Source organism: Coregonus clupeaformis, chromosome 11 (genome assembly GCF_020615455.1).
Source record: "Coregonus clupeaformis isolate EN_2021a chromosome 11, ASM2061545v1, whole genome shotgun sequence".
In the NCBI taxonomy this organism is placed as follows: Eukaryota; Metazoa; Chordata; class Actinopteri; order Salmoniformes; family Salmonidae; genus Coregonus; species Coregonus clupeaformis.
In genome coordinates this window covers 16,391,760-16,680,117 of record NC_059202.1, presented here as the reverse complement: position 1 = coordinate 16,680,117, position 288,358 = coordinate 16,391,760, and the positions used below count along the sequence as shown (strand labels likewise).

The 288,358-nt window shown below is 42.6% G+C and overlaps 2 protein-coding genes across 12 annotated transcripts; both read left to right on the top strand.

The window, feature by feature from the left end:
* The first annotated feature begins 48,491 nt into the window (after window positions 1-48,491).
* On the top strand, window positions 48,492-169,120 carry LOC121576626 (myocyte-specific enhancer factor 2A). Of its 8 annotated transcripts, none has more exons than XM_041889925.2 (11): window positions 48,492-48,709; window positions 55,161-55,305; window positions 85,687-85,888; window positions 110,447-110,650; window positions 144,073-144,207; window positions 145,834-146,059; window positions 162,500-162,684; window positions 164,688-164,711; window positions 168,104-168,227; window positions 168,387-168,510; window positions 168,719-169,120. In XM_041889925.2, the coding sequence occupies exons 3-11, from the start codon at window positions 85,835-85,837 to the stop codon at window positions 169,077-169,079; spliced, it is 1,437 nt and encodes a 478-aa protein (XP_041745859.2). In that variant the 5' UTR covers window positions 48,492-48,709; window positions 55,161-55,305; window positions 85,687-85,834; the 3' UTR covers window positions 169,080-169,120. The 8 variants fall into 8 exon arrangements, with proteins under 8 accessions (XP_041745859.2, XP_041745858.2, XP_041745857.2 ...); XM_041889924.2 differs by lacking the exons at window positions 48,492-48,709; window positions 144,073-144,207 and adding exons at window positions 52,245-52,387; window positions 144,275-144,409; XM_041889923.2 differs by lacking the exon at window positions 48,492-48,709 and adding an exon at window positions 52,245-52,387.
* A 4,574-nt stretch (window positions 169,121-173,694) lies between these two features.
* On the top strand, window positions 173,695-219,933 carry LOC121576625 (multiple C2 and transmembrane domain-containing protein 2). 4 transcript variants are annotated; one of them, XM_041889921.2, is made up of 24 exons: window positions 173,695-174,006; window positions 182,465-182,656; window positions 182,876-183,572; window positions 184,247-184,306; window positions 184,404-184,500; window positions 189,292-189,434; window positions 189,669-189,745; window positions 189,874-189,985; window positions 190,085-190,114; window positions 192,798-192,992; window positions 193,813-193,943; window positions 194,061-194,247; window positions 194,426-194,519; window positions 194,632-194,734; window positions 194,834-194,936; window positions 195,086-195,187; window positions 195,324-195,398; window positions 195,713-195,832; window positions 207,818-207,937; window positions 208,990-209,031; window positions 213,894-214,003; window positions 214,172-214,281; window positions 216,714-216,811; window positions 219,064-219,933. In XM_041889921.2, the coding sequence occupies exons 2-24, from the start codon at window positions 182,508-182,510 to the stop codon at window positions 219,121-219,123; spliced, it is 3,015 nt and encodes a 1,004-aa protein (XP_041745855.1). In that variant the 5' UTR covers window positions 173,695-174,006; window positions 182,465-182,507; the 3' UTR covers window positions 219,124-219,933. The 4 variants fall into 4 exon arrangements, with proteins under 4 accessions (XP_041745855.1, XP_041745854.1, XP_041745856.1 ...); XM_041889920.2 differs by lacking the exon at window positions 173,695-174,006 and adding an exon at window positions 179,703-181,024; XM_041889922.2 differs by lacking the exon at window positions 173,695-174,006 and having other exon boundaries at window positions 182,322-182,656; window positions 182,876-183,194; window positions 183,330-183,572.
* The last annotated feature ends 68,425 nt before the right edge of the window (window positions 219,934-288,358 follow it).

Genomic DNA, 288,358 nt, shown 5'->3' with positions numbered 1-288,358 from the left:
AAATATCCATCTAAACATCCCTGCCTTAAAACCATGCCAAACTAACAAGAAGTTATGTCTCTGTGGCTGCTTTAAGAAATTGGTCTCTAGAGAGAGTCTGTATTTTAATTTATTCTCTATCAGGTTGGCAGTGTGTGTGCTGTCACCAGGTTTAAACCTGCGGCAGTGCTCACCTTGTTTGCAGGACTGCCCAAGATAACTTATTATAGCTCCTTAGGGTGGCTGCTGCCGGTTGACTCTGGCAGTGCATAAGAAAAGCAGTTTATTTGTTTGTTTTTCCTGTGAGTTTTTGGCCGGGGTGTCCTGGGTCCTGTTTGGCTTGGGTCCCTGTTGGGCTTCTATTTCTGAAACCCAAGTGGGTCTTAATGAACCTGGCAGGGCTGGCACGGGCCCTCAGCAAACCCAGGCCTGAGCAGACCCTTCTTCTTCTGCTTTGGCAGACACTCTCCGTTTGCTCTCTCTGGATTCCTAATTTAGCAACGGCGGGTCCAAATATGCGCTAACGAACAAGGTCTGGTATGTCAGGCTGGTGTCCAGTGGAGACAGAGAGGGGAACGAGAGAGAGAGACAGAGGAGTGGGGCATTGCTTTCACAGCAGGCACCCAGTGACAGAAGAGTGAAGCCACGACACAGACTTCTACATCTGTATGTGTGCTATGAATTTCTTTCCCCAGCCAAACACCATTCCAACTCTCTCCAGCTCTCTCCCTTTTATCTTCAAATCCCACCATTAGTAGCTTCACAGTGAGTGCAAATGTTACAGCAAGTCTGCAGTGAGCTTGGCCTCCAGGCTGCATTCATAACAAGGTCTTGTGTGAAGATGCTGGGCTGTCTGTTGTAGACCGCCAGCCTCTCTGGGTCTTTCCAGTGGAACATAGGGAATTCTAAAGGGGAACTGCGGTTTGATTATTATTTTAAAATGTTGATGTTTTCATGTATGTCAATGATCAATTAGGCTTATATGAAAAGTTTTCCAACTTCCATAGTTTTTCTCTGCGTGTAATTAATTAATCATCACCTTTAGACATTGTCATGACAATCTCCTGCAAGCACTTGCTCTTTCTGTTCACAGTTCAAGGGGCTCATGGCAACCTTGTTGACTTCACTTGCACATCCCCCAGCTGCAAAAAAACCCACAAAAAAACCTAGCATGAGGTTAAAGGTTGCAATACCACGCAGACCGACAGTCTTTTTCTAACATGTTGCATTTTAAGGCAGTGTGACCATCATGTAGCATTCAGTTCTTGGAAACGTAGCTCAATAAGTGACTTAATAAGAGATTATTAGTGTCTTAAACCAACCTGTGCTATACCTCTGTGGAGAATAGAGAAGTGAACAGGGACTGCTGGTAAAAGGCAGCACCTCTGTGTTTGTGATGTTGTCAAACCACTCTGTCTGCTTCTCAGCAGCCCCTTTGCCACCCCCCACCTGGTGTGGTACACTGAGCTCTCTGCCACACAGACACCAAGCTGACAAGCCACATGACCTCACTGTGCCTAGTATGTGCATAACAGCACTCAGAAATCCCTGTAGACTTGCAGTGTGAGTCATGTAATGGAGACAGCTTTCACAACAACATTCTCTTTATTGGTCTGACTCGAAGATGAAAAGACCTTACACGCCATCAAGAGTTTTATTTTCTAATTAATCTAATTGCCATGCACCATTTACAGCTTTGAACCCGTTTACATCTCATCAAGGAGGGTAATTTGTTTTTGATTTACCCTCAGATTTCTGTTTAATTGTTTCAGGATTCTGGCATCATATGGCATACAGTTTGTAAACAAATGTGTCATTTTGAAACGCTGCAAGCATGAGCATAACCCACTACAAACATGTCTCATGTTTATAAGAAAAACATAAGGAATGGAAAGGAGCATGACAGTAAGATCTTACAATTTGACTGATTTACATATTTTAGGACTTTGACTAATCATTTTCAATAAGAGTGACTTATCATATCATACTCATGTTTGACAGGGAAGTCACAGTTTTTTGTCTGAGCCACAAACTAACACCTCACTTTCAGTCATACAGATGTCCCCACTTCCTGTGTTAGTTTACCCACAAACATTTACCCCTCAGCACTTCATATGATCCGCTGCATGGCTCAACCCACGTTCTCTAAGGTTTCTCCAATCATAAAACTTTAGATGTGCTATTTGAATAGGATACAGAACATGGAGTACTGTGTTAAACATTGAAGACACCCTTCCAAGAAAAGGGATAGTTTAATATATAATTAAATTTTTTATTTAAAGTTGTATTTGTGTTGAGTGCTTAGGCTATGTGTTTGTATTGTTACATGATACTGTACTGTCATTTTGCTTGGATAGCCAAGGCTTTGAAAAACAGTTCACTACCAGGTAAAAAAAATCTAATCTAAGGAGCCAACTGTTTTCCTAACCTTGAGGGTAAAACAATGTTCAAGTGGAACAACAGAGAGAAGGAAAGATTTCCAACTTTTTCATATTGTGTCCTATTTCATTGCTTTTACAATGCTCTGCTCCGAGTTTATCTCCATCTTATGATTATTTATAATGAACTGAAACTACTTTTTCTGGAAAAAGCTGGAGCACATTCTTGGCTGTAAAATTGCATAAGTGGTTTAACACTTTAACAAAGGTGTCTTATTCTGACTCACAGAACATATGCTAATGTCTTCACAGCTGCTGCACTTCAGATAAAGCCCACTATTCACGAGCAGAGTGAGTAATGTGTCCCAGTACTTTAATCAAAGTGTTTGTGCAAGAAATGCAGCAGTTAAGAAGAAGAAACAAAGCCAATCCCTTAAGTCAGGCGCCCCTAGCTTTGAATCGGAGTGAGGCTGTCCATAGCAATAGCATGATACAGTTATGATAAGATAAGCTGTGTTTCCATCCAGCAGAACATCATTCCATGCCTGCATTTGGGAACATTTGAATTGTTCTATGCTATGGCCAAGTCTTAGAATGGCTTATACTGCTGTTTATCCTCTCAAACCTTGGCCTAAATTTGAGGCGTATGCCGAGAACAAATATCCCATTGTTTCAGCGCTAAAGCCTCCACTCACACTCCTATTCAGTGTCAAAATGGAAGATTCTGGAAAGCTTTGGAGGTGATATTGTCTGCCTTTGTTTAGACAATGGCGCAGTAAACCAATAACCATGCATGTTTCGTTTGCTGACAGTTTGTAAATTCCTTTGTAATTGCAGTTTTAGCAGTGTTGTGACAGGTATTGGAGAGTTTTGTCAGCGATGGCTATGAAGCGTACCCAGGCTTAACTTTGCTCAGACACAGCCTGTTTAGTAAATGCACAGCATGCTGCTCCGGGAGTGTGCTCAGGAATTTGTCTGCTTCGTGAGGCTCCCCTGAACTGTCTAGCAGAGGTCAGTGCTCCAGGTAGAGAGGGGGTCTAGTAGCCCGCTGTGTCTCTGGAACACCCTGCTCCAACCACGGCCCTCTGTCATCCTGGTGTTAACCACAGGAAAATGTGAGAGATGCTTGTTCGCTCACTCAAGAAGAAGGAATTCACAGTTTATTGTGCTAATGCCACTGAGAGGTCCAGCGTCAAAACATCATGTTGCGGACACATTTCACCTGTTTGTTTAACCAGAGTTGTGCAAATGGGAAGGAGTTATCCAGGTGAAAACGAACAATCTTTTCTTCCAAATTTGTATCATTTCCTCCAGTTTTTTGCAGGTGTTTCTCCTCACTCAGTTTATATAACAGCATCTGAGATGATAGACCTCCAATGTCTCACAAGCTGCATGGCTGCAGGCATTGTTGCCAAGGAAATAAGACTATCCCCTGTGCTTAGATAGAGGCTCTTTTGAGAACTCACAAGTATTATTGTACATCAATACACAATCAGTTCACTTTGTTGAAGATACTGGACACAAATAGCAACTGTATTTTTTACAGTTCCTGTTGTTTTGACCTTGAGTTAACTACTTAAACTATGTATATGCACCATCATTAGTTTTGTAAAAAATTCAAGCCATGAGGTTTTCAACAGAACCGTATGTGTACCTGCTGTGTATTGAATCCACAAACGGTACTAGTGATCTCAGAGGGCGTTTAGTCAAATCAAATCAAATCAAATTGTATTTCTCACATGTGCCGAATACAACTGGTGTAGACTTTACTGTGAAATGCTTGCTTACGAGCCTTTCCCAACAACACAAAGTTTAAAAATAGTAACACAAGAGGAATAAAATAAAATACACAAATAAAATACACTTTGTGACTGTCAGTGAGAGGCTAAATGTCTGCCTGTGGTCCTCTGACCTTTGTGGCTCCTCTGCTGTGTTGGTTGAGGCAAGTGGTGATCGTGTGATGCCGTGGTATCAATAATGGAGTAAAGGCACCACCCTGCAGCTGGCTGCTATGTGGGTCAGAGTAGGCTCTCGGCGGATGGGGGAGATTGATGAAGAACACCGGGGAGAGCTCCTGAATGCCCACCTCAGCATCGCGCGGCCCCAGCCTCTCCCCCTGTGCACGCTCACAGCCCCCACACTGAGCAGCACAGCCTGACGCTCTTTAAACAACCTTCAAAATAGCCTTGTTTTTCAGGGCCTCAAACCCCTTCAGGGCCTTCCTGGAAAGATGCTTGTTCTCTTGTTTGCTCTATCCTCTTTTGTCTCCCTCCCGTCGTCAATGGACACGTGGCACATTAGTGGATGTCTGGAGTGTAGTGGATGGGAGGGGGCTGTGTGTTAGTGTAAGGTTCTGTATTTATTTTCTTAGTCAACCTTGTGTTATTGAACGTAGCCCTGTTTCTTTGTGTTCTTGAATGTAGCCCTGTCTTTCATTTTTGTTCATTGATTTCACCTGTGCTAGTTACTCACCTGGTATCATTAGCTCCTTATTTAGTTCAGTTCATTCTGTTTGTGCCTTGTGAGGTATTGTTTGTATGACCATTGCTTGCGACCACGATTCCTGCCTTATGCGAAGGCGAAATAAACACCTGCCGCACTCTGCACGTGAATCTACACCTTTTTCTCCCTGAGTATTTATTACAGAACACCTCACCAAAAAACGGAATGGATTCAGCAGAGCTACAGCGGCGCCTAACCCAGAAAGAGGGGTGTATGGAGGAAATCTGCCATCTTCTCCACCAGCCTATCCCTACTCCTCCGATGCCAGGTCATCTACTCAACCCATAGCCCTCCTTCATTCATATCCATGCCTGGAAAGTATGACGGTTCACCTGGGAAATGTCAGGGATTTCTGATGCAATGCAGCAAATACATTGAGCACAACCCCACTAACTTCGCCACCGACAAGAGCAGGGTGGATTTTGTTTTGTCTCTACTCACAGGCAAAGCCCTGGATTGGGCCACCGCCATATGGACTGCCAACAGCACAGAACTCGGATTCGAGACCCATTTCCACACCCTCTTCAAAGAGGTATTCGATCACTCTCCTTCCCTCAAGTTCCGCACCATGGCTGCAGTTAGTGGATGGAGTGAGGCTGCTTTACTTAACGTCTACCGAAGAGGGCTCAACAGGGAACTTCAGGCGGAGCTGGCACTGTAGAGGTGACCTTCAGGATTTAAATCAATACATTCATATGTCCATCTCCATCGACCACCTCATCGCCGACCATCGAAGAACTCTGCCACCCAGCAACCTGAAACCTTCTCTTTCCATGATTCCATCATCCCGTTCGAGTCTTCCAGAGCCCATGCAGTTGGGCCATGCTCCTCTCCCGTGTATCGAACGTCAAAGGCGGCTCAAAGAAGGGCTCTGCCTATACTGTGGAGGGAAAGGTCATCTACTCAGCCATTGCGCTGTTCGCCCCCCATGGAGAGATGAGAAGGGTCCCTCCGCTGACATGCAGGTAGGCGTGTCCTTATTGCTAAATATCTCCCAGAAGCAATTCTCCATCCCAGTATTGATAACCATGAAGGGGGTTACGAAGTACGTAGAGGGCTTGATAGATTTGGGAGCAGCAGGTAATTTTATCGATCACCAGCTAGTACAAGAGCTTGACATTGATCTAACACCTGTCACCCCTCCCTTAAGGATTAACACTCTGGACGGGCAGCCATTGGGCACGGGCTTCATTACGCACCTGACACAGTGTCACCCTCCAGATTGGAGTCTTCCACACCGAAACCATTAAACTCATGGAACTCTCATCCCCCAAACAGCCACTCATCCTCGGACACCCCTGGCTTTGTCGTCACAACCCTGCCATCTCGTGGTGACAAGGTGAACTAATGTCCTGGTCTTCTACCTGCTTCACCAGTTGTCTCAGCCTACCCTGCAAAGCCACCACCATTGAGGACTCTGCCTCTGCAGTGCCACCCACTATACCCACTATACCATCTGAATACACCCAGTACAGCAATGTCTTCAGCAAAATCAAGGCCTCCACTCTGCCACCACATCGCCCAGTGGACTGTGCTATTGATTTACTCCCTGGAGTGTCTCCACTGAAGGGCCGTGTTTACCCCCTATCTATCCCAGAAAATGAGGCAATGGAGAACTACATTGATGAAGCACTCAAACGGTTTCATTCGTCCTTCTTCTTCCCCGGCTGCATCCAGCTTCTTCTTCGTTGGAAAAAAGGACGGTGGTCTCCGTCCATGTATTGATTACCATTCCCTGAATGACGTCATGGTCAAGAACCGTTACCCTCTTCCTCTGATCCCCGCGCCAACATCTATACAAAACTCGACCTGCGAAGTGCATATAACCTTGTCCGAATACGTGAAGACGATGAATGGAAGATGGCCTTTATCACCGCTTGAGGACACTACGAATACCTGGTCATGCCCAACGGTCTTACTGACGCCCCCGCCGTCTTCCAATCCTTTATGAACGAGGTTCCTCCAGGATATGATCAACCGCTTTCTCATCTACATTGACGACATCCTGATTTACTCCCACTCCCTGAAGGAACATATACAGCATGTACAAAAGGTTCTTCAACGGCTCCTTGACCATAACCTTTATGTGAAGACTGAAAAGAGCACCTTCCATGTAACCTCAGCAAACTTCCTTGGTTTCGTACTGACACATGGAGGGGTCAGCATGGATGAGAACAAAGTCACCGCCGTCAGTAACTGGCCCAAACCCACCACCGTTAAGGAACTCCAATGTTTCATTGGTTTCTCCAACTTCTAGCGCCGGTTCATTCGGAACTTCAGTTCTACTGCTGCTCCCCTCACTGCCCTTACCAGCCAAAAGAACCAGACCCTTCAATGGACTGACACCGCCCTGACTGCTTTCAACAACTTGAAAAGCCTCTTCACCCCAGCTCCTGTCCTTCGCCAACCTGATCCTACCCTTCCTTTCACCCTGGAGGTGGACGCCTCCGAAGTAGGAGTAGGAGCCATACTCTCTCAGTGGGTGGGAACACCTCCCAAATCACATCCATGTGCATTCTACAGGAAGTTATCCCCCGCTGAGAGGAATTACGATGTGGGGAACAGAGAACTCCTCGCCATCTAGCTGGCCCTCGAGGAGTGGCGCCATTGGTTTGAGGGCTCACAACATCCCTTTCTCGTCCGAACAGATCATCGTAATCTGGAATATATCAGAGGGGCCTAGAGGTTCAACTCCAGACAAGCCCGCTGGGCTCTCTTCTTCACATGCTTCCATTTTCATGTTACTTACATCCCTGGAAAGAAAAACGTAAAAGCTGATGCTCTCTCCCGCCAGTTTGACCTTCCGACCAGTAACTCAGATCCTACACCCATTCTTCCTTCCTCTTGCATTATGGGACCGGTACTGTGGGAGGTTCACTTTGCTATACAAGAAGCCCTAACCTCCGACCCGGCTCCTCCTGAGACACCAGCTGGGAAGAGTTACATACCAGCAGCTGTTAGACCCCAACTGATGCAATGGTGTCACACGTTTTTGGGGTCAGGACATCCGGGCATTACACGAACCACCAAACTTCTAGCCCGTAAGTTCTGGTGGTCCTCACTGGCATCCAACGTAAGGGATTACGTACTCTCCTGTCCAGTCTTCACCCAAACCAAAAGCCCTTGTCCTCTCCCTTCCGGTAAGCTTCAACCTTTGCCAATCCCTCACAGACGCTGGTCCCACATAGCTGTTAACTTCATCACAGACCTTCCTGAATCCTCTGGTAACACCACCATCCTTGTCGTAGTAGACCGTTTTTCAAAAATGTATCATCTGGATCCTCATCCTCATTTACCTATGCCATGGAATTGGCTGAGTGTATGTTCCAGCAGGTGTTCTTTCTGTATGGGATTCCAGAGGATATCGTCTCTGACCGTGGGCCCCAGTTTGTCTCCCGGGGGTCGCCCTCAGCCTCTCCTCCGGGTACCATCCCAGGACCAAAGGGCAGACGGAACACCTGAACCAAGAAATAGGGAAGTATCTCCGCCAACAATGTTCTGCCTCTCCACGCGACTGGAGTCGGTATATGGCCTGGGCTGAATATGCTCAGAACTCACTCATGCATTCATCCCTTCGCCTTACTCCGTTTCAGTGTGTACTTGGTTACCAACCCCCCATGTTTCCCTGGGAGGCGGAGCCTGGTACTGTCCCAGCTGTCCCAGACTGGTTTCGGCAGAGTGAGCGGGTATGGGAGACCGCTCACCGGCATCTGCAGGAAGCCTCTAATACCCAGAAATGCTTTGCTGACAGACGCCACCGACCTACGCGACTCTTTCACCCCGGACAGCATGTGTGGCTCTCTACCAAAGACATCCGGCTCCGCCTCCCCTGCAAAAAGTTCTGTCCTCACTTCATTGGTCCCTTCAAGATAATCCATTGCATCAACCCTGTCACATACCGCCTCCAGTTACCCCGTCAGTATAAAATCTCCTCGTCCTTCCATGTGTCTCTGTTTTAAAACCGGTCATCTACAGTCCTCTTCATCCTCCGGTCTCAACCCGCAGTGCGCCCCACTGTTGGATGTTGGAGGGGAAACTGCCTACGCCATTCAGGTCATCCTTGATTCCAAACGCCTGAGAGGTTGCATCCACTATCCAGTGGACTGGGAAGGTTATGGGCCTTAAGACCGGTCCTGGGTTCCCGACCAGAACATCCTCAACCCAGAAATAATTCAGGCATTCCACCGTAACCGCCCGGATCGCCCCGCTCCCCGACCTCGGGGTCGACCCCCAAACAGACCCACTGGACATCAGCCTCGACTTAGAATGTCGGGTCAGTCCACGACCTTGTCGAACCAGCCTGCCGGACATCACCCCCGAGGTAGGCGGCCGCCTCTGCTCCCCTGCCCGCCTGCTCCACCCTCCGGTGCCGTTGGGTCGTCAGGAGCCTCCCTTGGGGGGGTACTGTAAGGTTCTGTATTTATTTTCTTAGTCAACCTTGTGTTCTTGAACCTAGCCCTTTTTCTTTGTGTTCTTGAACGTAGCCCTGTCTTTCATTTTTGTTAGTTACTCACCTGGTCTCATTAGCTCCTTATTTAGTTCAGTTCATTCTGTTTGTGCCTTGTGAGGTATTGTTTGTTTTGACTCTACTAAGCCTTTTTCTAGCTCGTTTGTGAGAACCAGTTATAGCCTTCAGTCCTAGTTTTTGATTCTTCTGCCTGTTTGCCTACCTGTGTATGACCATTGCCTACCTGTGACCACGATTCCTGCCTTTTGCGAAGGCTAAATAAACACCTGCCGCACTTTGTGCGTGAATCTACACCTTTTTCTCCCTGAGTATTCATTACAGGTAGACTGGCTGTGTGGTAGACTGGCTGTCTTTGAGACTGCCAAAAGTCGGCCAGTCTCCAGGGAGTCTTAAGGCGACTTGAGACTTTACAGTTACATCCACTGTACGAACCGTACATGTAACCCCCCGAACTGCACCAGAATTTAAGCTGAATGTCAATATTGTATCATGCATCAATATCTATGAGCCACAATGTTCCATTATGCATATGTCTGACCATCTGGGTTTGACCATGGAGAGAAGTGTGTGTGATGGGATCTGAAAGCGAGAAGAGCTGGGTGTGTGTGTGGACACAGTGGGAAATCTCCTCAGCTGAATCACACAGCAACAGTCTGACACACAGACCATCCATCACTCCTCCTCTAGTTTATGTTCACACAGCAGGCCTTGTTTGTCTGCTGTCCAAGCCATGTGTGTTACAAGCCCTAATCAGCACTTGTAAGAGAAACACCTCTCCTATACTGGAAATAATATTTGCCCCTAGTGAGGGATGCCACATTCTGTGGTATGGTTTTCTGTTGAGGTTTAAGTAACAATGCGTTGTTCAGTGATATTCAAGACAAAGTTTCATAATACAAGCCCACACAACAAAGTTATAAACATTTTGTTCCATATCACTCAACAATCTGAAGAAGTCTGAGCACTAACAACGATGTAGGTGTTGATTTGTATGGAAGCTAACACAGAGGCTAATTGACGCGTCGACAGACAGTTGCATCATCCCCAGACATTTAGAGTAGTCAACTCAGAACTGTTGAATGCACCACTTAGTCTGTATGTTATGGCAGAGGCTGGAGCACATCAACCTTAACGATGAAGTCCGGGAGTCCGGGGGGGTTATACAGAAGATAGTCCTATTTGGTAAAAGACCAAGTCCATATTATGGCAAGAACAGCTCAAATAAGCCAAGACAGTCCATCATTACTTTAAGACATGAAGGTCAGTCAATACGGTAAATTTCAAGAACTTTGAAAGTTTCTTCAAGTGCAGTCGTAAAACCATCAAGCGCTATGACAAAACTGGCTCTCATGAGGACCGCCACAGAAATGGAAGACCCAGAGTTACCTCTGCTGCAGAAGATAAGGTCATTAGAGTTACCAGCCTCAGAAATTGCAGCCCAAATAAATGCTTCACAAAGTTCAAGTAACAGACACATCTCAACATCAACTGTTCAGAGGAGACTGTGTGAATCAGGCCTTCATGGTCGAATTGCTGCAAAGACACCACTACTAAAGGACACCAATAATAAGAAGAGACTTGCTTGGGCCAAGAAACACGAGCAATGGGCATTAGAGCGGTGGAAATGTGTCCTTTGGTCTGATGAGTCCAAAGTGAAGAAATTCCACAAATGTACTTTTAACAAGGTACACCTGTTAATTGAAATGCATTCCAGGTGACTTCCTCATGAAGCTGGTCGAGAGAATGCCAAGAGTGTGCAAAGCTGTCTTCAAGGCAAAGGGTGGCTACTTTGAAGAATCTCAAATATAAAATATATTTTGATTTGTTTAACACTTGTTTGGTTACTACATGATTCCATATGTGTTATTTCATAGTTTTGATGTCTTCACTATTATTCTACAATGTAGAAAATAGTAAAAATAAAGAAAACCCTGGAATGAGTAGGTGTGTCCAAACTTTTGACTGGTACTGTACAGTCGTGGTCAAACGATTTGAGAATGACACAAATATTAATTATCACAAAGTCTGCTGCCTCAGTTTTTATGATGGCAATTTGCATATACTCCAGAATGTTATGAAGAGTGATCAGATGAATTGCAATTAATTGCAAAGTCCCTCTTTGCCATGAAAATGAACTTAATCCCAAAAAACATTTCCACTGCATTTCAGCACTGCCACAAAAGGACCAGCTGACATCATGTCAGTGATTCTCTCGTTAACACAGGTGAGAGTGTTGACGAGGACAAGGCTGGAGATCACTGTCATGCTGATTGAGTTAGAATAACAGACTGGAAGCTTTAAAAGGAGGGTGGTGCTTAAAATCATTGTTCTTCCTCTGTTAACCATGGTTACCTGCAAGGAAACACGTGCCGTCATCATTGATTTGCACAAAAAGGGCTTCACAGGCAAGGATATTGCTGCTAGTAAGATTGCACCTAAATCAACCATTTATCAGATCATCAAGAACTTCAAGGAGAGAGATTCAATTGTTGTGAAGAATGCTTCAGGGTGCCCAACAAAGTCCAGCAAGCGCCAGGACGTCTCATAAAGTTGATTCAGCTGCGGGATCGGGGCATCACCAGCGCAGAGCTTGCTCAGGAATGGCAGCAGGCAGGTGTGAGTGCATCTGCACGCACAGTGAGGCAAAGACCTTTGGAGGATGGCCTGGTGTCAAGAAGGGCAGCGAGGAAGCCACTTCTCTCCAGGAAAAACATCAGGGACAGACTGATATTCTACAAAAGGTACAGGGATTGGACTGCTGAGGACTGGGGTAAAGTCATGAATCCCCTTTCCGATTGTTTGGGGCATCCGGAAAAAAGCTTGTCCGGAGAAGACAAGGTGAGCGCTACCATCAGTCCTGTGTCATGCCAACAGTAAAGCATCCTGAGACCATTCATGTGTGGGGTTGCTTCTCAGCCAAGGGAGTTGGCTCACTCACAATTTTGCCTAAGAACACAGCCATGAATAAAGAATGGTACCAACACATCCTCCGAGAGCAACTTCTCTCAACCATCCAATAACAGTTTGGTGATGAACAATGCCTTTTCCAGCATGAGGGAGCACCTTGCCATAAGGCAAAAGTGATAACTAAGTGGCTCGGGGAACAAAACATCAACATTTTGGGTCCATGGCCAGGAAACTCCCCAGACCTTAATCCCATTGAGAACTTGTGGTCAATCCTCAAGAGGTGAGTGGACAAACAAAAACCCACACATTCTCACAAACTCCAAGCATTGATTATGCAAGAATGGGCTGCCATCAGTCAGGATGTGGCCCAGAAGTTAATTGACAGCATGCCAGGGTGGATTGCAGAGGTCTTGAAAAAGAAGGGTCAACACTGCACATATTGACTCTTTGCATAAACTTAATGTAATTGTCAATAAAAGCCTTTGACACATATGGAATGCTTGTAATTATACTTCAGTATACTATAGTAACATCTGACAAAAATATTTAAAAACACTGAAGCAGCAAACTTTGTGAAGACCAATACTTGTGTCATTCTCAAAACTTTTGACCACGACTGTATATATATATATTCTTTTTTCTTCTGGACAGTAACATATCATTCGAAATAGATGGCGTGGCACATAATTGTGCACAAAATCCGGGTACCAGGTTTGGCTCATGAGCACTACTTTCAAAACTATTAGCTGAAATTATACAAAACCTCTGTAGCATCACCTTAAAGGTGAGTTTTATGAGACTCAGCAGGGTGAACAATGAGCTTTTCACAGGCATATGTATCACACTTTTTGAAAAAGCTGTGACTTTTGTCTTATTTATATTACAGGATGTGGCATTACATTCAGGAAGACAATGTTTTCCCTCCAATACCGGCATTGTAAATTTGATTTGCAAGTGGTTATTTGTCTTTTATACAACGGGTGGTTCTAATCCTGAATGCTGATTGGTTAAAACCGCATTCCAGCCGGTGTCTATTCCACAAGTTACCACCGGCTAAATCTATGACGTTAAAATGTCTATTTAGTCTGTGGTGTCCTTTGTGAGTAGCATGGAATATTTTTACCTTCCAATTGGCCTGACTCCAATGTTTTCTTGATGAAAGTTTTATGATTTATACAGGTGTTCATCTTCATATTCAGTCGAGAATGGTGATCAATTTACGTAAATGCTGTTTAATGTAGAATATTGTTAATGTTCAGTTGGACAGTGCTAATCTATATGTGAGGTGAGAGGGATCTCCTTTCACCTCCTGCTGTGCTAAATGCATATATCAATTATAGGACGCTGGAGCACAATGGGATTTGACATCTCACATCTGAATATTCACCTAAGTGGTTTTGTATTTCTCACCAGGTTGCTGGCTGAAGTCTGTTGTGTTTTCTGCCTTACTGTCTGTGCAGCCTGTACTGTAAGGCAGTGTTTCTTAATTCTGTTCCTGGGGACCCAAAGGGGTAATTTACAGAAATGTACTGTTAAACCAAAGTTTCTTAGCAATTTACGGTAACATACTGTATTATTATTTTTACAGTAACTTACAGGTAACTGGCTTCCTGTAATTTACCGTAAAAACAACACGTTTTTTTTTTAACAGTGTATGAGTGAAGGAGCAGAGGAACAGACAGGTGTTATCTGGGAACATGGACAGGGATGAGAAGCTTGATTAGTGGCCACTGGCCAGCCTCACATACTGATGAGATTAACAGTGGTTTAAAAGGAATTAATATATAATAATTTGGTGGGTGCTTATATTTGTCATGCTTCACACATGTACAAGTATGTATTGTACACATGTGTGAAATGGAAATGTTTTTTTTGCATATCCCAACTCTCCCTCAGAGAGTGGGGTCACAGCCAGGGTCAGCCATTATCAAAAGTGACCCTGGAGCAATTAGAGTTAAATTCCTTGGTCAATGGCACATCAACCAATTTTTCCCCACACCTTGTTGATTCAAACTAGCAACCTTTTGGTTACTGGCGCAACGCTTTAATCCCTAGGCTACCTACAGGCTACCTATGGAGAAGGTGTAAAGATTTTGCGCTCCCTGGCCCTGTTAAAATCAGAACAGGCTCTCTGCATGTAGCTCCCTCCTCTCCCTCCTCAGGTGTTTTAATGGGACAGATGTGTTTTTATGTCAAGATGAATATTATTGCCAGAGTTCTACTGAAGGAGAATTATCACCAAAACTCTCAAAGCCAGTCCTTTTTTCCCCAGGTTTTCCAAGTTTGCTGACTGACACCCTGCCAGACATTTGGAGCTAATTCTCCAGCTATCGAGATGGAAAATCGGGGAAGGGGATTGTAACTCACAGGCAGAGAAGTGAGAAGGGAGTGTGAGTGCAAACAACAAAGGGAATGAAGTTGGTGGAAAACATAATAACTCATCATGTTAGCTGTGTGGAGTGAGAGAAATGGTGTGAAAACAGGCGAGAGGACAAGCAGAGGCAGGAGATGACTGATGACTGGATGTGATGTGAGCTTGTTACTCCAGAAGGGCAAACCCAGCTGACTGATTGGTTAGTGTTTCACAGGGGCCCCCCAGCACATTTGCCTATGCTTCTCTTCTGGACTGCTTTGGTGAGAGAAAGATAATGACAGAGTTCTGAAGTTGATGAGTCAGCCAGCGAGAGAACTTTACACCCATTCCCAAAAGAGGAAGATTCAGACTAAGGGGAAGAGATGAGAATAATCCCCTAACGTTGGTATTTATAGGATTTTTACAAAATTGGTGTAATCTGAATGTTGCCATTTTAACACTCCTTTAACTTCTTATTGAGAAGGTTCAGGGGCATAAAATGGGTATCCTTCTTTTCTTTGTTAAACTCCTCCATAGCCACCCCTTAGTTAATATGAGTCACATGCAGGCTCACGCCCAACCTGGTCTCAGAGCATTTCGTATTATTCTGTATGTAAATCCGCAATACTTCATTTAGTATGATATGTTACGTTTCGTATGGTATGCATTAATTTGAGGATGTCAATCACCCATTTCGTATGATATGTTGTGAATTACAATTCATATGATATGTTACGAATTTTCAAAACATACAATATGTTATGAATTTGCAAAACATACAATATGTTACGAATTTGTATGTATGATAATTCTAACTAGGTGGCTAGGTGGCTAAAGTTAGCTAGCTGGCTAATGTTAGCTAGGCTAGGGGTTTTAGTTAGGGGTTAGGGTTAAGGTTAAGGTAAGGGTTAAGTTTAGGAGTTATGTTAAAGGGATAAGGTTAGGGGAAGGGTTAGCTAAAAGGGTTAAGGTTAGGGTTAGGGGAAGGGTTAGCTAACATGCTAAGTAGTTGTGTCGTGTATGAAGATTATGACTAGTCTTGAGGGACAAAGAAAAACTGTTTATCTTAGTTCAAATGTAGCCGTTTGGAGGGTGACGCCCCAGGGGAGACCGGTGATTGGACGAAAGAGGGAGCAACCCATTTTTGCCATTGTTTATAAGTAGGAGCTAGACAAAGGGGGAGTCAGAAGCATTCAGATTAATTTGGGACGGTGCTTCTCCAGACACCGCGGGTCTGTAACTTATGCTGTAAACGTGTGATATTAATAAAAGCCTCTAATCACGGTGCAGCCTAAGCGGACTCTTTGTTGACAGCAATAACCACCAACAGCAGACGCGACACTACAGTTGCAAAGTAGCTAAAAAGTAGTAAGTAATTGAAAAGTTGCTAATTAGCTAAAATGCTAAAGTTGTCCATGATGAGATTTGAACTCGCAGCCTTTGGGTTGCTAGATGTTCACGTTATACATGTACCCATCCGCCCCGACCAACCGCCATACTTTCGGTTTTGCCTTAAGTAGCCATCTGTCTTATGTAACCATACCAAACGTAACATATCATACTAATTAGAGTGTCCCGGATTTACATTTACTATGTTACGTCTAGTCTAAGAGACCAGGCTGTCACGCCAAAGGGCTCTGACCTAAAATGATCTTATCATACAATATGCTCTGCGCTATAGTTTAAATAAACAGCACCTGATATTTCAACATGTGACAAATGCACATTCATAGGTACACACTAACCCACTCGCATGCACTTGCAGGTCATGTTGAGAATCTGACTTCATACAGTTTAGACTACTGACTATTCATGACTCAGAACACAAGTAAGTATTCAGACCCCTTTACTTTTTCCACATTTTGTTTTGTTACAGCCTTAACCTAAAATTGATCATAAAAATAAATACAAATCAGCAATCTACACACAAACCCCATAATGACAAAGTGAAAACAGGTTTTCAGAAATGTTTGCAAATGTATAAAAAAACTAAACTGAAATACCTTATTTACATACAGTAAGTATTCAGACCCTTTGCTATGAGACTCATAATTGAGCTCAGGTGCATCCTGTTTCTATTAATCATCATTGAGATGTTTGATTGGACATGATTTGGAAAGGCACACAATTGTCTATATAAGGTCCCACAGTTGACAGTGCAAGACTCTTCCTAGAGCTAGCCGCCCAGCCAAACTGAGCAATCGGGGGAGAACGGCCTTGGTCAGGGAGGTGACCAAGAACCTGATGGTCACTCTGACAAAGCTCTAGAGTTCCTCTGTGGAGATGGGAGAACCTTCCAGAAGGACAACCATCTCTGCAGCACTCTACCAATCAGGCCTTTATGGTAGAGTAGCCAGACGGAAGTCACTCCTCAGTAAAAGGCACATGACAGCCCACTTGGAGTTTGCCAAAAGACACCTAAAGACTCTCAGACCATGAGAAACAAGATTCTCTGGTCTGATGAAACCAAGATTGATCTCTATGGCATGCATGCCATGCGTCACGTCTGGAGGAAACCTGACACCATCCCTACGGTGAAGCATGGTGGTGGCAGCATCATGCTGTGGGGATGTTTTTCAGCAGCAGGGACTGGGAGACTAGTCAGGATCGAGGGAAATATGAACGGTGCGAAGTACAGAGAGATCCTTGATGAAAACCTGCTTCAGAGCCAAGACAACGCACGAGTGGCTTCAGAACAAGTCTCTGAATGTCCTTGAGAGGCCCAGCCAGAGTCTGGACTTGAACCCGATCGAACATCTCTGGAGAAACCTCAAAATAGCTCTGCAGCAACACTCCCCATCCAACCTGACAGAGCTTGAGAGGGTCTGCAGAGAAGAATGGGAGAAACTCCCCAAATACAGGTGTGCCAAGCTTGTAGCGTCATACCCAATTCAATTCAATTCAATTTTATTTTATATAGCCCTTCTTACATCAGCTAATATCTCGAAGTGCTGTACAGAAACCCAGCCTAAAACCCCAAACAGCTAGTAATGCAGGTGTAGAAGCACGGTGGCTAGGAAAAACTCCCTAGAAAGGCGAAAACCTAGGAAGAAACCTAGAGAGGAACCAGGCTATGAGGGGTGGCCAGTCCTCTTCTGGCTGTGCCGGGTGAAGATTATAACAGAACCATGCCAAGATGTTCAAAAATGTTCATAAGTGACAAGCATGGTCAAATAATAATCAGGAATAAATCTCAGTTGGCTTTTCATAGCCGATCATTAAGAGTTGAAAACAGCAGGTCTGGGACAGGTAGGGGTTCCATAACCGCAGGCAGAACAGTTGAAACTGGAATAGCAGCAAGGCCAGGCGGACTGGGGACAGCAAGGAGTCACCACGGCCGGTAGTCCCGACGTATGGTCCTAGGGCTCAGGTCTCTCAGTTGGCTTTTCATAGCCGATCATTAAGAGTTGAAAACAGCAGGTCTGGGACAGGTAGGGGTTTCGTAACCGCAGGCAGAACAGTTGAAACTGGAATAGCAGCAAGGCCAGGCAGACTGGGGACAGCAAGGTGTCATCATGCCCGGTAGTCCTGACGTATGGTCCTAGGGCTCAGGTTCTCAGAGAGAAAGAGAGAACGAGAGAATTAGAGAGAGCATACTTAAATTCACACAGGACACTGGATAAGACAGGAGAAGTACTCCAGGTATAACCAACTAACCCCAGCCCCCCGACACATAAACTACTGCAGCATAAATACTGGAGGCTGAGACAGGAGCGGTCCGGAGACACTGTGGCCCCATCCGAAGAAACCCCCGGACAGGGCCAAACAGGAAGGATATAACCCCACCCACTCTGCCAAAGCACAGCCCCCGCACCACTAGAGGGATATCCTCAACCACCAACTTACAATCCTGAGACAAGAAGACTCGAGGGTGTAATCATTGCCAAAGGTGCTTCAACAAAGTTCTGAGTAAAGGGTCTGAATACTTATGTAAATATAATATTTCAGTAGGGTTTTTTTGTGAATAAATTAGCACACATTTCTTAAAACCTGTTTTTGCTTTGTCACTATGGGGTATTGTGTGTAGATTGATGAGGGAAAAAAACGATTTAATCAATTTTAGAATAAGGCTGTAACCTAACAAAATGTGGAAAAGTCAAGGGGTCTGAATACTTTCCGAATGCACTGTATGTCTTTACCCCTTGTCTCTCCGCTGTATGCTCTCCTGGGATTGCTTTCCACCTGCTTTATGGGGGTGTAGTATTACAAAGTGTACTGAAATGTATTCCAGGACCCCATACATTTACATGGAAAGGTTTTTCCTTCTGAAAATTCTCTCCACCTTTACTTTTATTCCTGTAAAATAAATATGCATAAAGGTCCTGGAAAAGTATTTACTCTGGAATAATAGTTATATGAGAAAATTCTGAAAGTCGTAATGGTTTGGGGATTTGTTAGTGGTCTTACGGATCTCTCAAATTTGATCTGATCTCACAAATCTCTCCTGATTAGTGTATGGCTTTTTTCCAAAGTTGGCTGCAGTGTGCCAGTTCAGCCTCAGCCGACCACAGAAACACTCCTTCAATGTTGGAATCGCCATGGCTTTTCTTCATTTAGTTAAGTGGGATTTGCTGTTTCCGAAATGTTTGTCAAACCTCTATCAGGAGGGCTATTGAGATATTAAAAACAAAGGAGGTGACCCTCTTTTACATTACACATTAATCACAGCAATGAGGAAAATATAGGATTTCCAAATACTAACACATTTATATGATTTCTTTTTCTCTGAGGGGAGGGGGTTATTGGCTGGACAGTTGGCAGATAACAGAGCTTTTTTAAAGGAGGAGACATATTAATAGGTTGCTTCCACATTGCACTCTGTCTCCATACTATCTTTGTTTGAACCTGCTTCAAACAATAGCCAGTGCGAACTGCCGACTACAGTGTGCGTTTTGATCCATGCCAGCCATGTGGCTGGCATATGCTAACATTATGATGTAAAGGAGCTGAGTGGAGCGTTTGTATGAGGGGACCAGTAGCTCCTGGTCATTTCCCAACACTAGGGCTTTGATCTGAGAGTGGTGGTAGTGGTGGTGGTGGGGGGGGGTGTAGTCTGAGGCAAAGGGGGGAATGGAAACAATTCAGACGCAAGCAGTGTACTTGACAGTAGCCACATGAAAAGAGCCTTTGTGGGATTGTGCTAGTTCGCAGATGGACAGCTTCCCTCAGCCATTAAAGAATACCAGTAAATCCTCCTCCAGTCCAGATGTGATGAATCATGGTAGCTGTTTGGGAGAAGCAGGACCACTGGACGTTACACTAGCTACTGTAGCTGGTCACAAGTATTTATTTCCTTCCTCCATTGAATGGATACAATCCTCTCCAGTCTGCCATCCTGCAATGGCCTGTCACACTTGTTTAAAGAGTCTCAAATCCAAGTCAGACATTCCTGAGCAATCATACCTATACTCACCACAACCAAAATGAAGCACTTTCCGAGCATTTAAGTGAAGATAAATAATTATGCCTTGCTATTATTGACTATGATTTTTCCTTTGAAAGAAAGACACATTGACTATTCTCCTCCCTGTTTGTCTATGAAATATGTCTCTAAACAAATATGTTGAACAATACATTACAGACCCATCAGAGCTCCATACGTGGGTGGCCATGGGTCACCTGAAAGCATCCTACTCACAGTATTTGTACTGTCTGACCCTGCACACAGAGGTAACCCATGTAAGAGCAGCAGCAGCAGCAGGGAGGTCAGCCTGACATCTTTATCATAATAGCCCTAAATACCCCCATTAGAGCAGCGACCCAGTATCTTCAATAACACCAGTCATCTCTGGTCGCACCGCTGCATCTAATTGCCTGCCCCTTTATTTTGAAAGATTGCCTGGCTTGTACACAGCTCCCCCGGCTGGCCCTTTCCATTCCCTGCCCAGCAAAGCATATCATCATCACAGCCTGCAAAGAGCCCCTGCCTCCATGGTCCTGGATAATTAACTGTGTCGCTTAACAGCTTAATGGAAACAGGAACTTTTGAGGTGCGGTAGTTACTCAAGCAGACCTTTTTTAGAGTGGCGCTGTGAGATGGACTGGGGTCGTCCCACTCTCTGCTCTGGCCTGCCTGAGTGGGGAGAGTGATACCAGGATGAGGAGTAAAATATCAGGCAGAGAGAGCCGTACGGGGGATTGGTTCCATATGATAATGAGTCCCATATGCTAATAGTGGAGGAGTTTTGATGAATATCCGGCTCTCCCTTCTCCAGCCCAGTGCTGCCTGGCATTCCCATCAGCTGTCCCCAACCCAATGTCCTCATCTTCAAAGGGCTGCTCCATCCTTACATCGTTACATCTGCATAGGATTCACACTCCCGCCTATACACAGCCATGTCGGTGCCTGAGTGGGTCGGGACACCTGAACAAACACAACAACAACTAACTACGTCTGCCTGTGTTATGGATATGCTGTGTTTGACATTTACAAGTCTTTTGGTGTTTTGCATGATGCATATCTTCTTTTGTGTAATTCTAGCAGTGCAGGATGGGAAGGAGCTACCTGTATTGTATTTGTGTCTTTGTGTTGTGTATCATGGAGGGATGCATCAAGGACAAGTGCATTAATGAACACCTGGAGGAGAGAGAACAGCTTGTGTGTCTCCTGGTTAGGGTGACCTCCAGCAGGGCACAGACTCCTTCACTGAGTCAGATGACGTGACTGATGGGTGGGGAGAGTTTTGTCAGATCTGGGGCACTCCCAGTAGCTGCAGTTTGTCTCTGCTGACAACAGCCAGTGCTCACCAAAGGGGCCCCCATCCCATCCAACACAGCAGCTCTAGTGGGGAAAGAGGATGTGCACTCCTGTCCTGTCCTATCCTGCCCTGTCCTTTCCTATCCTCTCCTATTCTCCTGCTCTCTCTGGTTTCTTCTTACCTTCCCTTTTCTCTTTTTCTTCCCCCTCTCATAAATTGCAAAGCAATCAGTCCACCTCTGAGGGACCTGAGGTATACAGATATGGCAATACATGAGTTGTGTGACTAACAACATTGTTGGGTCTGTGATGAGGTTTGTTAGCGGTATGTTAGGATATTTTGGTGTCAGGACGTTTCCTAGACATAAAGATACTTAAAACCATAATCTGACCAAATGAGGCATCTGTACAGCATATGTGGAAAAAATAAAATACAATCTTACATTATACATAGATGAATAAATCTCACATAACATATTCTACCCATGAAGCTTTATTATACGACGTCCTTTCATTAAGGTCCAGGAATGAACAGGTAACCATATCATCATGCAAGTGATGAAACATTTTTTCAATTGAACTTGAATGCTCTATGGCTGTTTTGTGAATGGCAGAGGAACAAAGAGAGACATATAAAGAGAGATGTCCTCTGTGACATATGGATTCAACAGGATGCACATGGACTCACTGAGACTAGTTGGAGTTGGATTTTGGCAGAGTCGGGCATGCTTTGAAGGTGTTCTGGGAATCTATGTCACTGATCCACAACTACAATGGAGTGATGCAATGGACAAAGGAGTTGTGCCAATGGAGGACCGACGCGTAATAACGGGTTATTCTGTGCCCTTTGCCCTTTTGGTTTCCCTGTCCCCAAATATGATCAAGTTGTCTCACTTTGCCTGTGGCCCACATATCGGCACAGAATATTACCTTTAAATGCAAAAGCTTCAAGAATTCATGGAACAGAGAATTACTTTTAAATCAACAGAATAATGTCTAAAACTTTTAAAACCTCAGTCCAATCTCTGAGTTCTGGACCAAATATTGTTCCATGTGCCAGCCTGCTGGTTTGAGAGCTGGTAAAATGATCCTCTGTAGAGGTTCCAACCATATAGAGCTCATTACACTGGAACATCTCTGCTTCTGCTTTCGGCTCGAGAAAAACTAACCTGCTTAGAAAACTAATTGGAGCAGCATACCAAAGCATCCCTGTGATTTTTAATATAGTCTGGGTTTAGTTCGCCAATTTGGCCTCAGCGAGCCTAACACAGTCTGGAATGGAGCAGGAAGAATGGACTGTAGGTGTTCTGCATTGAATTACGCTGAGCTTCCAAGTAAACCCCAGGCTCTCCTAACAGTCTGGGAGAAGTGTGGAAGCTTGGCTTTTCTCCTTACATTCCCCCACAACCATAGCAGTGGAGGCACAGCCAGACATTCGCCTCAAACTCTCTGCAGGTGGTTTTAACCATCAAGGTGTGTGAATTAGACATGCCATGGGTTTTGAGGCTTTGCATGTTATGAAAAGGATTTCCAAGGAGAAAGATGACAACTATGTGGACGGCATATGTCTTTCATTCTGCATTACATTTCTTTGTTCTCCTTCGAGTACTGTGATTGAATGTCAATGTAATATAAACATCAGTGTAAACATACAGGGGGAAATTGTTGCTGAACCTCCCCCTATCCATGTCCCTGCTCAAGGTCCCCAGCACAGAGAGAGAGAGAGAGAGAGAGAGAGAGAGAGAGAGAGAGAGAGAGAGAGAGAGAGAGAGAGAGAGAGAGAGAGAGAGAGAGAGAGAGAGAGAGAGAGAGAGAGAGAGAGAGAGAGCTGGCTGGCTGGCGTGCAACAGTGGTAATCCCACCTGGATGTGGCATTTGTAATAAATAACCTACAGGCATAGCTGTATGGCTGCCACCCTCCCCATCTCACTCCCTGTGTTCACACTGAGGTATAAAGAACTGGAGATGTCCGACCGTTGTTTTCAAGGTCATCCATTCACGTTCGCATACTCCGATTCATGCATAGGACCAACATCACATGCGCACTAGCAATCACTACGCACAAGGAGCAGTGCGAGCAGCGAGTCATCTCGTCATCCAAAATAATGGCAGACATTGGATGAATATAAAATTTTAATATCTTCGGCTGTGAGTGATGTAAAAAAAAAATTGGCCTCAGTGACAATTATTTGAACAATTCAATGGATGTTTTGTGAACAAAGGTGATGACTAAAGTGTCTTATTAGGAATTTTCAAGTCTGACTTCTCTATGTGGCCTTCTATAGAAATTGTCTTTCTGGGCCGGGCGTCAGTTAAACTTCATTTCCGAAGCAAGACTGTAGGAGCAGTCGAAACCATGCTTCTAGACTGGACCCTGGTCCCTTGTGTGTTCCCCCTGATGCCCCTTCCCCCTATACATCTCTTTACAAGCTTACTGAACAGCCCCCTCATTTGTCCCCTGATTAGTGCCATATATGTTGTGGTTTCTGGTCTCACTCCATTGGTAACATGTGAGATGGGTGCTTTCATTGGAACGCCTCACAGTGCTGCAGCCCTGCTTCATGGTCTCGGTTTGTCGTCCCTCTCAGTCACTCAGAGCGCATGAGGAGATACAGTCATTCAGGGAATTAAACGGCTCATTGGTGCCATTTCTCATCACACGTTTTAGGGCCAAATGGCTGCGTTTCCATGGCGCTGGGCTGTGTTTACTGTGACGGCAGGGCCTCTCTGGTACAGAGGGACTTAGCACACAGCAGTGGAGGGTATTTCAGTCCCCATCTGGAGTTTTGGAGCTTATTTCTCTGTCTCTCCTCCTCTCTCCTCCCACCTGCTCTCTTTGCTGTTCCTTGGCTGGGCTAGGTGCCTGCCTGTACTCCGGTGCTCCTGGCCCTCCTCTCAGACAGATGAGGGCTAATTGAAAGGGAAGGCTGCTCTCCGATTATCTGCTCTGACAGCAGTGTCTTGCCAGAGGTGGGTGTGCCACCCCATGCTAGGAGTTTTCACAGTGAAATAACAGCTCTGTCGTGAAAGATATAGTCCGTGCTACGATTACCTGGGCAGTCAGCCAAAGGAGCCAGATGGGTTTTGTGGCGAGAGGAAAGGGAAAAACCCACTCTGTCTGTCTTATTGCTCCAGGAAGGAGTTCTCTTTTGGTGTTATGTGACATTCAAAGAGGCCCATATACATAGGGGAGAGTGGGGTATGTTGAGCCGTTTTTTACATTCAGCATCACTCTGTCAAGGGAAATATAGTATTGTTTCTAACAAAGATATCTACATATATTTCAGGATGCTGTGTATCCCTATAAATAATCAGAATTCATGTAAAAATAACAGTTTTGAAAACATCCCACTGGGCACAGATGTCAAATCAATGTCTATTCCACGTTGGTTCAACGTAATTTGATTGAAATTACGTGGAAACAGCATTTGAGGCTACTAAGCCCAGGAAACTGTTAAGCAAGCTCAGACTCCATGTCATCAGATAAGACCTTGCATGCCTCTGCTATTCTATCATAGCCTCTCTTTCGCACAGGTTCATTTTTGTCAATGTACCTCTTCAGTCAATTTTTTCATTCCTTGCTGCTGCTCAAATGGACTTCTTCCCTTCTCTCACTTCCTTGGCTGCTCTCTCAAGGGGGGCTAGGCCCCTGCTTGTTTTAATTTTGTATACACGGGGCTTGATGATATCTGCTCTGTAACAATAAAAATGCAACTTACCCCATGGCCATTGGCTCAACTTACCCCAAGGCCATTGGCTCAACTTACCCCATGGCCATTGGTTCAATTTACCCCATGGCCATTGACTCAACTTGCCCCAAGGCAAACATTTTGACTATATTAGCTCACACAGATACAAGGATGCACTTTCATGCTAGGCTTATGACCTCATATTGAAACGTATAGAGCCCCCAACTGTTGTACTAAAAAATCTTAAAACGATCTACTTGGGTTTAGATACAAGCATCTGTTTTTTTGACCTAACTTGCTTACTACGTTTTCCATGTGGTTTCTTCTCTTTGACAGACTCGATGAAATGATGACCTCTTCCTAAATATTTGGTCACATGATTCATTTTGTGTATGGTTTCCTAGAAACAAGGGGTGGCTCAACTAACCCTTTGGCTCACCTTACTCCACTCTCCCCTACCCATGACATTAAAGGTTAGAGTTCAACAAAACAGCATATTCCCTTTTTGGGTTCAAGGAGCTTTAATCACATGGAACTCAGTCAGTCCAACATATTTCACATGCTGACCCGTTTCCAGTGCTGATGTAATAAGCTCTGGTTTTCTCATCCCGTGCTGAGCAAATAGGTAAATCAGTTTCCTTAGCTCTGTCCTGGGAGAGGAGAGGCAGCATCTCTTTGGAGCTATGTTGGAGCTGTTGGCTTGGCCCACATGCAAGCCTGGCCCGGCCAGGCCCACTGCCCTTGTCAGTGGTGCCAGGAAAGTGTGAATGGATGCACCCGGACAGGCTGGGACCCCTCGGCAGTGCCCCAGTGGACAGCTGTGATTAATGCTGACAATAATTGATGGTCGCCCCTGATTGAAAACATGAGTGAGAGCAGGAGCTAGGGTGGCGGGTGGAATAGGCACCACCTTAAGATATAAAGTGGGGCCGCAGCTGCTGTTGGAAGCAGGACTCCTGCCAAGCGTTGCATGCCTTCTGCCCCTCCAGTCAAAGAGGGGCTTTCACTCTATCCTCTCCTCTTCTGTTTCTCCCTCTATTTCTCTCTTTCCATTCCTTCCTTCCATGACTTATTTTCCATTGACCATGTTATCTCTGATATTCTTCAGTGTGCTTCTGCATAGTCGCACCATCTACCAGTCTCTTCTGATAGTCTCACCATCCACCAGTCTCTTCTGATAGTCTCACCATCTACCAGTCTCCCTGTGGTGCTGTGTATTTTGTGTTTGGTCCGGTTAAATGTGTGGTTTGAACAACATCTTTGGTTGCACCACATAGCAGCCCAGCTATCTGGTGTGAGGGTACATTTATGACACTTGGATCAATGCCTAAGTTGGTAGAATGTGCAGCTCAGGTTTCTGCTGACTGCAACAGAGGCGGAATTAGAGGAACAATGACTTATCCACCTAGGCTAATCATGCGTCTTCATGGTGATCACTTTCAGCGTTTCTTTGTCCTGAGCAGCTCATCCTAATCCCAACTGGTGAACATCGTGCCGCTGACTAACAAGTATCTGCACCATTGTTTACATTGTCATACTCTGGGTCTCCCTCAGAGGGAAAATCATTTTAGTGGATTTGTACATACAATACCATGCAATGGCATAACCAGGAATGAAAACATCTCTTTGAAACAAGTATTCTTGTGTAGCCCACACTGTAGCCCTCAGCCTGAAGATGATTTGTGCTGCACTTGACTATCATTTTACCAGAAAAGGGGGCAGCAAAGCGATAAAGATCTATTCAACTTTTATTAGATAATTGCTGTATACAGTATATACAGTTGAAGTCGGAAGTTTACATACACCTTAGCCAAATACATTTCAATTCAGTTTTTCACAATTCCTGACATTTAATCCTAGTAAAAATTCCCTGTCTTAGGTCAGTTAGGATCACCACTTTATTTTAAGAATGTGAAACGTCAGAATAATAGTAGAGAGAATGATTTATTTAAGCTTTCATCACATTCCCAGTGGGTCAGAAGTTTACAAACACTCAATTAGTATTTGGTAGCATTGCCTTTAAATTGTTTAACTTGGGTCAAACGTTTCGGGTAGCCTTCCACAAGCTTCCAACAATAAGTTGGGTGAATTTTGGCCCATTCCTCAGGTTTTTTAGGCCTCCTTGCTCACACACGCTTTTTCAGTTCTGCCCACAATTTCTCTATAGGATTGAGGTCAGGGCTTTGTGATGGCCACTCCAATACCTTGACTTTGTTGTCCTTAAGCCATTTTGCCACAACTTTGGAAGTATGCTTGGCGTCATTGTCCATTTGGAAGACCCATTTGCGACCAAGCTTTAACTTCCTGACTGATGTCTTGAGATGTTGCTTCAATATATCCACATAATTTTCCTTCCTCATGATGCCATCTATTTTGTGAAGTGCACCAGTCCCTCCTGCAGCAAAGCACCCCCACAGCATGATGCTGCCACCCCCGTGCTTCACAGTTGGGATGATGTTCTTCGGCTTGCAAGCAACCCCCTTTTCCTCCAAACATAACGATGGTCATTATGGCCAAACAGTTATATTTTTGTTTCATCAGACCAGAGGACATTTCTCCAAAAAGTACGATCTTTGTCCCCATGTGCAGTTGCAAACCGTAGTCTGGCTTTAATATGGCGGTTTTGGAGCAGTGGCTTCTTCCTTGCTGAGCGGCCTTTCAGGTTATGTCGATTTACGACTCGTTTTACTGTGGATATAGATACTTTTTTACCTGTTTCCTCCAGCATCTTCACAAGGTCCTTTGCTGTTCTGGGATTGATTTGCACTTTTTGCACCAAAGTACGTTCATCTCTAGGAGACAGAACGCGTCTCCTTCCTGAGTGGTATGACGGCTGCGTGGTCCCATGGTGTTTATACTTGCGTACTATTGTTTGTACAGATGAACGTGGTACCTTCAGGCGTTTGGAAATTGCTCCCAAGGATGAACCAGACTTGTGGAGGTCTACCTTTTTTTTTCTGAGGTCTTGGCTGATTTCTTTTGATTTTCCCATGATGTCAAGCAAAGAGGCACTGAGTTTGAAGGTAGGTCTTGAAATACATCCACAGGTACACCTCCAATTGACTCAAATGATGTCAATTAGCCTATCAGAAGCTTCTAAAGCCATGACATCATTTTCCGGAATTTTCCAAGCTGTTTAAAGGCACCGTCAACTTAGTGTATGTAAACTTCAGACCCACTAGAATTGTGATACAGTGAATTATAAGTGAAATAATCTGTCTGTAAACAATTGTTGGAAAAATTACTTGTGTCATGCACAAAGTAGATGTCCTAACCGACTTGCCAAAACTATCGTTTGTTAACAAGAAATTTGTGGAATGGTTGACAAAAAAGTTTTAATGACTCCAACTTAAGTGTATGTAAACCTCCGACTTCAACTGTAAATGTATTAGATAATATTAAGAGAGATTCTATATGAGAACAACCATTTCAATGAATATCATTTGTTATTCATACCACCATCTCAGTGTATCACTGTGGTAATATTACCTGGAAGCTTCAGTCCTCCCCTCTCATGGGTAATATTTAGTCCTTATAGACCTGGCAATAGAGACACCGTTACCGTCTTCTGTATGGAGGATTTCTTCTTCTTAATCTACTGTGATTACCCTTTGCCACTGGGTTGTGGTCATTAATCCCATCCCCTACAGTGACTGACAATAATCGCTGCACTTTGTGCAAGGGACAGCACAGCCATTTGTCAGTCTGTCACCTGTCTCTCACATGGGACTGTGCACTGTCCATTTATCTGTGTGAGGAGGGCATGCAAACTGTAATCACAGCCTCCATGACTACAATACATTCTATAGTATATAAATCACATTCAAAAGTTGTTATATTTAGAAAGCTGACATTATTAAAACATAATAGTAGAGATACTCCTCCTCTGTCTCCATATTGTTCAGGCAGTGTGTTTTTGCCCTCTGATGCCCTGTTTTCTCCTGAGAGTATCAGTATCAGGCCTCCCATCGCTCTCCTCTCTCTCTCTCTCGCTCTCTCTCTCTCTGCCATCTGCAGACACAACCAGGAACGCTGCTTTTTGATGAATACATATTTGTATAAGTGTATCCCAATTTCAGCTAGTATTCTCCAGGGGCCCTCTCTACTCATAGAGTCCTCTCTCCTACGTTTCCCTCCAACCCAGTGGAGTCATTAGTCCCCTAGCCATGTTGAACTATTTAATCATCTGTATGTGTTAGATAAAAAGAGGACTATTCCTATGTGAAACACACATGGAGCCACCATCAGTTAGGGATTTGCTTTGATGTACTGTACACAGGCTGCCTTACTACTGCTCTTCTTGGCCAGTGGGCTTGTGTAGACTTGCACCTTTTCACAGAGCACTGCAGGGCTGGTCCCACACGACCCTGGTCCCCTGGTGACAGTGTCTACACATCCATCCCCCCTAAAGTATGCTGATACAGTAATGAGTGAGTGTATATCCGAGTATATCTGCAAATGGTGAGCAGCTCATTACACAATAAAAACACATCTATCACACACGCACACACACACACACACACACACACACACACACACACACACACACACACACACACACACAGACAGACAGACAGACAGACAGACAGACAGACAGACAGACAGACAGACAGACGGACAGACATACTCTCACACACACACACACACATTCTGCTTCACTAGTCAGCTGGGATGGAAGCAGGCGCCTGCTGCCATGGTATCAGGTTGCAGGTCTGTCAGACACAATGGTGAGGTGTTCCCTGTAGCCTGAGCAGGCAGAACAATGGGTCCGCAGTGCAGGCGGAGCAGCAGAGGGCATTGAAGGCCTATCCGTCAGTCTGCCAGGGGCACTGGGTTGGCTCCTCTGGCTCCTCTGGCCTCAAACCCTCTTCTCTCTCATACAATGGGAGGTGGGCGGTCAAGCACATGGGAAATGGTGGGGAATTCCCAGCATTATGTCATAAAACAGGGCCTTCTATTTTAGTAATTGAAGTAATGGCATTAGGCTACACCCAGTAAACACATCACTGCAGGAAATGTGCAGAATACAACCATTTTCAATTGGTTAGTCTGTAGGCATTGATATTTAATCTATGGGCCAGTGGTTCAATCACTAATCGTCAAATTAAATATTTTAGTCTTGATCTGTAATCTTTGACTGCTAATTAGTTTTGTATGAAATAATGATTAATAATTCACAGTAGAAGAAGTCACTACCATGTGAATTCCCTTCATGGTGGTCAAAATAGAGCTTGTCATTGATTGCATGTGCTACTACATTAAGGACAATTTGAGGTTTCAGGGAGAAAAAATGATGTCTGTTGGTTTGCACTCTCTGAATTCTATGTAGCATTTGTTGTAAATATTAAATATCTTCGCCTCTATAAATGCTTTTGTGGTGTAAAATGTTATCACGTCAAAGCATGACATTCCCTAAAGGTCCGCCTGGCCTGCCCGTTGAGGTCCGTGCAAGGCCCTCCCACCCCAACCCCATCTGTCAGACACCATAAAAGGCATTTCATTTTTACAATGATTGTCCAACAAGTGTTTAAAGGCCTTGATTTTTTAATTCTAACATTAGATTATTCAAATATGTAATACAAATCTCCAAACTTCTTTTTGTTTTGTTTTATAGCACTATTAAATGCTCCAGGGCTAATTTCGTTAGCATTTTGGCATGTTTTTCTAGATTTAGAAGATAAAACAACATTTATAAAGCAAACATTATCCCTTAGGTCTAGCACAGCAAATAATTAAACTGTTTAAGCATAAGTTGTAGAACAGTGATTAAAATGTTTTTTTTTAAATATTGACAAAGAGTGTGACGGAGTTGACAACAGATACTCAAAACAGACCTATTTTTCCCTCTAAAAATAATAGTTAAATACAAACATTTGTAAAATAGGGAAAATTATTCATTTGAATATCCCCAATAAAAACATAACCATTCTATGAGATCTTTCAGCACTCTGATGGAGTTGATGTTAAAAGAAAATCGGACTGATTTCATGTTTTACATAGTTGACATAAATTGCATTTTTCTTCTTCATTCAAGTGGTATACACAGTAGCAATTTAGTTTTTTCTCAGTTGCTTTATGACTCTAAAACCTAATTAAATTTACATTTTAGTAATTTAGCAGACGCTCTTATCCAGAGCGACTTACAGTTAGTGAGTGCATACATTTTTTATACTGGCCCCCCATGGTAAACGAACCCACAACCCTGGCGTTGCAAGCGCCATGCTCTACCAAGTGAGCTACAAATGTAACACATTTGAACCAAAACTCATATTCTATCTTAATCTATCAGGCAGATGGAGTTGACAGTTTATGGTTGTGACCATGGTGATTCCAATATTGTTTGTTTGAATCTATCAAAAGTAGAGAACTTTACAGACCATGAGTGGTCTTGTTGCACTACATGTAATGAGGACCTGAATAAGGGGTCATTATGGTAAAGCTGACCCTGCTCATTCCTGATTCATTTAGGATTTTAGACAAATCTCCTTGATGTACATTTTAAGTTCAAATAATGCAACCAAACTATAGAAAAAAATGTTTCCCAGCCAGACAAGTACTGTCCCAAATTTCAAGAATCTCTGAGCAAATTTGCTGCTATTCTACACATTTTACCATAAGGTTTAGAGAAAAACAATTCCTGTAATTTGTAAAATTTCTTTCATGGCTTATGACGTGTTCATATGCTATCTGGGGGGCCTGACCTCCAGGGGGACCCCCCAAAGCTCGTGGGCCCCCCCGCCTTGCGGGGGCTGCAGGGAGTGTGCTATGCCAGTGCTTAAAGCTAAGGGTTATTGTGTTTGAGGATGCAGAGACCTCAGCCCTGCTGTCTCTCTCTCGCTTTCTTGAAGTGGTCTGTACCAATCGTGTTTCTCCCCTACAGTACGTGTCTGATCCTTATATCCTAATTACACAGACTCAGGGAGAGCATATAGAAAGAACGGGGCCAGAGAAACACACAGAGAGAGAGGGTTATCAGTTTGGAGCACTTCTGTCCTCAGAACATTGAGCTGAACCATGACGTCTCCATTCTTCCCCTCAAATGTAAGTCCTTCCTTTTATCTATAACAGAAAATGTACTCTTCCAATCTGTTTAGGGATACTAGTGGGGATTAAGGCAGAGTAGTGTAAAAATTGACATCCTGCTTGCCTGCTTGCAGTGCAGACCCTATCAGTGAATAAGGGGGGTGTTAATGAAAGCCAGACTTTGTTCAAGCTCTTAATAAGGAAGGCACAGTGTGATCTATGAGCATGGAGGCTGCACATCTCTCTGAGGGCAACACTCGAGCTGCTCCTGTGATAGGCCCATCTCTGTGTAAAGCAGTACAAGGGTCTAACAACGTTGTTATTTCACACGCGACCCCATTTGGCCTCCCTGATATCCTTAATTAGTTTGTATTAAATGTTATATAGTGCTGCAAATATTTGCAGGTTTCGATAAACAAACCGCAATGGTGTACTGAATGAGGTAAATGTTAAACAGTGCATGGAATTAAAGACAACATATCTGGCCCTATACACTGAAAGCATGCCTTTGTGTGCTCAAGTTCTGTTTTGAAATATCGTTATTCCTCTTCCTGAGCTACTATTATTACATCCAAAGATGAACTGTTTATTAGCTGCGAGTGAACACTCCTGGTGCATGATAAATTAAAATCTTTGTCTTTTATAAAATCTAAATCTAAAATCTAAAATCTAAATCTTTGCAAGGAAAACATATTTTGATATTAAAATGTTGACGATATCATGGAATTTTATGGTGACTGATCAAGTAGTATTTCAACTTGATGGCTGAATTCTGAATACACACTGAAAGCCTGGATCTGTTTCATATAGAATTTAAAGCTAATGCTATTAGAGTATCTAGGCTAGCTGTTAGCTGCTAGCTCTATGAGCTTCCTGTCATTGTCTGAGACTTCCTTCCTGCACACTCATTTCTTTCTTCCTCTTCATCGATCCTGCTTTCCACAGTCCTCCTTTTTTGAAGCCTATCAATGCTGCCTCACGTCTATGTCTGCCATCACTGTTCTGGAGCTGGGAACAGGAACAATAGCCCTTTCTGAATGTCCTTACCCTGACTGGACCATCAGGATGTGATGAACGAAGGCTCCTGGGTACAATAGCTCTAGGCCTTGGGTAACCATCACAATCTATTTTTGCCAATATTGTTACCATTCTTTCCTTTTAAAACTCTACAATGACATTGTTACATTTAACTATAATTGGCATCTCTAAATAAACACTACATGACCAAAAGTATATGGACACCTGCTCAACGAATATCTCATTCCAAAATCATGGGTATTAATATGGAATTGGTCCACCCTTTGCTGCTATAACAGCCTCCACTCTTCTGGGAAGGCTTTCCACTAGATGTTGGAACATTGCTGCAGGGACTTGCTTCCATTCAGCCACAAGAGCATTAGTGAGGTAGGGTACTGATATTGGGCGATTAGGCCTGGCTCGCAGTCGGCGTTCCAATTCATCCTAAAGGTGTTCGATGGGTTTGAGGTCAGGGCTCTGTGCAGGCCAATCAAGTTCTTCCACACTGATCTCGACAAACCATTTCTGTATGGACCTCACTTTGTGCACGGGGGCATTGTCATGCTGAAACAGGAATGGGCCTTCCCCAAACTGTTGCCACAAAGTTGGAAGCACAGAATAGGCTAGAATGTCATTGTATGCTGTAGCATTAAGATTTCCCTTCACTGGAACTAAGGGGCCTGAACCATGGAAAACTGCCCCAGACAATTATTCCTCCTCCACCCAACTTTACAGTTGCCACTATGCATTCGGGCAGGTAGCGTTCTCCTGGCATCCTCCAAAACCAGATTTGTCCGTCGGACTGCCAGATGGTGAAGCGGTGATTCATCACTCCAGAGAATCTGTTTCCACTGCTCCAGAGTCCAATGGCGGCAAGCTTTTCACCACTCCAGCCGATGCTTGGCATTGCGCCTGGTGATCTTAGGCTTGTGTGCAGCTGCTCAGACATGGAAACCCATTTCACAAACAGTTATTGTGCTGACGTTGCTTCCAGAGGCAGTTTGGAACTTGGTAGTGATTGTTGCAACCGAGGACAGACGATTTTTACGCACTACGCGCTTCAGCACTCAGTGGTCCCGTTCTGTGAGCATGTTTGGCCTACCACTTCACAGCTGAGCCGTTGTTGCTCCTAGACCTTTCCACTTTACAATAACAGCACTTACAGTTGACCGGGGCAGCTCTAGCAGGGCAGAAATTTGACGAACTGACTTGTTAGAAAGTTGGCATCCTATGACGATGCCACGTTGAAAGTTACTGAGCTCTTCAGTAAGGCCATTCTACTGCCAATGTTTGTCTATGGAGATTTTATACACCTGTCAGCAATGGGTGTGGCTGAAATAGCCAAATCCACCAATTTGAAGAGGTGTCCACATACCTTTGTAGTGTATCTCAGATTGTAGGGAGGAAGCTATAACAAGTTGTATGGCTATGTAAACTATGACCAGCCCACCTCCACTCAATGTGCCTGGACATTTTCTCTGATATACATATTAATTTGCTTTTAAACCAACAATACTTGAGTGCCACTACTTGAAAAAGAGTCACCTCTGCGCAAATGCAGTGCATGCCTATCACTACTGCAGGTATCTGGATTACAATGGTCCCCTGAACTTGGCTGGGAAGTGGTTATTATACAGAACTGCCTATCATGTAAAAACAACCCTAAGCCTATCAAAGTCAAACATTGGCTGCCTCCTTTATGTACAATGTCAGCTTCAAGGACACCCTTCCAACTACAGATAAAACTGAAGAGATCTGGGGGCAGTTTAACCCTGTGAGTTCTGCCAGGATACAGCACTGTAAAGGCAGTTCTGGATACCGGGACCAGAGTGCCTGCAAATTGCTAAAAGAGTATCGGCGGCCAACCGTATTTGGTTCATAATTCGAGGCGCTTTTAGCTGTGCATCCTGCTGACTCAGCTCTTTCTTTGCAAGGATAGTGAATTATCTTAATCTTGTGTATCTAGGATACCTTTTCTGAAGGAGGATGGATATGAGGCAGAGAGACTCAATGCTTTGTCACAGCAAAACAGTGAGGAAGCCCCTCTGTCCCAGACATTAAAATGAAATATGGTTATAAGGCCCAGCATTGATTGGATTGAATTACGGATGAGTAACTTCTCAGGGATCATTTACTCTCATTATTTTTCCAGGGTCCATAGCATGACAAATATTGGCAGATTTCCATGCTGTAGTTATACAGAAGGCCTGAGAGCTGGAATAGATTGGGCACAAAGCGTTAGGGGCTCTCCTTTTTGGGTTAAATAAACCCCAGCCCCCTAAAACCTACCTGCCTTTACACCAATAGTACAGTACTATGCATTGTGTAAGCCACAGAGGCCTCTGTGCCTAAGGAGGCTCATTTGAAGTATTTTGATGCCCTGGAGCTGCTGTGAAGGGCTTGGTGAGACCCCAGTCTCCCGGCAGCATGCAGCACAGAGGAGAGGAGGAGAAGACAAAGCACACAATACTCTGAGGCTTCGTGTGATTAATGGCAGAGGTGTGTGTTGTAGTGGGCATCCTCAGAGCAGGTACAGATCAGTCTTCCTGTAACACAAATCTGACACTGGCTCCCCCTCACTCTAACCCCCCTCCAACCTCACCGCAATCAAACCCTCAGCTCCTCACAGCCAAGTGCACCCAGGCATCAGAGCTATAAATCATTCCTAAACAAAGCATGTTTAATCTGTGATGCACAGGCCTGACACGTACATTTATTACCTGTTGTAGGAAAATTGCATGAGTCCCCTGTGTCTGTCTCCTGTTTACCTTTGAGAAAATAGTAAAATAAACGGAAAAACTAAATCCATGAAACAAAACACAGGAAAGCTTATATGATGGCAATGTCTTTCTGTAGAATTCCAGAGACACAGCCTGGCATTGCTGGATCATTTCACTGGCATTTTATGGCGGAGGACGTGCTTGCAATTTGTTCGATTGCTCTTGCCAAAGAGATTTAGCTAAGGATTTTACTTATGCATTTGTAAGACATGAATACCAAATTATCTTTCATGGATTAGAGTTGGATAGTCTATGCCTGCTATGAGTCATAATGCTTAGTTGAAATTTGGTACCTTCAATTTTATGGCAACTTTTTATGTTAGAGTCGGTTAATGGAACAAATGTTATCTAGTGTATACTATGAACAAATGTAAACTTGATATTCTGGTCATTATTCAAATTGAACGGATGCAATGTATTAAATACAAAATGCAGTAAGTAATGTACTGCTGAATATTACAGCTATGTTCCTCCACAATCACAATACCTTACCATATGACAGTAATTTGAAAACATATGCACCTGTTTTGTGGACAATTCTCTATTCTATTATTAATCTATCCCAGAAAATATGTGAGAAAACAGGTTGTTTAATCTGGGTGCCACCCAATCAGTGGGAGGTGAACAGATTGGGTGAGAGAAATCAAGTGGAAATTGGTCTTAGATGTGAAAGGATGGTAACAGATGCATTTTTTTAAACGACTCACAACAAAAGCAACACTAATGGTTGAGTAGACAGCGATGCCTGTATTTTATGAACACAGCACATTAGATAAGATTCATTAGATGTTTTTCTTTAAAACATACATATCTCGTATGTGCATAATCATACGTTTAGATGTTAAACTTACTCTTTATCAAATCAATACTATCAGATCTTTTATACAGTATCACATCTCAGGTGCATTGTCCTGGTCAGTGTGGCAGTCTTAGTACAGGGGTATGCTTTAGGGGTCCCAACATCTGGAGAAGATGAGGTCTGAAAGGAAGATATACAAAAAAAAGTCTGGCTCACATTCTATTAGGCAGACACTTGAGCCTGCTCCTCGTCAACATGTCCTTACATTGAAAGTGGTGGGAAAGTGAAGCGATGGCAACTGCTGATTCGTTAAAGCAATGGCAGTCGGCTCAACACAAAGAGTCAAAAATGTTGTCTGGTACAATATAAACTGTGAGGTGCATCTCACTCTCAAACATGTCAGGACACTTTCATTATTAATGACTAAATTCATGCAGAAAATATATTCCCTTAAGCTTTCAAAACCTTTCCACTCTTATTTACTTTCAATAAATGTAACTCGCAACTGATTCCTTGTATTTGAAATGACTGGAAATATAGTAAACAGTACCAAGACGAGTCTGAAAATGAATGCTCTTTAACTAACTAGGTTTCCATGCTCTTTAACTGACTAGGTTTCCATGCTCTTTAACTAACTAGGTTTCCATGCTCTTTAACTAACTAGGTTTCCATGGTCTTTAACTAACTAGGTTCATATGCTCTTTAACTAACTAGGTTTCCATGGTCTTTAACTAACTAGGTTCATATGCTCTTTAACTAACTAGGTTCCCATGCTCTTTAACTAACTAGGTTCCCATGCTCTTTAACTAACTAGGTTCATATGCTCTTTAACTAACTAGGTTCCCATGCTCTTTAACTAACTAGGTTTCCATCCAACCTTTTTATGCGCGTAAAGTACATGTCAGATAAGAAATGTCACAACAGGCCTGATGAAAACAGCAAATTTGTCAGTCAACTTTCCAAATGTCGACAAAACAAAATACTCTAGACAAGGTGGGATCTTTTTGTGTCTGTAAAATGTATTAATGCGAGAAATGGCGGTGGAAATATTGATATAATAACCATCGGCAGGTAGCCTAGCGCTTAGAGTGTTGGGCCATTAACTGAATGGTTGCTGGTTCAAATCCCCAAGCTGACTCTGTGAAAGATTGATGTGCCCTTGAGCAAGGCACTTAACTCTGGATAAGGGTGTCTGCTCAATGACAAAAAAAATTATATTGAATTAAACTTGGAGTCACACAATGTTGTGTGGTTCTCCCACTACGAATTGGGAAAGCATGCAGTTTTTTAGGCTACAGATGAAATAAATGATGATGAACTTCACAGGGTGGTGAAAGTGCAAGGTGATGAGCTTGATGCTCCTTTCCAATAAATATTGAGGGTCTTCTTCTGGTGACGTGATGATTGATGCTTGGCTGGGGTACGTGCCCCAATACCAGAGTGGACACATTCATAGCGCAACATTTTTTGTGACAAAACCATCAGTAGAGTTGAAAATGCGATGGAAACCCATTTAACTTGTATTTTAACCACAAAAGTTATTTTATGTGCACTACGTCATCACACACAGACTTCTATCTGCAACAAGTCAATTTGATGGAAACACATCTTGGGTGGGAAAATGCGCATATTGTATTTATGCAGATTTTAGAATATTCACATTAAAATCTGTCGCCAATTGGATGGAAACCTAGCTAGCGACATCTTTAATGAGTTAACACTAAATATAAAGTTAATCTATCCTGCATTTCTCTTCTCTTAAAATGCATAATGGGAATAGATAACCAACAACAAGAATCTTGTGTTACCAGACCAGCTTTTTATATCTGTTATTTACCTTCAGTTTTGGCTGAATTGATCAGGTTGTCTGAATGGGCTCTCTGAATCAGTATTTTTAAACTAAACCAAAGTGAGGTGCGAGAGAACATCAACTCTCACAGCATGTTTACAGATGACGTTCAATATAAAAATAAAAAATAAAAATAAAGAATATGCCATTTAGCAGACGCTTTTATCCAAAGCGACTTACAGTCATGCGTGCATACAATTTTGTGTATGGGTGGTCCCGGGGATCGAACCCACTACCTTGGCATTACAAGCGCCGTGCTCTACCAGTTGAGCTACAGAGGACCACGTATTATTGGGTGTATGATTCAGAAATGGCTCCTGTCCTCAAGTACTCTATGGAATTCCTCAAGAGCTTTAAACAATCTGCTCCTACAGCCACTCCTCAGCTGAGAAAGATCCTAAGCAAAGAAGGGGTGCAACGGACATCAATCAGAAAAAGAGGATGTAGAGGGGGTAAGAACATCTTGCGCAAGAATAGGACTGTGGTTGGCAGAAGATTTGACCTCACTAGACTCCAACCTTCATCTAGGAGTTCTGATGACAAATCACAATCAAACTAATGAACAACAGACCATCCAACCATGCTATGTTACCAACTTTCCTGATGTCGAACCCCAGATCTCTTGTAAATAAGATTGATGAGTTTCAGGCCATTGTGACAAAAAAACATGTAGATGTTGCTGCAATCTCAGAGACTTGGTTTGCTCTTCACATACCTGAATAGTTACTGGGCACTGATGGCTAAACCCTTTTTTTCAAATGGCGAACCACTTGCCGTGGTGGAGGTGTTGTCCTGTCAATCAGAGACTGTGTTCCATCATATCCCTTAACCTGCATTAGTGTTCCCGACCATCTAGAATATTTTTGGGTGAAAGTGAGACCCCTGTGAATCCCACAGCACGTATCTGCTATTGTGGTGTTCCGCCACAATCACCACATCAGGATGAACTCATTGAACATCTAATATCCTCATCTGACCTGCTCCGTACTAAGTACCCAGACATCGGACTTGCAATTCTTGGAGACTTCAACCGCCTCAGTGTCCATGAAATCTGCCTTGACAACAAACTCTGTCATGTGGTTCAGACCAACACCAGAGGTGAAGCCATCCTTGACATGATTGTCACCAACATGAAAACATACTTGAAGACTGAGATCCTCCCTCCCGTCAGCTCAAGTTAGTACAACTGTGTCCTCTGGAGCCCAAATGCCATAACCAAGTCGTTCCCAGTGCACTAAACCTAAGTGGGTAGTACGAGCTATAAGTGAGCCTGGCTTAAGTGAGTTTGGCAAGTGGATTACCACTCATCCATGGCTGGAGGTGAATGAAGCAACCAGCTCCAATGCAAAAGCTGACGCCTTCTACAACACCCTCCTGCCTGAAATTTATAGAAATGTCCCTATGAAGACTGTGAAAACCTATCCTTCAGACAAACCATGGCCGTCACAACCGTTCCACAGAACATCTGAACGTCTGATGTTCCTGGCTTAGTGTGCACACTAATTGCAACTGATTTTGCCAAGGCATTCAATGTTGTAGACCACACAACAGCAGTACAGTGCCTCCTTGATCTTGGAGTGAGACCTGCCTTGATCCCATGGATCTGCAGTTTAATGACAGACCACCGTCAGAAAGTGCCCTACCAGGGGCATTTCTCTGACTGGGAATACCCCACTTGTGGAGTACCACAGGGGACCATACTTGGGCCTATAGTCTTCCTAGCCCTAATTGACAGTGCCCTCTCCGGGACACAACAAATCACTGGAAATACGTGGATGACATGAATCTGGCTCAGATGTGGACACCTCAACTACCCTGTACCCTCCAACAGACCCTGAATGGTCTCGACATCTGGGTAGAGGAGCACAGAACCTAACCCAAAGAAAATGTAAAGTTCTCCTTGTCACCCACATGAGGTATCCACCCACCCTGCCGACTCTCTCCATTGACCAGAACACCCTTGAAGTCTGTGACACAGAATAACTTACGATGGGACAGTCAAGTGGACCACATTTTGACATCTACCAACAGGAAGCTGTTCGCTCTGCGGCATCTGAAGAAATGTGGCATCCAAGACCCAGAACTGGTTTCCATCTACACAGGCTATGTGTGCCCTGTACTGGAATGCGCAGCCCCGGTCTGGCTCTGACTACAGACCAGGCTGAAAGGCTGGAACGCACATATAAACAGGCCTGTAAGATCATCCTTGGCCAGAGGTACTCAGGGTATCCAGAGGCAGTCTGTACCCTCAGCTTGTGCACCCTATCTGACAGACGCACTAAACTGTGCCTTGACTTTGCCAGAAAGCTGCTAAAGACCGACTTCAGAGCCTGGTTACCCCCCCGGAACTCAAACAAACTGATCATCCCAAAATGTCAAACGGAGAGATACAGGAGATCACCAATACCTTATCTGAGCAGGCTCCTAAATGAAAACAGATTTTAGATTTTAGCGTATACATTTGTAGCACTTTAAATTAGTTGTATTTATTGTAACAGCAAAGTAATTCAGTGTTTTTAATTACAACTGTTTTTAAGAACCTGTAATAATGCTGAAAGACCAAACTAAATAATAATGCTTACTGAATATCAATATCCCATGTTAGCGTACAGTGCCTAATCCATGACAAAAATAATCGCAATGCTACCACAATATCAGTCAAAACCCCATAAATGTACTCAGGAAACCATCACATAACAATGTATTTTGATTGATCTTAAGTATTTTTTCAAACGATTACAGGTGGTTTCTTTCTATTGTCATTCTTAAATTAAAGTCAACAATGCATTAGTGAATCATACTTCAGAAAGATAAGATATTATGAAAACATTTTTATTCCAATAATGGGTACGACCTCTTGTTTGCTCAGAGTACGACATCACACTATTCAGACTTTTCAATCTGTGTTTATTGCATAGATACTGCTAATGTTACCTGACAACAAAATGTCAGAGTGAATTATTTGGTAGTCATTTGAAGTGATAAATAAAATGATACTTGAAATTAAGGCCAAAATGAATAATGGGAAGAGAAGTTTCATTTCTGACCTTGTTAAATTTTTTATGAGCTCAGTACGATGGCTGGCACATTTTGTAAATGAAGCTATAGTCTGAATATTTGAGATAATTAAGGAGCTCATTTTGTTGCCGGGTACTATTTACTTCTATTAGAGAAAGGGCCTAGCCAAAACAAACAGACAATAAGTTGTTTTGGGCTCCTCAACCCTTTCGAGTTCATAAGCATTGAGCAGTGTGAAGAACAGAGCAGTATGGGCTCAAAAACCACAGCCCAAGGGGTTTAGAAATCCCCAGGGGAGATCATCTACTCATTAAAACAACATGCTTTACATGCCACCACAGTCACTCCTGAGAAGATGCAGGTACTAATTACAATAACCTCTATGTATGCTGTCAAAGTTATTTCACTAGAAAAAAACATGCATGATACACTCATGTTCCTACAGTGGGGAGAACAAGTATTTGATACACTGCCGACTTTGCAGGTTTTCCTACTTACAAAGCATGTAGAGGTCTGTAATTTCAATCATAGGTACACTTCAACTGTGAGAGGCGGAATCTAAAATAAAAATCCAGAAAATCACATTGTATGATTTTTAAGTAATTCATTTGCATTTTATTGCATGACATGAGTATTTGATACATCAGAAAAGCAGAACTTAATATTTGGTACAGAAACCTTTGTTTGCAATTACAGAGATCATACGTTTCATGTAGGTCTTGACCAGGTTTGCACACACTGCAGCAGGGATTTTGGCCCACTCCTCCATACAGACCTTCTCCAGATCCTTCAGGTTTCGGGGCTGTCGCTGGGCAATACGGACTTTCAGCTCCCTCCAAAGATTTTCTATTGGGTTCAGGTCTGGAGACTGGCTAGGCCACTCCAGGACCTTGAGATGCTTCTTACGGAGCCACTCCTTAGTTGCCCTGGCTGTGTGTTTCGGGTCGTTGTCATGCTGGAAGACCCAGCCACGACCCATCTTCAATGCCCTTACTGAGGGAAGGAGGTTGTTGGCCAAGATCTCGCGATACATGGCCCCATCCATTCTCCCCTCAATACGGTGATGTCGTCCTGTCCCCTTTGCAGAAAAGCATCCCCAAAGAATGATGTTTCCACCTCCATGCTTCACAGTTGGGATGGTGTTCTTGGGGTTGTACTCATCCTTCTTCTTCCTCCAAACACGGCGAGTGGAGTTTAGACCAAAAAGCTCTATTTTTGTCTCATCAGACCACATGACCTTCTCCCATTCCTCCTCTGGATCATCCAGATGGTCATTGGCAAACTTCAGACGGGCCTGGACATGCGCTGACTTGAACAGGGGGACCTTGCGTGCGCTGCAGGATTTTAATCCATGACGGCGTAGTGTGTTACTAATGGTTTTCTTTGAGACTGTGGTCCCAGCTCTCTTCAGGTCATTGACCAGGTCCTGCCGTGTAGTTCTGGGCTGAACCCTCACCTTCCTCATGATTATTGATGCCTCACGAGGTGAGATCTTGCATGGAGCCCCAGACCGAGGGTGATTGACCGTCATCTTGAACTTCTTCCATTTTCTAATAATTGCGCAAACAGTTGTTGCCTTCTCACCAAGCTGCTTGCCTATTGTCCTGTAGCCCATCCCAGCCTTGTGCAGGTCTACAATTTTATCCCTGATGTCCTTACACAGCTCTCTGGTCTTGGCCATTGTGGAGAGGTTGGAGTCTGTTTGATTGAGTGTGTGGACAGGTGTCTTTTATACAGGTAACGAGTTCAAACAGGTGCAGTTAATACAGGTAATGAGTGGAGAACAGGAGGGCTTCTTAAAGAAAAACTAACAGGTCTGTGAGAGCCGGAATTCTTACTGGTTGGTAGGTGATCAAATACTTATGTCATGCAATAAAATGCAAATTAATTACTTAAATATCATACAATGTGATTTTCTGGATTTTAGATTCCGTCTCTCACAGTTGAAGTGTACCTATGATAAAAATTACAGACCTCTACATGCTTTGTAAGTAGGAAAACCTGCAAAATCGGCAGTGTATCATACTTGTTCTCCCCACTGTACATCAACAGAGGCACAAAAATACCTGTGCTTTGTCTTCGAAGGTGGATCGTACAAATGTATTGTGCTCCCTTTTGGTACTCCCTTGCCCCCAGGATATTCACCAATTGTGCAGAGGTAGTGAGGGCTTATGACTCCTCAACTATAGTACATGACCCTAACCCTCACCCCTAAACAGTTTTCATGGATCTGAAAGGATTGGATGGGTGTAAGCAATATGGTGGAACCTGTCTAGTCTACAAGAGGATAGGAGTTTATTTCGGACTGGGTATTTGGAAGGCAGGACTTTTGCTTTCATGAGTGACATGTATCTTGGCCTACCCACATGATTATAGATCTTGATCAGCCTGACCCGTGAGTCATGGTTGTGTATTCCCCTTTCTATGTGCTACGTCTTGTTCCTCTCTCTAAGGGAACTAAGATGACATATTGTAATCAGTCGTTCTCATTACACATGTCATACCTCCACATAACAGTTGTGTGCTGCTCTACACTACTCTGAGTTGGCTGGGCTTGGTTAGTGTTAATTACAGTTCGTAATGAGAGAACTGATCCAGACTGAGACATTGGGTATTTTTAGATCTTCAACAGAGTTATCTAACACGTAGCTGGAGTCTGCACAGAGACAACTTACTATTTCTTTATTCAACTTACTTACTACTTTATTCCTTTAAAAATAAACAGTGCTTTCACCTGAAGACTTTCTTCCAATGTTTTGTTGAATAATATTTTTGCGGCAAATAACATGCTGTAGGGATGTAATAGTTTTAGTGATTATTTTAATGTATTTTACAAGCTTCAATAAAAAATATGAGTGTATTGTCACATTCAGACATTACTGTATATACAAGTTCTTAAAGTTGCTTTCTGTTAAAATATATATAAATAGTTTGTTTAAAAATTCAAAGAAGACATTCTGAAAGTATTCAGACCCCTTGACTTATTCCACATTTTGTTACGTTACAGCCTTATTCTAAAATGTATTAAATTATTAATTTTTTTCTCATCAATCTACACACAATATCCCATAATTACAAAGCAAAAACAGGTTTTTAGAAATGTTTGCTAATAATCATAAAAAATAAAAAATAAAACCTTATTTACATAAGTATTCAGACCCTTTGCTATGAGACTCAAAATTGAGCTCAGGTGCATCCTGTTTCCATTCATCATCCTTCAGATGTTTCTACAACTTGATTGGAGTCCACGCGTGGTAAATTAAATTGATTGGACATGATTTGGAAAGGCACACACCTGTCTATATAAGGTCCCACAGTTGACAGTGCATGTCAGAGCAGAAACCAAGCCTTGAGGTCGAAGGAATTGTCTGTAGAGCTCCGAGACAGGATTGTGTCGATAAACAGATCTGGGGAAGGGTATCAGAAAATGTCTGCAGCATTGAAGGTCCCCAAGAACACAGTGGCCTCCATCATTCTTAAATGGAAGAAGTTTGGAACCACCAAGACTCTTCCTAGAGCTGGCCACAAACTGAGCAATCGGGGGAGAAGGGCCTTGGTCAGGGAGGTGACCAAGAACCCAACGGTCACTCTGACAGAGCTCCAGAGTTCCTCTGTGGAGATGGGAGAACCTTTGCAGCGCTCCACCAATCAGGCCTTTATGGTAGAGTGCCAGACGGAAGCCACTCCTCAGTAAAAGGCACATGACAGCCCACTTGGAGTTTGCCAAAAGGCACCTAAAGGACTCTCAGACCATGAGAAACAAGATTCTCTGGTCTGATGAAACCAAGATTGAACTCTTTGGCTGAATGCCAAGAGTCACTTCTGGAAGAAACCTGGCACCATCCCTATGGTGAAGCATGGTGGTGGCAGCATCATGCTGTGGGGATGTTTTTCAGTGGCAGGGACTGGGAGACTAGTCAGGATCGAGGGAAATATGAACGGAGCAAAGTACAGATAGATCCTTGATGAAAACCTGCTCCAGAGTGCTCAGGATCTCAGGCTGGGGCGAAGGTTCACCTTCCAACAGGACAACGACCCTAAGCACACAGCCAAGACAACGCAGGAGTGGCTTCAGGACAAGTCTCTGAATGTCCTTGAGTGGCCCAGCCAGAGCCCGGAATTGAACCCGATCGAGCATCTCTGACAGAGCTTGAGAGGATCTGCATAGAAGACTGGGAGAAACTCCCCAAATACAGGTTTGCCAAGCTTTTAGCGTCATACCCAAGAAGATTCGAAGGTGTAATCGCTGCCAACAAAGTACTGAGTAAAGGGTCTGAATACTTATGGAAATGTAATATTTCCGTTTTTTATTTTTATACATTTGCAAACATTTCTTAAAACCTGTTTTTGTCATTATGGGGTATTGTGTGTAGATTGATGAGGGGAAAAAACGATTCAATCCATTTTAGAATAAGGCTGTAACGTAACAAAATGTGGAAAAAGTCAAGGGGTCTGAATACTTTCCGAATGCACTGTATTTTGGATGGTGTCCATATTGATCGTGTCACTGCTTACAAATATCTGGGCATCTGGATAGATGAAAAAGCATATTGATGAGTTAGTTAAGAAGCTGAGAACAAAAATGGGCTTCTTCTATAGAAATAGGTCCTGCCTCTTGCTAAAAGTAGAAAGCAGATTATTCAGTCGACGTTCCTATCGGTCCTAGACTATGGCGACATCATCTATATGAACGCAGCTGCCACTTCATTAAAGCCATTAGATACAGTTTATCATAGCGCACTGCTCTTTATTACGGGCGATAATTTTTGTACTCATCACTGCATTCTTTACCAGAAAGTTGGTTGGCCCTCTTTGCTATCACGTAGGTTGATACATTACTATGTTTTCATTTACAAAGCCCTTTTACAAAAAGTCCCACTGTACCTAACATCTGGTGCCTCTAGGGCAATTCAGAACGCTGATTGAGGACCTTATTGCTGATGAATGTGTTTGTTTTATATGACCATGTTTTTCTTTCTGCTTGCATTTTGTATTTATATTTTGATGTGTGTATTTTCTGTAATTTATTTAATTCAGGGCTCATCTGTAAAAGAGACCTTGGTCTCAGTATGACTCCCTGATGGCTCACATCAACACCATTATCCCAGAAACCCTAGACCCACTCCAATTTGCATACTGCCCCAACAGATCCACAGATGATGCAATCTCTATTGCACTCCACACTGCCCTTTCCCACCTGGACAAGAGGAACACCTACGTGAGAATGCTATTCATTGACTACAGCTCAGTGTTCAACACCATAGTGCCCTCAAAGCTCATCACTAAGCTAAGGATCCTGGGACTAAACACCTCCCTCTGCAACTGGATCCTGGACTTCCTGACGGGCCGCCCCCAGGTGGTAAGGGTAGGTAACAACACATCTGCCACGCTGATCCTCAACACGGGGGCCCCTCAGGGGTGCGTGCTCAGTCCCCTCCTGTACTCCCTGTTCACCCATGACTGCATGGCCAGGCACGACTCCAACACCCTCATTAAGTTTGCCGACGACACAACAGTGGTAGGCCTGATCACCGACAACGATGAGACAGCCTATAGGGAGGAGGTCAGAGACCTGGCCGTTTGGTGCCAGGATAACAACCTCTCCCTCAACGTGACCAAGACAAAGGAGATGATTGTGGACTACAGGAAAAAAAAAGAGGACTGAGCACGCCCCCATTCTCATCGACGGGACTGTAGTGGAACAGTTTGAGAGCTTCAAGTTACTTGATGTCCACATCACCAACAAACTATCATGGTCCAAACACACCAAGACAGTCGTGAAGAGGGCACGACAAAGCCTATTCCCCCTCAGGAGACTGAAAAGATTTGGCATGGGTCCTCAGATCCTCAAAAAGTTCTACAGCTGCACCATTGAGAGCATCCTGACTGGTTGCATCACCGCCTGGTATGGCAACTGCTCGGCCTCCGACCGCAAGGCACTACAGAGGGTAGTGCGTACGGCCCAGTACATCACTGGGGCCAAGCTTCCTGCCATCCAGGACCTCTATACCAGGTGGTATCAGAGGAAGGCCCTCAAAATTGTCAAAGACTCCAGCCACCCTAGTCATAGACTGTTCTCTCTGCTACCGCACGGCAAGCGGTACCGGAGCGCCAAGTCTAGGTCCAAAAGGCTTTTCAACAGCTTCTACCCCCAAGCCATAAGACTCCTGAACAGCTAATCATGGCTACCTGGACTATTTGCACTGCCCCCCCACCCCCACCCCATCTTTTTACGCTGCTGCTACTCTGTTAATGATTTATGCATAGTCACTTTAACTCTACCCACATGTACATATTACCTCAACTACCTCAACTAGCCGGTGCCCCCGCACATTGACTCTGCACCGGTACCCCCATGTATATAGCCTCCCTACTGTTATTTTATATGACTTCTGCTCATTTCTTCTCAACACTTTTTTGTTGTTGTTGTTTTATTTTACTTTTTTATTAAAAAATAAATGCATTGTTGGTTAAGGGCTGTAAGTAAGCATTTCACGGTAATGTCTACACCTGTTGTATTCGGCGCATGTGGCAAATAAAATTTGATTTGATAAAATAAAATAAAATAAATGTTAAATAAAACATTTAAATAAATACATATGTCATTTTTGATACAAACTTAACTTTGTTTACAAACTTTTTTCATAGTTTTTTCATACTAGGATCTGCTTTTCTAAACATAACATTAAAAGTAAATCTTGTTTATGGGTCAGTATATTGACCAAAGAGGGTTTAAGCGTAAGCTCATAAATACACTAGAACATAATTTATCTGGAAAGTCATTTTTTACTTGATAAGTCATGATGTTTGCCCTCCATCTTCACACTTATATTAATCACAATAACACCAGGAGAAAAAACCTAACACCTTCTGTGCCCATGACTGACAGCTGTGGCTCGTCCAGAGAGCCCCAGAGCCAAGCCCTGTCACACAACGCATGCCCAGCATGTCTACGTCCATCTGGGGTACTACCCTTTAAACTGCTGTCGCCACACTCCCTCCCGGCAGAAAGACCAAGGGACAAGAGGAGGCAGAGGGTGTGAAGTCAGGCCTGTCAGGGTCAAGAAGGAAAGCATCAAAACCCAGCTGGTCTGCCTTTGAAGTACAAGAGAGAACTTGTGATACAAAGAAGCGAGAGAGACAGATAAAGAGAGGAAACAAGAGATACAGAAAGTGAATTCTTGCAGGAAAAAACCTGAAGACCCTTTACAGCAGGTTCTGTGAAGGCATTTGTGAAACAACTCAAACAGGTGAGACACACAGTGACATAGGCCTTGGTGTTACAGAAAGGGTGGGGGGTGTCATGAGTAGCGTCTCGGTCTTGACTCATGGAAGAGGAGGTTTGGATATGAGGAGCGTTACCCAGGCAAAGAGCATTCATGTGGCCACAACGGTACTATGTACATGTTGAAAGTATTTTGCATTATTATCAAGGTGGTGATGTATAGGAATATAACTATTTCCCATTCATATCACAGGTGACTGGGTATATGCTGAGGTCTTCAGTGGTATATGGTGAGGTTTTTCAGCGGTATATAGAGAGGGTTTCAGGGGTATATTGGGCTAAGGTTTTGAGGGGTATGTGGTGAGGTTTCAGGGGTCCAGAGCTTACAAGTGTTTGTGGAATGGATCTACAGAATCTGCCTGTCACGCCCTGGCTCTGGGGACTCTAGTATGTTGTGCCAGGGTGTGAGTTTTCATTGGGTTTTGTTCTAGTTTAGTATTTCTATGTTGGCCAGGGTGGCTCCCAATCGGAGACGGCTGTAGCTCGTTGTCTCTGATTGGGAGCCATACTTAGGTAGCCGTTTGGCATTGTTTGGTGTGGGATCTTGTTCCAGTATAGGTTTGTGCTAGAACCGAGGACGTCACGTTATCGTTTGTTGTTTTTGTTCGTGTGTTCATTCTAAATAATAAAAGTATGTTCGCCTTCAACGCTGCGCCTTGGTCCTCTGTATCCGACGATCGTGACACTGCCTCGCCCTGGTAGGACTATTTTTGTAGATGGCCTGGGCTTTGCTAGGACTGAAGTGTAGCTACGGTAGAGAGAGGGATAAATAAACCCACTAAAATCAATGATAGTCGAGCCATAGGAACAGTCTAATTAGGGATTTTAACAGCGGAGAGCTTCATTTGAGGGATTCATTATTCAGACACCTGATGGGGTTTGGAGATCTGGGATGTAACTCTTTGTCTGTATGCACCCTGTTTCCATCCAGAGGTGCTGCTCCTTTGTACTCTAACATACACAAGCTCTGACATAAATGCCATGTACATTAGTATGAAAAGGGCAATTTATACCGTATTCCCTGATCTAGGATGGGGGTAGAGAATCAACTTATACAACAGCTAGAATGTGAAACCTCATGGGTAAAACGTTAACTTTCATGAGTAATCATTAATAAATAATGTAGAAACTATTAATGAATAACTATTTCATTATTTGTAAGCCTGTATAACAAATAAAGCATTTATGCACATTTCTGAACATTTAATCCTTTATAATGCCTTATGAAAGTTATGATAAAGTGTTACCCAACTCATAACAGAGTGTGCAGACAGTGCACCAAGGTTATCATAGTAAACTAAAACTGAAACTAAAACGAAAACGAATCATCAAAAAACAATTTAGTAAAGTAAAATACAATAATTAACAAACCCGTTTGAAAAACTAAAACTATTCTGAAACTATTATCTTTGACTCCAAAACAAACTAAAATACAATAAAAACCATCATGTTTTGATTAGGACAAGGCAGAGCCAGTGAGATATGGCTCGGAAACGTACTTTAATACAGGAATAGTCAATGGCACTGTACTCCAAAGTTTCCCATTATCCAAAAAGCTACATTGAGGAGATTGAAATACTGCTATTTTTATAATTAAACTTACTTTTTCGTCCTCATGCTAGGTGGCAGAAGCCACAGCAGCCTGATTGGCTGAATATCCTTTGTTGTTCAATGCGACGTACCTTCCAAATTGTAGCTTTTATGGGGAAATTTGGAGTATTCCTGGATTGAGGTACGTTTTACGAGCCATATCTGACACTGGCTCTGCTGTGTCCTAATCAAAACAGAAGCCATGTCCGACCTTACAGGGTAAGGTGTACTTACAATGAGCGTAAGGTCGGAATCTAGTCTGGCTAACAGTTACCCATACTTGAAAAATGTGGCTATAGCTAATAGTGATGGGGGAAAAAATGTATACAGTTACATGTTGCAAGATTATTTTTGACCATATTATATTGATACTTTGACTCCAAGTATCAATTTGTAGGTAGCATTAGCAAGCGCTAGTCGGCTGTACCTGCGCCAAAACTCCTGTATTTTTCATTCTATATCTTCTTTTTAAATAGTGAGCCAACATGTTTTCAGCACTTTTATTTCCATGACTGATCAAAACTCATTTTCTCATGCTCTCTCTTGTCTCTCTGCAGCAGATATATAGTGAGCAATATGTCTGGAACATCAAATCGCAATAAAATTGCAGTATCGAATCGCAATACATCTAGAATCGTGAGAATCGCAACACATATCGCCTTGACACCTAAGTATCGTGATAATATCATATCGTGAGGTCCCTGGCAATTCCCAGCCTTAATATCTAACTTAATTCTTACATGTACTACTAAAATTAAAAAGCATTGGATTGGTGTAAACATGGGCGAGAGAGTTTCCTTTTAACATATTTTTTGCACCAGTCTCGCATTATTCCTTTTAAATCCAAGTCACATCGAGATTGACTTTATAATGTAAACCTAACCTTTGACCTGACCCATCACCTTATGTATTATAATTTAAAAAACTATACAACACAAATGGCTCCTAGCCTCCCACGCATCCTTTCTGTCCCTAACACTAAAACAAAAACTATTTTTTTTAATGAAATTGAAACTAGAATTGACCTACGTTTTCTTTCACATGCACATGTTCCTTTAAATCCCGGTAAAAATAATACAAGATCAGGATCTGCACCACACCTCTTCCGCAGATCCTGCACCTACACGTGATTTTGCCACATGCGAGTTATACAGGTCCCACCTCCCTTCTGTAATTGGTTCTGACCTGCCGCGGAGGATTTCAATTGGATCAGAAATATGTCCTTTCAAAATCAATGGTCCTATGCTGCTGTTATCTTTTAGAGATATGACGTCAATCGTATCTAAGGGGTGTGAGGTGAATTTGGCCAACAATCATAACTAACACCAAAAATAAAACTTGTTGCCGAGATTTCAACTCACTCATACTGTAGTTTCAATTAATTTGACTGTAGTTGCTGCCACAAGTACACTGTCAATCCCTTACAATGTAAGATCATTTGTTGCGTTACACTACCCATGTGTCAACCACTTGACTGTAGCTGCCTACCTAACAGAGGATCAGTAACAGATGTAGTAGAGTTAGCGCTTTAACATTTAAAGGAGTGCTATTTTAGCACGATTTCTAATAATTATGTAGTAAGACTGAAGTTACAATGTTATTATCATTGAATATTTGGTATAAAACATAGAAAGACAGTCTGAGTAGCTATACAGCACAAATACTTGTCATAATGCAAAGTGAGTGAAGTCATGGGATATGCTATATCCAGCTCGCGAAGTGTCCTTTCCACATACTATTTCAGTTTGTAGAGTCACCTTTTAGAACTCCAGACAATATAGGTAGCCTACAATGTAGGCTAAGTTACAAACCTAAGTTTAGATATCGTTTTTTTGTAGTGATGATGAGACATGAGTGGGAGGAGGTTGATTTCTACCTCGTCTGGTATTAGTCAGATAAGGGGAGGAGTCTCTCACTGACAAGAGACTGGCTCTTCTGAGTTTGTCTGCTCCCTAAATAGCAGTTCGTGTGTAAATGTGACTGAAATACGTGTATGTCCATTGGAGCCTCTGATATAGAGTGTCTATATACAGCGAGGAACTTGGGAGACAAGGTGAGTAACAAAAATAGCAACAATATTGCACAGAGGGTCACTAGTGAGAGAGAGAGAAAGCGCAAGAGGAAGACGTAGAGTGAATTTGGGATCGAAAAGCCATCCCATACTGTAGCCTACATGTAGCGCTATGTGACTATGCCATGTCAGTTTCTGTGTCTATATTCGGGATGAAAATAGTATGAACTATTGTTTATTAGTATGCCTAATAATAGGCGACACTTATTTTAGTTATACATTGATTTTACCCTAGATGGGCGTGCGTCTTTGCTCTTATTGCTCCAATAAATAAACAGTTCAGCTTTCTTTAATTATTTGGTAGCCTACAGTAATTTGATCAACTTTATCGTAGTCTGTCAATTTCAGGATATTTCTTAGAATAATAGATTATATCAATCGTTTTGAATTACTAATGCCTAGCTATGACTTTACTATAACTTGTTTACTGATTATGTTTGTGAGCGCGCAATATCGTAGAGTTAACAGTCTCGTGGACTTTTCAGACAACGGGAGGGATGCGTTTGCTTGCACTTTTACTTGGTTTTGTATTACCTACGTTGAAATATATATTTTTTACGTTCACATCAATGCCATCACATCAGAATAGGCTACATGCCATCAGATTACTTTTCGGCTTTTTACTTTGGTTGCTCTGAAATCCTTTATAATTGTCTGTGTAGACACTAGACTTAATTAAAATAACCGGCTATGTGCACTATGGCTAAAGCAGATTTAAAGATGTATGAACAACTAAAACTTGACTTTATCCATTCCATTCCATACCACTGTAAAATCGAATGCATTTTCTTAGTTGTGGACTAGAATATTTTCTTATTTTAATAGGTGCACAAAAGTAAGTAGTAGCCTAAACATGTCATAACATTGTTATAATCAAATAATAGTAGTCTATATATATACAGTGCCAGTTTATTGGTAAAGATACTTTGCATTGTTAGTCCTGAAATCTAAATGTTGCTGGTCAGCTGGTGGTGGTCATTTGTCCCATTAGAACTAGGCTACTGTTACTTCTATTGTTGCTTTTATCACTGCTATTTGCTTGGGTTGGAGCAAAATCTCCTCTGCTATGGAGAAATGTATGTTTGCCACCAATAAGATGTGATTTATGCCTATATTTGAAGCAATTTTGTTTTCAAATAGTAGGCCTACGCCTTGTTCTCAGTTATAAGGGAAGATTTTGATTATATATTTTATAGTTTGAGTCTGAGGTTTTTTGTTGCCTGGGGCATATCTCCAGTAAGGATTCATCCCTCAGTCAGGAGCTGAATCAAACTTATTCTCAGTAAAGGATTAACACAAATATATACAGCAATGCTTCAATCTTTTGAATGGAAAGTCATTGCACCTGTTTTGTAGGGTTTTATTTCTAATTACAAGCCGTTTGAGAGGCAGTCTGGTCATAGTGAATAGTTAGGAGAATGACCTCAACACCAGTGTTTCTCTGCACTAATGACTGGATGGATTGAACAGATTTCCAGCTACAGTATTATGAAGGATCCATGGTGGCATTGACTGTATTGATTTGTTTTGATCATTTATCTGCTATTTAAAATGAACATGCATAATTAACTGAAGGTTCAACATTATAACAAATTACACTTTTCTGATTCAGCATATTTGTTTTGGAAGTCCACAAGCCATATTGTACTTGTCAGTGTAAAGAGTTATGTACAATCACTCAAGAGCTTTTTCCTTAGACAAATATTACAACTCTTTTGTTTTGTAAACTCACACAAGATGGTAAAATAATAAACCTCAGGACCTTAGTTTGTTGTAGATGATTTACTGGCACAGTGAACTTCAGTATGAGGACAAAAGTTTATGGCATCTCCACTTGACTTGACCCCATTGTTTATAATTCCAGACAGATATCAGTAGAGAGTGTTCGGTTGATACTGACTGATAAATGTGTAACGTTTCCCCTGGTTTCCCCAACCATGAGGTATTCCTAGCTTGTTGATAATGAAAATAGCAAAAAAAATTTAAGGGATAGCCGTCTTGGCAACAATATAAAGGTATATCCCCTGTAGCTCAGTTGGTAGAGCATGGCGCTTGCAACACCAGGGTTGTGGGTTCGTTTCCCACGGGGGGCCAGTATGAAAATGTATGCACTCACTAACTGTAAGTCGCTCTGGATAAGAGCGTCTGCTAAATGACTAAAATGTAAATATCTGTGTGTATTTTTATTGAGTGTCTATTTTGGTCCCGTCTGGATTTGTTTTTCCCCCAGTCGATTACAGCCTCAGCTTATAGAAAGGTGTTTTGCTGCAGTACTATAAACTTATTTAAGAACATATGGTAAAAGAGCAATGCAATGTTTCGTTTGTTTCTCTAGTGTTATGTCAGGGTGCAGTAGATAAAGTTATTAATTGAATATTGTCTTTTTCAGTACCATATTACATAATGTGTGTGTGTTTGTGTGTTAAGGCCTAAATGTCTCTCTGTAAATTGATAGATGTGTAAATACAGTCTTTGTTGTGAGTGGAGAAAGTTGACCCAGGTAAAAGGGAGAAGTTCTGAGGTGGTGATTGGTGTGGGGGTCTGGAGTGTCTCCCACCTCGCTTCTCTTCATAGCACCAGAATATCACAGCCTAGTCTCAGCTCCTTCCAGGAGACACACAGGAGAAATGTGGAGTGTGTGGGCGAGTCGGATATGCAATTAACACTGGTTGTCAGAAAGAGAATGCTGGCATTTACACCATGCCTCTGAATTAATGAGCGAAACACTTTCTCAACTTTCCTCTCCCCCTCCCAGGACATTTTTTCCAAGGAGGAGAAAGCAGCAGGAAGCTTAACGCAAGCGAGGGAAGCATTGAAGGGAAAGGAAGAGACAGACAGTCAGACAGACAGACAGGAGCTGGAGATTCCCATAAAGAGGATATCACTGCTTTGATAGTTGGGTAAGCTACTTGTTCTTAGAAATCTTGGAATTGTTGTTGTTTACCTGTTTATTTACTCTCCTGTTTTTTTAAGAGAGTCACTTAACTTACTTAATTGTATATGCCATGGATCTCCATAGGGTTGGGCGATGTCCACCTTTGTCCTATCGTGATTATGTACTCATAAAACATTGTGATATACGATGGCATCGCCCCCTATTGGCCAGGTCAGTTGTGTGTGTGTGTGTGTGTGCCTGTGTGGCATGCACATGATGGAGTGACAGTCAACTGATGAGGAACGGGCTGTTTTACCATAGTGAGATAGGTTATAAATCATGGGCTTGATAGAAGCAAAGTGTACCGTCTTCAGAACTGGTTAATAATTGCTTTATTTGCATTTCTTAATAGGCCTATTGTTTGTTATATTTCTCATAAAGCTTTGATTGAGAATAGCATATGCATATACTTTAACTTGTCTTGAAGCTTTTATGATAGACCTAGTAGGAGGATAGGTTATTGGCCATTTGGTTTTCAACCTTGCATGCAGGGATTTTTCCCGGCCCGCATGGAAAATGTATTTCTTAATTATCTTAAACTTGATTAAACTTGTCATTTTATTTTTCTATAGTCTAATTATATTGTTTGTTCTCTCTCATTATTAGTCCCCTGGCTAACTTACGCTTTTAGGCTATTTAAATAACTTTTTGAGATGTGCTCTCTCCGACTCCATTCTTTACTGCACGGTACAAAGTTCAAATAGGCTAAACCATCGTCTGTCACGATGCGATGTCGTCACCATCGACGATGGCTGTCAATCATCGTCGATAGATGATGCTATCGTAATATCGCCCAACCCTAGATCTCCAGTAATGTTTTATGCTTTCTTTGGTCCTTTTGGTTATTCTCTTTATCTGAAGTGGGAAACATCGTTAAGACCATCTGGTTTCATGAGAGTGTCAGCTGTACATGGATTTTCTAGTGTTCACCATGTTACACTATTGTACTGTGGCACAGCACTTCCCCTCTTGTACACTTGAGAGCTGAACTGGTGTCAACTGCAGCTGACTCATCAGGTACAGTTTTATAGCAAATTACATAGCCTTTTTTGAGAGTTCTACAAAACCTACTTGTTTCGAGAGAACCAGTAGCTAACACGATTAACCTTTAAACTTCTTCAGATAGATACAATAACAAAGAAGAAAAGCAAAGAAGACAGGTTGTGTATCACACAACCTCCCAACAAAAACAAATATCAGCAAAGGTCATGATATTGAATTTTTTCATCAAAGTACTGAATTGATGGTGTAAATTAGTAGTTGTTTCACTGTTTCTCTCTCTTTATTCACTAGTGTGACTGTGACCATATGTAGCAAGTCCTCTCTTATTCTCCAAGTTAGGTGTGAGGGCACTTTGGCAATTATGTTCAAGATATTTCTCAGAGCAATAACAGGGAAAACACTATGCTTCTTCTCTATGTCCACTTTGCTTAGTTTTTTTTATTACAAAGCCCTCTGCACATGTTCTCAGCAACATGATTCATTGTTTAATGGAGCTCCATCATCAAACTGGAGATTCCAGCATTCTCCCGTGAGACCTGGAGGCAGGATGCAGAATCTTGAGTCCAGCAGATAATGATAGTTGTGTACACTCTAGACTATTTATTCTAAAGGAAAGCTTCCTGAGTACCTTTAATAAATAAAATGGGTTATTAAGTTATTCTATTCTAGAAAGGGGCGAACCATGAATATATTGGTATTTTTTGTGTTTATTCGCTGCATTAAATCAGCTCTGACTTCCCCTTCTATCGTGTGTGGCTACTGCAATGGCTGTGAAACACAGAGGAATGCACAGTGTCCCAGCGGGGTCACCCAACCCCACAATCCAACCCAACAGAGAGCTGAGTTCCAAACCCAGAAACCCCTGGCTGCCTCCTGTCTGACCACCAGGGCACAGAGCCTCACCTTTGATGCTAAATGGGTTAGTTACCCCAGGATACCAGCCAGTGACATGTTTGACAAACACACAAAATCATCATTTAAAATGTGTATAAAAATATTTGCTCCTTGTTCATTTTTTTCTCTCCTCCAATCTCACAAAACTGAGTCTGTGTTATTGTGCAAATACGTTGTGGAGTGTGCCAAATCAAACCGTCTATCATGTTGTGAGGCTGCACAGTTGTAACTTTATTAGGCAGGCCCTTAATGTGCTGTGATGATGACTTCCAAACCATTCTTTTTATTGTATTTTTTATTTAACCTTTATTTAACTAGTCAGTTAAGAACAAATTCTTATTTACAATGATGGCCTGGGGATCAGGGGCCAGCCCTGGCACAGGCTAATATACCACATACAGTGGGGAGAACAAGTATTTGATACACTGCCGATGATTTTGCAGGTTTTCCTACTTACAAAGCATGTAGAGGTCTGTAATTTTTATCATAGGTACACTTCAACCGTGAGAGATGGAATCTAGAACAAAAATCCAGAAAATCACATTGTATGATTTTTAAGTAATTAATTTGCATTTTATTGCATGACATAAGTATTTGATCACCTACCAACCAGTAAGAATTCCGGCTCTCACAGACCTGTTAGTTTTTCTTTAAGAAGCCCTCCTGTTCTCCACTCATTACCTGTATTAACTGCACCTGTTTGAACTCGTTACCTGTATAAAAGACACCTGTCCACACACTCAATCAAACAGACTCCAACCTCTCCACAATGGCCAAGACCAGAGAGCTGTGTAAGGACATCAGGGATAAAATTGTAGACCTGCACAAGGCTGGGATGGGCTACAGGACAATAGGCAAGCAGCTTGGTGAGAAGGCAACAACTGTTGGCGCAATTATTAGAAAATGGAAGAAGTTCAAGATGACGGTCAATCACCCTCGGTCTGGGGCTCCATGCAAGATCTCACCTTGTGGGGCATCAATGATCATGAGGAAGGTGAGGGATCAGCCCAGAACTACACGGCAGGACCTGGTCAATGACCTGAAGAGAGCTGGGACCACAGTCTCAAAGAAAACCATTAGTAACACACTACGCCGTCATGGATTAAAATCCTGCAGCGCACGCAAGGTCCCCCTGCTCAAACCAGTGCATGTCCAGGCCCGTCTGAAGTTTGCCAATGACCATCTGGATGTTCCAGAGGAGGAATGGGATAAGGTCATGTGGTCTGATGAGACAAAAATAGAGCTTTTTGGTCTAAACTCCACTCGCCGTGTTTGGAGGAAGAAGAAGGATGAGTACAACCCCAAGAACACCATCCAAACCGTGAAGCATGGAGGTGGAAACATCATTCTTTGGGGATGCTTTTCTGCAAAGGGGACAGGACGACTGCACTGTATTGAGGGGAGGATGGATGGGGCCATGTATCGCGAGATCTTGGCCAAAAACCTCCTTCCCTCAGTAAGAGCATTGAAGATGGGTCGTGGCTGGGTCTTCCAGCATGACAACGACAAGAAACACACAGCTAGGGCAACTAAGGAGTGGCTCCGTAAGAAGCATCTCAAGGTCCTGGAGTGGCCTAGCCAGTCTCCAGACCTGAACCCAATAGAAAATCTTTGGAGGGAGCTGAAAGTCCGTATTGCCCAGCGACAGCCCCCGAAACCTGAAGGATCTGGAGAAGGTCTGTATGGAGGAGTGGGCCAAAATCCCTGCTGCAGTGTGTGCAAACCTGGTCAAGACCTACAGGAAACGTATGATCTCTGTAATTGCAAACAAAGGTTTCTGTACCAAATATTAAGTTTTGCTTTTCTGATGTATCAAATACTTATGTCATGCAATAAAATGCAAATTAATTACTTAAAAATCATACAATGTGATTTTCTGGATTTTTGTTTTAGATTCCATCTCTCACAGTTGAAGTGTACCTATGATAAAAATTACAGACCTCTACATGCTTTGTAAGTAGGAAAACCTGCAAAATCGGCAGTGTATCAAATACTTGTTCTCCCCACTGTATACACTTTATAAATATGGCTTAATATCCTACATTGCGGTGCGGTTTCAAATAAATCATATTCAAACACTTATTATGCAGAGTTCTTTAAAAAAAAAGCCACACTCAAATATATAATTAGACATTAACATGATTTAAAATCTGAAATTAATAACGTTTTATACTAATAACGTACAGTGGTGCGACCGAGGGTCAATGTATACTTGGAAAAGCAAATGTAAAAAGCGGCATTATTTCCTATAGGCCTATTTATAATTCTCATCACATCTGCCTGCTATGTCACTGTAGTATATCAACAAAGCAACTCTGTTGACAATTAGCCCCCTATCATTCTGACCTAAATATCAATATCCTAAACTACAGTGGCTTATAAACATCTGATAGCCTGAAACACTATTTCTAACAGAAGCATGAGTGAACCACTCACTACTGCACTGTTGTCTAAGGGAGCAGCTAACAGTGACCTTTCAACTGTCCTGCCCTTGGCTGTGACCTCTGGTAGTAAGCCACCCCATACGGCCCACTCAGCACATGTGCTGCTGAGCAGGGCAGAGCGGCTTAAAGATAGACAGCTTCTTCCTGTCTTCTTTGCCTTTCCCCTGCGAGCCCTCAGTCAGACAGAGTTGTCCTTACCCCCTCAGCTCTCTCTGGCCATACTGAAGAATCAGCTGAACCAAAGTGGCAGCCTCAATCTGCAGTTAATCCTCTTTCACTACTATCATCCCTGTCTCTCTCTCCCCCTCCACTGTTTAAGTGGCCCACAAAGGGTTAAGACTGCAAGTCAACTTTGAATGTAAAAATGTTTTACTAAACAGTCTTGAGGAACTTCATAGTGTAAGTTGAGTTATCAATGGTTTATGATATCCTTTCCCTTTTAAAGCTATTAATCATCACAAGGGTAGTTTCATAAGGACATTCTGAACCATTTGTTAACAGGTATTATATGATCACAGCTGTCTCTCTATATGGCATTGATTTGGGCTATTTCCATTTGAATGTCTCCTGTAGGCTGGTTCAAAGCATTGACAGTAAATCCTACCTCTGATAAGAGCTCTCATATTTTCTTAATTTAGTCCTTTTCCATCAGATTGTCCTTTAAAAGGCTCAGCAGTAACAGAAAATAACGTATTCTACGAAGCCAAATTGACACAGGTAGGGTTTGCGAAAGGAGGGTATATTACTGGAAATGTTTGAAGTTTATCAGTAAACTACCAGAATTTTAGTAGCTTTCAGGTTTTGGGGGGAATTTTATAAGATGACATCTAGAGGCCTTTTTGGATACTTGAGATTATCACAGATGTTCCTCTGTGTGGCCTTATCACATGTAAAATATATAAAATAATACAAAATAACATGATATTGATTTTTTATGTTGTTGACAAAGCTGTAAAACATTATCCTAAATTTAAACCATTTGGGTTTAATATGAGGGTTGCATGAAATATCCTTTTACAAAGTGTTGTGTTTGAATGGCTAATGGGATTCGCCCATTGGCCATTCAAACACAACACTTTGTAAAAGGATATTTTTGGTATCTCGGATTGTTCTGGCAATTCTCTCACAGAAACTTAATTGGGAGCAAGGATGTTTGATATGCTTTCTAAATATGTATCACAAACCATTTTTTAGAAAAACATTGTTAAAAGTGGCCATTTTAGGCCCTTTTTAGACCTACAGTGGCTTCAGAAAGTATTCACTTCCAGTGACTTTTTTCACATTTTGTTGTGTTACAGCCTGAATTTAAAATGGATTAAATCTAGATTTTTTGTCACTGGCCTACACACAATACCCTATAATGTCGAAGTGGAGTGATGTTTTTCGAAACTTTTACAAATTAATAAAAAATGAAAAGCTGAAATATCTTGAGTCAATAAGTATTCAACCTCTTTGTTATTGCAAGCCTAAATAAGTTCAGGAGTAAACATTTGCTTAACAAGTCACATAATAAGTTTCATGGACTCACTCTGTGTGCAATAATAGTATTTTACATTCTTTTTGAATGACTACCTAATCTCTGTACCCCACACATACAATTATCTGTAAGGTCCCTCAGTCAAGCAGTACATTTCAAACACATATTCAACAACAAAGACCAGGGAGGTTTTCCAATTCCTCGCAAAGAAGGGCACCTATTGGTAGATGGGTAAAAATAAAATAAAAAGCAGACATTGAATATCCCTTTGAGCATGGTGAAGTTATTAATTGCACTTTGGATGGTGTATCAATACACTCAGTCACTACAAAGATACAGGCGTCCTTCCTAACTCAGTTGCCGGAGCGGAAGGAAATCGCTCAGGGATTTCACCATGCAATTATGCAAATAATTCAAATCTTAAGATTGTAAAAATGATTCAAAAAAGGTATGGAATACAGTTAAGGACTTACTTGGTACATCTATCTCATCATGTCCATCTAGTGTGGAGGTTGACGGGACAACAGTAACAAAACCAGCTGATATTGCCAATCATTTTGCTCATTTTTTTAGAAAGAAAATTAATTTACTGAGCGATAATGTAAACACCCATTCTTCCAAACAAGCTATTGTCCAATGGATTGATGATCATATTATGAGCAAAAAAACCTGCTCTTTTAGTCTACAAATGGTGTCAGTAGAGGAGGTGTTAAACCTATTGAAGTCATTACCCAATGGTACATCTACAGGTTATGATCTTATGGATAATTCTTTACTTCATTATGCTGCTCCCCAGATTGCAGCTACACTGAAATGGTCATTGGAAAATGGGACATTTCCAAATGTATGGAAGCATGCTAAACTGTGTCCAATCCCAAAAGACAGCAAAGAACCCATTACTCCTGCCAATAGTCGACCAATTAGTCTACTCCCTTCACTCAGTAAGATATTGGAGGGTATTGCAAGTAGACAAATATGGGAGTACATGGAAAATAATGATCTGATCACAGCCAATCAGCATGCTTATCGCAAAAACCATTCCACTACCACTGCATTGGTTGACATGACTGACCATTGGCTCAATGCTATGGATAATGGCAGGTTTGTGGGTGTACTATTTTTAGATTTTAGTGCAGCATTTGATTTAGTGGATCATTAAATAATTTTGACAAAATTATTGTATTATGGGTTTACGGAGGTAGCATTGAATTGGGTACAGTCATATCTAACTGACAGGAAACAGTCCACCTATATCAATGGGTCGTTTTCTTCCCGTCATGCTTTAAACTGTGGAATACAGCTGCCTTGGGCCACTTCTTTATTTAATATATACCAACGACCTTCCTTATGCCTTATCTGAAACTCAAGCTAATACATTTGCAGATCATGCTACAATTTATACAGCAAGACAATCGGTTCAACAGGTACAGCAAGCTCTACAGATCTGGGAAATATCAGGGAGTGGGTTTGCCAGAACAAACTTGTTTTGAACACCATGAAAACCAAGGTTATGTTGGTCTGTTCCACCAGGAAAAGGCCAACACAGCATGAGTACAAATTGAGGAAGTGTCAGAAACCAAACTACTTGGGGTGCAGCTAGACAACTGCTTATCATGGTCGTCTCAAATAACTCATCTATGTAAAAAAAACTGCATGCATGATCAGAAGGATAGCTAAATATTTACCGGGAAAGATTCTTAAGCAAACAACCCAAGCATTAATTGGGAGTCAGGTGAACTACTTCTGTGCTCTGGGGAAATGCATCAGCAAGTGAAATTAGGAGGCTGCAGATTGCACAGAACAAAGCAGCATGGATTGTTTTAAGGTGGAGATATGGTTCTTCTGTTGTAGTCATGCACAATGCTCTTGGTTGGTCATCAATTAACAAGATAATTGAAAAAAAACATGCTTATTTTATTTCACAATGTACACCGTTTAAAATGGCCAAACTCCATTCACAACAGTATTCAGTTGGTAAGAGACAGACATTCAGTAAATACTAGGATAGATTGTCCACCATCTATGTGTTATCCAGACAGAAAAGAGAAATTGGCAAAATAACATTTAGATTTAGAGCAATAAAATAATTTATCTGAGCAAACCAGAAACCTTTCAATATATAAATTCAAACAATACTTTAGAACTATTTAAATATAATAAATCGGAAGGTTGAGCAGGACTATGGTAGATGAAGGAATCAATCTATCTTTTACTGTTAGAGTATTTATCTGGTCAATATGTCAGTGTATTATGTCTGTTTGTAACATTTACATTTACATTTACGTCATTTAGCAGACGCTCTTATCCAGAGCGACTTACAAATTGGTGCATTCAACTTATGATAGCCAGTGGGACAACCACTTTTTAAATTTATTTTTATGGGGGGTGGGGGGGGGGGGGTAGAAGGATTACTTTTATACTATTCCAGGTATTCCTTAAAGAGGTAGGGTTTCAAGTGTCTCCGGGAGGTGGTCAGTGACTCCGCTGTCCTGGCGTCGTGGGGGAGCTTGTTCCACCATTGGGTTGCCAGAGCAGCGAATAGCTTTGACTGGGCTGAGCGGGAACTGTGCTTCCGTAGAGGTAGGGGGGCTAGCAGGCCAGAGGTGGATGAACGTAGTGCCCTCGTTTGGGTGTAGGGTCTGATCAGAGCCTGAATGTAAGGAGGTGCCGTTCCCCTTACAGCTCCGTAGGCAAGCACCATGGTCTTGTAGTAGATGCGAGCCTCAACTGGAAGCCAGTGGAGTGTGCGGAGGAGCAGGGTGACATGAGAGAACTTGGGAAGGTTGAACACCAGACAGGCTGCAGCGTTCTGGATAAGTTGTAGGGGTTTAATGGCACAGGCAGGGAGCCCAGCCAACAGCGAGTTGCAGTAATCCAGACGGGAGATGACAAGTGCCTAGATTAGGACCTGTGCCGCTTTCTGTGTAAGGATCGTACTCTGCGAATGTTGTAGAGCATGAACCTGCAGGATCGGGTCACCGCTTTGATGTTAGCGGAGAACGACAGGGTGTTGTCCAGGGTCACGCCAAGGTTCTTTGCACTCTGGGAGGAGGACACAATGGAGTTGTCAACCGTGATGGCGAGATCATGGAGCGGGCAGTCCTTCCCCGGGAGGAAGAGCAGCTCCGTCTTGCCGAGGTTCAGCTTGAGGTGGTGATCCGACATCCACACTGATATGTCTGCCAGACATGCAGAGATGCGATTCGCCACCTGGTTATCAGAAGGGGGAAAGGAGAAAATTAATTGTGTGTCGTCTGCGTAGCAATGATAGGAGAGACCATGTGAGGATATGACAGAGCCAAGTGACTTGGTGTATAGAGAGAATAGGAGAGGGCCTAGAACTGAGCCCTGGGGGACACCAGTGGTGAGAGCATGTGGTGCGGAGACAGATTCTCGCCACGCCACCTGGTGGGAGCGACCTGTCAGGTAGGACGCAATCCAAGAGTGAGCAGCGCCGGAGATGCCCAACTCGGAGAGGGTAGAGAGGAGGATCTGATGGTTCACAGTATCAAAGGCAGCAGATAAGTCTAGAAGGATAAGAGCAGAGGAGAGAGAGTTAGCTTTAGCAGTGCAGAGAGCCTCCGTGACACAGAGAAGAGCAGTCTCAGTTGAATGACCAGTCTGACTGGTTTGGATCAAGAAGGTCATTCTGAGAGAGATAGCAAGAGAGTTGGCTAGATACGGCACGCTCAAGAAAATAAAAAATACTGGTCTGTAGTTGTTGACATCGGAGGGATCGAAAGTAGGTTTTTTGAGGAGGGGTGCAACTGTGTGTTATATGTGAAAATGTGATCGTATTATAAATTGTATTTTAATGTTTAAGGACTCTTGGAAGATTAGTCCAAATGAGGACTAAAAGAGATCCTAATCAAATCAAATCAAATCAAAACCGTGAGGCCAATGGGGACTTTAAAACATAGTTTAATGGCTGTGATAGGAGAAAACTGAGGATGGATCAACAACATTGTAGTTACTCCACAATACTAACCTAATTGACAGAGTGAAAAGAAGGAAGCCTGTACAGAATAAATCATCTTCCAAAACATTCATCCTGTTTGCAACAAGGCACTAAAGTAATACTGCAAAAAATTTGGCAAAGCAATTCACTTTTTGTCCTGAATACAAAGTGTTATGTTTGGTGAAAATCCAATACAACACATTACTGAGTACATTACTGAGTACCACTCTCCATATTTTCAAGCATAGTTGTGGCTGCATCATGTTATGGGTATGCTTGTAATCGTTAAGGACTGGGTAGTTTTTTAGGATAAAAAAGAAACGGAATGGAGCTAAGCACCAGACTTTCCACCAGACACTGGGAGATGAATTCACCTTTCAGCAGGACAATAACCTAAAACACAAGGCCAAATCTACACTGGAATTTCTTACCAAGAAGACAGGGAATGTTCTTAAGTTGTTATGATTTAACTGGATAGAACCCAAATGCAGACAAGTACACCAAGCCAGAGAAGTTTTAACAGGTTTATTATAATGTTCAATAGTCCAGGTTTCCAATAAATGGGGAAGAGCAAGTCCAGGTTACAGGGAGGGTACAGATCCAGGTCAGGGCAGGTGTGGTACCGTAATGTCCTAGTGTCCGTGGTGAGTCCAAAGGAGAGGCCCGATAGTGGAGAGCAGGATGGTGGTGGCAGGAGTGAAGCGGAGGCAGGAGTCAGGTTCCAAATATCTGTGGCACAGGAGAAAAAGTAAATAAACAGTCCAAAAAACACAAGAGCGAAAACAGACAGGTTGAGTCGGCAGCGAGACTAACATGGTTGTCTTGACTATGATCTGACGATGAGTGGAAAGTTTGACCGGGTCTTAAAGGCTGAGGTGATTATGGTGAATGAGCTGCAGCTGGAACCCTGACTCCCGCACACCAGACTTCACTCCTGCAATCAAGGACAGACAGAGGGGAGGGGGAGAGCAGAGAGAGAGCTACCTAGCAGCAGTAGGCCTAACATAAGTGGCTGAGTTACGTCAAGGGTTGTGAATACTTTCTGAAGGCACTGTACATGCCTCCCGTAAGATCCTATGGCTGCGTTTAGACAGGCAGCCCAATTCTGATATTTTTTTCACTAATTGCAAAAAAAATATCTGATGTGAATAGATCTGATGTGATTAGTCAAAAGACCAATTAGTGGTAAAAAATATCAGAATTTGGCTGCCTGTCTAAACCCAGCCTATGATACGCGAACCGTACAGGATACAGACATCAAAAACGGTACTTTTGAGATATTGATATTACTATTTTCAAGTTAAATAAATCAATGTGACATTTTTTCTTTCCGAATCTAGACTTACTTCATATTTTTGTATTTATTATTTATTTGTACTTACTTATTTATTATTATTATTATATTTTTTTAGGGGGTAGATCAGCTTTAATATTTCAGATAGATTTGAACTTCCATCAATGTAATTGTCTGCATCACTTCCAATCCCCCATATGTTTTTTTCTCTCGCAAATATATATATACATACATATATTCATATACATATATATATATACACACATACACATACATACACATACATACACACACATATATATACATACATACAGTGCTATGAAAAAGTATTTGCCCCCTTTCTAATTTTCTCTACTTTTGCATATTTGTGATACTGAATGTTATCAGATCTTCAACCAAAACCTAATATTAGATAAAGGGAACATAAGTGAACAAATAACACAACAATTACATATTTATTTCATTAACAAAGTTATGCAACACCCAATTCCCCTGTGTGAAAAAGTAATTGCCCCCTTACACTCAATAACTGGTTGTGCCACCTTTAGCTGCAATGACTCCAACCAAATGCTTCCTGTAGTTGTTGATCAGTCTCTCACGTCGCTGTGGAGGAATTTTGGCCCACTCTTCCATGCAGAACCGCTTTAACTCAGTGACGTGTGGGTTTTCAAGCATGAACTGCTCGTTTCAAGTCCTGCCACAACATCTCAATTGGGATTAGGTCTGGACTTTGACTAGGCCATTCCAAAACTTCCAATTTGTTGCTTTTTAGCAATTTTCATGTAGACTTGATTGTGTGTTTTGGATCATTGTCTTGCTGCATGACCCAGCTGCGCTTCAACTTGAGCTCACAGACGGATGCAAATTAATTACTTAAAAATCATACAATGTGATTTTGTGGATTTTTGTTTTAGATTCCGTCTCTCACAGTTGAAGTGTACCTATGATAAAAATTACAGACCTCTACATGCTATGTAAGTAGGAAAACCTGCAAAATCGGCAGTGTATCAAATACTTGTTCTCCCCACTGTATATACATACATCCATACACACATATCCTTTTAAAAATTATATTTCCCTTCATTACTTTCCAACCCCACCACCCCTTCCCCAATTGGAGTAAACTAGTGAACAACAACGCTTAGGCCTCTACTTCCAGCCCATACATACTATATACATTTTATGGACACAGTCAAATTCTACAATAATTATATTTTGTTTGTTTCTACTCCTGAACTTCCTCTGATCATTTTCATGATGTCCATCTGGTTTGCTTCTATATGCCATATTTTTCTAACTGTGCTCTTTCACAAAAGCTCTCAACCTATAACCTATATACTTATTATGGACACAGTATGCTTTACATTAGTTATCCTGTTGTTACCCATGGGGCGGCGCACAATTGGCCCAGCGTTGTCCAGGGTAGGGGAGGGAATGGCCGGCAGGGATGTAGCTCAGTTGGTAGAGCATGGCGTTTGCAACGCCAGGGTTGTGGGTTCGATTCCCACGGGGGGCCAGTATGAAAAAAATTAGAATAATGTATGCAGTCACTAACTGTAAGTCGCTCTGGATAAGAGCGTCTGCTAAATGACTAAAATGTAAATGTTATTCGTTGTTGTTATTAGTCCCATCCTTCAGCTCCATTCAACACCTCCCATCTATCTTTTAACACCATTCATATTGGATTTCTATTTGCCATATATTTTTCAACTGTACTGTGATGTTTTACAAAAGTTCTGAACCTTTCTATTCTCAATGTTTCTACAGATCGTAAATTGAAAATAAACATTTTTGCTAAAAGTATTATTATATTATTGATCGATTGACTATGACTTTTCAGATCACCTAGTAGTGCTATCTGCAGGGTTAGCAATCCTTTAGCCATTCCTGGACCTGTGTCCAAAAACAAGCTACAAATGGACAGTTCCAAAACAAATGATCTAATGATTCTGTCTCTTCGCAGCAAAATCTGCTTCATATATGACTTACTTCATATTTTAGAGGACACTATAAGGAGTATAATGACACCAATATGTTGTCTGTATCATGTACGGTTCACAGATCAAAGGTTCTGACAGGAGGCATGTATAGGTCTAAAAATTCAAATGTAAAAAGCATGTCAAACATCCTTCCTCTCAATGAAGTTTCTATGTGAGAATTGACAGAAAAATCAGAGATACCAAAAATAATTTTGGGCCATGCTGTCGTGGAATCGCCCCTAAGTGTAATTGACTAGAGCAGTTTTCATGTTGAGTCATGTTGGATCAACAGTGCACTCCCATCTTTAGATTTCTTTATTTCTGAGTGTATTTCTGACAGGCTCTCGACATATGAAAATATGGCATTCCACTATGGCATTCCTAGAAATGGTACACGTGATTAAAAAAACAGAGGGCTAAACTGACATGGTGTCATAACAAATGTGACGCACTTGTATTACATGTGAACTTTAAGGTGTTCTGCTATGTTACTTAATTGGAGTAGGACAAGAACCATACTTTTAGTTTTATATAGTCACCTCTACCAAGTCAAGTTAAGTGACTTGAGTTATACTGAGGACTGACAGAAGGACTGATATAAACTGAGAAAAAAGAAGCAGTAGATGCATGCTAGCTGCAGTAGAGCTTCTGAGGTTAGCGTGTTAAAGCTTCCGCTATGTGGTGGAGCAGAGGTGATGGCTACTGACAATGTCACCATGCACCTGACGGACCTCTGGTGTCTCATTATACAATACTAGTGTCACTATTGATATGTTAGCAAAACCACAGAAACATGTTGTGCATCATAAAAAAAGAGCCTTATACTACCATGTACATAGTCAAGGATGTCCATCCTGTGGTTGATTTGTTTGTTCTTTGTTGTTTGCATGATACTATAGGTGTTAGAATTAATCGCATTTTGTTGTTGAAGATTTGTTGCATAGTAACGGCAGATAAAAAAAAGCAATAGCCTAACGGTTAACACTGAAATACCTACAGTATTATAGATCAGAATTGTTCTATGAATTTTCCCTTGAATTTAAGGAAGACATCACTTTGCTGAGTTGCACTTTGACTGAATTTCAATGAGACTTTGAAAAAACATAAAGGAATACATTATAATCTAATTTGCCAGATCAAAATATTTATTGTAATGGCTAATATGCTCCGCCGTGTCACATTTAAGACACATACGCTTTATCTTAACATAAAAAGGCTGGAGTCCCCATGGAAGAACTTACTTTTCTTGCAGGGTGTATGAATTGTGAGAATACTAGATATTTACAGTATGCATAGATGAGCAGTTAAAAAAATCTCAAACCTCTCTCCATCTGAATAGTATCCTGTCTTGCACTGTAAGCTCCAAGCATTTTGTACAGGCAATACAAAGTCAGGGCTACATGCTCTGGGTGTGTCTGTTTTGTTTCTAATCACTGTCACTGATAACTGTATGCTGGCAATCTGATAATGATGTTAGAGGATCAGCAGGATCACATGGTGGAATCTGTCGGCCATTCTTATAGGCACTAGCCACGGTTACAAGGTTGCGTAATATATTCCAAACCATTTGGTAGAAAACAATGGTATTTGCTCAGACATATACCCCCTGACTTTTTCCACATTTTGTTACGTTACAACCTTATTCTAAAATATATTTTTTTCCCTCATCAACCTGTAAACAGGTTTTTAGAAAAGTTTGCTAATTTATCAAATGAAATATCACGTTTACATAAGTATTCAGACCCTTTACTCAGTACTTTGTTGAAGCACCTTTGGCAGCGATTACAGCCTCGAGTTTTCTTGGGTATGACACTACAAGCTTGGCACACCTGTATTTGGGGAGTTTCTCCCATTCTTCTCTGCAGATCCTCTCAAGTTCTGTCAGGTTGGATGGGGAGCGTCGCTGCACAGCTATTTTCCGGTCCCTTCAGAGATGTTCGATCGGGTTGAAGTCTGGGCTCTGGCTGGGCCACTCAAGGACATTCAGAGACTTGTCCCGAAGCCACTCCTGCGTTGTCTTGGCTGTGTGCTTAGGGTCATTGTCCTGTTGGAAGGTGAACCTTTGCCCCAGTCTGAGGTCCTGAGCGATCTGGAGCAGGTTTTCATCAAGGATCTCTCTGTACTTGCTCCGTTCATCTTTCCCTCGATCCTGACTAGTCTCCCAGTCCCTGCCGCTGAAAAACATCCCCACAGCATGGTGCAGCCACCACCATGCTTCACCGTAGGGATGGTGCGAGGTTTCCTCCAGACGTGATGCTTGGCATTCAGGCCAAGGAGTTCAATCTTAGTTTCATTAGACTGGAGAATCTTGTTTTTTATGGTCTGAGAGTCTTTAGGTGCTTTTTGGCAAACTCCAAGCAGGCTGTCATGTGCCTTTTACTGAGGAGTGGCTTCCATCTGGCCACTCTACCATAAAGGCCTGATTGTTAGAGTGCTGCAGAGATGGTTGTCCTTCTGGAAGGTTCTCCCATCTCCACAGAGGAACTCTGGAGCTCTATCAGAGTGACCATCGGGTTCTTGGTCACCTCCCTGACTAATGCCCTTCTCCCCCGATTGCTCAGTTTGGCCGGGCGGCCAGCTCTTGGAAGAGTCTTGGTGGTTCCAAACTTCTTCCATTTAAGAATGATGGAGGCCACTGTGTTCTTGGGGACTTTCAACGCTGCAGAGATTTTTTGGTACACCCAGATCTGTGCCTCGACACAATCATGTCTTGGAGCTCTACGGTCAATTCCTTCGACCTCATGGCTTGGTTTTTGCTCTGACATGCACTGTCAACTGTGAGACCTTATATAGTCAGGTGTGTGCCTTTCCAAATCATGTCCAATCAATTGAATTTACCCTAGGTAGACTCCAATCAAGTTGTAGAAACATCTCAAGGATGACCAATGGAAACAGGATGCACCTGAGCTCAAATTCGAGTGTCATATCAAAGGGTCTGAATACTTATGTAAATAAGGTATTTCTGTTTTTAATATTTTATAAATGTGCAAACATTTCTAAAAACCTGTTTTCACTTTTTCATTATGGGGTATTGTGTTTAGATTCATGAGATAAAAAAATAAATCATACATTTTAGAGTAAGGCTGTAACGTAACAACATTTGGAAAAAGTCAAGGGGTCTGAATACTTTCCGAATGCACTGTATACATACAAAAGTATAGAATTGAATCCTAAATCAATAATAAACAGATTTGCAGGTGTATGGTTTGTGTTTGGGGATCTGGAGGTCATAGTCCCCAGTGTGACCCCATGCAGTTGGAGGGAGAGCGGCAATGTGGGCTAGAGGAAGAGCCAGGGACCTGACTGTATCCTTGTTTTTCTGGCTGTCTGGGAAGCCCTCTGAACCTGGACAGCTGGTGGGATGTCATAATTCCCATTATCCTCCAGCACACACCAAGTTTATTGCCAGTGAAGGGAAGTGACCTAACACCCTCTTCTGGTTTGAAAGCTGGTCGGGTCCACCTCAGGACTCAGACTAGAGTTCAAAGTCCCACCATCTCTCTGCTGTGAGGGCAGTGTTTGAGCAGGATGATCAGTGTTTTGTTTCAAGCTGAGCAGGAAGCATGCATTATATCTGTCAATTTTAAGTAATTAGGGACACTACAGGTAGGGGGTTTAAGTGCACTAGGTTGTTTTGTATTCAGCAAAACATGTAGCGTTGTGTAGGAGTGTGTGTGAAGCTTACGATCTTGATCTTGATTTCAGAATGTCTTTACTCACCTTTGCTTTGACACTGTAAAATGATCTCAGGTGCAGCCCAAAAAACATTCTCCCCATTAATTTCCCCTACTATGCTCCTACGCCAGTGTAAGGAAAGAGACTTGACCCCTGCCATATGAGAATAAGTGGAAGGCTGGGCAGACACGTGTCACTAATACTGGGCTGGGCATGACATCATGACCTGGCTTTTACAGCCCTGGCAGCATCCAACCAGGGAAAACATTACACCACTCCTGTAGTAAAACATGTAGTCTCACAATCACAACTTAGTGCTGGGAGCAGTAATACATTACAGGTTATCACCTGGAATGGAAAAACATTTGTAGATGTTTGAAATGTTTGAGTTTGATAGTGAGCTGTTTTGATATGGTGATTTATATTAGGGCACTCTTTGTCTTTCTCCTTCCCAAAAAATATATTGAATCCCTGTCCTGGCTGCAGTAGTTGTACCCTACTCTCCGTCTCTCCTTCTCCAGAGCCTAGCTCTGTGAAGCCTCTGTGTGAGTGTGTTGAGTCTGCCAGCTGTCTGTGCCCTCCCTCTCTCCTCCTCTCCTTCTCTCTACCAGTCCAGTCTCTCTCTGCCTGGGAGCAGACTGTGTGGCGTGCGTGCGCTGCTGATCCAGGTGAAATGGTAGACTAGACCCACTGGTCTATCAGCTGTTCTCTGGCTGTATTCGGCCAGTGTCACACTCAATGCTCCCTAGCTTGTTCCTAGTGCCCTCCCTCCCCTCGGCCCCCCTGTCACTGACCCAGCTGCCAACAGTGTTCAGACCATGCATGGGGGGAGAGGCATCCGTCACCAGCAACTGGGCCTCAGTCAGGGCCACAGGCTATCACAGATCAGTTGGGCTGAAAAGATTCCTGGAGAGGCAGGCAGCAGGGCCAGTGGGTTTAGCTCACTGTGTGTTATGTTGTCTTGTGTTGTGTGTGTGTTGTGTGTGTGTGTGTGTGTGTGTGTGTGTGTGTGTGTGTGTGTGTGTGTGTGTCTGTGTGTGTGTGTGTGTGTGTGTGTCTGTGTGTGAGTGTACGCATGGATGTATGTTTGTTTGATTTCCTGTCAAACTACCTTATTTCTTAGTGTGGTGATCACAATCCATTTGTCCTATTGACTTTAAAAGGAATGGGTTTGATTTGGTATAATATCGACTCAGAGGACATTTAGGAAATTCCAAAAGGCTGAGCTGTGCGTGTACAAAACAAAACATGAAAATTGTGTTAAAGATAGATTGTATCAGCTTTACATTCTCATCCATACACAATTCCTGTTGTTCTCCAGCACCGGTATGTTATGGAGGTACTGAATCATTATGTTCTTCCTGGAATGCCTGGAAATATTCATTCTTATTTGATGTCGAGCCGTTGCTTAAACAATAAATGATTGGATAATTTACAATACATTTATTCTTGATCTTGAGACAGATTAGCTGGAGGAAAGTTTTCATGTTTTGTTCAGATTTAGTGTTCTGAGCAACAAACAACAAGTGTAGAGAAAATACTTTCTGTCCTTTTTGTCCTGTAAGAGCATAGAGTTTCCAATGATATGCCCCCATTCAAACGCTGATTGCATAAACACCAGTCATGCACCAGGCAGACAATGTTTATATAAGAGCACATTTTTATTTCAAAGTGAAAATTGTTACTCAGCTTTGGCTTGTTATTGAAGTAAAATGACCTTGCATCCCATGAACGTTCTCCCTGGTGCCTATATGATGTGGTTGTATTTCATGTTATCTCTACTGTACATCTTTCCTCTTCTCCCTGTCGTTTTTAACAAGCACCCATTTGCAATAAACGGAAGAGATTTTTTCATGCCAAAAACACTAAACAACAAATTGAAACCAGCGAACATAAAAATGAATTGTCGAAAATCAGGGCTTACGTTGTAATGGAAACAAGTGGGTTCACCTTGCCAAAGTGACATGGATTTATTGGCTGTATGTTGAAATCAGTCTATTCAACCAATTACAATTATGTTGTTTAGCATTAGAAAATCTTCCAACCGTTGTACTTTTTCCTCAAGGGATTAGTGTTACATTTAGTCATTTCCACAATCATCCATGTAGGCCTAGGTCTGTGTGGAGTCATATAAAAAAAAATCTAATCAATGTTGAACCTTTCACAGTTATTATGAGTCATAACGGTCCATGCTGCTTGGGTTGCATAAACATTTTATGTAATGGAACACTGAGCAACAGAGGGATGGAGAGTGCAAGAAAAATGGGAAGAGAAAATCTAATATTTATTCCAAGCCATTTTTAAACTTCCATTAAAAGAAGCACCAGTGCTCTGTTGGTCAGGACAGGAAGAAACATTCTAACAACCAATAGAAACTATACAGGATGTGTACAACAATACATGGTAAACACAGAGCAGTTTCATTTGTTTGTGTAGTTAAATCTGCCTGCTGTTGATCAAACAACATATTTGAAGGAGAATGAAATATCTAAACTGAATCGGAATGTCTCTGGAAATTCAGTGAATTCAGAGAGGGGATGAGAGCGGGGAACTGTAGTGCTGCCGAGACACATTAATGCATGACGTCCCTAACATCCTTTACACAGCGTATTCCCCCAGGAGGAAGATCTTGATTCATCTGTGCTGTTTACCATTTCAGTGTTGCGTTCTGTGGAACATCAAAAGGCTGCCATGCCACTTAACACAGCTTGCAGGGTGCCTGAGGGGTAGGGGGGCTGGGGGGCTGGAGGTAGGGGGCTGTCGCACCCCTCTGCGTTGGCGTGATTATCTCTCCCTGGTGAGAAGTTCCTGTGATGATGGACAACCATGCAAATGGAAATACCACCACATCACACAGATGACAGTTCCACAGTCCACACAGTGCTGCCATGCTAACATTTAGGATGCATGAATGTGGGTGTGGGTGCATGCATGTTAACAGGAGACTCTGAAAATGGGCTTTTCCTGATATCCCTGAAAAGTTGAGGTTATGAATGATGAAGAAAATCTACAGAACTGTACAGAAAATGGAGGAATGTGCAGTCTGTGAATTTCGTTTAGACCTGTGTCATCTGTGGCTCCATCAGAATGATTTAGAAAAGGAGAACTTGGTGCGCTGTGACACTTGAAGTGCTCATCCAGAGAGAATGTCAGATTCTGACGCTGACTCGTGTCAGGAAATTCACTGGTAAAATTGACCTACTGTGATAAAATGTTTTTGGAGAGAGGTTTTGCTTCCGAGACAGAGATGGTAAGTGACTGTGTTTGGCCGTTACTGTTAATTTGATGTGAGTAGTTAGACACTTTAGTCAGTTTCATTTTTGCAGTAGAATATGACACTTTGGTTGATTAGCAGTGATTTCTGATTATCACATGACAAGGTATTAAGGTTGATGGAACAATATTACAGTTGGCGCTTCATCCAAGAACAGCAACATGTTCAAGTGAACATACTTGCATATTGTTTGGGTTTAGCCTGCGGTTTGTTCACTATTGGCCTGTGGTTTGTTCACTATTGATGGAAAATTGCCAAAGGCCAGTATAATTTAGGATAGCATTAATGTATATCATGGATTTCTCAAATGCCAAAACCAGATAATTAATTACTCCAAGCTTGCATCCATTTCTTCATGCCAAAACTTGTACAACAATTAGCATCACAAGATGACCCTTGAGAAGGAGAGTGGCCTCTGCACATGAAATGGATATATCAGTTAGGAGAGGGTCATCTCTTTATCCTTGAGAAACTGAGAATCCATTCATCGGCTAGGCTCGAAAACCTGACTGACGCAAATGGATCATTGGGAATAGAATTGTCCCAGCAGTAATTATGTTACAACGCTGCTGCTACTGCACACACCCAGAGAGCCGGGGCTGGGGCTGGGGGGAACTCTTCCTCAAATCCATCTCAAGGTTTTATCCCTGTTTTCTCTCTATTTCATTTAAGTTCACACAGAAACACACGTGTGCCCACATACTCACACTCACACACGAACTCCAGCACAACAACATCTGTTTAGACCGTGATATTTACAAAGCTCTGTTGTCTGAACTTCACTGCACTGTTCCATGTCTGTAGAAGTTACTGTCTCTGTCTGCTAGGGTGTACATGTTGGCAGTGATTACAGTACACAATATCTCCAGCTTGTTGCAGTTGTCTTACTGGCCTCAGATTCTTCTCACTATGCCTTCAAGCCAGAGGAAAATGTGAATTGGTTTTGTTCTTCCTGCTGGTTTCATCATACAGGTTTGTAGGACTCAATATGGTGATAAATGAGAAACATATGTCATATTAAAGTCACTTCAATAGATTTCTCTCATGGACCCCAAGGCATTTAGTCAAAGTCACCTTGCATAGTCCTCTCATCCCCTGACATCACTGTGTGACTGAGAGGGAGGGTGGCTGTCTGCTAGCGCTCAGTTTCAGTGTCAGCATCTCATGTCCTTTATGTTTCTGGATATGTAGCCTATTATCCAAACCTTATCATACCTTTGAAACCTGCTAAATTCAGCTGATTTCAGCATGCAATAGGAATACACTCAAAAGTAACAATAGGATACCGGTCTTGATTGGCAAGGGTGTATGTTCTGTTATTGTGCTCTCTCCTAAAGAGATTGGTTTTTTGCATGTGTCTCCCAGGTTATTGATGGATGTTGTATGATGTGGTGGTCTAAGAGAAATGCCTGTTGATCCAGTGGGCTTTTCCTGATGATGTCATTGTGGAGGTGATAAGTAGCTTTGTCTCTGCGTGCCCCTGTCTGCAGCTCCATCTTCCCAGCCAGAGTTAGGTGCTAGCAGGATGGATAATGGTTTGAACTTGCATTGATCCAATGTGGGATTACAACTGGGTCAGTGGGGAGTTGGAGTGAGGTAGCAGTCATCATTGGTAGAGATTAACCACTTGCAGCCTGGCCTGCTTTGGTCTGACTCCTCAACACAAACACTCTGTAGGCTGTGAATACTGCATCATTGGCAGGTTGACGTTTATTGTCATGAGTCTTGTCCTGGAGACAGAACTGAGCGATTTCCCCTTAGATAGGCCAGCTGCAAAGTCAAAATCTGCTATATTGTAAAAATTCATGAAAACAAAAATTAGATACATTTAAGGTTAGGGTTAGGCATTAGGCTTAGCAGTGTGGTTAAGGTTAGGGTTAGATTTCATGACTTTGTGGCTGTGCCAGCTAGTGACCACACCCTGCAGAGCTGCCTCCAGAACAAGATTAATGACGAAAAACGCTAACCTGTGCATCATTGTCCCCTACAAGTCACACTCTCATACATGTCAATGGATTTTGTTATATAAACTTGATCAAGGTAGGCCTTAAATGGATGCTAAAATAGTTATAAAAGTGGAGAAGCGTTGCCATGTCCCAGTAGCCATAAGCTCAATAAACCAATATTCTTTACTATGCAAGCTATGCAGAACATGCTCTGGAATGATTGTGTGAGTCACTGTCCAACCCTTGTTGTACTCCAACTTTAATGACCAATGTACAGTATGTCAGGGCTGGATCTACTCACATCATAACAAGGCCTACTTGAGTATAACTATTAATTAAAATAAACTAGGGAAAATACTTTCTACTGTCTGTTGGTATCTCAAGGTCATCTAAAAAAGAAAACATTTACCATCCATTCCGTCAGTAACATAAAGCTATTACTCAATGTAACATTTTCATTATGAGTTTTCTCACATAGCTTTTGGTGGTTCAAAGTACCACAGCTATTTCTAAGGGTGTGGGTTTAACTCATTGTTCACACAATGGTTCCTAGAAGTTATCATTTGGTAATATTTGCAAGTCAAATGTTTTTTTCTTCACAACTGTAATAGCAGTATATTGCAAACCTCTTCAGAGTATAGCCTTAACTCGTCTTTCACATTCATGCTTTTTAAAAATCAAAATCTTAAGCCAAGCAATTCATTTTAAACTTATTTCAGTTTACCCCATAGGTTTATGTTTTGTGGAAATTACATATGTACAATTTCTTTATAAGATTGTCATGGTCCTCATATAGTAATCATCTTAGCTTCTCATGAATGTTTTTCAAGTCATTGTCTATCAATATAATGTCACCCCATTAAATGTTTTACAAATAAAGTTAACAGGCTGTAGAAAGCCCAATATGGGCACATATTTAAAGCATTTTATTTAGCTCACTAGGCAAGCAGTTCTCCCTCTCTTTCTCAAAGCCTATTTCTCAACAAAAAAAATTGTTCGCACAGCTCTTTGGTAGATCTTATTAATATCTCATTAGTTGCCTTGGAAACAGAGGTGAGGGAATGTACAGAGTGAGCGAGAAAGGGAAAGAGAGAGATAAGAGGGAGCTAGAGAGGGAGAGAGATGGGGGAGTGAGAGAAAGGGAGATAGATGAGAGGGAGACAGAGAGAGGGAGAGGGAGAAAGAAGGAGAAGGAGAGAGAGGAATGGAGAAAGAAGGAGAAGGAGAGAGAGGAATGGAGAAAGAAGGAGAAGGAGAGAGAGGAATGGAGAAAGAAGGAGAAGGAGAGAGAGGAATGGAGAAAGAAGGAGAAGGAGAGAGAGGAATGGAGAAAGAAGGAGAAGGAGAGAGAGGAATGGAGAAAGAAGGAGAAGGAGAGAGAGGAATGGAGAAAGAAGGAGAAGGAGAGAGAGGAATGGAGAAAGAAGGAGAAGGAGAGAGAGGAATGGAGAAAGAAGGAGAAGGAGAGAGAGGAATGGAGAAAGAAGGAGAAGGAGAGAGAGGAATGGAGAAAGAAGGAGAAGGAGAGAGAGGAATGGAGAAAGAAGGAGAAGGAGAGAGAGGAATGGAGAAAGAATGAGAAGGAGAGAGAGGAATGGAGAAAGTGGTTTGTGAAGGATCAGCCATGTGTCAGATTAGCATCAGGAGACATTAACACTAGTGATGCTGCTTCTGGGTCCACAATCCTCCGTCTCCCTGCTGGAGTGGGAGATAAGCGTGCAATCACAAAGGGAAGTGTAGGAGTGGGAGAGAGTGGCTGGCTCGCCCTCACTCGCCCCCAGGCCAACAGCCCCATTTACAGGTACAGCACAGCCTGATGATCGGAAGAACAAAGAGTTGGGGTGTTCATTTCTTAATGCACTTATGTCAGGGTCTCATTGAAATTAAGCAGCAGAACCGTGAGGGTTTTCTTTGCTCCATGTCCCACTCCGCTTAAAGCCGTACAAACTGGAACTGAGCCAGTTCCTTACACTTTCAAGTTTTGGAGTTGAATTTAATATTGCTACTGTTTTACATGGCTGTTTTCTTGTTAAGTATGAACTTGCACAACTCAGGATATGTTTCAAGTCATTATCAGTATTGGCCAAAACAAGGAAAGGACTGACGTCTTAACTGAATAGAAAGTGCTTGTGTGCGTGGTGTGGCAGCATGTGCCTGTCCAGCCTGTCTAATGGCCCTGTACTGTAAACATAATAAACACACAGAGATAATCAACAGGAGATGCAGTAGTGTTGTTGTTTAGTCTCAGACTTACAGTCAGGAAGGTAACAAGTGGAGGGATCAGAGAGGAAGGGTGTCCCCAAGGCACACTCCATCCCTTTTTTCCTCCCTCCCCTGCAGTGGGCATTTAGAGGGATCCTGAAAAACAGGAAGTGGAGAGGCAGGAGGTTGAGTCTTGTCTGCCCACGCAGTGGCCTGGCCCTGTGGTAGGATAGTCAAATGAGGTCGTCACACACAGGAAGCACAACTGTCATGGCTATGCTCAGGACTTTGGCTGCTGTCCATCACAGTCAGAGGAATAAGGGAAATAGGGAAGGCTTTCCTCATATTAAACACTCAGTTAGACAGACAGTACAGTACAGGAAGAGCTAAATATTCAAAGCATTAGATGTTTTTCTTGGCTTTAAGTTAAGATAGATCATTGTAACCACATCATGCTCTGTATGTAGTATTAGACTATTGTGTTGTAGTCGATAACAGCATAATAACATGGTCAATAACAGGGTCAATAATAGCTATTCTGTTCTCATTCTTTTTATGAAATAAACCATGTAGGATGTCATCTTTTGTGTTGGTCAGCAGTGTCAGATATGATGTAAGGTTAAGTAACGCTAGGCCTACAGCTTTGTATCTACGTGCAGAGCTTATTCAGGCTTACTGACTGAGAGCAAAAGAGTGAGCGGATGTGCTGTGTTCAATAATTACAGTGGTAGTGGAGTATGTTTTATTGAGTGTGAAAGGGCCGACCCCATCACCAACCCTCCCCGTCTCCCAGAGGCCTGTCTCGGGGGAGGGAGGATGGGACAGAGAGATGGAGAGTGGCTGCTACTGGGCTTCTCTCTCTGGGCCTGTCTCTCACACACACAGAAACACACAACAAAAGTGGTCAAACATCACTCCAACTTAGATGAATACCAAGGATCTACAGGGGCTTTTTAAACTGAACAACAATGCACAATATCGTTCCACTATTTTAACAGCTTCACAACACTCAGTTTCATAGTCGTGAGTGAGACTTGGTTTTGTCTGGACATTCTGTGGGACATGTAGCTGGTATTGATTTTGATGTCAGCCTGATGTGGTCTCCTATAGAGACATATTCACTGTACATTGATCTCTGTGGTGCAAATGTTTGGTAAGCAACCTTTCAGAATTGCTGGACTGGTTTAAAGACAAAGTGGTCCAGGTGTATGTTATCGAGGTCTTCTAAAGAGTACATGGTGAGATGTACAGTTCCAGTCAAAAGTTTGGACACACCTACTCATTCAAGGGTTTTTCTTTATTTTTAGTATTTTTTACATTGTAGAATAATAGTGAAGACATCAAAACTATGAAATAACACATATGGAATCATGTAGTAACCAAAAAAGTGTTAAACAAATCAAAATATATTTTATATTTGAGATTCTTCAAATAGCCACCATTTGCCTTGATGACAGCTTTGCACACTCTTGGCATTCTCTCAACCAGCTTCATGAGGTAGTCACCTTGAATACATTTAAATTAACAGGTGTGCCTTCTTAATGCATTTGAGCCAATCAGTTGTGTTGTGACAAGGTAGGGGGGTATACAGAAGATAGCCCTATTTGGTAAAAGACCAAGTCCATATTATGGCAAGAACAGCTCAAATAAGCAAAGAGAAATGACAGTCAATCATTACTTTAAGACATGAAGGTCAGTCAATACGGAAAATCTCAAGAACCTAGAAAGTTTCTTCAAGTTCAGTCGCAAAAACCATCAAGCGCTATGATGAAACTGGCTCTCATGAGGACCGCCACAGGAATGGAAGACCCAGAGTTACCTCTGCTGCAGAGGATAAGTTCATTAGAGTTACCAGCCTCAGAAATTGCAGCCCAAATAAAGTCACAGACACATCTCAACATCAACTGTTCAGAGGGGACTGTGTGAATCAGGCCTTCATGGTCGAATTGCTGCAAAGAAACCACTACTAAGAAGAAGAGACCTGCTTGGGCCAAGAAACACAAGCAATGGACATTAGATAGGTGGAAATGTGTCCTTTGGTCTGGAGTCCAAATTTGAGATTTTTGGTTCCAACCGCCGTGCCTTTGTGAGACACAGTGTGGGTGAACGGATGATCTCCGCATGTGTAGTTCCCACCGTAAAGCATGTAGGAGGAGGTGTTATGGTGTGGGGGTGCTTTGCTGGTGACCCTGTCTGTGATTTATTTAGAATTCAAGGCACACTTAACCTGCAGCGATACGCCATTACATCTAGTTTGGGCTTAGTGGGACTATCATTTTTTTTTCAGCAGGACAATGACCCAACACACCTCCAGGCTGTGTAAGGGCTATTTTACCAAGAAGGAGAGTGATAGAGTGCTGCATCAGATGACCTGGCCTCCACAATCCCCCGACCTCAACCCAATTGAGATGGTTTGGGATGAGTCGGAAGGGAGAGTGAAGGAAAAGCAGCCAACAAGTGCTCAGCATATGTGGGAACTCCTTAAAGACTGTTGGAAAAGCATTCCAGGTGAAGCTGGTTGAGAGAATGCCAAGAGTTTGCAAAGCTGTCATCAAGGCAGAGGGTGGCTATTTGAAGAATCTCACATATAAAATATATTTTGATTTGTTGAACACTTTTTTGGTTACTACATGATTCCATATGTGTTATTTCATAGTTTTGATGTCTTCACTATTATTCTACAATATAGAAAATAGTAAAAATAAAGAAAAACCCTTGAATGAATAGGTGTGTCCAAACTTTTTACTGGTACTGTATATGTTTTCATTCTTACAAGCAAGGTTAAATGGACAGAATCATCCTGTCAAGCATCATTAACATTGAGTAATGCTTTAAAAGGATAGTTCAGTTTACCTTACCTTATGGATCCAATTGTTGTATGGGCCTGGAGAGCAAGGTTATTATAGTTTTGTGGTTTTATATTCTTTTTTTTATTTCTAATAGTTTTTAGATTTTGTAAAAATTTTTTAGTTTAGTTTCAGTTAGTTTTCAGACATGATTTGCTATTTTTATTTAATTGTAGGTAGGATTGCAAAGCTACCAGTAATTTACCAAAGTTACCAGAATCTTCAGTAACTTTGGTAATTAACAGAAAACCTATGTCAATCTATCATAACTTTGGTAATTTATACTTGAATAAAAAAAGTATTCATATATAATATTCATTTTTTATATCTGTGTTCATATTGTCCATGAGTTGCTAGTAGATAGACCATATGGTTCAAGAGAAAATAGCCTAATTAATGAAAAAAGCATCTAATCAACAATGGCATTATTTTCAATTATAAACTGGGTGGTTTGAGCCCTGAATGCTGATTGTCTGAAAGCCGTATACCACGGGTATGACAAAAAAATGTATTTTTACTGTTTATAATTACTTTAGTAACCAGTTTGTAGTAAGGCTCGAGGGGGTGTGGTATATGGACAATATACCACGACTAAGGGCTGTACTCCGTGTTGCTTGATTGTGTTAGCTGTGTAGTTGGCTAGCTAGCCAGGGGGGAAGACAGAGCCTGCGTAACAACCTTTTTTGTTTGCCATAGCAACCTGCAAAGTTCTTGAACTATCAACCAGTGCTAGGGTAGTTTTGCTTTACATGGCAGTCAATACGAATAGCACTAACAACCAGAGAACACCTAAAATTGCACTTAACAATCAGTGTTGATGAATGTAGCATCACGTTTATTTGAAACATTTATGGTTTGGGAAATAATAGTTATTTTTAATGCTGGTAACCCGTTGTACAAAAGCAATAATACACTCGAGTCCATGTGTTATGACATTTCTATCATGGCTGTGGTGGTCTACGTTAAAGCCATGACAAAAATGTCATAAAACATGGCCTCATGTATTATTGCTTAAATGAACATTGCAACTCTTCCAACTATTGACTTTTTTCACAACTGCCACCAGTTTGACGCCAAAACATTGACAACAAATACATATTGACATTGTAAAATAAATAAAAGTATAGAAAAAGATATAGAAATGATATTTCATGCTGAAAACCTCATATTAAACACCAGTGGTATTCATTAAGTTGATGATTTATATTTAGGTTAATGTTTTACAGATTTGTCATTCAATATTCAATGAACTTATTTAATTATTTAATATATTTTACATGTGATAAAGCCACACAGCGGTCCAGAGATTATTACAGACACCTGTGATAATCTGAAGTACCCAAAAGGGCCACTAGATGTCTTGTGATAGGTTACATAAAATCCTTGAAAGATACCAAAACTCTGGTAGTTTACTGGTAAACTTAAAAAGTATGAAAATATTTATATTGAATTTTTTCGTTTTAGTGTTAGGGACATAAAGGATGCGTGGGAGGCTAGGAGCCATTGTTCTAAGTCCATAACACTGCTTAAAGTTACCCTTTAATTCAAGTGTGCAGGCACCTTGTACTATTGTTTGATTAGCAGTGTTTCTGTAGCACATGAGTTGGAGTTTGCAAAATATATTTTTGTAATGGCAAACAACTTTTAATGTGTTAATTATTACTTTTATCCAAGTACAATTATATATTTCTACGTATTTTCTTCAGAGTGTAGCTGTACCAAGCAGCGTGCAGCACACCTGGTGTCTCAGGGACCTCAGCTTGTCATCTCATATTTATGTAACAGAAATGTCATGACACAATTCATTACGCCACAAGAACATGCACTGTCCTGCACTGCTATGACAGATCCTCTCACAGTTAAGAGACGTGGTGGAATGTGTGTGTTTTACTGGCATTAGATATAGGCCTACTGTACAATTGTACAATACAGTGCCAAGACAAGCAAGATAACTGCTATTCAAAGTAAGAGACAGACAGACAAACACACTCATATAGACACACCAGTAGAAAAAGTGTCAGTATGAGTATTTGGAAACGGTGAATGAAAAAGAACACTGTCGTTCTCACTGGTGTGTTGTGATGTGGTTTAGGGAAATTCTTCATGGGGTTTTAGGTGGTTAGTTTCCTTACTGTGGACAGCAATGCGTGGGTTGTTGGCTAGGTGAACTCATGTTGAGTTTGCCTAACAGTGGAGGTTAGATTCAGACAGCCAGACACTATAATGCCAGTGTCACAAACCCCAAATTACTGTGTGCCACTGGAACTGGCCATTTCTGGTCCCATGATGTGTCAGCTCTCAAGTGTAACCACACAGTAGTCTGTAATGCTGACTGTATCTCTGGACGTGGGCTGAATACTCTAACGTTAACTTCATTCAGAGGTTCTGCGCTATGGTTAAATGTAGTTGTATAGGCAATTTGTTTTGCTTGTACATTATGTTCATGTGTCAGTGATGAATGCTCCTCCAGGGAAAGGTATATATCTCTCTCTTAGAGCAGAGGAGCAGCTAGAGGGTAGACTTCATAAGGCCTGCTGAAGTCTGAACCAATGGCCAGGTTGGCAGGTTACAGAGTACCTCACGTGGGAACTACCTCATCCACCTCAGAGGATTTAAACCTGAGGATGTCAACCTGAGACTAGGTGCGCTCTTAATCATCTTAAGAGCAAAGCTGGCAGCAGCCTGGGTCAGATGAGGAAGAGTGAAGCTCTGTACTCTGTCTTCACAGGCATCTTATGGAGACTTTCTACTGACTCCAGGTGTATACAGTATATGAGATAAAAACAGACACAGCGAGAGAGAGAGAATAGGATGAATGTATTAGTTAAAGCTCTGTGATTCTGTCATCTTGTTACTGGTTGTTAGGCTTTAAGATCGAAGAAAGATAAACCCAGTAGAAATGTACTTGGTTGGAAGTCATCACCAGCTCTACATGCCAAGGTGCACTTCAGTAACAGCTCAATGCAGTAATTTCTCACTTCAAATGGAAAACATAATTTCACACTTAAGTTTGAAACGCTCTTGAAAGTCTTATCATTGGTTCTGAATCAGACCTATTCAACACTAAGGACATATCAATTGCGTTTAGCATTTTCCAAGCAGTCTCTCCTTTAAGTCTGATGTGTTCTGCCAGTGGCTCCAGCTGCTGTGGAAGTGCATGTGGGGAGATAAGGAGACATCATGTTCTCCAGTCGGTCTCAGATCCTCTCTGTATGTGTCAGGAAATGGAATACAGAGCCTTTGGCTGCTTTGATGTGCCTGAGAAGAGATCACTGAGTGTTATGTTGTTCCTTCCTCCCTCCCCCTCTCTCTCTTTCCTCTTTCTATCTCTCTCTCTCTCTTTCTCTCCCTGCAGATTGTGGTGTGGTCACGAGAAGGACAGAGCATAACCGAGAAGAGAGAATAGAGTGTTGTACAATGTGCTAGGAGTGAAGGAAAGAAGACAAGCTCTGTTGTTTTTCTGATATTCTTGAGGTGTCAGAGAGACCGAACAGGACGCAGAGATGGGACGGAAGAAGATACAGATCACGAGGATCATGGATGAGAGGAACAGGCAGGTCAGTGTCATCCCCCATCCCCCCTACCCTCCACTCAACATAAAGAAGCCTCTCTCTCTCTCTTGCCACACACAGGCTAATGGCAGTAGGCTACTGTTGTCCTGTATGGAGTTGAAAACAGGAGTTAACTTCTCACCACTTACCCACTGACTACACAGGACCAGGCATGTGCACAGATAGGGCTCTACCTGTGCAGAGCACATGCTCCTTTGCCCTCCCACTCACCAAGTGCCCTTTTGGGTGGTATACCATTTTTTTTGTAAACAGTTTTTGTTGTTGTTGTTCTGAACCCACTGCCAGCACGTCGTTGTGATGTTGTCAAGTTCGCCACCCCCCACCCCAACCCTGTCCGTTGGTGGCGCCTGTTGATCTGCCCTGTACGGAGCTTGCGCACGCCCGAGTTGCGTCTGTTTCCCAGTCTGCCCTGTACGGAGATTGCGCTGGCCCTATATCCAAACATGCATGGCTTGAGATGCGGTCACCGGTTGAGTGTCTGTAGCTAGTTACCTAGTTGAAATATCAACAGTACTTCCACAGCAGCATAACATTTGAGTAGAACTTGAAAACACTTGATTTAAAGATGTTAAAGATGGCGCCGTACTGTATAGCTGCACTTTTTCGAGCTCTGTCCCAACTTTGTTATTTTGTGATTCTTTTGGCATTTATTTTTACTTTACTTTCATTAAATGTATCCGCTATCATTTTATATTACCGGCAATAACTTTTGAACATCAGATTGGCAGTTACAGTGCCTTCAGAACGTATTCACACCCCTTGACTTTTTCCACATTTTGTTGTGTTAAAGCCTGAGTTTAAAATTGTCACTGGCCTACACACAATACCCCATAATGTCAAAGTGGGATTATGTTTATTCGACATTTTTACAAATTAATTAAAAATGAAAAGCTGAAATGTCTTGAGTCAATAAGTATTCAACCCCTTTGTTATGGCAACCCTAAATACGTTCAGGAGTAATGTGCTTAACAAGCCACATAATAAGTTGCATGGACTCACTCTGTGTGCAATAATAGTGTTTAACCCATAAGAGTCTAAGCCCTGTCTAAGCCGGGGGAGGAGGGGTACTACTAAGCTATATGGAACTGTTTTAAGAAGGTCGTACCAAGAATCGTTTGCTATTTGATTTTGAGAGATATAAGAAAGATCAGGAAACATTTGTAATTTTTTTTGTACATGTATTTAAACAAAGCATGTGTGTCCATGTATGCTGAGGATTCAACCATATACGCATCAGCAACCACAGCTAATGAAGTCACTGAAACCCTTAACAAAGAGTTGCTGTCTGTTTTGGAATGGGTGGCCAGTAATAAATTGGTCCTGAACATCTCTAAAACCAAGAGCATTGTATTTGGTACAAATCATTCACTAAGTTCTAGTCCTCAGCTTAATCTGGTAATGAATGGTGTGGCTGTTGAACAAGTTGAGGAGACTAAATTACTTGGTGTTACCTTAGATTGTAAACTGTCATGGTCAAAACATATAGATTCAATGGTTGTAAAGATGGGGAGAGGTCTCTCCGTAATAAAGAGATGCTCTGCTTTTTTGACACCACACTCCACAAAGCAAGTCCTGCAGGCTCTAGTTTTATCTTATCTTGATTATTGTCCAGTCATATGGTCAAGTGCTGCAAAGAAAGACCTAGTTAAGCTGCAGCTGGTCCAGAACAGAGCGGCACGTCTTGCTCGTCATTGTAATCAGAGCTAATATTAATACTAGGCATGCCAGTCTCTCTTGGCTAAGAGTTGAGAAAAGACTGACTGCGTCACTTCTTGTTTTTATAAGAAACATTAATGTGTTGGAAATTCCAAATTGTTTGCATAGTCAACTTGCACACAGCACTGATACACACACTTACCCCACCAGACATGCCACCAGGGGTCTTTTCACAGTCCCCAGGTCCAGAACAAATTCAAGGAAACGTACAGTATTATACAGAGCCATATGTGCATGGAACTCCCTTCCATCTTATATAGTGCAAGTGAACAGCAAACCTGGTTTCAAAAAACAAATAAAGCAACACCTCATGGCACAACACCTCTCCCCCATGTGACCTACTTGTTGTGTGTATGTACTGACGTATGTGTAACTGATCGATGCATACAAACACTACATGTTAACGTTTTTAAATTTATGAAAATTGTAACGTATTTTGTCTGTAATGTATTTTTTGTTATATGTCGGACCCCAGTAAGACTAGCTGATGCCATTGACGTCAGCTAATGGGGATCCTAATAAATCCAATACTTATGTAAATTATACTTTTTTTGTATTTCATTTTCAATACATTTGCAAACATTTCTAAAAACATGTTTTCACTTTGTCATACAAATTGTGGAATAAGTCAAGGGGTATGAATACTTTCTGAAGGCACTGTACATACCTCAATTCCGACTTCGACTTCGACTTCGACTCATCTGCCCTGGGATTCTCAAGGTATCCAAGAGGAAACGCCGGCATTAAAGAGGCAAGAGAGGGGTAGTCCTGGCGAGATTAAGGCGATGGGAAAACCGGCCACCACTTCCCTCCATTCTATTGGCTAATGTCACTTGATAATAAGATGGATGACTAACGATCGCAGATTTGCTATCAACGGGACTCTTGAAACTGCAATATTCTCTGCTTCTCTGAAACATGGCTTTCGGACTCGATGGATTCTCCATTCACCGAGCAAACAGGACAGTGGATTTAGGGAAATAGAGAGGGTGAGGGCTTTTCCTCTTCATCAACAACAAATTGTGTGCTGACTCGAGCGCAGTGGAAGTCTCATCCCATTGTTCACCCGTCTTGGTATACCTGATGGTCAAATGCCGACCCTTCAGCTGTTATCGTGGCTGTTGTATACATTCCACCCCAGGATAAGAATAATAAGAAGCTGGCACTTAACGAACTGTACGAGGCTATAAACAATCAGGAAAACTTGCACCTGGAGGCTGCTTTTCTTGTTGCCTATGATTTTAATTCTGCATCATTAAGACACCTGATGCCCAACTTCCATCAACACGTCTCCTTCCCCACTAGGGGCGATAAAGTCCTATACCACTGTTACTCTACCCACAAGCAAGCATACAAGGCCCTCCCTCGTCCCCCATTCGGCAAATCAGATCATGACTTCGTACTCCTGCTTCCTGTTTACAAGCAGAAGCTCAAATAGGAAGTACCCGTGACTCGATCTGTTGAGAAATGGTCTTCAGATTCAGAGACTATGCTACAGGACTGCTTTGCTAGCGCTGATTGGAGTATGTTCTGAGACTCCGCCGATAACATCGACGAGCTAACCACCTCCGTCACTGGCTTAATTAGGAAATGCATCTGCGACGTTGTCCCCACAGTGAAGGTTCGCTGCTTCCCCAATCATAAGCCCTGGATTAACACTGAGGTTGGCGCTAAAATAAAGGATAGGGCTACTGCACACAGGGCTATCGCAGACAACCCTGAGCCTATGGCTGAGGACAGGAACAAGTACATCATCAAACGAGCAAAAGGACAATGTTGCAAATAAGGTGGAATCTTATTACACATGCTCCGACGCCCGCCGGCATGTGGCAGGGGCTACAGTCCATTACGGATTACAAAGGAAGACCCAGCCGTCATCTGCCAAACGATGCCTCTCTACCAGACGAATTAAATGCATTTTATGCAAGCTTTGACAATAACAACACTATGTGCCGAGCGTAAGGGCCCCCACCGACCCAGAGGATGGGGTGATCTCACTCTCCGAGGCCGACGTGAGTAAGGTCTTTAATCAGTTCAACACTCGCAAGGCCGCGGTGCCGGATGGTATTCCAGGGCGTGTTCTCAGAGCATGCGCAGAACAGCTGGCAGGCATATTCACGGCCATTTTCAACCTCTCCTTGTCCCAGTCTGTAATTCCCACGTCTTAAGCTGACCACCATCATTCCTGTTCCTAAGAACTCTAAGTCTTCATGCCACAATGACTACCGCCCTGTAGCACTCACATCTGTAATCATGAAGTGCTTTGAAAGGCTGGTTATGGCACACATCAACTCCATCATCCCATACACCCTAGACCAGGGTTCCCGACACAGATTATTTTATTTGGCCCCCCAAGTTTTCTGAGCAAAATATAATAATAATAACTATTATTATTTAATGTTTTATTGTTGGACATAAAAGACTGTAAAAGCACCAGCAAATCAGCTCTACGTGATTTTAGTTCAGGAAATCTGTTCCAAACTATTCCCATGCATAATAGAAAGATATATGTGATTGTGTACAAATGTTAGCAAGGTTTGAAATTATTATGTTTTTGTGAAATCTGTTTGGCTTCTTGCGGTCAATTTGCAGTCTACAAATTATTTGTAATTATGTTCCGGCCCCCTGACCATCCACTCAAGAAAAAATTGGCCTGCGACTGAATCTAGTTGATGATCCCTGCCCTAGCTAGACCCACTCCAATTTGCATACCGCCCCAACAGATCCATAGACGACGCAATCTCAATTGCGCTCCACACTGCCCTCACCCACCTAGATATGAGGAATACCTATGTACAAATGCTGTTCATTGACTACAGCTCAGCGTTCAACACCATTGTCCCCTCCAAGCTCTGAGCACCCCTCTCTGCAACTGGATCCTGGACTTCCTGACGGGCCGACCCCAGCTGGTGAGGGTAGGTAACATCACCTCCGCCACACTGACCCTCAACACGGGGGCTCCACAGGGGTGTGTGCTTAGTTCCCTCCTGTACTCCCTGTTCACCCATGACTGCGTGGCCACGCACAACTCCAACACCATCATCAAGTTTGCTGACGACACGACGGTGGTAGGCCTGATCACTGGAGCCGATGAGACAGCCTGCAGGGAAGAGGTCAGTGACCTGGCAGTGTGGTGCCGGGACAACAACCTCTCCCTCAACGTCTGTAAGACCATGGAGTTGATCGTGGACTACAGGAAACAGGAGTGGGGCGAGCATGTCTCCATCCACATTGACGGGGCTGTAGTGGAGTGGGTCGAGAGTTTCAAGTTCCTCTGTGTCTAAAACACTAATGACTTCAAATGGTCCACACACACAGTCGTGAAGAAGGCGGGACAGCACCTCCTTCTCCCTCAGGAGGTTGAAAAGGTTTGGAATGGGCCCTCAAATCCTTACAGCTGCACCATTGAGAGCATCTTGACTGGCTGCATCACTGCTTGGTATGGCAACAGCACCGCCCTTGATCGCATGGTGCTACAGAGGGTGGTGCTTGCAGCCCATTACATCACTGTGGCCGAGCTCCCTGCCATCCAGGACCTCTATATCAGGCAGTGTGAAAGGAAGGCCCGGAAAATTGTTAAAGACTCCAGCTACCCAAGCCATAGACTGTTCTCTCTACTTCCGCACGGCAAGCGGTACCGGTGAATCAAGTCTCACACCAACAGGCTTCTATCCCCAAGCCATAAGACTGCTAAATAGCTAACAAAATGGCTACATGGACTATTTGAGTTGACCCTTGCATTTACAAGATTCACAGGACTCCACGCACTCACACACACTGACACTCCAACACACACACACACACACACTCATTTCATTTGCTCACACACACATAATATTTACACACATTTATACTGACTCTACACACACACACACACACACACACACACACACACACACACACATACAATCATCATGCGCTGCTGCTACTCTGTTGATCATATATTCTGATGCCTAGTCCCCGACATAAGCTAAATCAGCTGCTAGAATACACATGTTAAGAGTTTTTACCAGTGCTCCATGAATGTGAGCTGTAGACAGTTCCATTAATCATATTTAAAAAAGCAAAGAGAGAGAAAGAATGGGTTCGGGAGACCGTACATATCTACCTCTATCACTCCAGTATCCCTGCACATTGTAAATATGGTATTGGAACTGACCCTGTGCCTTCAGAAAGTATTCATACCCCTTGACTTATTCCACATTTTGTTGTGTTACAGCCTGAATTCATAATGTATTAAATAGCTTTTTCTTCTCACCCATCTACACACAATACCCCATAATGACAAAGTGAAAAAAAAACAATATTTGCAAATGTATTGAAAATGAAATACAGAAATATCTAATTTACATACACTACCAGTCAAAAGTTTGGACACATCTACTAATTCAAGAGTTTTTCTTTATTTTGACTATTTTCTACATTGTAGAAAAATAGTGAAGACATCAAAACTATGAAATAACACATATGGAATCATGTAGTAACCAAGAAAGTGTTAAACAAATCAAAATATATTTTATATTTGAGATTCTTCAAATAGCCACCCTTTGCCTTGATGATAGCTTTGCACATGCTTGGCATTCTTTCAACCAGCTTCAAGAGGTAGTCACCTGGAATGCATTTCAATTAACAGGTGTGCCTTCTTAAAAGTTTGTGGAATTTATTTCCTTCTTAATGCGTTTGAGCCAATCAGTTGTGTTGTGACAAGGTATGAGGGGTATACAGAAGATAGCCCTATTTGGTAAAAGACCAAATCCATATTATGGCAAGAACAGCTTAGATAAGCAAAGAGAAATGACAGTCTATCATTACTTTAAGACATGAAGGTCAGTCAATAAGGAAAAGTGCAGTCGCAAAAACCATCAAGCGCTATGATGAAACTGGCTCTCATGAGGACCAGCCTCAGAAATTGCAGCCCAAATAAATGCTTCACAGAGTTCAAGTCACAGACACATCTCAACATCAACTGTTCAGAGGGGACTGGTCGAATTGCTGCAAAGAAACCACTACTAAAGAACACCAATAAGAAGAGACCTGCTTGGGCCAAGAAACACGAGCAATGGACATTAGACCAGTGGAAATGTGTCCTTTGGTCTGGAGTCCAAATTGGAGATTTTTGGTGGGTGAACCACCAAAAACGGATGATCTCCGCATGTGTAGTTCCCACCTTAAAGCATGGAGGAGGAGGTGTTATGGTGTGGGGGTGCTTTGCTGGTGACCCTGTCTGTGATTTATTTAGAATTCAAGGCACACTTAACCAGCATGGCTACCACAGCATTCTGCAGCAATAGGCCATCCAATCTGGTTTGGGCTTAGTATCACTATCATTTGTTTTTCAACAGGAGAATGACCCAACACACCTCCAGGCTATGTAATGACTATTTTTACCAAGAAGGAGAGTGATGGAGTGCTGCATCAGATGACCTGGCCTCTACAATCCCCCAACCTCAACCCAATTGAGATGGTTTGGGATGAGTCGGACGGCAGAGTGAAGGAAATGCAGCCAACAAGTGCTCAGCATATGTGGGAACTCCTTCAAGACTGTTGGAAAAGCATTCCAGGTGAAGCTGGTTGAGAGAATGCCAAGAGTGTGCAAAGCTGTCATCAAGGCAAAGGGTGGCTATTTGAAGAATCTCAAAAATAAAATATATAATGATGTGTTTAACACTTTTTTGGTTACTACATGATTCCATATGTGTTGTTTCATAGTTTTTATGTCTTCACTATTATTCTACAATGTAAAAAATAGTAAAAATAAAGAAAAACCCTTGAATTAGTATGTGTGTCCACACTTTTGACTGGTGCTGTACTTATTCACACCCCTGAGTTAATACATGTTAGAATCACCTTTGGCAGTGATTACAGCTGTGTCTTTCTGGGTAAGTCTCTAAGAGCTTTCCACACCTGGATTGTGCAACATCTGTCCATTATTATTTACAAAATTCTTCAAGCTCTGTCAAATAGCTTCTTGATCATTGCTAGACAACCATTTTCAGATCTTCTTGGCAAGCAACTCCAATGTAGATTTGGCCTTGTGTTTTAGGTTATTGTCCTGTTGAAAGGTGAATTAATCTCCCAGTGTCTGGTAGAAAACTGACTGAACCAGGTTTTCCTCTAGGATTTTTCCTGTGCTTAGCTCCATTCCGTTTATTTTTTATCCTGAAAAACTCCCCAATCCTTAACGATTACAAGCATACCCATAACATGATGCAGCAGCCACTATGCATGTGAATACTTTCTGAAGGCACTGTGCTTATTTACTTTCTCATGTTCTTCTTATTTTGTATTTTATTTCTCGTGTGTTCAACCTTATGTTATTTTTTTGTACTACATTGATATTTATTACTGCATTGTTGGGTTTAGCAAGAAAGGCATTACACTTTACTTGTGCACATGACATTCAAACTTGAAATCTTGAAAGTTGATTTACATCATCAACAAGATTCAGTCTGGTTGGCTGATACGTGCAGCAGAGAGAGGCAGACAGACATACTGTACAGTGGAGTGGCTGCATCAACGACCCTCCGACTCAACTCCATCCCTTCTTCAGTCGGGAGTTGCACGTGCGTCAAGGCAGCACAGGTAGTCTAGACCTTAGCTAACCATCCTATACTAAATATCCACACAATCCACTAGCCAGCCATACATCATGAATTAGAAGAATATTAATATTATATTATGACGTTATTATTTAAGAATTTAAGAGCATTGACAATAAATCACAATCAGTATAGAAGAAAATCAAGCTAGCTAACTAGCAGATTTACATCAATCATCAACAGCAATGATCAGCTGATAGCCCCCCCTTATTTCCCGATGTCAATCATGTCTTTAGGAGGCACTGTAAATAACAGCTTGCTTACAATTTGCGTTTTGTTGCAGAAATAAATAGGCTTATGCTAAAAAATGTTACAATTTTCGCTACAGAGGCAGTTGGTATGTTATGAATTCGTAGATATTAATTATGAAAGGGGGATGTGCGCCCTTTTTTCATTTTGAGCACCTGCCCCCTGAAAGGTCTGTGCACGGCCCTGCACCGGACTGTATGTTTTCATGTTAGCAACCATTTCTATTTGAGGTAGCAATGTTCTCTGGAATGAATTGGTGCTTCAAGTATTTTCAATCCAATAAATGTAATTTATTGTTTGTAATACATTACCATTATCCAGTCCTGTAAGATAAAGTATATCTATCCAGTTTAGGGGTTAGCTGTGATGTTGAGAAAAGATTGGATGAGCTGGCTTTAAAGATTCTGTTTATATTCCATATAAAGATTGATTTTCTAGGTATAAACTGGTGTTATGAAATAGATATAAAAGTAAACAAAGTAATGTAATCATGTAATTTAAACTGAGTGTATGAGTTAAGCCTCATCTCAATAGCATTTATTATCAAAAAATATTAGATGCAGAAATAATGCTAATCTAATCCATTATATTGACTGTCAACTGAAATACTGTTCACACAATTCAGAAGAGAGGCCATTTCTACATTGGGTAGTGTTTTGGATAGGATACTGCAGCCCGGCTGCTGTCACTGACAATATGAATCTGAACAGAAAGAACCTCTGTCCCCAAAGTTCCAGCCAGATAAACAGGCACCATGACATTTTTTGTCAGTGCAGTCGTATTTACAGACACGATTCCCCCGCCACCCTGCAATTTCAGCCAGAGAAGTTGATGAGGCAGCAGTAGCAGTATAGCAGGCTGCAGCAGGGGCTGCTTGGCGTGGGAGTGAATCCAGAGCACTGAGCAGTGAGTGAGCGGGGCGAAGTGGGGTGACTGCGGCCTCTCTACACTGGAGGACTTGTCCCTTGGCCTGGCAGGGCCCCTCGCTGGGCACTGCGCGGCTCCATGCAGTTGCAGCTACTTGGTAGTAATTAGGAGCAGCCACTGCACCACAGCACCCTCACATTAGCAGGGTGGGTCAGTCAGTCGGACACACAGCACCCTTCTCTCCATCAACTCTAACTGCCATATCTCTGGTACTGGCCAGCCACAGAGTGGAGAGGCCTGCCCTGGAATTCACTCTGTCTGCCTGCTCACGCTAAATATAAACCCCTAAACAGCACAACACGTCCCAGTCCTGTCTGCTCAACCACTGTCTCAGAGGCCTACTGTATATCTGTGGAGAACAGGAATCCCTAGAGTTTTCATATCACTGCATTACATCTATAAAAGGTAGTACTGTAGGTGTTACTGTGAACAGCAATTTGTTTAATATTTTGCAGTACACTTTTGATAAAGTATGTAGAAGTGGTCTTTTGATCCCGATCCAATAGGATGTATCGTTTTTTTTGGGTAAGATATACAGTGAGGGAAAAAAGTATTTGATCCCCTGCTGATTTTGTGCGTTTGCCCACTGACAAAGACATGATCAGTCTATAATTTTAATGGTAGGTTTATTTGAACAGTGAGAGACAGAATAACAACAAATACATTCAGAAAAACGCATGTCAAAAATGTTATAAATTGATTTGCATTTTAATGAGGGAAATAAGTATTTGACCCCTCTGCAAAACATGACTTAGTACTTGGTGGCAAAACCCTTGTTGGCAATCACAGAGGTCAGACGTTTCTTGTAGTTGGCCACCAGGTTTGCACACATCTCAGGAGGGATTTTGTTCCACTCCTCTTTGCAGATCTTCTCCAAGTCATTAAGGTTTCGAGGCTGACATTTGGCAACTCGAACCTTCAGCTCCCTCCACAGATTTTCGATGGGATTAAGGTCTGGAGACTGGCTAGGCCACTCCAGGACCTTAATATGCTTCTTCTTGAGCCACTCCTTTGTTGCCTTGGCCGTGTGTTTTGGGTCATTGTCATGCTGGAATACCCATCCACGACCCATTTTCAATGCCCTGGCTGAGGGAAGAAGGTTCTCACCCAAGATTTGACGGTACATGGCCCCGTCCTTCGTCCCTTTGAGGCGGTGAAGTTGTCCTGTCCCCTTTGCAGAAAAACACCCCCAAAGCATAATGTTTCCACCTCCATGTTTGACGGTGGGATGGTGTTCTTGGGGTCATAGGCAACATTCCTCCTCTTCCAAACACGGCGAGTTGAGTTGATGCCAAAGAGCTCGATTTTGGTCTCATCTGAGCACAACACTTTCACCCAGTTCTCCTCTGAATCATTCAGATGTTCATTGGCAAACTTCAGACGGCCCAGTATATGTGCTTTCTTGAGCAGGGGGACCTTGCGGGCGCTGCAGGATTTCAGTCCTTCACAGCGTAGTGTGTTACCAATTGTTTTCTTGGTGACTATGGTCCCAGCTGCCTTGAGATCATTGACAAGATCCTCCTGTGTAGTTCTGGGCTGATTCCTCACCGTTCTCATGATCATTGCAACTCCACGAGGTGAGATCTTGCATGGACCCCCAGGCCGAGGGAGATTGACAGTTATTTTGTGTTTCTTCCATTTGCGAATAATCGCACCAACTGTTGTCACCTTCTCACCAAGCTGCTTGGCGATGGTCTTGTAGCCCATTCCAGCCTTGTGTAGGTCTACAATCTTGTCCCTGACATCCTTGGAGAGCTCTTTGGTCTTGGCCATGGTGGATAGTTTGGAATCTGATTGATTGATTGCTTCTGTGGACAGGTGTCTTTTATACAGGTAACAAACTGAGATTAGGAGCACTCCCTTTAAGAGTGTGCTCCTAATCTCAGCTCGTTACCTGTATAAAAGACACCTGGGAGCCAGAAATCTTTCTGATTGAGAGGGGGTCAAATACTTATTTCCCTCATTAAAATGCAAATCAATTTATAACATTTTTGACATGCGTTTTTCTGGATTTTTTTGTTGTTATTCTGTCTCTCACTGTTCAAATAAACCTACCATTAACATTTTAGACTGATCATTTCTTTGTCAGTGGGCAAACGTACAAAATCAGCAGGGGATTAAATACTTTTTTCCCTCACTGTATATATTTTTTAACAATACAAAACATACACATACAAATGATGGCATACAGTTGCCCATCAATGACATCAGACCTACCCAGACCCACCTGCTCACACCCCCATCACCAACGCCCGCGTCACTCTCCGCCACATGGCCTCAAACTGCACCATTTTGTTTCTCTCTGTTGCCCACTTACTTTCAACATTGAGATAATTAAGCATTTGACCTTTCCATTATGTTATCAAGGGTTGATTTCCAGTTTTTAAGTATACGTTTTTTCAAGATGATTGACGAGAAAAGTAATTTGCATTGTAATACTTCTGACAGCCAACTTTCTTACTCCGCCCATAACTTTTGGACTATATTGCATTCCCAGAAGGCATGGATTATTGAGTCATTGTTAGTTTTGCAGAATTTGTGAATTATGCCTCTTGCATAATACATTTTATACATTAGTTTATACTGGATTAAGCGGACATTTTTGTTTACTGTAACTTAGTTATATTCCAACATTCCCTCCATCTTGTGCCAATATCAGTTCTTTTAAAGTCTTGGTTCCAATAGTTTATATATTTTTTAAAGAGATTGTCAGTTGGATATCTTACCTATCATATGAATATCCTTTTCTGACTCAAATAGGATTCCCTCAAAATTGCTCTGTTGTCCAAAGGATTTGAAATTGAAATTTCGTGATATGAAACTTTTAAGTTACATCTATTTGAAAATATCTACATTGGTCAGTCCAAAACTGCTTTTTAATTCTGCCATGGGAATAAATGTATTTTCTATTACCAAGTCATTTACAGTTTCTATGTTTTTAGTTTTCCATGTGGACCAATTTATTGGGGAATTCTGAAAAGCTATCCATGGATTGTTCCATAGGGTTATGTTTCATTTTCTTCCATATTGTTATTTATTTTTTATTTTTTATTTCACCTTTATTTAACCAGGTAAGCCAGTTGAGAACAGGTTCTCATTTACAACTGCGACCTGGCCAAGATAAAGCAAAGTAGTGCAATAAAAACAACACAGAGTTACATATGGGGTAAAGAAAAAAAACATAAAGTCAGAAAATACAACAGAAAATATATATACAGTGTGTGCAAATGTAGCAAGTTATGGAGGTAAGGCAATAAATGGGCTATAGTGCAGAATAATTACAATAGTATTAACACTGGAATGCTAGATGTGCAAGAGATTATGTGCAAATAGAGATACTGGGGTGCAAAAGAGCAAATTAAATAACAATATAGGGATGAGGTAGTTGGGTGGGCTAATTTCAGATGGGCTGTGTACAGGTGCAGTGATCGGTAAGGTGCTCTGACAACTGATGCTTAAAGTTATTGAGGGAGATAAGAGTCTCCAGCTTCAGAGATTTTTGCAAGTTATAGTGTTCTTAACTATGAACCAAATATACTTTTATAGTTTTTTAAAGAATGTCTTCGGTGGGGTAATTGGTATTACTGAGAATACATTTAAAAATAGGATGTATCCTATTCGCACCCTCTTAAAATATCATTTGCACTCTCTAGCAGGTGAAACAACTTTTATGCCATGCACACAGAAAGCTAATTGGGGTTTTGCTCACCCTCCTGAGGGTGATAACATGAAACCTCGTGCCCCTGCCCCTCAGCTGCTCTGCTCCCGCTCCCCCATGTCTCTGACAGTTACTGTGTGGGATGCAGCTCAGCCAAGTGAGAAACCAAAATCTACACGATGGGCCAATTATCAGCATAACACCTGTTTCTGGGTGGGATCTAAATAGCAGTCCAGGGGTGAGCAGACTCCTGCCAGAGCATTAGTATCTGCACCATCTGCACTGACCTGTGACATCAGCAAAAAAGGAAAAGTAAGGAAGCAACAACATAAATTCAGGTTGTTTCTGATTGCTGAATTGATGTGAACCCTGTGAAAACGTGTGGCTTGTAGAGTGAAGTGTAGAAGGGAAATACACTTACAGTACTGTATTGTTTTACAGAAAAGTACAGGCGTGGAGACACACTGCTTAGTCATTCATGTGTGTGTTGTCTTTCCATACGATTTTGAAATGTCACACTTCATCTCCCATAATGGTTATCAGTAGAGCCCAGGCGCTATCATTACTGTGGTTTCGCTGGCTCAGCAACAGAGACTCTACTATGAGAATAGGGCACACTGTGAATACACTGGGAGTGCTGCTAAAATGAAGCTTCAACATGATAATGTGATGTGTGTGTATCTTCTCTCCATGGACCATGAAACACACAGTGTCCTGTCCCTGGGGTGTGCTCCTAACCAAGGGGGAACGACCATTAGCATACGGGCTCATTGTCGGAAGACAATTAGAATCTTTATCCGTGTGGCTTCGCTGCCAGCAATCCATATTCATAGCGTTAAAGTGAACAAAGGCCTTAAGTGGGCTAATTAAATAGCGTGGTAATACAGGACGCTGCGCAGGGACAGTGTGTGTGTGTGTGTGTGTGTGTGTGGGGGGGGGTATTCTCATATCATCACTGGAAGTGCTCTGGAAGGGCTGTTGACCTTTCATGATTTATGGCAGAGAGTGTGGCATGGGTTGGGAGGTCTGTAATTGCACTATCTATCAAAACAAATGGATTAGCCTCAAGAGCCCATGCAGGAATGAGCTCAGGCAGAGCACGTAAAGTGTGTCATTTCTAGGATGTTTCTTTGATTACCTTTGGTTTGACTCACCTTTCAATTCTCTAAAATGTAATAATAGCCAACGTTTTAGCCAAATCACTTTTTCATGAACAGATGTAGATTTCATGACCAGAGCATTATTTTATGATGCTCACCCTAGATCCTGTTGGTTCTACTGTGTTCGTTCTCTTCATCCTCTAGGTGTATGAAAGATGGAGGCTGAGGTCTTGTCATGCATACAGTAAGATGGTACAGAGAGCCCACCCCATCCTAGACACCAGTCCCTGAGTGTGGCCCTTAGTGCAGGCAAAGGGAGGGAGAGAGAAGCTTCAGCTCAGCCAGCCTGACTGAGCAGAGCAGCCTGCCTGACATGCTAATTGAAAACCTGTGTAAGGGATGAATGCTATAATGGAGCTGGACAACAGGATCACTATGGATAGATCCATCCTCAGCTCAGCACCACCCTACAATTACAACTCCTAATGATAACACTCACCTGTCTCATTTAGACAGTCTGGCTGGATAATTGAAGAGTAGGGGAATGTTCTGAGATTAATCCCTGAGGGCGAATCTGACTTAAGTACACGCACATGGCCTGATGAGAAGTGCCTTGCAAACAGAGAAGCTCTCTGTTGTGGCTTGATTGTGTTGTGATGGTCCTTGCCTCATGAATAGTACAAAATAACAATGTGAGAGCCCATGGAAGAGCCGAGAGGACTTTTTAGCAGCAGCATGTGTGGGGTCTCCCTCCCAGTGAAAGGTACAGAGTGGCCTTGTTTAGTAGTGGAGTGGAGTGAGGCTGGCTGTGGCTGGCCTAGAGAGCTCTGCGTAGCTAGCTCCTCATGTCTAACGACGTCCTCTGGATGCCATTAAGCAGGCTCACCGGGGGTAATTGCCCAAGTCATTAAAAGTTTGATGATTTTGCTGCTGGGTGGAGGGTTGCCTGCCCTTGCTGTGGCTCACTTTGGATTTGGCTTGGGCATGTCACATGCTCGTGGGCACAGTGCTGCTCTCTCTCTCTCTCCCTCTCTCTCTCCCTCTCCCTCTCCCTCTCCCTCTCTCTCTCTCTCTCTCTCTCTCTTTCCGTCTCTCTCACGGGGAGCAGCGGAGCACATCTCAATTTTTCATCCCTTTCTCTCCCCGCACTGAAACTCGGAAAGCTCTCGGGCCAACTCCATTATTTTTTTAACAGGTAAAAACCTTGTTGATAGAGAATGGAGAGAGAGAAAACAGGGAAAACAGGGGAGGCTAGGTGGAGTGCACTGCCTATGATGCATGTTTAAAACATAGAATATTTAACTGCCTTACAAATGAGAGGGTAGCAGCTATATGTGAAACAGAGACTATTATGTTTTGTTTACCCATATTTAAGTATTAGCAAGAGGTTAGTGAAGGAGATCTAGTGGTCTGCTCCTGTTGTCAGGTTGAGAAGCAGAGACAATGAGATGATTCAACCTTTTGTACCCATCAGGAGCAGAAAGACTGTAATGATTGTAATGATTCAAATGATGTCCGATACTGAACAATAATTACAATATTTTTCTAGCAGCAGTCCTCTCACCGGCTCAGCCGAGTTGAATTGTGAAAATATTCAACTAAACTCTATACATACACTATCAATGTAGACCTTGCAGAAGAGCTTGAGCAGTGGGCTCATTTCATCCAGTTAGGTTTCAAGGTCAAGGGCAGCAGGCGGGCCAGACCTCTGGGTACTACAGCGGTTCATTGGAATGGGGGACTTGTGGATGTCCATCCCCTTCATCAGAGCTGATCCAGCCGGACATGACAGGAGGGAAGGCCCTGTGTCTAGTACTGTACTCTAGTATTGCACAGCCAGGGGACTCGGGTCACTCTCCCAGCTGGTGGCAGGGCAGAATAGTAGAATACACAAAGTTAGAATAGTAGAATACACAAGGTGCAATTTCGAAATGTGGTTGTGCATCAGCAGTTTTTCTCTTGTTACATCAGTCACTGACAGTCACTCAATTAGCCATGTCAGCTAACACTTTTTATTTTGTTTAGGTAGTCTAGCCAGCTATCTAAACTTGGCCAAACACTGACCGGGCACACAAAGCACGTGCCCAGGGGCCCTGACCACCAGGGGGCCCTCATTGATCTGTGGCAACACATTCTATACTGTACAGTAGTTCATATATATAACCACTTGCTACACATTCTATTGATGACACCACTTTTCCTCTTCGTTCTTCTTCCCACATTTCATTACTGATTACAGTTGCCAATGGAGAATTTTGGAAGGACAACGCCTGAGACATGCACTTCATAGATAGGATGAGTGATGGAGACATGAAGGAAAGGTACAGTGAGGGAAAAAAGTATTTGATCCCCTGCTGATTTTGTACGTTTGCCCACTGACAAAGAAATTATCTGTCTATAATTTTAATGGTAGGTTTATTTGAACAGTGAGAGACAGAATAACAACAAAAAAATCCAGAAAAACGCATGTCAAAAATGTTATAAATTGATTTGCATTTTAATTAGGGAAATAAGTATTTGACCCCCTCTCATTCAGAAGGATTTCTGGCTCCCAGGTGTCTTTTATACAGGTAACGAGCTGAGATTAGGAGCACACTCTTAAATGGAGTGCTCCTAATCTCAGCTTGTTACCTGTATAAAAGACACCTGTCCACAGAAGCAATCAATCAATCAGATTCCAAACTCTCCACCATGGCCAAGACCAAAGAGCTCTCCAAGGATGTCAGGGACAAGATTGTAGACCTACACAAGGCTGGAATGGGCTACAAGACCATCGCCAAGCAGCTTGGTGAGAAGGTGACAACAGTTGGTGCGATTATTCGCAAATGGAAGAAACACAAAAGAACTGTCAATCTCCCTCGGCCTGGGGCTCCATGCAAGATCTCACCTCGTGGAGTTACAATGATCATGAGAACGGTGAGGAATCAGCCCAGAACTACACAGGAGGATATTGTCAAAGATCTCAAGGCAGCTGGGACCATAGTCACCAAGAAAACAATTGGTAACACACTACGCCGTGAAGGACTGAAATCCTGCAGCGCCCGCAAGGTCCCCCTGCTCAAGAAAGCACATATACAGGCCCATCTGAGCAATGGAAGTTTGCCAATGAACATCTGAATGATTCAGAGGAGAACTGGGTGAAAGTGTTGTGGTCAGATGAGACCAAAATGGAGTTCTTTGGCATCAACTCAACTCGCCGTGTTTGGAGGAGGAGGAATGCTACCTATGACCCCAAGAACACCAGCCCACCGTCAAACATGGAGGTGGAAACATTATGCTTTGGGGGTGTATTTCTGCTAAGGGGACAGGACAACTTCACCGCATCAAAGGGACGATGGACGGGGCCATGTACCGTCAAATCTTGGGTGAGAACTCCTTCCCTCAGCCAGTGCATTGAAAATGGGTTGTGGATGGGTATTCCAGCATGACAATGACCCAAAAAAAACGGCCAAGGCAACAAAGGAGTTGCTCAAGAAGAAGCACATTAAGTTCATGGAGTGGCCTAGCCAGTCTCCAGACCTTAATCCCATAGAAAATCTGTGGAGGGAGCTGAAGGTTCGAGTTGCCAAACGTCAGCCTCAAAACCTTAATGACTTGAGATGTGTGCAAACCTGGTGGCCAACTACAAGAAACATCTGACCTCTGTGATTGCCAACAAGTGTTTTGCAACCAAGTACTAAGTCATGTTTTGCAGAGGGGTCAAATACTTATTTCCCTCATTAAAATGCAAATCAATTGATAACATTTTTGACATGCGTTTTTCTGGATTTTTTTGTTGTTATTCTGTCTCTCACTGTTCAAATAAACCTACCATTAAAATTATAGACTGAACATTTCTTTGTCAGTGGGCAAACGTACAAAATCAGCAGAGGATCAAATACTTTTTACCCTCACTGTAGTTGCAGAAAGTCACTAGCAGTGAGAGACAATCTGAAAAGGTCAAGGTTTTCAGCCAGGCTCACAGTCAGGTGAAAAATCCTAATATAATTACTGACTGTCTGTCTGATAGGCATTGTGTGGGTTATTATAATAACCTTATCAAGGCTGCAAAAAGATGGAGAAATAGATGCATTTTAAGTTTAGAGTTTAGAATAGTTTAGTCATTTTCTTGTTTCTATATTTGCAGTTGAATGTTTGGTAGAGAAAAATAGTAGCACACTAGTGACTTGTGGTACTCTAAAGCAGTTTGTTTCACATGATTTACAGTGGATACCACTTTTGCTGTCACTGTGAATTGCATGAATTAGACAGTACATTAACTGAACATAATCATTACACCATCCAAATTCTTGAGGAACCCATAGAATGGTGTCTGTGTGTGTGGGTCTCTTTGTGAGCCATAGGAAAACACTGCCTACAGACTAGCCCACGTGACCTCAAGGGCGTCTGTGGTTTTCCACTGAGAGGGGTGTCAACCCAAAGGCCCACGCCTTAGCAAGGTCTCAACTCTGCGATGTAGGCTACTGACAGTCATGACATAAACAGCTTGTTCTAGCTGCATCTAAATACTATTTGATGATCAAAATGTATCTCATTGTACATTAGTATGAAGCACAGTACAGTATGTGGGCATGTTGTTTGACATTGTCTGTATCTTATTCTCTGATAAGAGCATACAGCACATAAACCATTTCAGACATCCTACTATATACCCAGTCAGTGCAAGGATACAGACAGTATACTAGAATAGGGAACACTCCTCTTTAAGAGCAGCTGGCTCTGCGAGGGGCGATGCGGGCTGATCCAGGTCTCTGTGCTCCTCTGGGTGAAATGAAGCAGGAGCCTGGGTCAGCGCAGCGCTGTGGCCCTGCTACTCCACTCAGCACACTGAGGGCCAGCGCAGCCAGGTGGAACAAAGTCCCAGCCCACCAGTTCAGTTCAAATTAAATCAAATCAAATTGTATTTGTCATATACACGTGTTTAGCAGATGTTATAGTGGGTGTAGCGAAATGCTTGTGCTTCTAGCTCCGACAGTGCAGTAATATCTAACAATTTCACAACATGTACCCAATACACACAAAACTAGTAAGGAATGAGATTTAAGAATATATACATATATGGACAAGCAATGACAGAGCGGCATGGACTAAGATACAGTAGAATATTATAGAATAGAATGCAGTATATACATATGAGAGGAGTAGTGCAATATATGTAAACGTTATTCAAGTGACTAGTGTTCCATTTCTTAAAGTGGCCAGTGATTTCAATAGGCAGCAGCAGCCTCTAATGTGCTAGTGATGGCTATTTAACAGTCTGATGGCCTTGAGATAGAAGCTGTTTTTCATTCTCTCGGTCCCAGCTTTGATGCACCTGTACTGACCTCGCCTTCTGGATGATAGCGGGGTGAACAGGCAGTGGCTCGGGTGGTTGATGTCCTTGATGATTTTTTTGGCCTTCCTGTGACATCGGGTGTTGTATGTGTCTTGGAGGGTGGGTAGTTTGCCCCTGCGTTCGGCAGATCGCACCACCCTCTGCAGAGCCCTGCGGTTGTGAGCAGTGCAGTTGCCGTACCAGGCGGTGATACAGCCCGACAGGATGCTCTCAATTGTGCATCTGTAAAAGTTTGTGAGGGTTTTAGGTGCTAAGCCGAACTCCTTCAGCCTCCTGAGGTTGAAGAGGCTCTGTTGCGCCTTCTTCACCACACTGTCTGCGTGGGTGGGCCATTTCAGTTTATCGGTGATGTGTACGCCAAGGAACTTGAAGCTTTCCACCTTCTCCACTGCGGTCCCGTCGATGTGGATAGGGGGGTGCACCCTCTGCTGTTTCCTGAAGTCCACGATCACCTCCTTTGTTTTGTTGATGTTGAGTGAGAGGTTATTTTCCTGGCACCACACTCCCAGAGCCCTCTCCTCCTCCCTGTAGGCGGTCTCGTCATTGTTGGTAATCAAGCCTACTACTGTTGTGTCGTCTGCAAACTTGATGATTGAGTTGGAGGCGTGCTTGGCCACGCAGTCATGGGTGAACAGGGAGTACAGGAGGGGGCTGAGCACGCACCCTTGTGGGGCCCCAGTGTTGAGGATCATCGAAGTGAAGATGTTGTTTCCTGCCTTCACCACCTGGGGGCGGCCCGTCAGGAAGTCCAGGACCCAGTTGCACAGGGCGGGGTTCAGACCTTGGGCCTCGAGCTTAATGATGAGCTTGGAGGGTACTATGGTGTTGAATGCTGAGCTATAGTCAATGAACAGCATTCTTACATAGGTATTCCTCTTGTCCAGATGGGATAGGGCAGTGTTTATTTTTATTTTTATTTCACCTTTATTTAACCAGGTAAGCCAGTTGAGAACAGGTTCTCATTTACAACTGCGACCTGGCCAAGATAAAGCAAAGTAGTGCAATAAAAACAACACAGAGTTACATATGGGGTAAAAAAAACATAAAGTCAGAAATACAACAGAAAAATATATATACAGTGTGTGCAAATGTAGCAAGTTATGGAGGTAAGGCAATAAATAGGCTATAGTGCAGAATAATTACAATAGTATTAACACTGGAATGCTAGATGTGCAAGAGATGATGTGCAAATAGAGATACTGGGGTGCAAAAGAGCAAAATAAATAACAATATAGGGATGAGGGTGCAGTGTGATGGCGATTGCATCGTCTGTGGATCTATTGGGGCGGTAAGCAAATTGAAGTGGGTCTAGGGTGACAGGTAAGGTAGAGGTGATATGATCCTTGACTAGTCTCTCAAAGCACTTCATGATGACAGAGGTGATTGCTACAGGGCGATAGTCATTTAGTTCAGTTACCTTTGCTTTCTTGGGTACAGGAATAATTGTGGCCATCTTGAAGCATGTGGGAACAGCAGACTGGGAAAGGGAGAGATTGAATATGTCCATAAACACACCAGCCAGCTGGTCTGTGCATGCTCTGAGGACGTGGCTAGGGATGCCGTCTGGGCCGGTGGCCTTGTGGGGGTTAACTTGCTTAAATGTCTTAATCACGTCGGCCATGGAGAAGGAGAGGCCACAGTCCTTGGTAGTGGGACTCGTCAGTGGCACTGTGTTATCCTCAAAGCGGGCAAAGAAGGTGTTTAGCTTTCTTTTTGTAGTCCGTGATTGTCTGTAGACCCTGCCACATATGTCTCGTGTCTGAGCCGTTGAATTGCGACTCCACTTTGTCTCTATACTGATGTTTTGCCAGTTTAATTGCCTTGTGGAGTGAGTAGCTACACTGTTTGTATTCTGCCATATTCCCAGTCACCTTGCCATGGTTGAATGCGGTGGTTCGCGCTTTTAGATTTGCGTGAATGCTGCCATCTATCCACGGTTTCTGGTTAGGGTAGGTTTTAATAGTCACAGTGGGCACAACATCACCTATACACTTCCTGATAAACTCAGTCACTGTTTCAGTGTGTTCTTCTAAATTATTTTCAGAAGCTACCCGGAACATATCCCAGTCCGCGTGATCAAAACAATCTTGAAGCGTGGATTCCGATTGGTCAGACCAGCATTGAATAGTCCTTAGCACGGGTACTTCCTGTTTGAGTTTCTGCCTATAGGAAGGGAGAAGCAAAATGGAGTCGTGGTCAGATTTGCCTGAAAGGAGGGCGGGGGAGGGCCTTATAACCATCCCGGAAGTTTGAATAGCAATGGTCAAGGATTTTAACAGCGTGAGTACAACAGTGATGGGACTTCGGCAGCCTAGTCCTAAAATTTGCTTTGTTAAAATCCCCGGCTACAATAAATTCAGCCTCAGGATATGTGGTTTCCAGTTTGCATAAAGTCCAGTGAAGTTCTTTGAGGGCCGTCGTGGTATCGGCTTGAGAGGGGATATACACGGCCGTGACTATAACCGAAGAGAATTCTCTTGGGAGATAATACGGTTGGCATTTGATTGTGATATATTCTAGGTCGGGTGAACAGAAGGACTCGAGTTCCTGTATGTTACTACAATTAAACCATGAGTCGTTAATCATGAAACACATGCCCTTCTGCTTCCCGGAGAGATATTTATTCCTGTCTGCGCGATGAACTGAGAACCCATCTGGCTGGACCGATTTCGACAGAATATTCCAAGAGAGCCATGTTTCCGTGAAACAGAGTATGTTACAGGCCTTGATGTCTCTCTGGAACGAAATCCTTGCCTGTAGTTCGTCGACTTTGTTAACCAAAGATTGAACATTAGCGAGTAGGATACTTGGAAGCGGTGAGTGGTGTGCGCGCCTCCTAAGTTGAACCAGCAGGCCACTCCGAGTGCCTCTCCTCCGCCGGCGATGTTTTGGGTCAGCCGCTGGAATCAGTTCAGTTGCCCTGGGGAGAGCAAACAAAGGATCTGCTTCGGGAAAGTCGTATTCCTGGTCGTAATGCTGGTGAGTTACCGCCGCTCTGATATCCAATAGTTTTTCCGGGCTGTATGTAAATGCAAAACACTTTCTGAGCTAATAATGTAAAAAATAATACATAAAAAAAAAAAAAAAATACTGCAAAGTTTCCTAAGAGCTAGTCGCGAGGCCGCCATCTTCGTCGGCGCCAGGATCAACAGATCACTCACCCAAGGTTAGCTACCTGCTTCCTGCTGAATGGTGAGGTCTCCCTCCCTCCGTGGCTTAGCTTAGCAGACACACTCATCTGCTAAAAGGCTGTCAATTTGTTAATCATTTCCCCACATGACAGTCAGTGCTTTCCAGACGGTTAAACATACAAACAAGTAAACAAGCAAGCAGCTTTGAGGAGGAGAGTGAGTCAAGGGAGGTCAATGTCAGGTGGTTTGGCTTGTCACACGCGGGCCCATTAACCTGCACCAGAAGCTACTGTAGCCTACTGTACTATACTGTGTTATAGTCAGGTCTGATGAGAACAGAGTGGGGACTGGTCCTCGGTGGACCAAGGATACAGAGAATGCACATACCCTTGTCTGCCCTCATGGAGCGTATTGCCTCCACAGCACAAATAAACACTATGACATGCACAAAAGCAATAGATAGAGGAACTGCTCTCCAGCAGGACTCGTTTACATCCATATGTCAAATGTCATTAACTTAACATGTTCTAAGACTTGCAACTCATGCATTTAAACTGTGTCATTTTAGGAAATGTCTTTCTGGTATTTGGTTTTGTCATCATGTCCAAACCTGACATGTGGAAAGGGCCTGTGTGTCTCCCAGAGTTATTATGGACCTGTGTAATTACCTGTAGTGTGGAACATTTTTTATTCATTTTTCACAGTTGAAGTGACCCCACTGGCTCAGTGGAGACAGAGAAGCTATACAACTCATAGGATTATATTGCATTATGTAATTTTAAATGAGGGTAGGCACAAGCTGTGACCAATTAAAGTTGAACAAAGCCAGCTCATCTGCTCAGCTCCTCTTAGTAGGTCAGTGAAATTGGTGGAAGTGAATACAGACACATTCACTCTCCTTTGGCCTGAAGCACAGCTTTCACTGGCATATCCATAGCATAGCTCTCGCTGTACTGTAACTGAATGCACTTTACATGATGCATACTGTGAGGAAGATAAGCTTGCATAAATGCTATCGAGGAGGTTTCACATAAAAAACATTACAGAACCGCTTGTACAGTCTCAAAGTACACTGCCTGTAAAATATACCAACGGAAGAACATCTGCATTCCTTGTTTCCCTGTTTGTCTGGATGAGGTTTTACAATGACAGAGGGTCATAGCATACAGTACTGCATAGGCAATAAAGCAGTGCTACATAATGACGTGTGTATCAGGTACAGGCAACCACAGATACAGAGCTGAAGAGATGCAGGACAGAAAGTCTGCAGAGAGGGTTAGGTTTCAGTACCCCCGGAGTGATGCATGACCTACAGTCCCATCTGTGGGCTTGTGTTACAGGCAGAAAGGAAAGGAAAGGGAGTGATGCAGGGGCAGGGAGGGACCGCTGTCCATACCGTACATGGAGTTAGGAGCTAATGTAATGTATGGATCCCTGTTCCCAACGCCCTAATTCAGCTTACCTAACCGTTACATGACTTTACACTGCCTGACCTCTGGCCTGCTAACCAATCACACCAGCCTCATATCCTCACTGTAGTTTTCCTAAAGGGATACACTTATGACTTCTGTGTTATGAGAGATGGAGATAGGAAAGTGTCTTATTAGTTCTGAAAGTGTGCAGCTGCAGCCTGACCCTATCGAACCAGTAAGAACACCCCCAGGCTACTGCTCAACATAATTTCCAATTCTGTTTAAGCACCCTCTTTTATACATGCATACTAAATAGGTGTGGATGTATTTATGCATATTTCCTGAATTTGAATAGTAATTTTTGAATCTGATTTTGTTCTGTGTGTAACTGATGATGATGGTCACTGTCTCCTCAGGTTACTTTCACGAAGAGGAAGTTTGGGCTAATGAAGAAGGCCTATGAGCTCAGCGTTCTATGTGACTGTGAGATAGCCCTGATCATATTCAACAGCTCAAACAAACTCTTTCAGTATGCGAGCACTGATATGGACAAAGTCCTGCTCAAATACACTGAGTACAATGAGCCCCACGAGAGCAGAACCAACTCCGACATTGTCGAGGTGAGTTGGCTTTACATTTTCACTGTATCAGGGCAGGAAACCATGCATATGCTTATGTAGGAAAAAATACAATGTTTGGGCATTGGAGACTGAAGGGCTTGTAACAGTTTCCTTCTAGCCACCAGTCAGATAGGGTAGAGGACATATGCAGCCTCTGATAAGTTGAGCTTCAGTTCAGTCCAGCAACCGACGTGGAAAATCTACCACTGCACAGGCCTGCACTCAGTAGCTGTACAAACAGCATTGAAACCCTGTTTCCCCCAGATACTGTACTGTCAATACCTGCATGGATGAATCCCAGAATCATTATACCACTGTTTAAGACAGAAAGCCTGTACTTTACTCAGATGTTAGCTTTAATTACATAGCATTGTGTAATGAACATACTTTCGAGATTCCTATTGGCTCTGAGAGTGCTGGAGAGAATTCCAGTAGCACTTGGTCTCCCTGGCAGCTAGTGTCCCTCTACATGCCCAAACACTCACATAAGAAGAATAAGCCACTTGTTATGTCAGCCTATCAAATTTGTGGGCCAAGAACATCACTGAAAAGAAAATGGGGGAGATTGTGGATCCATTGGGATCCAAATACCTCTCACTGACGCACTTATCGTTTTTCAACCTATTCAGAACCTGTTTTCCGAAGCTAGTGTCTTCACTCTTGACTAAATGAAAAAAATAAACACATGTATGCCCAATTTAAAAATCATGATAATAACAATAAAAGTGCTTTATTTGTTTTGCAAGCCAATATTTAAAGTAGACACAGAGTAGGTCTTGTGTTTCAAGTTTGACTGAGGTGTTTTCATTAAACAGGACAGACATTTCCATAGCTGCGTCGTAATACACTGTGTTTTCACTGGCAGACTTCACTCAAACATACCTTGTTATTAATCTGTCCGACAGAGAGACTTCAGGAGTTTAAAGAGCATGATGGATACACAAATTCCAAGAATCCCACATTTTTTACAATTATCTTTTACTTAAAGAAATTAGTCAAATTGCATAAAAGGAGTCAGCTGTGCCAGGTATATTTTATTCATGTTACTGCTGCTATTGAATTACCTGCTTGGCAGAGCTGCAAAACAGTGCTCTGGCATCCAGCAGCCTCAGTCCTCTATCAGGGGTCCTATGCATTCTCCCTCTGAGCTGAGCAGGGTCTCACCTGCATAAAAAATAAATGGACACACTCCACCCTTATGTAAACCCCATGTTTGTTTTCTGTCGTGACTTGGGAGTTCTTGTATTCATCAAGTACAAAAACTGTTTCTCATATATGGAAGAGGATTCATTGTTTGCTATTTGTTCCTCATAAATATGCTTTTCATTTTTGTAGAGATTCCCGTAGAGATTCTACAGTATGGTAGTGTATGTGTCTGTTGCTACGGTATTGTATATTGTTGATGTATGTGTCAGCTGTATCTTGTAATTGGCATGTACTGTACTCAGTAGGGCACACAGTGTCATCTCTAGGGAGCACAGCCAATGGTTCATCACCTAACTCAAGTGTAGTACATGCTGGTGGGGATCTGTTCATTTCCCACGTAGACCCTCTAGCCACTCGCAAGGATACTGCCCTGCTCTTGCTGCACGAACGAAAGGCGAGAACAATGCAGCGTTGTCCCTGCTCACTCGGCCAGCATCTGCGCAGATATGTGCAAATCCCTCTAGCCCTGCTGGCTATGTGGCCAAGGTTCAGAAGTGAAGAAGCAGAGCAGAAGTAACCAGGCCTGTCCAGGCTCCACTTTTGAACATTTCCACACAAGCCACCATTCACTTGTCCAAAAAGTGCTGCGGCACAAGAGCAAACGTCAGAGCCGTTAGATAGAGCTCAGTGTCTGCTGTGGGCTTATCTGATCTAGCCCAGGCTGTTGGCTGCATCTTGTTGTGGAGTGTTCTTATAGAGAATGCCAGACAACCTCTTCAATAATAGACAAAGGATGTCCTTTTATTCTTACAGAACACAGAGATTGCCAACAGATGTCTGCACTTTTAAGCAGGATCTTTATCATTAGAACACGGACTACCCTTTCGAAAAGACAAAAACAGAAATTGTATTTGTGCCATGATATGAAAGTCTATTTGGTTGGCTGTCTGCTGCTTTCCTATCTGTTTAGTCAGTGTCATTGGGATGTAGGATGACTGCACTCCTAATGAGCCATAGGTCCCTAGTTAATGCAAATGGTTGAGAGAAGCACTGAATGGATCTCTCTCTCTCTCTCTCTCTCTCTCTCTCTCTCTCTCTCTCTCTCTCTCTCTCTCTCTCTCTCTCTCTCTCTCTCTCTCTCTCTCTCTCTCTCTCTCTCTCTCTCTCTCTCTCTCTCTCTCTCTCTCTCTCTCTCTCTCTCGCTCTCTCGCTCTCTCTCTGTTGATGTGTTTCACATGGAGACACTTACCCTGACACTTATCTAAATGTATAAATTGCATTAAACTGATAATTGCCACACAAACAGTCATTTGCTCATCTGCCTCGCTTGAGAGACCAAGCATATCCTTTCTGAGTTTTCATTGGGCAACATACGGTCCAATTCCATGTGCGAAGCCAAATCAAAGGGCACATTCCTGCTCAGTAGTACCATCTGTAGATAAAGGCTGGGCCTTGCAGTGTGGGAGAGCATTTGCCATGTTTTCCACAGATGGATGCATGCCTGGGGCACAGTTTGATAGCCCAGTGGAGAGCTATGGACTTTTTCTTAAACTTGGCTCGCTGTGGAGACCAGAACAGCAGGCTCAAAGCGCTGTGCTTGAGTGTGTGTGTGTGTGGGTGGTGTATGTATGTGTGTGTGTGTGTGTGTGTGTGTGTGTGTGTGTGTGTGTGTGTGTGGGTGGTGGTGGTCTGAACTCCAGCAACACTCCGGGCGACAGGTGAACTGTTGCATGAAATCTCCCTTTGTGGATCACGTCCACTTCTCAGTTTGATTAGAAGTGTCCCCGCTCCCATCTGATCCCATCTGCGTCTCGCCTTTTAAAGACCCGGCTTACATAGCAGCCTTTATTTTTCTGAGTAGCTATGCTGGATAGATTGATGTACCGTTTCCTTTCCTCAGAGGTTAGGGCAAGCTTGTCTGGGTCTCTAAGGACTTTATAGCAAATATCTTGCCAGATCAAACTTAATTCTTTGCAATGTCGTTTTCCATGTTCACTCATGGGGACAAGTAGAGAAGAACATTTAGCTCGTTTTATTTTCTGGTACCCTTTCTTTACAAACAGTTTGCAGTGGGCAACCTGTAAACCTTTTATCTGACTTTTATCTGACTGATGTACAGAGGATACATCAAATACAGGTCAACTGGAGCAATATCACTGCAATAAAGAAACAGAAAGACACCAGCTTGCATACTGTATGTCAGACTACCCTGTATAGTAGACCACTGCTGTTGGTGTTGGGTGCTGTGGCAAAGATCCTACAGTATAGTAGCTGTTGTTGCTTCTCTAATTGAATTTCATTTGTACCGTAAATGAAAATGCTGCTGTAGGTAATTAAAATAATCAAATCATCCATTCTCCTCTTCCTTCCCAATGGGAGATAATGAAATCTTCCTTGTTCTATAACCTTCTACCGTTATTCTGAGTACAGACAGCTCACTGTCTAGCTGAGAATCCTTGAAATCAGATATCAACTTCATAGGAACGACTTGGCGTCCATCTGTGCTCTTCTTTAAAAAATGTCAACACAATTACGGTTTGCAGCAATGCTTGGATTAATGAAGTTTGCATTTAAACTAAATTGACATGGACTAAACACATTTAAAGTAACCTCAGAAAATAGGGGATGTGGATATAATTGAATGGGATTATACAGCTATAATAGTTTAAACACGAGTGGTAGGCTACACTTTAGTCCATTGGTATTTATTAGGATCCCCATTAGTCCATGCTGGGAATAATGGCTTTAATCACATTTGGAGCTGCAGTTTTACCCAAATACCATGCATGGGCTTGTAAAGAGCGGGACTACAATTGATTTAAAAAGTTGACATTTTGCTTCTTATTTTTATTTATTTTTCCAATGCCCATCTTCTGGAGTAAACAAAGCAAGAGCAGTCATACGCAAATTCACGTTTATCTCCCAACGACATTAGAGAGGCCGTATTTGTTAAATGTGGTTTTGGAAATACAAATAATTTGCCTCATGGTTGAGTGTTCTATAGATAAGCAGCTCATTCAGTGAAAGGAAATTAGCGTAAATATTACTTGCATCATCTCCATAGATTTATCAGTATTGTTACTTTCAATTATCATCTATTATTATGAATGGCACTCACTATTTGGAATGATAATCCGATTAGATATGTAAATCCTGACCATTTCATAATGTCAGGTCTATTGGGTTTTGTTTCTTTACTCAACTACTTTCCTTTTGAATCACCACAAAGCCTGCTTATAGAAACCGCATTGGCAGTGAATCATGAAATAAATGCCTTTGACATATAGAAATTACTATATTTTCTTTTTAGAAAAGAGCGAGTGGTTCCAGGATTTGCTACGGGGGTGTTTATGTTGTCAATCAAAGCCAGTACAGTGATTAAGACTCATCTCTGTCTTAATTAATGCAAATTGGCACATCTGCTATGGTGGGCTAACTGTCCAGACTGTTCAATTAGCCTGATTGATCAATTATCTTCCTCCTGGTGCTTCTGCGGAGGATGTGACAGGGAAGAAAATTGTCAGCATAGAAAGATCGAGAGGAGAAGAGGGAAAGGAAGCCCTCTGTTCGAAACCCTTCACTCTACCCATCAAAATACAGATGCTTTATTTGATTAGGCAAACATTATGATGGAATTTCTTTCATTTTATTATAGTGAAGCATTCAATTTAATGATGTAGTCCTCAAATAGACGTTGAATTGTGGAATTGAAAATCGTGGACATTATCTGAGTACATTTCTGTGTAATTATATTAGCTCTGTAAAGAGGAAGAATAAAAAGACCTCTGTCTTGAGCACTTTGCCACTCATAAGAGGTGGACCAGAGATCAGAGGATGGTTATCACCACGTAATAGATGCATTATATTACACATAAGTGGACTTGATAGGTTAATGGATGTCACTTTCAATCAAGATGAAGGGGTCATGATGTGTAATTACTTAAGCGAGTAATGAGTCAAATTTCAGGTCAGGTTGAGACCGTGCGACAAAACAATTAGCAAACTCATTTACATGTTTATTGCTGGTGTTTTCTCCAATTCTAAATTGCTTGAGTAACAAGAGGAGGATATTTTGTGTCATATATAAGTTGCTCACTCTGACTCTTGGCATTTTACCTGATGTATTCCTTTCATTTGGACCAATGAATAATGTTTCTCAGTTAGTGGACACCAGATATCTTGCAACGACGTGACATGTTGTGTATTTATGCACGACACACCTGCACTTCAGTGGCCCACATAATGCAGTAATTATATGATGGAAACACTAATTTTAGTGTCTTACTCCAGTCAAAGTGACCACACGAAGGCTTCCCACTAGTTCATACTCGTATAAACAACTGTTCCTCAAGTACAGGAATTAATCATCGAAATGAATAGCCTTCTAGTGTGTTATCTTCCTGGAATATTATGAACACAGTCTTGTTGTTTTAGTGAGTAAGCACATTTAATAAACATCATAGCCCAGTGGTGAAGGCTCCCTCTGTGGAGTATCAGACACATATTCAGGCCTGAGTGCAGTGTATCTCTAATTGTGACATTCCAAGATAATGGGGACAGTCACATGAGGCTCTGGCTGGCACAGAGAGAAGCTGTCACCACTGAATCCTCTCATACATACCACTCCTCTAGAGGGGTTGGCTCTCTGGAACAGATAGAAAGTAGTGCATACTATGAAGTCTGCTGTAAACATGCACCTTACAGTATTTGTCTCTGTAAAACAAGAAAACTGTGATAAAATTACAAGCTTCAGTCTCAAATTGAATACTTAGTTTACATTTCAAATACATTTTGTGCGAGTCGTGAACAGTCAGTATGATAGTGTGACAAAGTGTTGCATCGTAGGAGAACATGGAGCTGCCGTGTGCTGAGGAGATTCCTCTGCCTTAAAGTTACTGGCATCACACATGGATCATGGCACTTACCTCACGCTCCAGCGATGTTACTGACTCTCCCAATCCTGAATGATTAACGAAGTTTGAAAGATTAATTTAAAATGGGTCAGGGGCCTAATTTATGTTTGATATGCACAGATGACAACACGAATGAAAATATTACATTTTAATTGGCAAGTGCTTAACTTAGCAACTTGACTTTGGGTTGGCCAGAGGCCAGAATCCCTCTGTGATCCACTAAAGCCTTGTTTGACATTTGAGATGGCTGAAGGGTACGCATGGTTAGCTGCACTGGCTCGCCTGCGTAAGGTCGCTCTGAGGGAGAATCTTAAAGCCCACTTCCCCTGATTAAAGCATGTTTTTACTATACTTATTCTTATACCACTAAAAATAACTCTCACTGTAACAGAGGAGCCATACAATGTCCGCACCATACATCAGGGTTACATACCACTGCCTGCAAAGTGATATAATCTGGCAAGATTTCAAAACCCATTGGGCAATACTCTCTTCCTCAGTTTAAGCATCTATCTAACAAAGTAATTTAGACAGTCTCAGCAGCCTTTTTATCTTTATAGTGCCATGATTTAATTGTATATTTTCCCATAAGTTGTACTTTATCATATGTCGTGACTAGTTTGCCTCATGGTCTATCTAATTTCATTTCACTGATCATTGGCACCACTTAGTATTTTCTTCATCTGTTTTCTTCAGCAGTACCTTGTCATCCTTACTGCTATGTCGCTATAGCTCTCTCTGAACACCCACAATATTAAAACTAGATCTTATGCTAAGTCAAATGTCAGTTCGATTGACATATGATTATTGAATTCAAGTAGATTTAGGGCATTCTGATATATGAACAGTATTCTACTGATCCCAATGTTAATATTCCAGCAACAAACCAAATGTTTACTTTTTGAACTCTCAAGCTTTATTAAAATTACATTCATTTGCTTTTCCCTTCATTTTCATAACCTATATGTTAAATAGTTTCTACCTATGCCTGGTTTGTATGTTTATTCCCATAGAGGGGGTTTGGTTTGGTAGAGTACAATTCATGTGTAATGAATACTCGGACAGAGTGGTAAGATCCAATCGCAGAATAGCGATGCTTTATTAGAGTACAGACAAGGGTATAGCTTAATCGTGGTCGGGCGGGCTGTGGTCAAAACCGGGCAAGGCATAGACAGGCAGAGGTACCAAAGGAGCGGGCTTAGTCGTAGTCGAGGGCACAGGCACAGGATCAGAGCACGGTAATCACTGGGGTAGACAAGCAGAGGATTAAGCAATTCGGGAGTCAAACAAGGCACAGGTCGGATACACGGGTAATCAAAACAACGAACTCTCTCTCTCTCTGGAACAAAACGCTTTAGCAAGTCACAAAGGAACAATACCTCGCACCGACTGAACTTCCGAGCACACCTTATATCCTACCCTAATTATGGACAGGTGTGCTCAGAACTCAGGTGAACCAGATCGAAGTCTGATGACTCCCCCTCTCTGTAGATCGGGGAAGTGTCAGACTCTGTCTAGACCCAGCCAACCCCCGATCCCTTACAGTATCCCCCTCCCCAGGGCCGGCTCCTGACGGCCTTCTACCTCTACCGGGTGGTCTTCCTCTGGGTCGGGGTCCGGGATGATCTGGGTGTTCAGCGTGGAAAGTGGCCTTGAGAGCGGGGTCTAGTATGTCCTTAGCAGGAACCCAGGACCGTTTCTCCGGTCCATATCCCTCCCAGTCTACGAGATATTCGATGCCCCCTCGTCTCCGTCTTGACTCCAGTATCTCGTGGACTGTATAGGTGGTGTCCTGTTCATCCTCCAAAGGTGGTGTAGTAGGTTGTTGAGCGATTGGTGGATACATCGGGCTATAATGAACAGGTTTCAGCAGGGAGACGTGGAACGTAGGGTTTATCCTGTAGTGTCGAGGGAGTAACAGACGGTAGGTGACAGGGTTAATACATCTCTGAACTTTGAAAGGACCAATGTACCTGGGTTGGAGCTTCTTGCAGCTCCGTCGGAACCGCAGGTCTCGGGTAGACAGCCACACTCGTTGTCCGGTTTGATAAGTGGGAGTAGGTCTCCGGCGTCGGTCGGCATAGGTATTTTGCTGCTGTGAGGCTTGACTGAGATGTTGATGGGCCGTCTCCCAGACCTGCGCACTCCGACGGAACCACTCGTCCACCGCCGGTACCATCCCGGGTGCGGTATCCCACGGGAACAGGGGTGGTTGATATCCTAGAACACACTGAAAGGGCGTTAGACGTAGGGAGGTGTGAATGAGTGAGTTCTGAGCATACTCTGCCCAAGGAAGGAATCGGCTCCACTCTTGCGGCTGCCGCGAACATTGTTGCCGAAGATACTTCCCAATTTCCTGGTTGAGCCGTTCGGTCTGCCCATTGGCCTGGGGATGATATCCGGAGGTGAGGCTCACCGAGATACCCAAGCGTTCGCAGAAGGCCTTCCAAACCCGGGATACGAACTGGGGTCCCCGGTCGGAAACAATATCCTCTGGAACACCAAACTGCCGGAACACCTGGTTAAACATAGTCTCCGCCATCTGAGTGGCGTTAGGTAAACGGGTCATGGGTACTAACCGACACATCTTTGAGAATCGATCGATGACCACGAGAATTACATTATGGCCCTCTGATTCTGGTAGGTCGGTAACAAAGTCCATCGCGATGTGCGACCAGGGTCGTTGAGGAGTTGGCAATGGCATCAGCTTGCCCTCCGGTAGTGCTCGAGGCGCCTTGGACTGAGCACAAACTGGGCAGGATAATACGTAGTCTCGGACGTCATCTGTGAGGGAATCCCACCAGTATTTTCGACTGATGAGTCGAGTAGTTCAAGTGATTCCGGGATGACCAGATCCTAGGCGACGTGTGGCACCATTCCATCAGTTGAGGTCGAAGCGAAGCTGGTACAAACACCTTCGACACCGGGTTTCTGGAGGGGCTGGTTCCGCTTGTAGGCTCTCCTGAATCGTGTCATCGATAGCCCACCTCACAGGGCCAGCACGGCAACTCATGGGGAGGATAGGTTCTGGTTCAACCGGCCTGTCATCGCGCTCGAACCGTTGGGAAAGCACGTCCGCCTTACAATTCTTGGACCCGGGAATATAAGAGACAGTGAATTGGAAACGGTTGAAGAACAAAGACCACCTTGCCTGTCGGGAGTTCAGTCGTTTAGCACTGTGAAGATACTCCAGATTGCGGTGGTCCGTGAGCACTTGGAACGGATGAGCTGCTCCCTCCAGCCAATGTCTCCACTCCTCCAGTGCTAACTTCACCGCCAGCAATTCACGATTTCCCACGTCGTAGTTCTGCTCGGCCGGATTCAGCTTCTTAGAAAAAAAAGCACAGGGTCGTGATTTGGGCGGCTCACCTCGGCGCTGGGATAGCACGGCTCCAACTCCAACCTCCGAGGCGTCCACCTCCACGATGAACGGCAACGTAGGATCCGGCTGACACAAAATGGGAATGGTGGTAAATCGTTGTTTCAATGTCTCAAAAGCCTGCACTGCCCCCTCCGTCCATTTCAGACCACGCCCCTTGTGGCTGGTCATCGCCGACAGGGGAGCTGCGGTGGTGCTGAAATTACGCACGAACCGTCTATAGTAATTGGCAAACCCCAAGAATCTCTGAAGCTCTTTCACCGTCTGGGGTTGAGGCCAGTCTCGTACAGCTTGTACCTTGGATTCATCCAATCTTACCCCGTCGGTAGTGAGTATGGCCCCAAGGAAGGAAATCGTCGTGACATGGAATTCACTCTTCTCGGCCTTCACGAACAGAGAGTGTTGGCGGAGTCGGTCCAGAACCTGTCGTACATGGGACACATGTTCACTCAGAGAGTTAGAGTAGATTAGGATGTCATCAATGTACACTATGACGAAACGATCAATCAAGTCCCTAAAAATGTCATTCATGAACGCCTGGAACACAGAGGGCGCATTAGTAAGTCCATAGGGCATAACACAATATTCATAATGTCCTCGATGGGTGATGAAGGCGGTCTTCCATTCATCCCCCTCTCTAATGCGCACCAGATTGTACGCACTCCTGAGGTCCAGTTTACTGTAGATGGAGGCTTGCCCCACCTGCTCGAGGGCCGCTGGAATCAAAGGAAGGGGTTAACGATTTTTTATGGTGATATCGTTCAAACCTCGATAGTCTATGCAAGGACGAAGTCCGCCATCCTTTTTCTTAACAAAGAAAAAACTGGATGCGGCGGGAGACGTAGATGGGCGAATGGCCCCTTGCTGAAGTGCCTCATCAATATACTGGCTCATAGATTCCCGTTCCGGCTGAGACAAAGGGTAGATTCGTCCGCGAGGAGGGGTAGCCCCGGATAGCAGATCAATAGCACAATCCCAGGCCCGATGCGGTGGTAGCACGGAAGCCCTCTCATTGGAGAACACCTGCGCGTAATCCTGGTACTCTGTAGGAACAACAGTAGACACCGCACCCTTCGCATCCTCCACAGTAGACGTTTTGCAAGGTAAAATGAGGCACTCAGCCCTACATACCTCACTCCAAGCCGTGATATCGCCAGATTTCCAGGAGATGACCGGATCATGGGTAACGAGCCAGGGGTGGCCAAGGACTAGCAGCTCCCGTGGGGCGGAGATGACGAACAGAATGAAGTTCTCATGGTGCAGGGAGCCCACTTGTAACTTGATTTCCCCGGTACGGTGCGTAATGAACCCAGTGCCCATGGGCTCACCGTCTAGCGCGTTGACTCTCAGGGGAGGTTGAATTGGGATAAGTTGAACTCCCAACTCCTCAGCAAGACCCATATCCAGAAAGCTGGCAGCCGCTCCGGAATCAATAAGTCCCCTCCAACCTGCGCACTTTCTCTCCGACAGATAAGGTGACAGGCACATACATTTGTTTAGATGTAATGTTCAACACTGGAGTCTCACTCACCGGTTTGGCAGTTCCGAGGCGATATCCTGGGAATACGGTTAGGTCGCACGGACATTGACGAACGAAATGACCCGCCTGACCACAATACAGGCATAGTCCGTCTTGCCGACGTTGTTGTCTCACCGAACCTGGTAGAGGTGACCGTCCCAGTTGCATAGGTTCCTCCTCAGATTCTCTCCTCCGCTCTGTCGATTGCATAGGACCAGTGATCGAGGGCTCCCGGACTGTGGATGCCTTGTGTTGCACTATAAGATTATCAATAGCGATGGCTATTTTGATAAACTCATGTAGCACAGTGATATCTCCTCGACAAGCCAACTCAGTCTGTACGTCTTTGCGCAGCCCTCTTCGGAAAACTGTGAGCAAAGCAGTCTCGCTCCATCCGCTACCGGCTGCTATAGTACGGAACTCTAAAGCGTAGTCGGCTACTGTGCGACGGCCCTGCTGAAGTTCGCACAGTTGGTCTCCCACACTACGCCCAGATACTGGGTGATCGAACACCTCTTGAAACAGTCTCTTGAACTGAACTTCCGCATTCAGCTCGGGGACCTCAGCTGCCCAAAGCGCAGTAGCCCAATCCAGTGCTCTTCCCGTTAGCAGAGAAATCATGAAATCCACCCTGCTACGGTCATCGGAAAACATAGTACGATTATATGACAGATACAGGGACATCTGGAGTAGAAACCCTGACATTTGCCAGGTCCCCCGTCGTACCTTGTAGGTAGAGAAATCGGAGGTGCATGACGAGGACTGACCGTGCTCGGTGTGGTGCCTTCAGCCGCACCAGCGTGGAGTAGCTGTAGGAGTTCATCCATCCGTTTCTCCTGTATCTCCCATCGCCTCTGTAATTCCGCTGGATCCATGGTAATGGCGAGGTATTCTGTAATGAATACTCGGACAGAGTGGTAAGATCCAATCGCAGAATAGCGATGCTTTATTAGAGTACAGACAAGGGTATAGCTTAATCGTGGTCGGGCGGGCTGTGGTCAAAACCGGGCAAGGCATAGACAGGCAGAGGTACCAAAGGAGCGGGCTTAGTCGTAGTCGAGGGCACAGGCACAGGATCAGAGCACGGTAATCACTGGGGTAGACAAGCAGAGGATTAAGCAATTCGGGGAGTCAAACAAGGCACAGGTCGGATACACGGGGAAACCAAACAACGAACTCTCTCTCTCTCTCGGAACAAAACGCTTAGCAAGTCACAAAGGAACAATACCTCGCACCGACTGAACTTCTGAGCACACCTTATATCCTACCCTAATTATGGACAGGTGTGCTCAGAACTCAGGTGAACCAGATCGAGTCTGATGACTCCCCCTCTCTGTAGATCGGGGAAGTGTCAGACTCTGTCTAGACCCAGCCAACCCCCGATCCCTTACATCATGGTGATATAGTGTAACTAATGCTCAGCTGAGTATCTGATAAGGTGTATTGGCACTTTATCTTTGAAGCCATCTCTGTATTGATATATTTGTTGCAACCGGATTCTCTATAGAATTGGTCTGTAATGAGTAGGATATGAATAGAAGTGTCAATTTCTCCATGCATTCATACTATAAAAGACTGAGGCTGTCAGTGTCTGAGAATGTGCTCTGCATTTGTCACTGCAAATGGAACTGCACTGAGTGCAAGGGTCAGTCCTGAGCATGTTTGTTTGGGCTTATCTGTAATAATGTAAGACAGAAAAAAACATTTGATTTTGTTCTAATGCTCATATTAAAGTAATGGATTTGTTTTGAAAAACAAAGCAAATGGCTAGTTTCCTATTACTGTGCTGTGTGATTCCAGTTCAGTGCAGGTGCTTAAGTGTTGCTGTGGATTCCAGGAAAGGTCAATTAAGAGATTAACCTGTACTGTCAGTCTGCACCGTCAAAACAAACACATTATTCTGAGCAGGCCAATCAGGCCATGGATATTCAGTGCCTTCAGAAAGTATTCAGACCCCTTGACTTTCTCCACATTTTGTTAGGTTACAGCCTTATTCTAAAATTGATTAAATTGTTGTTGTTTTTTCACCCTCATCAATCTACACACAATACCCCATAATGACAAAGTAAAAACAAGTTTAGATTTTTTTGCTAATTTATTACAAATTAAAAACTGAAATATCACATTTACATAACTATTCAGACCCTTTACTCAGTACTTTGTTGAAGCACCTTTGGCAGCAATTACAGCCTTGAGTCTTCTTGGGTATGGTGCTACAAGCTTGGCACACCCGTATTTGGGGAGTTTCTCCCATTCTTCTATGCAGATCCTCTCAAGGTCTGTCAGGTTGGATGGGGAGCGTTGCTGCACAGCTATTTTCAGGTCTCTCCAGAGATGTTCGATCGGGTTAAAGTCCGGACTCTGGCTGGGCCACTCAAGGATATTCAGAGACTTGTCCCAAAGCCAATCCTGCGTTGTCTTGGCTGTGTGCTTAGGGTCGTTGTCCTGTTGTCCTGTTGGAAGGTGAACCTTCGCCCCAGTCTGAGGTCCTGAGCGCTCTGGAGGAGGTTTTCATCAAGGATCTCTCTGTACTTTGCTCCGTTCATCTTTGCCTCGATCCTACCACTGAAAAACACCCCCACAGCATGATGCTGCCACCACCACGCTTTACCGTAGGGATGGAGCCAGGCTTCCTCCAGACATGACGCTTGGCATTCAGGCCAAAGAGTTGAATCTTGGTTTCATCAGATCAGAGAATCTTGTTTCTCATGGTCTGAGAGTCTTTAGGTGCCTTTTGGCAAACTCCAAGTGGGCTGTCATGTGCCTTTTACTGAGGAGTGGCTTCCGTCTGGCCACTCTACCATAAAGGCCTGATTGGTGGAGTGCTGCAGAGATGGTTGTCCTTCTGGAAGGTTCTCCCATCTCCACAGAGGAACTCTAGAGCTCTGTCAGAGTGACTATCGGGTTCTTGGTCACCTCCCTGACCAAGACCCATCTCCCCTGATTGCTCAGTTTGGCCGGCAGGCCAGTTCTAGGAAGAGTCTTGGTGGTTCCAAACTTCTTCCATTTACGAATGATGGAGACCAGTGTGTTCTTGGGGATCTTCAATGCTGTAGACATTTTTTGGTACCCTTCCCCAGATCTGTGCCTCGACACAATCCTGTCTCGGAGCTCTAAGGACAATTCCTTCAACCTCATGGCTTTGTATTTGCTCTGACATGCACTGTCAACTGTGGGACCTTATATAGACAGGTGTGTGCCTTTCCAAATCATGTCCAATCAATTGAATTTACCACAGGTGGACTCCATTCAAGTTGTAGAAACATCTCAAGGATGATCAATGGAAACAGGATGCACCTGAGCTCAATTTCGAGTCTCATAGCAAAGGGGCTGAATACTTATGTAAATAAGGTATTTCTGTGTTTTATATTTACTAAATGTGCAAACATTTCAAAAAACCTGTTTTCGCTTCATCACTATGGGGTATTGTATGTAGATTGCCGAGGATTTGTCTTTATTTAATACATTTTAGAATAAGGCTGTAACGTAACCATGTGGAAAAAGTAAAGGGGTCTGAATACTTTCCGAAGGCACTGTATCTGCAGGAAAGTTTAGTGACGAGCCACCTAAAAATAAGCAAGGAATCACTAATGTGTACATTGAAAGCAGAAATAGCAGGGCTTTTATTTAATCAGGGGAGCCCATTGAGACCAGGGTCAACAAATTCTGGGGACAACAAATTCAACACAAATATTAGAATAAAATATTTTTACAAAACCTACAGGTTACAATTTCAAAAACTACAATAAATGTTTAGATTGAATCATAACAAATGCAATTCTCATTTAACAAATTCAATATTAACTTCTAAACTGGCCTAGCTGTAATAGCTCTGACCTCTTAGCTGATGATTGCTTCGTGGGTGTTACTAGTGGCGTGCGTCTGTACATTCTGTCAAGTGCATAAAAGACAAAAATCTACTTTTGTTGATTGGGGTTTTAGGAAATATGCTTGGCACTGCAATTCTCTTTCACCTGAGGCATTTCATCTGCCTCCACATGTGAATAGGGAGGAATACTGATACGTTGAGTGTGATTTCTAGGAAGACACACTGTACTTTATCACTACATTATGAAATAATGACACACACACACACACATAAACACAAGTCAAGTTGTTAGTCAGGCTTTGTTGAACAAATGTTTTCCGTCATTCTCTGAAGAGAAGCTAAGATCCCCTTTTCATATGTTTTGATATTGCTGGATACACTTTTCTGAATTGTCTTTGTAGTTCTAGATGACAGAACGTACCTTTTCCCATGTACTGAGGTGCAGTACGCATTTTGGTTGAAAAGCCTTCATTTGCCATGCTGAGTGTAGGAGTACTAATGGTGTTGTAGCCAGTCTCCAGCTGGGTTTCAAAGTTTATAGGACAAGGACTCATTTTCCTCTGGGCTTTCACTAGAAAAAGGGTCATCACTCTCTTTGGAGTTTTTTGCCTTCTATGAAAGCAACACTTGTGATACTTTTTCTGCAGGTCTTTCATAGAACATCCTATTTTGCACCACATTTATGAAACAAGCAGTGAATGGACTATAATTGTCTCTTTTTCCTCATGTTCACTATGACATGGTTGCTGTGGAAACCCATATTAATGTTTCAGAATAACAGAGGACTTGAACAGTGAACAATTACATCTTCCTCAGTTTATCACAACCAGTAGAGTCCCATTAAAGTGTGTGAGTGTTTGCATGTGTGTTAGCCCTTTGCCCGTTCTTTAACAAAGCCCATGTACTCTTCACTGCGATGGTTGTTACCAGGTTACAGCCAAGAGTTTTGTTTTCATGCTTCATTGACGTCAGAGCTTCTTTTCAGCCTTCACTCTCAAGTGTGATATGTATTTTTCATTTCAAAACTAGGTCTTCTTGGAGAGGGTGAAAATAAAAGGAGAGAGAACAACAAAAGACCCCCAGTCATTGCAGTCCCCTGTAAACATTACTCTCCAATGACACTAATGAGCCATGCTCTAATCTCAAGTGCTGGAGCACTGCACTCGCGGCTTTGTACAAATAACACTGGTGCTTCACAAAGGAAACAAGAGAGATGAAACGAGTACATGCTTTTTAAATTGAATGACAAATTACACTAGCATTCTGGCTCTTTTTTGTTGTTGTTGTGAAATACACATTTCCCCCTGCTGCTCATCTGAGTAGAATTTGTAATATGTTGCTTCCTTGTCATGTACTGTGTCCTTGGGTTCGATAAAGGCTCCATATGAATGAAATGTATTACTAGTGTTTCAGTGGTTTATGTTCTTAGGTATGTGCAGATGTGGGATATTACCACTGATGGTTTTTGGTGTTAATTAGTTGATAACACAAACACTCTTGTGTTAGATTAGAACTGGTTGGTGTGGGTGTAGTTCTCCTCTGGTTTCTTGCTGAACCATGTCTTGAGGTGAGAAAGACAGATCCTAACATGTCCCTAGGTTACCTGGCTCCTGGCAGGGGGACAGACCCCACTGGGCTGGATTACCTGGCTCATCATGGCCTGAGTCTGAGCAGCAGCATGAGTAGCAGCATCCCACACTACCAACACTGTACTTAAATACACCAAAATATGACAGGGTTATTATTCTAAACATTCATGTGTGTTGCCCAAATAATGCGCTAGCTGGGGAGTTTCTTAACCTGTTAGTATCCTTTAACTTTGTGCTACATGCCACAGGGCCTACACACAACAAAGGCCATCCTCTTGATCTCGTGCTGTCCTATGGTTTGAATAATGATAACCATCTCAGTATTGTTTTAAAAATGCTTTCTCCTCTTCTTAAAAACGTCTGTCCCCACTCTCTCTGGCATCATTAACTCCACAACTGCTAGTAAATTTACAGATGCTTTTATATCCTCTACTACTGAAAAAGGGGGTAAAACGTAAATGGAAGGCCTGCAAACTTCAAGTATTCTATGAAATAATGAAGCATCTCCAACACTCAAATACATGGTTGAATGTAATTCAATAACACCAGGAATGAAGACCTTTACAGTAATACAATTCTTTGCTTTCTACCTCATTGTTCTGACAAATGTTTTCATATCTCGACTATGAATTACATGTTGCTGACATCATCCAATAAACACTTAAATTATTTCAACAATGCCATGATATATGATTCCTTGCTATTTTACTTGATTCAAATGTCTTAAGTGATGTATTATTTTGTTTCTAGAGGCATGACACTGATTAACTGGCACAGGCCTACTATGGCTTATGGTAAAACTCTTTGTAAAGGAAGGCCTAACTTGTAATGAAAAGTAATGCATTACATGCTGCTCAGTGGCAACATGCAACACCATGTTCAGTGCATAGCCACTTTATTATGCTTTTATGTTCCTATAAGAAGAGCTACACGCACAGCCTTACCAGGCACATGTCATAAACGTCAGAATACATTAAATAGGTCAGACATGAGCTGCCCTAATTTGGTTTGAACTACACTACATAACCAAAAGTATGTGGACAACTTCTTGTCGAACGTCTCATTCCAAAATCATGGGTTGGTCTTTCCACTAGATGTTGGAACATTGCTGCGGGGACTTCCTTCCATTCAGCCTCAAGAGCATTAGTGAGGTCGGGCACTGATGTTGGGCGATTAGGCCTGGCAAGCAGTCGGTGTTCCAATTCATCCCAAAGGTGTTCGATGGGGTTGAGGTCAGGGCTCTGTGCAGGCCAGTAAAGTTCTTCCACACCGATCTCGACAAACAATTTCTGTATGGACCTCGATTTGTGCACAGGGGCATTGTCATGCTGAAACAGGAAAGGGTAGCGTTCTCCTGGCATCCGCTAAACCCAGATTCGTACGTCAGACTGCCAGATGGTGAAGCGTGATTCATCACTCCAGAGAACGCGTTTCCACTGCTCCAGAGTCCAATGGCGGCGAGCTTTACACGACTCCAACCGATGCATGACATTGCGCATGGTGATTTTAGGCTTGTGTGCGGCTGCTCAGCCATGGAAACCCATTTCATGAAGCTCCCGACGAACAGTTCTTCTGCTGACGTTGCTTCCAGAGGCAGTTTGGAACAATTTCTGTGAGCTACGCGCTTCAGCACTTGGCGGTCCTGTTCTGTGCGCTTGTGTTGTCTACCATTTCACAGCTGAGCCGTTGTTGCTCCTAAATGTTTCCACTTCACAATAACAGCACTTACAGTTGACCGGGGCAGCTCTAGCAGGGAAGAAAGTTGACTTGTTGGAAAGGTGGCATCCTATGATGGTGCCACATTGAAAGTCACTGAGCTCTTCAGTAAGGCCATTCTACTGCCAATGTTTGTCAATGGAGATTGCATGACTGTGTGCTCAATTTTAGACACCTGTCAGCAACAGGTGTGGCTGAAATTGCCGAATCCACTAATTTGAAGGGTTGTCAACATACTTTTGTATATATAGTGTACTTTAATGACAGTCATGCCACCATTTGAGCGCCTTACCAAGTTGGTGCCCGCTGTCTAGTGTAGAGCTGACATGAGAGACCACAGTGACCAATATGGACAGAGGAACTATGGTGATGGTTATGCTGAGGGCAAACCATGAGCCCACCCCCATGTTCTCTGCTGACCTTGTGGTCCCTGTAACAGAAATGTGACCCTTATTTCACATAGAGCGGCTGCTGTATGTTAGATCCGTTGGGCAACAATCAGCTTGCTTGCCCCCCCCCCCCCACTCCCAGCATGGGTAGTGTGAGACCTCCCACTTCTGCCCAGGGGTGAGGACAAAGCAGAACACATCCAGTTGGGAGGAGGAGGAGGGGGGTTAGCTGGCATCTTGCCACCCTCCCCTGCCTTAACCTGGCTGAGTGAGGAGGTGGGTGGGAAGGGAAGGAGGGGTGATGTGGCTCAGATTAATGAGGCCAGCTCTGGGTAAATAGTGTTGAAGAACAGACGTCCTGCTGGCATATCCTGCCTTCTCCCTCCACTGTGTGCCCCCAGCCCTCCACGCCCGCCCCAGCCCTCTACGCCCGCCTTATTGGAACTAATTGTCCTTATGAATATTTTAAAGGCGAGCAAGAATGGGAGTTGAGGGTGGGGTATTGTGTCAAGGGCTCTGACAGCTACAAATATCTTAAGTGAACTACTTGTAGTAGTAATAGTTTGTTTTGTCAATGGTTGTTTAATTACATTACATTTACATTTAAGTCATTTAGCAGACGCTCTTATCCAGAGCGACTTACAAATTGGTGCATTCAATTTAGGATAGCCAGTGGGACAACCACATCTTGTTCACAGTAAGTACACTTCTTCAAACAAGCAGCTGTGAGCAAAGTCAGTGCAATCAGGGACAACTACATCTCGATCACAATAAGTACATTTCTTTAAACAAGTCAGTGCTAGCAGGTGAAATAAGTCAGGTGTTAGTTTAGACAAAAGACAGTGGTAGTAAAGGGGGGGTAGAAGGATTACTATTATACTATTCCAGGTATTCCTTAAAGAGGTAGGGTTTCAAGTGTCTCCGGAAGGTGGTCAGTGACTCTGCTGTCCTGGCGTCGTAGGGGAGCTTGTTCCACCATTGGGGTGCCAGACCAGCCAATAGCTTTGACTGGGCTGAGTGGGAACTGTGCTTCCGTAGAGGTAGGGGGGCTAGCAGGCCAGAGGTGGATGAACGTAGTGCCCTCGTTTGGGTATAGGGTCTGATCAGAGCCTGAAGGTAAGGAGTTGCCGTTCCCCTCACAGCTCCGTAGGCAAGCACCATGGTTTTGTAGTAGATGCGAGCTTCAACTGGAAGCCAGTGGAGTGTGCGGAGGAGCGGGGTGACGTGAGAGAACTTGGGAAGGTTGAACACCAGACGGGCTGCAGCATTCTGGATAAGTTGCAGGGGTTTAATGGCACAGGCAGGGAGCCCAGCCAACAGCGAGTTGCAGTAATCCAGACGGGAGATGACAAGTGCCTGGATTAGGACCTGTGCCGCTTTCTGTGTAATGTAGGGTCATACTCTGCCAATGTTGTAGAGCATGAACCTGCAGGATCGGGTCACCACTTTGATGTTAGTGGAGAATGACAGGGTGTTGTCCAGGGTCACGCCAAGGTTCTTTGCACTCTGGGAGGAGGACACAATGGAGTTGTCAACCATGATGGCGAGATCATGTAGCGGGCAGTCCTTCCCCAGGAGGAAGAGCAGCTCCGTCTTGCTGAGGTTCAGCTTGAGGTGGTGATCCGACATCCACACTGATATGTCTGCCAGACATGCAGAGATGCGATTTGTCACCTTGTTATCAGAAGGGGGAAAGGAGAAAATTAATTGTGTGTCGTCTGCGTAGCAATGATAGGAGAGACCATGTGAGGATATGACAGAGCCAAGTGACTTGGTGTAAAGAGAGAATAGGAGAGGGCCTAGAACTGAGCCCTGGGGGACACCAGTGGTGAGAGCACGTGGTGCGGAGACAGATTCTCGCCACGCCACCTGGTAGGAGCGACCTGTCAGGTAGGACGCAATCCAAGAGTGAGCAGCGCCGGAGATGCCCAACTCGGAGAGGGTGGAGAGGAGGATCTGATGGTTCACAGTATCAAAGGCAGCAGATAGGTCTAGAAGGATAAGAGCAGAGGAGAGAGAGTTAGCTTTGGCAGTGCGGAGAGCCTCCTTGACACAGAGAAGAGCAGTCTCAGTTGAATGACCAGTCTTGAAACCTTACTGGTTAGGATCAAGAAGGTCATTCTGAGAGATATAGCAGGAGAGTTGGCTAGAGACGGCACGCTCAAGAGTTTTGGAGAGAAAAGAAAGAAGGGATACTGGTCTGTAGTTGTTGACATCGGAGAGATCGAGTGTAGGTTTTTTGAGGAGGGGTGCAACTCTCGCCCTCTTGAAGACGGAAGGGACATAGCCAGCGGTCAAGGATGAGTTGATGAGCGAGGTGAGGTAAGGGAGAAGGTCTCCGGAAATGGTCTGAAGAAGAGAGGAGGGGATAGGGTCAAGCGGGCAGGTTGTTGGGCTGCCAGCTGTCACAAGTCGCAAGATTTCATCTGGAGAGAGAGGGGAGAAAGAAGTCAAAGCATAAGGTAGGGCAGTGTGAGCAGGCCCAGCGGTGTCATTTGACTTAATAAATGAGGAAATAAAATTGCTTTTTGGGGGGTTTGTATCATTTGATTTACACAACATGCCTACCACTTTGAAGATGCAAAATTATTTTTTATTGTGAAACAAACAAGAAATAAGACAAAATAACAGAAAACTTGAGCGTGCATAACTATTCCCCCAAAGTCAATACTTTGTAGAGCAGGGGTGTCAAACGTCCGGCCCGCGGGCCAGATCAGGCCCGCAAACAGGTTTAATCCGGCCCGCGAGATGATTTTGTAAAGTATAAAAATGAGCTGCAATTTTTCAATAAAAGAAACTGCTGTTCCAATTGTGTCCACTGGATGGCGCAATAGCAATTGTGTTAAGCAAGCAAACTGTTTATACCGGGGCAGAGCAAATAGGTCAAGCAAGTGCAGCCAGTCCGGATGAGCTACTTTGTTTTGCCCGCGATATTTATTAAGGCTTCTACTTTTAACATTATGTGCTTTGGCACCCTCATTGCCCCAATATGTCTCTGTCAAAAAAGAGAAAAGTGGACGCAGAGTGCAGAGTGTTCCAAGAAAAATTGTCATCCTTCTATTTATTCACGGAATTGAATGGGAAAGCTGTATGTTTGGTGTGTTCACAGCATGTTGCAGTGCTGAAAGAATATAACCTTCGCCGCCACTATGTGAGTCTTCATGCCGACAAATATGACAACTTTCAAGGACAGCGGAGAAGAGAGAAGGTGAATGAACTGTTGGTGGGTCTGAAGAAACAGCAGTCTGTGTTTACTCACAGCCGAGACATCAGTGACGCTGCAGTGAAAGCTAGCTACCTCATTGCTAATGAAATCGCAGTGGCTTCAAAACCATTTAGTGAGGGTGAATTTGTAAAAACATGCATGATGAAGGCAGCAGAGATTGTGTGCCCTGAAAAGCACCAGGCTTTTGCAAATATCAGCCTGACAAGAAACACAGTTGCAGACAGGATTTCCGATCTTTCAGTGGATTTGGACAGCCAGTTGAAGCAAAAGTAAAGTCATTTATTGCGTTTTCGGTTGCAATTGATGAAAGCACGGACATTACAGATGTTGCACAACTGGCCATTTTCATCCGCGGAGTTGATGACACATTGACCGTCACCGAGGAGTTCGTGGAGTTGGTGCCGATGACAGATACAACGACAGCAGCTGATATTTTCACTGCACTCGTCGGTGCGCTGGACAGGGTCGGAGTGGACTGGTCCTGCGCTGTCAGCCTGGCTACAAATGGTGCGCCCTCAATTATCGGGAAAAAAGCAGCGTTGTGACAAAGTTCAGAGAGAAAGTGCAATCTGCAAATGGAGGACGTGATTTTTGGACTTTTCACTGTATTTTGCACCAGGAGGCTTTGTGTTGCAAGTCATTAAAGATGGATAACGTCATGAATAAAACAAAGCTGCGCTCAAGGCTCACGCACAAGCACTTGAATCACATCCTGAAGTTGGCTGCCACTCAGGATGTGACGCCTGATATTGATGCGCTGGTGAAAGCTAAAAGATGCCAGGTATCAGGAGTCAAATAAACTATGCAACCCCACTTAAAGTGCTGCATGAGACACCCTGATATAGTTCTGTGATCTGTGATATACTTCTGTGAATCACTGAGGCATTGTGTGTTTGTGTGTTGTTTGTCCTCAGAATTTCAAATAACTTGAGGTGTTTTATGATTAATAGTGATGTTGTGCTTTTGGACACACTGTCCTCAGGCTCCAGCTTTATGTTTATATGTTTTTATGTTGATGTGCTATTGTTTTTAATTGATTTTATTTTATTTGTATATTTAACCTATTCTTGACTCTGTGGTTCTTGCACTTGTTTGGGGAACAGGATTTCATTATTTGTATCTACATTTCTGCCTGAGAAATGACACCCTGATATAGTTCTGTGATCTGTGATATACTTCTGTGAATCACTGAGGCATTGTGTGTTTGTGTGTTCTTTTTCTTTAGAATTTTCAAATAAACTTCAGGTGTTTTATGATTAATAGTGATGTTGTGCTTGTACTATTTTGGACACACTGTCCTCAGGCTCCAGCTTTATGTTTTATGTTGATAGTATTAAAACAAAGAAAACAATCTGAAGTTGTTGTTTTTAAGTTATATATACCATGATTTTACCGGTCCGGCCCACTTGGGAATAGATTTTCCTCCATGTGGCCCCTGAGCTAAAATGAGTTTGACACCCCTGTTGTAGAGCCACCTTTTGCAGCAATTACAGTTTCAAGTCTCTTGAGGTATGTCTCTATAGGTTTGTCACTGGGATTTTTGCCCATTCTTCAAGGCAAAACTGCTCCAGCTCCTTCAAGTTGGATGGGTTCTGCTGGTGTACAGCAATCTTTAAGTCATACCACAGATTCTCAATTGGATTGAGGTCTGGGCTTTGACTAGGCCATTCCAAGACATTTAAATGTTTCCCCTTAAACTACTCAAGTGTTGTTTTAGCAGTATGCTTAGGGTCATTGTCCTGCTGGAAGGTGAACCTCCGTCCCAGTCTGAAATCTCTGGAAGACTGAAACAGGTTTCCCTCAAGAATTTCCCTGTATTTAGCGCCATCCATCATTCCTTCAATTCTGACCAGTTTCCCAGTCCCTGCCGATGAAAAACATCCCCACAGCATGATGCTGCCACCACCATGTTTCACTGTGGGGATGGTGTTCTCGGGGTGATGAGAGGTGTTGGGATTGCGCCAGACAGCGTTTTCCGTGATGGCCAAAAAGCTAAATTTTTGTTTCATCTGACCAGAGTACCTTCTTCCATATGTTTGGGGAGTCTCCCACATGCCTTTTGGCGAACACCAAACGTGTTTGCTTATTTTTTTCTTTAAGCAATGGCTTTTTTCTGGCCACTCTTCCTTAAAGCCCAGCTCTGTGGAGTGTACGGCTTAAAGTGGTCCTATGGACAGATACTCCAATCTCCGCTGTGGAGCTTTGCAGCTCCTTCAAGGTTATCTTTGGTCTCTTTGTTGCCTCTCTGATTAATGCCCTCCTTGCCTTGTCTGTGAGTTTTGGTGGGCGGCCCTCTCTTGGCAGGTTTGTTGTGGTGCCATATTCTTTCCATTTTTTAATAATGGATTTAATGATGTTCAAAGTTTCAGATATTTTTTTATAACCCAACCCTGATCTGTACTTCTCCACAACTTTGTCCCTGACCTGTTTGTAGAGCTCCTTGGTCTTCATGGTGCCACTTGTTTGGTGGTGCCCCTTGCTTAGTGGTGCCCCTTGCTTAGTGGTGTTGCAGACTCTGGGGCCTTTCAGAACAGGTGTATATATACTGAGATCATGTGACAGATCATGTGACTTCTGAAGGTAATTGGTTGCACAAGATCTTATTTAGGGGCTTCATAGCAAAGGGGGTGAATACATATGCACTCACCATTTTTCCGTTATTAATAAAAAATAAAAAAATTCAACAAGTTATTATTTTCATTTCACTTCACCAATTTGGACTATTTTGTGTATGTCCATTACATGAAACCCAAATAAAAATCCATTTAAATTACAGGTTGTAATGCAACAAAATAGGAAAAACGCCAAGGGGGATGAATACTTTTGCAAGGCACTGTAAAATCTTGAATGTAATTTCTTCTCATCTAACATATACCTACATGGCGCTCTATAGATGTCTAGAGCTATTGGATGTAATGGAGCGTGTACGTCTAATTGTTCCCATTCTTTTAAAGATGTAGATAATGATGACTTTGAGATGCCTTGATCCTCAATTTGGACTTCAATTCCCAGTTGGCTAAATTGTCTGAAAATATCAAAGCCACTGATTGAAAGTATGTTCTCTTTAACTGTGGCAACTAATATCTTTGTCACGTCTGTCTTTCAACAAAGTCTCTGAGCAGCTGCCTGTCTCTCGGAGGGAAAAGTATTGCTCTCTGCAGTGCAATTTATTCTTACTCAATAATATAGTGGCTGTATTTATCAAAGTGACAATCTAGCCGGTCAACCACAGTAATTTTCTGCTCTACTGTATATTGAGCTGACCTGAGACAGAGGCTTTCTCCTCCCTGTCTGTCCTTTAGGGACATGCAGACCACGGCTCAGTCAGCATTACTCTACTTTATATGTCTGCATGTCTTACTCTGTTTGGTGTATCCGCTCGGAGCTAACTGTGGTCTCACCATTGTCCTGTTTTTGGAGAGGATTGGATCAGACTGTAGGATATATTGTTTTCCAAACAGCTGCAGTCCGATCATAATAACCTAACAAAACACAGTCTGTCCTGTACAACTGAGAAGGAGCACCTCCTGCTGTATTTCCTGTCAGACAATGGGTTGAAGGAGAGGAAGGACATGCATGAGGTCATATCCTGATATCAGTTAGATCACTGATGATATGGAATGGTCATGAGATTAAACCAGATATGTCTGGGAATCAAAACCAATTTCCTTATCTAGCCCTCCCTAGTCCCCTACTCCCAGACCAGTAATATGACCAGTACCAGTGAGTAGAGAGGAGAAGCTGTTAGGGCCCTTGGTAATGGCATACAGTACATACAGCCACTAGCTAGAGTGTCCACGAGAACAACCAACAGTTCCTTTTTCCCCCTCAAGTGAAATCTACATCACCAAAGGAAAAATGGGAGCATGCTGACACTGAAAGACTTGTCTCTTAAGATGTTATATAAAAGCAAAAATATTTGTGAGCAGATAAAAGCCTTGCTATCAGCGGCCTCCCCATGCTGATTTTCAACTGTGTTCAGACTCAAAGAGGCCCTTTGATAACCACATTAGATGGAACGGGCCGGACACAATGGTGATGCCATGAGGATTAGCACGCTACCTTGCTTAGTGCGGCAACAGCATAACAGCGAATTCACAACACTGCAGGGGGAGCAAGGTGGGGACACAGTTGAAATGAGGTGAGGAACACTACAAAAGCAGAAATAGTTAAACTATAGATCATTTATATAGACTATAATAACATTAGAATGGCTCTTAAAGCATGATTTTGGTGTGTGTTCTATATAGCTACCACCGGAAGACACTGACAGTTCAGCCACAACCTGCCTTCTCCCCACATTTGAGAAGTTTGGCTTTTGTAACGACATTTACTGTCTACTTCCAACCTCCCTTTTATTCACGTTCAGTACATGAATAAGAGAAATGTAAAAAGCTCTTGACACAAGCGCGGGGCATTGGAGTGTAACGGTGTGCCATCTAAGGCAGACTGTGCAGAAATTGCTTAGGCCCATTTCAGTGAAAGTGCTTCACAAGGAGCAGGTATGGTAGGTGGCTTACGCAACAGCTTTGGCTCCACTTTATCTTTAACTCATGAAATTATGTTTTCTTAAATGTTCAATGTAAATGGGGCTATGATATAAACTTTGCGGTTGGGGTTAAACTCAGCCAATTTAAAAAAAAAAAAACTTTCAGTCTTTTGAGTGTAACATTCATGTTTATTTTATGTGACATAAACATAGATCTAAATGGAACACTATATTTGGCTAAGATGGCGTCGACAGAGGGCGCCTCGCCTTGAGCTCCGATAAAACATTGCAGTGTTTTTCTCAAATCTTCATAATCAGTTTGTTTCATGCATTACTACATACACCCGGGTAGAACTATTGGAATACGAATCGTTGGGTACTCACCGTCCACCTGACCTCCCCGAATTCCCTGAGATGGTGGAACAATGGACTAGCTCCTTCGGTGAGACGCCAAGTTGCTTGGGAGTCCTACCGGAAAGTAGAAAGTGAAGACGCCGATGGAGAGGCAGACATGGCGGGGTCTTAGTGAGATTAAGACGCCGGGCGACCCGTCCTTCATTACCGAGCATACTACTGGCCTCCATTACCCAGCATACTACTCGCCAATATTCAATAATTAATGAACAAACTTGACGAACTCCTTCAAGAGGGACATCAGATCCTGCAACATACTCTGTTTTTCTGAGACTTGGCATTCCTCCGACATCCAGACGGATTATATATAACCAGCGGGTTTACAGTTTTACGAGCGGATAGGAAGCGGGCTCTCTCTGGCAAGAGCAAAGGTGGTGGGCTCTGCTTTATGACCAACAACACAAGGTGTGATGGTGGAAAGGTACAGGAACTTGCGAGCTTCTGCTCCCCCGACTTGGAATACTTGTTCATCAAATGTCACCCTTTTTACTTTCCTAGAGAGTTCTCTGGGATTATCACCATGGCTGTGTACATCCCGCCCCAAGCCGACAACAAAAAGGCCCTCAAAGTTCTTCATTGGACCCTGAACAAACTGGAGACCGCATTCCCGGAGGCAGCGTTCGTTGTTGCGGGGGGACTTTAACAAAAGTAATTTGAGAACAGACAGAACCGACAGGCGAAAATTATATTGTTGACCACTGCTACACGCCTTTTCGACACGGGTATAAGGCCCTCTCCCGTCCTCCAAATCCGACCATGACGCCATCTTGCTTCTCCCCGCCTACAAACAAAGACTCAAGAGGGAAGTTCCGGTGGTCAAGGTAGGCAGCAATACCTACTCGACACTGATTCTCAACATGGGGGCCCCACAAGGGTGCGTCCTCAGTCCCCTCCTGTATTCCCTGTATACCCACGACTGTGTGGCCTCACACACTTCCAACTCCATCATCAAGTTTGCTGACGACACGACAGTAGTAGGCCTGATTACCAACAACGATGAGACAGCCTACAGGGAGGAAGTAGGCACTCTGATGGTGTGGTGCCAGGTAAACAACCTCTCCATCAACGTTAGCAAAGCAAAGGAGCTGATTGTGGACTTCAGGAGGAACCAGGCTGGACACGTCCCCATCCTCATCAACGGGGCCGCCGTGGAGACGGTCAATAACTTCAAATTCGGGCTGCATCACAGCCTGGTACAACAACTCCACTGCCGCGGACCGCCAGGCGCTTCAGAGGGGGATACATGCAGCCGAACGCACCATTGGGTGCACATTGCCTGCCCTACAGGACACCTACAATACCAGGTGTAGCAGGAAGGCCCAAGACACCCAAGCCATGCCTTGTTCTCCCTGCTTCAATCACTCACACGCGGGCAGTACAGGAGCATCAAAAACTCCCCCCCCCACACACACAACGGTCACTTACCTTACCTGCTACAATTACTGTTGCAGTTATTAATATGTATATTATTACTTTTTTTATTATATTTTTTGTTTTTATTTCACTTGGCTACCACACCCACTCAATAGTCATGCTGCTCTCTCCCCCTATGATCATTCCACCCCACCCCTCAGCAGTCTTTACTCTGCCTTCACCACATTGGACATTTATTTATTAATCACTGCTATAGTTGTTACGATATATATAGTGCTATTTATATTTATATTGTGTTTTTATCACCATTTTCATTATTTTACTTCACTTAGTCCTGCATGATTTTCACTATACCCAGCAATCACACCTGCAACCCTGTACATGTGACTATTAAACACTCTGAATCTCTGAATCTGAATATATTTAATCTATGGTTGGTGAAATTTACAAAAAATAAAATGACACAGATAGAATTGATAGCTCCATTCTAACATAATATGAAAACATAATTATTTTCTATATAAAGTACAATTGACACACTGCTTCAATAGCTCATACTCCTGTGCCTGTTTGTACATTTCAGCTAAATGAACAACAGGTGCTCTGGAGGAGATGAGTGATACTGTAGATGTTATCATCAGTATGTGGGTTGGGCATACAGTACTATGAGTGAACAGACTCTCTCACTTTCTGAACAGCAGAAAAAAAGCCTGTTCTCTTAACATTACATTCACACACTCACTATGAGGCCCCGCTGGTTTGACAGCAGACACCCAGATTCAAACTTTTGGTGTATAGAGCCACATTTCTAGCAATCCAGGTCTGGACGGCTGTGAGAAAATAGCTGCTGGCCTGGTTCCCACTGTCCTTTATGAGCCTCCATGGGCCTTGTGAACAGATTACACAAGTTCATTCGTCACTACTCTCGTCTGCAGCTCCCGTATACAGATAGACCCACCACCCACCCTCCATTATAAATGTTGTTGTTGAAAAGCCCTATAAATTCTACTGTATTCACACCCCTCCAGCTTTGCTTTCTTAAAGGACTTTTGGTATTTGTTTCATTAGTCCACTGTTGAAACAGTCCCAAAATGTTTTGCATGTCAGCAATCAAGTTTTCAAGATATAGAACTTTCAAAATACAGAAAATGTCACAGTATGACATGACCTTTGAAAGTGCATTTCTGAACTATAGAAGTAATAGGAATAGAAAGGAACACAACTTTAATTTTGAATTTTGTTTACCATAATTCAACATTGGTTGGTTTTGTTTTGTTTATCTCACAAGAGTGATTTTTGTGTAAATGTGTGTATGTATTACTGAACCAATAGTATAGAGTAAAAACCTTGGCTTGAGTGATGTCTGATGGCCTTCAGGGTTCCATGTGGCCCCTTCTAAGGCCATGTCAGTGTGAGGCTGTGTGTGATTGGCTGGGCCGGGGAGCCAGGGCTTGACAGGTGTTTGGGAGAGGGACACCTGTTTGGCCATGTGCTGATTTAGTGATCAATTTACTGGGAGCAGCGGGCAGCGTCTGTGGGACACCCGAAACATGCCAAGTCATTTAAGGAGGAATTATGGCCGTGCTGTCCCAGACCTTCACTCCTTAACATGCTCAGCTAGGAGCACCTTGGAGAGGAAATCTGTCACTCTTCACTCTTTCTTAGGCATGCATACAGTACATAATGTCATAATGTTTCATTTCAGTTAATCTCAGATCACAGAGATCGATATTGATTTATAAAATCAATGACCTAGATATGAGCACTCGTTGTTGGGCTTTGTGTTGTTTAGTCTCAGTGCAATATGTTCCATGGTTTGTTCTGAATGCTGAGTGTCCCTGGCACTGGATGTTTCCACTCTGGCCTCTCCCCGAGTGGCTAGCAGGGCACGGGGCCAGGGGCAGAGGGTGCGGCTGGATGGCTTGTTGTGGAAGTGCTGCCTGCAGCCCTGCCCATCTCACACAGCCATGGCCGGCCAGCCCAACCCAGCTATTCCCATAATGAGCAGGTTTGGACTTTAATTTGCAGGTCCTGATCAGATCTGTGGCTGTCTGGCGGAGAAAGTGCATCGTTTCCCTGGTAAACATAGCCTTAACAGGAGCCTAACTGAAGAGCAGCCTCAGTAAACAGGAAATGAACCAGGAAGGCGTTTTCTTCGAATGAGAAGAATGCCCCGGCTCTGTACCACACCAAACACTAGTGGATCTAAATGCACATGTACACATGTCAGACAGATATGACTGATGAGATGTAGGTGCTTTTCAGAGTTTTTAGCTCATACACTGTTTCATCATGTGTCTAAGCTAGAGTAGAGTGAATAGTTTGTATTTGTATTTATTAAGGCAGCAGCTACTCTTCCTGGGGTCCAAACACATTAAGGCACTTACATTGCACATAAAAAATATACATTATATAACACCACTAAATATCTACAATACAAAATGTATAATACCACCATACAACAATATTACGTGTGTATAGAGTGCGTGTGCTAGCGTGTGTGTGCTTATGCGTGTGTCTGTACCTGTGTGTGTGCCTCTTCACAGTCCCCGCTGTTCCATAAGGTGTATTTTTATCTGTTTTTTAAATCTGATTCTACTGCTTGCATCATTTACCTGATGTGGAATAGAGTTCCATGTAGTCAAGGCTCTATGTAGTACTGTGCACCTCCCATAGTCTGTTCTGGACTTGGGGATTGTGAAGAGACCTCTGGTGGCATGTCTTGTGGGGTATGCATGGGTGTCCAAGCTGTGTGCTAGTAGTTTAAACAGACAGCTCAGTGCATTCAGCTTGTCAACACCTCTTACAAAAACAAGTAGTGATGAAGTCAGTCTCTCCTCCACTTTGAGCCATGAGAGATTGACATGCATATTATTAATGTTAGTGCTCCGTGTACATTTAAGGGCCAGCTGTGCTGCCCTGTTCTGAGCCAATTGTAAGTCCTTCTTTGTGCCACCTGACCACACGACTGAACAGTAGTCCAGGTGTGACAAAACTAAGGCCTTTAGGACCTGCCTTGTTGATAGTGTTGTTGAGAAGGCAGAGCAGCCCTTTATTATGGACAGACTTCTCCCCATCTTAGCTATTGTTGTATCAACATGTTTTGACCATGACAGTTTACAATCCAGGGTTACTCCAAGCAGTTTAGTCACCTCAACTTGCTAAATTTCCACATTATTCATTACAAGATTTAGTTGAGGTTTAGGGTTTAGTGAATGATTTGTCCCAAATTCAATGCTTTTAGTTTTTGAAATATTTAGGACTAACTTATTGTTTGCCACCCATTCTGAAACTAACTATAGCTCTTTGTTAACAGGCTGATCGGTCGACTATTTGAGCCAGTAAAGGGGGCTTTACTATTCTTGGGTAGCGGAAAGACTTTTGCTTCCCTCCAGGCCTGAGGGCACACACTTTCTAGTAGGCTTAGATTGAAGATGTGGCAATATCGTCCGCTATTATCTTCAGTAATTTTCCATCCAAGTTGTCAGACCCCGGTGGTGTGTCATTGTTGATAGACAACAATAATTTAGTCACCTCTTCTACACTCATTTTACGGAATTCAAAATTACAATGCTTGTCTTTCATAATTTGGTCAGTTATACTTGGATTTGAAGTGTTGGCGTTTGTTGCTGGCATGTCATACCTAAGTTTGCTATTCTTGAAATGAAAAAAAATCATTAAAGTAGTTGGCAATATCAGTGGGATTTTTGGTGAATGAGCCATGTGATTCAATGAATGATGGAGCTGAGTTTGCCTTTTTGCCCAAAATGTCATTTAAGGTGCTCCAAAGCTTTTTTACTATCATTCTTTATACCATTTATCTTTGTTTCATAGTATAGTTTCTTCTTATTTTTATTCAGTTTAGTCATATGACTTTTGCCAATCGGTATGCAGCCAGACTTATTTGCCATACAGGGTTGACGACTTCATCTTAAATGCCTTTATTCATATAAAAAATCTAATTTATTGAATTCTCCATGTGGTCTGTATTAAAGGGCACTTCATTTAATATAACAGGATTTGAAAATTCTATATTCAATATTGGTGCACAATACTTAAAATATCAAAGGGACGCAAAAGGCACTCTTTTCGTGGAACGATCCAGTTACTGTAAGCAGGGCTGGGTAAGACACGTTGTTAGATAGAGATCAGCCCAAACACCACTGTACTGTCAGAGAGCTGTCAGCAGACGCCAGCTGCTGCTGCAACGCACATGAACACCCACACACACACCAGCGTTACCTCCTGCACCTCCAGGATAATGGAGATGGAGGCAGAGACGAAGGGCTCATTAGTGCCTTTGAGTCTTACTCCTCTCCCTCACACTGTGATCCCTCCATCCAGAGGAGTCAGTGGCTGCTGTAGACATCCGGCTCAGAGGCAGCCCAGAGACAGGGTAGGTCACCGCTCTGGGCCTGCACCAGCCTGTTAGGGGAACCTGAACAGCACACATATAAATCAAACTTGATGTTCTCTGACTGGCTTGATATCACATGCTGTCACATGCTATCATGGGTTCTCGTTAACATCATATCATTCATAGTTTTAACGAAGCGGAGAGAACCGCTCCTCTGATAGAAAGTTATAACAAACACAACACAAAAAGTGTTTCACTGTTCTTATTTCGTTAATTTGATAGTGTGCAGTCCTTTTAAGAGGTAAAATAAAGCTCATTGGATGTCTATATCACAACACACCACACTGTGTGCTCTTTGCGCTTACAATAATCACTCCATTTCATGCTCTAATAAGTGTCTTTGACCACATATAATAATCCATTTTATTTCTTACATTACTTAACATTGATAAGATCCCGTGAGTGGCAACCATGCTGAATTAAAGTCTGCAATGTTTTAAACTGCTGCTCTTTGGGATCCTCTTATGCCGGGGTGTCTTCCAGCTGGGTGGCTTATGATAACTGAAAGATAATGAAATATGCAACAAAACACACACATGCAGCAAGAGAGGGGGAAGATAGAGAGGGGGGGTAGACGTTGAGAGGAGAAAGAGAGGGACTGCAGAGAAATATTTTGTTTCTCCTGTGATGGTCTCTAAAGGATGAAAGGATAAGGATTGACGTTTCAATTTCCCTATCATTGTTAACCATTGCATAGGAAGACAGTATTCATTCCGTTCCCAGCTCATACCGGCACACTGGCAGGCCAAAAAATAACGAATGAATTTAAATGTACATGTGAAGGCAGGTTTATTATAATTTATGTATTACAAGTCATTTAATATCTGTCATATGTATTCAATTAATTAGTGTCTTGACTTGAATGATGCCTTTTATTTATGTTAATATAATTGTTCATGTTTTGTTATGGGAACAGGTTTGTAGAGGTATATTATAACCTACCTAGACAGAGAGTCATGTGGTAGTAGACTGAGTATCCTGCAGTATATATTGTATGTGTGAATTGTGCAATTTTATTTCAGAAATTAAGAAACAAAGGCCATAATGACCTGTGTGCCAGTCCTGATCCAGATGACTGTTTTGGGCACAGCCCCCTCATGGACGACCGTTTCGGCAAACTAAGCGAAGAGAGTGATTTAATGTACAAGCGCTGTGGTGTAAGTACTTTCTCCCTCTCCTGCCATTTTGTGTTGATTCCTGTTTTTATGTTGATGTTCACTACAGGCGCTAAACAAGAAAGAACACAGAGGCTGTGATAGCCCGGACCCCGATGCCTCATATGTCCTCACCCCTCACACAGAAGAAAAGTATAAAAAAATTAATGAGGAGTTTGATAATATGATGAGAAATCATAAAATCGTAAGTAAATGCAAGGATTTTGCTGCTTGGCTTTGTTGCACAAAGGATTTTGACCTTCTTTTGGTTTTACTTTTTCTTCTTTTTTAAATTATCCCACCCTGCAACCTCTGTCAACTACTATAAGCAAACATGGACTATTCAAGCATAACCTTTTTTCTGTTCATTGGAAGTGTATTTGTTTATTTGTACTGCAACTTATATTTTGGCACACCCTGATAAGATCACATTGTTATGACAGGTTGAACCTTTTTAAAGCTCTATTGGGAAGATCACATTGAAAACTATAGGAAAAGGAAAGTGCATTTTTGTTATTTTCCGGAAGAGAAGATTTCCCCCTAAAAAAAAAAGGAAGATCCTCCATGTATCCCCACTGGCTTAAATATTGACTGGTTCTGTAGCTTTGGTGATTTTCCCAAAACCCAATTTTCACCCCCAAGCAGATCAAGAAATTAAATCTCTTTTAGTCCAACAGTGCCTGGATCATTTGGCGAGGGAGAGGATCATTTATTTTATCTCCCCCTCCCCCCTTTGCTCATTGTATGATCTCTCCTGGTGCCTCAACTTGGTGTGTCCTCCATTCACGTGGGCAATTCAATCAGTATTCACCAAAGCACAACATCAGTGGACTATCACTGCGTATTTTCCACTCTTTCATCGAGCTGCTATCAGACTGGAGGTGACCAAAGTACCCTGGAATTACACAGAGGTTTACCTTAAGACAATAGTGATCTTATTGCGGGTGGCAATCATAGAATCCTGCATAAAGTATAGTGCTTCAACTGTTGTTTTCTCTCTAATTCTGACATGGAGAGCACCATTGTTTGCAATTAACACACTAATAATATCACTAACTGACTGTCTCACTGGACTATGCTGTGAATGGAGTGGTCTCACTGTCACCAGTTACTCTCAAACACTCTTTGGATTGTCAGCACTGCACTGCACAGACATGGAGTTTTGATCCAAAATTGATTTATATTTTGGGAAATTACACAATTACACTATCCTGATAAAAATAAGAAACATTGATGATCTGCAGTGCTGACTATTACAATGCAAGTCTGAACACCTGGTACAAGACACTTGCTAATGTGCATGTTTTGTTTTTAGTGATGTGTGATGTTTTTAAATAGCAAAATTATTGTTATAGTGGTCATTTGTACATTTTATGCATTAGTATTTATATATTATACAGGCTTATGCCAGCATCCAATCAACCTGGATTTGGAACATGAACAGGTTGCCAGATGCAGCATAGAGCTGTTTGTTTACCATCAGTGAATAGGACTGCTCTGTTAACCATACCAATGTGATTGATGTGGCACCATCAGAGATGCCATCTCTGCCATCTCCTTCCCCATGTGACCCTCAGCCCAGCGCCAAGTCTTTGATTCTCCCCATGTCTCTGTGTTTCCCTCCTGTAGCCCACAGCGCTGCCCCAGCAGAACTTCCCCATGCATGTGGCAGTTCCGGTCTCCAACCAGAACACCATGTCCTACCACCCAGGAGGATCCATGAGCAGCCAGGCCCTGGCCCAGGCCGCAGCCTCTCTGAGTGACAGCGGGATGCTCCCCCCCCCTCAGTCCTCCTTACACAGAAACGTGGGCTCCAGCGGGGGCCAGCAGAGGCCCCCCACTCAAGGCAATGCGGGTCAGTACCACTACATCTCACTGTTGTTTTCACTACATCTGACTCTACAGTACATACAAAGATTCAGGTTTTTATCTACCAATTTCACACTTGAGCTTTCAGATACAGTGGGGGAAAAAAGTATTTAGTCAGCCACCAATTGTGCAAGTTCTCCCACTTAAAAAGATGAGAGAGGCCTGTAACTTTCATCATAGGTACACGTCAACTATGACAGACAAAATGAGAAAAAAAAATCCAGAAAATCACATTGTTGGATTTTTTTTACACGGTTCAGTCGTCCTGGTCCCTTTGCAGAAAAACAGCCCCAAAGCATGATGTTTCCACCCCCATGCTTCACAGTAGGTATGGTGTTCTTTGGATGCAACTCAGCATTCTTTGTCCTCCAAACACGACGAGTTGAGTTTTTACCAAAAAGTTATATTTTGGTTTCATCTGACCATATGACATTCTCCCAATCCTCTTCTGGATCATCCAAATGCACTCTAGCAAACTTCAGACGGGCCTGGACATGTACTGGCTTAAGCAGGGGGACATGTCTAGCACTGCAGGATTTGAGTCCCTGGCGGCATAGTGTGTTACTGATGGTAGGCTTTGTTACTTTGGTCCCAGCTCTCTGCAGGTCATTCACTAGGTCCCCCCGTGTGGTTCTGGGATTTTTGCTCACCGTTCTTGTGATCATTCTGACCCCACGGGGTGAGATCTTGCGTGGAGCCCCAGATCGAGGGAGATTATCAGTGGTCTTGTATGTCTTCCATTTCCTAATAATTGCTCCCACAGTTGATTTCTTCAAACCAAGTTGCTTACCTATTGCAGATTCAGTCTTCCCAGCCTGGTGCAGGTCTACAATTTTGTTTCTGGTGTCCTTTGACAGCTCTTTGGTCTTGGCCATAGTGGAGTTTGGAGTGTGACTGTTTGAGGTTGTGGACAGGTGTCTTTTATACTGATAACAAGTTCAAACAGGTGCCATTAATACAGGTAACGAGTGGAGGACAGAGGAGCCTCTTAAAGAAGAAGTTACAGGTCTGTGAGAGCCAGAAATCTTGCTTGTTTGTAGGTGACCAAATACTGATTTTCCACCATAATTTGCAAATAAATTCATAAAAAATCCTACAATGTGATTTTCTGGAGAAAAAAAATCTCAATTTGTCTGTCATAGTTGACGTGTACCTATGATGAAAATGACAGGCCTCTCTCATCTTTTTAAGTGGGAGAACTTGCACAATTGGTGGCTGAATAAATACTTTTTTTCCCCACTGTATATGTTGCTCGATATTTGCCTAATATGTGATATGTTTGCAATGGGCCTATTTGCATCTAGTTAATTATGAGAAAAGTCCCACTTAATTGAAGGAATTTTTCATGGTCCAGTGGTGTCAGTGAGCTCATCCCACTGGACACAGACGTCAATTCAACGTCTAGTTTTGATTTACATTTGGTTGAGTTTTCAACTAACGTGGATTGAATGTGAAATCTCCAAAACATTTCACCATTTCATTGGATTTAGGTTAACAGTTGGTTGAAAAAAGGAAGAAATTCCCTTACGTTGAAGACTTTTTGCAAATCCAATCCGTTTCTCACATTGATTCAACATCATCACATTACATTTTGTTGTTGAAATTACATGGAAACAATGTTGATTCAACCAGTTTTTGCACAGTGGGATGTTACCACATGGTTACCACTCTGTTTTCGTAATGGCTGCATTATGACTGTCATGTTTCACACCTTTTGTATACTTTATTGTACAAATTTGAGAAAGTGGGATGAACTAGTCCTGTTTTGACAGAGGTCACCATAGCTACAGTTGAAGTTGAAAGTTTACATACACTTAGGTTGGAGTCATTAAAACTAGTTTTTCTTGTTAACAAACTATAGTTTTGACAAGTCGGTTAGGACATCTACTTTGTGCATTATACAAGTAATTTTTCCAACAATTGTTTACAGACAGATTATTTCACTTATAATTCACTGTATCACAATTCCAGTGGGTCAGAAGTTTACATACACTAAGTTGACGGTGCCTTTAAACAGCTTGGAAAATTCCAGAAAATGATGTCATGGCTTTAGAAGCTTCTGATAGGCTAATTGACATCATTTGAGTCAATTGGAGGTGTACCTGTGGATGTATTTCAAAATCAAAAGAAATCAGCCAAGACCTCAGGGAAAAAATGGTAGACCTCCACAAGTCTGGTTCATCCCTTGGAGCAATTTCCAAACGCCTGAAGGTACCACGTTCATCTGTACAAACAATATTATGCAAGTATAAACACCATGGGACCACGCAGCCGTCATACCACTCAGGAAGGAGACACGTTCTGTCTCCTAGAGATTAACGTACTCTGGTGCAAAAAGTGCAAATCAATCCCAGAACAACAGCAAAGGACCAACTGCACATGGGGACAAAGATCGTACTTTTTGGAGAAATGTCCTCTGGTCTGATGAAACAAAAATAGAGCTGTTTGGCCATAATGACCATCGTTATGTTTGGAAGAAAAAGGGGGTTGATTGCAAGCCGAAGAACACCATCCCAACCATGAAGCACGGGGGTGGCAGCATCATGCTGTGCGGGTGCTTTGCTGCAGGAGGGACTGGTGCACTTCACAAAATAGATGGCATCATGAGGAAGGACAATGATGTGGATATATTGAAGCAACATCTTAAGACATCAGTCAGGAAGTTAAAGCTTGGTCGCAAATGGTTCTTCCAAATGGACAATGACCCCAAGCATCCTTCCAAAGTTGTGGCAAAATGGCTTAAGGACAACAAAGTCAAGGTATTGGAGTGGCCATCACAAAGCCCTGACCTCAATCCTATAGAACATTTGTGGGCAGAACTGAAAAAGCGTGTGCAAGCAAGGAGGCCTACAAACCTGACTCAGTTACACCAGCTTTGTCAGGAGGAATGGGCCAAAAGTCACCCAACTTATTGTGGGAAGCTTGTGGAAGGCTACCCGAAACGTTTGACCCAAGTTAAACAATTTAAAGGCAATGCTACCAAATACTAATTGAGTGTATGTAAACTTCTGACCCACTGGGAATGTGATGAAATAAAAACTGAAATAAATCATTCTCTCTACTATTATTCTGACATTTCACATTCTTAAAATAAAGTGGTGATCCTAACTGACCTAAGACAGGGAATATTTACTAGGATTAAATGTCAAGAATTGTGAAAAACTGAGTTTAAATGTATTTGGCTAAGGTGTATGTAAACTTCCGACTTCAACTGTACCTCCTCCATGTTGTGCAGAGGGGTCTGTGTATTAAGCCAGTCCATGCCTCAGCAGGATGCAGAGATGCAGAGGTATCATGGTAAAAATAGCACTATGCTTGAAGTCCATCTGAATTCGAAATAAGTATGTATGGCTTTAGTATTGCTTGGAAGTCACATGAAAGGTATTAACCACAACAACACAATGAACACCTAGCCAGGTAAAATAAAATGTATATTCTCTGGAGAGACACTGAAAGCTGTCTTTAGCCTTACTGCCACCTTATTCATCCAGCTCCCAGCTGAATTCATGTGCACTGTGCCTGTAAAGTACCTGCTGTACCCAAACACATACAGCAATGTATGTGCACCCATTGAGTGGGTAGATTCACAGGTAAATAACATGTTGTCGTTCAGCTCCTTGTAGTAGGTTATTACCTCAATATGTATACAAAAGCAAGGCTGCTGATTGTGATGTGGTCAGAGTACTAAAATGTGGACCTGAGAATTTCCCTTTACAAACCATGGGATACTGGCGTTGTTGCCTTAAAGAAAACACTCTGACTTAGGGGCATTATTTGATAACGTTGCCTTGGATGACTGCACAAAGTGAGTAAGGATAGGGCCAATGCCCTACTCGCCATAGAACCAGAGAGAATGAATTCCCACGGTTTGATGCTCCCAGTAGTGGAAGAAGTGGTGGAAGTGGTTCACAGCTTGATGTTGTTCCATGTATTCTACATCGAACCACCGCTGCAACGCGTTATATTTTACAGTGAACATTGACCGTGAACACTGCAGCAGAAGCGAACGCCTTCCTCCGCTGCTATTTTGTCCACGTGAGGCTACAATACGTTGAATTTCCCAGGGAAGCTGTGAAGCGAGCTGTAGCCTATTGCATGATTGTGTTTATGAGTCTGTTACTAAAGAATGTAAAACAATGTGTATGTTTACTGCTTTTCATTAAATCATGTATGGCTATTAATATTGTATAGCCTATAGCCCTACATTCGTTCATACGGGTAGGTATGTTTACTGCTTTTCATTAAATCACGTATGGCTACAAACATAATAGGTTCCTTCATATGGGCAGAATATTGTATATACATTTGTTGATATGGTTATATAAAGGCTGAAGGCTAAAACCAGCCTATACTATATCTAGGCCTACATCTAGTTTCTACAATGTATTTTTGTTTTAAGGAATGTACAGTATTTTTGTATTATTTACTTTTACACCATCCATTAACACCAACCATTCACTATAAAACATTTATTTATCAATGAAAAAAACCCAAAAATGATGGGGCAAAAACATTTATTTAAGTATGAAATAAATATGTTTACGTTCAATGCAAATAGTCTGGGTATCCATGATTAGCTGTTCAGTAGTCTTATGGCTTGGGTGTAGAAGCTGTTAAGAAGCCTTTTGGACCTAGACTTGGCGCTCCGGTACCGCTTGCCGTGCGGTAGCAGAGAGAACAGTCTATGACTAGGGTGGCTGGAGTCTTTGACAATTTTTAGGGCCTTCCTCTGACACCGCCTGGTATAGAGGTCCTGGATGGCAGGAAGCTTGGCCGCAGTGATGTACTGGGCCGTACGCACTACCCTCTGTAGTGCCTTGCGGTCAGAGGCAGAGCAGTTGCCATACCAGGTGGTGATGCAACCAGTCAGGATGCTCTCGATGGTGCAGCTGTATAACTTTTTGAGGATCTGAGGACCCATGCCAAATCTTTTCAGTCTCCTGAGGGGGAATAGGCTTTGTCGTGCCCTCTTCACGACTGTCTTGGTGTGTTTGGACCATGATAGTTTGTTGGTGATGTGGACACCAAGGTACTTGAAGCTCTCATCTGTTCCACTACAGCCCTGTCGATGAGAATGGGGGCGTGCTCAGTCCTCTTTTTTTTTTCTGTAGTCCACAATCATCTCCTGGAGATGTCTTGATCACATTGAGGTAGAGGTTGTTATCCTGGCACCACACGTTGAGGGAGAGGTTGTTATCCTGGTTTGCCCACCAAATAGGCCTACAAGGAAACTGTAGTTGAGAGTGCGAGGTGGTCTGTGCGCTGCTTATTACCTTCCACAAAACGTTTTGCTTGACAAAAAGATGAGTAAGCATTCTACATTCCATGTATTCTGGAGTATGAGTACAGCATCTTTGGAAGAATTGAGTGCTTTACCCAGACTGTTCCCGGGCTCCCAGCTGAAGGATGCAGATGGTTAATCATATCATTTCATGCATCTCATTAGCTGGCATGCTGGGCAGGACAGACCTGGCATGGGCCCCAGCCCAGTGGGTACAGTAGGTCCTCCAGGAGGTACTGATTAGCTCACTGTGGCTCTGCCCAACAGGCCCTCAGCTCAACCGGCTGCATACATGTGCCTACGACATGGTCAAAGGCTGCTCTTGTCAGTTTCAGTTGGTCATTCCATGCTTTTTGGCACACTTCATTACATTCGAGGGGACTGTATTTGTTATCTGAATGTGAGTATTGGGAACATTAAAGCTGCAAAATGTAACTTTTTGGCCGACCAGACCAAATTCCCATAGAAATGTGAGTTATAGATCTGTCATTCTCATTGAAAGCAAGTCTAAGAAGCGGTAGATCTGTTCTATGTGTGCTATTTCTGTGCTTCCCGTTGTTAAGTTTAGTTTTTGCATGTTTTACTTTCGGTTTTGTACACCAGCTTCATAAAGCTGAAAATACAATATTTTTGATTATTGAAATTATATTTCACAGCGGTTTAGATGGTAAAATGATTCTCTACACTAACTGAAATGAGGCAAACTATTAGAATTTTAGCAACCAGGAAATTACGGAGCGATTTCTGCATAGTGGACCTTTAAAGGGGGTTGACGTGGTCTTCATATGCAGGTTAGAGTGATGGGACACTGTCCTTACTGTATAGCAAGACAGCCAAGCAGAGTCAGCATGTTCTTTTCTATCCTCAACACCCTGTTCAGTGTTCACAGTGTTCAGTGTGTTATTCAGACTGCAGCTAGACAGGTTGGGGTAATGATGCATCCAAGGCTCCAAGACCAGAGGGACAGATCTTTTTTTGGCAATTTGTTCCAAAGAAGAGGAATAGATGGTTGAGTACAGCAACAGAGGAAAATGGCGACAGCTGCTAATGTCTGGTCCGCCGCTATAGTAACACACAATCCAACCACCAAGGACACCAGGAAGATCACACGTCCAACTGTTCCTCCTGGATAATAACAGAGCAAGACTGCCTCTTGTTCTCAATGGACAGGTGCATCTGTTTTTCCCAGTAAGTAACAAGGCAGCCCTTATGTGGCTGGAGAGAGCCTGCAAGATGCCTAGGCCAGCAGAACCCTGGAGGTATTCCGGCCATGACATCCCTCTAAGTCCTCTGTACACAATGACCGGACAGCCTGTCATGGCTGCTATGTGCTGTGTGAGAGGCAGAGGCAGGTGGACATTAACCTCTTTCCTTGCCAAGCAGGCCACTCATATGATACAATATTAGGGAAAGTGAAAGTGGATACCTAGTCAGAAACACAAGCACCTGCGATAAAATCTGCAAATCTGTGTATGCGACCAATAAACGTAGATTTTTATATTGTTTTATATATATACAGTGCATTCGGAAAGTATTCAGACCCCTTGACTTTATCCACATTTTGTTACGTTACAGCCTTATTCAAAAATTTATTAAATCGTTTTTTTCCCTCATCAATCTACACACAGTACTCCATAATGACAAAGCAAAAACAGGTTTTTAGAAATGTTTGCAAATTCGTTAAAAATACAAACGGAAATATCACATTTACATAAGTGTTCAGACCCTTTACTCAGTACTTTGTTGAAGCACCTTTGGCAGAGATTACAGCCTCGAGTATTCTTGGGTATGACGCTACAAGCTTGGCACACCTGTATTTGGGGAGTTTATCCCATTCTTCTCTGCAGATCCTCTCAAGCTCTGTCAGATTGGATGGGGAGCGTCACTGCACAGCTATTTTCAGGTCTCTCCAGAGATGTTAGATCGGGTTCAAGTCCGGGCGCCGGCTGGGCCACTCAAGGACATTCAGAGACTTGTGCGCCACTCCTGCGTTGTCTTGGCTGTGTGCTTAGGGTCTTGTCCTGTTGGAAGGTGAATCTTCACCCCAGTCTGAGGTCCTGAGCAGTCTGGAGCAGGTTTTCAACAAGGACCTCTCTGTACTTTGCTCCGTTCATCTTTCCCTCGATCCTGACTAGTCTCCCAGTCCCTGCCGCTGAAAAACATCCCAACAGCATGATGCTGCCACCACCATGCTTCACCGTAGGGATGGTGCCAGGTTTCCTCCAGACGTGACGCTTGGCATTCAGGCCAAATAGTTCAGTCTTGGTTTCATCAGACCAGAGAATATTGTTTCTCATGGTCTGAGAGTCTTTAGGTGACTTTTGGCAAATTCCAAGAGGGCTGTCATGTGCCTTTTACTGAGGAGTGGCTTCTGTCTGGCCACTCTACCATAAAGGCCTGATTGGTGGAGTGCTGCAGAGATGGTTGTCCTTCTGGAAGGTTCTCCCATCTCCACAGAGGAACTCTGGAGCTCTTTCAGAGTGACCATCAGGTTCTTAGTCATCTCCCTGACCCCTGATTGCTCAGTTTGGCAAGGTGGCCAGCTCTAGGAAGTGTCTTCCCAACTTCTTCCATTTAAGAATGATGGAGGCCACTGTGTTCTTGGACACGTTCAATGCTGTAGAATGTTTTTAGTACCCTTCCCCAGATCTGTGCCTCGACACAATCCTGTCTCGGCGCTCTATGGACAATTCCTTCGACCTCATGACTTGGTTTTTGCTCTGACATGCACTGTCAGCTGAGGGACCTTATATAGACAGGTGTGTGCCTTTCCAAATAATTTCCAATCAATTTAATTTACCACAGGTGGACACCAATCAAGTTGTAGAAACATCTCAAGGATGATCAATGGAAACAGGATGCACCCGAGTTCAATTTTGAGTCTTATAGCAAAGGGTCTGAATACTTATGTAAATATGGTATTTCTGTTTTTGCTTTGTCATTATGGGGTATTGTGTGTAGATTGATTAGGAAATTGTTTTATTTAATCAATTTTAGAATAAGGCTGTACCGTAAGAACATGTGGAAAAAGTCAAGGGGTCTGTAAACTTTTCAAATGCATTGTATATATATATATACACTACCAGTCAAAAGTTTGGACACACCTACTCATTCAAGGGTTTTTATTTATTTTATTTTTTTCCATTGTAGAATAATAGTAAAGACATCAAAACTATGAAATAACACATATGGAATCATGTAGTAAACAAAAAAGTGTTAAACAAATCAAAATGTGTTTTATATTTGAGATTCTTCAAATAGCCGCCCTTTGCCTTGATGACAGCTTTGCACACTCTAATTTATCCTGTAAGTCGCTCTGGATAAGAGTGTCTGCTAAGAGACTCAAATGTAAATGTAAGCCATTATGAAGGAAGTTTCTTACTAACGTTAGCGGAATTGCTAACTAGCGCTAGCGCAATGACTGGAAGTCTATGGTAACAGCTGATGAAACTACCTCTAACTTCCTTCATACTGGATGCAGAGACATACAAATGGTATCAATGAGTTCATCTGACTCTGGGTAAGTAGATAATTGCCAAAATCCCGAAGTATTCCTTTAAAGCTATAGATCTTAAATGTAATTCTGTCCTGAATCATGAGCCTAGACATGCTGGGTATAAATTTGAGTCAGTGGTTGGTGAGGTGATTCAATACTCTGAGTCAGGGCTATGTGAAATGTTTGGTCTGTCTGTATTTGGTCTTTGGCAGTGCTCGGAGCCCTGACCCTGTGCTGGGTAAGCGGTAAGGTTGTGGGGTTGTATGTACCAAACGGGGTGGAACAGCAGAGACGGACTGCATGGGAGAGAAACCTCTCTTTTCAGTGCTGCTGTCAGATGGCCATTTCTTACATAGCTCTGATTTTTCACAAGCAGTAGCTATTGGGAGAAGAGAGGCCTTTTGGACCAAACAGATGGAATGCTCCTGTCTTGTACTGGTTGCAATCTTTTCTCTGTCGGTGGTGTGGCTTGATATCGCTACTAAGAGCTTACCAGCATGGAGAATGTCCTGGGAAATGGTCAGGATCAATGATTAAGCCTCGGGAATGGTGGCCCTGATCCGAACCCTAATCCCAGCTGAAATGCCAGCTCTTGTCCTCGGAATGAAAACTCTCTTAATATTGACATGCACCGGCAAAGTGCAAATGGATCATTATGTCCATGGACATGACATCTCATTGCACCTTAGCATTTCTCTCTTCCACAATGTGGAAGCATACACTGAGGGAAAAAAGTATTTGATCCCCTGCTGATTTTGTACGTTTGCCCACTGACAAAGAAATGATCAGTCTATAATTTTAATGGTAGGTTTATTTGAACAGTGAGAGACAGAATAACAACAAAAAAATCCAGAAAAACGCATGTCAAAAATGTTATAAATTGATTTGCATTTTAATGAGGGAAATAAGTATTTGACCCCTCTGCAAAACATGACTTAGTACTTGGTGGCAAAACCCTTGTTGGCAATCACAGAGGTCAGACGTTTCTTGTATTTGTCCACCAGGTTTGCACACATCTCAGGAGGGATTTTGTCCCACCCCTCTTTGCAGATCTTCTCCAAGTCATTAAGGTTTCGAGGCTGACGTTTGGCAACTCGAACCTTCAGCTCCCTCCACAGATTTTCTATGGGATTAAGGTCTGGAGACTGGCTAGGCCACTCCAGGACCTTAATGTGCTTCTTCTTGAGACACTCCTTTGTTGCCTTGGCCGTGTGTTTTGGGTCATTGTCATGCTGGAATACCCATCTACGACCCATTTTCAATACCCTGGCTGAGGGAAGGAGGTTCTCACCCAAGATTTGACGGTACATGGCCCCATCCATCGTCCCTTTGATGCGGTGAAGTTGTCCTGTCCCCTTAGCAGAAAAACACCCCCAAAGCATAATGTTTCCACCTCCATGTTTGACGGTGGGGATGGTGTTCTTGGGGTCATAGGCAGCATTCCTCCTCCTCCAAACATGGCAAGTTGAGTTGATGCCAAAGAGTTCAATTTTGGTCTCATCTGACCACAACACTTTCACCCAGTTCTCCTCTGAATCATTCAGATGTTCACTGGCAAACTTCAGACGGGCATGTACAGTGGGGAAAAAAAGTATTTAGTCAGCCACCAATTGTGCAAGTTCTCCCACTTAAAAAGATGAGAGAGGCCTGTAATTTTCATCATAGGTACACGTCAACTATGACAGACAAAATGAGAAAAGAAAATCCAGAAAATCACATTGTAGGATTTTTTATGAATTTATTTGCAAACTATGGTGGAAAATAAGTATTTAGTCAATAACAAAAGTTTCTCAATACTTTGTTATATACCCTTTGTTGGCAATGACACAGGTCAAACGTTTTCTGTAAGTCTTCACAATGTTTTCATACACTGTTGCTGGTATTTTGGCCCATTCCTCCATGCAGATCTCCTCTAGAGCAGTGATGTTTTGGGGCTGTCGCTGGGCAACACAGACTTTCAACTCCCTCCAAAGATTTTCTATGGGGTTGAGATCTGGAGACTGGCTAGGCAACTCCAGGACCTTAAAATGCTTATTACAAAGCCACTCCTTCGTTGCCCGGGCGGTGTGTTTGGGATCATTGTCATGCTGAAAGACCCAGCCACGTTTCATCTTCAATGCCCTTGCTGATGGAAGGAGGTTTTCACTCAGAATCTCACGATACATGGCCCCATTCATTCTTTCCTTTACACGGATCAGTCGTCCTGGTCCCTTTGCAGAAAAACAGCCCCAAAGCATGATGTTTCCACCCCCATGCTTCACAGTAGGTATGGTGTTCTTTGGATGCAACTCAGCATTCTTTGTCCTCCAAACACGACGAGTTGAGTTTTTACCAAAAAGTTATATTTTGGTTTCATCTGACCATATGACATTCTCCCAATCCTCTTCTGGATCATCCAAATGCACTCTAGCAAACTTCAGACGGGCCTGGACATGTACTGGCTTAAGCAGGGGGACACGTCTGGCACTGCAGGATTTGAGTCCCTGGCGGCGTAGTGTGTTACTGATGGTAGGCTTTGTTACTTTGGTCCCAGCTCTCTGCAGGTCATTCACTAGGTCCCCCCGTGTGGTTCTGGGATTTTTGCTCACCGTTCTTGTGATCATTTTGACCCCACGGGGTGAGATCTTGCGTGGAGCCCCAGATCGAGGGAGATTATCAGTGGTCTTGTATGTCTTCCATTTCCTAATAATTGCTCCCACAGTTGATTTCTTCAAACCAAGCTGCTTACCTATTGCAGATTCAGTCTTCCCAGCCTGGTGCAGGTCTACAATTTTGTTTCTGGTGTCCTTTGACAGCTCTTTGGTCTTGGCCATAGTGGAGTTTGGAGTGTGACTGTTTGAGGTTGTGGACAGGTGTCTTTTATACTGATAAGTTCAAACAGGTGCCATTAATACGGGTAACGAGTGGAGGACAGAGGAGCCTCTTAAAGAAGAAGTTACAGGTCTGTGAGAGCCAGAAATCTTGCTTGTTTGTAGGTGACCAAATACTTATTTTCCACCATAATTTGCAAATAAATTCATAAAAAATCCTACAATGTGATTTTCTGGAAAAAAATGCCTCAATTTGTCTGTCATAGTTGACGTGTACCTATGATGAAAATTACAGGCCTCTCTCATCTTTAAGTGGGAGAACTTGCACAATTGGTGGCTGACTAAATACTTTTTCCCCCCACTGTATATGTGCTTTCTTGAGCAGGGGGACCTTGCGGGCGCTGCAGGATTCCAGTCCTTCACGGCGTAGTGTGTTACCAATTGTTTTGTTGGTGACTATGGTCCCAGCTGCCTTGAGATCATTGACAAGATCCTCCCGTGTAGTTCTGGGCTTATTCCTCACCGTTCTCATGATCATTGCAACTCCACGAGGTGAGATCTTGCATGGAGCCCCAGGCCGAGGGAGATTGACAGTTATTTTGTGTTTATTCCATTTGCAAATAATCGCACCAACTGTTGTCAACTTCTCACCAAGCTGCTTGGCGATGGTCTTGTAGCCCATTCCAGCCTTGTGTAGGTCTACAATCTTGTCCCTGACATCCTTGGAGAGCTCTTTGGTCTTGGCCATGGTGGAGAGTTTGGAATCTGATTGATTGATTGCTTCTGTGGACAGGTGTCTTTTATACAGGTAACAAGCTGAGATTAGGAGCACTCCCTTTAAGAGTGTGCTCCTAATCTCAGCTCGTTACCTGTATAAAAGACACCTGGGAGCCAGAAATCTTTCTGATTGAGAGGGGGTGAAATACTTATTTCGCTCATTAAAATGCAAATCAATTGATAACATTTTTGATATGCGTTTTTCTGGATTTTGTTGTTGTTAATCTGTCTCTCACTGTTCAAATAATCCTACCATTAAAATTATAGACTGATCATTTCTTTGTCAGTGGGCAAACGTACAAAATCAGCAGGGGATCAAATACTATTTCCCCTCACTGTAAGTACTGCAGCTGGAAAGCTGTAGCTTTTTGGAGCTGTTGTCATAGTTTCCTTTCTGCAGCAGTGTGAAGGAAATACATTAGAGGTCTTTGCCATGTGATTGGAATTGAGTATGTATTGATTCAGAATGAACATGAGCCTGGTTTCAATCCGAAAACATAATAATATTAAAACAAAAACATGAAAGTGTGTTTCTGTTAATGCACCACATCTTACGTTAAGCCGAAATGGGATTTTCTATTTTCATACATTAATTTCACCCCTAGAACATTAAAGGCAGTGCTAAATGTACACAGTGTTCAACTCTGATAAATGAGGCTTGGCAGAGAGGTTCATCTAGCACATGAGGAGCACAAAAGCCAGTGCTTAAATAAGGGGGAATTAAGGGCTCCACTATTCCTCCTGGAGAGGTCTCGCAGTGGCTCAGTCCCAGTGCTCTGCAGACATGAATCATGATAGATAAGGAGAGTGGACTGAGATAATGTTTGAAGAGCACTGGGCTCCATAAAGTAGTCTGAGTCTTGGTGACCATGACATAAGGCTAGTGAGTGTCTGAATATTCACTCACAAAGTACAGTGTTCTGGTTTTGCAGGCAAATTGTTGTAGCTATATTTTAATTATATATTAATTATATATATTCAGAGAGAGGTTTTTTATAGCAATTCATTTTAAATTGTTCTGTCTGGAATGAGCCATCAGTTTTGGCTCTCATTCAAATACGTAGACCTTGGCTCACAAGAAGACTGTGAACTTTGGATGCTTTGTAAAAAATAAATGATATGGATGTAATTAAAGTAACTGTGATATATACGTATTTGCACACCTAATTAGCAATCCAATGTGGAACTGTTTGTGTGATAAAGTCATACTGCTCAATGCATTAGGGCTGCTTTGCACACGGTTCCACTCTTTCCACGCTCTCTCTATTCCCACTCTGTTGACCATAAAGAATGAGAGCTTGTCAGTATGTGAGGGATGTCACTCTTCTCTCTGTTATGCAATATGCCTGTAGGTTGTGTAGATTCTTTCATTAATGCTGGAGAGTTACAGTCTCTTGAAGAGCAATTACAAGGGATGTTTGTGTGTCAAAAAGTATATTTTAACATATTATTTCTATATTTCTAGAGAACCGTGGAAGCCGTTGGTGTTCCCAGTGGATTACCATTTCCAATTTGTGTTTTTTTCCTTTAAAAAGCATTCTAAACTGTATTTGTTTTATACTAAGGGGCCCTCCAAGTGAAATATGGATTGGAGTTCTTGGAACAACTACCGAGTGAGTGACTGTACTGTAGTCTCTCACATACTGTGGCCCTGCTCTGTTTCCTGAGCCAAAACAATACCAGAGCACCCAGTTTCTGTCCAGGCTCATTAATTATAATTTGCTCTCCTTTCCACTTAATCTATTAGAGGCGCTTGATTCACACCCATTAATCTTTTCTCATTAATGCGTATTCTCTTCTCTCACTGAGACTCAAGTTCCTCTGGTGTTTGCTTAATGACAGTCAGGTCTGATCAGATCTGCCTCACTTGCTCTACGGTTCATTCTAGTGAAAGCACAATTTAGTCAACACAGTTGATTTTGTCTTATGTTCAGATAAAAACTAAATGTTTGAGTGGTACAGACAGACAACCTCTTATGTAACCTTGCTCCCACAGTCGGCAGTGTTAATGACTAAAATATATATTGTTAAAAATATATTGTACATGTCCTGGGGTCATTCACTGAGGATTTGATGGCAGAAGAACCATTCTGGTTCAGGTAACACACAGAAAACAAATCCACAAAGATGTTTCTGCCAAAAGGCTTGGCTCTGCACTTGTGATAATTTTCTGTGAGGTAAAAATAGTTGTTTCTGTCTTGTAAAAGTGCCCCATTTAGAAACCATTTAAAGGTCTAAAAAGGATGCTGGCACTAATTACATTTAAGTATTTTCTTCAACAGCAATTTTTAGGCATGGTCGTCTGTACAAATGTACACTACAGTTATTCTGCATGTTGCTTTTGTGCACAACTGGCTGTAGGCCATGTCAAATTAGCTTCAAGGAGCATGTTTCTCCTCCGTTAGGCCCTAGTTACTGCCTACACATCCACGGTTGTGCTACAAAAGATTTTCATTTTGGACGGATTCCCTGCGATGATATCATTGGCCTCTGATCATTATCAGAGAGCTATGTTGCTGCACCTTTTACAGTCATATCAAGCAAGATAGGACCCTCCCCCTCCCAAACACCAGCCCAGATATTGCCTCACTTGATTTGCCCGCCCACTCCCACAATGGTTTCTGAGTAGAGCCAAGAAGAGAAGAAACCTCTGTGTGGAAATCCACAACCAGAGTTTGCCTTTCAGAAAATAATGTATCTTTCTCAGAAATAAATAATTCTGATTTACACTGACTTATCACATTTTCGATAGTGAAGATACTTTCTTTGCAACTATTGTTGAATCAGATTGTACTCGTCCTCCAATGAACCTACGCTTATGTTAACGAATTGGATGTTTTGCCATAAGCAAATGCAGGTTCTGCTATTTTTAGGGTTTGAGCATTTACATTGCTAATTATATGCGTGCACCTTGGATTTTGCAGCAGTCACTTCCAGTATAAGATGAAAGCGAGTGCTGGGAGCGATAGTAGCTTGCGTTGCGTATGCTGTTGATTCAGCTGTGAGATACCATTGTATGTCCCATAACTGTTTATTTGGCCGTGTATTGTGGGGGTTCTTATCTGTAGCTAGAGAGGTGATTGTTCCATTATTTCACAGAGCGAGGTCCTGCTTATTCTGCAGCTGGCTTGTGTTTCACTGGGCTCTATACAACACAATGGAGTACTCAGTTACTTGTTGAAGTGTGTCACTGATCTGTTGATGAAATAATAGATAGCATAGATTATTTCATCCCTCTGTTTCTCGTTATTTTTTTACTATCTGTAATAAAAATACAAACAAGATGAATAATGGATCAAAACGAGTTATAAAGTGCTGTTGAATTTGCTAATACTCCCACGTTGATACCATAGCATAGCATTTCATTGATTTCATTGGATATATACCTCACATCAGTCCCATTCCATATAGGCATGGTGTGACATGCACTGTACTGGTCCTTCTCCTGATCAGCTCTGAGATGGTGTCATTGACCCTGTGCTTTCTTTTACTTTGTTTTAGAGCTGCTGCCACAGGAAATTACTCTGGGTGGGGGGTAAACCAGCCTTATGACTCATTCTTCTGTAAATCTACCATTAGAGTAAAAAATGAAATTACAGTTCACACAAATGTATATAGTACTATGAATACAGTACTATGAGTACATAGATAGTCTTGCGTAAACAGACATAGTATTCCCATATTGTCACTTAAAATAAAATACCATAATCTTTTAGCAAAGTGTTTTACCCAACTGTAATGGCATGCTATTCCCACCTTAAACAGCAGTCACAGTACATTTGTTAAGTGAATTACTCCTCATCCCAGGATATAAGGAGTTGACTTTGATATCGTCACTCACAGCAAGAATGAAAGGCTCATCAATTCTGAAATGGACGTCTTATTTTGGTAAATGTGCAGGAAACTTATCAGAGTCTATTAAAACTTCCCAGAGGGTTGGGAACACTTAACGTTGCGTGCTATAGCAAGCTATGCAGCTTTAAATGGTTGGAGATTTGGCAGATGCCTGTTGTTGTAGTGGCTCACAGTCCCGTGATGGCTTCTGTCTCTGTGTCTCTCCAGGGAGCAGCTTTGTCAACTCCAGGGGCTCTCCGGGACTCCTGGGCACACCCAGCGGGAACGGCCTGGGGAAAGTCATGCCCACCAAGTCTCCACCGCCCCCTGGAGTGAACATGGGGATGGGAAACCGCAAGCCAGACCTGAGAGTGGTGATCCCCCCATCCAGCAAAGGCATGATGCCCCCACTGGTGAGTAGCCTACAGTCCCCACTCCTCACTGCACATGAGCAGACTGTAGGAACACTCTGTATCTCTCTCAGTCCCAGGGCCGGCTCAGATTCTGCCTCAGAAGCATTCTCCTTTCCCCTCACGTGTGCAACAGAGGGAGTTTTATTTTCCCTTCACAGGATCGTGATGGTATCATTGTGGTATAGCGTGAAATGTTGGAAATGTTTTGGAGCAGGAGACAAGGTCCTCTCTGCCTGAGGATATCAGTGCTGTCTGAGGACCTCTTTCTTCTTGGTAGGTCTGGTTTACGTGCAGCTTAGATTCACTTCCATCAACAAATCAGCGAGTGGCATTCGTTCTTATTTGATCACCTACAGGAGCTAGACTCTGGACAGTGCCAAGAACACAAACAGCACTATAGCTACTTGGGCTATATTTCTGAGGCCCAGTCACTCAATTATTCATATTGAAATTATAGGCCCTCTCTAATTATTATAATTAAGGTGCAGAGAGCTCTGACCACATTGAGCACCTGAGGCTACACTAGACTGCCATGGCCATAAATCAAAATGGGAAGAAAGAGAAAGGGGAAAAAAGTATTCAGAAATTGGCCAGTAATTGACTCTTTCCAACCTGCATGTTGCTGGAGCTCTCAGCAACGGGAGTTCCTCCAAGACACGGAGGCGTTGTTTGGTAAATATACCTGTGGTTACCGTGGCGTGGGCACCCCTGATCCATCCACCAGCCTGGAGCAGGGGATCAACACGTGTATGGTACTGTTACCATGCCAGCATCTGGAAGTGGTAGAGCTCCACACCTCACAAAGACAAAGCATTATTTTAGATCTAACTGGTAGAATGGTTCAGACAGAGAGAATTTAGAAGTCCTGAATGTGTCAGTAGTATTGAGATGAAAGGGAGGGCCTGCTCTGCTCTGTCAGTGTAAACGCAACGTTCCAGATAGGTTAAGGCTGTGGGGGCTGGCAGGTCTGCAGACAGCCTGTCATTAGGCCATAATGGTATTAAATTAATCACATCTCAGTGTGACAGAGTGAGGATGAAGGCTTAATCAGGGGCCCAGTGTGAGCCAGATAATATCTTGTCGCCCTTGTCGTGTCTTCCTGACGATATTGATTGAGTGTGGGTATTAAGACAGTCCTGGCCAGGGCAGTCTGTCCCTCAGCACAGGGAAGATGGAAGAAGGGCTTCCAGTTAGCCTCTTGTCTAGCGGAACAGTAGGCCTCACATACAGAGAGACCCCTGTAATCTACTAGGTGAAACAAAAATGCACAATATGCAGGCTTAGTAGTACTGTATCAATATATTACATTGACTGTTACCTCGTTGACTACTTTACATGAGCTACAAAGGTTTTGTTACATTACAGTTTGCATTGAGTTGACCTAACTAGTCAGTTTTAGTTTCTTGAACACAGTTTATTTGAAAGTGGAGAGCCTTCCAAATGAGTCACGTTATACCCTCAGGATTGATGATGTAATTAGATTGATAGAGTTATGTATTGATGCATGAGAGGTTAAGAACTTATTCAATGTGAGGTTAAGTCCAAGTCATGAAGTGTGTTTGCTGACTTAAACTCCTTACCTTAGAGTTTACCCATTTCGGTTTTACATCAGTAACCTTTTGAGTAGCGAATAGTGATGGATCCAAAATGATAAGTCAAACTCTGAAATGGTCACAAACACAATGCTAAAGTGTTATAACATGGTCATTTAGCAGACACTTTTATCCAAAGCATTGTACAGTATTGCATTCAAGTATTTCAGGGAAGTTCATGAGTCCGCAAAGAAATTGATTGACATTGCATTTGACAAAGAGGGTTTCGCAAGGTAACATGAATAGCAGAGGACAGAGGGAATTTTTAATGGCACGTCTAGATGACTTTTACTCGTGGAATACAATCAGGCAATTAGGACTTTGGTTTTCAACATCAAAAGGGTGACTGTAGAAGCTATCCTGACCTTCTCTTGTAACCCTGCCTCTCTTCTTCTCTTCTGTTGAGAGCAGTCAGAGGAAGAGGAAATGGATTTGGTGAGTTTTAAGAAATGCCTGAGAAAAATGGCTGAATGAGCACGCTTTAAATTTCATCGTAACAACAGAAAGAGGCAGATAGATCAGTAATACGTGTTCAGGAGTGACAGCTGTACTTGAACTGTAGATTTGAATAACTTGAACTGAGTTTATTTAATTTGATTGAATGCATTTTCTTTTTATAAAGACTAAATTGAGAAATGAACAGCAGCATCAGTGTGTCACTGCGTGTTTTAGGCCTGGCCTATTAAAGATGCCTCAACCTGTCTAATGTGGGGTGCACCGCCACTCCCATGTGTTGTTCAGGGAATTCCAGTCATCCTGCTGGGGTTTGTGTGTGTTTCTGTTTGTTTGCGAGTGAGCACACGATGCACATGTTCACAAGAACAAGCAAACATGTCATTATCAATCTTGTGTCTGGTTACTTCAAGAAAGTAGTTTGGACACACATCATCAAATATTATTTAGTGAAAACGAAAGGTTTCATAATATCAATACAATTCCAAAGTAACTTCCCAAGAAGGGATTTCAGATCTAGGATTTATTTTTCTCATGGGGAGGGATTGTATTGAAGCTTGCTTTTGATGATGTCACCTCGTTGGAGAGAATATGAGCAGCGGATATTTATCAAACTGTCATGATGCAATATTGCCTCAAATGTAACCCTCAGCTGGACTATATTACAAGTAACCATATCATATGATAAGGATATGCCTTATGTGTTTGCTACACTGATTAAGTAAAGGTGTCTCTTGATGTTATTCCCACCCAGCTCATGCTAAATATCATTTTGCATCCGTCAGGTGCTAGCAAATACAGTGCCTTCAGAAAGTATTCAGACCCGTTGACTTTTTCCACATTTTGTTAGGTTACAGCCTTATTCTAAAGTAGATTAAATTGTTTTTTTCTTCATCATTCTACACACAATACCTCATAATGACAAAGCAAAAACAGGTTTTTAGAAATGTTCGCAAATGTATTGAAAATAAAAAACGGAAATATAACATTTACATAAGTATTCAGACCCTTTACTCAGTACTTTGTTGAAGCATCTTTGGCAGAGATTACAGCCTTGAGTCTTCTTGGGTATGACGCTACAAGCTTGGCACACCTGTATTTGGGGAGTTTCTCCCATTCTTCTATGCAGATCCTCTCAAGCTCTGTCAGGTTGGATGGGGAGCATCGCTGCACAGCTATTTTCAGGTCTCTCCAGAGATGTTAGATCGGGTTCAATTCCGGGCTCTGGCTGGACCACTCAAGGACATTCAGAGACTTGTCCTGAAGCCACTCTACATTGTCTTGGCTGTGTGCTTAGGGTCATTGTCCTGTTGGAAGGTGAACCTTCGCCCCAGTCTGAGGTCCTGAGCGCTCTGGAGCAGGTTTTCATCAAGGATCTCTCTGTACTTTGCTCTGTTCATCTTTCCCTCGATCCTGACTAGTCTCCCAGTCCCTGCCGCTGAAAAACATCCCCACAGCATGATGCTTCCACCACCATGCTTCACTGTAGGGATGGTGCCAGGTTTCCTCCAGACATGAGGCTTGGCATTCAGGCCAAAGAGTTCAATCTTGGTTTCATCAGAGCAGAGAATCTTGTTTCTCTTTGTCTGAGAGTCCTTTAGGTGCCTTTTGGCAAACTCCAAGCGGGCTGTCATGTGCCTTTTACTGAGGAGTGGCTTCCGTCTGGCCACTCTACCATAAAGGCCTGATTGGTGGAGTGCTGCTGAGATGGTTGTCCTTCTGGAAGGTTCTCCCATCTCCACAGAGGAACTCTGGAGCTCTGTCAGAGTGACCATTGGGTTCTTGGTCAACTCCCTGACCAAGGTCCTTCTCCCCTGATTGCTCAGTTTGGCCGGGCGGCCAGCTCTAGAAAGTCTTGGTGGTTCCAAACTTCTTCCATTTAAGAATGATGGAGGCCACTGTGTTCTTGGGGACCTTCAATGCTGCAGACATTTTTTGGTACCCTTCCCCAGATCTGTGCCTCGACACAATCCTGTTTCGGAGCTCTACGGACAATTCCTTCGACCTCATGTCTTGGTTTCTGCTCTGACATGCACTGTCAACTGTAGGACCTTATATAGACAGGTGTGTGCCTTTCCAAATCATGTCCAATCAATTGAATTTACCACAGGTGGACTCCAATCAAGTTGTAGAAACATCTCAAGGATGATCAATGGAAACAGGATGCACCTGAGCTCAATTTTGAGTCTCATAGCAAAGGGTCTGAATATTTATGTAAATAAGGTGTTTCTGGTTTTTATTTGTAATACATTTGCAAACATTTCAAAAAACCTGTTTTCGCTTTATCATTATGGGGTATTGTGTATAGATTGATGACAATGTTTTTTAATTCAATCAATTTTAGAATAAGGATGTAACGTAACAAAATGTAGAAAAAGGGAAGGGGTCTGAATACTTTCCGAATGCACTGTATGTCTCACTTTTAGATCAGAACGAACAAGTGTAGCATTCAAAGTTGATATTAGAGGTACATAATGGACAGAATGTTATATCCTCAGAAGATTTTAATAAAGCATGCATAGATCTATAAATTGTGGAAAATTAGGCCAGTGTGTGTGTGGGCCTGATGAGTGTAGTTGGCTGCCTCAGAGCTTGTGTGGTCCTGTTGCTGCTGCTTGAAGGCACTGCGTTGTGTGTGACTGTGTGCTTGGAATAGCATGCCAGCCACTGCACCCAGGATTGCGGTTTTAAAGGAGTTAGTAGTAGCTACTGTATATTGTCCAAATTTAGGACCTGTCTCTTTTTGTGTTAGTCTTAAGAAATCTGCAATTTTTGGTAGCCATTGAATTGATCATTGCTTTATACACATTCTGTAAACAATTTGAGTGCTGAAGAGCATTTGCCTTAGCTTGTAAGGAAAATTGAATACGAAAAAGATTGCATATCAGCACCAATCCCACTGCTGTATATGGTAAAACAATATTTTACTTCAAAACTATACTCCCTTTGCTGATTATGTATAATCCATAATCCCTACATTGCATATCTGTTAAGAGATTCATCCACAAACAACAGCCCTCTTCTCAATATTGGACAAAAACATGCAATGTCTTTACTTGATGGGATTGAGTTTGACGCTTATTGCGTGTATTGTCAAGCCGTTGTCATATGACAAGCCTCAATATGTTATCTGGATTGTAACTACACATGTGACATGAAGCTACAGTGCCACCTCTTGTTTGAAAGTAGTATCGCAACACATTTGTCCACTGGCACAATATTAATGGTCTTTATCAAGTTAGTGCTTAAAAACATTTTAAAACGTAATCTATAACTGACATTTTGTATACTTTGGGTTCACTACAGTAAGCCCTTTAATACCATACTATGTTGCTTTGTTCATGAAATCTGTTTTTTCCCGGTTCTGTTTGCAGAACACCCAAAGGCTAAGCAGCTCCCAGTCCCAGCCACTGGCCACCCCAGTAGTGTCTGTCACCACCCCCAGCCTGCCCCCCCAAGGCCTGGTCTACTCAGGCATGCCCACCGCTTACAACACCGGTGAGTCTACCCCTCTGTCCCTTGCCACGGCTGCCTCAGCCCTGCCTGCTTGGCTGTTACTGATTGGTCTGGTCTCCTGTGGTGATAGGTGTTGCTGCAGTAGCAGTGGGAGGGGGAGTGTGTGTAACTCACTGTTCTCTGGTGCTGTTGTTGTTGCAGAGTACTCCCTGAGCAGTGCAGAGATCTCCTCCCTACAGGGCTTTGGCTCTCCAGGGCTCTCTCTGGGCTCCATGTCGGCATGGCAACAACATCAACTGGGTCAGGCAGCTCTCAGCTCTTTGGTGTGAGTAACACACTAGCAAACACATGCACACACATTAAGAAACCCACACTCATGTATAGAATATACAGTACATGCACACACATTATATACACATTCAAAGTACATAGCTTGAACTCCTTCAGCTATCCCTTTTCCAACCACCACTCCAAGAACCTGATCTATGTCACTTTCCAAATGGCCACTGAGCCCATGCTGTTCCTCTCCACAGGGGTGGTGGTCACCTACCTCAGGGCTCCAACCTCTCTATCAACACCAGCCAAAACATCAATATCAAGTCAGAGCCAATCTCCCCTCCGCGGGAGCGCGTCACCCCCTCTGGCTTCCACCAGCAGCAGCAACAGCAGCGGCATCAGCAACAGCAGCAGGCGTCCAGCCGGCAGGACCTGGGAAGCTCGCCAGTGGACAGCCTCAGCTCCTCCTGCAGCTCGTACGACGGCAGCGACCGTGAGGACCACCGGCCAGACTTCCACTCCTCCTCCATGGGGCTGAGCAGACCCCCAGCCGGCACCGAGGACAACAGGGCGAGCCCTTCTGTCAAGCGCATGCGCATGGACACCTGGGTGACATAGAGCCACCTGGTCAAGCCTCCAGTCACCAGCTAGTCCGAGGGAGGGAGGGAGGGAGGGAGGGAGGGGATATACATGGGGGAGAGATGGAGGGGGTAGGAAAGGTCCTGATAGTTATCATTATAATATTATTATTTAACTCCATTTCATTTTGTAAGAAGGAGAATGGCAAATACAATTAAAGGACATATCTAAATTAAATAAGTCTCACATTAATAAGAAAAGCATTCAAGTAGTTGGACTGAATTATGTACACAAACAGACGTTATCAGGTACTGGGTGCGAATCAGATTATGTTTGCAGGAGTCCGATGTTCAAAGGAGAAAAAAAAGAAATATTAAACAATCTAGTTTATTGTAGTCACAGGTCTAGTCTGGCACTTACTTGTAGTTGCTGTTTTTGCTGTTGTGGTTGCAAGTTGCAAACAATCAAAGAAAGTCAGAGTGTTGCCTATTGGCTGAGGGCCCCTGCTTGTGGCGCCCACTGTTAGAGCTCATGTTTCACAACATGATGATGTAACCACATACACCTTTAATCTCATACAATGTTGACTCAATTTGTCTCTTCTATTAAATTATTAAATCAAATCGATGTGACATCTAATTTTAAAACATAATCGACCTTAGAGACACTACAACAGAGTTGTTGTTTTTAATTTGAAAGAGGTAGAATTTCTCTCGTGGGGTTTGAGACAGGAAAAGCTATCATGTATGGGAAGGACATGGCTCAAAGTCATGTGATTAGTTCTAAAAGAGATAGGAAAAAGTATATTGCAATAATAACATATTCATTTTATAATCTGATATGGGAAATTAAGATAATGGGAAATCATCCAGTTGAACTGGTAGCATAGTAATAGTAAGAAATCTTCTCATTGCTCCAACAATTCATTGGTAATGTAAGCCAAAGCTGTACTGTATGTTTATTTCTGTTATTTTGTAGCTATGGTTTCCAGCAATTCTCTCAAAAACAATTGTTTATCTTAGTTATGTTTTTACTGTGCTCTGTTACAACCAATATAAAGACATGCAAGCCAGATCTTGAATCAATATCTAAAGCCATGAACACTTGCTGTTCTGTTTGTAAAATTCTAAATTTGAGCCAAATGTTTTATTTTGTTATGTAAATAGCAACTTTAATATTTATCACCTTGGTGTAGCTAAGTACGTATGTATTGTACCATCACCAGATTCAAGAAAAAGGTATATTTTTGTGGATTACTGCCATGTTTACCCAGCAAGATCCTTATTAAGTAGATTAGTCACTGGTTAATATTTACTATTTTGTTAATTATACTGTACTTTCTTCAACATTTTGTTATTACCGTTTTAATCAGTGGATTTATTTCCAGAGAGTAGTTTTTGGGGTAGTTTTCCCTTTAATAGTGGTGAATGTCTGTCCCTAGGAAATTGTAATAACAGTGCTGTGAGGTTAAAGTTCCTGTATACCGTATGTTGTGAAGGATAATCACAATGCTAAGGTTACTTCTATTGTGTTAACTATTTACCTGCAGCTGCTGGATACTCTGCCAACTTTCAAACCCAAGGTCCCATCTCAGCATTGAAAAACCGTCCATTGTGATTGTGCTTAGCTCAATTGAAAGACATGCCATTTCATGAACCATGCCAATAAACCTATTTATGGTTAATTAAATTATCCATTTATATATCACTCTGGTGAATTTAATTTAATTAAATTACAAACGTTGTAAATATCATAGCCTAAATGTAGATCTCAGTCATGATTATGTATAAAATTAATACGTTTTATAAAATGGCACAGTAAAATACCCTTTGTAAACGCCCCATCACTAGTAGGAAATGAATAATCCAGAAATCATGATGTCATAAGCAGGGTGTAGTACTGGTGAGGGGCAGCAGCCATTTTCTGTTTCACTGTTGTATGTTTGCCTGTGTGAGCATATCAGACCATGCAGAGACAGTCATTGTCTGTTACAGGTGGCCCTGGCTTGCATTATACCCCATCCTCACAGTGGCAAAGTGTCAGAGGATTCAGCAGCTAAAACATAGGAGAGACAATGCAACTGAATTGACTTGATCTCACACTGCTGGATTGCACACATTTGTATGAGAAGTGTGCTGTACAAAAGGAGTATCTCTTTACATTTGCTATATTTTCCCTTGTGTGTTTCTCCTCCACACCCACCTCCACCCCTTTCATTTGATCCATAGCAGTTGGTGATAAGCCAATAGTGATCTATGTAGTTTCCAACTCGTACTCTGTCCAGATGCGGCCCCAACAAAATGTCACTTAAAGGGTCCAGTCTACTATTAGATGTTATTGCAAGTCCAATATAGTCACCCTCAGTACTAGAATGAAGATTTGCAAAGATGATGTGCTTAGGGCCTGCAGGGCCTGAGCAGATGAAAATATGACTGTTAACCTCTAGTCCTTAAGTGCCACTGTGTGAGGGAGCTGTATAGGCAGTTGCACATCAAATTGAATTCATCTAAACCTTTTTGAACACACATTATTTTCCTCAGTCTTGATCAATTCAGAAATATTTTTGAAATGCATAAGAAACACAACACAACTTATTAATATCAAATTGAACATTTCAGGTTACAGAATAGCAATAATACCATTACACTATTCTTACAAGACAGAAGCAGTCTTTTTTCATAGCTTCATCACACAATTACATGCACACTTTAGCACTTGATAGGATATCAGGGAATTTTTCTAGCTTCACTCTTTATATGCACGGTTAGAAAATAGCCTTATCCCAAAGAATCACTCGTTATAAATCAAGAAAAGCCTCACAAAGCTCCAAACTTACACCCCTACAGCTAAAGAAGCTGACATACATTACAGTACATAGACTAAATAGTCTTGCCCACCCTGCACTCCCCTAAAATCAGATTCACACAAGGAATGTATTGAGAATGTAAAGGGATAGACTTGCTCTTTTGGTCTATGTGCTGTGTAAAAACATGCACAACTGTTGAATGTGAAAGAACATGATTTAAGGAGACAACAGAACTTTGTTTAAAGTACTTTCTTCACTTTGCTTAGCAAGAGTAGGCCTACACTGCTTTGCTTTATGGCTTTTATAAACAGAGCTATGTATTTGGTAATTGTTTGTAGTTAATAGGTCACTTCAAGAAGCTGTTTGCGGTTTGGATGCTCAAACCGTTTGGCGGCACAAGCTGGACTTTGTTGCCATGAATGAAACAAACTGTTTCAAAATCAAGAGAGAATTTTAAGTTAATCTGCATTTTATTTCCCTTGAATGTGTTGTTTTATCTTCATTATACAATAAATATTCTAGTGAACTTTTTATTTAATGACTAAGATACCATGCTAGAGATTGTTGTACAAATTTGTATTCTACATTCACTAAAGTAAAACTATTGTAGGTTCTCTCACTCATCCTGTATAAAATGAAGTGAACAACTCTCATACCTAGATTTTGTCCACCTGTGAAGTCCCAAACAATAGAGACTGTCAGCTTTATTAAACACCTCAATGTATGCTTAAACACTAACTCTATGTGCCTTTATATGGGAGTGATGGAGAGGAAAGTGTCCTAATTATTTACATGCATCAATTTATGTTCACAAAAGGTCAGCACAAGTTGGCTCTCATAATACAGAAGTGCAGGAAGTGCGTTTTCAAACCGAATAGTTCACATTGGCATTGATCTTTTTGGAAAAACATCATGCAGACACTACAGGGTATTATACACTGAGTATACAAAACCTTTAAAAAACACCTGCTTTTTCCATGACATAGACTGACCGAGTGAAAGCTATGATCCCTTATTGATGTCACTTGTTAAATCCACTTCAAGGGGAGGAGACAGGTTAAAGAAGGATTTGAGACAATTGAGGAACGGATTGTGGATGTGTGCCATTCAGAGGGTGAATGGGTAAGAACGGGGTATGGTAGTAGGTGCCAGGCGCACTGGTTTGTGATGAGAACTGCAACGCTGCTGGGTTTTTCACGCTCAACAGTTTCCTGTGAGTATCAAGAATGGTCCACCACCCAAAGGACATCCAGCCAACTTGACAAATCTGTGGGAAGCATTGGAGTCAACATGGGCCAGCATCCCTGTGGAACGCTCGAGTCCATGCCCCGATGAATAGAGTCTGTTCTGAGGGCAAAACATTATTACTACCAGTAAAATAGAGGAACCTACTATCAGGGTGTGTGAAGCATAAGGAGTCTAATGCAGTCAGGTGCAACATGCTGTTGTTTATTTACAGGTTTTGGGCTAGAAGGTAAGCTGGATCCACAAGTATATACAAGACGTTGATGAACTCTGTCCTACGTGGACTTTCAAAATAACAAACAATAATCGAAATAGCCAATACCTGAAGCTATGACTGGCTTCTGCAGAGTGCCTCCAAACTAGGCAGAGCGCCTATAACTGAACAGGTAGGCTATTTCATCAATAATATGTAATTCTATAATCAATATTTATCAGAAGCCAATATACCAAATAGCCAATATATTTCACAATATCAGGATATACCCTGTAAAATCACAATCATTCAACGGATAAAGATACTAGGAAAACACCCCTCAACATAGCATCTAATCAGTCCACAAACAATCTGCAAGGAGAGTAGCCCAAAGGCCGGCAGATGGCGATATTGAGTCGTTTCATTTTACCATCCAAAGGTAATGTTAGCAGCTGGCTATACACTGGTGTCCCCCGTGGACCGGTTCGTAAATACAACATTCTCCATTCAGGCTGCAAAGGCGTCAATTTCCTCCTTAACTCGATTTCATGACGAGAAGGCAGAAAACCTGGAAAATATGCATGCTTTCTTTTTCAAACAACAGTTTCCACCACAGAGTACGAGTGTATAGGTATCGGCATACATTCCCTTTGGACGGTAAGATAAAATGACTCAATATCACCATATGCCAGCCTTTGGGCTAGAAGGTGAGTAGGCAGCAGGTCAGTAATACAACGTACTTTAAACTCTCATAAACAATGTTAATACAATTGAAGTCGGAAGTTTACATACACCTTAGCCAAATACATTTAAACTCCGTTTTTCACAATTCCTGACATTTAATACTAGTACAAATTCCCTGTCTTACGTCAGTTACGATCACCACTTTATTTTAAGAATGTGAAATGTCAGAATAATAGAAGAGAGAATTATTTATTTCAGCTTTAATTTCTTTCATCACATTCCCAGTGGGTCAGAAGTTTACATACACTCAATTAGTATTTGGTAGCATTGCCTTTAAATTGTTTAACTTGGGTCAAACGTTTCGGGTAGCCTTCTACAAGCTTCCCACAATAAGTTGGGAAAATGTTGGCCCATTCCTCCTGACAGAACTGGTGTAACTGAGTCAGGTTTGTAGGCCTCCTTGCTCGCACACGCTTTTTCAGTTCTGCCCACAAATGTTCTATAGGATTGAGGTCAGGGCTTTGTGATGGCCACTCCAATATCTTGACTTTGTTGTCCTTAAGCCATTTTGCCACAACTTTGGAAGTATGCATTGTCCATTTGGAAGACCCATTTGAAACCAAGTTTTAACTTCCTGACTGATGTCTTGCTCATGATGCCATCTATTTTGTGAAGTGCACCAGTCCTTCCTGCATCAAAGCACCCTCACAGCATGATGCTGCCACCCCCGTGCTTCACGGTTGGGATGGTGTTCTTCGGCTTGCAAACAAACCCCTTTTTCCTCCAAACATAACAATGGTCATTATGGCCAAACAGTTCTATATTTGTTTCATCAGACCAGAGGACATTTCTCCAAAAAGTACGATCTTTGTCCCCATGTGCAGTTGCAAACCGTAGTCTGGCTTTTTATGGTGGTTTTGGAGCAGTGGCTTCTTCCTTGCTGAGCGGCCTTTCAGGTTATGTTGATATTGTTGATAGTATGAAAAAATGTATACACTCACTAACTGTAAGTCGCTCTGGATAAGAGCGTCTGCTAAATGACTAAAATGTAAATGTAAATATAGGACTCGTTTTACTGTGGATATAGATACTTTTGTACCCGTTTCCTCCAGCATCTTCACAAGGTCCTTTGCTGTTGTTCTGGGATTGATTTGCACTTTTCGCACCAAAGTACGTTCATCTCTAGGGGACAGAACGTGTCTCCTTCCTGAGCAGTATGACGGCTGCGTGGTCCCATGGTGTTTATACTTGCGTACTATTGTTTGTACAGATGAACGTGGTACCTTCAGGCGTTTGGAAATTGCTCCCAAGGATGAACCAGACTTGTGGAGGTCTACATTTTTTTTCTGAGGTCTTGGCTGATTTCTTTTGATTTTCCCATGATGTCAAGCAAAGAGGCACTGAGTTTGAAGGTAGGCCTTGAAATACATCCACAGATACACCTCCAATTGACTCAAATCATGTCAATTAGTCTATCAGAAGCTTCTAAAGCCATGACATCATTTTCTGGAATTTTCCTAGCTGTTTAAAGGCACAGTCAACTTAGTGTATGTAAACTGGAATTGTGATACTGTGAATTATAAGTGAAATAATCTGTCTGTAAACAATTGTTGGAAAAATGAATTGTGTCATGCACAAAGTAGATGTCCTAACCGACTTGCCAAAACTAAAGTTTGTTAACAAGAAATTTGTGGAGTGGTTGAAAAACAAGTTTTAATGACTCCAACCTAAATGTATGTAAACTTCCGACTTCAACTGTAAAATAAATTTATTCACATGCCATTGTGTAATAACTGTGGGACATATCTATCAACAGGAATATGTGCTTGTAATCGCTAGAAACATGAAACATTTTCAATCTTAAAAAATATATATACACTATATCAGGGGTAGGCAACCCTGTTCCTGGAGTGCCGCAGGTACTGCAGGATTTTGTTCCAACTAGACACAACACCGGACCGACTGAGCTAATTGATAAGTTCAGTGATTGCCTAAATTCAACACACCTGGTCTTTTAGGTCGGTTAAATCAAAAACATGAAGCGCCTGCGGCACTCCAGGACCAGGGTTGCCTACCCCTGCACTATATATACACAAAAGTATGTGGACACACCTTCAAATTAGTGGATTCAGCTATTTCAGCCACTCCTGTTGCTGACAGGTGTATAAAATCAAGCACACAGCCATGCAATCTCCGTAGACAAACATTGGCAGTAGAATGGCATTACTGAAGAGCTCAGTAACTTTCAACATGGCACTGTCATAGGATGCCACCTTTCCAACAAGTCAGTTCATCAAATTTCTGCCCTGCTAGAGCTGCCCTGGTCAACTGTAAGTGATGTTATTGTAAAGTGGAAACGTGTAGGAACAACAACGGCTCAGCCGCGAAGTGGTAGGCCACACAAGTTCATAGAATGGGACCGCCGAGTGCTGAAGCGCGTAAAAATCGTCTGTCCTCGGTTGCAACACTCACTACCGAGTTCCAAACTGCCTCTGGAAGCAACGTCAGCACAAGAACTGTTCGCCGGGAGCTTCATGAAATGGGTTTCCATGACTGAGCAGCCACACACAAGCCTAAGGTCACCATGCGCAGTGCCAAGCGTCGACTGGAGTGGTGTAAAGCTCGCCGCCATTGGCCTCTGGAGCAGTGGAAACACGTTCTCTGGAGTGATGAATCATGCTTCACCATCTGGCAGTCCAACGGACGAATCTGGGTTTGGCGGATGCCAGGAGAACGCTACCTGCTCCAATGCATAGTGCCAACTGTAAAGCTTAGCGGAGGAGGAATAATGGTCTGTTTTTCATGGTTCGTGCTATGGCCCCTTAGTTCCAGTGAAGGGAAATCTTAACGCTACAGCATACAATTACATTCTAGATTCTGTGCTTCCAACTTTGTGGCAACAGTTTGAGGAAGGCCCTTTCCTGTTTCAGCATGACAATGCCCCGTGCACAAAGCAAGGTCCATACAGAAATGGTTTGTCGAGATCGGTGTCGAAGAACTTGAGTGGCCTGCACAGAGCCCTGACCTCAACCCCATCGAACACCTTTGGGATTAATTGGAACGCTGACTACGAGCCAGGCCTAATCGCCCAACATCAGTGCCTGACCTCACTAATGCTCTTGTGGCTGAATGGAAGCAAGTCCCCGCAGCAATGTTACAACAGTGGAAAGCCTTCCCAGAAGAGTGGAGGCTGTTATAGCAGCAAAGGGGGGACCAACTCCATATTAATGCCCATGATTTTGGAATGAGATGTTCGACAAGCAAGTGTCCACATACTTTTGGTAATGTAATGTAATGTATATATATATATATATATTATTATTTTCAACCTGAGTTTGGCGCTAAATGAGGGGATGACTTTACAGGCACCTCCAGTGCGCATGGTCACACCAAAGACAGTACAGTAACTATGAAGATAGGCTTCTCCAATAGAAATCCCTGATCACACTTGTAGGCAATGTCATGGCGACGTTGGCTAGCTAAGCTCATGCGCAGAAACACGTCATCCGATCTAACAGTCAGTCACAATTTACCCATGATATCAAACACGGCCATTGACTTCTCAAACCCCAAACCCCGGCCTGGTCTGCAGAGTCTACTTTGCAAGCGTTCCCGGAAGTATTACGATGTTGCGCCTCTGGGTTTAGAAACTCACACCACTACAATCACATTGAAGTCGTGTGTTTCGTAAATCAATTATACATTTTTATGCTAAAGAAGTAATCTTGGATTGGATGATCTTTCGATGCAGTGATTGATTGAATCCAGTGGCAGACCCCGGGGCCAAGCAAGCAACACCAGTTAAACCACTCCTCTGTCTCACTAGTGTTTTCAAATATAAAATCCAATAAGTAATTGTATGTGTTAATATTGCGATGATTTTACTGTTTTATGTGTAAATAGTGCAGTGATCGGTCAAATTTGCAATCCCTCGCATAATATGCAGGGAATTGATGATTTAGCTAAAAGATATGCGATCACAGAATCTTAGAATCGCAAACTCCTGGAGGGACTTATATGGTTAAATAATGGTTAAGCGGTGTTATAGCCTTCACAAACAAGCAGTAGGCCTATCCTTGACTCTATTGATTTGCCAATGTGGAACAAGAGCTTGTTAAAACACAAACAAATGATCAGCAAATATTAGGGACAGCTTTACTCCCCAATAGATCTATGGCACTGCAGTGCAGAAGGCAACTCTAATGAGTGCATTTTGTCCCCTTGAATGGACCAATACCACTTGAAAGCGCTGTGTTACAGGCCATCTTTCATGGGCCTACTAATCTTTGTCCTCTAACAGCTTGTATATACCTCTAGTGCATGTTTTTGGGGTTCAGTATTCTGGGCCACCTGTGCATGGTACTGGAAGAGGTCCAGTGTGCATGTGTAAAGTAACCAGGCAGGATTTTGGACTGTTTGAGATAGAGGGCAACAAGCCACCTGCCACAGGGGCTTGCCCTCTCTGGGCCCCAAGTCCTTGCTTTTAACTGGTTGCCAAGCTGGGGCTTCTTTCATGTGTGCCTGAGCTCTAAGACGTTAGCAAATATTGAACAAGGCTTGGTCCAGACTCAAATGCATCGGTTGTCACAGAGTCACCGCTGTTATGCAGAGAAGATCAGTGTGTGAGCATCGCCAGGCCTGTTGTATTAGCATCCGTGTGTGGACAAAGCTATTGTTGATTCTCAGCAAACATAAATGCTCACTTTTGATGAGCTTAGGCTTTACCATGCTGCACTGTAAACAAATGAGATGAATGAAACAGAGCCTGGATATGTTTTCTACAGACAAGTGATGCAGTGATTGGATGTTAGTGCTGGTGATCAGTAGTAGTAGTAGATCACAGCCATAGCCTGCATTCTTTACTCAGACTCCATGACACAGAATCCATCTGTATCATATTGTTTGACCAAGAGAAATATGCACATCAAGGCATTCCTGTGTATGTACTTTCCTCTTAATTTCTGTAGCTACAGAATGTAAAAATCTTAAGACATACTGTACAGTCACTATCATCTTTTGGGACCATTAGTGACCTACTGTTCCTTTGTTTTGACACTTCCATAACTTGAGGATTTCCATGTCCACACTGTAGGCCTGTTTGTTTGATCAACAAATGATCTGTATTTCTGTAAAGTGGAGAATGATAGTCATTGTGCTTTTACTTTACCTTTGTAAATTGTCTGTGAAGAATAGTAACGACTAGCCCAACAATGTACTCTTATAGAGTGTATCCTCAGAGGAGGAAGAGGATGACCATCCTACTCAGTGAATTTCAGAAGAAAAATAAATAGTGAAACATTAAAAAAGTTATAATTTTTAGATGAAACTATATTAAATATATTCACATCACCAAATAACTGATTAAAACACACTGTTTTGCAATGAAGGTCTACAGTAGCCTCAATAGCACTCTCTAGGTTAGCACCATGGTGTAGCCACAGGACAGCTATTTTCTGTCCTTCTCTGGGTACAGACTTCAATACAAAACCTAGGAGGCTCATGGTTGTCACTCCCTTCCATAGACTTACACAGTAATTGAGATGACTTCCTGAGGACGTCCTTCAACCTATCAGAGCTCTTGCAGCATGAACTGACATGTTGTTCATCCAATCAAAGGATCAGAGAATGAATCTAGTACTGAAAGTGTATGCTACAGCTAGCTAGCACTGCAGTGCATAAAGTGTGTTGAGTAGTTGACTCAAAGAGAGAAAGACAATAGTTGAACAAATACATTTCTTAAATTCTTTGGGAGAAGCAGCAGAGAGAGCTAGCTATATTTCGTTGTATTTTTTTTCTTCTTCTTCTTAGTTTACCTTTCACTTACTAATGCAGATAATTTAGCCTACTCAACAACCTAACACAAACAGAGATTAATGCTATTTTGTGTGCCAGAACAGCCGAAAGAACCCTCACCAAAGTCCAAAACGAACAAAAACGTCACAAAATGTTGTCATAATATATGCACAAACTCTTCTGAACTGTTTCGGCTGGAAAGAATGCGGATGCTTTTAGCAGTACAAGCTAGCAATTCCCCATTTTCACTAGTGTACAGATTATAGCTAAATAACTAGTGGAGGAATGTACATGCCATAAAGAAATAATACCTTGCGGTAAATAAGACCTCATGTGTAAGCAGTTACAACAAATTACAGTTTACACATATTCTCTATACATATACAAATTCTTGGGCATGAGGCCGCCATGTGCAAATCAATTGGCTAGCAAAAATACCATAACTCGGTGTGCTAAAGTAAAAACGACATAACACAATATACAACAAGGAAATATGCATTATGATAAGGTACTGTTGCATGAACACAAACCTCTACAAAGTTATTGTAAGTAAGGAAACAACAAAGGCAATGTGTGCGTCAGGGGAAATTCCCTGCTGCATTCAACAAGTTAGGGCAGGTTCTGACCCAGAGAATATGCAAATGTCTGTATATGCAGAAACAGGTGAGTGACGTAGCACCCAGAATGGCAGAGAATATTGTACACTAACCCTATAAAGTTGTGTAATGACTTAACCTTTTTGTTTTTTGAAAATGATGTCTCGCTGATATGAAAGATGCACTCCTTATGTTTCCAAAACCGTACCGCAAGCAATGTGTGTTCACATTCAGACCGAGTGTCAGGGCTCTTAACAAAAATTCCCCGGGAAGACGATACCTTCATCAATATGCGCTAAAGGTAGTTTGCGTCTATGAATGGGGTAAGTAAAGACATACCGGCTAGTCCACCACTTAAACCTGCTGTTGGTGGACAGAAAGCATGACCCTGTGATGAAACTCACCTGGTTGGACCATAGATATGAAAAGGGTGGAACTGGTGTGGCCTGTTTGGCGTTGCTGTTGCTCTCCACCAATCGTCAAACCTGTCTTGAAGCAAGATCATGTATTTATAAGTTCCTTCACAAGGGACTTCCTCATTTTCACCATACTATTGTTTAATGGCAATCAACTCACTAGCTCTCTGGAAGTTTCAGACAACATACTTGGAACATATTTATATTTCCTTTCTGTGAGGTCGTGAAGCAGCGGTGTACTGTCTAAACAGGTATGTGGATGTTTCTTCATATTTAATTATGTAATATGATGATAATTTGTTAAAGGCCCAATGCAGCCGTTTTATATAAATATCAAATTATTTCTGAGTAACAAGTACCTTACTGTACATTTTTCCATTAAAATTGTAAAAAAAAGAAACAAAAGCAAAAAAGTATTTATCAAGCCAGAATTTTGCTAGGAGTGATCTGAGTGGGGAGGGGAAAACTGAAAACTAGCTGTTATTGGCAGAAAGGTTTGGAACTCTCTTTGTTATTGGTCTATGAACTTATTTAACACCTGGTGATGTCACCAGACAAGCCGAAAGTCCACCCATGCAAAACCTGCTGATTAGAAGGTCCTGTGTAGATTGTATTTTCAACCAGCAACTATCAGGAAAAAACACTGATCAAATTGTTTTACCCTTTTACAGTGTTTCTTTCATTAGCTGTTGTACAATAGGATACAAAACACAGGAAAAACTTAATTTTGACTGCACTGGGCCTTTAACCATTCTCTATCGGATATGCTATGAACACTACTTCTTTGATGAGAACCCAGAAATGAGCGTACACACTAAGCTAACATATGGAATTGTCTTAAGATGGTCATACCATGGATCATTTAGCTATTTGATTTAGCATTTTAGGACCCCTTTAGGTATAAAATATATATATTTCAAAATTATTTGATAAAATATAGCATTTAGTCTTTACTACTATAGCCCATAGAAACGCATTGAATAACATTTTAGTCATTTAGCAGACGCTCTTATCCAGAGCGACTTACAGTTAGTGAGTGCATACATTTTTCATACTGGTCCCCCGTGGGAATCGAACCAACAACCCTGACGTTGCAAGCGCCATGCTCTACCAACTGAGCTACACGGGACTCCACAATAACACATTCATAAATGGCAAAAAAGACAGTAAAATAATAAATCACAAGGAATAAGGTTTTGAAGTGTCTGTCCTATATCTAGGACATATAATAAAGCCCAGGAAATATATATATATTTACACATATTTAACCCCTTATTTTTGTTCGCACAAACTACCTCCATACTTCCATTCATTTGTATGGGTTACCTTCAGACGACTCCCGTGACACTTGGGGGTCGTAGAGCAAAACAGAGAACACCATCGTGTTCGTGAGAGTCTCCCCTTCCAAACCGTTTGGACACTACATCTGTTTTGGTGAGAAGACTGAGTTCGGGATGTCTCATGGTCTGACAAACACCTCTGTAACTTGGCCATCTTCCACCACAGATGCGGAAGGCGGACATAAGCGGATGCGGTGGATTGAGACGCAGTCCATGCAAAAAATATCTCTAGCTTAAACTGATGGATTTTGATGGGGATTTTTTTATTATATTACTTAGATTGACCCACAGGTGGTCGATATACTGTTAAGGATTAACCAAGAACACTGTCATTTTATCTTATCTTTGCAGTCTCTGTGTGAAAGGGTGTAGCCTGCCTTCTGCATCACTCAGCATGGGCCCCAAGAAGAAAACTGTCTGGGGGAAGCTGTGTGAGAAGACCAAGACCCAGTTCAACAACATAAAGAAGAAGACAACCCCGGGGAAGCTGGAGAAGAAAAAGCCCCTGCATTACAGACGCAGTATGTCAGTGCCGGACCTGAGGTTTGTTCAGGAGGCTGAACCCTCTTCAGCAGAAAGTGCATTCTCCACAGCCTCGGATGCCATCTTATTTGGCAGCTCCTCAGGCTCCAGTGATAACGCCTCTAATATCTCAGTCCCTCTGTTAATGGACAGGCTGACTGCAACTGATGCAGGCCCCTCAGGTAGAAAGACTGTGTATGATTTGGCTTTCATAGATAACATGAATGTGTCTGTTTCTAGAATGAGTGCACCTGTGGAGACACAAACTCTCTATGATGAATCAGAAGGGGAGGACATGGCGACCTTTATGGGCAGAATCCACATGCCATCAGACAAATGGAATACACCTGCAGAGAGATCAACTTCTTCTGCTTCGTCTACTTCAGCAGAAAGAGTAAAAACACCAGTGGACAGAGGGAACCCACCCATACCTACCCCGAGATCAAATGCTCCAAATATACATGTGCCCACAACAAGATTGACTTCACCAGTGGAGAGAATTCATATTTCTACAGAAAGATTGTTCTTCTCTGAAGACAGAGTGGCTGCTAGGGACCGAGTGAGTGCATCTGCTGAAAGATCTGCTTCTTCTGTCTCTGACCAAACAAACCTAGTTACAGAGAGACTGTCTGCTTCAAGGGAGCGAGGGAAACAACCAGCAGAAGTGAAATGGTCTGTTCCTCCAAATCCACAGGACAGATTGAACATCCCTCCAGATAGATGGTCTCTGCCAGTGGACAGGGTGGACAGGATGGGCACCCCGGACAGGATGGGCACCCCTGCGGACAGTGTGGATGGTTCTGCGTGTGGAACCCCATTAGAGAAACAATCCTACACGTTCTGGCCCACTGACTCTGAGGACCTGGATATGACAGAGCCCCCCCTCTCCACAGACATCAGAGACATCTTCTGCAGGGAGCTTCAGGAAGACATTGAGGTCAGATGACACACTAATATTGTACTTAATCATACCCTCCACAAATATAGTTATAGGCCTACTACATACAGTGTAAAGTCAAAATACAGACTAAAACACAGATTTCACACACGTTTTGATAGAAAATAAAAGTGCCTATGTCACAGTAACACAGGATACTTTAGTGACCATAAGACAGTATGTTTGACGCAGTGTATTTTCACTGTCATCTCATTAGCATGAACATTTGCAAGCTCTCTTTTCACATTCAAATAATATGGTCTGGTTTTCACACCCTTGAGCTGTTATGCCTGCTCTCTGCCTCAAGGTTTTCTATGACCAGTCTCTAGATCCATTACAATAGATATGCTTAAAGTCATGGATTGTGCTTAAGATAATGCTTCATTGGTTCTTTGTCAGAAATCTCATTGCAGATAGCAACAGATAGCAATCCCAATACTCAGATATGACGTCAAATAGAAGCAAACATTTTCTAGAAGCTTTTGTGTAGACCTGAAGTCACTTACATTGTATTATCTGTGGATCTGTCTAATTGTTGTGGCCAGAAACTTGCTGATCTAACTAGTTGCAGGTACAGTTATAGTAAGTTCAACAGTGGTCAAGAACGATGACCGAACATTATAACATGTAACTTTGTTCCATACTTTGATATGCTTACATTCTTTCTCCCGTAGTTACCCAATGAGCACAATGACTTCTATGCCCAGCCCTTGCAGGATCAAGCAGGCAACAATGTGAGTACTGGACTTCAAAACCTTATCAATGATAATGGACAACCCTAAGGCTTAAGACTATAGAGCATCATATTAATGTGGTTCCTTTCATTGAAAGGCTATGGCAGCGGGGAGCCCACCTGTTCCTATACAGAAGTACCTCCTCACCATCAACCTGAAGGAGGGCAGGAACCTGGTCATCAGAGACCGCAACGGTAAGTGTATGGAAAATACCTGGTACTTCTGGAGGTCTACATATGGATGAATGCAATGTCTGAGGCATGCTGGGTATATTTATATATACATACATACTTACAATTTGAGGAGTATATTATAATGAGTCAGATGATGACAAAGTAATTCATCATATTTACTTTGCTGATCTTAAAAAACAATTGTGGAAGCACATACAGTACAAAGGTCACCTACCTGTGTCTAATGTATTTTTGACAGTGATTACAGCATGCTGTTCTTGTTCATTGTCATATTTTCACCTGTGTAAAGACATATTTTCGTATCACAGGAGTAGATTAGCTGCCCTAAACAGTATGTTTTTACTGTTTTAGACAAACTGAAGCAGAGCAATTGAGATTATGTATTTGGTGAAACTGTCCCTCAAATTGTTTGCTTTACTATGGTAATTTCCAATAGAAACTGTGTTCCACTTTCACTCAACACTAATCCCGCCCTGACTTTCAGGGTGTCTCATACACACAGAAGTCACACAGAGGGAAATGTTATGTGGTCTATGTGTAGGCCTAATGACAATGCTTTTGATCAATGCTACTTGTTACAAGTGTTTACTGTTTACAAGTGAAGGTCCCTGTCAAACGTTGTTGGTGAAGAGCAGGGAGACACTGGAAAGGCATGCAGTCAGACCTGATTTGGTCTCTGTCGCCAAAACACACCTAGGAGCCTTCCCTTATGAAAGCACACCCTGCTCCACTCCATATTAGCAGTTACACTACAGAGGTTACATGGGTATGGTATCTTAGATATGTTTCTGTCACTTTGGAAAATATGGATCATCTTCATATTATGCAGAAGTGTATTTTGCCAGCCAAGCTCCACCACAGTATTCCTAGTGGTGTGCTGAATAGATTGCGAAGCACTGTGGTGGTTTCTATGTAAGCAAACAAATTATGTGGTGTGGTTTTCATAACCAATGCAAATTTAGAGGCTAAAAGTCAGTTGGAGAGTGCATGCAATGTTTCGCTGCTGCTGGCAAACTATTTTCCTTCTACAAATGACAAGCTGCCACCTGCTGGAGGTTTCCTAAAATACATCATAAGATGTTCTTGCCTTTTTACTGTAATTCATAGTGTTTTGAACCCCTGAAAGGAAATCCCTGATCTTACACCACTATGGTTTGAAGACTTGTTGGAATGTCATTATATAGCATTCTGTCATATTCTACAGAGATTAGATCAGGGATGAACTGTTTTTGGAACTCAGTCGGGGTCTCTACTTACTGTTGAGAGATAGAATAATAGAATACACAAGGTGCAATTTCGAAATGTGGTTGTGCATCAGCAGTTTTTCTCTTGTTATATCAGTCACTGACAGCCACTCAATTAGCCATGTCAGCTAACATAAATTAGTCTAGCGAGCTATCTAAACTTGTAGTAATGATGGCCGAATACCGACCGTTCACGCAGGGCACGTGCCCAGGGGCCCTGATCTCGAGGGGGCCCCAATTGATTTTGTTAGTCACTCTCACTCAGATATCACATTAATATGGCATAAGTCAGGAAATTAGCTTTAAAACTGCAAACATTTCTCTCCACCCCATGGCAAAATGGATAGAATTGCAGGAAATTAGCTGTAAAACTGGAGAAATAAATCTCTGCCCCATGGCAAAATTAGTAGAATTTTTATTTGATCTTTATTTAACTAGGCAAGTCAGTTAAGAACAAATTATTATTTACAATGACGGCCTACACCGGACAAACCCAGACGACGCTGGGCCAGTTGTGCGCCGCCCTATGGGACTCCCAATCACGGCCGGTTGTGATACAGCCTGCAATCGAACCAGGGGGTCTGTAATGACGCCTCAAGCACTGAGATGCAGTGCCTTAGACCACTGCGCCACTCGGGAGCCCAGAATTGCATGAAATGTGTTATAGAATTGCTCTCTTCCCCATGGCAAAAATTTGTAAAATAGCAGAAAACTTGCTTTAAAACTGCAAACTGTTCTCTACGCACCATGGCAAAATGTGTAGAATTGCAGGTAATTAACTTTAAAACATAAACTTTTCTTGCGCCGTCAAGACGGGCCAGCAAAATGTTTTGCCACCCGCAAGGTGGGGGAGCTTGGCCCCAGTGATGGAAGCTTGACCCAGTGATGTACTGGGCCGTACGCATTACCCTCTGTAACGCCTTGCGGTCGGAGGCCGAGCAGTTGCCATACCAGGTGGTGATGCTCTCGATGTTGCAGTTGTATAACTTTTTAAGGCTCTGAGGACTCATGTCACATTTTTTCAGTCTCCTGAAATAGCCGTTGTCGTGCCCTCTTCACGCCTGTCTTGGTGTGTTTGGACCATGATAGTTTGTTGGTGATGTGGACACCAAGGAACTTGAAGCTCTCAACCTGCTCCACTACAGCCCCTTCGATGAGAATGGGGGCGTGCTCAGCCCTCCTTTTCCTGTCTCCTTTGTCTTGATCACGTTGAGGAGAGGTTTTTGTGCTGGCACCACGCTTCCAGGGAGTACAAGAGGGCACTAAGCACTCACCCCTGAGGGTCCCCCGTGTTGAGGATCAGCGTGGCAGATGTGTTGTTGCCTACCCTTACCACCTGGGGGACGACCCGTCAGGAAGTCCAGGATCCAGTTGCAGAGGGAGGAGTTTAGTCCCAGAGTCCTTAGCTTAGTGATGAGCTTTGAGGGCACTATGGTGTTGAACGCTGAGCTGTAGTCAATGAACAGCATTCTCACTTAGGCATTCCTTTTGTCCAGGTGGTAAAGGGCAGTGTTGAGTGCAATAGAGATTGCGTCATCTGTGGATCTGTTCTGGCGGTATGCATATTGGAGTGGGTCTAGGGTTTCTGGGATGATGGTGTTGATGTGAGCCATGACCAGCCTTTCAAAGCACTTCATGGCTACAGATGTGAGTGCTACGGGTCGGTAGTCATTTAGGCAGGTTACCTTGGTGTTCTTGGGCACAGGGACTATGGTGGTCTGCTTGAAACATGTAGGTATTACAGACTCGGCCAGGGACAGGTTGAAAATGTCAGTGAAGACACTTGCCAGTTGGTCAGCACATGCTCGGAGTACACATCCTGGTAATCCTTCTGGCCCTGCGGCCTTGTGAATGTTGACCTGTTTAAAGGTCTTGCTCACATCGGCTACGGCGAGTGTGATCACACAGTCGTCCGGAACAGCTGGTGGTCTCATGCATGCTTTAGTGTTGCTTGCCTCGAAGCGCTCATAGTAATTTAGTTCGTCTGGTAGGCTTGTGTCACTGGGCAGCTCACAGCTGGGCTTCCCTTTGTAGTCCGTAATAGTTTGCAAGCCCTGCCACATCCGACGAGCATCGGAGCCGGTGTAGTAGGATTCAATCTTTTACTTGTATTTACGCTTTGCCTGTTTGATGGTTCCTCTGAGGGCATAGCAGGATTTCTTATAAGCATCCGGGTTAGACCCCGCTCCTTGAAAGCGGCAGCTCTACCCTTTAGCTCAGTGCAGATGTTGCCTGTAATCCATGGCTTCTGGTTGGGGTATGTATGTACGGTGACTGTGGGGACAACGTCATCGATGCACTTATTGATGAAGCCGGTGACTGATGTGGTATACTCCTCAATGCCATCCCGGAACATATTCCAGTCTGTGCTAGCAAAACAGTCCTGTAGCTTTGGATCTGCGTCATCTGACCACTTCTGTATTAAGCGGGTCACTGGTACTTCCAGCTTTAGTTTTTAGTTTTTGCTTGTAAGCAGGAATCATGAGGATAGAATTATGTAGCCCTCCGCTTGTGCTGAGGTTTCTTGTGTGACTGCGGCCATGGCTTTCCTGGCCTTGTTGTCTCGAGCCACAGCTCCCTGCTAGTTGAGACCTTACTTTTCCTGACAGGATGTCACCATGATGATGATGCAATCCCCACACGCCTCTCCACTGTTTGCCCAACAATCAACACAGTGCTAGAGACCCACCAACACCATCCACTGTCATTACATATTCTAAAAGGACCCTTGCCACCAGCCCCCACTTTTATTTTTTTGTTCTCCCTTTTTTTTGCCGTTAATTTCCATCGTCACCGTTCTCAGTCACGCCAGATCTTTTCTTCTCACTGGCTGCCACATTCTCCTCCTGTCAAGTTGCCTGGAGGTTTCCCTGTCACAGACTGGCAGGGCGGAGCTGCTGTGGGTCCTGCCTGCCTTTGGGAGATGTTCATTTGGAGTGGGGAGCTGACAGGCCTGACAGCCCATCCCCGCAGGGCCTTTGTCATGTGATTCAAGCCTCCCTGCAGGCTCTCTCAAGCACCCCTTTATTCCTCCACACAAATGAAGGCATGGGTCTGGCTTTCATTTTTCAGCCAATCTGCATGCAATGGCTGAGACAAAGACACCCCGTCCCCCCACCCCACCACCAGGCAGACTTTCTTAACAGGCTTGGGAGATTAACACCGGTTGCTCCTGGTTTCTGGACTTTATTTGCTGGTTGTCTCATGCTGGCGAGAGTTTCTACTCTTTCACAATTAAACAGCTACATCCCTCTGTTTTCTGAAATAAATGTGGGGCGCACCTCCTCCCTGCATATCTCAGTCTCTCACACAACCGCTCTTTGATTTATCTAGCTGGGGGGGGGGGTCTGTGTGTGTGGTGCTAAATTGTGCAGATCTGTCTTGTGTCTTATATATTTAAAACAATTATGTGATATCTTTTTATACCGTTTTTGTACATTATGATACTCACCCCTTGGCAAGTATGATTTTGTTGATAATGCTATCATCTGATAATGGTTTTTATCTGCTATTATGTGAACATTAAATGTTTTTTCATTTTCTTTAGGTACAAGTGATCCTTATGTCAAGTTCAAACTGGAAGGGAAGACGTTTTACAAAAGCAAAGTTGTGCATAAGAACCTGAATCCAAAATGGAGTGAGTCCTTCTCCTTCCCCCTGCAGGATTGGGAGCAGGATGTCGACGTGAGGGTGAGTATCCCGTTAATCTGTTGTTTTGACTTATGTTGTCTAAGTAACACCTACACATGAACGGCAATGTACTTATATTGTCTTAAAAGTGACAGCTTGACACTATGATCATGTCATAGCTATGGCCTGCATAGGATACACAACTGGCATATAGTAACAGTTCATTGTGCCAAAGCCTGATTGACATACAGAAACCGTTTTTTATACTGAGTATGGTGTTTATAATTGTTGTAGGTCTATGATAAGGACCGTATCACTGATGAATTCATGGGTTCCAGCACGATTGTCATCAAAAACCTTGAATTAGACAAGTGAGTGATACACACACTACTAATCACTCAGCCTGTATATCATCTAGTAAACTGCAGAACTTCTTGTGTAGACTCAATTTGGGAAATTATTGTATACCCTGTCTGTGTCTCTATCTCTCTCTGTCCAGGACCAGTGAGATGGTGCTAAGTCTGGAGGACCCCAACAGTCTGGAGGATGACATGGGGGTCATCGTCATTGACACATGCCTAACTTTCAGAGATGCTACGATCAAAAGACCAGTAAGCCTCATTTGATCGGAGTCTCTAAATAATGTTACATCTCAGATTTTCAATCTCGATATTTTCAAATTTGTTCGTAAATGTTTATCTCCATTACAGAAATGGCACCAGAAAAAGAGAAGATTTAGGGTAGGACATTGAATTTTCTACTTTCTGCTTGCATATTTTTGTTGTAAATCTAATTCTAAAAAGTTTTCAATGCCAATATCGGCCAATGTGTCTATTGCTAGAATAGATATTCACAATACTAGTTATAGTAACAGTATACTCATCATTACTCGTCAGATGAGAAATCCAAATATTGCTGATATTGTGCCTAATAACCAGCAGCAGGGGGCAGTATATCACTGTATTATAAACGATGATCATGACAAAGAGTGAAGTCCTGTCCTAGGATTTTGGTTTTTGTGCACGCATTTTCAACCTTAATTGTGTGAAATAATGTATTTCTTAGTTAACGTCCTTGTCACATTGCCAACGACAAGTTTTGTATTTGTAATTGTATTGTGTAAACAATGTCAGACTAAACCATACATTAGAATGATCTAAACATGTTTACTTCATATTTACATGTTAACTAAGCACATTTAGGGGTAGAGCCTCTTTGAGGTTTAATATACAGTTCTATCTGTGATTTAGGCTGAAACTGGAGGCAGTTAAAGTGTTTTGTGTTTTAGACTGACGCTTCTCTCATTATGGTGATTGTGGGTTTATTCTCACACCTATTCACTTGCTACATCTGCCACAGTTTAATCTCCTGATAGGCCAGTAGACAATCTCCATTTTATGTTAAATAGATAAGAAATACAATACATTTCATATACACATTGTATGCTCTGCAGATGGATAAATGGACAGACAAAGAGACATAAATGTGTGATCCGACTCTCCCGATGTTCCTCTGCTCAAATCATGGTGCAAATTTACACTTCTGCAGAGGCAGACGGCAGTGCCAAGATTTGTTGGTGGCAGTATGACTATGTTAATTTTGTGACACGATTGAATTAATATTTTTGACAAATTATAATATAAAATCCTGTTCCATTTGACACCTATCCTGGCGGCTGGGACTGAGCGCTAAGCTCTTAGTCATTCTTCATCTCCCAGTGCTACTCCCCACTCCTGTTCACTCTCAGCACAACTACCCCAGAGACAGTGAATGGAAACTGCCACAGTAAAACTCTGTCTCTGTGCGTTGTGTGATAGTGTTTCTGCACAGGAGGGGGCTGTGGGAGAGCGGGGGCTCTGCTGTTTGAGGCACGTTGCCAGTGTGAGATTCCGAAGATTCGTGACGCTGATCATTCCCAGGCATAGTGGGCAATAACACAGATGTTAGGATGTAATATCACAGCTGTGGATGGACAGAGCCGAGTTACCAGCCAAATGGACCTAGGTTTGAGCCCATCCTGCTCGTCCCCATGCTGTCCCACCATATGTAAGCAATCGCAGACCCCTTTTAGGACCAGGAATAGACTCTCTTTAGGGGCCACTTACAGTTAAGTTTTGTTGGCCGCTGAGATAGAAATGTGTCCAAGATAAACACTTGGCGGGCCCTGCTTTATGTCGCTCCTCCACTCCTCTATGTTCCTCCTCTGTAAAGAGGAGACGAGGGTTATTTATAGGGCCGAGCAGAGCTGTGCCGTGGTATTCCATGTTAATACAGGTCCCTGAGACGTACAGGCTTTGATCCCCAGCGGCCTGGGCCCTGGGTGGCGGTGTGTACAATGACCCTGGAGAGGAGGGGAGGGACGGGCTGGCAGGGGGGCCATAGCTGGGGCTTTGCTGTTTGAAGCCGTGAAGGCCAGGGCAGCAGAGGGAGACAGAGTATCAAAAAGGTCGGAGCAGATTACAGCCCTGCTCATTAATTACAGTCAGCCCCACACATCCCCTCTCTCTCTGCTGTTTGTTTTGAAAGAGATGGCCTATCACTGCACAGGCTCAACGGAACTTTGAACACATAGACGCGTATCAAGGCCTGTTTCTCCCACTCTGTAGAGCCTCAGTTCTATCTCTTTTTAAGCATTGTGATTTAAGGTGAAATTGGAGGCAGTTAAAGTGTTTTAGACTGACGCTTCTCTCATCATGGTGATTGTGGGTTTATTCTCACGCCTATTCAGTCGCAACATCTGCCACAGTTTAATCTCCTGATAGGCCAGTAGACAATCTCCTTTTGATGTTAAATAGATACTCCCCGTCTTCCCCTGTGGCCCAGAAGGACTGTTGGATTTGGGAGGGGCTGTCCTTGATGTTTCTGTGTTCTGACATCCTGGACATCTTGTTCCTCTCATACCCTTCTAGCTGATTTTAGAGATTTGATTGGACAATTGAGATTTGTTTGTGATTTAGTGAAGAATAGACCAATGTGTATGCTGTATATGTCTATATGTCATTGTCAGGCTGTATGTACATCCCTGCACAATTTGCTGATGAGAGGGTTGTGTGGTTGGTTTGCATCATTACTCACTGCGGCCTGCTGTCTCCTATGTAGTATGCCAAGTGTCCTGCCTCCCCACACTCTGTCTCTGGGTCTGTGATGAGTGGGACTGTCACAGCCAGGGACATCTGGCTGCTCTGCTCACTGACACCCCCCTCTCTCCATGAACCTCTCCTCTCCTCACTGGTGTGGCTCTGCTACATTCACTGGAGAAGGGCTAATGTGCTCAAACAGAAAGAGGCTGTAGCCCATGCAGTCCACAGATGTGATGAGGTGCCAGACTTGAGGCGCCGGTGAATAGAGTGGGGTAGCCACTCAGAGGGTTTTGTCATGGAGGGTGTCCTAATGCAGCTGTGCGTCCATGTTTGTGTCTCCCAGGGAGGCCAGAACCAGAAGGGGGACCAGCTCCAGGATAAGGCCCAGACCCAGCGCTCGGCTGAGGCCACCAAGAAGAGCCAGCTGTGGAGTGGAGTGTATGGTATCACCCTGTTAGAGGGACAGGACATGCCTGAATACGGCCAGGGGGACGTCTATGTGCGCTACAGACTGGGAGAGCAGAAGTACAAGAGCAAGGTGAGCGTCTTTCTCCATCTATTAGTCCTTTTGCCTCCTCACTTCCTATTTTCTCTTCCCTTCCCCTTTGCACATGCTCTCCACCCTCCTTTCTGCTGCTCATTTCTTCCCCCTCCCTTTTCTCTTTCTCTTTTCTCTCTCTCTCTCTCCATCTCTCTCTCTCTCTCTCTCCTTCTCTCTCTCTCTCTCTCTCCTTCTCTCTCTCTCTCTCTCTCTCTCTCTCTCTCTCTCTCTCCTTCTCGCTCTCTCTCCTTCTCTCTCTCTCCCTCCCTTTCTCTCAGCAGATGCCTGTCAGTGTTTTACCTCCACCTTGGCTCACTGGGGCATGGCAGAGCAGCTCATTAGACTAGGCATCTCTCTGCACCACGCTCTCCTTCAGGTGGAGGGCTTCACTATGCTTCACTTGATTTGCATACCCAGCATGCCCTGCTCATCTACCTCTACTTGTTGGCCTCCCCCCTGATGATTCTGCAGCACGCCAGTCTTGTGTTCTCATGTCATTTCTCTGTAAACCTCTCTGGTTTTGTTTCTGCTTGTTTGTTTGTTGAACAAAGCTAATTCTAATTGGATGCTGTCAGTATTTATAATCCCAGAGAGGAGGCTGAAGAGCGCTCACACAAAAAAACCCTTCTCTCCTTCCCTCTCCTCTCCCTCGTCCTGGTCACACTGAATGAAAACTTAATCCACCTGTCATGTAGTCTCCGCTCACTGTGACACTGCATTAAACCTGACACCGCTCTGCATCATGCCGTGTGTGTTCCAGTGCCCACCCACACTACAATACTGTATTAGCACTCTGCTCTTTTTCACTCTCCCTCAGAGCCTGTGCGTTCAGGCCAACCCTCGGTGGAGGGAGAAGTTTGACTTCAACAAGTATGAGGACTGGCTGGAGCCACTGCAGGTGGAGGTGTTTGCTAAGAGAGGCAGGAAGAGTGAGGTATCCTGGGGAATGTGAGTATGGCCTTGATTGTCTGATTGTTTGTTATCTTCTATGACAGTCATTGACTGTTCTTTAAAATGGACATTGTTCAGCCGTGATGTTGAAGGCTGATACCGTCTTGTGTGCAGGTTTGAGGTGGACCTGTCCAGGCTGCCAGTAAACACACAGCAGCTCTACACCCAAGTCCTGGACCCAGGCAAAGGCAGGCTGGTATTACTGGCCACCTTCAGCCCCTGCAGTGGGGTCTCCATATCAGACATTAACAAACCTCCCCTGGAACAGCCAGACGAGAGGGACCAAATCCTGGAGAAATATGTTAGTACCTTTAGGGACATATTACTACTTATTCATGCCACTTTTGACATTTTACATGCTTGAATTAGTAAGTGCTACAAGCAGACAAGTAAATACATTTCAAAAGCTATCTAGGATTACTAACTTGTGTTTATACATTTAACTAAGACTGTTTGTTTGTATCATTTTACCTTTGCAGAGTTTGAAGAACTCTCACATAAGTGTGAGGGAGGTTGGCTTCCTTCAAGTCAAGGTTGTCAATGCAACAGGTCTCACATCAACTGATCTCAATGGTGATATATCACTCCACTTTTAACCATTCCCCTTTGAACTGGTTACTTTCTATGGCTGAGTCCATCTACAATTGCACACACAGTGTAACACAGCTTTGTTCTTTCTTTGCAGGGAAAAGTGATCCATTCTGTGTACTGGAGCTGGGGAACAGCAGGCTACAGACTCAGACCCTCTACAAAACACTCAACCCTGAGTGGAACAAAGTCTTTACATTGTAGATATGTTTTTCCTTGGTCTTATAGTGTACTTTGTAAACATTAATGCAAATTAATGTATTCATTCAGATCTGGACTAACTGGTTATCTGTTGACAGCCCAATAAAGGACATCCATGATGTGTTGGAGCTGACAGTCTTTGATGAAGACGGAGATAAAGCCCCAGACTTTGTGGGCAGAGTGGCCATTCCACTACTCACTGTAAGTTGGGGATCCTTTGATTCATAATAGGCTTATAGTTTATTAATTGACATTGACAAGTTGTAAAACATGTCATGGGTCAGAGAGGAGCATCTTCAGTAAATAGTAATGTGGTGCTATTGATTGACGTGCATTTACTAACGCTACAGGTTGAGAATGAACAGCAGGTCACCCGAGGGTTGAAGAATGAGAACTTGGGGGGTCCAGCCAAAGGTACCATCTCATTGGTGATGGAGGTCCACTATAATCCAGTAAGAATTCACTGGCTGATTCTATCTTAGCTCATGCGCTTTGACAATTGACCCAATCATATTACTTACTGACTTTTTACTGATTTCCTTTTCATTCATTTTCATTGGATTTGACAATTTGAAATATCTTTCTCAGGTTAGAGCCGGCATCAGAACATTCAAACCAAAAGAGGAAAAAATCCTGAAGGACAACACAACATTTTCCAAAAAGGTTTGCCTTCGCAATGAATGTCAGGCCTATAGAATCTAAAATGAATGATTTATACACATAAAGCATGGTTGTTACAGTTTGTTGGATGAAGGAGTACTGGAACATGCTCCTTATATCACAGAAACTAAGCTTCCACAGGCAAGCAGCATATTAGCTTTGATTGGTCATAGTCTAACTATTTGGCTCAAGGCAACAAACCAGAAAAGCCACACAGCAGCAAATAAGGCCTTGAATAAACCTGAATTTGAATCATACACATAAAGCTTTTATCAAATCATGCTAACTGCCATTTTGTTTGAATTATTTCCCATTAGGTCCTTGCCCAGAATATCTACCGAGTTCGGAAAATCACCCTGGCAGTGCTGCATACGTTACAGTACATTAAAAGCTGTTTTCAGTGGGAGAGCACGCAGCGGAGTATAATAGCCTTCCTGGTAAGTCATTGCCCCATGTTAATGAACTAGTGCTAAGCCTTGGGCTGTGCAATTTGTGTATCCTATTTCACTGCAGCACTATTTTAACACTTTCTTCTGTTCATCTGCAATAGATGATAGACCAGTATGTTCAGGTATAGGCCTACTTAGATTCTTGTTACTGTTTCTCAGTCACATGCTCCCAAGAATTGACACGGCCAGTCTTTATTCTCCATTCTGAATTTGAAAGCTGTGCTATAACCTTTAATTCAAACCCCACTTGGCTTCCTTCAGAGTTCTTCTGGCACTAGGGCTTTATGTGAAGGCCTTGGGTCTGGCTGTTTGGTCATCTGACTTCTTAGCTAAGCCCTCTCCCCCTGGGGACGGTGTTCGGGGAATCACAGTCTCTGCTCCTCTGTGTGGAGGAGTAGTGACAGTTGGCCTGGGAGATTTGAACCTTGTTTAAATGTCTGTTTAGCTGTTTTAATGAGGCGTTGTGATCTAATACCCTAAGCTGAAATAATATTTATTTCACCCCGTGAATCCCCCACCTTAAAGCACATGTAATGTCATGAATAAACGCATCCTCTTGCAATAAAGCCCTGGCAGCGTCAAGTCAGGGTGAGGAAGCGGTCACAGACAGGGTGTGTGAAGATCCCTTTCTTCACAGCCTTCATTCCTCTCTATGTTCCGTCTCGGGGCGACGTGTATTTCATACCTGGTGTATTCTATAAGGCCTGCTCACTGATCCTCAGGTGGATATCCCCTCAGGCAATGGCCAGGCTCACGGTATCGGTATGGACACAGACAGACAAGAAGACAGACTGGCAGACAGGAAGCTAAAGTATGCAGGCAGATAGACAGAGACTGGGAGGGAGAAAGGCAGGTAGTCAGCGATGCAGGCAGGCAGGAGGGTAGGCGGGGTGACGGGTGACAGGTCAGCGGGATAGGTCCATCTCCTGGCCCCAACCTATAATTAGATGCTCTGCAGGCCACCAGGGTGTGTGGTGGCACACTCTAATCTTTCATTTCCACTTCCACTACACCTGCTGTTCAAGACCAGCCCATAAATAGGGAGATCAGAGGAGGGAAAAACAGGGATTACTCTCTGGCATACTGTGACCAGAAATATGTACTTTTTTTTTGGCGTGTATGTACCTAAAGATTAACACATTTAAATGTTTAGTTGATTTTGTGTAAGAGCTGAGTGCTCCTGTTGCAGGGACTGAAATGGTTTATTTGTGTTGTTCTAAAATGTGTTATCTTGATTGTGAGTAAGATGGACAGTTTGTGGACAGCACAGCGGTACCCATGCAGTTCTATTTAGAGACAGACACACTGCAATAGAGCAGTCTGGCTATCTGCAGTCCACTGAGCCCTATGCTTTCCTCTGGAATGAGGTGTGCTTCCCAAAGCGCTAGTGTCAAAGGTGTCTGCCGAGACTTGCCTGAGGAGAGAGTGAATCAGCCTGCTGATAAATAAGTAGTGTTATCACCCACTCACCAGCAGATAGAGAGTTAGACTGGAGAAAAGTTCTGATTTCTAATCAGGCATCGCATCCTCAACACCTCACTGCATGAAGAACAGCAACAATCATAACCTGAATATGGCCTTTGGAGCAACAGTCAAAGAGAACTATTGAGTAAAAACACAAACAGACAAAAGCCTTGCCATGTGAGACGAGAGTGCAGCCAAGGGGCCTTTACAGCCATTACAAGCCCAGTGGCGTACCACTACACACACTAGCACCCTGGCCCTCTGTGGGGTCAGCCACAGCACAGCCACACGATGGCCACTCCTCCTCCCATCATAATTTGCAATTCAATTTGTGTTTGGAGCTGTCTGAAGCAGCATGCCACCGTGTGCCTTAATGAAAGCAGCTACCTCTCCTATATTTATATCTTTAGGCACTGGTAATAAGGTAACTGATTCAGACACTGACAGATGGCCTCTGCTTGCCTCTAAGATGTGCATAATTAGAGGATTGTCTTCTCTTTTCTACAGCAGCACTCTGCTTCTGCTGCTTCTCAGAATATGCCGCTAGGAACGGCTGCAGTGTAGGCTTAGACTTTAATATACATTACAATACATTATTTATCAGCCAGACAGACCATTGCTGCCGTTTTACACCACATGCATCCTGTAATGCATTACCGCTGATGTGGTTTCATCCCTGGACTGTGGGATCTGCCACTAGTGCCTTACCAGAAAGCCTTAGCCACCAAGCCACTGTAAGTCCCGTAGGCTAATGCTCTGACCTGCTCACAACATGCAGTATACATTGTTGCTCAAAAGAAGCAGTCAATTCAGGGAATGTCGATCTTCGTGTGTGTATTATGAAATACCTTTTGGTATGTGTGAAGTATTTTTTGTTTGGATGAGAGATTTGTCTCACAAAAGGAACAGTGCAATCTAGTCTCCCATAAGCTGTATTGGCAATGTTTCAACCCTTAGGTCTGCATCAGGTCTGGTCCATGTTAACAGAGGGAATTATGGAGAATATAATTTAAAACAAAAACTTCTCAGGCACATAACTTTTCCCTTCAATTGGCCAGCAGCATTTCACCCTGCATCCCACTGCTGGCTTGCCTCTGGAGCTAAGCAGGGTTGGTCCCTGGATGGGAGACCAGATGCTGCTGGAAGTGGTGTTGGAGGGCCAGTAGGAGGCACACTTTCCTCTGGTCAAAAATAAATAAATAAAAAAGAATGTCTCAGGGCAGTGATTGGGAACGTTGCCCTGTGTAGGGTGCCGTCTTTTGGATGGGACGTTAAACGGGTGTCCTGACTCTCTGTGGTCACTAAAGATCCCATGGCACATATTGTAAGAGTAGGGGTGTTAATCCCAGTGTCCTGGCTAAATTCTCAGTCACTTACCTGGTAAAATAAAAATTCCCTCATGAGTGGCAATCAGAAAAGTATGTATTCTGAGTCGACTATTTAAATTGGGCATACAATGTACACTGTTTTGAAATCAAGATGGCTATTCAGGCATTCTGCTGCCATAGAGTATTATAATGTGAAGAGGAAGCCTGTTAAGAATGCAAACTTCTGCAGCACTGTCATTGTTTGCAGCGCTTGTGGTTACTGATTCTGATTGCGTAATCTCCTTTGTAAGTGGAGTCTATCCTATTTGAAGTTATACCTTGGATTTTCCACCCATAGGTTTCAGTTTCAAAATAGCAACTTTCTAATTAGGTAATGTTAAAATAATATTTTGCATGCATTTAAAAAAAACTCTGGCAAAGCCTCATAAATGTCATCATTAGTAAACAGAAATACAAACAGGAAATTTAGATTTTTGTCAGCGATTGTTTATGCTACTGTAATGAGCCTAGGACGTGCATTTTTCTAAAGTTTGACAATGGCCTGTTCCCTTCTTCTGTGCTTCTCCCTAAGACTGAGCTAGATGAATATGCCATACATCAGCAGCAACTGCAGAGAGAGGGGTCACCCAGAGTTCTTTCCTGTAGATATTTCCAGTGCCTGTAGATGGAGCTATAGCACTGCTGAACTATGTAGTGGAGAGCCTGATGGGAGATCACTCTTCTCCCAACTAGAGTTCTTCATGGAAAAAACTGTAAAAGTGAAAACCTCCATTCTTCGGATCCGCTGGACCAACAGAACAGAAGTTTCTCAAACATGCTAAATGAGCATGTATTAGCCAGCCAAATTAATCTGTTTCAGAAGTTTAGGCAGGTAGCTTAGTGGTTAAGTGTGCCAGCTTGTGCCAGTAACCGAAAGGTTGCTGGTTGTAATCCCCGAGCCGACTAGGTGAAAAAAAATCTGTCGACGTGTCCTTGAGCAAGGCACTTAATCCTAATTGCTCATGTAAGTCGCTCTGGATAAGAGCGTCTGCTAAAATCTTAAAGTTGAGAACAATTTTGATTTAGATTAAATGGATGGAGGTCCTCAAAAAAAGGAAAGGGAATATTTATACATGAAAGCTGATTTTGAGCTTTTCTGTCATTAGAGCGCTTTAAGTATTTAAGTAGAATTAATATTTTAACATATGAGGTGGTCTCGTCTGTCAGGAGTTCTGACTAGAAAGAAACCTGTATACCTTATGTGAGTATTTGAACAGTTTTCTTTTTGACACTGCCAGGTAGCAACTGGTTTAGACATCATTTGACAGCCTGTGAAATGCTGATTGCCTCACATCACAGACTGTAAAGATGGTATTTGATTAATGTTTGATGCGGTGGAGCTGAAAAACACTGTTGGCAGCTGCCACGGCTGCTTCTTTTGGCTGATAGAATCCTCGTCTCCCAGATGAGAGCAGGACAGGGTCAGATCTGGATCCAGTGGTCCTGAGGGACCACCTGTGAGGTGTCGCCGCACCCTGCCCGCCTGCCCCCCGGCCAGGCCCATTACCCAGAATACCAGGATGGCCAGGATCAAAGCCATAATCAGTGCTGTCATAATTATTCTAGTTAACACCGTCCCCAAAAATGACATGTTTGGTGAGCACTGATCTGCCTCGGTTTGGTTTACTGCGATGCAGTAATGCAGTATGTATGACCAGAAGAGTGTGAGAGGAGTGTACATGCCTGTGGAACCTCCTCTCGTTCCTTTCTCTGCATCTGTTTTCTTTCTGTTGAAAAGGTTGGAGGATTGTGTATGGCTTGGCTGGCTGGCCTTAAAGGAGTGGGTTCTTGCGTCTCGGGGGTTACACTCTTGAACTCTATGGCTGTGGGAGTTCTCACAGAGTTTGCAGTGGGAATATGACAGGGAGGGATAGGGAGACAGCCCTTCATGGTGATGTGTGTGTGCATGATTTTGAAAATAGTCTGAGATGTATTCCTTATTAAAGAATGGGATATCAGTATCCGCAATTATTGAGCGACGCCTCCCTATTTGAAATAGTCGGTACTGTTATTGAGTCGCCACAGTGGATGGCAGTGTCTCAGTTGACAGCTCTTAGGGCTAGCTGGTAACCGTAACCTTGAGACACGTCCTCTTATACAGAGAGCCTTTCTCTGGCAGACAGTTGTCCTCTCTCAGTTAGAGCGCTAAAATAACATATTTTCTGCAAAATAATAAACTTGTTATTTTCAAGTTTATTTTAATAATTAATTGTCTTTTATTGTATAATATATTCATTTTCATTTAAAATATAAAGCAGCATGAAATTATAATTTCAGAGGATAAACAAGCCAGATGATGTTGCTATGAATAACACTGCAGCCCTCTGTGTTGGTGCATCCGCCGTGGTGCTTTGTCTGTCCCTCCGTAGCGGTTTAATATTGTGCTTATTTTGGTCCCAGATGAAGTGTGCCGTATCGTAATGACTGCCTCTAACACGCTCACCACCTCCCCAGTCACAGAGGACACCTCTCCCCAGAGCCTGTGACCTGACCGCCTCTGTGTGTGGCTGTAACGGGGAAGGCCTCGGCCCGTGTGCGCTAACATGTCTGTGAGCCGAGCTGACAGGGAGGGAAGGGAGAGAGAGAGTTCATGCCACTCCCTCCCTCCCCACCTCCTCGGGGGAAAAGGCTTGCATGGAGGATCTGTCACCCAGGAGGTCGCTCAGTGTTAACACTCCCGACACGGATTAAACACTTGTGGCCAGCGCCGGAGCTTGGGGTCGGAGTGGTCACCACTGACAGGCACCACGGGGCCCCTACTGACCGCCCTGGTCCAACCCTGGTCCAGCCCCGCTCCACCCTGACTCCAGACCTGCTTCAGCATTGGCATGTGTCAGACAGGCAGGGAGACAACGGCCAGCACCGGTCTTGCAATGAAATGCTAATGCCCTGCCTCGCGCTGCTGATCTTCTCTTGTCTTCCCTTCCCTTTGATAAGGAGCCCACTATTGCTATACTGCACTAGTACTGGCATCCTTACAAGCAGCCACTGAATTTTCTTAACATTCCTTGAGTTGTAAGCCTTCAATATCCTTATTTATGAATCATTACTGAATTAAACTAAATTAGATTCATATGTGAAATTAATTTCCAGATTCATTGTTAGAATTTGATTAAATTGATGGAGTTTACATTGAAATGTATTGCTTTGTTTTCATGGCATACTTAAAAGCCATTGCAGTAAGTAAAACTCATATTGTTTTATTCTTTTAGATATGGCTTGGATGATCAGAAACTTGTCTATACCAATGGTTTATTTGTGTGTACTGTGTATACATTCTTTAGTGGAGTCTGAGTTGCTACAGATGATACAGTCATGCTCAAGAGGGAGATGAGAGTTCCCCTTTATCGCTCTCAGTAGAATCTCTCTCTTTTCTCTCTCTCTCTCTCCCTAGTCAATAAGACTTCAGCTGAGCATATGTGAAATATTTATTTAGCGTTAGCTCTGAGCACCATGGCTGCCCACACACTCTACCTGCCCTGCAGAGAAATCTCATCTGTGCTTCCTCTCTGCCTCTGACACCCCCTGAAAGCCTGTCCCTGTATTGGCCCGAGCTCACCACAAATTACATGTCTAATTTCTCTGCGTTTACAGCTGCTTTAAAGCCTGCGTCCCCAACATTAGCCCTCAGCCAGACTCTCTGTTCCAGCCTGGCTGTAAAAAAGGCCTGCGTGAGCCGAGCTGCCACTGGGGCCTTTGATTCATTATTAATCTCTTTTTTTTTTCATTTTAATTTGAGGAAGCAATGCAGATTACTCCCACTGCCCTTGATTTCACCCAGAAAAAGTACATCTATATCAGAGTGACGATTATGCAAGGTTTTTACCCCTCTTTACATTACTTTATTTTGTTCTGCCCCTAGCGTGTGCACACATACACACACACACACACACACACACACACACACACACACACACACACACACACACACAGAGAGAGAGAAAGAGAGAGACATATACCCCTGGAGCCTGTAGTCAGCCTTGTTTAACTTATTCAGCTATGTTCATGTAATCTGGCATCCATCCACAGCCCCACTGACTGACCCCCATAATGCTAGTTGGCTCTCTCCTCTCTCTGCTCTGTTTTTCTCTTAGCTTACAGTAGCTTTCCAAGCTCAACCAAAGATAGACACAGAAGAGATAAGAATTGCCCCTTTTTATAGATATTCTATAGTTACAGTATTGCTTAGTAGTATTGTATTTGTAATTACTGTGTCCTCTTTAATGCATGCTTAATGTCAGGGTAATAATGAGTGATACACTATTGGTAATAATTGCTATAATTGTAGGATTAAATACATTCAATGATATGATTCTCCATAACATCACATTTCATTAGTTTGGAACATACAGTATATGTTTACATGGAGCTGTATATAAACTCAGCAAAAAAAGAAACGTCCTCTCACTGTCAACTGTGTTTATTTTCAGCAAACTTAACATGTGTAAATATTTGTATGAACATAACAAGATTCAACAACTGAGACATAAACTGAACAAGTTCCACAGACATGTGACTAACAGAAATGGAATAATGTGTCCCTGAACAAAGGGGGGGTCAAAATCAAAAGTAACAGTCAGTATCTGGTGTGGCCACCAGCTGCATTAAGTACTGCAGGCCATCATTGTAAATAAGAATTTGTTCTTAACTGACTTGCCTAGTTAAATAAAGGTAAAATAAAATAAAATACATCTCCTCCTCATGGACTGCACCAGATTTGCCAGTTCTTGCTGTGAGATGTTACCCCACTCTTCCACCAAGGCACCTGCAAGTTCCCGGACATTTCTGGGGGGAATGGCCCTAGCCCTCACCCTCCGATCCAACAGGTCCCAGACGTGCTCAATGGGATTGAGATCCAGGCTCTTCGCTGGCCATGGCAGAACACTGACATTCCTGTCTTGCAGGAAATCACGCACAGAACGAGCAGAATGGCTGGTGCCATTGTCATACTGGAGGGTCATGTCAGGATGAGCCTGCAGGAAGGGTACCACATGAGGGAGGAGGATGTCTTCCTTGTAACACACAGCGTTAAGATTGCCTGCAATGACAACAAGCTCAGTCCGATGATGTTGTGACACACCACCCCAGACCATGATGGATCCTCCACCTCCAAATCGATCCCGCTCCAGAGTACAGGCCTCGATGTAACGCTCATTCCTTCGACGATAAACACAAATCCAACGATCACCCCCGGTGAGACAAAACTGCGACTCGTCAGTGAAGAGCACTTTTTGCCAGTCCTGTCTGGTCCAGTGACGGTGGGTTTGTGCCCATAGGCGACGTTGTTGCCGGTGATGTCTGGTGAGGACCTGCCTTACAACAGGCAGGTCCTCACCAGCATATTGCGGACAGTCTGAGCACTGATGGAGGGATTGTACGTTCCTGGTGTAACTCGGGCAGTTGTTGTTGCCATCCTGTACCTGTCCCGCAGGTGTGATGTTCGGATGTACCGATCCAGTGCAGGTGTTGTTACACGTGGTCTGCCACTGCGAGGACAATCAGCTGTCCTTCCTGTCTCCCTGTAGCGCTGTCTTAGGCGTCTCAAAGTACGGACATTGTAATTTATTGCCCTGGCCACATCTGCAGTCCTCATGCCTCCTTGCAGGGACCCTGGGCATCTTTCTTTTGGTGTTTTTCAGAGTCAGTAGAAAGGCCTCTTTAGTGTCCTAAGTTTTCATAACTGTGACCTTAATTGCCTACCGTCTGTAAGCTGTTAGTGTATTAACGACCGTTCCACAGGTGCATGTTCATTAATTGTTTATGGTTCATTGAACAAGCATGGGAAACAGTGTTTAAACCCTTCACAATGAAGATCTGTGAAGTTATTTGGATTTTTACGAATTATCTTTGAAAGACAGGGTCCTGAAAAGGGACCTTTCTTTTTTTGCTGAGTTTATGTGCAGAGTTTGGCAGCCCTCCTGTCTAGTGTTTAGTCTGTCAGTCAGTCAGTCGTCTGGTTGGTAGACTGGGCCCTCTCTCTCCCATTAATCAATTTGCAGGATGGTAGAAACTGTTGTAGAGGGCGTCTTTGTCCTTTTGTTCCTACTGCGGTCGCCTCTCCCCCTCCTGGGAGAGTGTGGGTGGTGTGAGCTGCCATGCTTGCTCAGCTTTAAGAGTTATTTTATTCACACTTTTAATCGCTGAGTGCTTTATTATTAGGTACTGGATTCTGCCGGCCAGGGGATCTGCATGAGAAGGCGCAGAATGCATTTACTGGAATCATATTAATGGCACTATAAAACAAATCTGTCAGCCTGTTGTTAACCCCGCTGGCAGAGTGGCGTTGCCCAGGGTCGGCCTTTCTCCAGGCTCTTACAGGTGGCTAAGGAGAGTGCATCTCCATCACCTACTCCACCGCACGCTAATATTTTGTATTAATTCATTATTAGACACCCCATGCATAATCATGTAGGCATTTTTCAGTAAAATGGTGTTTGTCAAGGGAGGTTTCCTACATTAAAGACACTCCTCCCAGACACACTTGTTCAATTACAAGTCGTTCATTATCCAATTCTGCTGTGTGTAAACGTACCGTTCAGGAAGATCATTAATTATTAGCTCCACTGCTTTTTGTTTGTTGCTTTCTGTCCTTTTTAGTGAAATAAATGACTGCTTTACCACCAATGTAACATATTAGTGTTGTAGTGTTTTTGGACTTTAAGGTTCCCGTTGTCATGTGGAATTTGTAGTGGGATAAAAAAAAACGGCAGGACGGCTCTCCAGACTGAAATGAAATGGAGCCTAACTTTGAGGCCCATTAAAAGGTGGATTATTTTCAATATAAATGTACACTTAAGCTTGACAGGTTGCGCTTTGTCCACCCAGTCCTTTAATCACTCACGCTTGGCGCTAATAAAACATAAACCACTTAGCGACGAATTAGTTCTGTCTCCATTTCACAGAAGCAGCAGAGAATGTGAGGAGACGGGGGAAAGGTATACCTTTGACTCTGCTCATTAATGAGGGATATCTAATGGCGAAAACGCAGCTCAGTGAGCCTGAGTGAAGGAATTTGAGCGGCTTTCCCAGATGCTCACAGTAACATTTTTATTTGTGTTTTTAAAAAAGCATGTAAGGGAGGAATTGAGGAGATATTTCTGACAGTTTTGGTTTATACCCTCATTTAGGCGCCCAGTTTTTAGACACAAGGCGTTGTATTTCTCTAGCCTTTTATCTTGTCCACCAAGCCAGCGCGTGGTGAGCAGAAATGTGCATTAGTGGGCGATTATGAATACCTGTGACAGATTCTCTCTACCGACTCACTGGGAGGAAATGAATTGGCTCCCTCTGTTGACTCGCACAGGAAGACAGAGACCAGGCAATTAGACTTTAGTGGTTAATGTAGCAGCTTTTGCAGGGAGGGCAAGGGGGTTCAACATTCCTGCTGGGCTCATCTCTGTTTTTTTTTTTTTTAGGGAATGCTTTTGATATGACAAGCTACCTGTCCACCAGCCTGCTGAATTCCTCTGGGGTGAAAATAGTGTCGCTTTAGAATAGCCTCATGTGAATAGAGGTGACAACATATGCAAAAAACTAAAGCAGACATGCTGAAGCTACCTCCACACATCATGCAAATTCATTGTTTACCTTTAGGTTTTCCCACCAGCGTTAGTTGTGGATGCATAATTCAAATAATTTGTTACGGAGAAATTTCAGTAACATATTGTTCAAATTGCGTCCTCACATCTTGGTCATCCCACGGTGTTGTTCCTACACTTCTCATTACACTGATATTATTGAACGATAGTCAACCTATGTGATGGGGAAGCCTAGGGCTGTGTGGGACTAGTGTTTGGAGCATTACTCATGGTTCACATTTCCCTGGTGGCAGTTTGAATCCATTGAACCCAGGCCTGGCGTGGCAGTAGGTAGACTGCCCCAGAGCCAGTAGAGCTGGAAACAGGCTGATATGACAGGACCAGTCTGCTGTTTACAAGGCTCAAATGGAGGCCTGAAGGCCCCAGCGGTTCACATCCTGTCTCAGGCCTAAGTCAAACATATTGTTTCTACTGTAACAAGCCCCCAGCAGTCCACATTCAAACTACACAGCATGCTATTGTAGTGAGCTAGTGTAGTGTACTGAGAAACTATCCCACTCCTCATTCCATTGGGTGTTGTAGGTTACTAGGTTTGTTTTCTACTAGCCTTATGGTTAAGTTCCTCCTCTCATGAAAACAAAGTTGAAGAAAGATAGGAGTTTTTGTACCTTTCAAAGAGTAAATCATATTTTATGATATAGAATGGAGTACTTTTATCCATTAAAAAAGAAAATGGCCTCCTCAGAAATGGGTAAAATGAATGTCTATGCAGAGTGTTTCACAGTAATAGATTTAAAATAATTCAAACTTTGAAGACTTCATTTCTTCACTGTCAACTTGTTGGTGTGCTCCTCCTCACACATAGTGGATCATTTAATCTAGAGCCAAACTCATTAGGCTGTCACTAAATGGGTTTAAATGCAGCGGTCCAATTAGTGCTCTGCTGTGAAGTACAGTGGGTGTTGTGTGCTGTGCTTACCGCCGCTTCTTTACAGAATTATGAGGGATTACTCATTCAGTGTGATCCATCTTATTTCTACCAGGGGTCTTGGCTTTTCTCACTATCATCACTGTGGAGGGGTAAACGTTGCAAATGCTTCTCCAGTTGCCATATGTGCCTAGTCACAGTCAGTCAGACAGCCCAAATTCTTCCCAGTCTAAGAGGGTTTGATATGCTGTATAAAAGACAGGATTCCATGCCTACCCTTGTCAGACTTTCTGTTCTGCAGAAAGGCACACTGCCAACACTGTTATCGCTGTAAATGAATGGGATTTTGGAGTATAAAAAATTATCCCCAAATGTCTTACCTCCCAGCCACTAAGTGGGGAAACTGATGCTGGTTGGTGTAGTGGCGTAGCTTTGCAGTCTGCTGTGCTGTTCATGGGGCTTGGGCGGTAGGTAAACCCATTATGTTTATTTGGAGAGGTGCATGCTGGGATGTGTGAGGTGAGCAGGAAGCAGGACATTGTGTCTGGGCTTGGGTTCTAGCCCATGTTGTATGACGGCGATGCCACCCGTCGTGCTGTATCCGTGCTGTTCGTGAGACTCACACACCACTCTCTCCCACCCTATGCCTCTCCCTGACCTCCCCCTGTCCTTCCAGACCTTCATGGTGATGGTGTGGACCTGGGAGCTCTTCATGATGCCCCTCTTCCTGCTGCTGCTTATCGGCTGGAACTACTTCCAGGTGACCACGGAGAGGGTCAGCAGCAATCAGGACCTGGTGAGTGTTTCCTCCTACTGTACTGTACTCCATACAGCTCTGCTCTATACTACACACATGTCACGGCAGCTCTTCATGTCCCCCTCGCCCACTCACTGGTCAGAAGCATACAGAGCAGAGCAGCCTCTGTCTCTCTCAGAACCCAGGACATAGACTGGCACTCCCACTAGAATTTGGCTGTGTTGAACTGCCCATAATGCCCTATAATAGTGAATGAAGAGTATGCCGTTAACATAATTTTTGTAAAATATTAGCAAAATGCATTTTTCATTTATTTACTATGTTGAGGCATATGCAGTATTATTTGAGCATACAACATTGTATTGATGCTGTGGTGATACTGTTGTAGACACAGTGTATTGATTACATTCTCAAGATGGTACGGCTATCTCCTCTGTATCAAAGTCTAGGTTATGGAAATCAAGTCTCCCCTAGCCATGTCTGTAAAGGTTAATGCAGTTCCCACTTCTCAATGCCCCCCAATTTCACTGTGTTGTAAGCCGTCTTGACGGCCAGGGCCCTGGCCTTCAAACATCCACTCCCTGCAGCAACATCCCCAACACCAGCCCACTGGTTGTGTTTGTGGCTGCTGGCAAAGATGCAGTCCCTGGGCAATGTTAAAGACGGGTTCACCCTCATATCCAGTGTGGAACCTCTGTCACCTCTCTGTGACCCTGTGCCCGGCAGTAACACAGCCCTGTTCCCAGGCAATGTCACAGTGTGCACCATGCAGGCATCAGGTTTGAGTTGATGTAAAGTAAACTAGGCAACGGCATCCAAATTAAATGTTTTTTTTCCTCTTTCTGTTTTTCTGTTGTGAAGAAATTAGATTGCTTTGCTGTGACAGTGCTCTTGTGAGGAAGGCCCTCTTTCACCTCTCCTTTTGTGTGAGGTCACCCCTGTGATGCAGTCTCTATGAAACAGGCCTCTCCCAATAGGGGTAAATGTACAAGAGCAGAATTTCATTACTAGATGTTTGTTAAAAATGCTCCAGTGCCCGCGTGTCCCTGTCCATTTGAAAACACACTCTACCCCTCTCCTTTCTCTTGTAGGCGAACATGAACATGACCGACGATGAGGAGGAAGATGAGAAGGTATTTTATTTTATTTATTTCTAACTATTTTAATAGTCTAATATTCTGTATGCCAGTTATACAAGTTCTAGTTGAGACTTTTGCATAGTTCCACTGGAAATGGTCTCTCAGAAGCTTGTCTTCACCCAAGAAGAGAACATTTCATGCATTCAAAATTAGGACAGAATGTAGGAAACAGTAATGCCATGTGAACTAACACGTCTCCTTCAGCACTTTCATTCTATTCCATTGGGTATTCAGTATCACTACAAATGTGCTCTGCCGCAGTATCCCAGTCCTTTGAAATTCAAAATCTACGTTAAACTTCATCATTAATTGAAGTGCATCATTAATTGAAGTTTGTGAGTGAAGATTTATTCACCAGACTTTTCTAAATGGGATTGTTACTATGGGATTGACCTTTTCCCTACCATAACAAATTAGGCTAAGCGCAATGGTACAGCAGTATACATATTTACAGATCTCTGTATGTATTCTATAAAGATTATCACTCACTTAAACAATTGGACCTCTGTATTCATAATGATGCCATATTTATAATTGTTCATCTGAATGTGATTTTATCTCTTGACACTCAATACCGTGTAGCTCAGTTGGTAGAGCATGGCGCTTGCAATGCCAGGGTTGTTGGTTCAATTCCCACGGGGGCCAGTATGAAAAATGTATGCACTCACTAACTTTAAGTCGCTCTGGATAAGAGCGTCTGCTAAATGACTAAAATGTAAATACCAAAACAATTATTTTAATGCCCACCCACACCAAAAGGAGAAGACAAAAGTGTCATGGTCTATATTCCTTATTCCTCCTATCTAGACATTTTCCTTCGTTTTAGTCAGGAGAGCGAAGAGTTAATGGGATGTGCATTATTGCTTTATGGTGGGAAGTGTGGATCTGCTGCAAAGCCTCCAAGCAATGATCCCTCTGCAGTGCGTCTAGGCCCAGGAATCATATCCATAATATGCTCAATATATTATGTTGTGATGACCAGGGGCTAACTTCATATGGAGAGGAACACCCCACTAAAAAACAGGCCCGTCCTCCAAATCCTGTCTGAAAGCAAAGGCTAATTCATGGATGAAACTCTCATGATATGTGTGCATACACATAATGCAGCGTACGCTTAGCTGCACTGCATTTGTAATAAGAGCTTAGAAGAGACAATCCTGCGGCCAAACATATAGCAATGATATGACAATTATGTGTTTGTATGAATAGTGAATGAGGATGTGCTGCTTTCATGGTGTGGCTTTTAATAATGATACTACTGAAATAGGATCATTAGAAGCAGATCTCTAACATCTCAATGATTTGGCAGTTTTTGGTTTCCTTTCACGTTTGTTTTTTCTTTTAGATTAAAAAAGAAAAAACGATTTTCAAAAAGCAGGAAGGAGATTTTTCAAAATACATATCCATGTGTTGCGGAGCTCAGTAATAGTTTAAACCAAATAATTCCTGTTCCCTGAAGTCCTCTCTGGAAGGTTTAACGTGAGCCAGCTAAGCCCATTCACACTCTCTTCTTTCATTTACTAATTAAGCAGTTGCCTGTGTTTGTTTTAAGCTGTCAGCTTTAATTTAAAGTGGCTTATTTGAAAGTCGTGTTATGGTTTTGCTGTCACTTAAATGTGATATCATGCAGGCAGATCAAGCAGCGTAGCTTTACACTTCATATCAAAGTCTTCTTTCAAACTATTTGGGGTTAAAGAGTGATCAGTGTTAAAAATGTGATGACTTTGAAGGTACTACTTTTTTCCCTAGTCCTTTTGCAAAGATGTCAACTATCCCCTCTGAGAAGATTACCATTAACACTCAAATATGTGTTTCCCCTGTTTTCCCCTGGAGGAAAGAAATATGTAAACCTCCACTAGAGCACTAGGAATGTGAAGGCATGACGTTAAGGAGAGACGAAAGGCCCGGCTACGTTACAGCAGGATAATACACAACAGATCTCTCTCTCTCTGTGAACAAATCTGTCCTCAGGGAAAGAGACGGCTTACAAATTATGTGTGGCCAAAGTGACTTCCCTTTGGCCTTAGGTATCAATTGTGCAGATAGACAATATTTAATCATAACATCAAAAATACAAAGCAAAACAAGCCCATAGATCTCCATCATAATGAACAGAGAAGATAAAACAGGTCTCCTATGGCCTCTGGCTGGTATGGCTGGTCTGGGGGAGGGAGAGGGGAAGCGTTGCTCCTCAAGCACTGTCCAGGGGAGCAGGGGGTTGGGTAGGGGGGTTGACGGGGCAGACTGAGCTGGAGGGGTGCTTTCTCTTACCCCCTCAGACCATAGTCACCACTGGGTCACCTTCAGCACACCGGTCAGACAGACTGCTGATGTCATAATCAGTTATGGGCATTATGGTAGGTATGTACCCTCTAACACGTACTGCTTCTGGGAGCTGCTCACTGCTCACATGTTTGTTTGTGTATCCATTTGTTTGTTAGCTTGTTTTAGGACCATACCAGAACCCATGCCAAAATCACAGCTGTTTTTATTGCATTTTCACGCCTTTGTGGAATAAGTCACTAGAAAATATTCAGTCAAGCTTTGAATTAATATTCACATTTGATGCCATTTATTCAAATTAAAGCATTGTTAAATGAGCTTTCTTAAGCGTTTGATTATGCCCAACATGCCTGTGAAACCACATTTGCTATTTACCTTTGCGCAGGAGATCAAATCTGTTCCCATTACGCCACCTTAAAAGGTAGCTTTTACAATTTTATCTGAAATGAGAATATGATTTGACACATGTTTTCTAATCAGTACACATTTACGATTTATGTGGTCCATCCCCCTCAGTATACCCATCCCTTTCCACTTCAGAGGAAGCTGTTTTATTTTTTTTGTTTATCAGGAACACATAACAGTTTTGTAGGGAGCTGAAAAGAGAAATGAACAAAGATAAATAATATCATCAAATGAGTGATGTAGTAAAGGACTTCCAATGTTCGTCACTATGGAGATAGAGTACTTCAAGGGTCTTAAGGGAAATGAATGGTGATAATCAGGAGAGCTTGTTGATGCATACTTTATAGTACATATCTTTGGGACCTTTTTTTTTCTTCAAATGAAAGCTCAATAATGTAATTTTCTGGTTTATTTTTGCCTGAGTAATCTTTGGCTACATTTACCTTGTGCACACAGGCCTATCTGTTACAGTTAAATAAGAGTTCATATCTCTAATCAGGTTTGAATCCTAATTCATGTTTAGGGGGCCTTAAACAAGTTTAGATGGAGATATGAAAGGGAATCTGAGCCTAACTGATGAGGCTCCATATCCAGTGAGTTCTAATTTCCCTGTGCGCAGCTCTCTCAGTCCATCAGGAGCACACAGACATGGATCTTAATGGCTTTTAGCAGGCACAAATCTGCTTTCAATGAGAGCTCAGGAGAAAGAGCTCAATTAACACCTAATGTGAAGTAAAGGATCTGCATTCACATTAGACTGAGGTTGGAGGTTTTCTTTATGCCTTGCTGCAGACAGTGCCGTGTCTCTTCTATAGGATGATAGGCTACAGTACTATCCCTCCGTCTCTATTGTATGACACTGGGATAATAATCTATTCACGGATCTCTCAGAGAGAGCATATTTGAGATATTTCCAGTGGCCTAGTAGGGGAGGCTCTCTACAGGGGTGGGAATTGCTCTCTTCCTGTGTTTGTTGTGGAGGAGACTTGGGACTGACAGTGGGGAGTCTCTCTGTGCTGGGCTGGCGGATAGCGTGTTTTCCCAGGGGCTGCCTCATGAGACTCTGATAAAGGCATTCTGTCTGGACGCTGTCACTGAGCCCAGACTGGGGCTGGAACTGCCTTCTAACATAAACATATAGACATCCTCAAGCCTCCTGTTAGACTCCATCAGATATCTTCCTCGCTCTTCTCTGTCATCATTCCTGTCATTATTTCCTCCTTTTACATTTGACATTTTAGTCATTTAGCAGACGCTCTTATCCAGAGCGATTTACAGTTAGTGAGTGCATACATTTTCATACATTTTTTGATGTCTTCTCAGCCGTCTTTAGCTCACATTACTGGTGTTATCATCTACAGCCTCTCCTCTCCCTCTGGAAAGCTTCACAGTGCTGCTTCTTCTCTGCCGTTACCAGCACTCATCTGATCATGTCTATTTCAACTGAAGAATATCTATTTTTTTCCCCCACATTGAAATTGAGAGACACCTTCCCATACCATGTCCATCTGCTCTATATAGGATGTCTGTATCATATCACGGCTTTTGCACCATGATATTAATTTAGCAATACAAAATGAACAATATAACACTATTAACACTACCTTGGTGATGAAAGTGGACATAGCCGAAGCCCATTCACATGATATGAGAGTCTTATATGAGTGAGAATACATCCAATGATTACAACCCTGTGATCTGGGATGGCTGAGCCACTGCTCCCTCACACACACAGAGGTGTGAGGACAGAGAGACACATGGAGTATATAGGTGGGTGGGATAGCACTGGCAAAACAAGTCTAAACCCGCCCCATGGAGACTTGTGGATTGGTTGAACCATGAAGCCTATTTCTGCTCTTCCTGTCTGGGTCATCTGGGATGCTGCCTGATTGCTGATGGCCATTTTATGTCCGTCTCATCCTCCAGTTAATCTGTGATTTAGATGTAGAGCACTTCCATTGTTTGTGGCGGACAAAAGCCGAAATCATGACAGCTTTCCAACGTTGAATCTGTCTCATTTTCAAAAGCATAGTCTGAAGAGACATTATAGGCCATTCAATAGATGAATTACTCATGATAGCACGGCAGAGATGAACTGGGCTTTGTCTGCTTCCTTAAACAATTGACATTCAGTACAGTAGACCTCATCAGTGCCTGTGTACTTTTAGGAATCTGGGAAAAAGGGACTGATGGAGAAAATCCATATGGTCCAAGAGATCGTCATCACTGTCCAGAACATTTTGGATGAAATCGCATGCATAGGGGAAAGAGTCAAGAAGTAAGTTTGACATTTTATGTTTACAGTATACTGGCGAGTTAAATGTTCTCTATAGAAGTGGGTGTATAACGCTTTGGCTAGCAACTACATTATTGATTGTGCAGTATCTTGTAACATCTTAGTCATAATGATATTCTGACTTTATTTGATGTAATATTTCATCCACAGCACATTGAACTGGTCTGTGCCCTTCCTGTCCTGCCTGGCCTGCTTGGTTCTCTTTGTGGCAACAGCAGCATTATACTACATCCCACTGCGCTACATTATCTTCATATGGGGTAAGTCAAATATACACCATTATTTTTTATTATAAATACTGTATTTTGTAATGAATAGTTTCCCTTCGGCAAAACATTGTTGAAAAAAGACAATTACAGTAAATAGCGCTTACATCCATTATATAACAGTAATTTGAACATTCAGCAATACTCACACCTCTTGAATGCCCAGAGCTCAGGCTGCTAGCTCCAGAGGCCCATTGTGCTCAGAGCTCTGCTCAGTGTGAGATGTAAGCAGACCAGTCTAAGGCTAGGCCCAGGGTCTGTGAGAAAACAAAGCCGAGCGGCGAGGCAGGGAGAGCATCATGCTGTACATAAAACAGGATGTCCTTGGGCAGTGTAGGCTCCTGGTGTAAACCCTCATTATCTGCTCCAGTCCTACAGAGATAGACAGTTGCCTCAGCGGTCAGAGGGAAACAGACACTCCTCATCCAGCTGTTGGCCCACAACTAACTGTACTTCTACACTGCCTCCAACACAATCAATACCAAAATCATATCAAACAACAGCACTGATACACTCTCCTGACTCCACAGTTAACCCCCATCTCTGGTTGCAAGGCAAGCCTTTCATGTAGTCTGCACACATTTAGGTCCTTAGGTTCTTTCTGTACACATTGTGGTAAATGCTGTAGCTAGCAGTGAATATATGGTACCATTATGGTCTGTTTTCTTTCTAGAAATACTGTGGAATGCAACCAAATGGGGAGAAATAACAGTATTGAACATGATTAGAGAGAAATAATAAACTTATTTGAATGAAAACATAAATGTTTTTGTCGTTTGAGTGATATGGAAAGGTAGTTGGGAGTGGGGTGTTGATAGGGGGGAGGGGAGGTTGGTGGTAATCTCTGCTCTGGGCTATTGTACTGAATGTGTACTCAGAGGACCTGAGTCGCCTTTGGACACAGACTGAAATGTATGTTCTGCAGTCAACTATCAGGCTCTGTTCAAAAGCTGTCATGGATGTGTGTGTGTCTGTCTGCATTACAGCATCCTCTGTACGGTTGTGCTGCCAACTTATACACTACCGTTCAAAAGTTTGGGGTCACTTAGAAATGTCCTTGTTTTCGAAAGAAAAGCATTTTTTTTGTCCATTAAAATAACATCAAATTGATCAGAAATACAGTGTAGACATTGTTAATGTTGTAAATGACTATTGTAGCTGGAAACGGCAGATTTTTTTTGGAATATCTACATAGGCGTACAGAGGCCCATTATCAGCAACCATCAGTCCTGTGTTCCAATGGCACAATGTCTACACTGTATTTCTGATCAATTTGATGTTATTTTAATGGACAAAAAATGTGCTTTTCTTTCGAAAACAAGGACATTTCTAAGTGACCCCAAACTTTTGAACGGTAGTGTATATTTATGATGATACATATCCATTGCACTGTCCATACAACCCCACCACCTTATTGATGTACTGATTCAATTTAGTTCCTAGGGATCAATTCAAATAGCATCACAAGGTGCAATTTCACACAGCAGTGAACATAGCCATGGGAAGTAGGGGTACTGAGGGTGCTGCAGCACCCCCTGAAAGATCAGAAGAGAATAAAACAATTATACTAAAATAAGTTAAAGTATATAATTTGTATTTATTTTTTTCTTCACTGGGCCTCTACTAGTATTTTTCAGCATCTCTGCTTTGGCAAAAAAAGGTAGTTGCATAATTAAGAACAGTATCTTGCAAGATTCAAGAGTTGGAATTGTAAGAGTTGTTTCCCTGTCCCTTTCTCTGTGATTGTCATTCTAATGGAATCCAGAAAGATCAAAACCCTGTCCTCAAACGTTTACATCAAAAGGTGCAAAGTTATCGGCAAAGACACAAAACATCCATATCAAATTAAATATTTGTCTTGATCCAATAACATGGAAAACAACCACTTTTTGTGCAGTATCAATTTACTATCCTTACGAACCACTTAAATGTAAATATACATTAGTGTATTGTACATAGGCTGGTCATCTAGGTTTGTACCTGTAGACTTTCCATCACCATGAAGAAAAACAATGCACAATACAGTAATTGAGTACATTGACACATCAAGTGGTTTGTGATGATGTGGCTCAGTCGGCAGAGCATGGAGCTTGCAATGCTAGGGTTGTGGGTTCGATTACCACAGGACTAAAAAGTATGAAAATGTATGCATCACTACTGTAAGTTGCTCTGGATGAGCGTCTACTAAAATAGAAAAGGAATGAAAAGACCATTTCAGTTTTCACATAGAAATACAGTGTAAGTTGCATTTACAAAGTATTTCAAGAAACTGGAAAACAAATTTAAAAAATTGGCAAAAAAATGCTACTTCCAGCGGCTATGGCAGTGAAAGAGCTAGGGATGGGGTTGCAATATTTTTTTGTCCTTCTAAAAATATGCAGGTCTGGATGACATCTTTATTTATTAATGTGTCCTTGTTTTCACAGGCGTTAACAAATTTACCAAGAAGCTGCGCAATCCGTATGCCATTGACAATAATGAAATACTGGATTTCATCAAGAGGGTGCCTTCTGATGTTCAAAAGGTAAGGGTCCAATTTTCCATACAGACAGAGGGAGTGAATTCTCTAAAGATATATGCATTATTTGCTCTAACAGAATTCCCAAGTGTTGGGGAAATATCCTCTGGCTTTGTTTGATTATTAATGGACTCATGCCTTTAAAACACCCCTGGCCCAATTATTTCTGGCAGTAGTTTGATGCAGTCGCCCCAGTGCCTGGATGGGTTCTACTCTGATCTGTCCTCTGCCATATCGCTCCAGCCTAGTCCCTGATTAGCAGTTTTGTCTCTCTGTGATAAAAGCGCTGTGGCGTCCGGGACTATGATTGGCCAGGGGCCGGTGGAGGGCCCCCAATGGCTGTAGTTGTGTGTGGCTGGGGTGCCCAGCTCTGAGTCAGCTGAGACACTCTGACGTGGCCCCTGTCACATCAGGGTGGGGGAGTCAATGAATGTAGTTGTGAGCCCCGGCCGTCCTGCTGGGTGCCATATGTGATCATATATTAGCCATGGCTGATATGTCATTTGCTGTTACATCACAGGGCTGATAGCAAATAGCTGCCAGGGCAGGGTGCTGTACTTTAAGTGGAGCTGGGTGTTCATCCTGTTCACTCTCTGTTCTGTTCTCTGACTGAGAGAGAGGCTGACCGTGGGCAGGAAATAGTGCAACACAGCTCCTTCCTCTCCCAGGTACTTCACAGACAGTATTCAGCCAGGATACGTGACTGTCTGGATCTGGAAAGACTCTCTGAACCCCAGTCTCTTTCTCTGCTGCCCCCTTGATGTCCCTCTGAGAGTTATTGCCAAATGTTCAGTGATGTTGTTGGAGAGAAGCCTATGTGATTTTTCGGCTGAGCAAGTTGGCAAAACAACATGATGAATACATTTAGTTTCACCATCTTTTATATGTCTCACATCTTTTATATGTGACACATTTGTTCACGTTTTGAAAATGACCATGGAGACAATACTTTTTAGTTTACGGATCAGCTATGTCCTGGATGATGGCTACAAAACAGAACATTCATAATGACTCACCACTACATACACTTCTGTGAATAATAATATTGCTGAATAACACAAACACAAGAACCATAACAATAGTCCACAGATTGCTGTTGTTACCTTAGAACTCCAACCCTTAGATAGGCCTAGGTATGGACACAGTCGAGCCATATTAAAAAGGCTGGAAATTGACTCCTTTCTCACAGCAAAATTACTTGGCAATTAGTGCCTGTGCAAATCTACAAAGCCGAGACTTCTGACAGGAGTGTGTCTGTCCTGAAATAAGAAGCATCTGTCAGTTCTGAGAACAGTTTCATGTTCTGTTGCAGACGGCAGTCACTTTGTTCCCTCATTCATTCCATCTACCATTCTAATAATCAGGGTTTGGTAATTAGTATGGAGTCTCTACCTTGATTCAACAGAACCATGTTATTGTTGTAGCAAAAACAAACATGCTTTTGAAAGCAAATTTGCTTCAAACTTCATCTTGTTGAGTTTCTAAAACTAAACTGTTTTGCATTGTTGTTTTAAAAAAAATATGTTTTGGCATGTTATTTTCACTAGACACATAACAAAAATTACACAATGATACAAGATATTTTAGATACTTACGTTATTTAAACCATTGGCCATAGTAAGTTCCAATTTGGAAGTTTAATTCTAGATTTTCCGCCTTAATTCTTGTTACAAATATGTTTGGACATATTGGAATCTATGTAAAAGAATGATTTGCAAAACATTGAAACTTGAGACAATCTTTGATGTTGAGCCTCATAATTCTGCAGTGCAAACATACTGTAACTGAAAGGAAAAAGAGGTTTAAGTTCAAATGTCAAAGTGGCAGGTCTCTTTTTTCAGAAATCAGTCATCTTTGAGTTCCCACTGAAGCATGTAAAGGTCGACATCCCATCGATGCTAGTTCCTACTTTAGTCAAGAAACCCCTGGCTGAGGCAATTCTTGGCTTCGTATAAAGTTTTCTCAGAAAGGACAGAACTTGCACGAGCGATTATGCAGGTTACTCAACAGTTGATGTCTGCTTCTAATATTGCGATTGTGGCAGAGGAGGGGGGCGTACGCTGGTACGGAACCCTTGACTTCTCAAATCCTTCCTCCCTGTGATTAATCCCCTCTGCTCCTGTGTTTAAAAAATGATTCATTACAGGCGAACCCGCCTCGCTTTCCTCTGCACCAGCTCTCCTCGGGGGAGCCATTACCGTGCGCTCCACTGAGCTCAGATTACCTGCCTCCGACCAAACTCCTGTTTGTTTTTACAGGTGCAGTACAGCGAGCTGAGAGCGCCCAGCGTCCAGAGCCCACCACGGAGGAGAAGGTAAGCCCCGTGGACATGCTAGATGAAAGGCCCGGGCTCCTTCTGAAAATGGCACAGCCCAGTCTGCTACGATGACAATGCTCCAGTGCCAGCAGAATCTGCGACCCCTTACCCCCCTCTCCCGTGCCCCCTGCTGCGGGGGTGCAGTCAGCTGCTCTCCCGCTTGTGTGTCTGCCACCCCCCTGACAGGGGCTGTGCACTGCACCGGCTAGGAGGGCAGCACATGGAGCTGTCAATCACAGAGCCAGAGACGCCGTCCGCCCACCCCGGCCCAGCTTGCATCCATTCATGCATTTTATAAAAAGAGAGTTTTGTTTAACTCAAACCTCTGCTGTTTTGCTTTTATGGATTTGAGTAGTAATGCCTTGATCAGACCGACAGCCTCATTGCATCAATGCTGCGTAAAAAAGTCTGCAGTCAAACTTTTTTCATGATGTAATCCAACATTTGTACTGGATGTGTGTGCAACAAAAGTTAAACATTCACCTTTTGCTACTATTTCTGTCAAGTCTACGCATACAATTTGATGCTTACGCTGGATTTATCCAACATATGCACCACACGGAACACACTGCAATTGCCTCTGCAACGCAATGCTGCAAGGCAAACACAGCGTTCCATTGGAAATGAATGTACTTCTGGTGTACCAAAACGCATTGTCGCCTTCGGTCTGATCGAGGCGTTCAACTGAACTGCAGCAATGCTTTGACTCATGTACATTTTAATTTCATATAAGGGCAAATGGGTAAAAAAAAAACTGAAAGGCCGCTCAGCAAGGAAGAAGCCACTGCTCCAAAACTGCCATAAAAAAGCCAGACTACGGTTTGCAACTGCACATGGGGACAAAGATAGTACTTCTTGGAGAAATATCCTCTGGTCTGATGAAACTAAAATAGAACTGTTTGGCCATAATGACCATCGTTATGTTTGGAGGAAAAAGGGGGATGCTTGCAAGTCGAAGAACACCATCTCAACCGTGAAGCACGGGGGTGGCAGTATCATACTGTGGGGGTGCTTTGCTGCAGGAGGGACTGGTGCACTTCACAAAATAGATGGCATCATGAGGAAGGAAAAGTATGTGGATATATTGAAGCAACATCTCAAGACATCAGTCAGGAAGTTAAAGCTTGGTCGCAAATGGGTCTTCCAAATGGACAATGACCCCAAGCATACTTCCCAAGTTGTGGCAAAATGGCTTAAGGACAACAAGGTCAAGGTATTGGAGTGACCATCACAAAGCCCTGACCTCAATCCTATAGAACATTTGTGGGCAGAACTGAAAAAGTGTGTGCGAGCAAGGAGGCCTACAAACCTGACTCAGTTACACCAGCTCTGTCAGGAGGAATGGGCCAAAATTCACCCAACTTATTGTGGGAAGCTTGTGGAAGGCTACCCGAAACGTTTGACCCAAGTTAAACAATTTAAAGGCAATGCTACCAAATACTAATTGAGTGTATGTAAACTTCTGAGCCACTGGGAATGTGATGAAAGAAATAAAAGCTGAAATAAATCATTCTCTCTACTATTATTCTGACATTTCACATTCTTAAAATAAAGTGGTGATCCTAAATGACCTAAAACAGGGATTTTTTACTAGGATTAAATGTCAGGAATTGTGAAAAACTGAATTTAAATGTATTTGGCGAAGGTGTATATAAACTTCCGACTTCAACTGTATATATAGCATTCTGTTGGTGGCAAGAATTTTGTATAATAATTTTAATTGAAAAACTCAAAGATAGCTGCATATACGACATCATTCCACCATTTATATTCATAAGATCATTAATAAATATAATACCATTTAAAAACAATTCTTCCATAAATAACATATTTTTTATTAATCAGTATATTTGAGTTTAACCATAACATTTGTTGTAATATTTGTTCTATCTTTTCTGGAGGATAAAACTGAAATTGTAACCAGCTATGTATGGCTTGTTTAAGAAAGGGTGGTACTTTAAACAACATTTCATTTTCAATTAGTCGTAAATTAGAAGTTGCAGTCTGTATAAAGGCAAAAATTCCATTTTTGAACAAAGGATGAGCCTTTCTTAATAATCTATTGGAGAACCATTTTGGGTTTAAGTATAACTTACTGTATGTATGAGTGAAGATTTTTGTGAGAGGTTTAAAGCGTTAATATTTAATCATTTTAGACCCCCAAACTCATATTCATTATATGAATAGGCACGTTTAATTTTGTCTGGCTTAGCATTCCAAATGAAATGAAATATTTTTTGCTCATATGATTTAAAAAACGAGTCGTCTGGAGTAGGCAGCGCTATTAGTAAGTAAGTAAACTGTGATAGGACCAAAGAGTTAATCAATGTGATTTTTCCATAAATAGACAAGTATTTATCTCTCCATGGTTGCAGAATCTTATCTATTTTTGCAAACTTTCTATTGAAATTGATTATGGTAATATTTATATTTTTTGAGATGTGAATACCAAGTACAGTGGCTTGCAAAAGTATTCACCCCTCTTGGCATTTTCCTATTTTGTTGCCTTACAACCTGGAATTAAAATGGATTTTATGGGGGTTTGTATAATTTGATTTACACCACATGCCTACCACTTTGAAGATGCAAAGAAATAAGACAAAAAAACTGAAAACTTGAGCGTGCATAACTATTCACTTTATTTAACTAATTATGTGACTTCTGAAGGTAATTGGTTGCACCAGATCTTATTTAGGGGCTTCATAGCAAAGGGGGTGAATACATATGCACGCACTACTTTTCCGTAATTTATTTTTTCAATTTTTTTGAAACAAGTTATTTTTTTCATTTCACTTCACCAATTTGGACTATTTTGTGTATGTCCATTACATGAAATCCAGGTTGTAATGCAACAAAATATGAAACACGCCAAGGGGGATGAATACTTTTGCAAGGCACTGTATGTCTACTTCACCATCTGCCCATTTTATTGGTAAACTACAAGGTAGTGTAAACACTGTGTTTTTTAACGATCCAATACGTAATATGGTACACTTGTCATAATTAGGTTTTAATCCAGAGAGGCTAGAAAAGTGATCAAGATCTTCAATGAGACTGTGCAGGGATCCTTTTTATATTCAAGATGTATATAATTATTTTATTTCAAATGTCAATTCACTGTACAATCCTTTGTCTCAATGACCAGAATATTTGTTATTATGAAGAATACATTTTCGGAACCGAGCCAAAGGAAAGTTTGATACGTGTAACTTTGAGACTCCAGTCTACTGTGCAACTTCTCAGGTTTCCTGTTTTGGTATGTTCTATTTTATATATCCTCAAATCCATTTTTTATGAATTGTAATATATAGAAACAATCCCATCTCAGACTGGAGTTGTTCCAGACTGATTTTCTCCCTAACTACACTGTACTTGGGGTGGATTATGCCACTTCTCTCCCTGTATAAACAGTAAACACATCTGATTGCACAACACACCCATTGGAACAGAGATCACGCATTGGCCACCGCTTTGCCTTGGTTACTGAGCTCACATCAAAGCACTGTACGTCGGTCCGGCGCGGTGACTAATGCAGCGCTTTTGTTGCCTTCTCACAATAACAGGGTCCACATGAGAGAGAGCTCATCTCTCACAGAGAGTACTCACCATCCTCAGCACTTAGTGCTTCACATTTCCATTAAAATCACCTCCACTGCCTAATAGTGGCTACACAGACACACACACACGGCTCCATGATAGTCTTTCTCTCCATGATGGAGTTCCTGGAAGAGTAACATATGGTTTCTTCTCCATCAGACATAATCCTCAATCAGAGGGTCTTTTACGGTTTGCTTCGCGTCATCTTCAAGTTATTCACAACGATTAGCCTCAAGCACTGATGTGATGTTACTTAGAGATGATTATTGGTGTGTTTGGAAGATTGCTTTAGATCTTATATGTATTAGATTTGAATGTGATGATTTTCAAACAGATGTATCCTTGATGGGCCTACATTAACTGGCTCTTTCATTGCCTTTGAGAAATTACTATCTATTTTCAATGGGAAATCAATTATTCTCATGACATTTCTAGACTAAGAACATATTGCTTGATGGATCAAATCCATGTGGAATATTTTTTGCAACTTTAATCATATAACATTGTTGTTATCAGAGTTCTTAGATATTGGCCTTTTTTATCATTGGCTCTCCAACCAGTAGGCCTTTAAAATAACTTATTGTTAAGTTGGTGTGTTTTCTCAGTTAAATAAATAATCTAGTAAGTAACACTTAAAAATAGCCCTAGTTTAAGAAGAGTTTGGGCTGAGGTGAGCCCTGGACCTCAGCACTGGGAGTTTGTTCCTACTGATTGGTGTGCTGAGCATCCCAGTCGGGTGGCGGGCGTTCCCCCTCCTCTGCAGTAGCAAGCTGGTGAAAGAGCATCCGTCTGTGCTTTGTGAAGAGTTTGATTGGCTCAGGGGGACCTAGTGGAGCCCCGGGCTATCTCTTTTGACAGGCTGATAGAGACATCACTGGGCTCTCCCAGGAGCTGCCACCAGGGGTCCATTTCAAAGTGAGGGGGAGTCGAGGTGACCCTGAGCTTCTGACGAGCTAAATCCCATACACAAGCTGAAGCCCTGCTGCATTTTGGGCTCCATTGGGGGCGGGTGGGGCTGGCATGGAGAAGGAAGAGGGGTGGGGTTCCCACAGACCACTGAGGAGACCCAATGAGGTGTCCCTGAGAGGTGAAACCAATTAAGCATCACTCCCAGGGTACTGTTAATCATCATATTTTAACACAGTCCAAAAACGCCACACCAGGACATCTGTATCTCACACATACAGTTAGATGTGTTCTGCAATACGTTTCATCCTACAGACTCTTGTTTGTATTCAGTGCAAATACAAAACAGAACTTTCCAAAGAGTTACTGAAAGAAAGGACCAAATTACTATAGAAAGTGACATTTTGTCTTGACGTTAAAACCACTTCATGTACCATAATGTATGACATGAGCATCGTTGGCCAATATTGATGAATTGAGCCTGGCTCTGGGGACTTCTGGGAACTAAGAGGTTGGAGCTGTCATCAGTAAAGATATTATCGTGGCAAATGACATCATTGGCATTGAGAGGTCATGGTGAATAGGCTGTCTGCTTCCCAGCTGTCAAGTCAATAGCTGAGCTTTTGGGCTTGGACGCTCTCTGTGTAATGTTGAGTCATTCAAAGTCAATTAAATAAAGATAATAAATAGATAGGGTTAGAACTGCCATTGCATTCTTACAGACCATACTTTCTCTCTGCCTCTTTATAGAACTAATCATATTTAATAAATTATTTATCAATTTATTTCCTCCAGGGAAAAGCCCATATCTCAGCAGAGGAAGCCACCATGCAATCTGGTCCCTGAATGCATTAGAAACTCCCTGGATATTTTACAAGCTCACTAATGAACATTTGAGCCAGTTAACATTGCCTGGATCATATTTTTTCCACTAGTTGTTGTTGTTGTGCACTGCGTGGCAGTGATGTCTTCATCAGCCTGTCAAAAAGGAAGTGCCTGCAGCTGTGGTGGATTCCCCCAGAGCCTGTCACACTCCTTGTTTCCATGGTAGTCCTTCAGGCAGCACCACAGGCAGGCTGTGCGCAAGGACCCCTACAACCTGTTTTTTCAGCAGTCGCTTCTGTGATGTGTAGCCCTGAAGCAGGCGTCAAACTAGCAAGCGCAAACACATAGAACACTGATCCCTTCTGTCCTTCACAGGTGTACCACCCTGCCTTTCAGAGGATGCCAGCAAGGGCTTCATTTTAATATTCCACTACACTCCGCACCTCTTTTTAGTAATTGTTACATGAGTGATTTCATGATGGTTCTCTGACCTCCCATCATGGAGACACTATATTACCACAGTGCAGCAGCGTAACAGAGGCACTACGCTTGGTTATACTTACAGGTGTCAAATCTCTTTGGTTCTAGTTATTTGTTCTAGTTGTACCATTTGAAAAACGGGCCAAAGAGATTAGCACTAATGCCCTGAGTCTGGGCTGCCATGAATTAAAACGGTAGAGGTCAGGGCCCATCCTACGAGGACCTTGACACCAATAAAGTGGCAGGCTTTCCTGGAATCAACTCAGTAACGAGATCCAAATGAAGGCCAGATTGTGTTGCTACAGTCCCAGATTGTTCAGCCTCCGTAAGCATGTGCCTGAGGAGACTGCATGGAGAGCTTTTAAAAGACGTCCAGGGCTTTATTCAGGTGCCAGTTTGCTTTGTAGGAGTCGGTTTATCCTCAAAGTCAACTAGAAAAACAGTTTTTATACTGTCAGTGTCGCTCTTTATTCAAGAACCAGCTCTAATGACAGGAATACTAGAACAGGGAATGATATGCTCTCTAGGATTAGGGGTGAAAATATAACTAAGATAACAACAAAGAGAAATATGACTGCTAATGGTGGCTGTTTCCAGAAGTCACAGTTTGGTAATAATTTATACCGTGGTCCACTGTACTCTGTGGTGTAAAGACATTTCAAAAGCCATAATTCTTTGTAACATATCAAGAATAGACGGTAGCCTTTAAGATATTAAATGAAATCATTGGCCTTTAAAAGCATCTCTCCGAGGGGCAGCCTGCATTAATAAATTCAACTGATACTACTTTAATATTATTCAGAGTGCATTAAAATGAAGCGAACAGCTGGGATCACGGCCGGTCTCTGGAGCATTGCCTGGGTCGTGAGTGGTGGTTGAATATAAAGCATGTCTGATGCAGTGCGGTGGGCCTGCGTGCTGGATGCAGGGCCACAAGGTCTCTGTGTTACAGGTGCAGGCCTGACAGGCGCTGCTCTAGGATCAGGGGATCCTGGGTACTGACATGGGCCTCAGGACAGCGACCGTTCTGCCTATCTCAGAACAATGTCACACGTGAACAGAAACCAGGGCCTTGCAGCCAATCAGGACAGCCTTGCTGTTATTACTGTGTTACTGTTACTGAGAGAATAAAGTGTTGACAAAAACTTGCAGTAATCTATAAATGGGCACTATTTCAATATACTGTATGTACTTTAAGCTAGCTAGGGTAATGTCATCCAGAGGCATTTGCACTGGTTTCAAACTTATTTTCTTATTCTTCAAAATACCAATCCCAAGACTCCCTGAAAACCAGTGGCAATTGTTACTGTGTTTATCCTGGTTAAATAAATAAAATAGAAATGAAGCTATACAACCTTGACAAAGAACCTTTAACATCTTTGTAGGAAAAACACAGGGATGACTTTAAAAAAAGAAAAGCAACAGAACTGTAAAGCCTTTGTTAACTTCTTGTGTTACCTCGGTGCTCTGTACTTAGTGTGAGTGCCAGGCAACAATACACAGAATAATCTAACTGCATATTTCATTTTAATTTACATTGATATAACACATTGTGACTCTAAGCCTCCTGAGGAAAGAGCACAATATTTGGTTTGATGAATCTGCTAAAGCCACTGATAGTCTCGCCGTTGCTAACCCCGGGGGAATCCGGTATCATTAGAGATAAGGACAGAGCTCCTTTTTGTCTCACTGAAAGAGAGGGAGGGAAAAAACAAATTTCCACAGTGACTGCAAAAGTGTTCAATATTAATAGCCTTTCATCAAGGACACAATTAGGACACCTCTATTTGACACATTCTATAGCATCAGAACGAATATGTATATGCAGTCCCTAGGAAGGAGACATAGCAGAATTACAAAGTGAAATCACAGTGGGCAAACATAGTAGAATGAAGAAGCCCACAACATGACAATCAAGAGCTGATATATTTTGATCTGCTGTGAATTTAAAAGAAGTAAAAGTATATTATAAGCCATACTCATAATTCACAGCCCAAGGCAAGTTGTATATTTATACAAATTAGCATACATTTATAGAGCTACACATTTGAAATATCAACAGCCACACAATCACACACTACACAAACATAAAATGGCCATACTACTTTCATCTTATAGAACAACCAACGGTATTTCAGGAACTACCTCTCGCATATCTTCAATCAATGTTTTTATTCAAAGCTACTTGTGTGTTTCATTCCTCTCCTTCTTCCCCAGCACAATGCATATTGCATTTGGCCATGTATATTTTCAGTTGGTTTATCCTCTTGCTTATTAATGTGATGCTTGAATCAAAGTGGGAAATCCTAATAAACATAGCTTTATAGATGATGTATCACTCTTCTAAATCTGATCAACAGTGGTCCTTTTATGTTTCTGAAATGACTGCAGTTAGGCTATACATGACTGTGAAGGTTCTGTGGCAAAGCCCTTTGTTGCTGAGTTATAACTGTGTAAAGTAATGTTTAAGCCTGGACAGTGTGTGTTTGTGTGGCTAGGCAGTCGAGTGAAGAGAATAACCCCATGGAGTTCACCTCCAACACATCAGCAGCCTTCTCCTCAGTAGTGTCAGAGTGACACCAGACCAGTGTGCCAGGCAGCAGCAGCAGATAACGTCAGGAAGCACTAACCAGGCCTGCTAATTACTGTCTCCTACCAGGTCCTCCAGCGCAGAGGCAATGTATGCTCTCATTTCAGATTAAAAAACAAATGCATATGGAAAAAGGATCAATTACAGGCAGGCACAGAAAAAAATCCAACCTCTAGCAGAGTAATTAGACGTGGACTTTCATTAGAAGTGCTTGCTCTGTGATGAAGGTTTAAAGAGTCCAGTGGCAGAGACACTAAAACTGTGTTTTATTTACGACGCTGCCGTGTCACCCACCGGGGCCCAATTAGGCTGCGACTGATGCCTCTGAAAGCTCCTCGCAGCTCCTCTTTGACAGGAAATGAAAGCTCCAATTGCTCACGTCCTTCCACTGACACGCAGGCTCCAGGCTCCAGGCTTCAACCTGTTTGACTGCAGTCTAGGCTGGCGGGGAGCAATGACTTCAACACGCCGCCACCAGAACAGCCTTTAGTTCCTCTAGTCGGTCGTCTCTGACTCCAGCCTTTTTCCAGCATTTCACATCACTAATCTGTGTCAACAGAGCAGAGCGCCGTGATGATGTGAACGTTTTAGGAATACAATTCTTCAGGGCAAGTTCATAAGACACAAATTGTCTTGTAGGCTTAACCTGGACTCAGGGGTAGACGTAGGGGTTAAGGTTAGGAGTTAGGCTTATAGGTTAAGGTTAGCGTTAGGGGAAGGGTTAGCTAACATGATAAGTAGTTGCAAAGTAGCTAAAAAGTAGTAAGTAGTGGCAAAGTTGCAAATTAGCTAAAATGCTAAAGTTGTCCATGATGTGATTAGGGAGACCACATGTCCCGGATTTTTGCCCTTTGGCACGCATTTTATCAACAAATTCAAACACCACTAATTTACAAAAAAGGTTGATTTGTCTCCTATTTCAGTCAGACATTCCAACCTGTCTCTTTGGCAGTGACGTTATCCTTTTGAAAAGATATACAGTATATCATAAGGATGTGGTACTAGTGATGTTGAACACTTTTCCAATTGTTCTTGAGATCTAATATTCTGCTCAACGCAAGATGCAAGGTAGGCCAATGTCATCTCATCAACCAATCACATTTGTCAAATCCTTACAGTCTAAATTCCAGCTAAACTTGGAGAGGACAGCTAACTACTTACAAAAAGCGTGCGCCTGACGAAGAGCTACAAAAGTAAGTAAATAGCTCTATTAGACTGAAAATATATAAGGGGATTTCGTCAAACTTGTGAGGCTCTCCATGCTCATTAGTTGCTCATTCAACATATTTGCTGCTACTTTACTGAATCCGGTTTTCAATGTCTCCCTTCCTAACTGTTGTACATTCCCTGAGACCATCCAGAAATGTTTCCTTGGCCAAATATTCCCAGATATTCATAAAACAGCCACACATTTTTTCTCTCATTTCTGCATGACCAAATTTTGCGTGGGGCAAAAGAGTAGGCTTCAATTAGCTAGTTCGGTGCAGCGGGCGTTCTGTGTAGTGGAAGGAGGATTATTAAATGTGGTCAACCTAGAATGTCCCGCAAAATCATCCCTTTGTCCCGCATTTGGGTATTTGAAATGTGGTCACCCTACATGTGATTCGAACACGCAACCTTTGTGTTGCTAGACGTTCGTGTTATCTGCCCACCCATTCTCCCTGACTAACTTCCCTCCTTTTGTTTTTGGCTTAAGTAACCTTCGGTCTTATGCAACCATACCAAACGTAACATATCATACTAATTTGAGTGTCACAGATGTACATTTACTACGTTACGTCTTTGAGGCTAAGCTGGTAGGCTATACATTTACTATCATACATGGCTACCTCCTGTACTGTTTCTTTGATTGAGATGTTAAACAACATCTACTGTACAGTGTTGCAGCATACTGAGTGAGCAGGTCTCTTACCTACGTGAGGGAGCTGTGTGGCTGTACCACAAGAGACAGTCCTGATTGCCATGTTGGCTTGCACTCTTATATCAGCTTCAGATGGTTTGTCAGAGTAATTTTCTTAATTAACTGAGATGTGCTCTGATTAAACTGATATTTACTAATTTACATCCTTTCAGGCCGCATTGAGCATTAAATTGCCTTTCATAGACTCCAGGCATGTGTTTTATAACCAGGATATACAAACAGAGCTTAAAATTATCTACTCATGTTCCTACACAACATTAAAAGAGTTGTGTGTTATTTTGCATGGACACATACATGTGGAAGATTGTTATATTCACTATTCTTTTTGTCAACCATCTACACAAAATACTCTGTAATGTCAAAGTGGAAGACAAATTCTAACATTTGTAAACAAAAACTAAAACAAAACAGCAACAACAATAATATGTCTTGATTAGATAAGTATTCAATCCCCTGAGTCAATACATGTTAGAATCACCCTTGGCAGCAATTACAGCTGTGAGTCTTTCTGGGCAAGTCTCTAAGAGCTTTGCACACCTGGATTGTACAATATTTTCATATTATTCTTTTAAAAATTCTTCAAGCTCTGTCAAATTGGTAGACAGCCATTTTCAAGTCTTGCCATAGATTTTCAAACCGATTTAAGTCAAAACTGTAACTAGGCCACTCAGGAACATTCAATGTTGTCTTGGTAAGCAACTCCAGTGTATATTTGGCCTTGTGTTTTAGGTTATTGCTGCTGAAAGGTGAATTTGTCTCCCAGTGTCTGTTGGAAAGCAGACTGAACCAGGGTTTCCTCTAGGATTTGCCTGTGATTAGCTCTATTCCATTTATTTTTATCATTAAAAAAACTTGCTAGTCCTGGCTGATGACAAGCATACCCATAAGATGATGCAGCCACCCCTATGCTTGAAAATATGAAGAGTGGTACTCAGTGATGTTTGCCCGAAACATAATGCTTTGTATTCAGAACATAAAGTTAATTTCTTTGCCACATTTTTTGCAGTTTTAGTTTAGTGCCTTATTGCAAACAGGATGAATGTTTTGGAATATTTTTATTCTGTACAGGCTTCCTTCTTTCACTCTGTCAATTAGGTTAGTATTGTGGAGTAACTACAATGTTGTTGATCCATCCTAGTTTTCTCCTATCACAGCCATTAAACTCTGCCTCATGGTGAAATCCCTGAGCGGTTTCCTTCCTCTCCGGCAACTGAGTTGTAGTGACTGGGTGTATTGATACAGCATCCAAAGTGTAATAATAACTTCACCATGCTCAAACTGATATGCCTGCTTTCTTCTTTTTTTTTGCAGTCTACCAATTGGAAAACCTCCCTGGTATTTGTGGTTGAATCTGTGATTGAAATTCACTGCTCGACTTAGGGACCTTACAGATAATATTATGTGTGGTGTACAGAGATGAGGTAGTCATTCAAAAATCATGTTAAACACTATTATTGCACACAGCGTGAGTCCATGCAACTTATTATGTAACTAGATAAGCACATTTATACTCCTGAACGTATTTAGGCTTGCCATAATGAAGGGGTTGAATACTTATTGACTCAAGACTTTGCAGCTTTTCATTTTGAATTAATTTGTAAAAATCCTGAAAAACATGATTCCACTTTGACATTACGGGGTATTGTGTTTAGGCCAGTGACAAAACGTCTCAATTTAAAAATGTTTCTTCTTCAGGCTGTAACACAACAAAATGTGGAAAAAGTAAAGGAGTGTTAATACCTTCTGAAGGCACTGTAGACTAATTAATAACTTAATTACCAGTCTTTCACACATGCCACTGTGCACTATGCAGCTGATAACAATACATGATACGTTTATGTAATTCTTGAATTACCATACACAAAGTATATGTCATTTATTAGTTTCAATAGACATACAACCCCTAGAAAACCCCTGAATGCCTATGGATCTTTAAGCATGCAGCAGGAGAGAACCAATTAGCAAGTATCTCTTTTTAGCAGTAAGTGAGTGTGAGTGTGAGAGGGAGAGGTGTGGGGGGAGGAGTTTGAGCGGCACAGACAGAGAGAGAGAGAGAAAACAAAGCCATCATCTCCCAGTGCTTGCCCTCCTCTCCCCTCTCCTCTGTAGCTCCAATTACTGCCTCCTCTCCCTACCATCAGTATGCAGCAGGGCTGCTTCTCTCCACCACTCGCCCCAGGCCATTGAATACGTTACGTCCGCTATGGGGCTAGGGTCTCAGGGGCGCCGCCCCCCCTAACCCCTCTGATCATTTGGGATTCCTGCTCCTGCCTTGAAGAGACGAAAACAAATAAAACACCCAAATAAATAAATAAATAAGGTTGCCTCTCAAATATCCAGAGATCTACTGATTTATTGATTTGGTCATTCTTTTGTTTATTGTTCTTTGTAAATAATTACAGAGCTGCGACCACCCGGCCCTCCATCATCACCCAATGAGTGTGGGTAACTGGGGTATAATGCACAGCAAAAGTTATGTGAGGCCAGTTTGTGTTTTTTTGTATTTTGTGGTGTGGACACCAATAATACATGTTTATATGGTGGCTATGGGGGAAATTATGCATAATGCTTCATAATTCAATATTTAAGCACTAAGGCCCGAGGGGGGTGTGGTATATGGCCAATATACCACGGCTAAGGGCTGTTCTTATGCATGACGCAACGCAGAGTTCCTGGATACAGCCCTTAGTCGTGGTATATTGACAATATACCACAAACCCCCGAGGTGCCTTATTGCTATTATAAACTGGTTACCAACATAATTAGATCAGTAAAAATAAATGTTTTTTCATACCAGTGGTATATGGTGTATACTGTATACCACGGCTTTCGGCCAATCAGCATTCAGGGCTCGAACCACCCAGTTCATAAATATCCAATACTATTGCACCGACCATTACTAGATAAGTATAATTCTTATGTCCTGTTAAACCACAAGGGTACACAATGTACTCGAGGCAAGCATAAAAAGCTGTTCAAACTAAAATGTTGTTGGATTTGGAAGGCCATAGTCAATCAATTAACAATATACAGTAATAATATGCTTAGCAAAAATATACATTTTTAATTTACAACCTGTGGATACTATGAGATTAGAAAGGTTCAGAGTTCATGTAAAATATCACAGCACAGTTATGTGGGACATGGAAATCAAGAGAGGGTGCTCTGCGGAGATAGGTGGGATGGGCTGATAGTAGCTGAGGGGTGGATTAAAGCTCATGATCTGTAATAGTTAGGACTGAAAACACTATATATCATGTATATCAGATACTGTATGTCTGAGTACCATTTCATGTGTATATCAAACTGTATTTCTGACATGTAATACTGTGTATAAAAGTAGCATGCATTTAAAGTGTATATGTAACAAAATAGCTAAAAAAAAGTTACCTTTGTCCTCCGTAAAGGACGGGTGGTGGATGGGCCAATAATACAAAACAATTATTATTGTAAAAAAATATTCAGATTTCTCTTCCATCTCTGTGTCTTTGGGCTAGGTTTAAGGTATATCAGTGAGCTATGGAGACCATACAGTTCTTATTAAATAACTTAAGGTGAATTACAGGATAACAAAGGCATATTTGTCTTTCAATTCTGTTATAATAGTCCTCGTGAAGCTACTGCATAACTACCTTGTCTAACTATGTAGAACAAAAAAAACTATAGCATTCTAGTAAAGTGGATGGGGAATATAATAGTGTACAACAACAATGGAACCATATATTTTGTGACCTATATCCCGTCGAAAACCTTGAATAACAAAGCTGTGTTCCAGTTCCACACTGTATCCTGTAAAAGTGTGTTATAGCACTGTCTCTGCCTTTCATCTCTGAGTTACTCCTACACTGTGATCCCCACACTGTCTTCTTTGTCCACAGCTGCTCATCCCACTCGCCGGTGAGAGCAGATGCAGGCTCACTTTCTGGGTAACCTCGCCACTGAATTGTTTTGAAGATGTGATAACAATAGTGGGGGATTCGATGAAATGGGATGGAAATGGTAGCGTGAAAAAGAGACTTTCCACTTCACTGTGCTGCTCGGGTTACCAACTGAGTAGGGGCTCTGAGTGCTCCCAGTCAGATACAGCTCACATTGCAACCTAACCATTTTATTCCTCCAATAGTGACATTAATGCCTCTTTAATATGCTTCTGTTTTCTCCACAAAAAAACAGTTTGAGTAATTGATTACTACATTACTTAATGTAGCGATGAATCAATTCTCCAAAATGTCAGTCCCTGCTATGGTAGCAGGGGGAGAGAAGCCATGTGAGACATTGAATGTGATCGAGCCATAGGGGAAATTATGAGACTATTAGGAAACGCTGTTGTTACTCTTGGCTTCTCCGAGGATTTTGTCATTGGATGTATCTCCCTGTTAATAGTTGGCAGTGGGTGGTGAGGGGATGTTAAATCAGCTGGCCAAGGGGTTTCATATTGTGATATCTTTAAATAATGTGTTCACAAATTAGAGGATGAGGTAATGTGAGGTGAGGTAATCCACTTACTATGATTAAATGGGACACTCTGCTCTTCCACCACAGTGCACTGGTTAAATTCTGGTTGAACATTCACAACAGCCATTGTTTTCTTCAACGTGATATAGCGCATCTGAGACAATACTTCCAAATGAGAAATACTGAACAAGATCTAGTGCAACTAATGAGTAGTATGTAAAACTGAAAATATCCTCTGCGTAGATATCCTATGGCAATGTTAGATTAACGACATTCCATTCAGTTAAACAGCGGTGCATATGACACAGCAGTAGAAGAGGCACCTGCTCCTCAAAAGCCAGCTATAATCACTCTCATCTGCCCCCCGCTGACACACTAACCTGGTGTTACTTAGGAAAGGAGATCTGTCTCCGAGATCCTCAAACACTTTTTCATGGCCCACCGTATTACCTTCCTAATTCAGGCCAGATGTGAAGTTCCTGCTCCGCCACCCTGTTTTTCCCTCTCTTCTCCATCTCATTCCCACCTGCTAGCTGACCCGGAGACCCAGCGCTCCAGACTTTCATTTGGTCTGCCTCTCCTGAAGTAAAGGCCTGTTCATTGGCTCACCGCAATCCTTCTTTCTCTGGCATGCCACTGCCTGGAGGGTCTGCTCTGCAGTGAAGTGCATGTAGAAAAGCACTGGCATCTTCCCTCTGTCACAGCCCCCATCTCCTTTGTTATATCAATCAACGTCTTAATCCGAATCCCCATGTCCATGACCCTGAGTGACCAACCTCCCATGTAGATGGCTGAGAACCAGGGCTTCTAATATACAGGCTACATACAGGCTCATACAGGATCCTTTCTTTACCAGCCACTCACAGCCATTCTGAACATTATGCAGACAACCTTCATGAATACTGTACTCATACTTAACCTTGGATAAACATAATGTAATCATATGTGTTTTAGTGTATTGTAAGGATTGCTTTATCAATGCAAACTATTGCTGTTCTTGCATAGTCTTGGACTGAATAGAACCCTTTTGTCTTGAGAACACATTGTATTTAAATAAAAAACCAAAGGAATGTCATTGTTGGATGATGAACACCGTTGGCTAGTGCTGACCGGCTGAACGATTTGAGATTTAATTGGGTTGGTTGGCCATCCCATCCCATGCTGACGGACATGTCTGTATCCCAGGAGCACCCAGCGTCTGTCTCCTCTGAACAGACCCCAGTAAATAATCTCTCTACCCTAAATGCTTTACTGTTAATTGTGTTTCTTTTTTTCTGTGGATAATTAAGACAGCGCCTTTGCGCTTCGCTTTGGAACGCAGATTCCACCAGGGCTGAGGCAGGTGCCTCTTACTAAGAGACACTTACTGACAAGAGCTGTCAATCAAACCTAAAGCGCTCTCCATTTCCTTCAGCTCTCTGAAGCCCTATTCCCTTTAGTGAGTTTATTCCAAACAAAGAGCCAGGGATTAGGCAGGTAGCAAGCAGAGCCAGACTGTGCTTGTGCATAAGGGACTTGCAATGGTATTATCATCATGAAAATTATCACAGTTATTATGGCTACAGACATATTTAGTTAGGCATTTAGTGGTCACTTACTGGACCTTTACATAGGCTTTCAAAAACGTGCATGCTTTGTCCCTGCATCATTATGAGGCCGATTTCTGTTTCATTCCCATTGCATACATTCCTTACATCCATCCCTGTTTGCCAGTCCTTTGTATAAATGATGGTCAAAGGGATGCATTTGATGCACTTCTTTCTGAAAAGAAATCTAAAGGCCTATATCTCTGTCTGCGTTCTCTCACATTCCTTATTCATGCCGAACGTTAGCAGGGAGAGAATGAAGCATGCTAATGGGACAATACAGAGTCTTTGAGGAACATAGAAGGAGACGCCTATTGTTAGTCTTATACCTGACCTGGAGGGCATTGTCAAGCAGCGCAGAAACAGGCCAACATAAAGCAGCGTATAGTAAAATAACCCAATCAAAGACTATCCACAGTGCGTGGTGCTGGTGCCCATTCTATGTGTTCAGACTGTGTCCTGATCTGGGAGACAGGCCACAGAGAGGCGCCAGCAGCTATTCACGCAGGAGTCGCCGCAGCAGAGCGGGAAAGCAGGTCACAGAGTCACGGCTACCAAGAGCAGCCGTGCTATAGAGTGCCACTGACAGGCTGGGCCAAGGCTGGGGCAGCAGCTGGAAGGGTGGGTGGCGAGTGAGTAGCAGAATTTGCATGTATTTTGCCTGCTCTCAAAAATGGAGAGAGGATTAATACTACTTGTCTGGTTGAGAGAAAAGATAATACATCGCTCTGAGCTAAAATTAATTAGCTATTGTACAGTGTATTGGTTGATGAAAGAATGGTGTTTATACTGTAATACCATATTCAATCACGTTTAGTGCTGCACTATTTTGTAGTCATTAAAGGTTTAAATATTATATTTTGAGCATTGCAACAACAAAAATGGATCAGTTAAGTTTCTAATCTTTATATTTGAAATATGTGCTGTCACGTTTTGTAAGTGTGTAAAATGGATCGAAAGACAGAATGAATCTGAGCTTCTCCCAGCAGCCTCGCAGCTCGTCACACACAGACAGGAAATGGACAGGCACTTTGGGGGAATTCAATTCACTTGTCGTCCACTGTGAAAAAGATTGAATCAATAAGACATTTGAGGTGATTTAATGGTGTTAACATATACACAGCACTGCACAATGACTTAAGCAAAACCGGCTTTATGGATTATTGAGTTCAGTGTAAAATCAGTCACTTCTCTTAAGTCTCCCAGTCCATTTCACTGAGAGCAATAGATGGCATTAACTGTACATTTGAAGGTGATATTTGCTGTGAACAGTCTGGTGATGGATTCTGAAACAGATAAAATTATAACCACTGCTATACAATTCACTGTCATTTTTCATATGGTGCTTTGAAAATTGTGAAAGCAGGGTAGCTAAAGGCTAGTTTTCATAAACCTCAGAATCCTGGCAAGGGAAATGTGTAGTGCCACTGATCTACAAATACAAGTAAAATATACAAGTAAAAATAACAAATTATAGAGCTAATAATGATAATATTTCAATATACTTTTCACATTGACTGTCCTCTAAATGAGTGGGTGTACAGCATGCTGTGGTATGTTAGTACAGTGATACTGTCTGTCTGGCTGTCTGTCTGTTACTGCTGTCTTAAACAGCTGAATAAAGTCAGAGAGTTGGCCACTAAAGTCTTGCTACAGCTTACCAGCTGAGATGTGAGGAGCGTAGGTGGTGAGTCCAAGACTGACTTCCTCACAACCACTGCATGAACCGTGGGAGTATCGGGGATTTGGAAATACGCGTTTGCCTTTTTTCACTAACTACAACAACATCCTATTCCTCTTGCCTCATGCACATGTCCTCTCTCTGTGTGCATTATGACCCTGATGAGCTGACCACATCCTTGGAACACTTCACAAGATAAATAATTGAACTCTCAATAGCCCTTGATGGACAAAAATTGCTCCTCCAGCTGCCTCTTCTTCTCCTTTGTTCTCAGGGGGAGCAAACAACAAATGTGGCTTCACAAAACCCCACACTATAGAAAACACATTTCACTCTCATATCATAGCAGATAAGGAGGTGAAGTTGCATTATCCCCTGTTCTGATGATTAGTGTTATTACAGGTGTATGTTGTACAAATAGTGATAAAGGAAGCATCAAAAGAGGTATGTGATCTTAAAAATAATGTTTTATCTTACCAGCTGACTGATGAGACAGGCATCAGGTATCTGTCACCACCTAACTTGCCTCAGTAATCTGAAAGTAGACAGACAGACAAAGGTTTGTGGTTATGGTGAGTATTGTGGTTTGAGCTATAGGTGGCAGTGTGCTACCATAAAAAACAATAGCAGCAGACCCAGCAGTGCTGAGGATCCAGCTCTAGGCAGAAGCAGGTCTGAGACTGCTCTCCGGATTTAATTAGACAGAAACCCATACTTACATGTTCATTTCTCAGCTGCCTCCCATCCAGTCTGATCGGGGAAAACGCTTTATGGTGCTATTGTAAGTTTAACTGCAACCACAAAAAAATAACCACACTTTCATTGCAAAAAGCCAAGTGTTAAGACCTTGTTTCACACCTCCTACGAGTAATCATTATAGCAGGTAGCGCTGTCAAAATCATAGTAGAGCTGTGAAAATCCTGAATTGAGAGTACTGAGACAATTACATTGAACAAAGAAACCAGTTGGAAAAATGCCTCAGGTAAGCCTTTGTCTTATGCCCATGTCTTAAACCCATGAATCTGAAATAATATAGTATCATATCCAACTTTTAGTCACCTGCTGTTCCAAATACTATATGGCTGTGAATGTCCTAAACACGAGGACAATGATGTGAAGAATAGATTGAATGATACTGAAGTTGGCTAGATCTTGGCTAACCCTTTTGCCCCAAGAAAGCCATACGGCTTAAGGCTGATAAGTTTACTCTTGAATGAAGATTGTATCTGAGATGATAATGGTACTAGCGATGGACTATGCACCACCATCTGAGTAAAATGTTAACTATGCAGGAGGTAGCAGTAGGATTGAGAAAAAAAGGCATTGGTGCCTCTATCACATGAAGTATGTGGGCTGAGAAATGCAGTGCGGAAGAAGAAAGGAAGCAGGATCTGATGGTGAGAGAGAGAGGGGGGAAAATAGAGAGGAATTGGAAGTCAAACGGGGGTCTGAAGCTTGGCTTACCACTAACCCATGCATCCTTATTAAAGGCATACTAAGGTGACTGCATGTAATTTAAAAGTATCCAGCTAAAGCACTGTTAATGAACCCAGACATGGGCGTGCATATAGCAGTGCCTGCCTTTAGACAGGTGCTCCATACATAGTCCAGTTGGCAGAGTGCCAGAGCGAGGGGCTAAGGCAGAGTTACTAACAGTAGGATAGGGCCTTTATTATGTTATGATGGAGGGAGGAGACCATCAGACAGGATAGAGATATGGGCTTTCCTTTCCAGATTAATTAAAGAAAGGATCAATTAACAGTGATGAAAACCACAGCGGCACACTGACTAGCTGATAGTCCAATCAAGCCTTGAAATGCAGAGCAGTTGGCATGTTTTATCTCTCCCAACTTAATTGCAATTTTCCAGAGAGAATGATGCGATCAAAATGACGGGGTGTAATTAGCATCATATGAATAAAGTATTTACACCGTCTTGCACCAAACAGTTGCATTTGTTCATCTGTGGTTTCTGGATGAAGTGTGTCCAGCTCCACTCCATATGCACGCAGGAGAAAAGATTATGCAGCGCAAACAGAGGCTCTTCATTTTGCAATTTATTCACCTCCTCCTCTATCTTTATGCTCACCTTTATCATGGAAATTCTGAACAGAGCTGTGCTATTAAGAACATCAGCATTAGCTTTTGCTGAGTTGCAAAATGTCTTAGCCGAGGACAATTTGTCCCTCACTACCCAATCATACCAGATGCATGTGGTTATACAATATGGATAATACATTTAGATTCATAATACTCACTATACTACTTAATAATAGATATTAGGGAAATTATGACCTTGCAATTGTCAAAAAGATTAAACAGATTTTAACTGGACTGGTTAAACGGGTGTGGGCAGAAAGATTAAAAAACTTTGCTATCTAAGTATAAAAAAAGAACTGCCTCACATATGATATGATTTACAATTAAATTGCTCTCTGGTAAGGATTACTTATTTTATAAACCTAAAGAATAACAAATAGTAAAGATGGGCTTTGGAAAGTATCCATGACCTTCGACCCCAGCAAACTAAGGTTGTGTTCTAGTTCCTCAGAGACCATGGCCCCCATTCTGTGGTACATCCACAGTGACATTTGATCAACGTAGGCACTGTCTGACCCTGCTCTCCAAATGAGCATAATTATACTACCTCACAGCCAAGCTTCACTGTACTGATAGAACTAGTAGGCTAATGCAGCATCTACGGATCCCTCTCACATTGGTGGTCTTTAGAAAGTAGCTATTTGCTTGTTTTTTTATAATTAATTCAGTTATTATAAAAATATTAGCTAAGATTAAACACACACACACACACACATTGCTCATTACCTTGGGAACACAGCCCACCAAAAGCTAATTTCCTGTTGAGGAAGACTGAGTAACCCTGATTGACCTCCAGATATTCCCATTACCATGGCCTAATGTTGAAGAGGAGAGCAGACTTATTGAGCTAGCTACCTCAGCCTCAGCTGGAGCTGCAGCCATCACAGCCAACCACTGATTCACAAGCCAAACATACCTCCTCTTTTAATTATTATGTATTTATTTCCCAAACAAATCATGTAAATCAACAAGGTTATGGGAAACATTTAGACATTAAAATGTATATCAAGTGTGATTCAAAGTAATGGTGCCTTCTGCTTAGCGGAAAGAGTCTTTGACAGATGGAGGAAAACAAGTTTAGGTCAAAATCATTTTCTGTGCATTTGAACAGGATATTTTGAAGTCGGTTCCTTATTGGATGAGTACTATCATCTTTGGCTTTGTCACAAACCTGTTTTTATGAATATTGGATACAGTAAAGGTTTTCAAAGAAACGTCAAAATGGTCGCCTGACTTTGGAGTATGTGACTCATTTATCTAATCCCTTTCCTTCTTAAAAGCTGTCACAGTGGAATACTATCCACCTGTCATTATACAAAAATAGTTTCCTTTCCACACTGTACATATCCAGCCATTATGTGGTGGACTGTCTGTAAGGCTCTCTCTCCCCACCACAAAGATGATTAGATATATCCATGTCGATAATGCAGCTGGATGGAGGAGCAGCCTAAGTGAGTCTGTCATAGTAATTATGGAGGACGGTCAGGTCTTCAGCTAGCTCTGAGGTACACTGATCTATATACTGGATGTAAAGAGTCTCCTGAGCACTGGGATATTGAAAATACATACAGTACTTTATCTACCTAAAAGCACTGGCTGAGTGGCTGAGGAAAACCACATGCATTGTATGACATGAAAATAATGTATTACAAACACACTATCAGTGTGCCCAATGGTCAAATTGAGTTGCCATATTTGATAATCTAGTTGGTTTATGTCAGAACCGGAAGGCTACGAGCTCTGTGGTTAATAAGGCAAATGTATTGTTACAGGATTGTCATTCATTCGAGGCTATGTTAGCTGACAATCCAGTGAGTTGTTGACAGGGAGAAGATTTGAAAGCTGCAGCCAATATCCATCAGCACTCTTATGAAGCAGCCAGACTTCTTTTCTTTTCTCATTTCCGTGCCTCTGTTGACAGATGTCGCAGCAGAATAATGCTTACTAAAAATACAACACATTTTATAGTGAAATGTATAAATAGCACCTGTCACTTATGACTTATGAGTTATGACTGTGAGGGAAGAATTAGACTTGGTTGAAATCCTTTGCGTTCTAGTTTAAATGGTATAAAAATGTCTATCTATGTCACTGTCAATAATCTTTAGTAATGGACTTGACAGGTAGGGAGATGATATTCCAACACAGTCCATTATCTAGAGTTCGTGAGTTAACTGACACAGACAGTTGGGCTCAATGAAACAGGAGTCAGGCAGCAGTAATTGTAATGTGTTTGTGCATGGACTTCTCCGATGAAGCGGAGCCAGTTCAGAGTCATTTGGTTCAAAATGGTAACATAATGCAATAATGTTTTGGAGGCAGTTGTTTTGATTGGGAAGGGATACCCACTAAAACCACAGTTACAAAGTGAGAACATAATATTAGTGTCCATCATTCGAGGTAGCTAACAGGGTCTCAGTTTCAGATTTTCGGAAATCAAATTAGTCCACCAGACATCCAATTTGCGTTTTTGTTTAGTCAAATGTACTGCTGCTGCTTTGACTGCTGTAGGGCAGAAAGAGAGAGAGAGAGAAGCAATTCAATCCCATATCCATTCTCCAGATTATTACAAAGTGGTGATCAGGCAGACATAAGGATCACATAAGGAAATATGCTCTATGAGTCTGATGTAAATAATATATTCTAATTTCATTTCCTCATTAAAAATATTTGTTTAAGGTCAATAAATCAGTCATAGTAGAGGATGGTTTCCCAATGGTGAATGGGATTGTGAAGCCACTAAGCCGTGTCTAGACTTGACAGTTCATGCAGTTTTAGTATTGTGATCATGGAGTTCTAATCATGGAATTCCGAAAACGTTGTGCGTCTACACTTACATTTAAAAGTGTCCACCATTTCCACATTGTGTCCAGATTCCCTTTTCCCACACTATATTCAAATGCCAGTATGCATTCTGCAAACGGTGGAATAGGCTAAATCTGATAATAACACAACAACAACTTGATGGCATTAGTTATCTACTGTTGCTAACTAGCCCACTAACCTCTGTAGCTAGCCAGCAAGCAAAGCTAAAGGGATTGCAAACGGGTTACCATAACTAATAATAATAATAATAATAATATGCCATTTAGCAGACGCTTTTATCCAAAGCGACTTACAGTCATGCGTGCATACATTTTTTGTGTATGGGTGGTCCCGGGGATCGAACCCACTACCTTGGCGTTACAAGCGCCGTGCTCTACCAGCTGAGCTAGCCAAACCAAAAAATATATCTGGCTAGCATATATGAGGCCAGTAAACATGTTTCTCACATGCTAGGAACGTATTTCCTCCAACGTTATAATGAAAAGATGCCTCTCGCACCCAAAACACAAGTTTTCGGGAGACTTGTAGGCGGAGTGCTGATGACGTCGCCCACTGTATGCGCATTCGGTAGTCTGATTGCGTCCAGACTGAGGAGAAATCTGTACACAGTGTGTCCCTGACCACCTCCTGAAGCGGTCAGCCAGATCTGAACACAATCTGACCATAATGCGACTTTTGTGTATCTAGACCTGTCTTTTCAATGCGATCTTCTTATTCTGATGGCAGAAGTCGCATGTAGGTGTTAGGTGTAGACACAGTGTAGTTCCTCCACAGTTAAATCATATCAAATGGGCTATTGACAGCATCCTGTCAATGACTGAGCCCTTGGAGGGTTGGCTATTTGCACATTGACTGATTGACTGTTTCTTAATAGACACATAATTGGTTTCAAAGACCTTCCAATGGAGTGTCATTTGCCAGAGCATTTGTGATAATTCACAGCCTGTCTAATTTTCTGTTGGACACAATCCCAAAGTAAAGGCTATGATGAGAAATATGAACGCCCGGCAAGTGTTATATTGGCTAGAGAAAATACATTTTTAGCTCCACAAAATATCTTAATTGTGATTGAATCCAAATAAAATTTTCTAAGTAACTACTTCCTCTGCAAATGCATGCCTGTATCTATCAAAGTTTCGAACATAAACACATTCAATGGGTTAGCAATTACAGAGGAGGTGGTTGGGTTGGGTACCTTTACATTCTATACGTGGAAAAGACAAATGTGGGGAGTGCAATTTTCTGCATCTTGAACTCTAACCCCCAGTAACATTATTCATGAGCAGTAATATTACAAGCTGTTTTCCTTCATTCCAGGCCTTGGACAATGTTGATGGATAGTCATTTTCACATGGCGGTTTTGTTTGCTTTATTTATCTTCTCTCCTGTCTGACATATTGCACATGCACCCATCATCGGCTCCATCAGCGAGAGAGAGAGAGAGAGAGAGCACTTGCAGGAGGCTGTAGTGATAATAGCAGAGACATTTAAAGAAGAAGGGTAAAAAAACGCCCCCATGATCCACAAGCATTTCATAACGGCTCTGCTTTTCAAACCAGCTGCTCCAAGGATTTTTTAACATCTATTAATGCAGAATTACTCCAATTACAAGCCTTCTTTGCACCAAGGCACCCTTCCGCTGCCTGTGCGAGATGGTGCACACCTCTGGGAACCAATCACAGCCCTCCCATTCACCGACAGCAGATGTAAGCAATTTATTTGTGATTTCTTCATATTCAGTGTGAGACGAGCTCCTGATGACCCCCGACCCTGGAGCCTGCAGGATTCTAACCCTATCAAATTAAAGCTCTCTGCTCACTTATTCCCCAGCGCTCCTCTGGTGCCAAGCAGCCATCTAGCTGCATAGCAACGCCGGTCGGGCGTGCTCGCTCATACGCCCTGCCTCATCAGCCGCTATTAGAGAAAATATACAGTGCTCTAATTGGATGAGATTCAGCTAAGGAAGTGCAGTTAAAGGTCATTTGCCACCGTGTGTCTCCTGCTCTTCAGAATAATTTCTGTGTCCTCCATCTTTGGAAGCTGTTAAACAATAGGGCCAAAGTTACAATCCTTTCTCTCTCCTCCTGACAGAGAGTGGCAGCGGCCATGATGAAAGGAGAGTCCTAGGAATCATGTCAACAACATGGTGAGGCCCTGAATGTTTGTGTTCTGTGCCGACTGCAGATCTCCTCCTCTGTACTGCTCAGTCTCCTGGAGCCCACGACCACAACCTTGTCGTTAGCCAATTTCATACATTTGCAAGTGGTTCATCTCCTATTCTAATCAGCAGTCATTTTGTTGTAATCTTTCTTCACAGTGTCAATTTCCAATGGATGCACTTTGGTGTATTTTCACACACAGATTCTAAATCATAGAATTATAGGCTAGGCCTTCTAGGAACTACATGATAACAAGATGCTACCAAATATCAACATTATGAGAAGCTAATGGTTGTGTTTGCTTTCACATAGCCACCATCATGACAGGCAGAGAGACTATTATAATAGCTAGCTAGAAGACAAAATATACTGGGACATTACCATTGATTTTTCTTTCCTCTTCATTGTGTTAATAGGCCATCCCTATGGTTTCAGAGATAAATATTTTCATTCTGCTTTAATAAAAAATGGAAATCAATATGTTTGCAATGTGTTTTGCAGGGAAATGTGTATCACTCATCTTTGGTCCTGTATATACATTTCCTCAATTAGAGTGATTTCATTTTCTCTGATTATCTAAAATCAATCTTTACAAAACTTAATGGAAGCTTATCATTCATCACTAATGTAGATATATTTTCGTTACATGATTATCATAAACTATGTAACAGTGGATAGCTTTGGTTAAAATGCCACTATTATTCTAATCATGATCACCACAACATTTGCCAAAACAGCCCCTGAAGTAATGCTTAATTTTCAGTCATTACCTGGGTGAACTATCATCCTGATGAAAAGCTTTTTTGCTTTAGGACTCAATCTGCCTGAGTAAATGCTGCAGTTTGTGTGGACTCATCTATGAGTGGGGGCTTTAGAAGCACCCTGTCAACCAATTTTACAGCTGGAAGGGCAAAGGCCTTTTGAGCTCCACTGGAGAACTGAGGAGCATTCAGCGAATAAGAGGGCTGGGCCGTGCAGTCCCACGGCTTCTCCCACCTTTTGTCCTGGCTGAAAGGCCTTGCCGCCTGAAATGCTTCACTTGACGGCCCAGTGTTTGCTTTTGGAAAACCTGATTAAAGCAGGCGATACACACCCACACATACACCCCCTAAGCCTATCAATGACTCCCGCCACCCCCCAAGATACTGTATTTGCCCTTGCGACTCGGGCGCTCTGAGAGAATGCAGGTGTCCATTGATCTGCGCCTGATAAAGCCCTTGGCATGGTGTGCATGGTGCCTTATGTGCTTCATTCCGCTCAGGCGAGTCCATTTCAGAGAGCTGTGGTTGAGCTAATGTGGGCCACGCTGCACCAGTCACGGCCTTTGGGACTGGGCCTAAGTGCTGTGAGTCCTGACGCTTTGCTCTGAAATTCTCTTGCGCAGCCAGAAGTGCAGCACTTTCACACTTCCTTTGGCAATTCTTTCAAGCTATTCCTACTGTATGTCTGGACAGGTAGGTAGGTATAAGAAGGAAACACTAGATAAATGACACGGAAATGTGTAAGTTGAAACTTTAGCATCAGAATAAATGAGAGTTTGAAAGATCTCCCAAGCTTTTTGGGAGAAAAGTAAAGAACAAAGTAACATGGAACGTAGTAAAAGGTTAAACAAAACTCAGCACTAGACAGTAGTGAGGTACCACCTGTCCATCCATACAATCTCCATGTCTCTTTTAAAGAGTGCTTTGTGATTGCTGAGCACACACTTCGGTCTGAGACATCTGACAGATGCTCTTTGAGGTCTATTGGCTTAGATCCTGCTGTCTGTCAACTCTCACCCAGAGGTGACTCTGTTGCCATTGAGCTCCATACGCTATCGGCCCTAACACAATCGAATGCACGTTCAGCAAAAGGGGGTCGAAGAGTAGGCAGGCACTGAGGCACCCTGATGCACATAGAGGGCCAACCCCTGTGACCTCTAGCACCTGAACCATGACCCTCATTTACAAGCAGGTCACCTCTGCAACAACTGCATTTACTAAGGTTCAGCTAAGATCTCTGTCCTCTAAAAAGCAGAGGGATCTTAATCATATAGTGTTCCCTGAGACATGGGACATTGGTGCACACCGGCAGCATATGAGAGAATGGTCATGACCCCGGTCTAGCGGGAAATACAGTGCATTATTTGGACAACCCCACACACAGACACACAGCAGTAAATCTACACACAACTTTCATCTCAGCCTAATAGATGATGCATTGTCGCAAGCCTCTGAAGTATTAGTGTAGCAGTACCTCCGTAAGTGGGAAAAATAAATAGTTTCTCAGTTTCTCACAAACTCTCCAAAACAGAGAGCCTAAAGAAAGGAAAACATTAACAAAAATGTCTAGCCTTAAAATGGAAGTAATGTTTTAATTTACCCCCAAAACACTGTATACAGCATACACATAAACATGATGAACCCAAATGTATTTATAATCATGTTACTCAAACTAAACATAATTTATTTGATATGATGAACTGGCAACACGGGCCAACATTCATTATATTCTTTTATTTTATTTTTAATACACATCATATATTCTTTTAGACACAGTTAAAAGTCTTGAAATGTGATGGCACAGAGGAGTTCATTGTAGTTGATTGTGCCTTCTTGGCATCCAGCTGTACTGAAACTGTACCCTTATTGCTGAGACATCTCAATAAAAGTGAAAAAGCTGTCTTTTTTGTGCTGACCTTCTGGCAATACTAAATGGCCCTAATAGGGGTGACATAATGCACCATTTTATGGTTAATCAAATTCCCACGGAGCTCAAGAGCTGGCAAATCAGCCCTACAGCTGAAACTTGACAGATGTTGGGTAATGTTCATCTGCTTCACATTAAATGGATATTGACTTATTATGCCAAAGATTTAACATTTTCATTTACATTTTCCTTACCACTCCCTCACTTTGAAACCGATTTCTGCGTTTCTATAATATTAGTATGAACTGACGTTAGTATGAAGAGCCAACAAAAAATTATAAATGCTTTATAACATTGAACAGTTCTGAGCACATGCTTGGATCTCTTGTACAAAGACCAGTTAAATTCCAGAGGCAGAGCCATCAATATTATTGCAACATATTATTTTACCTTACATGTTTCAGCTGCATAGTCCACAGCACACACTACACCTGTCAGCTGACAACTCCTCTCTCATAATACATTGATATGGAAAGCGAAGGAGAGGGAGAGAGAGAGGAAGAGGGAGAGAGATAGAGCGAGTGAGTGAGTAGAGAGGGAGAGGCAGGGAGAGAGGGAGAGGTCACAGCAACCGCGTGATGGTCGCTGACACAGGAGTTCAGCCGGCGGTCGGGGAAGCGGTTGAAGATGAAGCAGCCACACAGGCCAGGCTCTGTGTGCAGGTGCCCCCTCGCTGCCCCGCATGCTTTCATCCCCCATCCACTCCCACATTGCCCCGCCAGCCCCGCCTGCCATCCACCAATCAGGGCACAGGGGGGCGGCGGCCCAGCGGGGCCACATCAAAGCCTTCTCTTGGTGAGAGGCTCAGGGCTGATGCTGGCACAACACAGAGGAGCACAGAAGAAAGCAGGGACGGCCAGTTATAAAAAGGGAGTCCAAATGGACCCTTTCTTGAAGAAGGGCACCACCAGAACAAAACATTTCATTCTCTTCACAAACCAGCATTATGCCAGCCTTACTTCCCAAAACCCAGACACATTTTTCTCCATGCCTTGAGCCAATGGCCTCCTTGAGTGTGTGAACAAGAAGGATAATTTAATAAAGAAAATCCAATCTTCCAGTTTGTGGAACAAAGTTAGATTTGAATGAGTGCAATATATGTTCCCTTCTTTTTATTTATTTATTATAATTACATAGCTGAAATCAAAGCATTGTTGAGGTGCCCTCATCTCTGGAGAGAAGGTTTTTCATTGGGGGCATGCAGACACTCAGAATCTCATATCCCTTCAAAACCTATTCAAACATAGTATTTCCATAAAACTGAGACAACAATTATACATACTTAGTAATTGAATGTGACCTAGGATGAAGTACTTCAGAAAACTTAAAGTGTGTGGTGGGGGATCAAACAGATCATGATGATGCAAAATAAATTAATATAACAATACTTTTTAAAAAAAAGGAAGAACAATTATTAAAACCACAAAATGATTAACCTCATGCTATGAAAATCTCAAATGTTAATGTCACTGTGAAGTTCTTGTTGATTAACAGTAGCGAGCTCAAACTCTGATTAGCTGTGCTCTTTAGTACAAAAAATTACTAAAATGTATTGTATTGTACAATATGTTCTATGTTAGAAGTGATTACGTGACTCCCAATCAAATAGATGGAGTCTCAATGTGCCACGAAACTACTGAGAGAAAATCACCACCTAGGGAGTATCCAACTAGCTAACTAAATAGGAATAATGCTGAAGTACTGTACAAAATGCATGGATTCAGGTAAAGCTAACAGATACAGCCTACAAGCCATTGCACACTTCAACAATTAGCAAATTAATAGGTGACAGGTGCAAACAAGATCTAATCTTTTCATCAAGTAGTTTCTTTAACATTTAGGAAAATCAAGCCCACACTTCAAATGAGGTATCCCTGCCATTCTGCCGTCATTCTATTACCCTTCATGCCCTCTCCAAACTTAGTGTGACTTTCAATATGAACGCTTTCACATTGAGTAGGTCTTTCAAAATGAGAATCACTTCTACAATAGACATGAGCAGACTGTACAAAAGCATGAGCTCTACAAAACAAGTGTGTCAAGTCCCTCAGTGAGTATGATGCACAATCCAGTGAGCTCTTGCATACGTAAAGGATAATAATGGGTTCCTATGGGAGAAGACGCGGATGCCCATGAGTGAGCGTGACTAAAGTAGGACTATGAAAGGGTTCCTCACCACACTGTAGAGTACATGAGGCAGGCCATGATAAACAAAACAACAGATATCCAATTATGTGCCACAACATGGAAATAAAGAACCATTTTGTCTGTACAATAACAATTGTTTAAGTTCTTCCCTGCCCCTATGGTGCAGTAGCTATGTAAATTGAGCGAAACATAACCAGAAAATACAAATACCCTTGCCTGAAGAGCCTCTTTAGATTTTTCTAAATGCTTTTCCCATCCTTTCCCCCAATGAAAGCAAACACAAACTTGTGATCAATACTGAGCACAACAACAACAACAAAACAAGTGACTGAGTGCTAGGGTGAACTAGAGAAAAGGTTTCACAGACTGCACTCATGATCCACTCATGTTTTGTGTCATATCAATAGGGTAACCTACAAAAACTGCTAGGGAGTTTTTCCTAGCCACTGTACTTCTACATCTGGATTGCTTGCTCTTTGGGGTTTTAGGCTGGGTATCTGTATAGCACTTTGCGACAACTGCTGATGTAAAAAGGGCTTCGTAAAATATATTTGATTGAATTTGATTGAATACATTTTCAAGTCAAGATGTTTGAATTCAAGCTCTCTCGAGTGTACCATAAGGCAACAACACATGACCTCCACCCAGGGCTCTGTGTACATTACAGTTACGTCATATCTGGAGAGAAAGAACAAAGACAGCTTCCATTGTCTTTTTCCCCAGGAAGTCACACTTGTATTGACTGATACATAGCCCTTGTTGATCATTATACATGTGATGAAGACATACACCAATTCCATCTGTCAAAGCATCACTTGAGAAGCGAAGCTTACGAGGGAGTAAAAGTAAAGCCTTATTGATGGACATATCAGAAACAGACAGGTGCTGTTGACCGTCAAGTGGAGTTGGTCCAACACTCTGCCATTGGGCGCTGTGTAAGTGATGATATAGACATATTGCTCACCATAATGAAGACTTATTGATGACTTGTGTTGCTGTAATGATGATATTGATTGAATGTGCTGAGCTATTATTTGTATTATTCAGACAGTTTGACATGTGTCAATGTCTGTTTGCTGAGGAAAGTTATATCTGACTGGTGTCAGATAGAACTTGTATATAGGCAATTTACATCTTGTCAATTTTATTACATGTGCTAATAATACAAAATATAACAGAACAACAAATCTCAGGACTTACTGTAACACTGAACAACAAAGAGCTACACTGCGGTAAGTGGGAACATTGGAACACATGTTACTGGTCTCTGGAATCTTGTGTAAAGACATGGCTGACATTTTGGCACCATCCTCCATTCAGTTTTTTCTCTGCTCCTGTGCCAGCTGATCCTATGTGTGGTCTTTGCTGTGACTTGGCACTCTGCTTCCCCTGCTCACATTACTATAGCATCAGAGACTGATTATATCTATCTACAGAACCTAAACAACCAACTCTGGAGGTTGGGAGGACAATCCTGACAACATGAGCTTCATGGAAAAAGTATCATCTGAAAGAGGTGGATGTTTATCAATGCACTGTGTGACTGTAGGAGTCAGTATGATGCCGTGGCAGTGGCTTTCTGCAGCATGTGTTCGGGATGACCTTCCCTTTGTTCCTGAGAAGAGGCCTGGTTGCCCCTGGTCTGTCCCTGCTCTGCCCCTGGTCTGGGATGTGTCTGTGCCTGGGGCCACACTCATCAGTAGCTCGGGCACCACCTATCCGTCTTCCCTCATTGTACACAGAGGTGACAGCTGGCATTCAGCGGTTTGTAAAAGGCTTTTAAAAAACACGCAGGGCCTCCATCCTCGGCTACATTAAAGTAATTAGCTGCCAAGCTAGTAGAAAACACCCCCCACCAAGTGCCAGCAAGACTGCGGATTGAAGTCGGCATCCTGTTTGACACATCTGGGCAAGGGAGAGTAATGAAAACAGCTGCTTCTGCCCATATGGCATCCAAAGGCTGGCAGCGCGGCGGTGTGCCGTGCCAACCTTAGGCAAATTATCCATCATTAATTCGGGGATCTGACCAGCATACGAGTCACTGCTAATCAAAACATCTGGGGGTGGTGGCAGAGAAAGGGGGAGGGCTCACTTGAAAGGACCATATTTTTCAAGTAGAGGGGATGCATGGCGACTGTTCAACAAAGGGCCTGGCTAAATTAAAGGTGTGCGATCTGATGCAACCACACAAAGCCTGAAGACATGAATGTGCTGATGGAACAATATCTGATAGAAGACAGTTGTCAAAAACAAATGGGCCTCATAAAAAAATTATATCCTCAATCCATTATTTTATGGGTCTCTCCCACAATATAATAACTGTATACTGTATCTTTCTCTGTGAATAGCAATACACCATTTCCCAGTAGCCACTCACAGTTTAAATGATTAACCATGGGAACACCGCATTCAGCTTTTGAAATGCTGTCAGCTTTTGAAATGCATGCACGATAAACATTTACTTTGAAAATCAATGCTCAGATACAATTTGATTAGCTGCAAATTGCCCTCACATTTGTTTCTGCGTTTGTCTATTGTGTGTCCTTTTCACTCATAGGCTAGCATGTTCAAGCCCGGCCTTCAAATTCCCTCAGAAAGTCAGTGACATTAAAATGTCCTTTGATGTGCCTTTGCCAAGCAGGAAGTATTAACAGTAATAGTGATTCTGTCACTTAATGCTTTTCCGGCGATCAATAGCTCTTAAATGCTACAGTGGGACAATTAAAAATAAATAGGAGGTTGCTCCAGTCTAAATCAGATGATACATAGCTGCCCCTAGCTGGCTCTCAAAAGCACAGTATGGCTTCACCACCAGTTATCCTCACAGCATCCTGGTTCAGGAGTGATGTATGCATATGTGAGGCTGAATTTAAAATACATACCTTTTATTCCTCTCTCCATCCACCACAGCCTCTTGCTTCAATCTACCCTACAAACACAATGATATATTTAAAAAACTGCAATAAATGTAAGGATCTTATCCTAAAATGTAAACACTGAATTAACCACAATATTAGTCTGTCTGTCTGACATGGCAGGTTACCCAGAACCCCCCTGTGGTTGCTGCTGTAATGTCAACGCTGGTAATAATACAGATGTAACTGGAGGCAGAGCATGATGGGAGCCCTGGCTGACAGACATGACCAAACCCAACACAATTAGCCGGTGACAGCAGGTGCTGCCTGACTCCGCCGCGTTAACACATCTCAGGTTTCCCTGTAATGGTCACAAAGTGATCCTAACTTTCAATTAACACATCCCCTGCCTCCACACACAGCCCAAGCCAGCCACTCATTTCCGCATCCCAGCCATTAGGCGTGTGGGCAGGAGTGCTTGGCAATTGGCACACACCACCCTTCTCCATGCAGGCTGACTGCGAGAGAGAGAGAGTGAGATAGGCATTTCTTATTGCCACAAGGAGACTTCAACAGACACACACCCTCCAGAGTTTCACACCACCGACTCAAGTCATTTGCCACACCATTGTTTAAAATAATATCTATCAGAGTCAGTTTCTGTCCAGCCTCAAAGAGAAGTACTGATGTTAGCTCTCCAGTCTAAATCAGGATAAATGGGAGGAGAAACCCTCCTGGAATGAAGAAGGAGGAGGTGGCACTGTAGAGTGGAAACACACACACGCACGCGAGCACGCACGCACGCACACACACCACACACACACACACACTGTACACTCTCACACACAGGAAGAGGTTGATCTTCATTCAATACCCCACCATCCATCATGTTGTGACTCCCCAACAACAGTTCTACAGCTGTCTTCAGAGCAGCTCTCTGATACCAGGGGAATTACAGGCCACAAAGGAGTGCATAGATAAGGAGCCCTACTGTACACTACAGCTATGTCTTTTAACCTGCACTCCTGTCTCCATCAGACCAGGATGAGCTACTGTTATGGCCTGTCAATGGAGTCTATTGACCTTTAATGATTCACTGACTGTCTGTAACTGAGACAAAAGCCAGGGCAGGGGATGAAGTGGTTGGGCCAGGCCAATACACCAGCACTCAGAACCTGCCCGATGAGATCCATTGGTTCTTGTGAGCTAAAACTGTTGCTGTGCATTTATAATTGTCATTAACAAAATAGTGTAGGCCTACAACATGACGTAAGCCGCTGGGCATTGCAAGAAGCAGTTATTATATATTTAGTCATGGATTACGAGGAACAGTATGAACAACATTTGCAGCAAAAGATGCAAAACATATATTTATATTCATAACATATTTTATATTCGTAACATATTTTACAACTATTCTAGGAAAAGTAAATATGTGCATACCCGTAATGGCATAAACTTTCGGACTATAACCTCCATATCATATGGATGACGAGCAGGCCTCAGCGAAGACCTTTCTGATGACATGTTGATTTTCATGTTTTCCTTTAGGTATACTGTACAAGATGACTTTGACTAAGGCCTAGATTCAATCAGATCAAGCGTTAACCTGCGAAAGCCGACACCTGCATAGCTGATGTTTTGGTGGCGTTGGAGGTGTGGGCAGTGTCACCCGTTAGCCTAGTGGTTAGAGTGTTGAGCCAGCAACCAAAAGGTTGCTGGTTTGAATCCCCGAGCCGACAAGGTGACAAATCTGTCAATGTGCCCTTGAGAAAGGCATGTAACCATAAGGTGTATGTAGATTACAATCCAGTGTTTGAACCTGTAAATAAGGCTGCGTAGGATTTATCTTAATGTGAGTGCCTGCAGCCAATGGCAATGTCCGCTTTAGGTATAATGCCGGGAGCTGCTTGTGGATTTGACACCTCTAACGCAGTTCCACCCCCGACATCCCCCAAACAACCGCTATGCGGACCTGACTTAATAGAGCCCTGTTTTCCCATGTTCGGTTGCTTTGTATGTAATACAACACAACAGTGGAATTATATGGTGTACAACACTGTGAATGAAGCCTGTCCTCAAGGGAAGCTAAACCAGTTGCACATGTTATCCAGGCTCTATCACTGTCCTGACCTTGTTTGAGGGGCAATGAAGGTCGTTGTGCATGCCCTTATCATCCTGGGACCTAGATCAAAATGACAGGTCCCTCCAGAGCCAAGATAAACATGCTTTAATGGAAGTTGTGTGTAATTTGCTCTTTGTCATCTTAACTGTAGTTATTACTATTTTAAATGGATACATCTGTCTGTGTGAAGTCTTTCATTACCTCTACTCATTACCAGCGCATCACAGGGCTCCCTGTGGACACGCCTTTTACGTGCTCCATCCGTGGAAATGCACTTTAACGTTCCAGAATTTGACGCTTGTCTCAAAACAAATTTGTCTGAAGCAATTTAAAAATATCACTACACAAACAGCCAGTTCAACATAAACTGTGTGGTTTACATTCCTCATGCTCTCTTTGTGTCTGGAAAACAATTGCAGCATCATTGTGTCACATTATAAACAGCAAATTTGGCTGCAAGCATAAATCCGGCATGACGCTAAAAACTACGGAGTGTCGTGTTTAATACTAACACTACTTTCACAATTCCACTGGCTATACTGCAGTGGTGTGTTTATGTATGAGGCCAAAGTTCTCTAATTAGAGTGTTAAACATAACTTATGCTCTGCAAGATCACAATATTTGCATTTATATGATCTTCATATTTACCATGCAGTTAGAGTACAGTGTAATCCACAAGGTTCCATGGTTCCTTGAGATGTGTATAGGCTGTGGGCTCTGCCCTGGTCACTACCTAGCCACACCCATAGTCACTTACTGGGCGTGCGTGTTCAGCAGGACACAATGTTTTGGAACGTTCATATATAAATATGTTATGTAGAACAAACATGCCACTCCGACATGTGGAACAAGTAATCATGTCGGCTCTATTGATGGCATTTCTATCCGCAACGTTCCACTACATTTGGCAACTGAATGTGGCCCTGGGGTATATTCATTATGCAGATTCTGTTGCAAAACTTTCTGTTGCAAAACATTTACTCCAAACTGAACAAATTATGCAACAAAAACAAGAGCTTCTGTTGGACAAATTCAGGTAGGTCCCTCCCCGTATCTTTACGTTTGCTCTGTTTGCTTCTGTTGGGTTCTTAAATGATAAATTGGTTCCAATGCAAGACATAATGAATAAACCCCTGGTTTGAGTGTCAGGAACATGGTCAGAAGGAGAAATAAGCCATCTTGACTGCAAGAGATTTGATCAGAAATGTTTGTAGTTAGAAAACTGTTTATAGTTTTAAAACCTAGTTTTCTCACTCCATACAAGTGAGACCTTTTTCAGACTTGTTAGGGATAGTGTATTGGTCATCAAGAGAAGGTTATTTTGTGTGGAGTGTGGACTATTGACATCCAAGAACCAAAGCGGAAGGCCTTTTTTAGGCCTACTTTATTATTTATTTTTTTATTTTTTGAGGGGTAGATCAGCTTTAATATTGCAGATAGATTGTAACTTCCATCAATATAATTGTCTGCATCACTTCCAATCCCCCATATGTTTTTATTTCTCGCAAATATATATATATATATACATATACATACACACACATACATGTACACATACATACATACATATAAATACATATACATATATACATATCCTTTTTTAAAATATATTTCCCTTTATTAGGGAAATACCCCATGACCCCTTCCCTAATTGGAGTAAACTAGTGAACAACAACGCTTAGGCCTCTACTTCCAGCTTATACATATTATATACATTTTATGGACACAGTCAATTTTACAATCATTATATTTTGTTTATTTTTCCTCCTGATCTTCCTCTACCCTCAACCTCTCCGATCATTTTCATGATGTCCATCCGGTTTGCTTCTATATGCCATATCTTTCTAACTGTGCTCTTTCACAAAAGCTCTCAACCTATAACCTATATACTTATTATGGACACAGTATGCTTTACATTAGTTATCTTGTTGTTATTAGTTGTTGTTAGTTGTTATTAGTCCCATCCTTCAACTCCATTCAACACCACCCATCTATCTCTTAACACCATCCATATTGGATTTCTATTTGCCATATATTTTTCAACTGTACTGTGATGTTTCACAAAAGTTCTGAACCTTTCTATTCTCATTGTTTCTACAGATTGTAAATTGAAAATAAACATTTTTGCTAAAAGTATTATTATATTATTGATCGATTGACTATGACTTTTCAGATCACCCAGTAGTGCTAACTGCAGGGTTAGCTCCAGGTAAATATTGCAATCCTTCTGTCATTCCTGGACCTGTGACCAAAAACAAGCTACAAATGGACAGTACCAAAACAAATGATCTAATGATTCTGTCTCTTCGCAGCAAAATCTGCAGAGCTGGGAAGATTGTATCCCCATATAAATAACATTATATTGGTAGGAAGAATTTTGTATAATAATTTAAATTGAACAATTCTAAGTTTTGAATCAGGCGTTGTTTTGCGTATCAGTTCATAACCATTATGCCATGGAATCGGTACGTCAAAAATCTCTTCCCAACTATTTTGCAATCTATATGGGATGGCTGTCAATCCTTTGGTCCTTAAATGAAACTGGTATAGTTTTTTATTTATCACAATTTTCTTTAACCAATTATGTTCTTTAATGCAGGGCTGACAGACAAGTTCCTTACTTTTTCCCCCTTCCACTTTCCTCTTCCATTTCTGCGGTAATGCTGCAATTATTTGGTTGTAATGTTGGGTAGAGCAGACATTTCCATATGTTTTTGTTAGCTGCATGTGCGACTTAACTCCACCGGTCCTACCTATGATATCATTTACGAAGATTATACCTTTTTTTAGGCCTACATATGTTGGTTTTTCTCTGTAGATTATTTTTCCTTTAGGTTATTACGTAGACAAACAATTGAACTGGTAAGATCAATCCTATAAATTTGAGTTGATTTGGGGGATTTTTGGTTTGATTCTGTTGTCCCAGCTGATTCTATTGTGAATACACATCTTTGCATGACATTTGTGCCCACCCTTATTTTTCTATTAGCAGCATTTAGTACAGTGGAGAAAAAAAGTATTTAGTCAGCCACCAATTGTGCAAGTTCTCCCACTTAAAAAGATGAGAGAGGCCTGTAATTTTCATCATAGGTACACGTCAACTATGACAGACAAATGGATACTTTTTTTCTCCAGAAAATCACATTGTAGGATTTTTAATGAATTTATTTGCAAATTATGGTGGAAAATAAGTATTTGGTCACCTACAAACAAGCAAGATTTCTGGCTTTCACAGACCTGTAACTTCTTATTGAAGAGGCTCCTCTGTCCTCCACTCGTTACCTGTATTAATGGCACCTGTTTGAACTTGTTATCAGTATAAAAGACACCTGTCCACAACCTCAAACAGTCACACTCCAAACTCCACTATGGCCAAGACCAAAGAGCTGTCAAAGGACACCAGAAACAAAATTGTAGACCTGCACCAGGCTGGGAAGACTAAATCTGCAATAGGTAAGCAGCTTGGTTTGAAGAAATCAACTGTGGGAGCAATTATTAGGAAATGGAAGACATACAAGACCACTGATAATCTCCCTCGATCTGGGGCTCCACGCAAGATCTCACCCCCGTGGGGTCAAAATGATCACAAGAACGGTGAGCAAAAATCACAGAACCACACGGGGGACCTAGTGAATGACCTGCAGAGAGCTGGGACCAAAGTAACAAAGCCTACCATCAGTAACACACTACGCCGCCAGGGACTCAAATCCTGCAGTGCCAGACGTGTCCCCCCTGCTTAAGCCAGTACATGTCCAGGCCCGTCTGAAGTTTGCTAGAGTGCATTTGGATGATCCAGAAGAGGATTGGGAGAATGTCATATGGTCAGATGAAACCAAAATAGAACTCTTTGGTAAAAACTCAACTCGTCGTGTTTGGAGGACAAAGAATGCTGAGTTGCATCCAAAGAACACCATACCTACTGTGAAGCATGGGGGTGGAAACATCATGCTTTGGGGCTGTTTTTTCTGCAAAGGGACCAGGACAACTGATCCGTGTAAAGGAAAGAATGAATGGGGCCATGTATCGTGAGATTTTGAGTGAAAACCTTCTTCCATCAGCAAGGGCATTGAAGACGAAACGTGGCTGGGTCTTTGAGCATGAGAATGATCCCAAACACACCGCCCGGGCAACGAAGGAGTGGCTTCGTAAGAAGCATTTCAAGGTCCTGGAGTGGCCTAGCCAGTCTCCAGATCTCAACCCCATAGAAAATCTTTGGAGGGAGTTGAAAGTCCATGTTGCCCAGCGACAGCCCCAAAACATCACTGCTCTAGAGGAGATCTGCATGGAGGAATGGGCCAAAATACCAGCAACAGTGTGTGAAAACCTTGTGAAGACTTACAGAAAACGTTTGACCTGTGTCATTGCCAACAAAGGGTATATAACAAAGTATTGAGAAACTTCTGTTATTGACCAAATACTTATTTTCCACCATAATTTGCAAATAAATTCATTAAAAATCCTACAATGTGATTTTCTGGATTTTTTTTTCTCATTTTGTCTGTCATAGTTGACGTGTACCTATGATGAAAATTACAGGCCTCTCTCATCTTTTTAAGTGGGAGAACTTGCACAATTGGTGGCTGACTAAATACTTTTTTTCCCCACTGTATAGCTCTAATTGACCCTTACAACAGTAACATTCAAGATTCAATACTTTCAATCCATCATACAGTATGTCATGAAATGTACAGGTAACTGCCAAAATAAAGGAAACACCAACATAAAGTGTCTTAATAGGGCTTTGGGCTACCACAAGCCAGAACAGCTTCAATGCACCTTGGCATAGATTCTACAAGTGTCTGGAACTCTATTGGAGGGATGGGAGAAATTCCATAATTTGGTGTTTTGTTGATGATCGTGGAAAACACTGTCTCAGGCGCCACTGCAGAATCTCCCATAAGTGTTTAATTGGGTTGCGATCTGGTGACTGAGACTGCCATGGCATATTGCTTACATCGTTTTCATGCTCATCAAACCATTCAGTGGCCACTCATGCCCTGTGGATGAGGGCATTGTCATCCTATGGGGGAATAGCTATGGTAGCCAAAAGAATGGCCTGCTTAGCATTTTTATACGATTCGATATACTTTATAGTCCATTTACATGGAAATTCATTATGTGACGTCAGCATACAAATACACAAACACAACACATTATTTAACTGTATGGAAAACTGGAAGGTTAGTACAAGTCATACATTTACATTTTCACCTATTCAAAGCCTCTGCGGCCTACTGTCCGACCGTGTATAAGGACTACATCTGTCCTATGTCCCATTGTTCAGCAGCCCGATGGCTGATGGAAGGAAACTTGCCTTGCTTCGTACTGAACAGTGGGAACCTGAATCAATTATTTGGGCAGTTACCTGTATGTACAATTCTGTAAGGATGCTGTCATTTATGACATACAGAGAGGCATTATGAAGAGGTGCCATATAAAGTACAGCCACGGTGTTAACCACTAAGACTGACTGACTGACTGCAAGTGTTGTGTCATGCTGGGTGGAGGTCAGGGGGCCTGGGAGAGGGAAGTCTCTGTTGATTGGAGGGTATCTGAGAAGGCATTCCACTGAGACTGCTGAGGCTATACTCCCCTTCACTTCTGATCACAGCTAATGGTCCTGTATCCTGGAGACAGTATATCGTCAGCCAGATAATGTGTGCTGCTGGCCTTAAACACACCGCCATGCTCAATGAAGGCCAGGTGAGCATTATGCCGTTTGATACTGCAGGGAGAGGTAAGGTGTCCTGACTTGTGCAAGAGGCAGGGACAAGCAGAAATCAAAAAATTGCAGCTGATGCTGATGGCATCAGTTTGCTCCAGACTTTGTTTAGGGGTCAGAGTTGACTGAAATGTTGATTCTACAGAATAGGTCTGTGCCTGCACTTACCATAATTACATAATGTTCGCCTTTTGGTCCATGTTTATATTTGAAAGAGCCACATGAGCACAGGTTGAGGCAATGACACTAAATCACCTCGTTTGGACCTTGGAAAACATACTGGAAATGAATGATCTAGGGCAGAGGATGGAAGAGGGCAGGGGAGGGAGGGAAGGCTTTACCTTTCCCTCGATCTTTACGTTGAATTATTTGCTTCCTTTTGAAAATATTTTTCTTATTAGTTATATAATGTTTGCACAGCTGGACACATCTCCTGGCACACCATAGTTTCCCTTCTCCTCTAATCTATAGACTCATGAAAGCCATTGGCCTTGACATGGCTTAGATCCGAGCCCCGGGACTGATAAACTGTATACTGTAGACCCTGGAAGAGGAGGGAGGTAGGAGGTAGGGGTTAATGGGGGAAGGGGAAGGAGGGAGGAGGGAGGGGAGAGGAGAGAGGGAGGAGGGAGGGGGAGCAAGGAGGGGGAGGGAGAAGGAGAAGGGAATGGGAGGGGAGGGGAGGGGAGGATGGCGGGAGCAGAGAGGGGGAAGGTGGGAGGGGGGAGGAGGGAGGGCGGGCGGGCTGAGCACTTGCCTTACTGTAGCCAGGATGCTAGGTAGGAGGCTAGGTAGCCTGCTGCAAGTCAGTGACATCATTCATATGATGTACTGTGCATTCTGTTATACTCTATGCAAGGTGATTGGGGGTCTAAAACAAGCTAAAACTGATAATTTTTACTGTAATGATTTCCACAGGACTTTTAGACTATTACTACTTTCACATTCAGATTCTGCAGTGTAGTGTCTACCCTCCTTTCATAATGGCTGTTCTATCTTATCCTTTTTCTTTCTCTCTTTTGAGTTTTTACATTTTCATTAGACAGCTTAATTCTGATCTATGCCGAATGGATTAAAGTGTCTGAAAGGACTGCTGTGACGTATCTGCCAGCAATCTCATGCTGTCAGGCGACTGTACCTCATTGGAGAAAGCCTGATGAAATAAATGCTGGCTGCTGACTCCTCCAATTTCACGGCTCTCCTCAGTGTCACCCCGAGTGCCTTCTCCCAGATTGAGATATTTGCAAACTGTCATCTCCGATAAATAGCTGTCTGGAGTGATGCTGCTTATGGCCCCTTAGGTCTGATTTTAAGGAGGTTTTGTGAACATTTCCCCATCTCCTCTGTTGTGCTTGTTAGAAATCCAGAGTGCTACAAAGCACTGTGACAATGGTGGCCTCCCCTCTTAAAATTAAACAACACACACACACACACACACACACACACACACACACACACACACACACACACACACACACACACACACACACACACACACACACATACACACCCTCCCTTAACACCCTTCTCTGTCCTGTCTCTCACTTCCCATGACTCCTTATGGTTATTAGTTATCTGACATGCTGCAATCATTGAACTCCATTAGTGGAGGCAAATCCCTCTCCCTGTCCGCCGGATGAAATAGGCTTTGGCATAGTTCCGTGCTCAAATTAAAATGTGTCATGTCTTGTGCAGCCACAGAGACGGGACATGTCGGGATGGTCCCTCCGAATGATATCTGGCAGCTCGTTATTCCATGTACATTTTCATTAGTATCAGATTTACAAGTAAATGTTCTTATTTAGATAACATAAGCTACACACTTTGAAATATTCCTTAATAAATCTCAGCCAGTTATAATGATTACATCTGTTCATTATGCTCTTGCTGTACCTTACCCCACTCAAACATCATTCATATTGCCTTATTCCAGTGCAATATCTCTTACCATTAGCCAATCCTGATGGGGCTCTGATAAGGGCATTGGTAAGTTTGAGGACCCTGTCGTTGGCTGAACATAGAAACCTTATGGTGAACGTAGACACCCTATGCTAAATGAGTGAGACCAGGTATAGGTATAAAATAACCCCATACTATTGCCACTTTATATACAGGAGTTATACACTGATTACATGTGTACCTTAACTTATTGACAGCCGCCCTTGGCATTATGAGGCATATGGCATTAATGAAAAAGAAATGGCAAGGTAAATGTACAGGCTAATGAACATGCTCAATTTGCAAGAGGAATCTGTATAAATAGTTTGAGGCTAATTGAACATTACAAACAGCTTGTATAAGAGTGTGAACCCTAAAAGACGTTCATTTCGGACACACACTTTACTGTTGGCCTCATTAGCACTGGCACCATTGACATTTAGAAAAAATACTGTATCAAAAGTTAAAGAGGGGGTTAATGAGAGGTTTAACAGAGCACCATGGAGCCATGAAAAATAAACCATAGAATGTTGCTTCTGCAACCATTAAAACGGCTGTTCTTTCCTGCTTTTCCAGCCTTCCTCTCTCAGTTGCAACAGGAAATGCAGGCAGGCTGTTAGACAGCGTCACAGGCCTTTATGAGCTTAGTTATTACCACTGCTGTCCCACATTTAATAGCCATCTGATACACTTTGCGCACAATCGGCTGCTCCTGATAATATCATAACCAAGTATTTACCATAGGCGTTTAAGATTTCCCAGATAACGCTGAAACACTAGAGCTGCAAATTTGTTAATATCATTAAATTATGTTACCAGGAACTGAAGCTGACAGAATATGATCCCACAAGGCCCCGGTCTGTGGAAATAATTTATAATGTAACAGTGATAAAACATGTACAAGTTATCAGGTTCAAGACCTCTTCCAGTATCTCAGGGCTCCAGTTACACATCTGTCTTTAGGACACATGTTCAAACAATTAAGGAAAATGTCTGTTCCACTGGCTGCAAATAGGAAATCAGTCGCCCAATGTGAATTTTTTGCACCGATCATTCGCTATTATAGGATCGTCAATATCTAACAAATCTGACCAACGAATGAAAAACGTGCAAAATGTCATTAAACCATTCTTTAAAAATGTGTTAGTGTTGTCAAACTGTGTACATAGTCTACATGTTTATCTGTTAAAAATGAGACAATGCTCCCAAAAGTAGATGCCCTGTGGAATCTGAGCGGTAGTTCTGCTGCTCCTCACAAGCAATTGATGCTGAACTTTGTGCAGCACAGTGCTCATTTTGTGATACTAGCAAAGCAATTCATTTCATAATATCACTATGGCACCTAAGACACCAGGATGTTTGTTACCATCAGCACCAATTACTCAAGTCATGATATGAATTGATTGCTTATCTGGCATCAAAATGGTTAAAATCTGTCTTAATCTTTGTGTGTGTGTGTGTGTGTGTGTTTTGTGTGTGTCAATGTCTATATTCCAAGGTGACAGTTGGAATCAACATATCAGCTCTAGTAAATGGGACGTAATGGCCCGGCGGGAGAGAGAAGAGATGGCTCGTCTTTAAAGCTGCCATAGTGTTTATTATCGCCTTTATTATATTCACAGTGGTAATATGATATGTCACACTGTTGCTAATACACTTCTGTACGCTGTCATCTGGCTGTAATGCTTATCAGGCCTGTGCTGATGACTTGCCCTCTTGTCAGGGGTAATTATCCCTGAATGTGGCAGGGTGGCGGGCTCGCCGGGCTGGGGACTGCTATTAATGGTGGAGAGGGATGACGTGAGGCTGGCTGTGTCCTCTCCACCTAGCCCTGGTTTAGCAGGTGCTACAGTATACAGAAGCTCCTCTAGTCTGGGGTCAATGAAGGGCAAGTGAAGGACCCATTTGAGGCTAAACTTAGCTTGAATTGTTGAAAGTGTATATTGTTTTTCCTGCTCTTCATGCATGTAATTGGCTGATCTGTTCTCTGGGTTTCTAATGCACAAGTCCATTGAAGGGACATGGTGATACCGTAGGAACAGGAGAGTAAAATATACTGTATCTTCAAGAGAGCCTATTTTACATGCATGTCATGTACATTTTATTTTACAAACGTACAATTTATCCTTTTTGAAAGTAAGCCTTGCTGCTGACCTTGAAAAGCTGAAGCAGGGCACAGACATTATAATCTTTGACTATTCTGTGGCGCTTGATTGAAGTGACACCAGTTTCAAACATTTTCCCAAAGCTCTGATTACTCAACTTCAAAACATCTATAACATTTCATACATATGCAATCTTGCCAAGTACCAGCCCACATTAACATATCCTACAGTAAAGTAAAATCACCTCATGTGACATTCCATACTTCCAATATTATAGTCAGGGTGAGGGTAGTCTCCACAGCTGTCAAATATTTTTTTTATGCCGTTGTATTTCCAATGGACAACCACGACCCCTTCCCGGTCCAAGGCTTTGTAGTGTCTCCCTTTAAGCTTTGTTTGGTTCAGAAACAAGACAGTTTCCCAAAATAAAACTCCTCTCATTGACCTTCCTGTTCCACTGAGGAGTGAAAATCCCTGTTCTTTGTGCCAACACAGACTCATTACTCCCCGTTTTAAAGAGAGCTCTGTGGTCCTGGAGGCCTCATTACAGCTGGAAAAGACACCCATGGGACACTCTACGAAAACAGTGAAGACCCCCCCCCCCCCCAAGTAATAAGCCCGCTCAACTTCCACACAAGAGTGAAGAACGTACAGTGCATACTGTAACGTCTGCTGCAGCCCCCCACTGTCCCATAAGCAAGATGTCTTTGAGGTGTGAAGACTTAATGGCTCTATAACTAATAGATGTTTTATAAGCTTGCCAACTGATTAAAGCATTTTACATGCACAATAGTACATGGCAGAGAATAACTAGACCCTTTTAAATCACTGCTACAGTACAGCTGACAGAATGATGCACTGTGAAGTTAGTCATTTCCTCTATATCTATATGTCATCATGAGTTCAATGTTCAGACAGCAATACTAGTTCAACACCAACTCTGGGGAAACCTTTCAAAAAGACTGAACAGAACTTAAAAATCATACTCAGAATCTTTGACTAATGATATTGACAATGACAAAGCCACAGTTAGATTCAAATACACAAAATGTATTTGGGGTGCATTGATTTCAAAGTGAATTGGTATTAAAATATTAGTTTAGTTATTTTTAGTGGTAAATGTATGTTGGACGACCTTGTGGAAAGGACTGAAAACACAGCTGCTCTTTCTTCGGACTAAAATGTTATCTGAACTAACAAACTTTACGATATAGCCAATTTTGACTTTGCAGCTGGCCCATCTAGCGGAAATCGCTCAGACCTGCCTCCAGGGCAAGATTCATGACAATAAACCTCCACCTGCGAAACAGACAGGGACCCAAAAACCTCACAATTAAATGTTCCCACAAAGTCCTGCAGACGGTTTTGTTTGAAAATTGCTGCAAGCTGTGATTCCCACGTGAAAGACATCAGCAAGCTTCCTCCTCCTGTCAGTCACTTCTAAGGACGGAGGGCCTGGTATGTCAAAGTCATGACCTCACGCTCCAGGCAAGTGTTTCCAACCACAACTATCTCCACAGCTTCTATTACACAGGCTGTTTCTGATGACTATGATAAACTTAACCCACTTACATTGCATCACTGTGCAAAACAAATAAATACAGTGGTCAGTTAATATAAATGGAGGAGACATGTGGTTGTACTCAGCTATCCTCTGTCTTGGCTAAAAGTGGTATAAGATGCAGAAAAGAGCACTTTGCTATTTTAAGTTATTACAATATTATTATTTATCATATTTACACATTTGTATAACGTTCATATTTAGAACATTCCATTATGGATATTTGTATAGAAAAAAAAACTGTTAGAATACACCATTAGTTTAGCCTGTGTGACATCATATCCCTGACATAATTGCTTAGCTCATTAGGCAAGAAGAGGTCTATGGAGCAATACATTTTTTGACCGTGTGAAATTAATTTTTGGGGTAAACTGTTCATGACTGTAGACTCACTGCTTTTTACATAGACTACTGTGGTTGCATTTTTTGAGAATGCTGCGCTACTAGATTTAGTCAAAAAGTATGCTCACGTTGCAAGCCGTGAAATTGAGGACATCAGCCACGCTGTGTAGGCCCACGGAAGAAAAGGACAGAATTTTCACGCCTCATTAACAACCTAAAATTCTGCGATTGGAAAGAGAAAATGATACAGTGCCAGTTGTTGTTATGGAAATGAAGTATTGAAGAAGGATAGAAGATATCTGTGAATCACAGGATTGCTAGCAACAGGGAATGACAAAGCTAATGCTACTATGAGCTAATATTGAGGCCTGCTAGCCACCAAGCTAACACAACTGTGTGCTACATTAATTTTGCTTAGTCAAGCCAGAAGCTAGAAACAAGCCATTTTTTGGAGACAGTGTATTTTTTTGTAACCACTTTGCAATCGTTTTTTTTTAAGTAAAAACTTTTTGATATGTTTTGATACTTTTTGCAAGATGTTTGTGTGCACTGAGAAAACAAAATGGCGGATGACACAGCAGATTTAGCCACAGGGAAAAACGGCCATAGAGTGCAGCAAAGACATTTTTACATTTTAGTCATTTAGCAGACACTCTTATCCAGAGCGACTTACAGTTAGTGAATACATACATGTTTTTTTGGGTTTTTTTTTCATACTGGCCCCCCGTGGTAAACAAACTCACATAACCTTCCGGCCAAACCCTCCCCTACCTTGGACGACACTGGACCAATTGTGCGCTGCCCATGGGTCTCCCGGTCGTGGCCGGCTGCGACAGAGCCTGGACTCTAACCAGGATCTCTAGTGGCACAGCTAGCACTGTGATGCAGTGCCTTAGACCACTGCGCCACTCGGGAGTGAAGACCACAGAAAAGGCAATGGAGGACAAGCTCCACAGACTCATAGGGTCAAGAAGAGCAAAGCTTGGTCAGTTTACTAGCAAAATGAAGGAAGTGGATCATCTTAGTCATTTAGCAGATGCTCTTATCCAGAGCGACTTACAGTTAGTGAGTGCATACATTTTTATTAATTTTTTTCATACTGGCCCCCCGTGGGAATCGAACCCACAACCCTGGCGTTGCAAACGCCATGCTCTACATACCTGCCAGCCATTCCCTCCCCTACCCTGGACGACGCTGGGCCAATTGTGCGCCACCCCATGGGTCTCCCGGTCGCAGCCGACTACGACAGAGCCTGGATTCAAACCAGGATCTCTAGTGGCAGAGCTAGCACTGCGATGCACTCCCACTCGGGAGGAAGATAATTTGGAGAAAGTTGAAGAGTTAATTCTACAGGACTTTGCCAAGTTATAGAGTACCACAGTATGAGTCATAATACCCATAAAACCTAGCGGTCAAACAGGGAAATGGTTCCAATCGTTTTTCCACCATTCCTTTTTTCCCATAAGGGATTTTAGAACCACTTAAAGTAAGGTTTGTGTTTCGTGAAGGCTTACCCTGGCGTGACGTTTTGATAAATCTCTCTCGGACAAGGTGACTTTTATAAATATATTTGCCTGTATTTACCCCCAACAAATGAAATGCTAATTAGCTGCTAATGTGGCTATAATAAAAAACAACAGATGCCATGATGATCTAGACGTGACTGCCGAATGGAGGCAAAGGTAAGAATCTCTGGATTAACTATTCAATGTTAGCAAATTGTATTTAAATGGAAAATTCTGTGAACTGTATTGGGCAAGTTTTAAATTCACACAATACCTGTTAGTAAAGGTGTCAGCTAGAAGTGACGTGCAGGAGCTTGGAGGGATTTGTATACTTGCATGATGTCTACTTTGATGCTAATTAGCATGTTCAAATCTGTGTTGCGGCGTCACTTTTTTAAATCTTTATTTTAACAGGGAAAAACAGACTGAGACCTGGATCTCTTTTACAGCTGTGCCCTGTGTAAACATGTTGACATGTACAGTTTTAGACATACAGACAAGAACATGTTAAACATACAAAAGAAAAACACAATTCAACAGAAACAATCACAGACAACATCATATTGATCCTCCATAACATTTTTTAAATGGGCAAGGGCCACCAGAGTGTCTAACTTAAGTTGGATCTGCAGTTTGTTCCATAAATAAGTTGCAAAGGAACTGAAGGCAGTCCTACCCAACTCTGTGGAGACCACAGAAGTCTCTAATGTAATCCACATCTGTGATCTGGTTTTAAAATAAGTATATCTAGTGGAAATTAATGATGATATATATGGAGGTAGTTTTAAAAGAAGTGCTTTATAAATAAACAAGAGAGCATGTTGCTCTCGCCTCACAGATAGAGAGGCCCAACCCACATGTTGATATAGGATACAGTGATGAGTTTTGTAACTATCACCCGTGATAAACCTGAGTGCACAATGGTAAATAGCATCCAGTGGTTTTAATGTGTTTGCCGATGCATGCATATAGATAATATCACCATAATCTAAAACGGACATAAAAGTAGCCTGCACAATTTGTTTTCTATTTACGGAGGACAGACAAGCCCTGTTTCTGTAAAGGAACCCTATCTTGAATTTGAGCTTTTTTCCCAATTCAGTAACATGTTTTTTAAAAGAAAGCCTATCATCTAACCATACCCCTAAGTATTTATATGCAGAGACCTGTTTGATTTGAGTACCATCCAAGCTAGTGATTACAAAAGTGTTTCTAATTGAGAGTTTAGACCTAGAAAAAAACATGACATTTGTTTTCCTAGCGTTTAAAACAAGTTTAAGCTGTAAAAGAGACCCCTGTAGTATCCTAAAATCAGACTCCAACTGCATTAAAGCTTGGTCCGCTGTTGGAGCAATAGTACATCACTGTGTCATCTGCATATAAATGGAATTTACAATATCTGACATCATCACCAATGTTGTTTATATAAAGTGAGAACAATAGTGGGCCAATTATTGAACCCTGAGGGTCTCCTTTAAGTAACTGTAAGGGGTCAGACTTGACCCCGTCGACCATGACGGCCTGAGTTCTATCTTTAAAATAGTCATAAAACCATCGACAGGCATCAGTGCCCAGTCCTATAGATGACAGCTTACTCAAAAGGATAGCATGGTCTACAGTGTCAAAAGCTTTTGACAAATCTACAAACAACGCAGCACAGTGCTTTCTATCATCTAAGGCATTTGCAATATCATTTACAACAAGCATAGTGGCCGATGTGGTACTGTGTTTAGATCTAAAACCAGATTGATTGGGGCTAAAAATACTGTTAACAGAAAGAAAAGATTGTAACTGTTTGTTGACTATAGATTCTAGGATCTTTGCCAGACAAGGGAGCCTAGAGATGGGTCGATAGTTATCCAAATCACTACCGTCACCTCCCTTATGTAATGGCAGAACAAAAGCTGCTTTCCACACCTTAGGGATATTTCCTGTGCTTAATGTTAGATTAAAAATGTGTGTCACTGAACCAGCAATGATAGGTGCAGCACACTTAAGTAAGTACAGGTCTAAATTGTCAGCGCCTACGGATTTCTTAGTATCAATGGCACACAGGGCAGCTAGAACCTCTGCTTCAGTTATTTTCTGGAAACTAAAAACAGGGTTACCATTTTTTGTTTGATCCCAGGCTGTGTCACAACCGCCCGTGACCGGGAGTCCCATAGGGCGGCGCACAATTGGCCCAGCGTCGTCCGAGTTAGGGGAGGGTTTGGCCGGGGGGGCTTTACTTGGCTCATCACGCTCTAGCGACTCCTTGTGGTAGGCCGGGCGCCTGCAGGCTGACTTCGGTCGTCAGTTGAACAGTGTTTCCTCCGACACATTGGTGCAGCTGGCTTCCGGGTTAAGCGAGCAGGTGTTAAGAAGCGCGGCTTGGCGGGTCATGTTTTGGAGGATGCATGACTCGACCTTCGCCTCTCCTGAGCCAGTTCGGAGTTGCAGCGATGAGACAAGATTGTAATCACGAAATTGGGGAGAAAAAGGGGGTAAAAAATAACAAAACATAATAATAAAATAAGTCACCTTGTCCGAAAGAGATTTACATTGTTATCAAAACGTCATGCCAGGGTAAGCTTACATGAAACACAGCCCTTAATTTAAGTGTTTCTAAAATCCCCTATGGGAAAAATGAATGGTGGAAAAACAATTGGAACCATTCTTCTGTTTGACCGCTAGGTTTTATGGGTATTATGACACCTCCACTGTGGGGCTCTATATGTAGAGTTTAAAACTCTTAATGAAGAAGTACTAGCTCTCTTACCTGAAGATGAGAAGAATGCTGATCAACTTAACTGGTTTAACCCTAAATCAGCAAGCATCAAAAAGTTTGTCCGACATTCTGAGAAATAGACCACAAAAGTACACAAATGTACAGGTGGAAAAAAGGATGAAGATAATGATGATTATGTTGATCCAGGTGACAGTATTTCAGAAGTTTCAGTGTGGCGGCACAAGAACAAAGGCAAACATGGCTCTGCTACTGGACGCAGATTAGTAGCTTCCTCCACCAGCTCCTCGGGCTCAGCACGCCTAAAAGAAGAGACAGAACATGCAGCACTGCTAGCACGTGCAGCATCTCTAAAGAAGAAGCAAGCTTTAGAAATTGATGAAGCACAGCTGTATGCTAAGAAGGAGCAACTAATGCTAGAGACAGCTATTGCAGCATCCAGTGCTAAGCTGAAAGTGTTTGAAAACAATGATGACACTGGATGACATGGATGAATATTTCAAGGCCAAGATAGGATCCAGAGGAGCCTCAAGACATAATGAGGAGTACAGAGTCCATCCCTATGCACCACCATATAGAAGAATGAAGGCTTCCCTATGCCTAACCCAGTCAGTCCACGCTACAGGAGCATATGAGTACTCCACGTCAGACTCTACAGAAGGTGTGGAGGTTGGCCCAGGTACAGAACACTGCAGACCAGATTCCAGTGAAGAGCACCAGAGGCCTGTGATGCACGTACAGGATAAACCAAGATATGAGACAGATCTCTATCAATTCATGCAGCGTCAGAAGGAGATTATAGAGGTGCTCGTAAAGCAGCAAGATTTGTCTCATCTCCAACAGAGAGACATACCTGTGACCCGCTCGTCTACAAGTCCTTCATCTGAGCATTCAAGCATGCCATCGACAGAAAGACAGAACGCAGCCGAGACAAGTTGTACTACCTGAAACAGTACACCAGTGGAGAACAGCTAAATCTTGTCTGCAGCTGTGAACACATGAGACCAAAAAGCTGCTATCAAGAAGCCAGGAAGCTACTTAAAAAGCATTATGGTGATGAGCTGAAGATAGCCATCACCTACATGGATAAAGCTTTGTAGTGGCCACAGATCAAGACAGAAGATGGGAAATCGTTGCACATGTACGCGCTCTTCCTGATTGGATGTCGGAACACCATGAAAAACACTGAGTACATGGACGTAATGGATAATCCCACAAGCATGCGAGTTGTCATTTTCGAAGCTTCTGTATAAGACGAGAGAGCGGTGGAGAGGGACAGCCTTCGATGTTCAGGAATGACAGGGGAAAAGAGCCAGGTTTACAGACTTGGGGAACTTCATTGACAAGCAAGCTAAAGTTGATATGGACATGCTGTTTGGAGACACAGTGCCTTCAGAAAGTATTCATACCCCTTGACTTATTCCACATTTTGTTGTGTTACAGCCTGAATTCAAAATTTCTTCTCACCCATCTATACACAATACCCCATAATGACGAAGTGAAAACATGTTTTTACACATTTTTGCAAATGTATTGAAAATGAAATACAGATATCTCATCTACACAAGTATTCACACCCCTGAGTCAATACTTTGTAGAAGCACCTTTGGCGGCGATTACAGCTTTGAGTCATCTTGGGCATGTCTGAATCAGCTTTGTACATCTGGATTTGGGGAATTTCTCCCATTCCTCCTTGCAGATTTTCTCAAGGTCTGTTAAGTTAGATGGGGAGCGGAGGTGAACAGCAATCTTCAAGTCTTTCCCCAGATTTTTTGGGCTTTGGCTGGGTCACTCAAGGACTTCCACATTCTTGTTCTGAAGCCATTCCAGCATTGCTTTGGCTGTATGCTTGAGGTCATTGTCCTGTTGGAACGTAAATCTTCGACCCAGTCTAAGGTCGTTTGCAATCTGAAGAAGGTTATCATCAAGGATTTGCCTGTATTTGACTCCATTCAATGTTCCCTCTATCCTTACCAGTCTCCCAGTCCCTGCTGCTGAAAAGGATCCCCATAGCATGATGCTGCCACCACCATGCTTCACGGTAGGGATGGTGTTAGACGGGTGATGAGCTGTGCCTGGTTTTCTCCAGACATAGCGCTTTGCATTCAGGCCAAAGAGTAAAATTTTTGTCTCATCAGACCACAGAATCTTTTACCTTATGCTCTCAGTCTTTCACATGCCTTTTTGCAAACTCCAGGCTTGATGTTATGTACCTTTTTCTCAGGAGTGGCTTCCATCTGGCCACTCTCCCATAAAGCCCAGATTGGTGAAGTGCTGTAGAGACTGTTGTCCTTCCGGTAAGGTTCTCCCATCTCAGCCAATGAACTCTGTAGTTCCGTCAGAGTGGTCATTGGGTTCTTGGTCACCTCCCTGACCAAGGTCCTTCTTGCCCGGTTGCTCAGTTTGGTTGGACGGCCAGCTATAGGCAGAGTCTGTGTAGTTCCATATTTTTCAATTTCCCAATGATGGAGACCACGGTGCTCTTGGAAACTTTCAACACTCTAGAAATGGTTGTATACCCTTCCCCAGATATATGCCTCGTCACAATTAAATCTCAGAGATCTATGGACAGTTCCTTGGACTTCATGGTATAGTTTCTGCTCTGGCAAGCACTGTCAACTGTGGGACCTTATACAGACAGGTGTGTTCCTTTCTAAATCATGTCCAAAACATTGAATTGGCCACAGGTGGATTCCAATGAAGTTGTAGTTACATCTCAAGGATTATTAAAGGAAATTGGATGCACCTGGGCTCAAATTGGAGTATCATAGCAAAGGGGTGTGAAAAGTTTTGTAAATGAGATATCTGTATTTCATTTTCAATATATTTGCCACAAGTGTCACTCCAGCTGTTGAAGAAAAAGCACATGACTCAACTTCAAGGAAGAGTAGTCATGCCAAGACTGCTAATGCTTTCCAGAACCCTGCTTGTTTTGCAAGAAGAATCACACACTGGATTCCTGCAGTAACATCAGAGAACAGAAAGACAGAATTGAGTTTATGAAGAAAAGAGGCCTTTACTTTGGATGTCTTACACAGGGGCACCTTGGCAAGGAGTGTAGGAAGCGAATGATGTGTGAAATGTAAACTGAAACACCCAAGCATTCTGCATGTCATCAAAGAAGACAGTGTCACCTCTAAGAAAAGTGAAGGTATCAACACTGAAAACAAGACAGTCTCAAGAGCTCTTGTGTCACTTGAGTATGAAACATGTGGATACACCGGGGCCGGAGATGGAGACGGAGAATGTATTCTCGCCATCGTTCCAGTGAAGATCAAGTCTAAGAGAAGTGAAAAGACTGTGGAGACATACGCCTTCATGCATCCAGTGTGTTCAGCTACGTTTTGTACTGAAGCACTGAGAAGACAGCTGAACGTCAGAGGCAGGAAGACGGAAACCCTTCTCTGAACCGTGGGCCAAGAGAAGCCAATACACAGCTACATCCTGTCTGACCTGGAAGTATGTGGACTTGAAGAGAGAGACTACATTGAGCTGCAAAAGGTCTTCACCCACAGTGACATTCCGGTGAAGAAAGAAAACATACCCCTGCAGAAGGATGTCGAGAGATGGTCCTACCTGAAAGAAGTACGGCTCTCACACATTTAGGCAGAGGTCGGCCTGCTGGTAGGAACCAACGCTCACAAGGCTATGGAACCGTGGCAGGTGAAGGTGACGAACCCTGGGCAGACAAGACCGCCCTTGGCTGGGTAGTGAATGGACCTATGAGATAAGGAGATGCCAAAGGAAGACGGCGAAGCTACACAGCAAACTGTATCTCCATCTCAAACATTGAAGAACTGTTAGTTCAACAGTACAACACAGACTTCTCAGAACGCAGCTGTGAAGACAAACCAGAGATTTCACAAGAAGATCACCAGTTCATGCAATCTGTGACAAAGTCAGCAGAACTTGTCGATGGACACTACACCAGAGGTTTGTCATTGAGAAGTGAGACTACAAAAATGCAGAACAACCGGTGCGTTGCAGAGAAGCGTCTCATCAGTCTTAAGAGAAAGCTGAGTAAGAATCCAGACTTCCATTAGGACTACAATGGCTTCATGAAAGACATCATAGCAAAGGGCTATGCTGTGAAAGTGCCTGAAAAACAGTTGGAAGAGTGTGGTATATTCCTCACCATGGTGTGTACCACCCAAAGAAAAATAAAATCTGTGTAGTCTTCAACAGCACTGCGACTTACCAGGGAACCTTACTGAATGAGCAGCTACTCCAGGGACTACTCCCGACCTCACCAACTAACTCATTGGTGTCCTGACCAGATTCAGAGAAGAGCCTGTGGCTATGATGGCGGACATTGAGTCAATGTTTTACCATGTCAGAGTTCCGGAGGAAGATGCTGATCTACAAAGTTTCCTGTGGTGGCCGGATGGCGTTCTGAGTGAAGCCATAGTGGAGTCCAGAATGGTTGTGCACCTATTCTGCACCACATCACCCCCCAGTTGTGCATTATATGCACTGCAAAGAACAGCTGAAGATGAAAAAGACAAGACACCACCAGATGTGCTTGGCACAGTCTTAAGAAACTTCCACGTTGATGATTGCTTGAAGTCTGTGTCATCAGAAGACCACACCGTTGCTCTGTCAAGGGATCTCCGAACTCTGTATTCCAGTGGAGGATTGTTCTTGACAAAGTGGGTGAGCAACAACAGAGTTGTCCTATCATCAGTCCCAGAAGAAGAAAGAGCCACTGAAGTCCAAGACCTAGACCTGAGCCTCAATGACCTTCCCATGGAGAGAGGTCTTGGTGTCCATTAGTGCTACTGAGAGACCGTTGTAGAGAGAAGCGAGGCTGGGATGAAGAAATCCAATATGGGCAGTCTCAGAAGTGGCAGAAATGGTTGACAGACCTGCAGCAGCTTTTCAGCTTTAATGTAAGCACATGTACCAAGCCTGCAAATTTTGGACCAACGAAGACAGCACAGCTACACCACTTTTCCGAAGCAAGTCAGGACGGTTATGTCACAGCGACATACCTCCTGCTGACGAACAAAGAAGGCAAGAAACACTGTTTCTTCCTGATGGGAAAATCCAGAGTATCACTGCTGAAACAGATCACTATCCCCAGGATAGAGCTGATGGCAGCTGTCTTCGCAGTTAAAGTTGACAAGATGCTGAGGCAAGAACTTCAAGTTCTGCTTTAAGAGTTTATCTTCTGGACGGATAACACTACAGTGCTGAAGTACATAGGTTTCAAGACCTTTGTGGCCAACAGAATCGCTACTATCTGCGAGGCTACAGAACCAACCCAGTGGAAGTATGTCAACACCTCAGTGAACCCAGCGGATCAAGCTTTAAGAGGCTTGAAAGCTGAAAACGAATAATCAAGAGTCAAGATAGTATACATGGACCGAAGTGAATGGCCAGAAAGACCAGATCAAACGAGTCAAGTTCGAGGACGATGTCGAGATTAAGAAATCTGTCACAGTCAACTTTATCAGTGCAGAAGAGAACTCTGACACAGTGAACAAACTCATCAATCACTACTCAAGTTGGCATCAGCTGAAGAAAGCAGTGGTATGGTTTATCCGGCTGAAAGAGATCCCGCTGCACCTGAGTGGTAAAATAAAAGAGTTTCAAGCTACAATCAGTCAGTCTGAGAGTAACCCTGACAAACAGAAGACTCTTCTTGAGCAGCACATGAAGAAATACAAAGCAACACTGGATAAGAAACCGCTTACAGTGGAAGACTTGGCCCAAGCTAAGATTGAGCTAATCCGCTTCAGCCAGAGACAGAAGTATCCAGAGGAAATCAAAGCATTGCAGAAAGTCCAGCACACTAGAGCAACCTATCACTAAGCTCTGCCTGCTACAAGAAGCACAATGAGAGCTCACTGAAAAAAGAAGACAAGTCAACAAATGACAAAAAAAAAATAACTCAACAAGTGACAGAAGAGAAAACCAAGAACACTCAAGTATTAGATCAGTCTTATTTAGAGTTTTATGGCTCTAGTCTTAAGTTAAGTGTGAGTAATTGTTATGGACAATTAGGGTCCGGAAATGTAAGAGCCAGAATGCAGAAAATAGCATTTTGCTATTTTAAGTTATTACAGTATTATTATTTATATATTGTATATATTTGCACATTTGTAAAATAGTAATATTTAGAACATTCCATTATGGACATTTGTATAGGAAAACCCCCTGTTAGAATGCTCCATTAGTTTTGCCTGCCACCACCGTCATATCACGCTGTGTAGGCCCACGGAAGAAAATAACAGAATCGTCTGGATTTTCACGCCTCGTTAACGACTGAAAACTCTGCGATTGGAAGGAGAAAAAGGTACATTGACAATTGTCGTTATGGAAATTAGTATTGAAGGGTTGAAGATTTCTGTGAAGCTCAAGGTTTTCTAGCAACAGGGAATGACAAAACCAATGCTACTATAAGCTACCATTGAGGCCTGCTAGCCACCAGCTAACGCAACAGTGTGCTACATTTGTGTTCAGCATGTTTAGTTTGCAGGAGGTCATTGCTGTCCTGTCAATAGCCAGAAGCAACACCCTCATTTACAATGAGCTGGAATGACCTGACATATTTGCTTCAGTAAGGAAGTTGTATACTGATCTAATGAGTTCAAGTCTCAAAATTGCAAAATTAAGAAAGTATAAAACTTCCGTTTAGCATCCCTGAGGATTGTGAGTGTGTCACTCAGGATTTTATCAGGTCTGGATGACCTTATTGCCGGCAGAGGTCAGCAATCCCAGCAGTTAACACAGAGGCAGATGGCAGCTCTGAAAGATTTAGTAACACATGTCAAGTGAGGCTCCCTTAAGGGATCAGCCCATTTATAGCATCAACTTCCAACTCATCTCCCTACCACACTGAGGTGAACGCAACTGCCGCTTTACTCGTAAAGTAGAGTAGATTTTTCCCTAATAAAACTAGGATCTGTATCAGTCTTTAACGATCTGTAGTGCAGTACAATAAGATGACCGTTTAATTAGATAAAACATCACATGGAAAATAAACCAGAATAGACCAGTCATTAAGAAAATAACTATTTGATATGAATTCCATAAACAATCTGCAGCCATTTTAATGAGCTTGCATAGCCTACTGTAAAGGTGTGAACAGACTGAGGAGAGAAGAGCCCTTCCTGGAGACATGAAGACTGAAATGGATCCCTGGCTGTGAATTTGCTTTGTTTATGACATTGAAGTCCATTGATTGGAAACAACTGACTCCTCACATGCAAACCAAAGCCAGTCAGTACAACGTAGGCAAGAACTGTTGAGCCAAAGGGGACAGCTTATTGATTGGCCTGTAAATGTTAAAGTTGTTTTAATTGATCAGCCTTGGAGCTGGCGGGCTGTGAGTTGGAGGGGACAAAGGGGTCTGGGGCCAGGGAACTTAAGAGCCATTAAGCACAAGTGAGTGCACAATTGTTGATGTGAACAGATTATTGTGGCTGGTCAAGCTTTAAAAGAACACTGATCGCTGTGATTATCTTTTCACCGGGAGCACTCGGAGAGCACTGACACAAGTCCAAAGTTTAAGAGATGTTCAGCAGGATGACATGTAACTGGAGAGCGTTCCTCTCTCCACAGAGGATCAATGTGCCACTGCCTGCCTGGGTGTGTAAGTGGCTTGTTGTGCCGATAGCAGGTCAGCACATCTTAATTTTCCTAATACTTATTAACCCATGGGCTGTGACTCGGAGGCCAATGGCTTTCAAATGTCTAGGAGTAGCCTGTGCTTAACTGGACTGAAAATCAAAATGGGTTGTTAATGTTGGCATTTAAACAAGCCTTTAGGAACTGTTGCCTACACCAAGACTGCTACTGAGGGCCTCGTCCAAAATGGGGTTAAGGAGGAAGATTAACATTTCACCACAATTAAATGCTTAAAAGACATAAGGAGGACTTGATATCTACCATCTATTGGGCCTAGTTTGTGGAGTTGTTTTCCCCCTATACTGCCTCCATCTTTTTTAATCAGATTGTATGGATGGAAAGCACTGTATGTTATTTCTGGAATAAAGACACTTTATGTTTTTACACTGTCAAGTGTATATTTTGTTCATTGATACCATAGCAAATCCTGGTTGAGTGACAGAACATTGAAAAATGCCAAAGTTGGAGAGAGCTTTCAAGTTTAGGGAAAATTGAGTATGGAAGACTGACACTGACTGATTTAGCAAATGTCAAGCAGTTATCTTGAGCAACAAGAGCCTCAATCATAATCTGAGTGACTCACTTTCAAGTAGTTGTTGAAAGAGGGGATATTTTGAAAAAATGAAAATATTTCATCTAGTTTCCTGTTCTCGTCACGTCCATAATTCTGAAGCTTTCTGCACTTATGTTTTCATAATGATGAGATAACCTTGATATTCCCTCTCTGAATCACATGACGAGGAAAAAATACCTGCGTAAACTTTGGATGCTACAAAGAAAAAAGTGCACAACAACATCTCTCAATGTATTTGAGCTGTCACAGAGTTGTCAGAGTACAATGATGTTGACAATTGATTCATGTGCAAATGTCTCTACTCCCCAGATGGCAGTCAGGGTGTATAAAACTCACTTCTCCCTCTGTGAGAATGACAGGATGCAGTGAGTCAAGACAACAAAGCTTTCACAAACAGCTGTCTGCTCTGACAATGATCAGATGTATTTATTGACAATGATTTAGCGGATACACTTTGTGAAAAGCATAGCTGAAGTACTTGGACATACTTGCCAGTTAAAAAAGAGGGAAAATTGTGACAATACACTGTACAGTTTTCTGTGAGTGGATGTTGCCAATCATTCTCTCATGTTAAAGTATAGCCATCTCAGGTAGATTAGATAAAACAAACCCTCCCGAAAGCAGGATGTTTATGGAAGTTTAGTGACAAAATGAAAAAGGTAAGATGTGTAAGTGGTGTCTAGCTATAATATACTATTCTAGGGATTGTATACTATTAAGTCTGTGCCATTTCAGGGGGGAGAAATGTAATCAGATCTAAAGAGCAGGGTTGCTTTCACCAAAAAGGCAACTACAGGTGCAAACCTACTGTCACCTCTGTGCCACACTGGCTCTAGTGTTCTCTGGCTCTGCATCATAAGATACTGAGAGCATGGCCTCAAGAGTGGCTTATGTATTTATGGATAGAAAAGTAGTGGCCTGTGGTTAATGTAATAATCTCTCTGTCTAAAGCCCTTCTAAAAAGGTGAGAGTAATAACACTTGTAACCCTACTTGTGCTCCAGAGACAGGGAACTGCATGGAGCTGCATGCTACTTGGCTGTGGGGGACATGTGTTAATCCCAGTTGTGAGACAGCACTACCCTCCATCTAGAGGCAATGGGCCCTGCGTGCTTCATCATAACACTGCCTTGCCCCACTGCTATCCATTAGATAAGAACCCTGCTCTGTTTGTTCACTGCTATAAGGTATCATCAGTTTGCCGAACCTAGCCAAAGGAGTTCATTTGTATTAGGGGATACACACAGCATGTTCTGCACTCCTGATTTATGGGGTAGATGTATACCAAGGACCACCAGCTGATACGGGTAACAGGTTTTTCTAAGAGCAAATGTTTGACTTGAACTAGATGTAATGTATGGGGTTCAGGGTTGTGAGGCGATATTTAGGATTATGGTTTAGTGTTACATGAGCCTTTGGGAAGATTTGTTGAACAATATCAGGTGATATCAGGGCTAGGCATGTGTCAATCACAATGAATCACAATTCTACAGAACCATCCAAGGTTGCATGACCTACTTAATGTAAAACCTATTAATGTTTTTTGTAGAGAGTGAAAGATGTTCTAGGAGACTGCACTCTCATTCTCTTCACGATGGCTCTTATTTGCTATCTGTTCTCAGCAATGCAGTGCAAATAATTTTTAAAATTATGGGACATGTTCATATTCTGTCCCAGAGTAAGTGATAGTCAAACAATGAAGGCCAAGGAAGGAAAGAGACGTGATTTCATTTCCTTATTCAAATCAACCTAGAGTTGGCTTAACCAGTGATGAGGCTATTTATTCCCTGAATGTAAAATTCATGACTGTAATGAGATATGATGATTACAAAGAATACCACCAATAGAAAACTAACACAAACCTGACATTCTTTGAAAGTAGTGAGTAAATTAATGTTAATGTAAAAGAGTTGGTCCATTGCTAGGATATAGCCTAGCTTTATTTGCATGCAATACTCTGGATTTTGAAGACCTTTGGTTTGAATAACTAATCTCATGTTTTGCACTGAAATACTCACGCAAGAGTATATGCCTATTTCTAGATTTGCCCAATAAATATATTCAAACTCGGAGTCAGCAACCAGCCAATAGCCTCCGCATGCAGTCTCAGACCGACATCGCTGTTCTACTGTAGCATTCTATAGGCCTCTTGTTCCTCTGTATTCTTCAACTTCCACACACTCTAAAAACCGAAGCATCTCCCATTATCCATCCAGCTTTATTATCAGTCCACAACCTGTATATTGTCTCCTGTCACAACTTGACATTATCACCTACAGTGGGGGAAAAAAGTATTTAGTCAGCTACCAATTGTGCAAGTTCTCCCACTTAAAAAGATGAGAGAGGCCTGTAATTTTCATCATAGGTACACATCAACTATGACAGACAAAATGAGGAAAAAAAATCCAGAAAATCACATTGTAGGATTTTTAATGAATTTATTTGCAAATTATGGTGGAAAATAAGTATTTGGTCACCTACAAACAAGCAAGATTTCTGGCTCTCACAGACCTGTAACTTCTTCTTTAAGAGGCTCCTCTGTCCTCCACTCGTTACCTGTATTAATGGCACCTGTTTGAACTTGTTATCAGTATAAAAGACACCTGTCCACAACCTCAAACAGTCACACTCCAAACTCCACTATGGCCAAGACTGAAGAGCTGTCAAAGGACACCAGAAACAAAATTGTAGACCTGCACCAGGCTGGGAAGACTGAATCTGCAATAGGTTAGCAGCTTGGTTTGAAGAAATCAACTGTGGGAGCAATTATTAGGAAATGGAAGACATACAAGACCACTGATAATCTCCCTCGATCTGGGGCTCCACGCAAGATCTCACCCCGTGGGGTCAAAATGATCACAGCAACGGTGAGCAAAAATCCCAGAACCACACGGGGGGACCTAGTGAATGACCTGCAGAGAGCTGGGACCAAAGTAACAAAGCCTACCATCAGTAACACACTACGCCGCCAGGGACTCAAATCCTGCAGTGGCAGACGTGTCCCCCTGCTTAAGCCAGTACATGTCCAGGCCCGTCTGAAGTTTGCTAGAGTGCATTTGGATGATCCAGAAGAGGATTGGGAGAATGTCATATGGTCAGATGAAACCAAAATAGAACTTTTTGGTAAAAACTCAACTCGTCGTGTTTGGAGGACAAAGAATGCTGAGTTGCATCCAAAGAACACCATACCTACTGTGAATCATGGGGGTGGAAACATCATGCTTTGGGGCTGTTTTTCTGCAAAGGGACCAGGACGACTGATCCGTGTAAAGAATGAATAGGGCCATGTATCGTGAGATTTTGAGTGAAAACCTCCTTCCATCAGCAAGGGCATTGAAGATGAAACGTGGCTGGGTCTTTCAGCATGACAATGATCCCAAACACACCGCCCGGGCAACGAAGGAGTGACTTCGTAAGAAGCATTTCAAGGTCCTGGAGTGGCCTAGCCAGTCTCCAGATCTCAACCCCATAGAAAATCTTTGGAGGGAGTTGAAAGTCCGTGTTGCCCAGCGACAGCCCCAAAACATCACTGCTCTAGAGGAGATCTGCATGGAGGAATGGGCCAAAATACCAGCAACAGTGTGTGAAAACCTTGTGAAGACTTACAGAAAACGTTTGACCTGTGTCATTGCCAACAAAGGGTATATAACAAAGTATTGAGAAACTTTTGTTATTGACCAAATACTTATTTTCCACCATAATTTGCAAATAAATTCATTAAAAATCCTACAATGTGATTTTCTGGATTTTTTTCCCTCATTTTGTCTGTCATAGTTGACGTGTACCTATGATGAAAATTACAGGCCTCTCAATTGGTGGCTGACTAAATACTTTTTTTCCCCACTGTATGTTTCATGGCAAACTACCAGCTGTTTCTTGGAACAGAGGCTCTGAACATCTCTAACCCATGTCTATGTGGCTCTAACATACAGAACCAGTCAAAAGTTTGGACACACCTACTCATTCAATGGTTTTTCTTTATTTTTACTATTTTCTACATTGTAGAATAATAGTGAAGACATCAAAGCAATGAAATAACACATATGGAATCATGTGGTAACCAAAAAAGTGTTAAACAAATCAAAATATATTTTAGATTTTAGATTCTTCAAAGTAGCCACCCTTTGCCTTGATGACAGCTTTGCACACTCTTGGCATTCTCTCAACCAGCTTCACCTGGAATGCTTTTGAAGGCCTGGTTCACATAGTCTCCTCTTAACAGTTGATGTTGAGATGTGTCTGTTACTTGAACTCTGTGAAGCATTTATTTGTGCTGCAATTTCTGAGGCTGGTAACTCTAATGAACTTATCCTCTGCAGCAGAGGCAACTCTGGGTCTTCCTTTCCTGTGGTTGTCCTCATGAGAGCCAGTTTCATCATAGCGCTTGATGGTTTTTGCGACTGCATTTGAATAAACTTTAAAAGTTCTTGAAATGTTCTGGATTGACTGACCTTCATGTCTTAAAGTAATGATGGACTGTCATTTCTCTTTGTTTATTTGAGCTGTTCTTGCCATAATACGGACTTGGTCTTTTACCAAATAGGGCTATCTTCTGTATTCCACCCCTACCTTGTCACAATACAACTAACTGGCTCAAACGCATTAAGAAATAAAGAAATTCCAAGAATTAACTTTTAAGAAGGCACACCTGTTAATTTAAATGCATTCCAGGTGACTACCTCATGACTGGTTGAGAGAATGCCAAGAGTGTGCAAAGCTGTCATCAAGGCAAAGGGTGGCTATTTCAAGAATCTCAAATCTCAAATATATTTTCATCTGTTTAACACTTATTTGGTTACTACATGATTCCATGTGTTATTTCATAGTTTTGATGTCTTCACTATTATTCTACAATGTAGAAAATAGTAAAAAGAAAGAAAAACCCTTGAATGAGTAGGTGTGTCCAACATTTTGACTGGTACTGTATGTCTACATAAATACTCCACCCACACAGATGACAAACTGCACACAGATAGTTCATTTTGACTCGCACAAACTGTCTCAATACACAAACAGCCAGACACATACCACCCATAAACAAACATAAATGGCTGAAACTGGAAAAGATACAAAACAATTATATGATATCTGAGCCAATATGTGGAATAGAAAACATCTGTTTTCAACATGCAGAATAGACACCAAAAACATTGCAATATTATATGAACCTAGAGAATGCTCTCAAAGCCCTTTCAATTCTAGGGTGTATTCATTAGTTTCATAATGATACATCAACAGCTAATCATGGCTACCCGGACAATTTGCACTGCCCCCCCCCCACCCCATCCTTTTTACGCTGCTGCTACTCTGTTAATTATTTATGCATAGTCACTTTAACTCTACCCACATGTACATATTACTTCAACTATCTCAACTAGCCGGTGCCCCCGCACATTGACTCTGCACCGGTACCCCCCTGTATATATAGCCTCCCTACTGTTATCTTATTTTACTTCTGCTCTTTTTTTCTCAACACTTTTTTTGTTGTTGTTTTATTTTTACTTTTTTTGTTAAAAATAAATGCACTGTTGGTTAAGGGCTGTAAGTAAGCATTTCACTGTAATGTCTGCACCTGTTGTATTCGGCGCATGTGACAAATACAATTTGATTTGATTTGATTTGATCCGTACCATTTACAACTCTTGTAGTCAGACCTTGTGATCAAACTATGCAAACCACTACTGTGTCATCGTAGACAATAAGAGCATCACCCTTGTAAATACCTCATACCCTTTCACATTGATCTGGTACTGGTAGTCCCTGTATACAGCTCCATTATTGTGTATTTTATTCATCGTGTTACTATTCTTCTTTGTATTATTTATTTGTTTAACTGTGCATCGTTGGGAAGGGCTCGTAAGCACACATTTCATGGTTAAGTCTACAACCGTTGTATTTGGCGCATGTGACAAATAACATTTGATTTGAGAACCACAATGGTGGTAATTCATGCATTAGCACAGAGTGAGCCTACCTGCTTTGTTTTAACTGTTGAACACATGCAGGAGAGCAATTCAGGAAGTTTGTAATAGCCAAATGTAAGAATCAACTGCATTTAATAGATTGCACTTCAGTGACTTTCTTCTACGGCTGTATAGATTGGTAAACAAATTATTCTCAAATTATGCCGGGATGGCTCATTTTCTTATTGACTCCCAGGTGCCGCTATTTTAATCATTACCTAATTGTCCGGCCGCTCTATCGACATTATAGAGGCCCTCCCTCACTGATTCTGCTGACACTGCCAGGGGCCTCCTAGATCTGGTTTAACCTTTCGATGTCCATTGACACTCCATGGGCTGATGATGATTGATCGTGGTGGCCCTTGCCGTTAGATAATACCTAATCAGCGTTCAGAGTAATTTGTGTAAATGATACCTCATTATTGATGGTAGGCAACTTTAGGAGCTTCATGCACACTGAATCTGTGAAGGGATTGGATCAGCAATAAAACTTTGCTGGTTTTTGGTCTACAGATGTAGGATCTTAATTTTGACCTATATTGTCACAGCAAAATAAACCTGCAGCAACAGTTTTTCTCCAGGGGTTTAAAAAAAAAAATGCCACGGGGGCCACATTCGGTCTTCAACAAGGTCCGTAAGCCCGCACTATATTTCCTCGCCGTCAGAATAAGCTAATAATAGTCCTCTCTCCATTGTTTTGGGGATTTTTGATGCTCCCTGACTGTCTAGCTTTCATTTAGGTGATTATTAGAGAGATGGACAGAGTCAAGAAACTGTATGAATGTAGGTCCATTATCATTACTACACAGCTTCGATTTGGTTTTTGTCATTAGAGCCCGACTGATATATCGGTTCACCGATAATATCGTCCGATATTGGCCTTTTACCGCTATATCGGTATCGGCAGATAACTCCACCGATAACCGATATTCAATAAATAGGATGAAAAAAGGGAATCTCATGCTTATCTGAACACTTGCGGCCATTCTCATGATGTGTCATTATTGTCACAATGTATGAAATCAACATTTGAAGCATAGTTATTGGACAATTGCTCTTTTGGATGGCAATTTATGAGAATTCCTTTGTACTTATTTACCCCAATTTCGTGATATCCAATTGGTATTTACTGTCTTGTCCCATCGTTGCAACTCCTGTACGGACTCGGGAGAGAAGAAGGTCGAGAGCCATGCGTCCTCCAAAACACGACCCTGCCAAGCCGCACTGCTTCTTGACACACTGCTCGCTTAACCCGGAAGCCAGCTGCACCAATGAGTCGGAGGAAAAACTGTACAACACGAGTCAGTGTGCATGCGCCCGGCCCACCACAAGGAGTTGCTAGAGCGCGATGGGACAAGGACATCCCGGTCGGCCAAACCCTCCCCTAACCCGGACAACGGTGGGCCAATTGTGCACCACCTCATGGGTCTCCCGGTCGCAGCTGGCAGCGACACAGCCCGTTACATTACAGCCTTATTCTAAAATGGATTAAATAAAAACACATCCTCATCAATCTACACACAATACCCCATAACGACAAAGCGAAAACACGTTTTTAGATTTTTTTGAAATGTATACATTTTTTAAAACAGAAATACCTTATTTACATAAGTATTCAGACACTTTGCTATAAGACTCGAAATTGAGTTCAGGTGCATCCTTCTTTCATTAATCATCCTTGAGATGTTTCTACAACTTGATTGGAGTCCACCTGTGGTAAATTAAATTGATTGGACATGATTTGGAAAGGCACACATGTCTATATAAGGTCCCACAGTTGACAGTGCATGTCAGAGCAAAAACCAAGCCATGATGTCGAAGGAATTGTCCGTAGAGCTCCGAGACAGGATTGTGTCGAGGCACAGATCTGGGGAAGGGTACAAAAAAATTTCTGCAGCATTGAAGGTCCCCAAGAACACAGTGGCCTCCATCATTCTTAAATGGAAGAAGTTTGGAATCACCAAGACTCTTCCTAGAGCTGGCCGCCCGGCCAAACTGAGCAATCGGGGGAGTAGGGAGTTGACCAAGAACCCGATGTTCACTTTGACAGAGCTCCAGAGTTCCTCTGTGGAGATAGGAGAACCTTCCAGATGGACAACCATCTCTGCAGCACTCCACCAATTAGGCCTTTATGGTAGAGTGGCAAGACTGAAGCCACTCCTCAGTAAAAGGCACATGACAGCCCGCTTAGAGTTTGCCAAAAGGCACCTAAAGATTCTCTGGTCTGATGAAACCAAGATTGAACTCTTTGGCCTGAATGCCAAGCATCACGTCTGGAGGAAACCTTGCACCATCCCTACGGTGAAACATGGTGGTGGCAGCATCATGCTGTGGGGATGTTTTTCAGCGGAAGGTACTGGGAGACTAGTCAGGATCGAGAGAAAGATGAACGGAGCAAAGTACAGAGAGATCCTTGATGAAAACCTGCTCCATATCGCTCAGGACCTCAGACTGGTGTGAAGGTTCACCTCCCGACAGGACAACGACCCAAAGCACACAGCCAAGACAACGCAGGAGTGGCTTCGGGACAAGTCTCTGAATGTCCTTGAGTGGCCCAGCCAGAGCCCGGACTTGAACCCGATCGAACATCTCTGGAGAGACCTGAAAATAGCTGTGCAGCATCACTCCCCATCCAACCTGACAGAGCTTGAGAGGATCTGCAGAGAAGAATGGAAGAAATTCCCCAAATACAGGTGTGCCAAGCTCATAGCGTCATACCCAAGAAGACTCGAGGCTGTAATCGCTGCAAAAGGTGCTTCAACAAAGTACTGAGTAAAGGGTCTGAATACTTATGTAAATGTGATATTTCAGTTGTTTTTGCTTGTCATTATGGGGTATTGTGTGTAGATTAATGAGGGAAAAAAACCAACTGAATCAATTTTAGAATCAGGCTGTAACTTAACAAAATGTGGAAAAAGTCAAGGGATCTGAATACTTCCCCGAATGCACTGTATATTGGTATCGTTAAGTTTTGTCCCGGAATTGGTATCGGACCCCAAAAAAACATATCGGTCGGCCTCCATTTTAAAGTATATGTTTTATATAAAAATTATATAAATATTAAACATTATAATATATATATATATTTTTTTTCATCAAACCACCCGCGGGACTGATTGGACCCCCGCGCGGGCCGGAGCCAGCACTGTGGGACGTATGTTTGACATCTCTGGTTTAGTCCATTATGTTGCTTGATCAGTGGTTAGGCTATTAACTGGCCAAAAGTATGCTACATGAAAAGTGCAATGTTTTCAGTGAATTTATGTAAATCACGAAGCTCATCTGCATTTCTTGTGATGCAGGAAAATTCTCAGCAACAAAAGAGTGATCTAATTAAGATCCCACATCTGTACCTCTTGTTTCACCACATTGTTGACGATGTATGGGGAGAAATAGGTGAAGAGAAGTAGTGGCTCTCTCACAATGCAGTCAACATGAAAACAGCAACATGAAATGGCAGCATATTATACAACATGAGGTGAGCTCACCAAGATAATATCAGCAACGTAATATTTTTGTGTGCGCGTGCGTTCGTGCACACACTTACACACACACACACACAAACACAGGAGGTTGGTGGCACCTTAATTGGGGAGAACGGGCTCATGGTAATGACTGGAGCGGAATCAGTGGAATGGTATCAAATACATCAAACACATGGTTTCCAGGTGTTTGATGCCATTCCATTTGCTCCGTTCCGGTCATTATTATGAGCCGTCCTCCCCTCAGCAGCCTCCGGTGACACACACACTTACTTTCTCTAGTCATCCATCACATACTTCATCACATAATTGTTCCTAATCACCACAGGGATTACTTTTGGCCATCTGCATATTCTCCTTAATATTACTTAAATTTGCTCAATTATGCGAGTCTCTTATCTTCATAGAGCTATCTACGATGAACCATTACTTCCCTTTCCTTAAGACTACTTACTTTAGAAAACCATTTTGTCAGCAACTCAGATTGAAGTAAGTGCAGCAGGGTATTAGAATGATAATAGGTGGTGCAAGTGCTCTATTCTATAAAAGTGTGATTATAAAAAAGTAGCTATTCAATACATCGTTTTCTTTCAAATTCAATTTAAACTCTGGCAATAATAAAGGCAATATCAAGAGCTTTTCTCCAAAACGTTTTGATTCATTATGAACATAAACGTATAGCAAATTCCATGGATTAGGATTTACTGATGAGCGCTGACCCAAATTAATCCTGACTAAATCCTCCA

Excerpts from the sequence above, each read along its gene's own strand:
- LOC121576626 (XM_041889925.2), top strand. The coding sequence starts at position 85,835 with ATGGGACGGAAGAAGATACAGATCACGAGGATCATGGATGAGAGGAAC. Across the intron at positions 85,889-110,446 it reads TGGATGAGAGGAACAGGCAG|GTTACTTTCACGAAGAGGAA; the intron begins GTCAGTGTCATC and ends CTGTCTCCTCAG. Across the intron at positions 168,511-168,718 it reads GCAGCTCTCAGCTCTTTGGT|GGGTGGTGGTCACCTACCTC; the intron begins GTGAGTAACACA and ends TCCTCTCCACAG.
- LOC121576625 (XM_041889921.2), top strand. The coding sequence starts at position 182,508 with ATGGGCCCCAAGAAGAAAACTGTCTGGGGGAAGCTGTGTGAGAAGACC. Across the intron at positions 192,993-193,812 it reads AGCAGAAGTACAAGAGCAAG|AGCCTGTGCGTTCAGGCCAA; the intron begins GTGAGCGTCTTT and ends ACTCTCCCTCAG. Across the intron at positions 194,937-195,085 it reads TGGCCATTCCACTACTCACT|GTTGAGAATGAACAGCAGGT; the intron begins GTAAGTTGGGGA and ends CTAACGCTACAG.